The sequence below is a fragment of the Schistocerca gregaria genome, chromosome 8 (genome assembly GCF_023897955.1).
Source record: "Schistocerca gregaria isolate iqSchGreg1 chromosome 8, iqSchGreg1.2, whole genome shotgun sequence".
In the NCBI taxonomy this organism is placed as follows: Eukaryota; Metazoa; Arthropoda; class Insecta; order Orthoptera; family Acrididae; genus Schistocerca; species Schistocerca gregaria.
Window position 1 is genome coordinate 305204838 of NC_064927.1, and position 274823 is coordinate 305479660.

A 274823-nucleotide genomic window follows, 5' to 3' on the forward strand; every position below is an offset into this window, starting at 1 on the left:
AGGTGAAAAGACATTCGTTATTCAAAGTACTTTCTGTGAGATTAAAGATGACTTAGCATTAGGTTTCTGTGATAGCTACACGATTATATCACGACGCTACAAGAAGAGCGAAAATTTTTTGGACACTATTATATTTAAAGGATTTTGTTTCTACTGATCTGTAACGCAAATTATTGACCTGTGAAATATTTTTATATGAGACTGTCACTGTAGCGGAAACTGCTGTCGTAAATATTTCGGTAAGAAAGTTAAGTGACAAGCTGCACGTTATGCGTCGTGGGCACACAGCTGTACGACAGACACCTTGAAAAAAGTCATTAGTGTGTGGCTGTCAGAGGCACAGGTGGACAGAAAAAAAAGAGGCCATTATCCTCGCTATTGACATTCGTTTGTGGAAAGCATCGTAAATACGACACCCTCAAACTTGAAAACATGATTACACTGTAGAGTCCTTAATTTATGATATTTACTGAAATGAAATGATGAGAAACGTTTCATGTGTATTGTCTTGCGAGTTGGAAGATTGTTTACTGCATTATAAAATGCCTTATGGCTAGCGAATAACGTTTCACGCCTTCCTTTGCCAATTTTGTTTAATTTCAAGTTTCTAGCTGCACTGCAACATTAGTTAAAATAAAATTTTATAGATGTACTAATATAAATATTTTCTGTCTACAGATCCAGTATATAATAATAAAGTGATATACTTCCAAAAATGAGGGAGCACAAAAAGACATTTCCCTTCACAGGAAGTGCATACATAACTTTCTTTTCCAGTTCTTGGTAATTTATTTCATAGAATAAGTTTTTGTGGTACACCACTTTAATTACATAGACCTTAAGATGTGAATATACATTTCCCTTATCTGCATTGTTGTCTTTAATGTAATATTTTTTCTGCCTGAGCTTTGTCATGTTTAGATATAAGTTATTGCATTCGCTGCTGCTGTTTGCCAGGCATAGTGTTGCTAAATTTACTTTGTATTACTCCATTAAGACGGTTTTACTACCGATTCATTTTCCTGTTTGCTGCACAGTGCCTTATTTTAGTTGTAATATTGCAATTGCTTTGGCAATTTAAATTTTTTTTGTCATCGCTGTTGGTGTTAATTGTTTTGTGCTGCTGCAATACCTCGTCCATTAATTAAGCATCTGGGCTCAGTTGATTTAAGGTAGCTTAAGAGGCGGTAGACTATATAAGAGAACGAGTTGCGATGAATTGGAAGGAATGCATTGAGAAGGTAAAAGAAAATGGTTTGGCCAGAAAAATATTTTGAAAGACGATAGGAACAAAAAAAGTAGGGTTTAGAGACAACAGGTTTAGATAGGATTTTCTTGGAAATAAAAGATCAGGGAAGATAATGGAAAATAAATAATGAGGTAAGAAAAATGTGAACATATAAATAGAAAAACATTCTTGGATAGAATTTTTTTGGTGGAAACAAATGTTGAAATAAGATGAAAGATCTATGGAATGAAGTTTTGGGTTGGAATGCAGTACCAAATGTTACACTGAAAACAAATCCTGTCCTTTCCTTGTGTTATCCCACTATGTGTTTGTGTACCCTTGTGTATTTATGTTCTTCTGGTCTTTATATGTTTATCTGATAAGACTTATATTGCAGAATTTTTCTAATACTCAGCTACATGAACTATGATGAGTAATACTGTTATCCTCAAATACAATTTGCATGAGTAACATGTTATGTACTTTGTAAAGATGTTAGACATTATTAATTCATTTCTGTTTTAATTCTAATGTGTGAAGTTTGTTTCAAAAGTTATTCTGATCTTTATGTATGTACTTATTTCATATTTTTTGTAACACTGATGTGGATGTTTATTTCTTTCCTTTTGTAAAGCCTGTCTTACTACCAAAGTTAACTGTACTATTATGTTCTTTAATGATATATTTTGTACCTTTGTTATTGTATTTTTATGTTATAAAATATTGATTGACACCAGTTCATCAAATTAAGTAACTTGTAAGTTACATTTCACTGCACACGTTTCTGTTGGCCACGGTATATGGACAATATGTGAGAAGTAGGGACTGATAATTCAGCAAAGGACTGGTTAACAGCATTGCTCATTCTAAGGACATTTCCAAAAAAATGTTGAGTGCACAAGTGGTGGTTTATGGACTTGCTATATTGTCCACAAGACTGTTAGATGGTGATTGAGCACCTGCACAGTCGCAGCAGATGGCTTCTGGCCATCTCTACAAGGACTGAAGTGGGTATGCACCTTCGATGGCTCACCAATACCATTATTTCTACAAGGACTGCAGTGGGTCTGAACCTCTGGTGGCCCACCAATACCATAATCTCTACTAGTACTACAGTGGGTCTGCTCTGTGATGACCAACCTTCCAATATTCTTCAAAACGTAAACTGACTCTGCTCTGCGTTTGCTCTGTTGTGGCTCATTACCTGTCTGCATGTCTTTCCGTTGGAAGGACAACACTACTTCTTCAAGACTGCATGAAAATCCACTACTTCTGTGTGCATTTTCTTTTACTGCTCAGACATTGAGCAGAAACACTGCTATTTTACTGTGATGAACGATCACGACTGCCTTTATGGACTGTGAGAAAATGTTAGCTTTTGACCAACATTGTATCGATAAGTGTGTGCATTTCATTTCTTTGTTATGGTAATTATGAAATTTTTTTTCTAATCTGTATTGGCCACAGCCCAAAACAATTTTTAAAATTTTTTGTGGGAAGCATGGGGGCTATGTAAGTAGGCTGTTTAGGTTTTTTTATTGGTAACGCCACATAGCGCTCTGTATGAAAAATCACTGGCTGTGCTATGTGCAGTCAGTGGCTGGTTGGCATTGTTGTAATACTCGCCATTGTAGTGTTGGGCAGCTGGATGTTAACAGCGCGTAGCGTTGCGCAGTTGGATGTGAGCCGCCAGCAGTGGTGGACGTGGGGAGAGAGATGGCGGACTTTTGAAATTTGTAAGACTGGATGTCATGAACTGCACAGTCTTGTATAATTGTTCTAAGGGGGCGTTTCAAAGCAGCTTATAACACTTAATAAAGGCAAGCCTCCTGTCCAGATTCTATACCAGTCAGGTACCTTTCAGATTACGGTGATACAATAGCTCCATATATAGCTGTTATATACATCTGCTCGCCCAGAGAATGTTTCGTACCTAAAGAATGGAAAATTGTTCAAGTCACACCAATACGCAAAAGGGAAATAGGAGTAATCCGCTGAATCACAGGCCCATATAACTAACATCAATTTGCAAGAGGGTTTAGGAACATATAATGTATTGGAACATTGTGAAGTACCTCGAAGAAAACGATTTATTGACACATAGAATTGATTCAGGAAACATCGTTCTTGTGAAACACAACAAGCTCTTTATGCTCAGAAAGTGGTGATTGCTATTGACAGGGGATGTCAAATTGGTTCCATATTTTTAGGTTTCCAGATCGCTTTCGCCACCGTTCCTCACAAGCGTCTTCTAATCAAACTGTGTGCCTACTGAATATCGCCGCAGTTGTGCAACTGGATTCGTGATTTCCTGTCAGAAACATCACAGTTCGTAGTAGTACACGGAAAGTCGTCTAGCAAAACAGAATAAATATCCGGCGTTCCCCAAGGAAGTGCTATAGCCTTCTGTTATTCCCGAACTATATTAACTACAGAGAAGACAATCTGAGTTGCGCTATAAGTTTGTTTGCAAAAGTCATCAGATGACCAAAACGAATTTAAAATGATATAGATAATTTATCTGTATGGTGCCAACAGTGGCAATTGAACCAGAATAAAGAAAAGTGTGAAGTTATTCAAATGACTACTACAAGAAATCCGCTACATTTCGATTACGAGATAAGTCACACATATCTCAACGCTGTAAATAGGGGGAGATAATGCCACAGACATGATAAGTGAAATGGAGTGGAAATAATTAAAACGAAAGTGTTTTTCGTTGGGACTGGATCTTCTCAAAAAATTTAGGGTCACCAGTTTTCTCCTCCGATTGCGAAAACATTCTGTTGGCACCCACCTATCTAGGAGAAATGTTCATCACGATGTAGAAAGAGAAATCAGGGGTCGCACAGAAAAATAAAAGTGTTTATTTTTTCCGCCCTCCGTTCGAGAGTGGAACGGTAGGAACTTCTTAAAGGTGCTTCTTTGAACCATCTAATAGACACTTTATTGTGACTAGTAAAGTAATCACGTAGATGTAGATGTAGATACAGACTCCCAGAAGTAATCTGCTTGGCTGTCAAGGGTATAGCACATGGGTGAAACTTGTCAACCCATCAAATGAGTCGAGGATAGAGAAAAAACCCATGACAGGAAAAGCCATGTTCTAATTGTGGTTACTAGATGCGCTGATGCAGTGATCGACAAAAATAACGAAGACGGTCATGGACAACTATATCCGTGTGGAAAAAATTCACTGAGAAAACCTATAAAGGGTTAGCTATGGACCGTAGTTTTCGGTCATAGAGACATCTGAATCTGTAAGGGACGTCTTTTTCCTGTCACCTTCACAATCCTAGTACCAAGACACAGCTACCTGTCAGGATTTCTTGAGTGCTGGCCAGGCAGAGACCGGAAAAGGCAACAGTTAATTTACAAGCGCATGTTCTCGACATCAAGTACGAGGCGAGAAACATATGAATCGATCTTTTCAAGTGTTCGACCATGCCCCAAGTGCGTGGTAACAGCAGATTCGAAGTTACCCACCTGAGTTTACCCGTTATTGCTCTACATCACAGTTTGTATTTGCTAATAATAAATATTCCTGTATTCCTTTTGTATGACTAAAGATTCAGTGGTTACTTTGTCTTCCAATTCTTTGTCTCTCCTAATTTGTGAACCAATAAATTATCCGATAACGCTGATAAGTAATTGTGTTTCAAATCATTTTCAGCCTGTATTGAAATTCCACAACGGTAAATAACAGATCAAAAGCTGTTTCGGGAAGCGAGTGTACTAGATTTAAACGCAGACTTCAACAGCATTGGGATTTTTCTGTCACAGAGAAGAAAAGGCTGCTTGTGGGAGAGATACAGGCCACCAGTGTGTGCTCTGGAATGCCCACCTCTGTGTGCATTATCTAGCTGCGAAGGATGGAAACTCATAATCGGAAAACACATGACTTTAGGAAAGCTTTTTTTTTTTTTTAAAAAAAAGACTTCATATTTTAAGGTCATTCTATGGTCGCCTATGTGTAGCGTAAGTGTGTCGTGCTCTGAGTTAATAGCTTCTGACACGTATAGTTTGCTCAAGAGTCTGTGTAGCTATAGCAGCGTTCATATCTCCGGTAGAAGTTAATCATGCTGCAGAAGATGTGTGGAAGAAAGCTACTCACGATTTTCTCTGCAGTCGATAATTCGTGAAAACCTCTAGGACCTTCGTGGAGTCTGTAAAACAGCTTCCCAGTACCATGCAGAATACGGGGGCGAGAAACATAATTTCAGTGGTTAGTGTAACATCCACGTGATAACTTTTTGGCTACAGTACGACGAGAGGAAATTATGTCATTAACAGTTATAAACATTATCTACACGACGTATCAAAACACAGTGGAAATTTATAAATATTAATTATTTGTATAACATTCTATGATACAAATGGACATATCGATGTGTGTCATACAAAGACAATGATAACTGTAAATTCCTTTTATGATCAGAGTTTGTGTTCCTTTGTTTTTACCTTTTGTTGGATGGCTTTTGTAGGTTCAGCACGCAAGACAGCATATCAAACTGAGGTCTGTCAAGAAATTGTAATTATTTGTTAATTATTACTTGAAAATGGAGTTCATTATTATTATTATTTTAAACTAGAGTGAATAATTATTGTAACTGTAATTCCTCTCTCAGTAAGCATTATCTGTGTTAATTATTTCTTTCCGCTGTAAGGCGCGCAGCCAATGATGATAGCGATTTGTATCGCGCTTTTGTCGGTGATTTCCTTAGAAACAAATCAAATGTTTGCATGATGAAGTCTAAATAGTGCACAATACCAAAATAGATTTTATAGCGTTCAATAAGCATTTTAAATATTTACTTATTAGCGCTAACAATAGAAAACTTCAATCAATTGTCTGCCGCCATCTTAACAATTATCTCAGGGGCAAATTCAATTTTAAATCACGCAACTCTGCAGACATAAATGCCGAACGTTCCACAAATGTGTAAAAATAAATGTGCACTGGTGGTTCCGAGCTCATTTTATATGAAAATGATTCGAATCAGCTTTGTTCTTTAAAGACAGTGCTCATAGCACGATCCTTTTAAGAAACTAATCTAGCTGATGTATGGAGCCGAAATTAATTACGCACGAGTTGAGAACAATATAGTTTCAGGTAACATACATCAGTGTTGTGCGCGGCTGATAATCGGTGGTTTTAATGATCATTTTGCTGAAGATAACTGTTTCCATCGTAATCCATAGTTGAATAGAATCTGTTGTATGAACTGTGATTTAGTGACACACAACTTACAGACAACACCTTAACACGACGTTAACTTGGAATTCTTTAGCAACCTTGATCAAATCTTTAGCCGGGAGAAAAATTATTTAGTAATTACTTAATGTAATATAATAAGATTATCATTTCCATTTACAACTTAGTTAAAGACCAAACCACTGAATAACAAGGCGAACGCCACATTAGTGAGGCTGATCAGTACAATACTTTTTAGTGTGTGTTGTTAAAAACAAGTCAGTGGCCCATTTACTTTCCGTGTGAGTCACTCTGTTACGTGGGACTCACACTGTTACGATGAAGACGCAGAAGGAAACTGGAGGTAGTGTTTTAAGTAAACAGCGAGGTTTGTGAAAATGTTTAGAATGCATATGGTTTTCTTGGCAACTAAAGGGTTTATATTATTATTTTAAAAGAATTTCTTTAAGTACTACCTTGAGGACTGTGCATGTCGATGTTTTGCGGACATTGATAAAAACCTGTTAAATGCTGACCGATGATATAATTCGCATCGAGGTTAATGATATGATCTTATATTCGTCCTAGTGTTTTCGAACAGAGGAGAAGATTAATTTACCGGCACTGGTATGAAGATGAGATATACAGGGTGAGTCACCTAACGTTGCCGCTGGATTTATTTCGTAAACTACATCAAATACGGACGAACCAATTCCACAGACCGAACGTGAGGAGAGGGGCTAGTGTAATTGTTTAATGCAAACCATACAAAAATGCACGGAAATATGTTTTTTAACACAAACCTACGTTTTTTTAAATGGAACCACGTTAGTTTTGTTAACACATCTGAACATATAAACAAATGCGTAATCAGTGCCGTTTGTTACAATGTAAAATGTTAATTACATAAGGATATATTGTGACCTAAAGTTGACGCTTGAGTACCACTCCTCCGCTGTTCGATCGTGTGTATCGGAGAGCACTCCAACATAAATCGCGTTTCTACAGAATGATCTGCCAACGTTGATCGAAAATGTCCCACTGGAAACGCTTCGACGTATGTGGTATCAGAATGATGGTGCACCTGCACATTCCGCAATTAACACTAGGCTGACCCTTGACAGGATGTTCGACGGGCGTTTCATAGGACGTTGAGGACGCATGAATTGGCCAGCCCGTTCTCCTGATCTTATACCTCTGGACTTCTTTCTGTGGGGTACGTTAAAGGAGAATGTGTACCATGAGGTGCCTACAACTCCAGAGGATATGAAGCAACGTACTGTGGCAGCCTGCGGTTAGATTACACCAGGAGTACTGCGGCGTGTACGACAGTCATTACGCCAAAGATTGCAATTGTGTGCAGCAAATTATGGCCACCACATTGAACATCTATTGGCCTGACATGTCGGGACACACTCTATTCCACTCCGTAATTGAAAACGGAAACCACGTGAGTACATGTACCTCATCCCTCATGGTAATGTACATGTACGTTAGTGAAAAAAACCAATAAAAAGGTGTTATCTTGTGAACGTAATGTGCTGTTCCAGTCTCTTCTGTACCTAAGGTCTATCACCGTTCCCTTTGGATCCCTACGTAATTCAGTGCTCTCCGATACACACGATCGAACAGCGGACTAGTGGTTCTCAAGCGTCAACATTAGGTTACAATATCTAACGGGACTCCATTTAACGCAACGTATGTTTGTGTTAAAAAATACTTCCGTGCATTTTTTTTATGGTTTGTATTGAACAATTACACTAGCCCCTCTCCTCACTTTCGGTCTGTGGAACCGGTTCGTCAGTATTTGATGTGGATTACAAAATATACCCAGCGGGTACGTTAGGTGACTCACCCTGTACAACCTTACCTACAAATCAATAACGAAGCTTACCAATTAAGTGAGTATCTCGCCTTCTACATAATACTTATTACTGAGCTTGTAACAAAAAACAGTGAAGCATTTCAACCGTATTTGTACGTTTAGCCTTTATGAAACGAAGAAATACTTTCAAATCAGGTGTTTAGTGTAATCTGGGCTTACAGCTTTTTTCTGTCCTGTCCACTCTGTTGTTGCAGGGAGACACTTAACGTCTGTGAAAATATATCCAAATTTGCTTCATTACTCTGCAATTCACAATGAAGTGCCTGACACAGGGTTCACCGAAACGCCTTCATTTGTTTTCTCTACCGTACTACTTTGTTATAGCGCGCGGGAAACACAAATACATACGAGTACATCTGTTCGTATGTGCTCTGATTTCTCATGTTTCATTACGATGATCATTGCGCTCTATGTAGGTGGGCACAATCCAAAATCTCCACACTCTGAGGAAAAAATTTGTGATTGAAATTTCGTGACAACATCCAGCCGCAAAGGAAAACGACTTTCTTTTAGTGATTGCCGCACCAGTTCGCGTACCATATTCGTGGCACTCTCTTTGCTATTTCGTGACAATACAAAACGAGGTGCCTTCTCTGAACTTTTTCAGTGTCCTCCGTAGGTCCAATATGATGCGGCTAATGCACCGCACAGGACTGCTCCTGAAGAGCACGGACAAGCGTAGTGTACGCAGTCTCTTTAGAGGCCCCGTCACACGTTTTAAGTGTTTTGTCAATAAATTGTGGTCTTCGGTTTATTTTACCCACAACATTGTATGTGATCGAACCAACTTAAGTTATTCGTAATAGAAATCCCTAAGTATGTAGTTGAGCTTATAGCCATTATATTTGAGTGATTTTTTAGTGTAACCGAAATTTAGGCGATTTCTTTTAGAACTCATGTGGTCGACTTCACTTTTTAGTGAATTAGAGTCAATTGCCACCTTTCGCACCATACAGATACCTCGTTTAAATTGTAGTGGAATTTGTTTTGCCCATCTGTTCACTTTATAAGACCATAAATGACAGCTCCATCTTCCCACAATCTAAGAGTGCTATTCAGACTTTCTCCTACGTCGGTCAGGAAGACAAGGAACAAAAAGGACCTATAACACGCTACAGGTTGGAACCGTGCGGCCGTTACGGTGGCAGGTTCGAATCCTGCTTCGTGCATTGATGTGTGTGGTGTCCGTAGGTTAACTAGGTTTAAGTAGTTCCAAGTTATAGGGGACTTGTGAACTCAGACGTTGAGTCTGTGTTACACCAAGGATATCTGCTTGTAAGTTGCTCAAGCTTTCAGCATCTTGATTCGAATATGAAATGATTATAAAGAATTCACCTCGTTTGTAGATAGAAACCGGATGTTAACCTAGTTTTCGGCGCGGGTAACCACTCCTACTTATGCCACGAGCTGCCTAAAGAGGCAGAACGCCCAAAATGTCAAAATACTAGCATAAAATGTAAAATAAACGGTACGTGTCTACAATGTCTATAGCTGTACTTGGTTCAAACGTCAGAAGGGTGCTTCATCACCCCAGCAAACTTTCGGTTAACCGCGTGTGAAGGAAGCACGCTTATGACGTTTGAGCTAGGTACAACTATTCACATGGTACACACAAACCGTTTATTTTACATTTATTGCGAGTATTTTGCCATTTTGTGCGTTCTTTATAAATGTTGGACCATGCCCCATTAGGGTTTAGTGTGTTCCAAAGAAGGCGTGGTTATCTGCTCCGAAACCAAGGTAAACTTCCGGGTTCAATTGAGGCGAATTCTTTATAATCATTAAATTTTTCACGATTGCTGACGCACTGCAATGTCGAAAGTTCTCAAAGTATTAGTCTTACAGAAAAAATGAACAGGACCTGTTTGTAGGAAAATTCATGTAGTTAAATTCTGTACCGGAATTTGTTTTGCATGGAGTCTCGATTTGTAGGTTATTCAAGAAATATTAACAAACGTGACCTTCAAATGCCCCTCAAAACCTCCACTCATTCCTCACTATTCAGATTTCTATTATGATGCTTACGGTACTCCTACCGCTGCATAAGATTCTGATACGACGCTAATTATTTATAAAATTCGACTTTTTCTGGTCTCCATTGACTGGCCATATTACGCTGCTAGCTTTGTCGGGCACTACCAGATTGAAAAATTAACGTCTGTGTAGATTTTAGCTAGGAAGTTAGCGAATTTTAGGAGCATAAAATGAACAATTATATCGTTGTATTCGTCATGTCTTCTGACTATTAAACTACTGTGTTTGTAGGGATTATGTTTGGATCGAACAGTAAATGTATTTAGTTTAAGTTAAAAGTTTAAAAAAGTTGTTTTTATTTCGTTACCCACACAGGCACGATTAAACTAATAATGTTAACGAAATAGCGGACGACTTTAGGGGCGCAATAGCCCAATCAATGGTGGCCAAGAAAAGGTCGAATATTAGTAATAGTTGGCATAGTCGGAAATTTGTTTACAGTGGTAGGAGGGTGAGCCAGGAACAATATACAAGAAATCCTGAGTGGTGACATGAGTGTGGGGGTGGAGAGGAATTTGAATATCACTTTTGTATGTTTTTGTTGAATATCGGAAACCGTGCCCTCCTGAGGAAAAGTATCGCAGTACAAAATTTAACCATACGAAGTTTCCTTCAAAAAACGTCCTGTTCACTGTTTCTGTAGGCCTAATAGATTGTGCATAGCAAGTGAGGGATATGAAAATTTTGGGCGTCGATTTTGAATCTCAGATATAATATAGTGGATTTCATAAAATGACAGCGTTAAGTTTAAGGCGAGCGTAACAATCCTATATAGGCATCATAAATTATGTCCATTAGGATGCAATTTATGGGAATTGTTATAATAAGTATATCAGAAATAACTGTAACATAGTGGGGAACAACAGCAGCTATAGGAAAAAAGAAGATTTTACTTTTGTTAAAGAATGACAAATATCAATTATAGGTTTAAATTGAAGAACGTGGCGACGACACAATTGAGAGAATAAAAGCAAGTGGCAGAATATAATGATTATGGTGGAGAGTGGGTTGGTGTTTGGCCCGAGTGACTGAAAAACGAGAAGAAAGGGAGGAAAAAGTGGTAGACGTTATAAGCACTCGCTTACTGTTTCACAGCGCGAACTGGACATTTTTGTTACATATTCGGAAAAAGGTTATTTAGTGGACAAAACGAAGAACCTCATTTTTTATTGAATTATGTGCTGACAAGGTGGCTAGCAGCAACAAAGAAGGAGCTAGCAAATGATTTTGTTTTAAGGATAGGCACAACTCGACAATAGCTGACTGAGCCCTTGTATTACGATTACGATGAGGTGATAGACGTCGGATCTCTCATACAAGAGGACGGTTGTCCTGCTGGTGGGTGCCAACGTGTTGGTGGGTTCTACGACAGTGAGAAAAACAATTAGAGGCACTTCTTTACTTAACTTCAAGGAAGTAAAGAGCAATATCGAACACAAATAAATAACGTTTAATGAGGAGCCAAAGATTTTGGAGATAACGCTATGTTCTCTGCGCCAGTCTGCAAAAATCTCTGGAACAAGACAAAATCATACACATTAAATTTAGAGCCCTGCCGAGGATGGACACATCTGCTGATAACAAAGCTGTTTAATCGGTGTTCTATGTCGACGTTCATGCTAGCGGTCTTCCAGCGATTAGTCGTTGTCTGCTGACAACGGTACGATGAGAGGAAGAGGCCTTGAAGTTTGCCCTCACATGTGAGAAGTGCGTAAAAGTGAATTAGTTGCTTGAAAGTCCTGATGAAGCTTTCGGCTTCTCCTTTCGAATGAGGGTGGAACGCTGTGCTAGTCATTTTGCTGATGCCATTGGAATCAGAAAACTGCTGAAATTCTGCCGATGTGATCTACGGTTCAGTCTCCGATACCACTACTTCGGGCAAGCCTTTGAACCAAAAGACTGACGTCAGAACCTCGTGCACCCAGGGGAACACGGAAGATAGTGCAGCTTTTGTCGTAATGCGGAAGTGGAACGATTTATCTAACGTCTAAAAGGACACGATCATTGGCTTTCGTGGAAACTTGGAGGCGTTTCCGAAACGGCAGCAGGTTTGTTATCTGTTCGTCTGTGAGTGGAAAAGTGGCGTTGAAGAACCTGTGCTGCGCCACAGCCCTTAGACGACTGGGGTTAATGACAGCTGCAGACACGTGTACGGGCTAACAGACATGTAGCTGTTCAGCAACTGACCATCCAGTTGTGGTAATCTAATTGCTTATGGGCTTCCACAGTAGGCGACTGGTCCATGTACGTAACCTGACTGCTCCTCAACATGCCAAAGCACACCTAGACTTCCACTGAGTGGAGACAGGTGGCATTTTCATATGAATCACGTTTTATGTTCCATCAGATGGTTCAAATGGTTCAAATGGCTCTGAGCAATATGGGACTTAACAACTGTGGTCATCAGTCCCCTAGCACTTAGAACTACTTAAACCTAACTAACCTAAGGACATCACACACATCCATGCCCGAGGCAGGATTCGTACCTGCGACCGTAGCAGTCGATGAAACGAAATCAGTAGTTTGTGTAACCTGAAAGTGAGTAATTTCTGGTCGGTTACTAAAAATACCTGGGACTTCTTCACCCGTACTTTAAGTCGTAGTTTTTGGAACACTGAAGAAAGATCGATTTTCATATGAGTGATATTCATTGACACATTGTCAACGTGTTTTAAGAAAATTTGTTCTTGTGAAACGCAACTATCTCTTCAATCGCAAGCAATAATGAGTGTTGTCGACGAGCGATCTCAAATTGATTCCTTATTTTTAGGCTTGAAGAAGGCTCTGTCCTCCCAAAAGGCTTCTAATCAATTGCGTGTCTATGAAGTATCACTTCAGATACGTGACTGGACTCGTGGGTTCCTGTCAAATAGGTCACAGTTCGTAGTAATCTACAGAAAATCATAGAGTAAAAGAGAACTATTCCAATTCAATCTCGTTCATTTTCTTCGGAAACGATTGTGATAACTCTATGAAGAAAACATGTCGAGTTTCGATAAAACGGAACTATTATCTGGCTTTCCCAAAAGAAGTGTTATAGTCTCTTTGCCCTCCCTAACCTATGTAACATTTTATTAGGCAATCTTTGTAGCCCTGTTAGACTGTTTGTAGAAGAAGCTTTCGTTTGGCCTCCAGTGAAGTCATCAGAATATCCAAACCATTTCCAAAATAGACACTGTATCTGTATTGTGCAAAAAGTGACAATGGTCTCAGAATAGATAAACTATAACGTCACCCAAATGAGCAAGAAAAGAAAGCCATTAAATTTCGGTTACACGAGAAATTACACAAATTTAAAAGTTGCCAGTTGAACTAAGTATCTGTGAATTACTGTTAAGGCCAATTTAAATTGGAAAGACCAGATAGGTAATGTTATAGGGAAGACATCACAAGGACTGGACTTAACCAAGATTTAGAAGTACAACATTTCTACTAAAGGGACTGCCTACAGTAACCTTTTACGTCCTTTGAAAGACATTAAACGAATGTCGATTTCACTGCGACGAGATGTTCTCACGAAATTTCAGTCACCAATATTTTCCCTTAATGTGAAAGTATTTTACTGTCACCTACCTACATAGGGAGAAATAACCATCTTAATAATGTATGAGAAATCAGAGTAGCTACAGAAGTACGTGTATGTAAATGTTTATTTTTCTCACGCGCTGCACCAATTTCATGTGCATCAAATACTTTGACGAACTCAAGCAGTGTCGTTATTTCAGCCGCATGTTTGCCAGTGGCATATTTTAGGTTTCCATGGTGCCGTGATAATTAAATTTTCTGTTGTGAATGATGAATTTACTGATGTTATTGCGTTGTATGACACATATTAAAACTACAAAACAATTCCTTTGCGCAGGAGCCATCTCTGCACAGGCAGGAGGGCCTGCGGTTGTAGAGGACAATCTGCACTCTGGTTTGTATATTAGCACTACATATGTCTGAAAAATATACTGAAGGAAATATTTTTTAAATTAGTTGAGTATTCCCAAAATTATGTGATTTTTATGCTCATATTCTTTTCAGTTCTTCATTGCTACTTTTATACAATTAATAAGTACTGAAATTTGTTGGTGCTTCTGTTAGTTTAAAATAATTGCTGCTAAGTTTTAAATATATTTTCAAGGTCATATTTTTACGATGTTAATTTGCTTTTAACCAGCGATTTTATTTTTAAGCGATGAATTTATGTCAATCCTTACAGTTTGAGCCCGACTATTAATTAAATAAAATTTGCAGCACCTCAGAAACCTAAAGAAGTGTCCTAGATAAAAATGTTGACACTAACTTGTGAAACTATATTTGCAAGAAAGTAAAATTCTGACATCAAAGAATACCAAACAGTAATGCAGACAACACACTTCAGTTCATTATCATATAGTTGGTAATTATTAGTGTCCGCAAATTGGTCTAAGCTGTTTCGAACAAACACAGCTGCCTCGTGGTATTGATTATAACATGGGTTAAATGGTTATCACAGTTAGCAATTAACACTATCAATAGCCGAATAATTTGCACGCTTAACAGGTATTACCTGAGCCCGGTTTGTCGTAATCGTTGCTATGATTTAGTAGATACACTAGTGGAAACACACCTAACTACAACCAAACTAACTCTTAACGTGTCCGCCTCTTAAAAGTATGGCCGTTTGTCGTAGGATATCACTTAAACTTTCGTACAAAAACCCTCTTACCTAAATACGGCACTAACATTACCTTATCCAGCTGAACCGCAGTGACCAAAATACGTTTTCCTTACTGCCACACTTCAGTATTTCACACTGAACAACGTGCAATGCGAAAACGCAATGCAGTTCTTATCGTACTGTTGGCAACAAAAGGCAAATACGCACGCACTTAAAGGCGTTTAGAAAACTTCATAAAACTCATACAGCGAAACTCTGTGCTCGCTCGGACATGGGTATCATGAATTCGAGTTCTCGGTCAATCCAAACAGATACAGACTTGATCCAGTGACAATATAAGCAACTATGGTGGAGCTGATTACAATTAGTACATCGCCACGTGGGGTAGCCATGCTGTCTTCGGCGCTTTGTCACGGTTGGCGCGACTCTCTCCGTCGGAGGTTCGATTCCTCCCTTGGGAATGGGTGTATGTGTAGTCCTTACCGTAAGTTATTTTAAATAATATTCAGTAGTGTGTAAGCCTAGGAGCCGATAACGTCAGTAGTTTGGTCATATAGGAACTTACCACAAATTTTCTAAAATTAGTACATCCTTGCTCGGTCGCGGTTCCTTAACTGTTTAAATAGAACTCTTTTCCGCCAGAATGATAAGCGTAATTGATTCCCAGTCAGTTCACTCTCTGAACTAATCGTGCAATCCCTGATATAGTCTATCAGTATAAATCCAGAAATTGCAGTAGACAATTGATTGTACAAAACACCGGACAGACAAAATAATGATAACTGTTACTCAGGGCAATTTGCATGCAGAAAAGAAACGTAAACGTCCCGAACCACAAATACACCTCATTGCAGTAACATTGTCAGCTAATCACAACGCACTTCCCAGGACATGATACCTTAATTGACGGAAACGCACCGACGCTCACACAACTCACAGCAAAAAATGTACATTTTGGCGTGAGGTTGCCTGCACCAGAAACGAACACTAAAATAGAACTGGGAGAATGTAGCTGATTGTAGCTTCTGCTTTCAGCATCCGTAAGTGGATTACCACGCCATAGGGTAGCTGAAAGAAACGATTGAAAACACTTTTACTTGCAGGAAACTACTCAGCAGTAACTAACTAAACTTTCCTGCACAGGACGCGATGGAAGGGGACTGCCCCGTCAAAGTCTACGAGCGCCACATCGCGCCTCAGCGGCCAGAGCAAATGGCAAGCCGACGATACCCATGGAAACCCACGTTACCGAAGTGTATAATCCAGGGTTTTGGTATTATCTGGTAATTAGTTTATCACTAAGTGCATGTGGTTTTTTTTTTTTTTTTTGGGAGTAGTCTGAACTTTACTTCTTACCCATTGGAGGCCTTGTGTCCCAAACACGAAGGAAAATTTAAATAGCCTGACGGAAAAAATGTCACAACACCAAGAATAATTAATGTAAAGGAATAAAGTTCCTCGAATACCCTTGCCTAGGTTTTTGACAGGGCAAGATCACAGGTTAATGACAGCGCGAGATGATCCATTGAAAATGTGAAGTGCTGGTACATTAATAACCGAGGTATCTGCCTGCCGTCTGGAATATGTTTGAATATGGTATGCCTAATAGTGTCGATACGTGTTGCTTGAGAAGGGATTCTCATTACAGCTTTTCTTATTTCACGTGCTGTAACGTGGTTTAGGTAGTAAGCATAATGGTCATGTAGCTTTAATTTTCCTTCAGAATGTAGTTCTTCTTAGCATTTGGGCTGATTAAAGCTGAAATAACTCGTTCACCCTGTCAACTGGCTTTTTCCGTCCTTCACCCAAGCTACGGAGATTCTTCCACGTAATCTAAGAGCTCGTACAGTGCCACCTAACGTATGCCATATTTTTGCATTGCAGACTGATTGCTTTCCCCGGTTGAGCAGTTTCCTGTATCCTTCGTACCACCAGCTAGCATCACACCTGTGGATGAATATTTGACATAACTGAAAGTTTTAGATTATTCGTATATGAGCCATGAACTTATTAATAAGTTTCTGGATCTTTGCTCAGTTGTTTGTTCACTGATTATTGGATGTTACATCGTTTGTGAGCACTACGCACCAGACATCCACGGTCGATATGATTAATGTTCCTATTAGCTGCGTCAAACAATCAAAGATTTTGGTGACTGTGGGGAGTAAAGCACGGAATCTGCAACATACACTGCCATGGCTGGAGCTCTAGTTTTACCAATAACTAATACACTGTTACCCTTTTTCAGTGTTTTTACGTGTATATGAATGTGACGTCGTGTAGTGAGTTGGGTGGGGTGTAATGGAAGATTCGTCATCTTGTTGCCAATAACCAATTTTTTACGATAATGTTACGATAATGTAATACACCCACTGAAAGAGTAGCGGCGACTAACATGTTCACGGCGTTTCTTCAATTTCGTTGTAGTCGTACAGTACACTTCAGAGTTGATCGTTACATCATGAGGTAGGACGTCAAACAGGACAACATCTTCACTGTCCCAGAAGACCGTCATCCTAACTCGCTTCGAATGAGAGTGTCCGCTCGTTGAAACCTTGCAAGAGTCACAGCTGCGTGAGGCCTCCCGTCACGCAGGACACCGGACAGGTCTGAGCGACCCTCCAGCGATAATCACCGACGTCTCGCCCCACGACACACCGTGCTTTTTTCATCTACTAGGTCTCCATCGACATTCCAGGCACCTACGAATTTCTATGAAGCTCTGGTTTTCCGCTGAAAAGAACTTAATGACAGCTTTCTGCTTGGAATGCACCTCAGTGACAGATCCTAATTTGATGGTCATGTAAAGAGACACAGCCAATCCGAACCTAATGAAACTACAGTGACTGAAGCGGTAATATTCAACGATGTTCCACAACAAATTTCACACTTTCCGATCTAAACTGGCCGAGAAAAGCAACGTGTTGCATTACTTATTGAAAGCCCCTCGTAAATACGTTCATACTGTGGGTTCTTTTATTGATTTCACAGTTACATTACATTAGAACGCTCTATGCCCACATGTAAAATTCAGATTACTCTTTTCTCAAAAGATAAACTGCGAACCATGGTTGAAGGGTAAAAAGCGCATTGATAGTCATAGATTTCCGAGAAACGTTTGACATAGCGCCCCAGTGCACGTTGTTCACGAAGGTGCGAGAAGAGGGATTATACGGCCGTTGTGGCCGAGCGGTTCTAGGCGCTTCATTCTGAAACAGCGCGAGGCCTACGGTCGCAGGTTCGAATCTTGTGTCAGGCATGGATGTGTGTAATGTCCTTAGGTTAGTTAGGTTTAAATAGTTCTAAGATCTAGGGGACTGTTGACATCAGACGTTTAGTCCCATAGTGCTCAGAGCCACTTGAGCCAATACGGATTATGTTTCTAGATATGTGGGTGGTTTCAATACTATTTAAGTAATACAACCCAGTACGTTTTCCTTGTCGGCGAAGGTTTATCAGAGATAAGTGCATTATTAGGAATGTCTCTGGGGAGCATGATTTTACAGCTTTTATTCTGTATATACGTAAGTGATCGGACAGGCTATAGAGATTTACGTCTTTCTGCTGATGATGCTCTAATGTACGGGAAGGTGTCGACGTTGGCTCACTGTAGGACGACAAAAGATGACCCAAACAGAATTTATAGTTTGTGTGATCAGTTGCAAAGTGATATAAATTTAGAAAGATGTAAGATAATGTGATGGAGTAGGAAAAAAACAATTCCTTTAACTTTAGAATACAGGGTTAGTCGTATGCTGCATGACACAGACTCATAGATTCAACATCTAGGCGAAAATTTGTAAAACAATATGAAATGGAACGATCAGGTCAGGTTTTTAGGAAGAAAGGCGAATGATCGACTGCGGTTTATTGGAAGGATTTTGGGTAAATATAGCTCATTTATAACGGAGGCGGAATACAGAACGCTAGTGCCATTACCTTCTTGTGTACTGCTCATGTGTTTGGGATACCCAATAGGTCGGGTTAAAGGAAAACATCGCAATAATTAAGTTTCGTTTTGTTAGATTTGTTACCGGTTGGTTCGATCAGCAGGCAAATATGCTTTGTGGTCTCAAATGAGAACCTTGGAGGGCAGACAGCGCACTTCACTCGAGGCACCATAACAGATATTTAGTCAACTCTGTTTTAAGGCTGACAGCAGAACTATTGTACTGCCGCCATTGTACGTTTCGCGCAGACACCACGAAGATGAGACTACAGAAACTGGATCTCTTCCGGAGGCTTGTAGACAGTAGTTTTGCCCTCGCTCTATTTGCAAGTGCAACAGGGAAAGAAATGACTAGAAGTGATGATGTGTAAAAGAATATGCGGCTGAACCTTTACGGTGAAATAATTCTCAAGACTTATTTTACTTAAACGACTCAGTAAGTGCATATGCTGAAGTGAAACCTGAGGAACATTTCTCGCAGAAATGGGCTATCGCTGTATGAGCTTCATAAAATGGCTATAGTGTCTTTTCTTCAAAAAAATCTAGTAGTCACGAAAATTACAGCGATTACAGCGATGTTTGAAATGCGCACGTGAAACTCTCTTGAATCGATCTTGGTCTATGCTGAAAAGTATGGAAATCACGACAGGAATGACTCGGAAAAAAACATCATCTTATAATATGTCATGTATGAAGTGTATTACTAAGATCATGTATCACTCGCTAGTTACTTCCTCGTATTCACAATAAAGTGAATGTAATCGCAATTGGAAGGCTATTTATAAAGGAATCCGGGAACCGTATCCATGTAAGTCTTGACTTCATTTCATTATAGTAAATGCAGGCACATCTAGTTGTGTCAAATGTTGCCCAGGAGACGTAACAACACCGCAGCTCCTACTGAAAGCATGAACAAAACTCAGTTAAATTCATATAAATTTTAGTGCATTGTGAAGACTATAACAGTCTTAGACGCATCTGCAAACGAAGCCTTGTTTTGGTCTTGTGTAATAAATATCTCTGACATCGTAGCACGAAAACAAGAATGGAAGTCTCGTAGTGAAATAGACTGGAGGATAACTTTGTAGCCAGCCGCGGTGGCCGTGCGGTTCTGGCGCTGCAGTCCGGAACCGCGGGGCTGCTACGGTCGCGGGTTCGAATCCTGCCTCGGGTATGGGTGTGTGTGATGTCCTTACGTTAGTTAGGTATAAGTAGTTCTAAGTTCTAGGGGACTTATGACCTAAGATGATGAGTCCCATAGTGCTCAAAGCCATTTGAGCCATTTGATTACTTTGTGATTCATTCCTCTTTAATCAGCTGCTGACCAAACCCGCCTCATCTTTTCAGAACTAAAAATATGACTCAATATAATGATGATACATAGTCTAATTGTTCCTTCACGTAACAACTAACCGATAATGGCTAAAGTTGTTTCATCCGTGAGGCCAAGAGTCGTTAAGACTGTTACCTTTTCTTCGCTCCCAAGTCATCAGTGGGAACTTCAGGAAAGAAATCCAGTAAGTATTTGGCTTTCGAGGTTGACAAGTGAGCGATCTTGAAGTCTTCCTCCCCCTCCCCCCCCCCCCCAACCGAAATACCAATGGTATCGTAAGCACACAAAATTTACGTGTTTGTGCTCTGTAAAGCTACCCTCTGCCTCGAATGTTTTATCAAATAACTGCCCAAAGTTTGCGATACTGCTAAATGACTTCCCCCCCTCTCACGCGTAATTTGCAATTTAAATAGTGCAATTTAATCGGAGTCACCTGGTAATAACATCTCGTCCGAATTTTCCATCTTACCAGTTCCCACATCTGAAACCAATGATGGAATTTTTCAAGCTGAATCGTTATTACGGTAACAATACTCCCTGACTAGGGAAATTTAACTGCTTGAGTGCAAGCATACACAGCTTTTTTCCGCATATAACGCAAATGAAGGGAACAGAAGCTGTGAATCCCGCAGTCCCACTGCACATGTCAGACATAATAACTAAAACAGTTTTCGTTCCATGCAGCTAGTCACTAAGACATTGCACATCTTCCCTTTCGTACCAACGGGCAAACTCACTTAACATGGTTGGTACTCACTCACCCGAAACATTTCTGCGCTAATTCTATTCTCATTACCGCCCTTACCCAATATTGTCACTACCTACTGCTTACTAAACTGGGATCTATCTTGTTCATCAACAGCACCACCAAACAAAAAGTTGAAAAAAAGTACAAATAACCTTAGCTGTTGTGGTCTTTTACTAACAGCATTCATTTTAAAAAGATGATGACGTGTAGCTAGCGTTCAGAGGTAGAAAATATTTAATATGACTATCGTTGTGGCAAGTCGCATGGACTACTAGTATACTACTGCATCTACATTTAACGCTTGAACTTAATTTTCTGAATTAACCTCAGATGATAAAAATTTAAAAGTACTGTAGAATATGCTAGAAGAATTCATGGGAAGCAGTATACATATTATTCCAAATGGTTAAAAAGGTTCAAACGGCTCTGAGCATTATAGGACTTAACATCTGTGGTCATCAGTCCCCTAGAACTTACAACTACTTAAACCTAACTAACCTAAGGACATCACACACATCCATGCCCTTGGCAGTATTCGACCCTGTGACCGTCGCGGTCACGAGGTTGCAGACTGAAGCCCCTAGAACCGCACGGCCACACCTGCCGGCCTACATTTTTTTTTCAAAATTCTATAATATGAAGTACATGACTAGATTATAGTACTTACTATAGATGGTGTAAAGAACACCTTCCCCGTTGGTGCCGGAGGAATTTAGTTGTAGGAAGACGGTTCCAGTTCTTCGAAGAATGAAAGTAATGTCAACATGTCTACAAACGTCATTTCAGAAACAGACACGGCTGCTGTCATATCGTCCCCGCCCGACGTCGATACAACACTTCCCTTAAACTTCCGACATAGTAACATTCATACTTATTTTTAATTCTTAACTCACTTTTAATTTTCTCGAAGCATTAAACCTAGTAGCCCTCAGGCAGACACGCTGAAACAGACCACTTCAAATGGAACGCCTGGCACAGATCTTAACCATAGCATAAATAGAATGTACATTTATTATACAATATAAGGCACACCATGTTCTCAGCCACCGTCTGCTGCCAATACATAACTCAGCCAAGGAGACTGGTAGTGCTCTGTTGCTATATATACGGTAAACAGATAAAGTAATCACAGATTAAGCTTTTTAACATCATAATAATTTCAAATCCGGCAGCAATGGAACGGTACCATGTCCATCGCGGCATAATTCGTAGCGTTTCCACAATGTAAATCATGAATTTTTGCCTATTGTCAGTTTGAAATAGTTAAATGTAATCTCTCTACCCACGACGATAACACAACATTTACTTGATCGGTAATACTGTTTCTCTGATGCCTCCTCGACACATAATCTTTCTGTTGTGTCAAACTAAGAAGAGATATTAAATGACTAGGCTTTCGTTAAAGTAAATTAACTGATATATTCCGCCTTTCGCACTTGAAAGCTATGCAGTAATCATACACTTTGTCAACAACGATGGGTGAGAACGAAGCAAACGATCCCATCTACAAAATACTGATTGATATTTGTGCACGATGAGTGTATAGACGGTCTGTTGCTACAGACGTGCACAGTAACGTAATATGTAAGGAGACACTGCAAACTTCACAAACAGGTCCTTGTATATTCGCTGCAATTCATATGCTACATTCGTTGATATAAGAAGTTAATTGTGGAACGTGATGATGGCTCGAGATATGATAGAAACAAAAAATAACCAAGTTTTTTTTCTTGTCTTCCTCTCTAGCGTCCAACGCTTCCTCCATCTAGGGGCTAAAACACGATGCAGGAAGGTGGATGAGCTCTTACCAACCCACGACCGCACTGACGTACTACGGCTACTCACCATTCTAGGCCTGTTGCTGTTCACCACCGTAATAAACGATAACATCATCACCAATAAGTGCAGAACATTTGCTACGACATCTATTGCTCTTTCTATAAATTGAGTAATAACAGCACCATGTGCAGAAATAGCTCCCATGACTATTAATTTCCGCAATTCAATTGCAAATAAACTACTTCTTTTCCTCATGATGATTTGATTTATTTTATCATTTCATCCCAAAACATCAGTATCAATAAAGAGGCCTTTCCTTTCACTTTTTTCCTAACTGCCTACATCAAAATATCCTTACCTTGTGCAATACAAAGTTGACAAAACTGTGTTATGACTGTGATTAACAATAACACTGGTCAATCGTTACTATGGTATTAAGAAAATGTAATGACACACATAAATACCTGGATTTCACGCAGTACTATGAAAGAGGCGGCGAAGTGCCACAGAAAGAATGCGAGCGTTTGATGTAAGATATTATCCAGCAAAAATATGTAAACGTATATGCCAAAACATTATTTAGAAAACAGAAAATTTAATTTACGATGAATATATACACCAAGGGCTTTAGTTGTAGGGTCGTAAATGGTAGGAGAACCAAAATAATACCCATCAGAGAGTTCAGATAGAAAAAGCGACTACTCATTGTCCTGTCCTTATTTTCACTCCACAATGATGACACCGAACACAACCTTTAAGTGAAAATACTTTATTCCGTTTTGTCTTACAAGTGCACAAAGAGGTATTCAGTAATACATTAGAAGTTCCTCAAAAGCTGTGGCCGTTGACTGGTCGAGACACGCATCTGCAAACTGCAGTGTCTCCAAGCTGTTCTTCAAAAGCTGTGGCCGTTGACTGGTCGAGACACGCATCTGCACGCTGCAGTGTCTCCAAGCTACATGAGGCATCCGCTCTAAACGAATGTTCGCCAGTATCTGAGTGAACAAAGGACCAGCAAAACTACTTCTGGACAAACAATGTGGCTGGTAAGTTGCATAACTAAACATAGTGGTTCAGTTTTATTTCTCCGAAACAGCAGATATGTGTTAGCCAAGACAGTGGCTGTTTTCATTTCGCTGTTTGTTTCTTTACATTTGCTAGATTATACAGTGGAGGTTTCCTAGAACTAAAAGCTTTCCTGCTGGTTGTACGAGATATCAGCCCTGTCAAGAGGGATTGGCCACTATAAAAATGTTGAGCCCTGGGAGAGGCGCCGCTTAAGACGGGCAGATAGGCACTCATGGCCATTCTAACAACCCAACCCCCTCGTCTCCCTCCGCCGGTAGCCCAGGAGTGACACAGGAAGCACTTTTCTGTCGTAAGAACCATATAATTCTCTGAGATGCCATTTAGCCATGTAAGAGATCTTTAGCCTGGTGTGGTTTCCCTCATGCCATGTAACTTTTCATTACAACGGCTCATAATAACGTTCGGTTTAAACATAGAGAATGTAGATTTCTGGCTCAGTCATGCAGTTAATTTCTAGCGTGCCCACACTTCTTCGCCCTTTCTACGTGCGGAACATTGGACAGGACCTTTTCGGAATTGTACCATGTAGTAGGAGAGTTCTTCTGCCTTCCTCAACACCTAAGAGCTATATTGGATCCAAAAAGAATTGCAATTTTCGTCACCATTGGCTAACGAGTTTCTTCTCTGGCGAAATGCAGCGGAGTTCCAAAGAGAAGCACATGGAGATCACCTGTAGATTTCTGCAGAGTAGTCACTTCACTTTAGGTTTCTGCATAGTTGGAGCTTCAGGCTAGGGCAGGAGAGGCAACTGATGTTCTGATGAGAAGGTCACGAATCAAGCTTGTTGCCCTCGCTGCGCGTTTTGGCAAACTTACGGTGTTCAGTCCCTTAGTTTCGGTGTGCTTCCTACATTTAACAATTCAACTTACGAGGTCACTGGTCTTATCGGTGAATTATTAACGTAACTGTGTTTCATCCACCCCACCGATATCCACCAAAGTTATACTTCGAATTATAATCTCTCGTCCGATTGTCAGTAATTTCATTTGATACACTGCTAGCTATATGCACGTATACAAATAGCAGTAGTATCGCGTACACATGGAATTAAAGGGCACTACGTTGGCAGAACCGTCATTTGTACTCTGGCGATTCATGTGAATAGCTTTCCGACGTTATGATGGTCGCAAGACTAGAGTTAACAGACTTTCAACGCATAATGCTGTAGGAGCTAGACACAAGGGATATTCCGTTTCCCAAATCGTTCTGGAATTCAATATTCCGTGATGCGTGGTGTCAAAATTTGGTCAAAAGGGCATCTTGGGACTAATGCGCTTTTGACGTATTTATTGTCTTATAAATGAAATATGAGTACTGCCAGTCTTTCAAGATTATTCCATACTTTTAAGTTGCATCATACGTTTTTAGTCACAAACCTATGACCATGTTACAGACCATTCTTTGTTTTAACTTCTGAGAAAGACACTCCTAGCCTTGTCGAAACCCGGTTAATTCGTTAAAAATTAGTGACCGAGGGCTGTTTTCTTTTAATTGTATTTTACCGCAAGGATTTTCGGTACCCAAATTCTGCAGTTGTGGGCGTTGACAGATCCTCGGAGACTGAAATGAGCGTCGTCGGTCCACAACGCGTTACTCAAATGGCCTCCAAGTAGCCGAAATAGGCATTTCCAGTCAATGCGTAGTTCACTTGGACCAGAGGATCCAGTCCCTTGCATGTAAATACAGCCGATACCATTATGGAAGGGTCACTAGCCTGCAGAGTGCCTTGTTGATAACTTGGGTCCATGGCTTCGTGAGGTCTGCTCCACTCGAAATGAACAGTGACACAAGTCAGTATGTGTTGCAGTGTCGGATAAACGGAAGACATATATGCCAGTAGACTGAGATCCGTGCCTGAAATCCCACGTGTAAAATGACGTCCTCCAGCAGCGATAGGAGCGGTATACGTTCTGAGAAACCGCTAGTAATAGGTTCTAGAACATTTGAGAGTAACAAAGGGGAAGTGCTGGAGCTACTGAGAATATGCATGCTGCATTTGAGGCAGCTAAAGGTAAGGACCAAAAATTATTATTTGATAGCTCAATTATAAAATTACTGGTGATAGAAGACCTAATTTGTTAGTAAGAGGTAACAGAGAAAAAACTTCCGAAAAACGTACGACAGATCGCGTATAATATTTCAAGCCAGACAACATTCAGGGGAATTGTAGCCTGATGGGGTAATGGGATGAATTAGCAATCAAAGTCCCTTAGGGTTGCCATAAGAGCGTGACTGAAAAAGTGAAGTTAAGCGCTATAATGGATTTGGTTTATGTACTAGGACCAGCATATTTCCTTCAGGGAATGGAAAATGACAGACTACCGAGCGCAGCATGTTGGAGAAGGGCGAGAACATTAGTTTAAGTGACTCATTTCTTTTCGTGCTGTAAGACGAAAGTGCGAATATGCCAAAGGAAGTTGAAAGTAAAGCGTCAACAGTAAAATGTTGGCAGGGTAATAATAAAGAAACGTGATAAGTAACATTACAGTTGTGGGAATCAGATGCATGTATGCAGATACTGTAGTAAGGACCTTAAAATGTCAAAGTAAGATGGGTGCAGACACATACTACGGCAGAGTTAGTTACAAATGTTCTAGATTTCTGCTACTATTGTGACGAGTGAGAACAAACAGATGCATAGTGTAACTGTTAAAAAGTCAGAGACATCAATGTAAGCCCTGTGAGACTTTCAGATGTTATTTATGTACTATGTACTGGCAAGCAGCACACCGATGTGGAGAGAAACTCGGGAACACTCCTGAGAAAACGATGGAATATTCAATAGCTGCTTCGTGTGGCAGTCATGCGTGGCTACTGTCAAAAATGGCCCAATGTTAGGGTAGTAGCATGCACAGCAGAAAATGACTGAGGTGACAGAGCCATGGGCTACCTTCTAATATCGTTTCGGACCTCCCTTTGGCTGGCAAAGTGTTAAGGCAGCTGGACGTGGTATAGACTCAAGAATTCGTTGGAAGTCCTCTGCAGAAATATTGAACCATGCTTCCTCTATATCCGTCCATAATTACGAAAGTGTTGATCATGCAGGGTATTGTGCAAGAACTAACCTCGTCAGTATATGTCATAAATGTTCTACAGATTTAAGAAGGCGGCGCTAGTGGCCAGATCATTCTTTCGAATTGTCCACAATTTTCCTCAAGCCAATCAGGAACAACTGTGGCCGGGTGAATGGCGCATTGTCATCTATACAAATCCCACCGTTATCTGGGGACTGACGTCCATGAACGGCTACAAATGGTCTCCAAGTAGCCGAAATAGGCATTTCCAGTCAAGGAGCAGTTCACGTCGACCAGAGGATCCAGTCAGTTCCATGTAAATACAGCCGATACCATTATGGAAGAGTCACCAGCCTGCACAGTGCCTTGTGGGTAACTTGGGTCCATGGCTTCGTGAGGTCTGTACCACGCGAAATCAACAGTGAGCTCTTACCAAATGAAACTGAAACTCATCTGACCAGGCGACTTTTTCCAGAGCTGCTTTTCTTCGAAATTTTTCCGTTAATCCTATCTGGTAAGGACCCCTCACTGCGTAGCGGTACTCCAAAAGAAGACGGACAAGCGTAGTGAAGGAAGTCTCTTGAGCAGATCTGCTGCTTTTTCAAAGTAGTCTTCCTATAAATTGCAGTCTTTGGTGCGCTTTCCGCACATTTTCTGTCGTTCTTTTGAATTTACGTTGCACGCAATTGTAATTCCTAGATATCAAGAGCATTTACGGCAGTCAGATTTGAATGATTTATCACTTAACAGAAGTTTTTCCAGATCCTTTTTAGCACTCATGAGTATGACCTCATACTTTCCTTTTTTTGTAGTCGATGACCAATTTTCGTACAGCAATTTACTTTGATCTTCTGATGACTTTCTTAGACGCCAAATGACAGCACAATCTGCAAGCAACCTAAGAGGGCTGCTCAAATTATTTCCTAAATCATTTGTATTGAAAAGGAGCAGCAGATGGCTATAATACTGCCTTTGGGAATGCCAGAAATCAGTTCTGTTTTACTGGATAACTTTCCATCACATTTCTACGAACTGCGACATTTCTGGCAGGGAATCAGTAATCCATGGCGTAACTGAGACGATCTTCCGCAAGCATGCAGTTTGATTGGAAGCCGCTTTTGAGGTTCAATGTGACATCATCTGGAGATCTAAAAATACGGAATCCATTTGAAATCTTTTGTTAATGGTACTCACCATTTCGTGTTAGTAAAGAGTTAGCTGTGTTTCACAAGAACGATGTTTCCTAAATCCGTGCTGAATGTGTGTCAATAGACAGTTCTCTTTGAGGTAATTCATAATGTTCGAAAACAATATACATTCCAAAATCCTGCTGCATATCGAAGTTAATGATCTGAGCCTGCAATTAAGAGGATTACTTCTATTACCTTTCCTGAATATTGGTGAGACTGTGCCACTTTCCAGTCTCTGGGTAAGGTTCTTTAGTGAATTGAGATATTGTGCATGCCTGTTACGTATGGGTTGTAAGACGTCGTGGTTTCTTGACCTTCATTGCTTACACATTCCGTCCTCGCAATCATATTCCGCAAATCAAGACGCCCAAACTCGATAAGACAAAGGCAATGTTGTATGAATTCATGTAAATGATATGCAAATAACAAGTAAGCACACCGGGGTGGAAATACTTGAGGCTGGCGTACACACATACATTGCAGACATGAGGGTCACATGAGCTTTTAGTTTGGGAGAGAAACCGCACAATGGGAGGCCGGTCCATTCAGAGGACGACCTAGCCTATCTCTGTCGTACGGTGACAGCCTCTGGGCATAAGTGAAAAGGGGGAAAGACCCCGTGTTAGGCTTAAAAGCAAATACCGCTACATTGTGAAGGAGGGGCCAGTCTACGCATTCTTTACACACAGCAGAGATTTTCACAGGGACAGTAAAGACCAAATGCCGATTCTACAGGTTTCCGGATTGGTCACCTTAAACGAAACGCCGTTCTCCCAATTTGGAAGAGCAATGCTGATTGGCAGACGATATTTCTGACGCCTTCAGCTGAAGGAGTAATGGATGAGACCAAACGATATACCTCCTTTCACCTCTGGCGTCGAGAGGTGCCGTTCCGTTGTCGGTTTTGGAGGAAGAACACATAACGAGAGCATGCGCGCTCGTATGTGTACTCAAAGAGCGAGGAACAAGTCTCTCCTCAGTACTTCACTGGGAGAGCACCACTGTCGAGAGCGAATCGAAGTGCGACTCTATATTGAGTCCTTGCGATTAAGCATTGTTCACTGTGTTGGCCGACACACTTATTCTGTAGTGAGAATGGAGAGAGTGATATTTAAACGCCTGCGAGCTAATTTTTGAGTGGCATCGTAGTGAACTGAATATCTTACCGGTGTACCACGCCAATAGTTAGACTAGGGGCCAATAGGAGTCCTTGACTTCATCAAGGCGTAGGGAGAGTTTGATTGGCGAAGGTCAATCGAGATAGAACGAGAGTTATCTTATATGTCAGCAGTAAGCAGAGCAGGCAGCAGTCCTCGCAGGTTACAGTTTTGTGCTCTACAGCACTTGCGAGCCCCATATTTCCTCCACAACAGTACACTTCACTGTATTTCACACGAGACAGCCTCAACTGTGCTTAGAAACATTGTAACGGATAATTATTCAATTTGAGTATGTGCAGCTTTCAGCTATTCTGCCAAGTCAATAACAAAGTTAAACTTTGTATAGAAATTTCATTAGCGAATCCTATCCTTGAGAGGTAACTTCACATTCCGAAGAGAACCAGGATATAACTTGTTAAATTCATAACTAAAAGTGCGATTGTGGTTTTTCAGAATTTTTGTAATATAAATGATAACTTTCGTTAGTGTTATGTTTATCTTACACTAACTAGCACTGCTCCAGTACCAAAGCATGCCACTACTTACAAAAGAAATTTTGTGAATTTTTGTGTCATTTCCTTACAGCGGAACTACTCCAGAAGATATAAAACTGCTGAACGTTTTTCAGGCATTTCTCTTAATAACGTTAGGGGCGTCTGTCTGACTTCTGTAGTAGGGTGGGGGTGGAAATTGCATCATGCAGGAGTTACAGGGTAAATGGCACATTTCAGATTAATCCGTTGCACAGAATGACAGAATAGCAACCCACACGCTCACAGAAAATGGCGGCCCTGCCAGGATTGGTAAAACAGGTAAGCTATAAGGATAGAAAAGTGTCAGGATAATGAGGTACGGCAGGTCGCAGCAGGAGCACTTTTAAAACTTTCTTTCATGTGTTAAATAGCTATTTTCGATGACTGGGATCAGAACAGATACAGGTAGCGAAGAAAGCATAATTGTAGGAAAAAAGGTGTGTGTTATTGTGTTGGAAGATTTTGCATTTTATTACGATTTTAGTGTGATTGTTAGGGCACAGGATTTTCAGGTGATAGGCACAGACACACCATCATATAAGTTAGTCTTAAGAAATAAAATTTTTCTCCCTTAACCAGCGCACAGGTTGAGATTGGACACTGTAGCAGAGGAGACAAAACATTAGCCAAGAAGTTACGGCGTTGTGGTTGTTGGTTCATTCAACTGGTAAGTGGACATACAGGTTTATAGATAGGGTTGTGGTGAGTTGAAAGACTTTCCATGTTAACGAGAGCACAAGCCTAAAGTAAACAAGCTTATTGAGAATAGGACAGAAGGTGAACCTAAGAGTTGGACAGAAGGTGAATCAGAGAATAGATCAGTCGGGGAGCTGAAGAATCAGCAGGTTCAGTTAGACTGGATAAAATTGAGACAGATCAGGCAGGTGGGAATCGAGAGGACGAGAACATTGGATTTCTAGAATATGAAATCCCAGATCGGGCACATTCTGAGCCAGAAATAGAGAGTACACGTAGGAAATAGCAAAGATTAGAAGTGAAACGAGCACAGGAAACGCGTTTGTTTGCTGCATATTCAGAGACAGAATACGCGTCAATACAGTCAATGAACTACTGTACAGCTACACTATCGATGACAAACAGCTGGATACAGCGACTGCAGTAATGTATCTAGCCTTTTTTCAGCCATCAGGCTAGTGGCACATGGAGAAGAACTGATTGCTTCTCTTCTCCAGCTCTTTCAGAGAAAATGGCAAAAGGCGATGAAGAAAATGAAGCTGATGCATTTATCGAAGATTATAGTGATGTCTACCAGCCTGAATTCGTATTTACTCCACAATTATTCTCTCAGAGTAAAGTTAATGTTCTAGTAGGAAATTTAAATTTGACTCAGGAATCTGCTGAACTACATGGCTCCCTGTCAAAAACTAAGAATCTTCCGGAACCAGTAACACTTTACTCACGTTACAGACATAGAGAGAAAGACCTAGTGGATTTATCCTCACACAGCGATTCCTTAGTTTACTGCAGTAACGTGAAAGATTTAATGCACTTCTATGACACTGAACTAGATCCTGCCCATTGGGGACTTTTTCTAGGCTCACCAACGAGAACACGGAAGGTGTGCTACTGTATTATGGGCAATTGTATGGGCCCATTCCTGTGGCCCATTCAGTTCAACTTAAAGAGGCCTATAAGAACATGAAGATACTGTTTTCAAGTATCCCATTATGAGGAACACAAATGGCTAGTGTGTGATGATTTCAAAATTATCTGAATAGTATTAGGATTTACAAAAATTCTTTACTATGTACACGAATTCGAGTTATGGACAAGGAAAAATATTGGAGTGAGAGAGTTTGTCCATAACGGAGAAATTTTGTGCTTGGAACTAGTAATATTTTGCACGGACCGCTTGTAGAAGCGCACAAATAAATAAAATCTTGCTTCAACCACAACACACATAATTGGGCTTGATGTAGCAGTTTTTAAAGGCTCTGCCACAGGATGGACCCTGCTTTAAGCAACTTTCAACAGATATTTCTTTTCTTCACAGCAGATTTTTAATTTTTGATCCTCACGTAAAGGATGAAGATTTTGACAAGACAATGAAAAGGAGAGCAAAAAACGAATGGTCCGCCTTCTGATTAGTTACTGAAAACGTTCTGGGAATAACAAACATCCTAATTGCTAGTCATTTGCTGAAAACATGTAGCCAAATTTCTAGAAGATGGGATGTAATATGAATTTGAAATTTCGCTTTTCTTTACTCACTTACAGACTATTTTCCAGAAAAGTTGGAACTTTGTAGTGATGCGTAGGATAAACCTTTCCACCAAGACATCAAGGAGATGGCGAGCGAGTACCAAGGGAACCGGAACGGAACTATTGTGGCCGAATATTGTTCGATTTTAAAGAGGGAGAGTCACCATATACAAGGAGAAAATAGTAAAAAATTGATAAAACACTATTCCATTAATGTTTTTAGTCAGTGTAATAATGCGTATATCGGAGCCAGAACTGTGCCACAGTGGTTTGAGGAGAGTTAGTTGATGTCTCGGCGGCCAAAATCGCCTGATGTAAACCCTATTGGAAAAGTGTGGGTCGCTATTGGACGTCATCCCTTCGTGCGCAAATAAGTGTCACATTATGTACGTGAATTACGTGACCTGTGCGTAGATTCTAAGGCCGCGTACACATTAGTTCATACATTCTTTTCGTGTTTCCCTGTGTTCCCAAGCGGCATGACGCAGTCAATGACTTCGCTACGCAGTGCCGATGGTACTGTTACTGAGGTCTGTGCCGATAAAGCGGAGTTATTGAACGCAGTTTTCCGAAATTCCTTCACCAGGGATGACGAATGGAATATTCCAGAATTTTAAACACGAACAGCTGCTAGCATGAGTTTCATAGAAGTAGATACCTTAGGGATTGCAAAGCAACTCAAATTGCTTTATACGGGCAAGTCTTTAGGTCTAGATTGTATATCGATTAGGTTCATTTCAGATTTCGCTGACACAATAGCTCCCTACTTAACAATTATATACAACTGCTCGCTCACCGGAAGATCTGTACCTTCAGATTGGAAAATTGTGCAGGTCGCACCAGTGTTTAAGAAGGGTAGTAGGTGTAATCCATCGAACTACAGACCCATATCATTGACGTCGGTTTGCAGCAGGGTTTTGGAGCATATACTATATTCAAACAGTATGAATCATCTCGAAGGGAACGATCTATTCATACGTAATCAGCATGGTTTCAGAAAACATCATTCTTGTGCAACCCAGCTTGCTCTTTATTCGCATGAAGTAATAGCCACTATCGACAGGGGATCTCAAGTTGATTCCGTATTCGTAGATTTCCGGAAATCTTTTGACACCGTGCCTCACAAGCGACTTCTAATCAAGCTGCAGACCTATGTGGTATCGTCTCAGTTGTGCAACCAGTTTTCGTGATTTCCTGTCAGGAAGGTCGCAGTTCGTAGTGGTAGACAGCAAATCATCGACTAAAACTGAAGTGATAGCAGGCATTCCCCAGGGAAGCGTCCTGGTACCTCTGCTGTTCCTGATCTATATAAAGGACCTAGGTGACAATCTGAGCTGTTCTCCTAGGTTCGCAGATGATGCTGTAATTTAACGTCTAGTAAGGTCATCCAAAGACCTGTATCAGTTGCTAGGCGATTTCGAAAAGATTGTTGTATGTTGTGGCAGGTGGCAGTTGACGCTAAATAACGAAAAGTGTGAGGTGATCCACATGAGTTCCAAAAGAAATCTATAACTCGATAAATAGTACAATTCTCAAGGCCGAAGGCCGTGTTCGCAGTTTTTCTTTGGTTTTCAGCTAAACATGATCCTAAGACGGTGTAAGAGAGAAAATATTAATCCAAGGTAAACAATTACTCAACCTCTGGCAGCACATCTTGCGTAAAAGTACACTTAATTGTAAGAACGCTGCATTGAAAGATGTGCCTCAACCACAGCTAGATCTAATAAATAATTAATATTTACACTCTTTTCTCAGACTCAAATATGGACTGGACTCTTGTATATTCACTAGATTGTAATCCCAAAAACCAACAACTTGAACTTCTGTGGCACAGATGCCATCCTACTTGATATGTAATCAAAGAGCACACAATACGATATCTGTTGTATGTAAGAGAAGCTTTTGGCTGAACTTATAAGCTGATATAAACAGAAGGATACAGCATGTCAAAAATCATGTTAATAGTGTAATATTTCCGTACAAAATGAAATTGACATACTTATCCACTTTCTTATAACTCTGTAATAACTGGCTGCATTCAGGCGACGTTTCGTAGGCTGCATGTGTATCTACGTAATTGTCAACTTTTTTTTTATAAGAGCTAACCAATGTATCGGACGCTCTTTAGAACACTCATCTTGTTGGTACGTCCTGAGTCTAGCAGACTGAAGTGATTTGGGGAAGGGAACCAAACAGCTAGGTCACCGAACCCATCGGAGTAGGGAAGGATGGGGAAAGATGTCAGCCGCAACGTTTCGAAGGAACCATCCCTGCATTGGCCTGAGGCGATTTAGAGAAATCACGGAATATCAGAAGGAAGATGGCCATTGCGCCAACCACTGCGCCACCTTGCTTAGAATAATTATCCAGAAATTCAAATCTGGTTGCAGGTTTTTCCTGAAGCATACCCAGTTGCCAAATTCCCATCGACCACACAATTTTATTGTTTACTCGGACTTGTGATGTATTGTTATTTAGACATCAGGTATGCTAGAAATAGCAATGTTGGTAAAGGATTTTTGCATGTAACGTATTTTTCACATAGTATAGATTTTAATTCATTTTATATTAGCTTTGCTAATCAGGTCGTTAACCAGTCACTGTTGGATTTAATATGCTACTTACAGCAACGTGATGATACCTACGGAACCTATATAAATACAAATCTTCGTGTTAAACATCTTGCTGGCATTGAAAGTGTGAGTATCGTTTGCCTTTCTCTACATTTGTAAAAGTGAACGTATTTCGTTCAGTTTCTCCTCATTTCACAGCAGACAAGAAAATATTGCTGTGAATCCTTGTCGATTGACTTCTCTTAAAGAAGAATACAGTGGTTTATTTGTGATCTGACAGGAGTATTATTAGTCGGTAAGTTATAAGACGTTTTAATAGTAAGAACGACTTAACAGACTTTTTCTAGTGTGACAGACGTTAGATGTTACGTTTGATAATTACAGTTAATAGAGTCTCATAAACCATCATGTTCACTACATATCCATCTGACGCACGTCTGCTAGAGATAAGTGTTCCTTGCTTCGCATGTATCGAAAAATGCAATATGTTTGTCATCAGCTCCCTCAAAAGCAAAATTTTTCAGAACAGCAGAATGCATAATAAAATACTAAAACATGCAAAACATTTCATTAAAGCTGTAAGAGAACTGAACTAGCTAGACATAAACTTCATTACTGTACCGGTGTGGAGTAGTATTCTGTGGGCCGCTAGCACTGTGGTGATATGTATTGCTTGAAGTTCAGTGGCATGGAAATTTTTTATCTGGATGAAAAGCCGTGTTTGTCTTAATTGCAGAGGTGATATATAAATGCGGGAAGAAGGTATTTACTGTCCTGGATTACGAGATATAATTAGGTCATGGAAATGCCAATCAAACATGCAAAGTCCACATCAACATTGCGACGTTCTACGTAAGTTCGATGATCTTTTGCAAAGTACCTCACCTCGATTACAGGTTTTTGACACCTGAATATGTTGTAGAGAGCTACAATTTTTAATTGGCTTGTTTACACCTCATTTTCCTAAATTTACCTTGGTTGTTATTTAAAGTCTGTCACCATAATATAATGTTGCTTCACAAACATCGTTTTCAGCAATTACAGTAGACAAATGGATTTATTATTTTCATAGTTGTTTATGTACTACTGTCATTATTGTTTAGTACATGATAAGTAATGTAGTGACATGAATGAGTTTTACTAGGTTCGTTAAATTTTTATCGTAGCATCATGCTATGCATTCACTTCTGCAGTGCAATATGTGCATCAAACATCCTATTATTAGTGTTTTAAGTCATTCTAATTGCACGTTTTCAGTTCATGCACGTAAAAGGAAAGTATTATTGGTATGGTTAGTTAAAATTAGGTTGAACCATTCTTGTTACACCACTTGTGAAATACCCAGTTCTGTTATCTGTCAAAAGACCCATGTTCTCCATTTTTCACATGTTCTCCGTGTCCCCCACGTTTTGCGTGTTTAGAGTGACGCATTAAGCAATGGCTAAGGCGTGGTTCTTACGTATCTTACCCAATGCGATAGCATTACGAGGCAGTTGAGGCTGACACATTTGTCTTCTCTGATGTGGAAGAATCAGTTTCAGCAGTTGTGACTGAACCATCTGTTGCTGTGTCAGCGACTGTTGTTTCTTCTTCTGGTTAGGCTGATGCATTTGTTGTGTTTGTAGAAATTGTCCCGTCTGGTGTTGTCTCCACAGCTCTCTCAGTTGTTTCACTGGGTTCAGCCCTTTCTGTTGTTGATGCATTAGGTACTGTGTTGGTCAACGAAACTTCTTGGCAGACACCCATGGGTCTGTACAGCCAGACGCGACAACGACGGGGAGAACCAGAGCATTTGTAAACGGTCACACCTTCAGAAGCAGGTGAATACACTTTTTCATTTGACAACCTGCTATAGCCACAACACATGGGTGACACTTGTGACCATGTCATATGAGTCGAGGGTCGACAGCAAACTCATGACAATGAAAAGTCCTCTGTGTATTTTGCTAGCACTTGGAAATTATCACACGTAATTTGAATATTCCAGAAACAGTGAAGAAGGTCGTGTGCACACAGTTACAAGTCGCAAACGTCACTTAGCAATCGTTTAAATGGTCAGAAATGCGACGTAGAAAACATTTATAGAGTCAGTGAGTAGTAATTATGGACGGAGTAAGCGCCAGCGGCTAGGACACAGCAGTTGATGAAGAAACAGCATTACTTCATCTAAGAGTGGCCAGTGCTACAACTGATAGATGAGTAGCATGAATAGCAGTCTTACAAATGTCCCACACACACAAACACACACACACCCTATATATATATATATATATATATATATATATATATATATATATATATATATATATCATTTAGTGAAATGTTCGCAACACAACATCTCAGTTAGCAATGTTTTGGATAGTATCAGTCCCTGCGAATGTTGGGCGAAGAGGCCAGTGATGTAATAACTGGTCAAGTAGAAGCTGATTTAGGAGTTAGGCCAAGTGGCCATTGATTCATTAGATGATGGAACAGGTCCAAGCCTAGCACCCCAGATAGTGCATTTTATATACATCTACATCTACATGACTACTCTGCAATTTACATTTAAATGCTTGGTTGTGGGTTCATCGAACCACAATCATACTATCTCTCTACTATTCCACTCCCGAACAGCGCGCGGGAAAAACGAACACCTAAACCTTTCTGTTCGAGCTCTGATTTCTCTTATTTTATAATGATGATCATTCCTACCTATGTAGGTTGGGCTCAACAAAATATTTTCGCATTCGGAAGAGAAAGTTAGTGACTGAAATTACGTAAAAAGGTCTCGCCGCGACAAAAACGTCTTTGCTGTAATGACTTCCATCCCAACTCGTGTATCATATCTGCCACACTCTCTCCCCTATTACGTGATAATACAAAAGGAGCTGCCCTTTTTAGCACCCTTTCGATGTCCTCCGTCAATCCCACCTGGTAAGGATCCCACACCGCGCAGCAATATTCTAACACAGGACGAACGAGTGTAGAGTGAGCTGTCTCTTTAGTGGACTTGTTGCATATTGTAAGTGTCCTGCCAATGAAAAGCATTGTATCGCTCGCCTTCCCCACAATATTATCTATGTGGTCCTTCCAACTGAAGTTGTTCGTAATTTTAACACCCAGGTACTTAGTTGAGTTGACAGCCTTGAGAATTGTACTATTTATCGAGTAATCGAATTAAAACGGATTTTTTTTTCGAACTCATGTGGTTCATCTCACACTTTTGGTTATTTAGCGTCAACTTCCACCTTACACCTTACTGGTCTTCGGATGACCTTACTAGACGGTAAATTACAGCATCATCTGCGAACATCTAAGAGAACTGCTCAGATTGTCACCCAGGTCATTTATATAGATCAGGAACAGCAGAGGTCCCATGACGGTTCCCTCGGGAACACTTGATATCACTTCAGTTTTACTCGATGATTTGCCGTCTATTACTAAAACTGCGACCTTCCTGACCGAAAATCACGAATCCAGTCGCACAACTGAGACGATACCCCATAGGTCTGCAGCTTGATTAGAAGTCGCTTGTGAGGAACGGTGTCAAAAGCTTTCGGGAAATCTAGAGATACGGAATCAACTTGAGATCCCCTGTCGATAGCGGCCATTACTTCGTGCGAATAAAGAGCTAGCTGTGTTGCACAACAGCGATGTTTTCTAAAGGCATGCTGATTACGTGTCAATAGATCGTTCCCTTCGAGGTGATTCATAATGTTTGAATACAGTATATGTTCCAAAACCCAACTGCAAACCGACTTCAATGATATAGGTCTGTAATAAATGGATTGCTCCAACTACACTTCTTAAACACTGGTGCGACCTGCGCAATTTTCCAATCTGTAGGTACAGATCTATCGGTGAGCGAGCGGTTGTATATGAGTGCTAAGTAGGGAGCTATTGTGTCAGCGTAATCTGAAATGAACCTAATCGGTATACAATCTGGACCTGAAGAGTTGCCCATATCAAGCGATTGAAGTTGCTTCGCAAACCCCTAAGGTATCTACTTCTAAGAAACTCATGCTAGCAGATGTTCGTGTTTCAAATTCTGTAATATTCCATTCGTCTTCCCTGGTGAAGAGATTTCGGAAAACTTCGTTCAATAACTCCGCTTTAGCGGCACAGTCGACGGTAACAGTACCATCGGCACTGCGCAGTGAAGGTATTGACTGCGTCTTGCCGCTTGTGTACTTTACATTTTGTACTTTAATATTGTTCGATGTACGTTTTTGAACAGGAAGTTCTGCAGCAGAGAACCCTCACGTGTTGACATGTTGACACAACGCCACCGTCAGTTACAACTGCAAAGAGCACGGGACCATCGGGATTCGACGGTCGATCAATGGAACAGTATCAGCTCTACTTGAGAATCAAACTATTGCCACACTAGGTAGCTGACAATCTCGACAAACACCGTCATTGAGATGAATGGTGGCGCGAAACGTACAGCGAGCAACAGGCACATGGTGGTGGAAAGAATTGTATGCAGTTCGAGACTTTGAACTACGCTTGCATGGGAAGACTGCTGCGAATCACCTGCACCCGTTCATGTTTGATGCATTCCCGTCGGCGATTCACCTTTCAGCATGTAATAATGCGTATATCGGAGCCAGAACCGTGCCACAGAGGTTTGAGGAGAGTTAGTTGATGTCTCGGTGGCCAAAATCACCTGATGTAAACCCTATTGGAAAAGTGTGGTTCGCTATTGGGCGTCATCACTTCGTACGCAAATCAGTGTCGCATTATGATACGTGAATTACGTGACCTGTGCGTAGATTCAAAGGCCGCGTACACATTAGTTCATACATTCTTTTCGTGTTTCCCTTGCGTTAACTAGGCACGGACTCGTGTTTCAGTAACTGTTGTTCAACAGCGATTAGAATGGACAGGGACTGTGATTGCTGTGTTCGGATGAGGGCTGAGATGGCATCCCTTCGCTCACAGCTGCAGGCGGCGATGACTACGGTCGTGCCGCTTGAGGCTGTTGCCAATGGGCACCACTGTGGGAAGCAAGACTTGGTTATCACGGGGATGTCAACCTCGTCCCGTCTGTCCCCAAATCGGTCTGCCGCTGTGGTTGCTCCGGTTGCTGCATGCAGTGGGGCTGAGCTCTCGCCTATGGTTCATTGGAAGGACGTTCCAAGGCATGGCAGGGAGCGAAAGACGTCTCCTTAGCCTGATCACAAAGCCTCCCCGGTGCGTCTCTGGCTGAGCCAGATGCAGCAGCCTTCCCTGTTTCAGAGGATGATTCTCAGCCTTCAAGGTCCGGGCAATGGCAGAGGGTGGGCTTATTGGTAGTTGGGGGCTCCAATGTCAGGCGCGTAATGGAGCCCATTAGGGACATGGCGGCTAAGGAGGGGAACAAATCAAGTGTGCACTCTGTGTGCATTCCGGGGGGAGTCATTCCTGATGTGGAAAGGGTCCTTCCGGATGCCATGAAGAGCACAGGGTGCAGCCAGCTGCAAGTGTTGGCACATGTCGGGACAAATGACGTGTGTCGCTTTGGATTTGAGGGAATTCTCTCTGGATTACAGCGGCTATCTGATTTGGTGAAGGCTGCCTGTCTTGCTAACGAGATGAAGGCTGAGCTCACCATCTGCAGCATCGTTGACAGAACCGACTATGGACCTTTGGTGCAGAGGTGGAGGGTCTGAATCAGAGGCTTACGACCATGTTGGCTACAGATACCTTGACTTGCGCCATAGGGTGGTGGGGTTTCGGGTTCCGCTGAATTGGTCAGGAGTTCACTACACGCACCTCGTGGCTACACAATTAGCGGAGGCTGTGTGGCGTGGACTGGGCGGTCTTTTAGGTTAGAAGGCCTCGGGAAAGTATGGGGTGGGCTTGAATCTCAAAGGGTGCATGGCAAATACAGAACGTGCTTGGATCAGAGAACAGTCGGAATTGTAGTTGTATATTGTTGTAGTTGTGCTGGGAAAGTCCCTGACATTCAAGCGCTAATAGAAAGCACATAATCTGAAATCGTTATAGGTACAGAAAGCTGGCAATAGCCTGAAATAAGTTCTGTGGAAATTTTTACGAAGTCTCAGACGGTGTGCAGGAAAGATAGATTAGGCAGAATGGGTTGTGGAGTGATTGTGTCAGTCAGTAGTGGTTTATGTTGTAGTGAACTCGAAGTAGATACTCTGTGCAAATTGCTATGGTTGGAGGCTATACTTAACAGCCGAACTAAGTTAATAATTGGCTCCTTCTACCGTCCCCCAGACTCCGATGATATGGTTGCTGAACAGATCAGAGAAAAATCCAGTCTCATAACAAATAAATACCCCACTCATACAGTTATAGTTGGTGGGGACTTCAACCTTCCCTCGATCTGTTGGCAAAAATACCGGTTGTAGGCAGAAAACATCATCCGAGATTGTCCTAAATGCTTTCACCAAAATTTATTTCGATCAGTTACTCCAGTAACCCACGCGAATTGTTAATGGTTGCGAAAACACACTTGACCTCTTAGCCAGAAACAATTCAGAGCTAATAGAGAGCATCATGACTTATACAGGGATTAGTGATCACAAGCTCGTTATAGCTACTCTCAATACCATATCTCCCCAATCCACCAGAAACAAACGCAAAACAATTTTATTTGAAAAAGCGGATAAAGTGTCACTAGAAGCCTTCCTATGAGACAATCCTTATTCCTTCCAAACTGACAATGCAAATGTAGACGAGATGTGGCTCAAATTCAAAGATATAGTAGCAACAGCAATTGAGAGATTCATACCTCATAAATTGGTAAGAGACGTAACTGATCCCCCATGGTATACAAAACAGTTCTGAACGCTGTTGCAGAGGCAACGGAAAAAGAATGCAAAGTTCAGAAGAACACGAAATCCCAAAGAATGGCTAAAATTTACAGACGCACGGAATTTGGCACAGACTCCAAAACGAGATGCCTTCAATACGTTCCACAACGAAACATTGTCTCTAAATTTGGTAGAAAATCCGAAGAAATCCTTGGTCGTATGTAAAGTACACAAGCGGCATGACGCAGTCAATACCTTCTCTGCACAGTGCCGATGGTACTGTTACTGAGGTCGGCGCCGATAAAGCGGAGTTATTGAACGCAGTTTTCCGAAATTCCTTCTCCAGGGATGACGTATGGAATATTCCAGAATTCTAAACACGAACAGCTGCTAGCATGAGTTTCTTAGAAGTAGATAGCTTAGGGATTGCAAAGCAACTCAAATTGCTTGATACGGGCAAGTCTTCAGGTCTAGATTCTATATCGATTAGGTTCATTGCAGATTACGCTGATACAATAGCTCCCTACTTAGCAATTATATACAACCGCTCGCTCACCGATAGATCTGCACCTGCAGATTGGAAAATTGTGCAGGTCACACCAGTGTTTAAGAAGAGTAGTAGGGGTAATCCATAAAACTACAGACCTATATCATTGATGTCGGTTTGCAGTAGGGTTTTTGAGCATATACTATATTTAAACAGTATGAATCATCTCGAAGGGAACGATCTATTCATACGTAACCAGCATGGTTTCAGAAAACATCGTTCATGTGCAACCCAGCTTGCTCATTATTCGCATGAAGTAATGGCCGCTATCGACAGGGCATCTCAAGTTGATTCCGTATTTCTAGATTTCCGGAAAGCTTTTGACACCGTTCCTCACAAGCGACTGCTAATCAAGCTGCAGACCTATGTGGTATCGTCTCAGTTGTGCGACTGGTTTTGTGATTTCCTGTCAGGAAGGTCGCAGTTCGTAGTAGTAGACTGAAAATCATCGAGTAAAACGGAAGTGATAGCAGGTATCCCCCACGGGAACTGTCCTGGGACCTCTGCTGTTCCTGATCTATATGAAGGACCTAGGTGACAATCTGAGCAGTTCTCTTAGGTTCGCAGATGATGCTGTAATTTAACGTCTAGTAAGGTCATCCAAAGACCAGTATCAGTTGCTAGGCGATTTAGAAAAGATTGCTCTATGTTGTGGCAGGTGGCAGTTGACGCTAAATAACGAAAAGACTCAAATATGGACTGGACTTCTGTATATTCACTAGATTGTTGTCCCAAAAACCAACAACTTGAACTTCTGTGGCACGGATGCCATCCTACTTGATATGTAATCAAAGACAACACAATACGATATCTGTTGTATGTAAGAGAAGCTTTTGGCTGAACATATAAACTGATATAAACAGAAGGCTATAGCATGTTGATAGTCATGTTAATAGTGTAATATTTCCATACAAAATAAAATGGACGTACTTATTCACTTTCTTATAACTCTGTAATAACTGGCTGCATTCAGGCGAGGTTTCGTAAGCTGCCTGTGTATCTGCGTAATTGTCAACTTTTTTTTTATAAGAGCAAACCAACGTATCGGACGCTCTTTAGAATACTCGTTCGTACGTCTTGAGCCTAGCAGACTGAAGTGAATTGGGGGAGGGAACCAAACAGCTAGGTCATCGAACACATCGTAGTAGGGAAGGATGGGGAAAGATGTCGGCCGTACCGTTTCGAAGGAACCATCCCTGCATTGGCCTGAGGCGATTTAGAGAAATCACAGAAAATCAGTAGGAAGATTGCCGGACGCGGTTTTGAACCGACATCCTCGCGAGTGCAAGTCCATTGTGCCAACCACTGCGCCACCTTGCTTAGAATAATTATACACAAATTCAAATCTGGATGCAGATTTTTCCTGAAGCATACCAAGTTGCACAAATTCCCATCGACCACACAATTTTATTGTTTACTCAGACTTGAGATGTATTGTTATTTAGGCATCAGGTATGCTAGAAATAGCAATGTTGGTAAAGGATTTGGGTATGTAACGTTTTTTTCACATAGTAAAAATTTAAATTCATTTGAAATTAGCTTTGCAATTCACGTCGTTAACCAGTCACTGGTGGACTTAATATGCAACTTACAACAATGTCATGATATCTACGGAACCTATATAAATACAAAACTACTTGTTAAACATCTTCCTGGCACTGAATGTGTGAGTGCTGTTTGCCTTTCTCTGTAAAAGTGAACGTATTTCGTTCAGTTTCTCCTCATTTCACAGCAGATAAGAAAATATAGCTGTGAATCTTTGTCCATTGACAGCACTCTTCTATTAAAGAAGAGTACAGTGGTTTATTTGTGATCTGACAGGAGCATTATTAGCCGGTTTTCAGTTTATGCACGTAAAAGGAAATTATTATTAGTATGGTTAGTTAAAATTAGGTTGAACCATTCTTGTTACACCACTTGAGAAATACCCAGTTCTGTTATCTGTGATAATACCCATGTTCTCCTTTTTTCACACGTTCTCCGTGTACCCCACGTTTTGCGTGTTTAGAGTGACGCATAAAGCGATGGCGTAAGACGTGTTGCTACCTTATCTTACCCAATGCGATAGCATTACGAGGCAGTTGAGACTGACACGTTTGTCTTCTCTGATGTGGAAGAATCAGTTTCAGCAGTTGTGACTGAACCATCTGTTGCTGTGTCAGCAACTGTTGTTTCCTCTTCTGGTAAGGCCGATGCATTTGTTGTGGTTGTAGAAATTGTCCCCTCTGATGTCGTCTCCACCGCTCACTCACATGTTTCACTGGGTTCAGTCCTTTCTGTTGTTGATGAATTAGGTACTGTGTTGGTCAACGAAACTTCTTGAGAGACACTCATGGGTCTGTACCGGCAGACGCGAGAACCAGAGCATTTGTAAACGGTAACACCTTCAGAAGCTGGTGAATGCACTTTATCATTTGACAACTTGCTATAGCCAAGGGGGACACTTGTCACCATGTCAAATGAGTCGAGGGTCGACACCAAACTCATGACAATGAAAAGTCCTCTGTGTATTTTGCTAGCACATGGAAATTATCGCACGTAATTTGAATATTCCAGAAACAGTGAAGAAGGTCGTGTGCACCCATATATTTCATTTAGTGTAATGTTCACAATGCAACATCTCAGTTAGCAATGTTTTGGATAGTACCTGTCCTTCGAGAGTTGGGCGAAGAGGCCAGTGATGTAATCACTGGTCAGGTAGAAGCTGATTTAGCAGTTAAGCCAAGTGGCCATTGATTCATTAGATGACGGACCAGGTTCAATCAAAGCACCCCAGGTAGTGCATTTTATATAGATTAGAACAAGAGACAGATGGCTCGTCTCTTCACAATGGGAATGCCATTTGTAGTGATATGAAATCACAGTAAAGAATCTGCGACAGTAAAATGTTGGTTCGAGGACTAGCATTGTAATGTACAGGGTGTGAAAGGCATAAATGCAGATATTTTTATATGTTGTACCTTTATACGTATACACATCAATATGTTGGTTAGTTCTTCTGCATCAGTCTACCCACGCACTATAATTGATGTTCTCTCCATGGTCGTAACTGCACAACGAAGTGGACTATGCCTTTCGGTATATAGTACCAGTTTTGCTTTCACACGTACACATATCAATAATTGACCTGTCACACAGGGTGAAAATGAATGTTAGGGGTGTACTTGTACAACATTTCCGTGGAGGTACTACTACACTGACAGGAAATGTAGGAATTTTAATAGCCATAATTATTAGGCTACAATCGACTTAAATACTGATTCAGTATTCTTCACTACACCGTCCTCAGTCACCAGTAGACATGTCTGCCTTACACCCATTTACCTTGTATAGCAAATGGTCAAACACCTCACATATAATAATGAGTAATGAAACTTTTTTTAAGGACTGCGTATTATCTTGCTACTTCCGCATGTCTCCATCCTTATCAAAGATTATTTTCTGTATCCGCAGTCCACCATCCGACGAGTGGTGGAGGGTACTCCGTACCCCTGTCCGTCGTCTCCTTTCCTGATCCGCTAAAACACAGAGCGAGAGGAAAATGTTTGTTTATGTGCCTCCGTATGTGTGCTAATTTCTCGTAATTTATCTTCACGGTCCTTGTGGGAAATATACTGTGGCGGCAGTAGAACCGATCTTCTGTCACCTTCAAATGTTGGTTCACCCAATAGCGTTCCTGGTACATAACGACTCCATCCCTAACGGAATTCTCATTTTAGATCCTTCACCAATGCGCTCGGGCCTGTTAGTAAAATATCTACCTGCCCGTCTCTAAATTGCTTCGATGTCTTCCTTTAATGTGACCCAGTATGGATCCAAAAACAGGAGCAGTACCCAAGAATAGGTTGCACTAGCATCCTATATGTGGTCTCATTTACTTATGATTCTCACATTAAATAGAATTCACGAATATTTTCTTCGATGACTTTAATGAAGGAATTTCGAGGATTAAATTTAATAACTTCGTCTTACTGTCCCTTTTATCGGTACCTTCGGCATTTTCCCGCAAAGATACTGATTGTGTCTTTCCTATAGCATTCTTTACATACCATCAGAATCACTCTCGAATTTATGCCAGGTTTCAAGAGAAACTTTCGTGCTGGAAACTGTTATTAGCATCTCGCATTGAAGTCTGCGCAACGTTTCGAGCTTCTGTAGAAGATCCCAAATTGTTTAGATTTTGTTTTCATTTAAATCTGGCATGCTTCTTTCGTTGTTTCCGCAACATTGTTCTTACCCGTTTCATGTACTAAGACGAATCAGATCCTTCAGCTCCGTCGTTTGTTAACTTATTTAGTGTAAATCTCTCAATTGCAGACGATACTATTTCTTTGAATAAAAAGCCTCATTTGGAAGGATTAGAGCTTGTGTTTCAAGAATGTGTCAAGAGAATATTTATCTGTTTTCTGAATACATATATTTTTCGTTTATTTTTAGGGTATTTAGTCTCTCTGCGACAGCTCTGTGTCACTAATCCTTTTATCCGTTTTGATGCTCGTTATTAGCTCAAAATAATTTGCTGCCAAGATGTCAAGTATGTTTTAACAACCGTTTACTATTCGAGTCGGCTTTTGAACTAACAGATGGAAATAATATACAGAGAATGCGTATAGCACAATTCTGCTTGATGTTTTATCCGTACCTCCGTATTAAAACACGTATTTTCGTTAAGATATATAAAGTTAACTGAAGTCACCACCAACTATAACTGTATGAGCCGGATAGGTGTTATTATACTATTTAAGTTGGGCAGACACTAATAGGACCCAATTATTACTTTATTCCGGTTGCCACGAATGATTTCTTATCAAATTAATTAAATTTCGGTACAAGAGTAATTAGTTCTAACAGCCACAGAGGTGCCACCATCAAATGTGTTTAGCCTCTCCTTTCACAAAACCGTAAAGTCCTTATCAAAAATTTCGTCCCACATTGCCTTCTGCGTCTATTTCACACAGAGGTGTTTGTCTGTTAGCACTGACAACTTTACGAAAACGTCGCTGCTCGCGGTCGTTAAGTGAAGGCCGACAGCCAATGTATCGTTCATGGTGATCGGTAATGGCTGCAGTTTGGAATTCCTGGCACGCTCTTGACACTGTGGATCTCGCTATACTAAATTCCCTGACGATTTGTGAATTGGAATGTCCCAGGCTTCTAACTCCAGACACCACTCCGTGTTTAAAGTTTATTAATTCCCATCGTACGGCCATAATCACGTCGGAAAAATTTTCCCAATCATCACTTGAGTCAAAATGACATCTCCGCATTCACACTGCGCTTTCACCCCTTGTGTACATGATACTACCGCTATCTGTATATGTGCTATCGCTTTACTATGTCTTTTGTCAATCCAAGTGTATTTACAAATTAGTTACAGGAGAAGCTACATACAAATGTGTACCAGCTGACAAGCATGAGGTGCGAAGATTGAAAGGTTTGACCCATGGTACTTTGAACATGCTTGGGACGGTGAATTTGACGCTTAAAATAGCCAGAAATGGTTTAGGAGGAAACAAACTTCAAATCTGAAGAAGGTAAGAAACGTCCGTTATAATAGTTTTGTAGGAAGATATATCCTCACAAGAGAGATAGTGGTCATTATCTATATGGGTAGACAGAAGTGACTGAGAGTAATATACCGTTGTGGAAGGTACAGGACGATAAGATACTGAAAGAGCAAACGAAACCACGAAATGTTACTTGACAATTGGGAGCACGAATTGGCCATCAGGACCATAGGATGTGATAAACGAGAAAATAAAATCGAACGAGTCGCAGGAAAGGAGTTTCAAATGGTGGAACATTGTCAGCGAGAATTACGAACCAATGCAGTTGTTAGGTGACGAAAGAAAAAGCAAGCTTCGAGGCCGAAAGGAAACAATCGGATCAAGGGACGGGAAGGTCATGTGGAATCGAATAACGGAATACTGCATTACTCCAGAATGCGAAGAAATGACCGTGTCGAAACAGAAGCCCTACCACCAATCATACGAAGAGAATGAATTATAAGTTATGCCGGTCGGAGTGGCCGAGCGGTTCTAGGCGCTACATTCTGCAACCGCACGACCGCTACGGTCGCACGTTCGAATCCTGGCTCGGGCATGGATGTGCGTAATGTCCTTAGGTTTACTAGGTTTAAGTAGTTCTAACTTCTAGGGGACAAATGATCTCAGAAGTTACGTCCCATAGTGCTCAGTGCCATTTGAACCACTATTACAAACGTGCTTTGTACAGATCTGAAAATGGTTCAAATGGCTCTAAGCACTATGGGACGTAACATCTGAGATCATCAGACCCCTAGAAGCTAGAACTACTTAAACCTAACTAACCTAAGGACATCACACACGTCCATGCCCGATTCAGGATTCGAACCTGCGACTGTTGCGGTCGCGCGGTTCCAGACTGATGTGCCTAGAACCGCTCTACCACACCGTTTGTTTGTGCATATCCCAATGTGTTTCATTTAAAAGGTGACAGATTGTCATTCACCGAAACTATGAGGCATATACAACCGGTATGAGAAGAACATAAAAGTCAAATTATGCACTGGTCATGGACGCACGACGGGAATTAACGAACTTTAAACGTGGGACAGTGGTTGGAGCTAGAAGCCTGGAACATTCCATTTCGGATTTCGTCAGGGAATCTAATACATAGAGATCCACAATGTCATGAATGTCACGAGAACACCAAATTTCAGGTATTACCTCTCACCACTAAAAACGCAGTGGCCGACGCTCTTCACATAAGGACCGCGATCAGTGGCGATTGCAATAGTTGTCAGTGCTAACAGACAAGCAACATCGAGTGAAATAGACCCTGAAATCAGTGTGGGACGTCCAACAAACGTATCCGTTAGCACAAAGCGGCGAAAGTTTGCGTTTATGGCTACGACACGCTATCACTTGCCGCACCTCTCCTTGGAACGTTACCTTATCGCCTGCACCCTAGGAGACTGGAAAACCTTAGCCTGGTAGTTTGTCGGCAGTTATAATTACCACATGTGGCATCGTATTGTCGTGGATGAGAATCACTTTGTCCACATTTTGTAATTCTCGACGCCTTCGTCTGATGGCAGGCCAGAAGGCCGCTAACATCACATTCCTGAGCGATGGCTTTCAACAGATATTTTCTTTTTTTTTTTTCTTTTTTGTGACGTCCGAACGTGGATGTTTCCACACCATTCTCTGCTAGTGGGATTCCGGCGTGAAACGCAGCACTCACGTTTTATCACCAGTAACAAACAGTTCATGGAAGTCTTGGCACTCCTTGGATTACCGTTCCAGATGATTCAGTGAAGACATCATTCGCTTGCCTTTCATCATGTTATCCGACGCTTAGCAGCATGAAACTTTCCCATCCATACCTTAGTATCTGTGAATGGTATAAAATGGGCATATCACCTTCGTACTAAGGGTAGCACTGCCTAATGTAATGACACCGAGAGAAAGCAAAATTGTAGGTACACGTCAATAGGCAGAAGGCATACTATTGAAATAGAAGTGTGCACAGTGATGACTTGTCTCTGGATCATTAGTTGAAGTTATTGTGCCTGGGATGTTCAAGTGCACGGGCTTCCTCAGGATTATATTACCATCATCAACGATCGTCGAAGTTATCAGTATCACCTGAAAGTTGGTAACGTAAGTAAATCTTAGAACTATTCATGAAAACTTAGTAGCACAAAGAGAGCTAATTTGAAGGTTGTTCAACAAGACAAGGAGAAACTATAGCATCGAAATATTTGTAAAAAGAATTGTAATGTGTTGATTAATGGGGTCACATACAATGTTGAAAGGTCGCAAGTAACGCGATCCATGAAATGATAAATTAATGAATCCTTAACTTTGTAGAGGATTTAGCAAAATATTGTTCGGAACCTTGGACGAGGCGAATGTCGCTTATTATAAAATGCACACACATATGATCGAATCTAGATCAGAACAACTGTGGAAATTGTCAAAGTGCAAGTGCCTGTAGTGAATGCCCCTTGTCTGGTCTGACATGGATGGTAAATCCGATCAGCAGAAATGGGAAATTCCTTAAGAATGGTATGAGAGAAATGGAACAATTCACACGTACTTTCTGAGAACTACAGATGTGACTCTGAAAAGAACTACAACTCACTGAGCCAGTTAAGTATAGAATATGAAGAGTTAGTGATTGCAGTAGTTCACACACAGAAAGACCACCTGCACCATACGCGGTAAATTCGCTAGAGAATGTTAAATACCTAAGGCTAATCCACGCGGAAGAGAGACAAAAGGTTTCAATTACCTCTAATTGTTAATTATGTAGGTGTAGTCTATTGAATGCCAAGAATCTACGTGTATTTGCTAACATTGATGTCTTAGGATATTTAATTGATATGAACTTAAGTGAGAAATCTAGACAATTAAAATTTTATGTTGACCCGTTATTACGACAGCTGGTAAGGAATAGAAATTATGAAAGGAGAGAGATAAAAGGAGGAAAATTTATAACCATACTTTTGTGGAAATTACGATGTATGACCGAGCAAATTGAAATGGCCTTACAATGGAACAGGCATTGTCCTAATAATAGTATTAAATAAAAACTAATTCATTGGCAAAAAGTTAGTGGACACATTTATGTGCCAATAAATGGTTGTATGTAGTTTCTGGTGAGGAAGATAATACCATATTTTATAATTCATGTTCATCTCAAGCTGTTGAAGTGAATGAAATCTGGAGGTATGGTGAAAGGTAGGGTCCTGATATATTCAATTGGTCACAGTGGTACAACAAATTATAATTGGGAAAAAGTAATATCAAATGTGGCTTTGAGCACAGAAGTTGTGAGGGCCCGGAAAGGAACATTGCTGCCTGACAGGTACGACTATATTTGCCTTCGAAATACACTCTTGGAAATGGAAAAAAGAACACATTGAAACCGGAGTGTCAGACCCACCATACTTGCTCCGGACACTGCGAGAGGGCTGTACAAGCAATGATCACACGCACGGCACAGTGGACACACCACGAACCGCGGTGTTGGCCGTCGAACGGCGCTAGCTGCGCAGCATTTGAGCACCGCCGCCGTCAGTGTTAGCCAGTTTGCCGTGGCATACGGAGCTCCATCGCAGTCTTTAACACTGGTAGCATGGCGCGACAGCGTGGACGTGAACCGTAAGTGCAGTTGACGGACTTTGAGCGAGGGCGTACAGTGGGAATGCGGGAGGCCGGGTGGACGTACCGCCGAACTGCTCAACACGCGGGGCGTGAGGTCTCCACAGTACATCGATGTTGTTGCCAGTGGTCGGCGGAAGGTGCACGTGCCCGTCGACCTGGAACCGGACCGCAGCGACGCACGGTTGCACGCCAAGACCGTAGGAACCTATGCAGTGACGTAGGGGACCACACCGCCACTTCCCAGCAAATTAGGGACACTGTTGCTCCTGGGGTATCGGCGAGGACCATTCGCAACCGTCTCCATGAAGCTGGGCTATGGTCCCGCACACCGTTAGGCCGTCTTCCGCTCACGCCCCAACATCGTGCAGCCCGCCTCCAGTGGTGTCGCGACAGGCATGAATGGAGGGACGAATGGAGACGTGTCGTCTTCAGCGATGAGAGTCGCTTTTGCCTTGGTGCCAATGATGGTCGTATGCGTGTTTGGCGCCGTGCAGGTGAGCGCCACAATCAGGACTGCATACGACCGAGGCACACAGGGCCAACACCCGGCATCATGGTGTGGGGAGCGATCTCCTACACTGGCCGTACACCACTGGTGATCGTCGAGGGGACACTGAATAGTGCACGGTACATCCAAACCGTCATAGAACCCATCGTTCTACCATTCCTAGACCGGCGAGGGAGCTTGCTGTTCCAACAGGACAATGCACGTCCGCATGTATCCCGTGCCACCCAACATGCTCTAGAAGGTGTAAGTCAACTACCCTGGCCAGCAAGATCTCCAGGATCTGTCCCCCATTGAGCACGTTTGGGACTGGATGAAGCGTCGTCTCACGCGGTTTGCACGTCCAGCACGAACGCTGGTCCAACTGAGGCGCCAGGTGGAAATGGCATGGCAAGCCGTTCCACAGGACTACATCCAGCATCTCTACAATCGTCTCCATGGGAGAATAGCAGCCTGCATTGCTGCGAAAGGTGGATATACACTGTACTAGTGCCGACATTGTGCATGTCCTGTTGCCTGTGTCTATGTGTCTGTGGTTCTGTCAGTGTGATCATGTGATGTCTAAAAATGTCCCATTCCTACATATCCTAAGTACAACCTTAGTTACGATAGAAGTTGTATCTTTGCGTTATTCCGAATGTGATTGTTACAACATTTGCATAAGAAAGTATTTGATGAAATATGAGGTGGTTACTTGCTTTCTCTTTCTAAGTGAACGACTGTAGTGAGTTCATCAGAGAGACCAAATTACCGTTGCGAGCAGGAGGACAGATGACAAAATAGTGATGTAAAAAAGACTTCTTAGAGAAACAGATGGCTGAGTAATCCCAAGAAACTGACGATAGTGTACAAAATGTAGCTGCGTTCTTTCAGGATCGTCTAAACAATCCATGTACAACTTATATTGTAGTACTGCTACTTTGTGTAGGGCCCATTAATGTATTTCTGCGGGGAGCTGTCAGGACCGGCACTATTTTAGTTAAAAGTGAGAAAATAAGTGGGGCAGTTGCACTGGGCCTTCTTGGAAGGCGCCAATGGGTGTGATGAGCACGAACGGAGCACAGTCGAGTAATTGTAAACGAGAACCTCTTCCGAAGCAAATTTTTACTTTAGAGGGTTTCAGTAAACCACAGAAAGGGCGTCCGTCTAAACGGGGGCAGGTTAAAACACAGAAAGGTATTTGCAGAAACGATCGGTGTGGTAATTGTGAATTGTCATAACTCTGTTGGGAAAGAACCAGAGTTCCAAGCCCTAATAGAAAGTACTGAAGCGCAAGTAGTTATAAGTTCGAAAAGCTGGATAAAGCCAGAAATAAGTTTAGCAGTAATTTTTTAAAATGATTTAACAGTGATCAGAAAGGATAGATTAAATACAGTTGTGATGGATTATTAATTACTGTCAGAAGTTGTTTACCTTGTAGTGAAATTGGAGTAGATATTTCCTGCGAAGTAGTATGTCGGACTAAACTATTAATTGGATCGTTTTACCGACCACCCCACTCAGAACATATATTGCTGAACAATTCTATGAAAACATGAATCTCATTTCAATAGGTACCACAATCATGCAATTATAGTCGGCGGTGTCTTAAATCTACCATTGATATGCTGGAAAAATTATACATATAAAACCGGCGACAGGCATAAAACGTCATTCGAAGTTGTACTGAAAATTATTTTGAAGCAGTAGTTCATGAGTAAACTCGATGCATAAATGGTTGCGAAAGCATACTTGACCTCTTAGAAGCAAATAATCCCGTACCAATTGGGAGTATCATGACGAATGCAGGGATTAGCGACCACAAGGCGGCTTCTGCTAGGCTGAATACCGTAACACCCACAACCATCAAAAGGAAAAGCAAAGTACATCTATTTATAAAAGCTGGTAAAAATGCTCATAATGCCTCTTTAAGAGGCAGTCTCCACTCCTTCAGATCTGATCATGTTAGCGTAAAAAATATGTGAAATGATTTCAATGAGATAGTATCGAAGGCTGTTGAGAGATATATACCACATAAAGTAATAAGTGATGATACGGGACCTCCATGCTACACAAAACGGGTGAGATCGCTGTTGTACGAGCAATGAAAAAAGCACTCAAAATTTAAAAGAACGCAAAATCCCCCAGATTGGCAATGTTTTGCAGAACTTCAAAATATAGCGCGTACTTCAGTGTGAGATACTTTTAATAATTTCCACAACGAAACTGTTTCTCGGGATCTGCAGGAAACCCAAAGACATTCTGGTCACACATAAAGCACATCAGTGGCAAGACGCAGTCAATACCTTCACTAAGCAATAACAACGGTGAAGCCACCAATGACAGTACCACTAAAGGAGAGTTATTAATCATGGCTTTCTGAAACTCCTGCATCAAAGAAGATGAAGTAAACATTCCTAAATTCCAATAAAGAACAACTACGAAAAAGTGAAACATAGGAATTGATGTCCCTGGTGTAGTAAATCTGTAAGTAGGCTGTTTATGTTTTTTTATTGGTAACGCCACATAGCGCTCTGTATGAAAAATTGCTGGTTGTGCTGTGTGCAGTCAGTGGCTGGTTGGCATTGTTGTAATATTCGCCATTGTAGTGTTGGGTAGCTGGATGTTGACAGCGCGTAGCGTTGCGCAGTTGGAGGTGAGCCGCCAGCAGTGGTGGACGTGGGGAGAGAGATGGCGGAGTTTTGAAATTTATAAGACTGGATGTCATGAACCGCTATATATATTATGACTTTTGATGATATTAAGGTAAATACATCATTTGTTCTCTATTAAAAACTTTCATTTGCTAACTATCCCTATCAGTAGTTAGTGCCTTCCATAGTTTGAATCTTTTATTTAGCTGGCAGTAGTGGCGCTCTCTGTATTGCAGTAGTTGGAGTAACCAAGATTTTTGTGACGTAAGCGATTTGTGAAACGTATAGGTTAATGTTAGTCAGGGCCATTTTTTGTAGAGATTTTTGAAAGTCAGATTGCGTTGCGCTAAAAAAATATTGTGTGTCATTTTAAGCATAGTCTTCTTTAATTGTTCTAAGGGGACGTTTCATATGTCGACCCTTAGCCGAGGATACCTCACTGGAATCTTCTGATTTTTTTCTTGTAGTTTGTGTAATTAGTGTAGATTTTATTTATTGCTAGCGCGTAATTGTAAGGAGAATCTCTTTTGTAATTGTAGTCTTTCATTGTTGTACAGAAAACCGTTGTGGCATGCATGTCGGTTTACACCAAGTATTTCGCAGCTGCGGTTGCAATTAACTAGATGTTATTTTCAATGCTACGTTAATGTGTTCTCTTATTTTTGCTCTTCAAATTGTGCTTAGCTGTGTTATATCGTGGGAAATATTCTGACAATAATGGCGTGTGAAAAACGTAATACTAGGCTCCAAAGTAAACTGAGAAATGACAGTGAAGACGATAGCAGTTTGTTAGCGCCACCATGTCATGAATTAACTAATGTTCAAAGTTTAATTTGGTAACTGTGCATAGGGAAATGGAGCAGGCTACAAATAATGATGTAGGCAGTGAAACAATTAGTGAACAGGGAAGCATTATCGATCGATCGGTCGGCAACAGCTCGCATCAGGATTCCGAAATGACAGGACACAATCTTGCTAATGCTGTAGATTCAGATTTTGCGTTCTCACCGTTTTCTCAAATAAATCAAGACACATTTTATGCTTTTCAACAAAAGTTAGACACAACGCTTGAATAAAATCAGAAACAAATGGGACAAAATTTTCAAACGTTAGACACAATGGAACAAAAGCTTCAAATGTTAGAGTCAGTGGAACATACGCTTCAACAAACACTTGAAGATTTAACTACTGAGTTGCACAAAATCGAATCGAAATGTCAAAAAGGCTTCAATGATGTAGAAACACAAATTTGTGAGTATTTTCAACGTATTGTTTCGCGGCATTGAAATGCATTACAGAATCACGAATCAGCCATAAAAGAACTACAAACTATTGTTCATGAAAATCATGAGACCTTCCAAGCCAAATTTGACCCTTTTGCATCTACCGATTCGGTTATGAAACTTGCAAAATCTCAACAAAACTTAAAGGACACATTAGATACGATTTCAACACAAATGGACACTCTGAAATTTGGTTCAGAAAAACACACTGAGGAAATAAGTACACTATCGGAGAAAGTAGCCGAACTTTCGGATCAGTGCATTAACTTATCTGCAAAGGTAGATGATGATCTGAATGACACAGAAGAGAGCGAACAAATTAGGAAATTCAAACAAAATCAGAATGAAATTAATACGCAACACCGAAGATAAATCCGGGTAGTACAAGATCAGCTGACACAGGTAATACAAGAATTACGTATTTCAGAGGACACTCGTGCTCCAACACAGGAAGGGGGACTTAGAAATACGGAAAAGCCACAAAATAATAACACAGGGCATTCCGGAAATTATTAAAGAAATTGGCAAGGTGCACCGAATTTTGAGATGGAACCGCCGACACAACAATGACCAATATGCTACCCGCCGACACGATGATTTTGACTATAAGCTGTTCATTACTACACGTAAATTCAAAACATTTAAGAATTCTGTCAACGACACTCATCCACAAGTGTGACTCCATCAATTCTCTCATTGTTTTCCTCGTAAATGGTCATTAGAGCACAGTTTAGAATTTATGTGTGGCTACTTAGAGAATGAACCAGCTATAAGAATGCGATTGATCATTGACGATCGTCACAGTGAAGGAGAATTTTATCATGCCTTCCTATCAGCACATTGATCTCAAGCTACACAAGACCGGGTAAAACACAGCATCATTATGATGAAACATTTCGAACAATCTGAATTTTCCAGTCTTGCGAAATATTTTGAAGACATGTTACATAAGAATCAGTATGTTTCAAACCCATACAGCCCGTCAGAACTCATCCGCATTTGCTTAATCAAATTGCCTGATTCTTTACGACATATTATTTTGGCAGGACGTTGCAAAGAGGACATTGAAGCTTTTCAGGGACTGTTACAAGAATTGGAAATTGACACTGACAATTGCGGAACACGAAAACAGGAACACAACAATTACAGGTTACATCTGTCACAATTCCGCGATGAAAGAAATAATAACTGGACACGACAAGGCTATTCTCACAATACAAATCGTGACGAAAACAGACACCACCTGTTGGGTTAGGTTCTTTGGGGAAGGAGACCAGACAGCGAGATCATCGGTCTCATCGGATCAGGGAAGGACGGGGAAGGAAGTCGGCCGTGCCCTTTCAAAGGAACCATCCCGGCATTTGCCTGGAGCGATTTAGGGAAATCACGGAAAACCTAAATCAGGATGGCAAGACGCGGGAGACACCACCTGTATTACAACCGTTGGCAGAGTAGTAATAATTACAGGGAAAGATCACCTCTCCGTGGTAGTGCCTATCACAGAGACAATCAGAGAAACAGACAATATGGTAACCAAAATAATTATTATCAAGGGAGACAGAATAACTTTAGACGCAACGGTCCAGCGCGCAGTTACAATTCAGGGAGAAATTCTCCACCACGTGACTAACAAGAAAGAAACTATGGAATCTACCGACATGACGACAGACGATATGATCGTAACGACAGACCTGAATTGCATCAAAACTGGCGGGATTCAAACCGGGTGGAGCACTCTCGACAAGGTGAATTTGTAGAAGTTAGGTCTCCAAATCACAATAACGATGCGCGCCAACAAAGAGACAATAGGCAATGACTCATACTGCTGGCAGCCACAAAACATACGTATGAAACTGAGGACGCAGCTGCCGTAGCTAGTAAAAATGGAAGACATTAGAGACATCTTACTCCAGGAACACAACGTAAAACATAACAACATTGCATATCCGGTGATTCACATTACAGTAAAGGACGTAAAATGTACGGCAGTTCTTGACCCTGGCAGTCCCATTTCAGTATTTAGTGAAACAGCTTTTAGCAAATGCAACAAATCGAACGATTGCCCCACACTGCCGTTACGTAAGATTAAATTACAAGGTGCAATCTTTGGGAAATGTGTTGATGTACGCCAACAAACCAACTTAGAACTCTCTTGTGAAAGCCACAGCTTCTCTATGAACTTTCTTATTGTTCCATTATTGCCGACGGAAATTATATTGGGAGTAGGCCTTTTGAATGAATACAAAGCAACCTGTAACTTTCACGATGCTGAAATTAATTTAGAGAAAGAAGGTAAGTCAATAGCTTTGAAATTTGAAGATTGGCTCTCAAACCGCGACGAGGAAGTTAATCGGCTTTACCTTCTGTTAGACAACAGTTCGGAATTTTATACGCAACTAGACACTAACAATCACTCTGCAAGTACTGACAGGGATGATATCGACGGCATATTTGAAACTAATGAGTTAATTCAGAATAAAATTCAAACAATTGAGAATTGTAATGACACTGATAGGCAGGACACTTTTGAAATTTTATTTATTTATTTATTTATTTTATTTATTTATGTATGCATTTATTTTACCTGGCAAGATTGGGGCCTTCAGGCCCTCTCTTACACCTAACCAGTCATATTAGATTGAACGAGTTACAGTTTCTACATAACATTAAGGACTATAACGTATTATGCAGTATTGATGTTAAAGAAAAAATAGATATTATAACAGTTGTACAATGATAATTATAACAATAAAATAATTATAACAATCAATAATAATAATAATAATAACTATTCATATGAAACTAAACATACTTTTCTTTTGTGAATGTCAGTCCCATTGTTAGTTGGGAATTTTCTCGTTATGTTCTTGCAGCTTGTGAGTTATTCTCATCGAGCAAAGACATAAGACGATAGAATGGGGTGAAAGAGAAATATAAGAGGTAGATAGGTTAGAGGAAGAGAAATAGAATGGTAAAATTTGAAGCTGTGATGGAGAGGAGAAAGAAAGAGATGGAAGGGGCACAACAATGGTGGTTATACCATCCCTAATTTGTAAGTTTTGAGTTCCCTCTTGAATGTTGAGTAGTTCTGGATAAGACGCAGATCACAGGGGAGCGCGTTCCATAGTCGTATGGCTGAGATGGAGAATGACACAGAGAAAGATTTTGTGTTATGTAAAGGTACAGCCAAGATGATGGACGTATCTGATTTGGTATTGTGATTGTGGAATGATAGTAGATGTTTAATGTGAGGAGATAAGTATTGGGGGCACCAATGGCTAAGAAATCGATGAAGTAAGCACATCGTGTGGAGATCGCGTGCCTTATGTGGGCCTATCCATCCTAGCTGGGAGTATTAAGGACTGATATGATCATACAACCGAATATTGCACACGTATCTAACGCAAGCATTCATCACTATCTCAAGGCATCTGGAATATTGACTATTTGTGCCATGTTGAACTACATCGCAGTAGTAAAGATTAGGCAAGACTAGTGTTTGGACTAATTTTTGTTTAACATGGGTTGGAAATATTTTTCTAAATTTTTGAATTGTATGTAGGGAGGAGAGCGATTTCCGGCAAGCTGTAACTGTTTGTTCATACCAGTTTAGGCGTTCATCCAAGTTTATTCCAAGGTCTTATACTGTTTTTGGGTATGGTAGTTGGGTACCATTGAGGAGTATTTTAGGGACTGTTTCGCGAAAGTACCAGTTGATTAACTTTGGATAAGATATAAGTATGACCTGGGATTTCTTGGGGTTTAGTTTCAGACCTAGGTTCTGTGCCCATCGAGAAACGGAGCAAAGATCTGCGTTCATACTCGCTATTGCGCCAGCAATGTTTTTGGGGCTTGCGCTTAAGTACAGTTGGATGTCGTCGGCATAAAGATGGTAGTTGCAGGAGTGAATCACTGAAGAAATATCATTAATGTATGAGAAGAGTAGTGGACTAAGGACGGAGCCTTGGGGAACTCCAGAGGGCACGCTTTTCCATGATGACTTTTCCGACCCACAAATGACTTGTTGACTTCTGTATTTGAGGTAGCTGTCGAACCAGTGTATTGTGCTGTTTGAGAAATTCAGCTGTTTCATTTTAATTAGTAATTTATCGAAATCAACTGTGTCAAAAGCCTTGCTAAAGTCAAACAGTGTTAGGATAGTAGCTTCACGTATGTCCATAGGATGTTTAATGTCATCAGTTACTTTGATTAATACAGTTGCTGTACTATGGTGCTTTCGAAACCCTGACTGATATTCGTCAAGAATGTTATGAGTTCTGAGGTAATCTGTCAGCTGCTCATGGACGATGTATTCTAGGGCTTTAGATATCGCAGGTAGTATGCTGATCGGCATGTAGTCACCTGGTGACTTAGGGTTGTCAGTCTTGGGTATAGGCTGAATTAAACTTTGCTTCCACTCAATAGGATATGTACTACTGACAAGAGACAGGTTGAAGATGTCTGTGATAACTGGAATAATAGTGTCTACGACGTTCTTAATCATGCCAATGCTCACTCCATCATTTCCTACTGCCTCGGAAGAGCTTCTCATAATTGCCTTGTGTACTGTGCAGGTAGTGACATGTTTCAGGAAAAACTTGTCTCTCGAGAGATTGGTAATTTGTCGCCCGGTGGCAGTTTACAGCTGTTGAGAAGAAATCGTTTAATTCTTCTGCAGACGCTTGATAAACAGCGTCAGATCTTCGCTTCCCTGTACCGAAACTGCGCAGCTTTTTCCACAGTGTAGCAGGTTTCGATATGCCGCATACGACAGAGCGGGCATGTCTGATTTTGGCATTCCTCACGCTTTGCTTGGTTCTGCTTCGGAGTTTCCTATGAGCTTCGTACACCTTGGGAGTTAGGTTACGCTTGAAGGCCCTATGTGCAGCATCACGTTTATTCATTAACTGGCGTAATGCAGTGGTGAGTCACAGCGCGGGAGCTCTCTTTACCTTGCCAGTGCGTTGAGGAGCATGTTTATCATACAGTGCAATAATTTTGCGACATAATTCCCAAATTTTTCCTTCTAAAGTCGGTTCATTGCTTATATCCTGCCAAGGGATGTCTGAGCAATCCTTTTGAAGAGAGTCATGGTTAACATTTTATAAGTTTCTGTAGGTTACCAGGTGAGATTTTTCTTTGGTAGTATGCATTGAGTAATTTAAGAATATCACGTCATGAAACAGAGAGTCCTGGAGCGGATGTCTGTTTGGCGCGGATTATTTTATCTGGTCGCTTTGTTGCTATTATATCTATGAGTGTGTGGGTGTGTGGCGTGTGATGAGTTGGGTCCAACGTTGTTAAACTCATGTCATTGGAGTGGAACAGCCGCCTTAGTTTTTCGGCTGAGGGAGATTTTAACTGTAAGTCGATGTTTGTGTCGCCCATAATGATTGTGTGTTCATAGTGTGTCACGAGTGAGGACAGGGCAGATTGAAAGAAGGACATGGCACCGACGTTTGGAGATTTATAGATTACTCCAATTAGCAGTTTCTGATTTGATGAATTTATTTCGAAAAATAAGAACTATGCTTCTCAGTCGCCCACTGCATCCGATGTGCATAGTATAGTAGGTGTCAGATCAGAGCAAACATAGGCACCCACACCACCCCCGCATCGTGTTTCACGATCTGCCCTTAGGAGAGAGTAACCAGCGATTCGGATAGTTTGGTATCAGCCAAGTTTCAGAGACGAGGGGATAATGTGGAACAGCGATTGTCAGAACAGGTCATAGAACTCGTCGAAGTGAGCCATTAGCGACTGCGCGTTCGCGTGGGCCACAAAGAGCCCGCCGCCGGAACCGGTTCGTCCCATTGTGGCTGCGTGTAGGACCGAGGGCGCTCCGTTTACCTGCTGGCCGGAAGAGGGGCAAGAGCTGGATTTCGCGGGGGAATACATATTTACAGATGTGTCCAATGTCGTGATTGACTGAAGCATCTGTGGACTAAAGGTGAAAAACACGCTGGAAGTATCGGAGAAGGGAGCGAAAAGAAAGATGTAAAGTGGCAGTAGTGGTTGCGAAAAAGATAATACTAGTAGTAGGGATGGTGACGAAGATGAAAACAACAGACATAGAAAGGCGGCTGTAAGGATATTTCTGTTAATGGAGAATGTTAATTCCCATTTGACTGACAATATGAATATACATGAGCACTTATGATAGACAAATGAAGAAATAATATTTTTGTGACACAATTGACTGATTTTAAATAGAGTACTTATGGTACTTATAGAAATAACGTAGCAGTATTTAACCTAAGAAATGAAAAGAAAGAATAAAAATTAACTTATATTAGACAGATTACAATTTGAAACTTTGTGTCTTGCGAGATTTCGCTCAGTATTTCAGTTCGAACATGTTTGTCACCGTTTTCCTCCCTCCTTCCGTCTTGATTACGATCCTGCCATCCTGGGTCCATACATTTTGAAGGCCGAACTTTGTGATCACAGCGTTCAAAACTTTTAGCCTTTCGCGCGTCAGATCTTCCCTCAGGGTAAATCCATTCTTGGCGAGTTTTATTTTCTGAGCAAACACTTCAGCTCTTTTCCGGTAAGACATGAATTTAATTATTATGGGCCTGGATTTCATGGCACCTGGTATCCTGCGCCCAACACGGTGGCTTCTGTCAATATCGGCCACGTCGATCTGCACGCCAAGTTTCTCACACGCGAGGCTAATGGCTAGTTCGTCGGTGTTTTCGCGATCGTTTTCAGCTACCCCGAACAAGCGCAAGCTGTTCCTTCGCTGATACTGCTCAATTTCATCGGTGGCATCAAACAGTTTAGCTTCTAGGTCGGCGGCTTTTTTCTCTTGTGCTGCCAAGGACTTTCTAAGAGACTGGATTTCGGTGCTGTTGCGCACGACAAACTCTTGCAGTTTGTCCATGACCGCGGCTGTCATAGAGTCCGTGATGGATGGTACGATTACGTCTAGCGTGTCTTTGCTGTATTCCACAGTTTTTACTCACAGTACAGGAACAATCAAGAGATTTCAGTGCCAATTTTGTGTTCGTGATCATATTAAATTTTGTGGTAGGCCATACGTAATTCCAGCACATTATAGGGACCGTGTTAGAACAGAAATACAAACTATGCTTCACGAGGGCATTATTGAGCCTGCAGTAAGCTCATACAACAATCCATTACATGGTGCTGAGAAGAAAAATGGATCGATGAGGATTGTCTTAGATTAGAGACAAATCAATACTACCATTATTCCTGAAACAGACAGGCTGCAAAACGTTACAAGAACTTCTTCAAAATTTTAATGGTGTAAAAGTATTGTCATCCATTGATCTCAGATCCAGCTTTTATCACATCGAACTTCATCCAGAATGTAGAAAATACACAGCTTTCCTTTGTTCCGGCGTTTGTTATCAGTTTCAGAAACTTCCTGTTGGTTTGAACATTTCTTCGGCAGCATTCATTCGTGGGCTAAATTCCATATCACCTGGTTTCTTAAAACGTCACTTATATGTGGATGATATTCTAACAGCAGAAGACTCATGGGAACAACATAATCGCATCCTCAACAGTTTGTTACTTATTTTTGCGGAATCTGGAATTTCAGTTAACTTGGAAAAGTCTGACTTCGGTAGGTCAAAGTTGATGTATTTGGGACATATTATTTCTTATGAAGTCATTCAGCCGGATCCTGAAAAGTTAGAATCAATCAGAGCTATTCCAGTTCCATCCACAAAAAAACAAATCCGAAGTTTTCTAGGTCTCGTGAATTTTTACCGTCGTTTTCTGAATATGCAAACTCTAGTTACACCAAAATTTTGTTCTCTCACTGGAAAAAATACTATTTGGAAAGCACAGTTGGGATTCAATTCTTTGAAAGAATCGCTACTTAACGCGCCAATACTAGATCATCCAGATTTTTGCCTTAGCAAGAATTCTTCTAAAACCGGTCTTAGTGCCCATTTATTTCAAGAAGCGACAGAAAATGATATTTCTGTTCAGAAAACCATTGATTTTGCTAGTAGAGTGCTAACAGAATCTGAAAAAAATATTTCGTTACTGAATTAGAAACTTTAGCTATCGATTGGGCATTTAAGGAATTCCGTTTCTTTCCTTTTGGCAAGAACGTAAAAGTATACAGTGATCATCATGCATTACAATTTCTTATATCTTCAAAATTAAACCACGACAGGTTAAAACGTTGGGCATTGTTTCTGCAAGAATTCCACTTCACAATAGTCTACATTCCCGGCAAGGAGAACATTGTTGCAGACGCACTGTTACTCGCACCGGCTGGGCTTGAGGAAAGTAACACAGAAAGGAAACTAAAGAAAAATTTCAGTATTTTTTACATTCAGAAAGTCGCCTTTGAAGACTTCATCACCACATCTTTAAAGGCCATTGCTAATGAACAAGATAAAGATCCGATTTGGAACGACATCAAAAGTAAATGGCATGAAAAGACACACACACAGATTCGGCATTATTATCTGGTTAGGAACTACGTACTGTTCAAACGGTGCACTGTTGTTGACAAGCTATGGGTACTTCGCAATCCAGACGATTTCGTTAATAAGCTCATTTGGTACATTCATTTCAGCTATGCACATTTTGGTCCACGAAAATGATATCATATTCTTCGAACGACTTGTTATTTTAAAAATATGGAAAAGAGAATTCGAAGAGTCTTGTCTATTTGTAAACTTTGTCAAAAGGCGAAACCATCCACTGTCTCGCAACGTGCTCCATTGTTTCCTATCATTCCTTCTAAATTAAAAGAATTTGCTGCTGTTGATCTCTTGGGAATTTACTTCAAAATTTTTTTCTATCACTCCATTACGTATAGCCACTAGACGGTCTGTATCCAACGCCTTTGTTACGTGAAGTTGGACATGTCAGTAAAGTCATTTCAGATAACGGACCACAATTCAAATCTGCTGTTTGGTCACGCATGCTTCGTAACCATAAAATCACATCTGTTTTTAATTCATTGTACTCACCACATTGTAACCCATCTGAATGGATTATGAAAGAAATCAATAAGCTTTGCAGACTTTAATGTCACAGAAAGCATCAGCATTAGGACAGATATTTACACTTATTTAAAAACGTGCTGAATGAAATGGCTCATGACTCCCCTGCTTTACCACCGAACAGAATCAGAGAGCTTGTACCTTTCCCGAATACACGTAAACTTCGACACAAAGACATAATCGATTTGGCTACTAAAAACTGCTGCAGACAAAAGGAGAAAATTACATGGTAAAGAAAATGCAAAGAAATTATATATTGGTCAGAAAGTTCTCATTAAAGCTCATTCATTGTCACATAAGAAGAAACACTTGAGTAACAAATTCTTTCTAGTTTACAATGGACCTTACAGAATCCGACGTATGCCACATGATAATTGCGTTTAAGTTGAAACTCTGCGTACTAAGAAGAGTAAAGGTTTACACCACATTTCACATGTAAAACCGTTTATTGCAATATAATCTGCTTTTTAACTTTGTCTGTGCCATAAAACATTTCACTTCACATTTCTAGTATGCTTTGTCACACTGAGAAACTGTTAACATGAAACAATGTTTTGAAGTTAACTATCCAGTCTAGAACCTGGGGAACATTTTCAAACAGAAATTATGAATGCATTGTTATAGTGAACAGACGACACAGTTTTGTTATTCATACATTCTTGCTTGTTAGTTGCACGATTATGTAACGACTATAAGGCTTACATACTTAGAACATCTACAGTTAATGAGATTTTAATTAAACATTTTGGTTTAGGTGAAAGGACATTCGTTATTCAAAGTACTTTCAGTGAGATTAAAGATGACTTAGCATTTGGTTTCATTGATAGCTACACGATTATATCACGACGCTACAAGAAGAGCAATAATTTTTTGGGACCCTATTATATTTAAAGGATTTTGTTTCTACTGATCTGTAACGCAAATTATTGACCTGTGAAATATTTTTATATGAGACTGTCACTGTAGCGGAAACTGCTGTCGTAAATATTTCGGTAAGAAAGTTAAGTGAGAAGCTGCACGTTATGCGTCGTGGGCACACAGCTGTACGACAGACGCCTTGAAAAAAGCCATTAGTGTGTGCCTGTCAGAGGCACAGGTGGAGAGAAAAAAAAAGAGGCCATTATCCTCGCTATTGACATTCGTTTGTGGAAAGCATCGTAAATACGACACCCTCAAACTTGAAAACATGATTACACTGTAGAGTTCTTAATTTATGATATTTACTGAAATGAAATGATGAGAAACGTTTCATGTCTATTGTCTTGCTAGTTGGAAGATTGTTTACTGCATTATAAAATGCCTTATGGCTAACGAATAACGTTTTACGCCTTCCTTTGCCTATTTTGTTTAATATCTAGTTTCTAACTGCACTGCAACCTTGGTTAAAATAAAGTTGTATAGACGTACTAATATAAATATTTTCTGTCTACAGATCCAGTATATAATAATAATGTGATATACTTCCAAAAATGAGGGGGCACAAAAAGACATTACCCTTCACAGGAACTGCATACATAACTTTCTTTTCAAGTTCTTGGTAATTTATTTCATAGAATAAGTTTTTGTGGTGCACCACTTTAATTACATATACATTAAGATGTGAATATACATTTCCCTTATCTGCATTGTTGTCTTTAGTGTAATATTTTTTCTGCCTGAGCTTTGTCATGTTTAGATATAAGTTATAGCATTCGCTGCTGCTGTTTGCCAGGCATAGTGTAACTGAATTGACTTTGTATTACTCTGTTAAGACAGTTTACTACGGATTTATTTTCTTGTTTGCTGCACAGTTCCTTATTTTAGTTGTAATATTGCAATTGCTTTGCCAATTTAATTTTTTTTGTCATTGCTGTTTGTGTTAATTGTTTTGTGCTGCTGCATTACCTCATCCCTTAGTAAAGCATCTGAGCTCAGTTGATTTAAGTTAGCTTAAGAGGGGGTAGACTATATAAGAGAATGAGTTGCGATGAATTGGACGGAATGCATTGAGAAGCTATAAGAAAATGGTTTGGCCAAAAAAGATTTTGAAAGAGGATAGGAACAAAAAAAAGTAGGGTTTAGGGACAACAGGTTTAGATAGGATTTTCTTGGAAATAAATGCTGAGGTAAGATAATGGAAAACAAATAATGAGGTAAGAAAAATGTGAACATATAAATACAGAAGGCATGCTTGGATAGAATTTTTTTGGTGGATACAAATGTTGAAATAAGGTGAAAGATCTATGGAATGAAGTTTTGGGTTGGACTGCAGTACCAAATGTTACACTGAAAACAAATCCTGTCCTTTCCTTGTGTTATCCCACTATGTGTTTGTGTACCCTTGTGTATTTATGTTCTTGTGGTCTTTATATATTTTTCTGATAAGACTTATATTGCAAAATTTTTCTAATACTCAGCTACATGAACGATGATGAGGAATACTGTTATCCACAAATATAATTTGCATTAATAACATGTTATGTACTTTGTAAAGATGTTAGACATTATTAATTCTGTTCTGTTTTAATTCTCATGTGTGTAGTTTATGTTTCAAAAGTTATTCTGATCTTTATGTATGTACTTATTTCATAATTTTTGTAACACTGATGTGCATGTTTATTTCTATTCTTTTGTAAAGCCTGTTTTACTACCAAAGTTATCTGTACTATTATGTTCTTTAATGATATATTTTGTACCTTTGTTATTGTATTTTTATGTTATAAAATTTTAATTGACACCAGTTCATCAAATTAAATAACTTGTAAGTTACATTTCACTGCACACGTTTCTGTTGGCCATAGTATATGGACAATATGTGAGAAGTAGGGACTGATAGTGTTTGCACTTGTGTTAATAATTCAGCAAAGGACTGGTTAACCGCATTGCTCATTCTAAGGACATTTCCAAAAAAATTGGGAGTGCACAGGTGGTGGTTTATGGACTTGCTATATTGTCCACAAGACTGTTAGATGGTGATTGTGCACCTGCACAGTCGCAGCAGATGGCTTCTGGCCATCTCTACAAGGACTGAAGTGGGTATGCACCTTCGATGGCTCACCAATACCATTATTTCTACAAGGACTGCAGTGGGTCTGAACCTCTGGTGGCCCCCCAATACCATAATCTCTACTAGTACTACAGTGGGTCTCTTCTGTGATGACCAACCTTCCAATATTCTTCAAAACTTAGACAGACTCTGCTGTGGATTTGTTCTGTTGTGGCTCTTTACCTGTCTGCATGCCTTTCCGTTGGAAAGACAACACTACTTCTTCAAGACTGCATGAAAATCCACTACTTCTGTGTGCATTTTCTTTTACTGCTCAGACATTGAGCAAAAACACTGCTATTTTACTGTGATGAAAGATCACGACTGTCTTTATGGACTGTGAGAAAATATTAGCTTTTGACCAACATTGTATCGATAAGTGTGTGCATTTCATTTCTTTGTTATGGTAATTATGAATTCTTTTTCTAATCTGTATTGGCCACTGCCCAAAACAATTTCTAAATTTTTTTGTGTGAAGCATGGGGGCTATGTAAGTAGGCTGCTTAGTTTTTTTTTTATTGGTAACGCCACATAGCGCTCTGTATGAAAAATCACTGGCTGTGCTATGTGCAGTCAGTGGCTGGTTGGCATTGTTGTAATACTCGCCATTGTAGTGTTGGGCAGCTGGATGTTAACAGCGCATAGCGTTGCGCAGTTGGATGTGAGACGCCAGCAGTGGTGGACGTGGGGAGAGAGATGCCGGACTTTTGAAATTTGTAAGACTGGATGTCATGAACTGCACAGTCTTGTATAATTGTTCTAAGGGGTCGTTTCAAAGAAGCTTATATCACTTAATAAAGGCAAGCCTCCTGTCCAGACTGTATACCAGTCAGGTTCCTTTCAGATTACGGTGATACAATAGCTCCATATATAGCTGTTATATACATCTGCTCGCTCAGAGAATGTTTCGTACCTAAAGAATGGAAAATTGTTCAAGTCACACCAATACGCAAAAGGGAAATAGGAGTAATCCGCTGAATCACAGGCCCATATAACTAACATCAATTTGCAAGAGGGTTTAGGAACATATAATGTATTGGAACATTGTGAAGTACCTCGAAGAAAACGATTTATTGACACATAGAATGGTTTCAGGTAACATCGTTCTTGTGAAACACAACAAGCCCTTTATGCTCAGAAAGTGGTGATTGCTATGGACAGGGAATGTCAAATTGGTTCCATATTTTTAGGTTTCCAGATCGCTTTCGCCACCGTTCCTCACAAGCGTCTTCTAACCAAACTGTGTGCCTACTGAATATCGCCGCAGTTGTGCGACTGGATTCGTGATTTCCTGTTAGAAATATAACAGTTCGTAGTAGTACACGGAAAGTCGTCTAGTAAAACAGAATAAATATCCGGCGTTCCCCAAGGAAGTGCTATAGCCCTCTGTTATTCCCGAACTATATTAACTACAGAGAAGACAATCTGAGTGGCACAATAAGTTTGTTTGCAGATGATGGTGTCATTCACCCTCTTGTAAAGTCATCAGATGACCAAAACGAATTTCAAAATAATGTAGATAATTTATCTGTATGGTTCCAACAGTGGCAATTGAACCAGAATAAAGAAAAGTGTGAAGTTATTCAAATGACTACTACAAGAAATCCGCTACATTTCGATTACGGGATAAGTCACACATATCTCAACGCTGTAAATAGGGGGAGATAATGCCACAGACATGATAAGTGAAATGGAGTGGAAATAATTAAAACGAAAGTGTTTTTCGTTGGGACTGGATCTTCTCAAAAAATTTGGGTCACCAGTTTTCTCCTCCGATTGCGAAAACATTCTGTTGGCACCCACCTATGTAGGAGAAATGTTCATCACGATGTAGAAAGAGAAATCAGGGGTCGCACAGAAAAATAAAAGTGTTTATTTTTTACGCGCGCCGTTCGAGAGTGGAACGGTAGGAACTTCTTAAAGGTGCTTCTTTGAACCATCTAACAGACACTTTATTGTGACTAGTAGAGTAATCACGTTGATGTAGATGTAGATACAGACTCCCAGAAGTAATCTGCTTGGCTGTCAAGGGTATAGCACATGGGTGAAACTTGTCAACCCATCAACTGAGTCGAGGACAGAGAAAAAACCCATGACAGGAAAAAGCCATGTTCTAATTGTGGTTACTAGATGCGCTGATGCAGTGATCGACAGAAATAACGAAGACGGTCATGTACAACTATATCCGAGTGGAACAAAAACACTGAGAAAACCTATAAAGGGTTAGCTATGGACCGTAGTTTTCGGTCATAGAGTCAGGTGAATCTGTAAGGGACGTCTTTTTCCTGTCACCTTCACTATCCTAGTACCAAGACACAGCTACTTGTCAGGATTTCTCGAGTGCTGGCCAGGCAGAGACCGGAAAAGGCAACAGTTAATTTACAAGTGCATGTTCTCGACATCCAGTACGAGGCGAGAAACATATGAATCGATCTTTTCAAGTGTTCGACCATGCCCCAAGTGCGTGGTAACGGCAGAGTCGAAGTTACCCACCTGAGTTTACCCGTTATTGCGCTATTTTACAGTTTGTATTTGCTAATAATAAATATTCCTGTACTCCTTTTGTATGACTAAAGATTCAGTGATAACTTTTTCTTCCAATTCTTTGTCTCCTCTAATTTGTGAACCAATAAATTATCCGATAACGCTGATAAGTAGGTGTTTCATATCATTTTCAGTTTGTATTAAAATTCCACAACGGTAAATAACCGATCAAAAGCTGTTTCGGGAAGCGAGTGTACTTGATTTAAACGCAGACTTCAACAGCATTGGGATTTTTCTGTCACAGAGAAGAAAAGGCTGCTTGTGGGAGAGATACAGGCCACCAGTGTGTGCTCTGGAATGCCCACCTCTGTGTGCATTATCGAGCTGCGAAGGGTGGTAACTCATAATCGGAAAACGCATGACTTTAGGAAAGCTTTTTTTAAAAAAAAGACTTCATATTTTCAGGTCATTCTATGGTCGCCTATGTGTAGCGTAAGTGTGTCGTGCTCTGAGTTAATAGCTTCTGACACGTATAGTTTGCTCAAGAGTCTGTGTAGCTATAGCAGCGTTCATATCTCCGGTAGAAGTTAATCATGCTGCAGAAGATGTGTGGATGAAAGCTACTCACGATTTTTTCTGCAGTCGACAATTCGTGAAAACCTCTAGGACCTTCGTGGAGTCTGTAAAACAGCTTCCCAGTACCATGCAGAATATGGGGGCGTGAAACATAATTTCAGTGGTTAGTGTAACATCCACGTGATAAATTTTTGGCTACAATACGACGAGAGGAAATTATGTCTTTAACAGTTATAAACATTATCTACACTACGTATCAAAACACAGTGGAAATTTATAAATATTAATTATTTATATAATATTCTATGATACAAATGGACATATCGATGTGTGTCATACAAAGACAATGATAATTGTAAATTCCTTTTATGATCAGAGTTTGTGTTCCTTTGTTTTTACCTTTTGTTGGATGGCTTTTGTAGGTTCAGCACGCAAGACAGCATATCAAACTGAGGTCTGTCAAGAAATTGTAATTATTTGTTAATTATTACTTGAAAATGGAGTTCATTATTATTATTATTTTAAACTAGAGTGAATAATTATTGTAACTGTAATTCCTCTCTCAGTAAGCATTATCTGTGTTAATTATTTCTTTCCGCTGTAAGGCGCGCAGCCAATGATGATAGCGATTTGTATCGCGCTTTTGTCGGTGATTTCCTTAGAAACAAATCAAATGTTTGCTTGATGAAGTCTAAATAGTGCACAATACCAAAATAGATTTTATAGCTTTCAATAAGCATTTTAAATATTTACTTATTTGCGCTAACAATAGAAAACTTCAATCAATTGTCTGCCGCCATCTTAACAATTATCTCAGCGGCAAATTCAATTTTAAATCACGCAACTCTGCAGACATAAATGCCGAACGTTACACAAATGTGTAAAAATAAATGTGCACTGGTGGTTCCGAGCTCATTTTATATGAAAATGATTCGAATCAGATTTGTTCTTTAAAAACAGTGCTCATAGCATGATCCTTTTAAGAAACTATTCTAGCTGATGTATGGAGCCGAAATTAATTACGCAGGAGTTGAGAACAATATTGTTTCAGGTAACATACATCAGTGTTGTGCGTGGGTGATATTCGGTGGTTTTGGGCAGCTGGATGTTAACAGCGCATAGCGTTGCTGAAGATAACTGTTTCCATCGTAATCCATAGTTGTATAGAATCTGTTGTATGAACTGTGATTTAGTGACACACAAATTATAGACAACACCTTAACACGACGTTAACTTGGAATAATTAGCAACCTTGATCAAACCTTTAGCCGGGAGAAAAATTATTTACTAATTACCCAATGTAATATAATAAGATTATCATTTCCATTTACAACTTAGTTAAATACCAAACCACTGAATAACAAGGCGAACGCCACGTTTGTGAGGTTGATCAGTACAATACTTTTTAGTGTGTGGTGTTAAAAACAAGTCAGTGGCCCATTTCCTTTCCGTGAGGATCACTCTGTTACGTGGGTCTCACACTGTTGCGATGAAGACGCAGTAGGAAACTGGAGGTAGTGTTTTAAGTAAACAGCGAGGTTTGTGAAAATGTTTAGAATGCATATTGTTTTCTTGGCAACTAAAGGGTTTATATTATTATTTGAAAATAATTTCTTTAAGTACTACCTTGAGGACTGTGCATGTCGATGTTTTGCGGACATTGATAAAAACCTGTTAAATGCTGACCGATGATATAATTCGCATCGAGGTTAATGATATGATCTTATATTCGTCCTAGTGTTTTCGAACAGAGGAGAAGATTAATTTACCGGCACTTGTATGAAGACGAGATATACAGCGTGAGTCACCTAACGTTGCCGCTGGATTTATTTCGTTAACCACATCAAATACGGACGAACCGATTCCACAGACCGAACGTGAGGAGAGGGGCTAGTGTAATTGTTTAATGCAAATCATACAAAAATGCACGGAAGTATATTTTTTAACACAAACCTACGTTTTTTTAAATGGAACCACCTTAGTTTTGTTAGCACATCTGAACATATAAGCAAACACGTAATCAATGCCGTTTGTTGCATTGTAAAATGTTAATTACATCGGGATATATTGTAAACTAAAGTTGACGCTTGAGTACCACTCCTCCGCTGTTCGATCGTGTGTATCGGAGAGCACTGCAACATAAATCGCGTTTCTACAGAATGATCTGCAAAAGTTGATCGAAAATGTCCCACTGGAAACGCTTCGACGTATGTGGTATCAGAATGATGGTGCACCTGCACATTCCGCAATTAACACTAGGCTGACCCTTGACAGGATGTTCGACGGGCGTTTCATAGGACGTGGAGGACGCATAAATTGGCCAGCCTGTTCTCCTGATCTTATAGCTCTGGACTTCTTTCTGTGGGGTACGTTAAAGGAGAATGTGTACCATGAGGTGCCTACAACCCCAGAGGATATGAAGCAACGTACTGTGGCAGCCTGCGGCTACATTACACCAGGAGTACTGCGGCGTGTACGACAGCCATTACGCCAAAGATTGCAATTGTGTGCAGCAAATGATGGCCACCACATTGAACATCTAATGGCCTGACATGTCGGGACACACTCTATTCCACTCCGTAATTGAAAACGGAAACCACCTGAGTACATGTACCTCATCCCTCATGGTAATGTACATGTACGTTAGTGAAAAAAACCAATAAAAAGGTGTTATCTTGTGGACGTAATGTGCTGTTCCAGTCTCTTCTGTACCTAAGGTCTATCACCGTTCCCTTTGGATCCCTACGTAATTCAGTGCTCTCCGATACACACGATCGAACAGCGGAGGAGTGGTTCTCAAGCGTCAACATTAGGTTACAATATCTAACGAGACTCCATTTAACGCAACGTATGTTTGTGTTAAAAAATACTTCCGTGCATTTTTTTTATGGTTTGTATTAAACAATTACACCGTGCCTCACAAGCGACTTCTAATCAAGCTGCAGACCTATGTGGTATCGTCTCAGTTGTGCAACCAGTTTTCGTGATTTCCTGTCAGGAAGGTCGCAGTTCGTAGTGGTAGACAGCAAATCATCGACTAAAACTGAAGTGATAGCAGGCATTCCCCAGGGAACTGTCCTGGGACCTCTGCTGTTCCTGATCTATATAAAGGACCTAGGTGACAATCTGAGCAGTTCTCTTAGGTTCGCAGATGATGCTGTAATTTAACGTCTAGTAAGGTCATCCAAAGACCAGTATCAGTTGCTAGGCGATTTAGAAAAGATTGCTGTATGTTGTGGCAGGTGGCAGTTGACGCTAAATAACGAAAAGTGTGAGATGATCCACATGAGTTCCAAAAGAAATCTATAACTCGATAAATAGTACAATTCCCAAGGCCGAAGGCCGTGTTCGCAGTTTTTCTTTGGTTTTCAGCTAAACATGATCCTAAGACGGTGTAAGAGAGAAAATACTAATCCAAGCTAAAAAATTACCCAACCTCTGGCAGCACATCTTGCGTAAAAGTACACTTAATTGTAAGAACGCTGCATTGAAAGATGTGCCTCAACCACAGCTAGATCTAATAAATAATTAATATCTACACTCTTTTCTCAGACTCAAATATGGACTGGACTCTTGTATATTCACTAGATTGTAATCCCAAAAACCAACAACTTGAACTTCTGTGGCACAGATGCCATCCTACTTGATATGTAATCAAAGACAACACAATACGATATCTGTCGTATGTAAGAGAAGCTTTTGGCTGAACCTATAAGCTGATATAAACAGAAGGCTACAGCATGTTAAAAATCATGTTAATAGTGTAATATTTCCATACAAAATGAAATTGACATACTTATTCACTTTCTTATAACTCTGTAATAACTGGCTGCTTTCAGGCGACGTTTCGTATGCTGCATGTGTATCTACGTAATTGTCAACTTTTTTTTTATAAGAGCTAACCAATGTATCGGACGCTCTTTAGAACACTCATCTTGTTGGTACGTCCTGAGTCTAGCAGACTGAAGTGATTTGGGGAAGGGAACCAAACAGCTAGGTCACCGAACCCATCGGAGTAGGGAAGGATGGGGAAAGATGTCAGCCGCAACGTTTCGAAGGAACCATCCCTGCATTGGCCTGAGGCGATTTAGAGAAATCACGGAATATCGGAAGGAAGATGGCCATTGTGCCAACCACTGCGCCACCTTGCTTAGAATAATTATCCAGAAATTCAAATCTGGTTGCAGGTTTTTACTGAAGCATACCCAGTTGCCAAATTCCCATCGACCACACAATTTTATTGTTTACTCGGACTTGTGATGTATTGTTATTTAGACATCAGGTATGCTAGAAATAGCAATGTTGGTAAAGGATTTTTGTATGTAACGTATTTTTCACATAGTACAGATTTTAATTCATTTTATATTAGCTTTGCTAATCAGGTCGTTAACCAGTCACTGTTGGATTTAATATGCTACTTACAGCAACGTGATGATACCTACGGAACCTATATAAATACAAATCTTCGTGTTAAACATCTTGCTGGCATTGAAAGTGTGAGTATCGTTTGCCTTTCTCTACATTTGTAAAAGTGAACGTATTTCGTTCAGTTTGTCCTCATTTCACAGCAGACAAGAAAATATTGCTGTGAATCTTTGTCGATTGACTTCTCTTAAAGAAGAGTACAGTGGTTTATTTGTGATCTGACAGGAGTATTATTAGCCGGTAAGTTATAAGACGTTTTAATTGTAAGAACGACTTAACAGACTTTTTCTAGTGTGACAGACGTTAGATGTTACGTTTGATAATTACAGTTAATAGAGTCTCATAAACCATCATGTTCACTACATATCCATCTGACGCACGTCTGCTAGAGATAAGTGTTCCTTGGTTCGCATGTATCGAAAAATGCAATATGTTTGTCATCGGCTCCCTCAAAAGCAAAATTTTTCAGAACAGCAGAATGCATAATAAAATACTAAAACATGCAAAACATTTCATTAAAGCTGTAAGAGAACTGAACTAGCTAGACATAAACTTCATTACTGTACCGGTGTGGAGTAGTATTCTGTGGGCCGCTAGCACTGTGGTGATATGTATTGCTTGAAGTTCAGTGGCATGGAAATTTTTTATCTGGATGAAAAGCCGTGTTTGTCTTAATTGCAGAGGTGATATATAAATGCGGGAAGAAGGTATTTACTGTCCTGGATTACGAGATATAATTAGGTCATGGAAATGCCAATCAAACATGCAAAGTCCACATCAACATTGCGACGTTCTACGTAAGTTCGATGATCTTTTGCAAAGTACCTCACCTCGATTACAGGTTTTTGACACCTGAATATGTTGTAGAGAGCTACAATTTTTAATTGGCTTGTTTACACCTCATTTTCCTAAATTTACCTTGGTTGTTATTTAAAGTCTGGCACCATAATATAATGTTCCTTCACAAACATCGTTTTCAGCAATTACAGTAGACAAATGGATTTATTATTTTCATAGTTGTTTATGTACTACTGTCATTATTGTTTAGTACATGATAAGTAATGTAGTGACATGAATGAGTTTTACTAGGTTCGTTAAATTTTTATCGTAGCATCATGCTATGCATTCACTTCTGCAGTGCAATATGTGCATCAAACATCCTATTATTAGTGTTTTAAGTCATTCTAATTGCACGTTTTCAGTTCATGCACGTAAAAGGAAAGTACTATTGGTATGGTTAGTTAAAATTAGGTTGAACCATTCTTGTTACACCACTTGTGAAATACCCAGTTCTGTTATCTGTCAAAAGACCCATGTTCTCCATTTTTCACATGTTCTCCGTGTCCCCCACGTTTTGCGTGTTTAGAGTGTCGCATAAAGCGATGGCGTATGACGTGGTGCTAGCTTATCTTCCCCAATGCGATAGCATTACGAGGCAGTTGAGGTTGATACGTTTGTCTTCTCTGATGTGGAAGAATCAGTTTCAGCAGTTGTGACTGAACCATCTGTTGCTGTGTCAGCAACTGTTGTTTCTTCTTCTGGTTAGGCTGATGCATTTGCTGTGTTTGTAGAAATTGTCCCGTCTGGTGTTGTCTCCACAGCTCTCTCAGTTGTTTCACTGGGTTCAGCCCTTTCGGTTGTTGATGAATTAGGTACTGTGTTGGTCAACGGAACTTCTTGGCAGATACCCATGGGTCTGTACAGCCAGACGCGACAACGACGGGGAGAACCAGAGCATTTGTAAACGGTCACACCTTCAGAAGCAGGTGAATACACTTTATCATTTGACAACCTGCTATAGCCACAACACATGGGTGACACTTGTGACCATGTCAAATGAGTCGAGGGTCGACAGCAAACTCATGACAATGAAAAGTCCTCTGTGTATTTTGCTAGCACTTGGAAATTATCACACGTAATTTGAATATTCCAGAAACAGTGAAGAAGGTCGTGTGCACACAGTTACAAGTCGCAAACGTCACTTAGAAATCGTATAAATGGTCAGAAATGCGACGTAGAAAACATTTATAGAGTCTGTGAGTAGTAATTATGGACGGAGTAAGCGCCAGCGGCTAGGACACAGCAGTTGATGAAGAAACAGCATTACTTCATCTAAGAGTGGCCAGTGCTACAAGTGATAGATGAGTAGCATGAATAGCAGTCTTACAAATGTCACACACACACACACAAACACACACACCCCCTATATATATATATATATATATATATATATATATATATATATATATATATATATATATCATTTAGTGAAATGCTCACAACACAACAACACAACATCTCAGTTAGCAATGTTTTGGATAGTATCAGTCCCTGCGAGAGTTGGGCGAAGAGGCCAGTGATGTAATAACTGGTCAAGTAGAAGCTGATTTAGGAGTTAGGCCAAGTGGCCATTGATTCATTAGATGATGGAACAGGTCCAAGCCTAGCACCCCAGGTAGTGCATTTTATATACATCTACATCTACATGACTACTCTGCAATTTACATTTAAATGCTTGGCAGTGGGTTCATCGAACCACAATCATACTATCTCTCTACTATTCCACTCCCGAACAGCGCGCGGGAAAAACGAACACCTAAACCTTTCTGTTCGAGCTCTGATTTCTCTTATTTTATAATGATGATCATTCCTACCTATGTAGGTTGGGCTCAACAAAATATTTTCGCATTCGGAAGAGAAAGTTAGTGACTGAAATTACGTAAAAAGGTCTCGCCGCGACAAAAACGTCATTGCTGTAAAGACTTCCATCCGAACTCGTGTATCATATCTGCCACACTCTCTCCCCTATTACGTGATAATACAAAAGGAGCTGCCTTTTTTGCACCCTTTCGATGTCCTCTGTCAATCCCACCTGGTGAGGATCCCACACCGCGCAGCAATATTCTAACAGAGGACGAACGAGTATAGTGTAAGCTGTCTCTTTAGTGGACTTGTTGCATCTTGTAAGTGTCCTGGCAATGATGCGCAACCCTTCGCTCGCCTTCCCCACAATATTATCAATGTGGTCCTTCCAACTGAAGTTGTTCGTAATTTTAACACCCAGGTGACAGCCTTGAGAATTGTACTATTTATCGAGTAATCGAATTAAAATTCTTTTGGAACTCATGTGGTTCATCTTACACTTTTGGTTATTTAGCGTCAACTTCCACCTTACACACCATATAGCAATCTTTTCTAAATCGCTTTGCAACTGATACTGGTCTTCGGATGACCTTACTAGGCAGTAAATTACAGCATCATCTGCGAACATCTAAGAGAACTGCTCAGATTGTCACCCAGGTCATTTATATAGATCAGGAACAGCAGAGGTCCCATGACGGTTCCCTCGGGAACACTTGATATCACTTCAGTTTTACTCGATGATTTGCCGTCTATTACTAAAACTGCGACCTTCCTGACCGAAAATCACGAATCCAGTCGCACAACTGAGACCATACCCCATAGGTCCGCAGCTTGATTAGAAGTCGCTTGTGAGGAACGGTGTCAAAAGCTTTCGGGAAATCTAGAAATACGGAATCAACTTGAGATCCCCTGTCGATAGCGGCCATTACTTCGTGCGAATAAAGAGCTAGCTGTGTTGCACAAGAGCGATGTTTTCTAAAAGCATGCTGATTACGTGTCAATAGATCGTTCCATTCGAGGTGATTCATAATGTTTGAATACAGTATATGTTCCAAAACCCAACTGCAAACCGACTTCAATGATATAGGTCTGTTGTAAATGGATTGCTCCAACTACACTTCTTAAACAATGGTGCGACCTGCGCAATTTTCCAATCTGTAGGTACAGATCTATCGGTGAGCGAGCGGTTGTATATGAGTGCTAAGTAGGGAGCTATTGTGTCAGCGTAATCTGAAATGAACCTAATCGGTATACAATCTGGACCTGAAGAGTTGCCCATATCAAGCGATTGAAGTTGCTTCGCAAACCCCTAAGGTATCTACTTCTAAGAAACTCATGCTAGCAGATGTTCGTGTTTCAAATTCTGTAATATTCCATTCGTCTTCCCTGGTGAAGAGATTTCGGAAAACTTCGTTCAATAACTCCGCTTTAGCGGCACAGTCGACGGTAACAGTACCATCGGCACTGCGCAGTGAAGGTATTGACTGCGTCTTGCCGCTTGTGTACTTTACATTTTGTACTTTAATATTGTTCGATGTACGTTTTTGAACAGGGAGTTCTGCAGCAGAGAACCCTCACGTGTTGACATGTTGACACAACGCCACCGTCAGTTACAACTGCAAAGAGCACGGGACCATCGGGATTCGACGGTCGATCAATGGAACAGTATCAGCTCTACTGGAGAATCAAACTATTGCCACACTAGGTAGCTGACAATCTCGACAAACACCGTCATTGAGATGAATGGTGGCGCGAAACGTACAGCGAGCAACAGGCACATGGTGGTGGAAAGAATTGTATGCAGTTCGAGACTTTGAACTACGCTTGCATGGGAAGACTGCTGCGAATCACCTGCACCCGTTCATGTTTGATGCATTCCCGTCGGCGATTCATCTTTCAGCATGTAATAATGCGTATATCGGAGCCAGAACCGTGCCACAGTGGTTTGAGGAGAGTTAGTTGATGTCTCGGTGGCCAAAATCTCCTGATGTAAACCCTATTGGAAAAGTGTGGTTCGCTATTGGGCGTCATCACTTCGTACGCAAATCAGTGTCGCATTATGATACGTGAATTACGTGACCTGTGCGTAGATTCAAAGGCCGCGTACACATTAGTTCATACATTCTTTTCGTGTTTCCCTTGCGTTAACTAGGCACGGACTCGTGTTTCAGTAACTGTTGTTCAACAGCGATTAGAATGGACAGGGACTGTGATTGCTGTGTTCGGATGAGGGCTGAGATGGCATCCCTTCGCTCACAGCTGCAGGCGGCGATGACTACGGTCGTGCCGCTTGAGGCTGTTGCCAATGGGCACCACTGTGGGAAGCAAGACTTGGTTATCACGGGGATGTCAACCTCGTCCCGTCTGTCCCCAAATCGGTCTGCCGCTGTGGTTGCTCCGGTTGCTGCATGCAGTGGGGCTGAGCTCTCGCCTGTGGTTCATTGGAAGGACGTTCCAAGGCATGGCAGGGAGCGAAAGACGTCTCCTTAGCCTGATCACAAAGCCTCCCCGGTGCGTCTCTGGCTGAGCCAGATGCAGCAGCCTTCCCTGTTTCAGAGGATGATTCTCAGCCTTCAAGGTCCGGGCAATGGCAGAGGGTGGGCTTATTGGTAGTTGGGGGCTCCAATGTCAGGCGCGTAATGGAGCCCATTAGGGACATGGCGGCTAAGGAGGGGAACAAATCAAGTGTGCACTCTGTGTGCATTCCGGGGGGAGTCATTCTTGATGTGGAAAGGGTCCTTCCGGATGCCATGAAGAGCACAGGGTGCAGCCAGCTGCAAGTGTTGGCACATGTCGGGACAAATGACGTGTGTCGCTTTGGATTTGAGGGAATTCTCTCTGGATTACAGCGGCTATCTGATTTGGTGAAGGCTGCCTGTCTTGCTAACGAGATGAAGGCTGACCTCACCATCTGCAGCATCGTTGACAGAACCGACTATGGACCTTTGGTGCAGAGGTGGAGGGTCTGAATCAGAGGCTTACGACCATGTTGGCTGCAGATACCTTGACTTGCGCCATAGGGTGGTGGGGTTTCGGGTTCCGCTGAATTGGTCAGGAGTTCACTACACGCACCTCGTGGCTACACAGTTAGCGGAGGCTGTGTGGCGTGGACTGGGCGGTCTTTTAGGTTAGAAGGCCTCCGGAAAGTATGGGGTGGGCTTGAATCTCAAAGGGTGCATGGCAAATACAGAACGTGCTTGGATCAGAGAACAGTCGGAATTGTAGTTGTATATTGTTGTAGTTGTGCTGGGAAAGTCCCTGACATTCAAGCGCTAATAGAAAGCACATAATCTGAAATCGTTATAGGTACAGAAAGCTGGCAATAGCCTGAAATAAGTTCTGTGGAAATTTTTACGAAGTCTCAGACGGTGTGCAGGAAAGATAGATTAGGCAGAATGGGTTGTGGAGTGATTGTGTCAGTCAGTAGTGGTTTATGTTGTAGTGAACTCGAAGTAGATACTCTGTGCAAATTGCTATGGTTGGAGGCTATACTTAACAGCCAAACAAAGTTAATAATTGGCTCCTTCTACCGTCCCCCAGACTCCGATGATATGGTTGCTGAACAGATCAGAGAAAAATCCAGTCTCATAACAAATAAATACCCCACTCATACGGTTATAGTTGGTGGGGACTTCAACCTTCCCTCGATCTGTTGGCAAAAATACCGGTTGTAGGCAGAAAACATCATCCGAGATTGTCCTAAATGCTTTCACCAAAATTTATTTCGATCAGTTACTCCAGTAACCCACGCGAATTGTTAATGGTTGCGAAAACACACTTGACCTCTTAGCCAGAAACAATTCAGAGCTAATAGAGAGCATCATGACTTATACAGGGATTGGTGATCACAAGCTCGTTATAGCTACTCTCAATACCATATCTTCCCAATCCACCAGAAACAAACGCAAAATAATTTTATTTGAAAAAGCGGATAAAGTGTCACTAGAAGCCTTCCTAAGAGACAATCTCCATTCCTTCCAAACTGACAATGCAAATGTAGACGAGATGTGGCTCAAATTCAAAGATATAGTAGCAACAGCAATTGAGAGATTCATACCTCATAAATTGGTAAGAGACGTAACTGATCCCCCATGGTATACAAAACAGTTCTGAACGATGTTGCAGAGGCAACGGAAAAAGAATGCAAAGTTCAGAAGAACACGAAATCCCAAAGAATGGCTAAAATTTACAGACGCACGGAATTTGGCACAGACTCCAAAACGAGATGCCTTCAATACGTTCCACAACGAAACATTGTCTCTAAATTTGGTAGAAAATCCAAAGAAATCCTTGGTCGTATGTAAAGTACACAAGCGGCATGACGCAGTCAATACCTTCTCTGCACAGTGCCGATGGTACTGTTACTGAGGTCGGCGCCGATAAAGCGGAGTTATTGAACGCAGTTTTCCGAAATTCCTTCTCCAGGGATGACGTATGGAATATTCCAGAATTCTAAACACGAACAGCTGCTAGCATAAGTTTCTTAGAAGTAGATAGCTTAGGGATTGCAAAGCAACTCAAATTGCTTGATACGGGCAAGTCTTCAGGTCTAGATTCTATATCGATTAGGTTCATTGCAGATTACGCTGATACAATAGCTCCCTACATACCAATTATATACAACCGCTCGCTCACCGATAGATCTGCACCTGCAGATTGGAAAATTGTGCAGGTCGCACCAGTGTTTAAGAAGAGTAGTAGGGGTAATCCATAAAACTACAGACCTATATCATTGATGTCGGTTTGCAGTAGGGTTTTTGAGCATATACTATATTTAAACAGTATGAATCATCCGGAAGGGAACGATCTATTCATAAGTAACCAGCATGGTTTCAGAAAACATCGTTCTTGTGCAACCCAGCTTGCTCATGATTCGCATGAAGTAATGGCCGCTATCGACAGGGGATCTCAAGTTGATTCCGTATTTCTAGATTTCCGGAAAGCTTTTGACACCGTTCCTCACAAGCGACTTCTAATCAAGCTGCAGATCTATGTGGTATCGTCTCAGTTGTGCGACTGGTTTTGTGATTTCCCGTCAGGAAGGTCGCAGTTCGTAGTAGTAGACAGAAAATCATCGAGTAAAACGGAAGTGATAGCAGGTATCCCCCACGGGAACTGTCCTGGGACCTCTGCTGTTCCTGATCTATATAAAGGACCTAGGTGACAATCTGAGCAGTTCTCTTAGGTTCGCAGATGATGCTGTAATTTAACGTCTAGTAAGGTCATCCAAAGACCAGTATCAGTTGCTAGGCGATTTAGAAAAGATTGCTGTATGTTGTGGCAGGTGGCAGTTGACGCTAAATAACGAAAAGATTCAAATATGGACTGGACTTCTGTATATTCACTAGACTGTAATCCAAAAAATCAACAACTTGAACTTCTGTGGCACGGATGCCATCCTACTTGATATGTAATCAAAGACAACACAATACGATATCTGTTGTATGTAAGAGAAGCTTTTGGCTGAACATATAAACTGATATAAACAGAAGGCTATAGCATGTTGATAGTCATGTTAATAGTGTAAAATTTCCATACAAAATAAAATGGACATACTTATTCACTTTCTTATAACTCTGTAATAACTGGCTGCATTCAGGCGAGGTTTCGTAAGCTGCATGTGTATCTGCGTAATTTTAATTTTTTTTTATAAGAGCAAACCAATGTATCGGATGCTCTTTAGAACACTCATCTTGTTCGTACATCTTTAGCTTAGCAGACTGAAGTGAATTGGGGGGGGGGGGGGGGGAACGGAACAGCTAGGTCATCGAACCCATCGGAGTAGGGAAGGATGGGGAAAGATGTCGGCCGTACCGTTTCGAAGGAACCATCCCTGCATTGGCCTGAGGCGATTTAGAGAAATCACAGAAAATCAGTAGGAAGATTGCCGGACGCGGTTTTGAACCGACATCCTCGCGAGTGCAAGTCCATTGTGCCAACCACTGCGCCACCTTGCTTAAAATAATTATACACAAATTCAAATCTGGTTGCAGATATTTCCTGAAGCATACCAAGTTGCACAAATTCCCATCGACCACACAATTTTATTGTTTACTCAGACTTGTGATGTATTGTTATTTAGGCATCAGGTATGCTAGAAATAGCAATGTTGGTAAAGGATTTTGGTATGTAACGTATTTTTCACATAGTAAAAATTTAAATTCATTTAAAATTAGCTTTGCAATTCACGTCGTTAACCAGTCACTGGTGGACTTAATATGCCACTTACAACAATGTCATGATATCTACGGAACCTATATAAATACAAAACTTCGTGTTAAACATCTTCCTGGCACTGAATGTGTGAGTGCTGTTTGCCTTTCTCTACATTTGTAAAAGTGAACGTGTTTCGTTCAGTTTCTCCTCATTTCACAGCAGATAAGAAAATATTGCTGTGAATCTTTGTCCATTGACAGCACTCTTCTATTAAAGAAGAGTACAGTGGTTTATTTGTGATCTGACAGGAGCATTATTAGCCGGTTTTCAGTTTATGCACGTAAAAGGAAATTATTATTAGTATGGTTAGTTAAAATTAGGTTGAACCATTCTTGTTACACCACTTGTGAAATACCCAGTTCTGTTATCTGTGATAGTACCCATGTTCTCCTTTTTTCACACGTTCTCCGTGTACCCCACGTTTTGCGTGTTTAGAGTGACGCATAAAGCGATGGCGTAAGACGTGTTGCTACCTTATCTTACCCAATGCGATAGCATTACGAGGCAGTTGAGGCTGACACGTTTGTCTTCTCTGATGTGGAAGAATCAGTTTCAGCAGTTGTGACTGAACCATCTGTTGCTGTGTCAGCAACTGTTGTTTCCTCTTCTGGTAAGGCCGATGCATTTGTTGTGGTTGTAGAAATTGTCCCCTCTGATGTCGACTCCACCGCTCACTCACTTGTTTCACTGGGTTCAGTCCTTTCTGTTGTTGATGAATTAGGTACTGTGTTGGTCAACGAAACTTCTTGGCAGACACTCATGGGTCTGTACCGGCAGACGCGACAACGACGGGGAGAACCAGAGCATTTGTAAACGGTAACACCTTCAGAAGCTGGTGAATGCACTTTATCATTTGACAACTTGCTATAGCCAAGGGGGACACTTGTCACCATGTCAAATGAGTCTAGGGTCGACACCAAACTCATGACATTGAAAAGTCCTCTGTGTATTTTGCTAGCACATGGAAATTATCGCACGTAATTTGAATATTCCAGAAACAGTGTAGAAGGTCGTGTGCACCCATATATTTCATTTAGTGTAATGTTCACAACACAACATCTCAGTTAGCAATGTTTTGGATGGTACCTGTCCTTCGAGAGTTGGGCGAAGAGGCCAGTGATGTAATCACTGGTCAGGTAGAAGCTGATTTAGCAGTTAAGCCAAGTGGCCATTGATTCATTACATGACGGACCAGGTCCAATCCAAGCACCCCAGGTAGTGCATTTTATATAGATTAGAAGAAGAGACATATGGCTCGTCTCTTCACAATGGGAATGCCATTTGTAATGATATGAAATCACAGTAAAGAATCTGCGACAGTAAAATGTTGGTTCGAGGACTAGCTCAGTAATGTACAGGGTGTGAAAGGCATAAATGCAGATATTTTTATATGTTGTACCTTTATACGTATACACATCAATATGTTGGTTAGTTCTTCTGCATCAGTCTACCCACGCACTATAATTGATGTTTTCTCCATGGTCGTAACTGCACAACGAAGTGGACTATGCCTTTCGGTGTATAGTACCAGTTTTGCTTTCACACGTACACATATCAATAATTGACCTGTCACACAGGGTGAAAATGAATGTTAGTGGTGTACTTGTACAACATTTCCGTGGAGGTACTACTACACTGACAGGAAATGTAGGAATTTTAATAGCCATAATTATTAGGCTACAATCGACTTAAATACTGATTCAGTATTCTTCACTACACCGTCCTCAGTCACCAGTAGACATGTCTGCCTTACACCCATTTACCTTGTATAGCAAATGGTCAAACACCTCACATATAATAATGAGTAATGAAACTTTTTTTAAGGACTGCGTATTATCTTGCTACTTCCGCATGTCTCCATCCTTATCAAAGATTATTTTCTGTATCCGCAGTCCACCATCCGACGAGTGGTGGAGGGTACTCCGTACCCCTGTCCGTCGTCTCCTTTCCTGATCCGCTAAAACACAGAGCGAGAGGAAAATGTTTGTTTATGTGCCTCCGTATGTGTGCTAATTTCTCGTAATTTATCTTCACGGTCCTTGTGGGAAATATACTGTGGCGGCAGTAGAACCGATCTTCTGTCACCTTCAAATGTTGGTTCACCCAATAGGGTTCCTGGTACATAACGACTCCATCCCTAACGGAATTCTCATTTTAGATCCTTCACCAATGCGCTCGGGCCTGTTAGTAAAATATCTATCTGCCCGTCTCTGAATTGCTTCGATGTCTTCCTTTAATGTGACCCAGTATGGATCCAAAAACTGGAGCAGTACCCAAGAATAGGTTGCACTAGCATCCTATATGTGGTCTCATTTACTTATGATTCTCACATTAAATAGAATTCACGAATATTTTCTTCGATGACTTTAATGAAGGAATTTCGAGGATTAAGTTTAATAACTCCGTCTTACTGTCCCTATAATCGGTACCTTTGGCATTTTCCCTCCAAGATACTGATTGTGTCTTGCCTACAGCATTCTTCACGTACCATCAGAATCACTCTCTAATTTATGCCAGGTTTCAAGAGAAACTTTCGTGGTGGAAACTGTTATTAGCATCTCGCATTGAAGTCTGCGCAACGTTTCGAGCTTCTGTAGAAGATCCCAAATTTTTTAGATTTTGTTTTCATTTAAATCTGGCATGCTTGTTCCGTTGTTTCCGCAACTTTGTCCCTACCCGTTTCATGTACCAAGAGGAATCAGCTCCATCAGCTACGTCGTTTGTTAACTTATTTAGTGTAAATCTCTCAATTGCAGACGATACTATTTCTTTGAATTAAAGCCTCATTTGGAAGGATTAGAGCTTGTGTTTCAAGAATGAGTCAAGAGAATATTTATCTGTTTCCTGAATATATATATTTTTCGTTCATTTTTAGGGTATTTAGTCTCTCTGCGACAGCTCTGTGTCACTAATCCTTTTATCCGTTTTGATGCTCGTTATTAGCTCAAAATAATTTGCTGCCAAGATGTCAAGTATGTTTTAACAACCGTTTACTATTCGAGTCGGCTTTTGAACTAACAGATGGAAATAATATACAGAGAATGCGTATAGCACAATTCTGCATGATGTTTTATCCGTACCTCCGTATAAAAACACGTATTTTCGTTAAGATATATAAAGTTAACTGAAGTCACCACCAAATATAACTGTATGAGCCGGATAGGTGTTATTATATTATTTAAGTTGGGCAGTCACTAATAGGACCCAATTATTACTTTATTCCAGTTGCCACGAATGATTTCTTATCAAATTTATTAAATTTCGGTACAAAAGTAATTAATTCTAACAGCCACAGACGTGCCACCATCAACTGTGTTTAGCCTATCCTTTCACAAAACTGTAAAGTCCTTATCAAAAATTTCGTCCCACATTGCCTTCTGCGTCTATTTCACACAGAGGTGTTTGTCTGTTAGCACTGACAACTTTACGAAAACGTCGCTGCTCGCGGTCGTTAAGTGAAGGCCGACAGCCGATGTATCGTTCATGGTGATCGGTAATGGCTGCAGTTTGGAATTCCTGGCACGCTCTTGACACTGTGGATCTCGCTATACTAAATTCCCTGACGATTTGTGAATTTTAATGTCCCAGGCTTCTAACTCCAGACACCAATGCATGTTTAAAGTTTATTAATTCCCATCGTACGGCTATAATCACGTCGGAAGAATTTTCCCAATCATCACTTGAGTCAAAATGACATCTCCGCATTCACACTGCGCTTTCACCCCTTGTGTACATGATACTACCGCTATCTGTATATGTGCTATCGCTTTACTATGTCTTTTGTCAATCCAAGTGTATTTACAAATTAGTTACAGGAGAAGCTACATCCAAATGTGTACCAGCTGACAAGCATGAGGTGCGAAGATTGAAAAGTTTGACCCATGGTACATTGAACATGCTTGGGACGGTGAATTTGACGCTTAAAATAGCCAGAAATCGCTTAGGAGGATACAAACTTCAAATCTGAAGAAGGTAAGAAACGTCCGTTATAATAGTTTTCTAGGAAGATATAGCCTCACAAGTGAGATAGTGGTCATTATCTATATGGGTAGACAGTTAGAAGTGACTGAGAGTAATATACCGTTGTGGAACGTACACGACGATAAGATACTGAAAGAGCAAACGAAACCAAGAAATGTTACTTGACAATTGGGAGCACGAATTGGCCATCAGGACTATAGGATGTGATAAACGAGAAAAGAAAATCGGACGAGTCGCAGGAAAGGAGTTTCAAATGGTGGAACATTGTCAGCGAGAATTAGGGACCAAGGTGACGAAAGAAAAAGCAAGCTTCGCGGCCGAAAGGAAACAATCGGATCAAGGGACGGGAAGGTCATGTGGAATCGAATAACGAAATACTGCATTACTCCAGAATGCGAAGAAATGACCATGTCGAAACAGAAGCCCTACTACCAATCATACGAAGAGAATGAATTATAAGTTATGCCGGTCGGAGTGGCCGAGCGGTTCTAGGCGCTACAGTCTAGAACCTCGCGACCGCTACGGTCGCACGTTCGAATCCTGGCTTGGGCGTGGATTCGTGTGATGTCCTTAGGTTAGCTAAGTTTAAGTACTTCTAACTTCTAGGGGACTAATGGTCTCAGAAGTTACGTCCCATAATGCTCAGTGCCATTTGAACCACTATTACAAACGTTCATTTTTACAGATCTGAAAATGGTTCAAATGGCTCTAAGCTCTATGGGACTTAACATCTAAGATCATCAGTCCCCTAGAAGTTAGAATTACTTAAACCTAACTAACCTAAGGACATCAAACACGTCCATGCCCGATTCAGGATTTGAACCTGCGACTGTTGCGGTCGCGTGGTTCCAGACTGATGTGCCTAGAACCGCTCTACCACACTGGCCGTTTGTGCATATCCCAATGTGTTTCATTTAAAAGGTGACAGATTGTCATTTACCGAAACTATTAGGCATATACAACCGGTATGAGAAGAACATAAAAGTCAAATTATGCACTGGTCATGGACGCACGACGGGAATTAACGAACTTTAAACGTGGGACAGTGGTTGGAGCTAGAAGCCTGGAACATTCCATTTCGGATTTCGTCAGGGAATCTAATACATAGAGATCCACAATGTCAAGAATGTCACGAGAACACCAAATTTCATGTATTACCTCTGACCACTAACAACGCAGTGGCCGACGCTCTTCACGTAAGGACCGCGACCAGTGGCGATTGCAATAGTTGTCAGTGCTAACAGACAAGCAACATCGAGTGAAATAGACCCTGAAATCAGTGTGGGACGTCCAACAAACGTATCCGTTAGCACAAAGCGGCGAAAGTTTGCTTTTATGGCCACGATACGCCATCACTTGCCGCACCCCTCCTTGGAACATTACCTTATCGCCTGCACCCTAGAAGACAGATATTTTCTTTTTTTTGTTTTTTGTGACGTCCGAACGTGGATGTTTCCACACCATTCTCTGCTAGTGGGATTCCGGCGTGAAATGCAGCACTCATGTTTTATCACCAGTAACAAACAGTTCCAGGATGTCATAGCACTTCTAGGATTACCGTTCCAGATGATTCAGTGAAGACATCATTCGCTTGCCTTTCATCATGTTATCCGACGCTTAGCAGCATGAAACCTTCCCATCCATATCTTAGTATCTGTGAATGGTATAAAATGGGTATATCACCTTCGTACTAAGGGTAGCACTGCCTGATGTAGTAAATGAGACCGAGAGATAGCAAAATTGTAGGTACACGTCAATAGGCAGAAGACATACTATTGAAATAGAAGTGAATGACATAAACTTTCAATTAAATTTAAGTGAGGTTTCCTTCTATTGAATACCAAATCATCATGTTAGCATGCACAGTGATGACTTGTCTCTGGATCATTAGTTGAAGTTATTAAGCCTGGAATGTTCAAGTGCACGGGCTTCCTCAGGATTATATTACCATCATCAACGATCGTCGAAGTTATCAGTATCACCTGAAAGTTAGTAACGTAAGTAAATCTTAGAACTATTCATGAAAACTTAGTAGCGCAAAGAGAGCGGATTTGAAGGTTGTTCAACAAGACAAGGAGAAACTATAGCACCTAAATATTTGTAAGAAGAATTGTAATATGTTGATTAATGGGGTCACACACAATGTGGAAAGGTCGCAAGTAACGCGATCCATAAAATGATAAATTAATGTATCCTTAACTTTGTATGATAATTTAGCAAAATTTTGTTCGGAACCTTGGACGAGGCGAATGTCGCTTATTATAAAATGCACACACATATGATCGAATCTAGATCAGAACAACTGTGGAAAATGTCAAAGTGCAAGTGCCTGTAGTGAATGCCCCTTGTCTGGTCTGACTTGGATGGTAAATTCGATCAGCAGAAATGGGAAGTTGCTTAAGAATGGTATGAGAGAAGTGGAACATTTCACACGCACTGTCTTAGAACTACAGATGTGACTCTGAAAAGAACTACAAGTCATTGAGCCAGTTATGTATAGAATATGAAGAGTTAGTGATTGCAGTAGTTCACACACAGAAAGACTACCTGCACCATACGTGGTAAATTCGGTAGAGAATGTTAAATACCTAAGGCTAATCCAAGCGGAAGAGAAATGTAAGGTTTCAATTACCTCTAATTGTAAATTATGTAGGTGTAGTCTATTGAATGCCAAGAATCTACGTGTATTTGGTACCATTGATGTTTAGGATATTTAATTGATATTAACTTAAGTGAGAATTTTAGACAATTATAATTTTATGTTGACTAGTTATTACGACAGCTGGTAACGAATAGAAATTATGTAAGGAGAGAGATAAAAGGAGGAAAACTTATTACCATACTGTTGTGGAAATTACGATGTATGACCGAGAAAATTGAAATGGCCTTACAATGGAACAGGCATTGTCCTAATAATAGTATTAAATAAAAATTAATTCATAGGCTAAAAGTTAATGGACACATTCATGTGTCAATAAATGGTTGTATGTAGTTCCTGGTGTGGAAGATAATACCATATTTTATAATAGATGTTCATCTCAAGCTGTTGAAGTAAATGAAATCTGGAAGTATGGTGAAAGGTAGGGTCCTGATATATTCAATTGGTCAAAGTGGTACAACAAATTATAATTGGTCCTATTGCTACATATCCTAAGTACAACCTTAGTTATGATAGAAGTTGTATCTTTGCGTTATTCCGAATGTGATTGTTACAACATTTGCATAAGAAATTATTTAATGAAATTTGAGGTGGTGACTATTGCTTTCTCTTTCTAAGAGAACGACTGTAGTGAGTTCATCAGAGAAACAGAATTACCGTTGCGAGCAGGAGGACAGATGACAAAATAGTGACGTAAGAAAGACTTCGTAGAGAAACAGATGGCTCAGTAATCCCAAGAAACCGACGATAGTGTACAAAATGTAGCTGCGTTCTTTCAGGATCATCTAAACAATCCATGTACAACTTTTATAGTAGTACTGCTACCTTGTGTAGGGCCCATTAATGTATTTCTGCGGGGAGCTGTCAGGACCGGCACTATTTTAGTTAAAAGTGAGAAAATAAGTTGGGCAGTGCACTGGGCCTTCTTGGAAGGCGCCAATGGGTGTGCTGAGCACGAGGAACACGACCAGAGCAAAGCCGAGTAATTGTAAACGAGAACGTCTTCCGAAGCAAATTTTTAGGTTAGAGGGTTTCAGTAAACCACAGAAAGGGCGTCCGTCTAAACGGGGCCAGGTTAAAACACAGAAAGGTAGTTGCAGAAACGATCGGTGTTGTAATTGTGAATTGTCATAACTGTGTTGGGAAAGAACAAGAGTTCCAAGCCCTAATAGAAAGTACTGAAGCGCAAGTAGTTATAAGTTCTAAAAGCTGGATAAAGCTGGAAATAAAGTTAGCAGAATTTTTTTTAAATGATTTAACAGTGATCAGAAAGGATAGATTAAATACAGTTGTGATGGATTATTTATTGCTCTCAGAAGTTGTTTACCTTGTAGTGAAATTGGAGTAGATATTTCCTGCGAATTAGTATGTCAGATTAAACTATTAATTGGATCGTTTTACCGACCACCCGACTCAGAACATATATTGCTGAAAAATTCAATGAAAACATGAGTCTCATTTCAATAGGTACCACAATCATGCAATTATAGTCGTTGGTGACTTAATTCTACCATCGATATGCTGGAAAAATTACACATATAAAGCCGGCGACAGGCAAAAAGAGTCATCCGAAATTGTACTGAAAATTATTTTCAACCAGTACTTCATGAGCCAACTCGATACATAAATGGTTGCGAAAGCATACTTGACCTCTTAGAAGCAAATAATCCCGTACCAATTGGGAGTATCATGACGAATGCAGGGATTAGCGACCACAAGGCGGCTTCTGCTAGGCTGAATACCGTAACACCCACAACCATCAAAAGGAAAAGCAAAGTACATCTATTTATGAAAGCCGGTAAAAATGCTCATAATGCCTCTTTAAGAGGCAGTCTCCACTCCTTCAGATCTGATCATGTTAGCGTAAAAAGTATTTGAAATGATTTCAATGAGATAGTATCGAAGGCTGTTGAGAGATATATACCACATAAAGTAATAAGTGATGATACGGGACCTCCATGCTACACAAAACGGGTGAGATAGCTGTTGAACGAGCAACGAAAAAAGCACTCCAAATTTAAAAGAACGCAAAATCCCCCAGATTGGCAATGTTTTGCAGAACTTCAAAATATATTGCGTACTTCAGTGTGAGATACTTTTAATAATTTCCACAACGAAACTCTTTCTCGGGATCTGCAGAAAACCCAAAGACAGTCTGGTCACACATAAAGCACATCAGTGGCAAGACGCGGTCAATACCTTCACTGAGCAATAACAACGGTGAAGCCACTAATGACAGTACCACTAAAGGAGAGTTATTAATCATAGCTTTCCGAAACTCCTGCACCAAAGAAGATGAAGTAAACGTTCCTGAATTCCAATAAAGAACAACTACGAAAATGTGAAACATAGGAATTGATGTCCCCGGTGTAGTAAATCTGTAAGTAGGCTGTTTACGTTTTTTTATTGGTAACGCCACATAGCGCTCTGTATGAAAAATTGCTGGCTGTACTGTGTGCAGTCAGTGGCTGGTTGGCATTGTTGTAATATTCGCCATTGTAGTGTTGGGCAGCTGGATGTTAACAGCGCGTAGCGTTGTGCAGCTGGAGGTGAGCCGTTAGCAGTGGTGGACGTGGGGATAGAGATGGCGGAGTTTTGAAATTTGTAAGACTGGATGTCATGAACCGCTATATATATTATGACTTTTGATGATATTAAGGTAAATATATCATTTGGTCTCTATTAAATACATTCATTTGCTAACTATCCCTGTCAGTAGTTAGTGCCTTTCGTAGTTTGAATCTTTTATTTAGCTAGCAGTAGTGGCGCTCGCTCTATTGCAGTAGTTAGAGTAACCAAGATTTTTGTGAGGTAAGCGATTTGTGAAACGTATAGGTTAATGTTAGTCAGGGCCATTTTTTTGTAGAGATTTTTGAAAGTCAGATTGCGTTGCGCTAAAAAAATATTGTGTGTCATTTTAAGCATAGTCTTGTATAATTGTTCTAAGGGGACGTTTCATATGTCGACCCTTAGCCGAGGATACCTCACTGGAATCGTCTGATTTTTTTCTTGTAGTTTGTGTAATTAGTGTAGATTTTATTTATTGCTAGCGCGTAAATGTAAGGAGAATCTCTTTTGTAATTGTAGTCTTTCATTGTTGTTCAGAAAACAGTTGTGGCATGCATGTCGGTTTACACCAAGTATTTCGCAGCTGCGGTTGCAATTAACTAGATATTATTTTCAGTTCTACGTTAACGTGTTCTCTTATTTTTGCCTCTTCAAATTGTGCTTTTCTGTGTTATCGTGGGAAATATTGTGACAATAATGGCGTGTGAAAAACGTAATACTAGGCTTCAAAGTAAACTGAGAAATGACAGTGAAGACGAAAGCAGTGTGTTAGCGCCACCATGTAATGAATTAACTAATGTTCAAAGTTTAGTTTGGTAATTGTGCATAGGGAAATGGAGCAGGCTGCAAATAATGGTGTAGGCAGTGAAACAATTAGTGAACAAGGAAGCATTATCGATCGGTCGGTTGGCAACACCTCGCCTCAGGATTCCGAAATGACAGGACACACTCTTGCAAATGCTGTGGATTCAGATTTTGCGTCCTCGCCGGTTTCTCAAATAAATCAAGACACATTTTATGCTTTTCAAAATGCGAATATTGCTGGTTCAAATGCACTGCCGAATAGTACTAAGGAACATGTTTCAGACACCAGTGCACTGTTTTTACAGTTAATGCAACAAATGAGAGAAAGACTACAAAACTTAGACACAACGCTTGAACAAAATCAGAAACAAATGGGACAAAATCTTCAAACGTTAGACACAATGGAACAAAATCAGAGACAAAGACAGCAAAAGCTTCAAAAGTTACACACAAACGAAACAAAATCTTCACATGTTAGACACAATGGAGCAAAAGCTTCATACGTTAGACTCAGTGGAACATACGCTTGAACAAACACTTGAAGATTTAACTACTGAGTTGCACAAAATCGAATCGAAATGTCAAAAAGGCTTTAATGACGTAGAAACACAATTTTGTGAGTATTTTCAACCTATTTTTTCGCGACATGAAAATGCATTACAGAATCACGAATCAGCCATAATAGAACTGCAAACTATTGTTCATGAAAATCATGAGACCTTCCAAGCCAAATTTGACTCAGTTGCATCTACCGATTCGGTTATGCAACTTGCAAAATCTCAACAAAACTTAAAGGACACAGTAGATACGATTTCAACACAAATGGACACTCTGAAATTTGATTCAGAAAAACACACTGAGGAAATAAGTGCACTATCGGAGAAAGTAGCCGAACTTTCGGATCAGTTCATTAACTTATCTGCAAAGGTAGATGATGATCTGAATGACACAAAAGAGTGCGAACAAATTAGGAAATTCAAACAAAATCAGAATCAAATTAATACGCAACACCAAAGAGAAATACGGGTAGTACAAGATCAGCTGACACAGGTAATACAACAATTACGTTTTTCAGAGGACACTCGCGCTCCAACACAGGAAGAGGGACTTAGAAATACGGAAAAGCCACAAAATAATAACACAGGCCATTCCGGAAATTATTAAAGAAATTGGCAAGGTGCACCGAATTTTGAGATGGAACCGCCGACACAACGTAACAATGACCGATATGCTACCCCTCCGACACGCTGATATTGACGATAAGCTGTTCAGTACTAGACGTAAATTCAAAACATTTAAGAATTCACTCAACGACACTCATCCACAAACGTGGCTCCATCAATTCTGTCATTGTTTTCCTCCTAACTGGTCATTAGAGCACAGAATAGAATTTATGTGTGGCTACTTAGAGAATGAACCAGCTATAAGAATGTGGTCGGTCATTCACGATTGTCACAGTGAAGGAGAATTTTATCATGCCTTCCTATCAGCATATTGGTCTCAAGCTACACAAGACCGAGTAAAACACAGCATCATTATGATGAAACATTTCGAACAAACTGAATTTTCCAGTCTTGCGAAATATTTTGAAGACATGTTACATGAGAATCCATACAGCTACTCAGAACTCATCCGCATTTGCTTAATTAAATTACCGGAACAATTACGACAGATTATTTTGGCAGGACGTTGCAAAGAGGACATTGAAGCTTTTCAGGGACTGTTACAAGAATTGGAAATAGACACTGACAATCGCAGAAGACGAAAACAAGAGCACAACAATTACAGGTCACGAAACTTCCTGGCAGATTAAAACTGTGTGCCCGACCGAGACACGAACTGGGGACCTTTGCCTTTCGCGGGCAAGTGCTCTACCAATGAGCTACCGAAGCACGACTCACGCCCCGTACTCACAGCTTTACTTCCGACAGTACCTCGTCTCCTACCTTCCAAACTTTACAGAAGCTCTCCTGCGAACCATGCAGAGCTAGCACTCCTGAAAGAAAGGATATTGCGGAGACATGGCTTAGCCACAGCCTGGGGGATGTTTCCAGAATGAGATTTTCACTCTGCAGCGGAGTGTGCGCTGATATGAAACTTCCTGGCAGATTAAAACTGTGTGCCCGACCGAGACACGAACTGGGGACCTTTGTCTTTCGCGGGCAACTGCTCTACCATCCGAGCTACCGAACCACGACTCACGCCCGGTACTCACAGCTTTACTTCCGCCAGGACCTCGTCTCCTACCTTCCAAACTTTACAGAAGCTCTCCTGCGAACCATGCAGAACTAGCACTCTTGAAAGAAAGGATATTGCGGAGACATGGCTTAGCCACAGCCTGGGGGATGTTTCCAGAATGAGATTTTCACTCTGCAGCTGAGTGTGCGCTGATATGAAGTTTCTGTAAAGTTAATCGGCTTTACCTTCTGTTAGACAACAGTTCGGAATTTTATACGCAACTAGACACTAACTATCACTCTGCAAGTACTGACAGGGATGATATCGACGACATATTTGAAACTAATGAGTTAATTCAGAATAAAATTCAAACAATTGAGAATTCTAATGACACTGATAGGCAGGACACTTTTGAGATTTTATTTATTTATTTATTTATTTATTTATTTATTAATGCATTTATTTTACCTGGCAAGATTAGGGCCTTCAGGCCCTCTCTTACACCTAACCAGGCATATTAGATTGAACGAGTTACAGTTTCTACATAACATTAAGGACATATAACGAATTATGCAGTATTGATGTTACAGAAAAAATAGATATTATAACAGTAGTACAATGATAATTATAAGAATAAAACAATTATAACAATCAAGAATAATAATAATAATAATGACCATGCATATGAAAGTAAACATACATTTCTTTTGTGAATGTCAGTCCCATTGTTAGTTGGGAATTTTCTCGTTATGTTCTTGCAGCTTGTGAGTTATTCTCATTGAGCAAAGACATAATAAAATAGAATAGGGTGAAAGAGATATATAAGAGGTAGATAGGTTAGAGGAAGAGAAATAGAATGGTAAAATTTGAAGCTGTGATGGAGAGGAGAAAGAAAGAGATGGGAGGGGCACAACAATGGTGGTTATACCATCCCTAATTTGTAAGTTTTGAGTTCCCTCTTGAATGTTGAGTAGTTCTGGATAAGACGCAGATCACAGGGTAGCGCGTTCCATAGTCGTGTGGCTGAGATGGAGAATGGCACAGAAAAAGATTTTGTGTTATGTAAAGGTACAGCCAAGATGATAGACGTATCCGATCTGGTATTGCGATTGTGGAATGATAGTAGGTGTTTAATGTGAGAAGATAAGTATTGGGGGCACCAGTGGCTAAGAAATCGATGAAATATGCACATCGTGTGCCTTATGTGGGCGCATCCATCCTAGCTGGGAGTATGAAGGACTGATATGATCATACAACCGAATATTGCACACATATCTAACGCAAGCATTCATCACTAGCTCGAGGCATCTAGAATTTTGACATTTGTGCCGTGTTGAACTACATCGCAGTAGTAAAGATTAGGCAAGACTAGTGTTTGTACTAATTTTTGTTTAACATGGGTTGGAAATGTTTTTCTAAATTTTTGAATTGCATGTAGGAAGGAGAGCGATTTCCGGCAAGCTGTGACTGTTTTTTCTTACTAGTTTAGGCGTTCATCCAATTTTATTCCAAGGTCTTATACTGTTTTTGTGAATGGTAGTTGGGTACCATTTAGGAGTATTTTAGGGACTGTTTCGCGAAAGTACCAGCTGATTAACTTTGGATAAGATATAAGTATGACCTGGGATGTCTTGGGGTTTAGTTTCAGACCTAGGTTCTGTGCCCATCGAGAAACGGAGCAAAGATCTGCGTTCATACTCGCTATTGCGCCAGCAATGTTTTTGGGGCTTGCGCTTATGTACAGTTGGATGTCGTCGGCATAAAGATGGTAGTTGCAGGAGTGAATCACTGAAGAAATATCATTAATGTATGAGAAGAGTAGTGGACTAAGGACGGAGCCTTGGGGAACTGCAGAGGGCACACTTTTCCATGATGACTTTTCCGACCCACAAATGACTTGTTGACTTCTGTTTTTGAGGTAGCTGTCGAACCAGTGTATTGCGCTGTTTGAGAAATTCAGCTGTTTCGTTTTAATTAGTAATTTATCGAAATCAACTGTGTCAAAAGCCTTGCTAAAGTCAAACAGTGTTAGGATAGTAGCTTCACGTCTGTCCATAGCATGTTTAATGTCATCAGTTACTTTGATTAATGCAGTTGCTGTACTATGGTGCTTTCAAAAGCCTGACTGATATTCGTCATGAATGTTATGAGTTTTAAGGTAATCCGTCAGCTGCTCATGGACGATGTATTCTATGGCTTTAGATATGGCAGGTAGTATGCTGATCGGCATGTAGTCACCTGGTGACTTAGGGTTGTCAGTCTTGAGTATAGGCTCAATTAAACTTTGCCTCCACTCAATAGGATGTGTACTACTGACATGAGACAGGTTGAAGATGTCTGTGATAACTGGAATAATAGAGTCTACGACGTTCTTAATCATGCCAATGCTCACTCCATCATATCCTACTGCCTCAGAAGAGATTCTCATAATTGCCTTGTGTACTGTGCAGTTAGTGACATGTTTCAGGAAAAACTTGTTTCTCGAGAGATTGGTAATTTGTCGCTACGTGCCAGTTCACAGCTGTTGAGAAGAAATCGTTTAATTCTTCTGCAGACGCTTGATAAACAGCGTCAGATCTTCGCTTCCCTGTACCGAAACTGCGCAGCTTTTTCTACAGTACAGCAGGTTTTGATATGCCGCTTACGACAGAGCCGCCATGTGTGATTTTGGCATTCCTAACGCTTTGCTTGGTTCTGTTTCGGAGTTTCCTATGAGCTTCGTACGCCTTGGGAGTTGGGTTACGCTTGAAGGCCCTATGTGCAGCATCACGTTTATTTATTAACTGGCGTAATGCAGTGGTGAGTCACAGCGCGGGAGCTCTCTTTACCTTGCCAGTGCGTTGAGGAGCATGTTTATCATACAGTGCAATAATTTTGCTACATAATCCCCCAATTTTTCCTTCTAAAGTCGGTTCATTGCTTATATCCTGCCAAGGGATATCTGAGCAATCCTTTTGAAGAGCGTCATGGTTAACATTTTTTAAGTTTCTGTAGGTTACCAGGTGAGATTTTTCTTTGGTAGTATGCATTGAGTAATTTAAGAATATCACGTCATGAAACAGAGAGTCCTGCAGCGGATGTCTGGTTGGCGCGGATTATTTTATCTGGTCGCTTTGTTGTTATTATATCTATAAGTGTGTGGCTTTGTGGCGTGTGATGAGTTGGGTCCAACGTTGTTAAACTCATATCATTGGAGTGGATCAGCCGCCTTAGTTTTTCGGCAGAGGGAGATTTTAACTGTAAGTCGATGTTTGTGTTGCCCATAATGATTATGTGTTCATACTGTGTCACGAGTGAGGACAGGGCAGACTGAAAGAAGGACATGGCACCGACGTTTGGAGGTTTATAGTTTACTCCAATTAGCAGTTTCTGATTTGATGTTTTTATTTCGAAAGACAAGAACTCTGCTTCTCCTTCGCCCATTGCATCCGATGTGCATAGTATAGTATATGTCAGATCAGAGCGAACATAGGCACCCACACCACCCCCGTGTCCTGTTTCACGATCTGCCCTTAGGAGAGAGTAACCAGCGATTCGGATAGCGTCGGAAGAAATTTTTGGTTTCAACCAAAGCAGCAGCTGGCAGAACAGGTCACAGAACTCATTGAAGTGAGCCGTTAGCGACTGCGCATTCGCGTGGGCCACAAAGAGCCCGCCGCCGGAACCGGTCCGTCCCATTGTGGCTGCCTGTAGGACCGAGGGCGCTCCGTTTACCTTTTGGCTGGAAGAGGGGCAAGAGCTGGATTTCACGGGGAAGACATATATACAGGTGTGTCCAAGGTCATGACTGACTCAAGCATCTCTGGACTATCGGAGAAGGGAGCGAAAAGAAAGATGGAAAGCGGCAGTAGTGGTTACGAAAAAGATAATACTAGTAGTAGTGGTAGTGACGAAGATGAAAATAACAGACATAGAAAGACGGTTGTAAGGAGATTCCTGTTAATGGAGAATGTTAATTCCCATTTGACTGACAATATCAATGAGCACTTATGATAGACAAATGAAGAAACAATATTTTTGTGAAACAATTGACTGATTTTAAATAGGGTACTTATTGTACTTATAGAAATAACGGAGCAGTGTTTAAGCTAAAAAAATTGAAAGAAAGAATAAAAATTAACTTATATTAGACAGATTACAATTTGAGACTTTGTGTCTCTAGAGATTTCGCTCAGTATTTCAGTTCGAACATGTTTGTCACCGTTTTCCTCCATCATTCGGTCTTGTTTACGATCCTGCCATTCTGGGTCCATACATTTTGGAAGGCCGAACTTTGTGATCGCAGCGTTCAAAACTTTTAGCCTTTCGCGCGTCAGGTCTTCCCTCAGGGTAACTCCATTCTTGGCGAGTTTTCTTTTCTGAGCAAACACTTCAGCTCTTTTCCGGTAAGACACAAATTTAATTATTATGGGCCTGGGTTTCATGGCACCTGGTATCATGCGCCCAACACGGTTGCTTCTGTCAATATCGGCCACGTCAAGTTTCTCACGCACAAGGCTAATGGCCAGTTCGATGGTGTTTTCACGATCGTTTTCAGCTACCCCGAACAAGCGCAAGCTGTTCCTTCGCTGATACTGCTCAATTTCATCGATGGCAGCAGACATTTTAGCTTCTAGGTCGTCGGCTTTTTTCTCTTGTGCGGCCAGGGACTTTCTAAGAGACTGGATTTCGGTGCTGTTGCTCACGACAAACTCTTGCAGTTTGTCCATGACCGCGGCCGTCACAGAGTCCGTGATGGATTGGACAATTACGTCTAGCGTGTCTTTGCTGTATTCCACAGTTTTTACTCACAGTACAGGAACAATCAAGGGATTTCAGTACCAATTTCGTGTTCGTGAGCATACTAAATTTTGTGGTAGACCATACGTATTTCCAGCACATTATAGGGACCGTGTTAGAACAAAAATACAAACTATGCTTCACGAGGGCATTATTGAGCCTACAGTAAGCTCATAAAACAATCCATTACATGTTGTTGAGAAGAAAAATGGATCGATGAGGCTTGTCTTAGATTCGAGACAAATCAATACTACCATTATTCCTGAAACAGACAGGCTTCAAACATTACAAAAACTTCTTCAAAATTTTAATGGTGTAAAAGTGTTGTCTTCTATTGATATCAGATCCAGCTTTTATCAGATCGAACTTCATCCAGAATGTAGAAAATACACAGCTTTCCTTTGTTCTGGCGTTTGTTATCAGTTTCGGAAACATCCTGTTGGTTTGAACATTTCTTCGGCAGCATTCATTCGTGGGCAAATTCCATATCACCTGAATTCTTAAAACGTCACATCAACTTATATGTGTATGATATTCTAACAGCAGAAGACTCATGGGAACAACATAATCACATCCTCAACAGTTTGTTACTTATTTTTGCAGAATCTGGAATTACAGTTAACTTGGAAAAGTCTGACTTCGGTAGGTCAAAGTTGAGGTATTTGGGACATATTATTTCTTATGAAGTCATTCAGCCGGATCCTGAAAAGTTAGAATCAATCAGAGGCATTCCAGTTCCATCCACAAAAAAACAAATCCGAAGTTTTCTAGGTCTCGTGAATTTTTACCGTCGTTTTCTGAATATACAAACTCTACTTACACCAAAATTTTGTTCTCTCGCTGGAAAAAATACTATTTGGAACTGGACCAACAAGCACAGTTGGGATTCAATTCTTTGAAAGAATCGCTACTTAACGCGCCAATACTGGTTCATCCAGATCTCTCACAAGATTTTTGCCTTAGCACGGATTCTTCTAAAGCCGGTCTTGGTGCCCATTTATTTCAAGAAGCGACAGAAAATGACATTAAGGTTCAGAAAACCATTGAGTTTGCTAGCAGAGTGCTAACAAAATCTGAAAAATTTATTCCGTTACTGAATTGGAAGCTTTAGCTATCGATTGGGCATTTAAGAAATTCCGTTTCTTTCTTTTTGGCAAGCACATAAAAGTATACAGTGATCATCGTGCATTACAATTTCTTATATCTTCAAAATTAAACCACGACAGGTTAAAACGTAGGGCATTGTTTCTGCAAGAATTCCACTTCACAATAGTCTACATTCCTGGCAAGGAGAACATTGTTGCGGACGCACTGTCACTCGCACCGTCTGGGCTTGAGGAAAGTAACACAGAAAGCAAACTAGAGAAAAATTTCAGTATTTTTTACATTCAGAAAGTCGCCTTTGAAAACTTCATCACCACATCTTTAAAGGACATTGCTAATGAACAAGATAAAGATCCGATTTGGAAAGACATCAAAAGTAAATGGCATGAAAAGACACACACACAGATTCGGCATTATTATCTGGTTAGGAACAACATACTGTTCAAACGGTGCACTGTTGATGACAAGCTATGGGTACTTTGCATTCCAGATGATTTCGTTAATAAGCTCATTTGGTACATTCATTTCAGCTATGCACATTTTAGTCCACGAAAATGATATCATATTCTTCGAACGACTTGTTATTTTAAAAATATGGAAAAGAGAATTCGAAGAGTCTTGTCTATTTGTAAACTTTGTCAAAAGGCGAAACCATCTACTGTCTCGCAACGTGGTCCATTGTTTCCTATCGTTCCTTCTCAATTAAAAGAATGTGCTGCTGTTAATCTCTTGGGACCGCTTGTCAGAAGATCTAATGGATTTTCGTACGTTCTAGTCGCTGTTGAACTTAGTTCAAAATTTGTTTCTTTCACTCCATTACGTAAGTCTGTATCCAACACCTTTGTTACGTGAAGTTGGACACATCAGTAAAGTCATTTCAGATAACGGACCGCAATTCAAATCTGCTGTTCTGTCACGCATGCTCCGTAACCTTAAAATCAAATCTGTTTTTATTTCATTGTACTCACCACATTGTAACCCGTCTGAATGGATTATGAAAGAAATCAATAAGCTTTGCAGACTTTAATGTCACAGAAAGCATCAGCATTGGGACAGATATTGACACTTATTTCAAAACGTGCTGAATGAAATGGCTCATGACTCCACTGCTTTACCACCTGTTCATGTTCTGAAGAATAAAGAACCACCGAACAGATTCAGAGAGCTTGTACCTTTCCCGAATACACGTAAACTTCGACACAAAGACATAATTGATTTGGCTACTAAAAATATAAGTTCTGCTGCAGACAAAAGGAGAAAATTACATGGTAAAGCAAACGGAAAGAAATTATATATTGGTCAGAAAGTTCTCATTAAAGCTCATTCATTGTCACATAAGAAGAAACACTTGAGTAACAAATTCTTTCTAGTTTACAATGGACCTTACAGAATCCAACGTATGCTACATGATAATTGTGTTGAAGTTGAAACACTGCGTACTAAGAAGAGTAAAGGTTTACACCACATTTCACATGTAAAACCGTTTATTGAAATATAATCTGCTTTTTAACTTTGTCTTTGCCATAAAACATTTCACTTCACATTTCTAGTATGCTTTGTCACACTGAGAAACTGTTAACATGCAACAATGTTTTGAAGTTAACTATCCAGTCTAGAACCTGGGGAACATTTTCAAACAGAAAATATGAATGCATTATTATAGTGAACAGACGACACAGTTTTGTTATTCGTACATTCTTGCTTATTAGTTGCACGATTACGTAACAACTATAAGGCTTACATACTTAGAACATATACTGTTAATGAGATTTTAACTAAACATTTTGGTTTAGGAGAAAAGACATTCGTTATTCAAAGTACTTTCAGTGAGATTAAAGATGAATTAGCATTTGGTTTCTTTGATAGCTACACGATTATATCACGACGCTACAAGAAGAGCGAAAATTTTTTGGGACACTATTATATTTAAAGGATTTTGTTTCTACTGATCTGTAACGCAAATTATTGACCTGTGAAATATTTTTATATGAGACTGTCACTGTAGCGGAAACTGCTGTCGCAAATATTTCGGTAAGAGAGTTAAGTGACAAGCTGTACATTATGCGTCGTGGGCACACAGCTGTTCGACAGACGCCTTGAAAAAATCCATTAGTGTGTGCCTGTCAGAGGCACAGGTGGAGAGAAAAAAAAAGAGGCCATTATCTTCGCTATTGACATTCGTTTGTGGAAAGCATCGTAAATACGACACCCTCAAACTTGAAAACATGATTACACTGTAGAGATCTTAATTTATGATATTTACTGAAATGAAATGATGAGAAACGTTTCATGTCTATTGTCTTGCTAGTTGGAAGATTGTTTACTGCATTATAAAATGCCTTATGGCTAGCGAATAACGTTTTACGCCTTCCTTTGCCAATTTTGTTTAATTTCTAGTTTCTAGCTGCACTGCAACAATAGTTAAAATAAAATTTTATATATATACTAATATAAATATTTTCTGTCTACAGATCCAGTATATAATAATAAAGTGATATACTTCCAAAAATGAGGGAGCACAAAAAGACATTTCCCTTCACAGGAAGTGCATACATAACTTTCTTTTCCAGTTCTTGGTAATTTATTTCATAGAATAAGTTTTTGTGGTACACCACTTTAATTACATAGACCTTAAGATGTGAATATACATTTCCCTTATCTGCATTGTTGTCTTTAATGTAATATTTTTTCTGCCTGAGCTTTGTCATGTTTAGATATAAGTTATTGCATTCGTTGCTGCTGTTTGCCAGGCATAGTGTTACTGAATTTACTTTGTATTACTCCATTAAGACAGTTTTACTACGGATTTATTTTCCTGTTTGCTGCACAGTGCCTTATTTTAGTTGTAATATTGCAATTGCTTTGGCAATTTAAATTTTTTTTGTCATCGCTGTTTGTGTTAATTGTTTTGTGCTGCCGCATTGCCTCTTCCCTTAGTTAATCATCTGAGCTCAGTTGATTTAAGTTAGCTTAAGAGGGGTTAGACTATATAAGAGAATGAGTTGCGATGAATTGGAAGGAATGCATTGAGAAGCTATAAGAATATGGTATGGCCAAAAAAGTATTTTGAAAGAGGATAGTAACAAAGGAAGTAGGGTTTAGGGACAACAAATTTAGATAGGATTTTCTTGGAAATAAAATACAAAATTCATGCTTGGATAGAATTTTTTTGGTGGAAACAAATGTTGAAATAAGATGAAAGATCTATGGAATGAAGTTTTGGGTTGGACTACAGTACCAAATGTTACACTGAAAACAAACCCTGTCCTTTCCTTGTGTTATCCCACTATGTGTTTGTGTACCCTTGTGTATTTATGTTCTTCTGGTCTTTATATGTTTATCTGATAAGACTTATATTGCAGAATTTTTCTAATACTCAGCTACATGAACTATGATGAGGAATACTGTTATCCTCAAATATAATTTGCATTAATAACATGTTATGTACTTTGTAAAGATGTTAGACATTATTAATTCTGTTCTGTTTTAACTCTCATGTGTGAAGTTTATGTTTCAAAAGTTATTCTGATCTTTATGTATGTACTTATTTCATTATTTTTGTAACACTGATGTGCATTTTTATTTCTATTCTTTTGTAAAGCCTGTTTTACTACCAAAGTTATCTGTACTATTATGTTCTTTAATGATATATTTTGTAGCTTTGTTATTGTATTTTTATGTTATAAAATTGTAATTGACACCAGTTCATCAAATTAAGTAACTTTTAAGTTACATTTCACTGCACACGTTTCTGTTGGCCACAGTATATGGACAATATGTGAAAAGTAGGGACTGATAGTGTTTGCATTTGTGTTAATAATTCAGCAAAGGACTGGTTAACAACATTGCTCATTCTAAGGACATTTCCAAAAAAATTGTGAGTGCACATGTTGTGGTTTATTTACTTGCTATATTGTCCACAAGACTGTTAGATGGTGATTGTGCACCTGCACAGTCGCAGCAGATGGCTTCTGGCCATCTCTACAAGGACTGAAGTGGGTATGCACCTTCGATGGCTCACCAATACCATTATTTCTACAAGGACTGCAGTGGGTCTGAACCTCTGGTGGCCCACCAATACCATAATCTCCACTAGCAGTACAGTGGGTCTGCTCTGTGATGACCAACATTCCAATATTCTTCAAAACTTAGACTGACTCTGCTCTGGGTTTGCTCTGTTGTGGCTCATTACCCGTCTGCATGTCTTGGAAGGACAACACTACTTCTTCAAGACTGCATAAAAATCCACTACTTCTGTGCATTTTCTTTTACTGCTCAGACATTGAGCAAAAACACTGTTATTTTACTGCGATGAACGATCACGACTGTCTTTATGGACTGTGAGAAAATGTTAGCTTTTGACCAACATTGTTTCGATAAGTGTGTGCATTTCATTACTTTGTTATGGTAATTATGAATTTTTTTCTAATCTGTATTGGCCACTGCCCCAAACAATTTGTAAAATTTTTTTGTGGGGAGCATGGGGGCTATGTAAGTAGGCTGTTTAGGTTTTTTATTGGTAACGCCACATAGCGCTCTGTATGAAAAATCACTGGCTGTGCTGTGTGCAGTCAGTGGCTGGTTGGCATTGTTGTCATACTCGCCATTGTAGTGTTGGGCAGCTGGATGTTAACAGCGTGTAGCGTTGCGCAGTTGGATGTGAGCTGCCAGCATTGGTGGACGTGGGGAGAGAGATGCCGGACTTTTGAAATTTGTAAGACTGGATGTCATGAATTGCACAGTCTTGTATAATTGTTCTAAGGGGGGGTTTAAAGCAGCTTATATCACTTAATAAAGGAAAGCCTCCTATCCAGATTGTATATCAGTCAGATTCCTTTCAGATTATGGTGATACAATAGCTCCATATATAGCTATTATATACATCTGCTCGCTCAGAGAATGTTTCGTACCTAAAGAATGGAAAATTGTTCAAGTCACACCAATACGCAAAAGGGAAATAGGAGTAATCCGCTGAATCACAGGCCCATATAACTAACATCAATTTGCAAGAGGATTTAGGAACATATAATGTATTGGAACATTGTGAAGTACCTCGAAGAAAACGATTTATTGACACATAGAATGGATTCAGAAAACAGCGTTCTTGTGAAACACAAGAAGCCCTTTATGCTCAGAAAGTGGTGATTGCTATTGACAGGGGATGTCAGATTGGTTCCATATTTTTAGGTTTCCAGATCGCTTTCGCCGCCGTTCCTCACAAGCGTCTTCTAACCAAATTGTGTGCCTACTGAATATCGCTACAGTTGTGCGACTGGATACGTGATTTCTTGTCAGAAACATCACAGTTCGTAGTAGTACACGGAAAGTCATCTAGTAAAACAGAATAAATATGCCGCGTGAGAATACAGGTCGAATGTGACCGACACCACTGAAAACGGGCTTGTTGATGTACAGAGGTCAATGGCTGTTGGCCCAAGGGTCGGCGTGAGCTGAGCCCCCTTTCTGTGAGCCACCCATTACTGGCCCTTGTGGTCACTGAAGCACCGGTTGCACGTCGGATCCATGATAACGATGACAGGGGCGCTCTGATTGCCTCTCTGCTTGCTTGGGCCTCACGTTCTGTTGTCTCTCCAGGTCGAGTGCTTCCTTCTTGATTCTGTGTTCTCCATGGCTCCCCATTCCTATCAACATCGAAATTTAGTGGCATCGCTGCTCTTCAAATGTCGAGTGATTCTGTGATTACTCGAACCATCTTCTTTGAGCCCAACTACTCCTACTCCCCCAAATGCTGATACATTACCCACCTGTCTGTGAGCCATGTTTTCTGTCCAACTGAGTAGCGGAATGATATTCAGAAAGACTTTCTATCCTGGTGTCCATATATTCCCTATTTACTATTTTTGTCTTTGCCTACTGCTCTTTAAAGTCACAGATTCATCCATCGGCTGCCAACTGCGAATGTTTTGCATCTTTATTCCATACCTTTAGGAGTAGCAGTTTGTGACCAATTCATTCTCAGCTCCCACAGTCGCTGTTGTTTTATGGAGGTCGCAACGTTAAACTGGCCTTCAAAATCTACGAACCAAGTTTTCATCTTCTCTCGGTCTCTATGTGCAAACTAGTAGTAATGATTATAAAGAATTCACCTCGTTTGTAGATAGAAACCGGATGTTAACCTAGTTTTCGGCGCGGGTAACCACTCCTACTAATGCCACGAGCTGCCTAAACAGGCGGAAAGCCCAAAATGGCAAAATACTAGCATAAAATGTAAAATAAACGGTACGTGTCTACAATGTCCATAGCTGTACTTGGTACAAACGTCAGAAGGGTGCTTCATCACCCCAGCAAACTTTCGGTTAACCACGTGTGAAGGAAGCACGCTTCTGACGTTTGAGCTAGGTACAACTATTGGCATGGTACACACATACCGTTTATTTTACATTTAATGCGAGTATTTTGCCATTTTGTGCGTTCTATATTAATGTTGGACCATGCCCCATTATAGTTTAGTGTGTTCCAAAGAAGGCGTGGTTATCTGCTCCGAAACCAAGGTCAACATCCAGTTTGTATTTGCAATCGAGGCGGATTCTTTATAATCATAAAATTTTTCACGATTGCTGACGCACTGCAATGTCAAAAGTTCTCAAACTATTAGTCTTACAGAAAAATGAACAGGACCTGTTTGTAAGAAACTTCATGTAGTTAAATTCTGTACCGGAATTCGTTTTGCATGGAGTCTCGATTTGTAGGTTATTCAAGAAATATTAACAAACGTGACCTTCAAATGCAACTCAAAACCTCCACTCATTCCTCACTATTCAGATTTCTATTGTGTTGCTTACGGTACTCCTACCGCTGCATAAGGTTCTGATACGACGCTAATTATTTACAAAATTCGACTTTTTCTGGTCTTCATTGACTGGCCATATTACGCTACTGGCTTTGTCGGGCACTACCAAATTGATAAATTAACGTCTGTGTAGATTTTAGCTAGGAAGTTAGCGAATTTTAGGAACATAAAATGAACAATTATATCGTTGTATTCGTCATGCTTTCTGAATATTAAACTACTGTGTTTGTAAAGATTATGTTTGGATCGAACAGTAAATGTATTTAGTTTAAGTTAAAAGTTTATAAAAGTGGTTTTTATTTCGTTACTCACACAGGCACGATTAAACTAATAATGTTAACGAAATAGCGGACGATTTTCTTGGCGCAATAGCCCAATCAATGGGGGCCAAGAAAAGGTCGAATTTTAATAATAGTTGGCATAGTCGGAAATTTGTTTACAGTGGTAGGAGGGTGAGCCAGGAACAATATACAAGAAATCCTGAGTGGAGACATGAGTGTGGGGGTGGAGGGAATTTGAATATCACTTTTTTATGTTTTTGTTGAATATCGGAATCCGTGCCCTCTAGAGGAAATGTATCCCAGTACAAAATTTAACCATACGAAGTTTCCTTCAAAAAACGTCCTGTTCACTGTTTCTGTTGGCCTAATAGATTGTGCGTAGCAAGAGAGGGATATGAAAATTTTGTGCGTCGATTTTGAATCTAAGATATAATATAGCGGATTTCATAAAATGGCAGCGTTAAGCTTAAGGCGAGCGTAACAAACCTACATATGCATCATAAATTATGTCCATTAGGATGCACGTTATGGGAATTCTTATAATAAGTATATCAGAAATAACTGTAACATAGTGGGGAACAACAGCAGCTATAGGAAAAAAGAAGAATTTACTTTTGTTAAAGAATGACAAATATCAATTATAGGTTTAAATTAAAGAACGTGGCGACGATAAAATTGAGAGAAAAAGAGCAAGTGGCAGAATATAATGATTATGGTGGAGAGTGGGTTGGTGTTTGGCCCGAGTGACTGAGAAACGAGAAGAAAGGGAGGAAAAAGTGGTAGACGTTATAAGCATTCGCTTACTGTTCCACAGCGCGAACTGGACACTTTTGTTACATATTCGGAAAAATTTTATTTAGTGGACAAAACGAAAAACTTAATTTTTTATTGAATTATGTGCTGACAAGGTGGCTAGCAGCAACAAATAAGGAGCTAGCAAATTATTTTGTTTTAAGGATAGGCACAACTCGACAATCGCTGACTGAGCCCTTGTATTACGATGAGGTGATAGACGTCGGATCTCTCATACAAGAGGTCTTCCAGCGATTAGTCGTTGTCTCCTGGCAATGGTACGATGAGAGGAAGAGGTCTTGAAGTTTGCCCTCACATGTGAGAAGTGCGTAAAAGTGAATTTGTTGCTTGAAAGTCCTGATGAAGCTTTCGGCTTCTCCTTTCGAATGAGGGTGGAACCCTGTGCTAGTCATTTCGTATCTGCGACCGTAGCAGTCGATGAAACGAAGTCAGTAGTTTGTGTAAACCTGGGACTTCTTCACCCGTACTTTAAGTCGTTGTTTTTGGAACACTGAAGAAAGATCGATTTTCATATGAGTGATATTCATTGACACATTGTCAACGTGTTTTAAGAAAATTTGTTCTTGTGAAACACTACTATCTCTTCATTCGCAAGCAAGAATGAGTGTTGTCGACGAGCGATCTCAAATTGATTTCATATTTTTAGGCTTCAAGAAGGCTCTGTTCCTCCCAAAAGGCTTCTAATCAATTGCGTGTCTATGAAGTATCACTTCAGTTACGTGACTGGACTCGTGGTTTCCTGTCAAATAGGTCACAGTTGGTAGTAATCTACAGAAAATCATCGAGTAAAAGAGAACTATTCCAATTCAATCTCGTTCATTTTCTTCGGAAACGATTGTGATAACTCTATGAAGAAAACACGTCCAATTTCGATAAAACGGAACTATTATCTGGCTTTCCCAAAAGAAGTGTTATAGTTTCTTTGCCCTCCCTAACCTATGTAACATTTTATTAGGCAATCTTTGTAGCCCTGTTAGACTGTTTGTAGAAGAAGCTTTCGTTTGGCCTCCAGTGAAGTCATCAGAATATCCAAACCATTTCCAAAATAGACACTGTATCTGTATTGCTCAAAAAGTGACAATGGTCTCAGAATAGATAAACTATAAGGTCACCCAAATGAGCAAGAAAAGAAAGCCATTAAATTTCGGTTACACCTGAAATTACACAAATTTAAAAGCTGCCAGTTGAACTAAGTATCTGTGAATTACTGTTGAGTCCAATTTAAATTTGAAAGACCAGATAGGTAATGTTATAGGGAAGACATCACAAGGACTGGACTTAACCAAGGTTTAGAAGTACAACATTTCTACTAAAGGGACTGCTTACAATACCCTTTTACGTCCTTTGAAAGTCATTAAACGAATGTCGATTTCACTGCGACGAGATGTTCTCACGAAATTTCAGTCACCAATATTTTCCCTTAATGTGAAAGTATTTTACTGTCACCTACCTACATAGGGAGAAATAACCATCTTAATAATGTATGAGAAATCAGAGTAACTACAGAAGTACGTGTATGTAAATGTTTATTTTTCTCACGCGCTGCACCAATTTCATGTGCATCAAATACTTTGCCGAATTCAAACAGTGTCGTTATTGTAGCCGCATGCTTGCCAGTGGCATATTTTAGGTTTCCATGGTGCCGTGATAATTCAATTTTCTGTTGTGAATGATGAATTTACTGATGTTATTGCGTTGTATGGCACATATTAAAACTACAAAACAATTCCTTTGCGCAGGAGCCATCTCTGCACAGGCGGTATGTCCCGAGGAGTGCCTAGGGCAGGCAGGAGGGCCTGCGGTTGCAGAGGACAATCTGCACTCTGGTTTGTATATTAGCACTACATATGTCTGAAAAATATACTGAAAGAAATAATTTTTTAAATTAGTTGAGTATTCCAAAAATTATACGATTTTTATGCTCATATTCTTTTCAATTCTTCATTGCTATTTTTATACAATTAATAAGTACTGAAATTTGTTGGTGCTTGTGTTAGTTTAAAATAATTACTGCTAAGTTTTAAATATATTGTCAAGGTCTTATTTTTAGGATGAAAAATTACATATGTTACTTTGCTTTTAATCAGCGATTTTATTTTTAAGCGATGAATTTATGTCAATCCTTACGGTTTGAGCCCGACTGTTAATTAAATAAAATTTGCAGCACCTCAGAAACCTAAAGAAGTGTCCTAGAAAAAAATGTTGACACTAACTTGTGAAACTATATTTGCAAGAAAGTAAAATTCTGACATCAAAGAATACCAAACAGTAATACAGACAACACACTTCAGTTCATTATCATATAGTTGGTAATTATTAGTGTCCGCAAATCGGTTTAAGCTGTTTCGAACAAACACAGCTGCCTCGTGGTATTGATTATAACATGGGTTAAATGGTTATCACAGTTAGCAATTAACACTATCAATAGCCGAATAATTTGCACGCTTAACAGGTATTACCTGAGCCCGGTTTGTCGTAATCGTTGCTATGATTTAGTAGATACACTAGTGGAAACACACCGAACTACAACCAAACTAACTCTTAACGTGACCGCCTCTTAAAAGTAAGGCCGTTTGTCGTAAGATATCTCTTAAACTTTCGTACAAAAACCCTCTCACCTAAAGATGGCACTAACATTACCTTATCCAGCTGAACCGCAGTGACCCACATACGTTTTCCTTACTGCCACACTTCAGTATTTCACACTGAACAACGTGCAATGCGAAAACGCAATGCAGTTCTTATCGTACTCTTGCCAACAAAGGGCAACACTTAAAAACGCACGCACTTAACGGCGTTTAGAAAACTTCATAAAACTCATACAGCGAAACTCAGTGTTCGCTCGGACTTGGATATAATGAATTCGAGTTCTCGGTGAATCCAAACTGATACAAACTTGATCCAGTGACAATATAAGGAACTATGGTGGAGCTGATTACAATTAGTACATCGCCACGTGGGGTAGCCATGCTGTCTTCGGCGCCTTGTCACGGTTGGCGCGACTCTCTCCGTCGGAGGTTCGAATCCTCCCTTGGGATTGGGTGTATGTGTAGCCCTTACCGTAAGTTATTTTAAATAATATTCAGTAGTGTGTAAGACTAGGAGTCGATAACGTCAGTAGTTTGGTCATATAGGAACTTACCACAAATTTTCTAAAATTAGTACATCCTTGCTCGGTCGCGGTTCCTTAACTGTTTAAACAGAACTCTTTTCCGCCAGAATGATGAGCGTAATTGATTCCCCGTCAGTGCACTCTCTGAACTAATCGTGCAATCCCTGATACAGTCTATCAGTACAAGCTATCAGGTAGATTCCGCAAATCCAGAAATTTCAGTAGACAATTGATTGTACAAAACACCGGACAGACAAACTAATGATAACTGTTACTCAGGGCAATTTGCATGCAGAAAAGAAACGTAAACGTCCCGAACCACAAATACACCTCATTGCAGTGACATTGTAAGCTAATCAAAACGCACTTCCCAGGACATGATACCTTAATTGACGGAAACGCACCGACGCTCACACAACTCACAGCAAAAAATGTACATTTCGGCGTGAGGTTGCCTGCACCAGAAACGAACACTAAAGTAGAACTGGGAGAAGGTAGCTGATTGTAGCTTCTGCTTTCAGCATCCGTAAGTGGATTACCACGCCATAGGGTAGCTGAAAGAAACGATTGAAAACACTTTTACTTGCAGGAAACTACTCAGCAGTAACTAACTAAACTTTCCTGCAACAGGACGCGATGGAAGGGACCTGCCCCGTCAAAGTCTACGAGCGCCACATCCCACCTCAGCGGCCAGAGCAAATGCCAAGCCGACGATACCCATGGAAACCCACGTTACCGAAGTGTATAATCCAGCGTTTTGGTATTATCTGGTAATTAGTTTATCACTAAGTGCATGTGAGTTTTTGTTTTTAGGAGTAGTCTGAACTTTACTTCTTACCCATTGGAGGCCTTGTGTCCCAAACTCGAAGGAAAATTTAAATAGCCTGACGGAAAAAAATGTCACAACACCAAGAATAATTAATGTAATGGAATAAAGTTCCTCGAATACGCTTGTCTAGGTTATTGACAGGGCAAGATCACAGGTTAATGTCAGCGCGAGATGATCCATTGAAAATGTGAAGTGCTGGTACATTAATAACCGAGGTATCTGCCTGCCGTCTGGAATATGTTTGAATATGGTATGCCTAATAGTGTCGATACCTGTTGCTTGAGAAGGGATTCTCATTACAGCTTTTCTTATTTCACGTGCTGTAACGTGGTTTAGGTAGTAAGCATAATGGTCATGTAGCCTTAATTTTCCTTCATAATGTAGTTCTTCTTAGCATTTGGGCTGATTAAAGCTGAAATAACTCGTTCACTTTGTCAACTGGCTTTTTCCGTCCTTCACCCAAGCTACGGAGATTCTTCCACGTAATCTAAGAGCTCGTACAGTGCCACCTAAGGTATGCCATATTTTTGCATTGCAGACTGATTGCTTTCCCAGGTTGAGCAGTTTCCTGTATCCTTCGTACTACCAGCTAGCATCACACCTGTGGATGAATATTTGACATAACTGAAAGTTTTAGATTATTCGTATATGAGCCATGAACTTATTAATAAGTTTCTGGATGTTTGCTCAGTTGTTAGTTCACTGATTATTCGATGTTACATCGTTTGTGAGCACTACGCACCAGAGATCCACGGTCGATATGATTAATGTTCCTATTAGCTGCGTCAAACAATCAAAGATTTTGGTGACTGTGTGGAGTAAAGCACGGAATCTGCAACATACACTGCCATGGCTGGAGCTCTAGTTTTACCAATAACTAATACACTGTTACTCTTTTTCAGTGTTTTTACGTGTATACGAATGTGACGTCGCGTCGTGAGGTGGGTGGGGTGTAATGGAAGATTCGTCATCTTGTTGCCACTAACCAATTTTTTACGATAATGTTACGATAATGTAATACACCCACTGAAAGAGTAGCGGCGGCTAACACGCTCACGTCGTTTCTTCCATCGACATTCCAGGCACCTACGAATTTCTATGAAGCTCTGGCTTTTATTCTCTATATACGTAAGTGATCGGAAAGGCTATAGAGATATACGTCTTTCTGCTGATGATGCTCTAATGTACGGGAAGGTGTCGACGTTGGCTCGCTGTAGGACGACTCAAGATGACCCAAACAGAATTTCTAGTTTGTGTGATGAGTTGCCAAGTGCTATAAATTTAGAAAGATCTAAGATAATATGATCGAGTAGGAAAAAAACCATTCCTTTAACTTTAGAATACAGGGTTAGTCGTGTGCAGCATGACACAGACTCATAGATTCAACATCTAGGCGAAAATTTGTAAAACAATATGAAATGGAACGATCAGGTCAGGTTTTTAGGAAGAAAGGTGAATGATCGACGGCGGTTTATTGGAAGGATTTTGGGTAAATATAGCTCATTTATAACGGAGGCGGAATACAGAACGCTAGTGCCATTACTTTCTTGTGTACTGGTCATGTGTTTGGGATACCCAATAGGTCGGGTTAGAGGAAAACATCGCAATAATTCACATTCGTGATGTTAGATTTGTTACCGATTGGTTCGATCGGCAGGCAGATCTACTTTGTGGACTCAAATGAGAACCTTGGAGGGCAGACAGCGCACTTCACTCGAGGCACCATAGCAGATATTTAGTCAACTCTGTTTTAAGGCTGACAGCAGAACTATTCTACTGCCGCCATTGTACGTTTCGCGCAGAGACCACGAAGATGAGACTACAGAAACTGGGTCTCGTCCGCAGGCTTGTAGACAGTAGTTTTGCCCTCGCTCGATTTGCGAGTGCAACAGGGAAAGAAATGACTAGAAGGGATGATGTGTAAAAGAATATGCGGCTGAACCTTTACGGTGAAATAATTCTCAAGACTTATTTTACTTAAACGACTCAGTAAGTGCATATGCTGAAGTGAAACCTGAGGAACATTTCTCGCAGAAATGGGCTATCGCTGTATGGGCTTCATAAAATGGCTATAGTATCTTTTCTTCAAAAAAATCTAGTAGTCACGAAAATTACAGCGATTACAGCGATGTTTGAAATGCGCACGTGAAACTCTCTTGAATCGATCTTGGTCTATGCTGAAAAGTATGGAAATGACGACTGGAATGACTCGGAAAAAAACATTATCTTATAATATGTTATGTATAAAGTGTATCACTAAGATCATGTATCAGTCTCTAGTTACTTCCTCGTATTCACAATAAAGTGAATGTAATCGCAATTGGAAGGCTATTTATAAAGGAATCCTGGAACAATACCTATGTAACTCTTGACTTCATTTCATTATAGTAAATGCAGGCACAACATCTAGTTGTGTCAAAAAATGTTGCCCAGGAGACGTAACAACACCGCAGCTCCTACTGAAAGCCTGAACAAAACCCAGTTAAATTCATATAAATTGTAGTGCATTGTGAAGACTGTAACAGTCTTAGACGCATCTACAAACGAAGCCTTGTTTTGGTCTAGTGTAATAAATATCTCTGACTTATCGTAGCACGAAAACAAGAATGGAAGTCTCGTAGTGAAATAGACTGGAGGATAGCTTTGTAGCCAGCCGCGGTGGCCGTGCGGTTCTGGCGCTGCAGTCCGGAACCGCGGGGCTGCTACGGTCGCGGGCTCGAATCCTGCCTCGGGTATGGGTGTGTGTGATGTCCTTAGGTTAGTTAGGTTTAAGTAGTTCTAAGTTCTGGGGGACTGATGACCTAAGATTTTGAGTCCCATAGTGCTCTGAGCCATTTGAGCCATTTGATTACTTTGTGATTCATTCCTCTTTAATCAGCTGCTGACCAAACCCGCCTCATCTTTTCAGAACTAAAAATATGAGTCAATATAATGATGATACATAGTATAATTGTTCCTTCACGTAACAACTAACCGATAATGGCTAAAGTTGTTTTATCCGTGAGGCCAAGAGTCGTTAAGACTGTTACCTTTTCTTCGCTCCCAAGTCATCAGTGGGAACTTCAGGAAAGAAATCCAGTAAGTATTTGGCCTTCTCGGTTGACAAGTGATGGATCTTGAAGTTTTCCTCCCCCTCCCCCCCCCCCCAACCGAAATACCAATGGTATCGTAAGCACACAAAATTTACGTGTTTGTGCTTTGTAAAGCTACCCTCTGCCTCGAATGTTTTATCAAATAACTGCCCAAAGTTTGCGATACTGCTAAATGACTTCCCCCCCTCTCACGCTTAATTTGCAATTTAAATAGTGCAATTTAATCGGAGTCACCTGGTAATAACATCTCGTTCGAATTTTCCATCTTACCAGTTCCCACATCTGAAACCAATGATGGAATTTTTCAAGCTGAATCGTTATTACGGTAACAATTCTCCCTGACTAGGGAAATTTAACTGCGTGAATCCAAGCATACACAGCTTTTTTCCGCATATAACGCAAATGAAGGGAACAGTAGCTGTGAATCCCGCAGTCCTACTGCACATGTCAGACATAATAATTAAAACAGTTTTCGTTCCACGCAGCTAGTCACTAAGACTTTGCACATCTTCCCTTTCGTACCAACGGGCAAACTCAGTTAACATCGTCGGTACTCACTCACCCGAAACATTTCTGCGCTAATTCTATTCTCATTACCGCCCTTACCCAATATTGTCACTACCTACTGCTTACTAAACTCGGATCTATCTTGTTCATCAACAGCACCACCAAAACAAGAAGTTAAAAAAAAGTACAGATAACCTTAGCTGTTGTGGTCTTTTACTAACAGCATACATTTTAAAAAGATGATGACGTGTAACTAGCGTTCAGAGGTTGAAAATATTTAATATGACTATCGTTGTGGCAAGTCGCATGGACTACTAGTATACTACTGCATCTACATTTATCGCTTCAGCTTAATTTTCTGAATTAACCTCAGATGATAAAAATTTAAAAGTAATGTAGAATATGCTAGAAGAATTCATGGGAAGCAGTATACATATTTTTCCAAATGGTTCAAAAGGTTCAAATGGCTCTGAGCACTATAGGTCTTAACATCTGTGGTCATCAGTCCACTAGAACTTACAACTACTTAAACCTAACTAACCTAAGGACATCACACATCCATGCCCTTGGCAGTATTCGACCCTGTGACCGTAGCGGTCACGAGGTTCCAGACGGAAGCCCCTAGAACCGCACGGCCACACCTGCCGGCCTTCATTTTTTTTTTCAAAATTCAATAATATGAAGTACATGACTAGATTATAGTACTTACTATAGATGGTGTAAAGTACACCTTCCCCGTTGGTGCCGGAGGAATTTAGTTGTAGGAAGACGGTTCCAGTTCTTCGAAGAATGAAAGTAATGTCAACATGTCTACAAACGTCATTTCAGTAACAGACACGGCTGCTGTCATATCGTCCCCGCCCGACGTCGATACAACACTTCCCTTAAACTTCCGACATAGTAACATTGATACTTATTTTTAATTCTTAACTCACTTTTAATTTCCTCGAAGCATTAAACCTAATATCCCTCAGGCAGACACGCTGAAACAGAGCACTTCAAATGGAACGCCTGTCACAGATCTTAACCATAGCGTAAATACGTAGAATGTACATTTATTATAAAACATAAGGCACACAATGTTCGCAAATACCCTCTGCTGCCAATACATAAATCAGCTAAGGAGAGTGGTAGTGCTAAGTTGCTATATATACGGTAAACAGATAAAGTAATAACAGAATAAGCTTTTGAACATCATAATAATTTCAAATCCGGCACCAATCGAACGGCACCATGTCCATCGCGGCATAATTCGTAGCGTTTCCACAATGTAAATCACGAATTTTTGCGTATTGTCAGTTTGAAATAGTTAAATGTAAACTCTTTACCCACGACGATAACACAACATTTACTTGATCCGTAATACTGTTTCTGTGATGCCTCCTCGACACATAATCTTTCTGTTGTGTCAAACTAAGAAGAGATATTAAATGACTAGGCTTTCGTTAAAGTAAGTTAACTGATATATTCCGCCTTTCGCACTTGAAAGCTATGCAGTAATCATACACTTTGTCAACAACAATGGGTGAGAACGAAGCAAACGACCCCATCTACAAAATACTGATTGATATTTGTGCACGATGAGTGTACAGACGGTCTGTTGCTACCCACCATTCTAGACCTGTTACTGTTCACCACCGTAATAAATGATAACATCATCACCAATAAGTGCAGAATATTTGCTACGACATCTATTGCTCTTTCTATAAATTGAGTAATAACAGCACCATGTGCAGAAATAGCTCCCACGAATATTAATTTCCGCAGTTCTATTGCAAATATACTACTTCTTTTCCTCATGTTAGTTGTAGGGTCGTAAAAGGTAGGAGAACCAAAATAATGCCCATCAGAGAGTTCAGAGAGAAAGAACGACGACTCATTGTCCTGTCCTTATTTTCACTCCACAATGATGACACCGAACGCAACCTTTACGTGAAAATACTTTATTCCGTTTTGTCTTACAAGTGCACAAAGTGGTATTCAGTAATACATTAGAAGTTCCTCAAAAGCTGTGGCCGTTGACTGGTCGAGACACGCATCTGCAAACTGCAGTGTCTCCAAGCTGTTCCTCAAAAGCTGTGGCCGTTGACTGGTCGAGACACGCATCTGCACGCTGCAGTGTCTCCAAGCTACATGATGCATCCGCTCTAAACGAATGTTTGCCAGTATCTGAGTGAACAAAGGACCAGCAAAGCTACTTCTGGACAAACAATGTTCCAATACATCGCTGCAGGCAGCAGCCAACACTGGACCGACTGACCTTACCAGTTTGCAAAATGTCGCTAGATGGTACTTGGGCATGGCTGGTAAGTTGCAAAACTAAACATAATGGTTCAGTTTTATTTCTCCGAAACAGCAGATATGTGTTAGCCAAGACAGTGGCTGTTTTCGTTTCGCTGTTTGTTTCTTTACATTTGCTAGATAATACAGTGGAGGTTTCCTAGAACTAAAAGCTTTCCTGCTGGTTGCACGAGTTATCAGCCCTGTTAAGAGGGATTGGCCACCATAAAAATGTTGAGCCCTGGGAGAGGCGCCGCTTAAGACGGGCAGATAGGCACTCATGGCCATTCTAACAACCCAACCCCCTCCTCTCCCTCCGCCGGTAGCCCAGGAGTGACACAGGAAGCACTTTTCTGTCGTAAGAACCATATAATTCTCTGAGATGCCATTTAGCCATATAAGAGATCTTTAGCCTGGTGTGGTTTCCCTCATGCCATGTAAATTTTCATTACAATGGCTCATAATAACGTTCGGCTTAAACATAGAGAATGTAGATTTCTGGTGCAGTCATGCAGTTAATTTCTGGCGTGCCCACACTTCTTCGCTCTTTCTACGTGCGGAACATTGGACAGGCCCTTTTAGGAATTGTACCATGTAGTAGGAGAGTTCTTCTGCCTTCCTCATCACCTAAGAGCTATATTGGATCCAAAAAGAATTGCAATTTTCGTCACCATTGGCTAACGAGTTTCTTCTCTGGCGAAATGCAGCGAAGTTCCAAAGAGAAGCACATGGAGATCACCTGTAGTTTTCTGCAGAGTAGTCACTTCACTTCAGGTTTCTGCACAGTTGGAGCTTCAGGCTGGGGCAGGAGAGGCAACTGATGATAAGGTCACGAATCAAGCTTGTTGCCCTCGCTGCGCGTTTTGGCAAACTTACGGTGTTCAGTCCTAAGTTACGGGGTGCTTCCTACATTTAACAATTCAACTTACGACGTCACTGGTCTCATCGACAAATTATTAACGTAAATGTGTTGCATCCACCCCACCGATATCCACCAAATTTATTCTTCTGGAATTCTATATTCCGTGATGCATAGTGTCAAAATTTGGTCAAAAGGGCATCTTGGGACTAATGCGCTTTTGACGTATTTATTGTCTTATAAATGAAATATGAGTACTGCCAGTCTTTCAAGATTATTCCATAGTTGTATCACACGTTTTTAGTCACAAACCTATGACCATGTTACAGACCATTGTTTGTTTTTTCTGAGAAAGACACTCCTAGCCTTGTCGAAACCCTGTTAATTCGTTAAAAATTGGTGCCGAGGGCTGTTTTCTTTTAATTGTATTTTACCGCAAGGATTTTCGGTACCCAAATTCTGCAGTCGTGGGCGTTGACAGATCCTCGGAGACTGAAATGAGCTTCGTCGGTCCACAACGCGTTACTCAAATTGTCTCCAAGTAGCCGAAATAGGCATTTCCAGTAAATGAGCAGTTCACTGGGACCAGAGGATCCAGTCCATTGGATGTAAATACAGCCGATACCATTATGGAAGAGTCACTAGCCTGCAGAGTGCCTTGTTGATAACTTGAGTCCATGGCTTCGTGAGGTCTGCTCCACTCGAAATGAACAGTGACACAAGTCAGTATGTGTTGCAGTGCCGGATAAACGGAAGACATATAGGCCAGTAGACTGAGATCCATGCCTGAAATCCCACGTGTAAAATGACGTCCTCCAGCAGCGATAGGAGCGGTATACGTTCTGAGAAACCGCTAGTAATAGTTTCTAGAACATTTGAGAGTAACAAAGGGGAAGTGCTGGAGCTACTGAGAATATGCAAGCTGCATTTGAGGTAGCTAAAGGTAAGGACAAAAAATTATTATTTTGATATCTCAATTATAAAATTACTGGTGATAGAAGACCTAATTTGTTAGTAAGAGGTAACAGAGAAAAACTTCCGAAAAACGTACGACAGATTTTTACACGCGTATTATATTTCAAGCCAGATAACATTCAGGGGAATTGTAGCCTGATGGGGAAATGGGATGAATTAGCAATCGCAGTCCTTTAGGGTTGTCATAAGAGTGTGACTGAAAAAGTGAAGTTAAGCGCCATAATGGAACTGGTTTATGCACTAGGACCAGCATATTTCCTTCAGAGATTGGAAAATGACAGACTACCGAGCGCAGCATGTTGCAGAAATGCGAGAACATTTGTTTAAATGACTCATTTCATTTCGTGCTGTAAGACGAAAGTGCGAATATGCCAAAGGAGATGGAAAGTAAAATGACAACAGTAAAATGTTGGCGGGGTAATAATAAAGAAACGTGATAAGTAACATTACAGTTGTGGGAATCAGAGGCCTGTATGCAGCTACTGTGACAAGGACCCTAAAATGTTAAAGTATGATGGGTGCAGACACATACTAAGGCAGAGTTAGCTACAAAATTTCTAGATTTCTGCTACTATTGTGACGAGTGAGAGCAAACAGATGCATAGTGTAACTGTCAAAAAGTCAGAGACGTCACCGTAAGGCCTGTGAGACTTTCAGATGCTATTTATGTACTACATACTGGCAAGCAGCACACCGGTGTGGAGAGAAACTCAGGAACACTCCTGAGAAAACGATGGAATATTCAATAGCTGCTTCGTGTGGCAGTCATGCGTGGCTACTGTCAAAAATGGCCCAATGTTAGGGTAGTAGCATGGACAGCAGAAAATGACTGAGGTGACAGAGCCATGGGCTACCTTCTAATATCGTTTCGGACCTCCCTTTGGCTGGCAAAGTGCTAAGGCAGCTGGACGTGGCATGGACTCAAGAAGTCGTGGGAAGTCCTCTGCAGAAATATTGAACCATGCTTCCTCTATATCCGTCCATAATTACGAAAGTGTTGGTCATGCAGGGTATTGTGCAAGAACTAAACTCATCGGTATATGTCATAAATCTTCTACAGATTTACGAAGGCGGCGCTAGTGGCCATATCATTCTTTCGAATTGTCCACAATCTTCCTCAAGCCAATCAGGAACAACTGTGGCCGGGTGAATGGCGCATTATCATCTATAAAAACCCCACCGTTATCTGGGAACTGACTTCGATGAACGGCTACAAGTGGTCTCCAAGTAGCCGAAATAGGTAATTCAAGTCAATGAGCAGTTCACGTGGACCAGAGGATCCAGTCCATTCCATGTAAATACAGCCGATACCATTATGGAAGAGTCACCAGCCTGCACAGTGCCTTGTGGATACCTTGGGTCCATGGCTTCGTGAGGTCTGCAGCACTCGAAATCAACAGTGAGCTCTTACCAAATGAAACTGAAACTAATCTGACGAGGCGACTGTTTTCCAGTGCTGCTTTTCTTCGAAATTTCTCGATGTTCTCCGTTAATCCTATCTGGTAAGGACCCCTCAATGCGTAGCGGTACTCCAAAATAAGACGGACAAGCGTAGTGTAGGAAGTCTCTTGAGCAGATCTGCTGCTTCTTCAAAGTAGTTTTCCAATAAATCGCAGACTTTGGTGCGGTTTCCGCATATTTTCTGTTGTTCTTTTGAACTGAAGTTGTACGCAATTGTAATTCCTAGATATCAGGAGCATTTACGGCAGTCAGATTTGATTGATTTATCACTTAACAGAAGTTTTCCAGATTCTTTTTAGCACTCGTGTGGATGACCTCATACTTTTCTTTTTTTGTAGTCGATGGCCAATTTTCGTTCAGCAATTTACTTTGATCTTCTGATGACTCCTTGGCGCTCAATGACAGCACCATCTGCAAACAACCTAAGAGGGCTGCTCAGATTATTTCCTAAATCATTTGTATTGAAAAGGAGCAGCAGATGGCTATAATACTACTTTTGGGAATGCCAGAAATCAGATCTGTTTTAGTGGATAACTTTCCATCACATTTCTACGAACTGCGACATTTCTGTCAGGGAATCAGGTATCCATTGGCGTAACTGAGACGATATTCCGCAAGTTACAGTTTGATTGGAAGCCGCTTTTGAGGTTCAATGTGAAATCATCTGGAGATCTAAAAACACGGAACCCATTTGAAATCTTTTGTTAATGGCACTCACCATTTCGTGTTAGTGAGGAGTTAGCTGTGTTTCACAAGAACGATGTTTCCTAAATCCGTGCTGAATGTGTGTCAATAGACAGTTCTCTTTGAGGTAATTCATAATGTTCGAAACAATATACATTCCAAAATCCTGCTGCATATCGAAGTTAATGATCTGAGCCTGTAATTTAGATTATTTCTTCTATTACCTTTCCTGAATATTGGTGAGACTGTGGAACTTTCCAGTCTCTGGGTAAGGTTCTTTAGTGAATTGAGGTATTGAGAATGCCTGTTACGTATGGGTTGTAACACGTCGTGGTTTCCTGACCTTCATTGCTTACACATTCCGCCCTCACAATCATATTTCGCATATCAAGACGCCCAAACTCGGTAAGACAAAGGCAATGTTGTATGAATTCATGTAAACGATATGCAAATAACAAGTAAGCACACCGGGGTGGAAATAATTGAGGCTGGCGTTCACACATACATTCCAGACATGGCGTTCATAGGAGCGTTTAGTTTGGGAGAGAAACCACACAATAGGACGTCGGTCCATTCAGAGGACGACCTAGCCTATCTCTGTCGGACGGTGACCGCCTCTGGGCCCAAGTGAGAAGGGGGAACGACCCCGTGTTAGGCTGAAAAGCAAATTCCGCTACATTGTGAGGGAGTGGCCAGCCTACGCATTCTTTACACACAGCATGCTTTTTCAGAGATTTTCACAGCGACAGTAAAGGCCAAACGCCGATACTACAGGTTTCCGGATTGGTCATCTTAAACGAAACGCCGTTCTCCCGTTTTGGAAGAGCAATGCTGATTGGCAGACGGTATTTCTGACGCCTTCAGCAGAAGGAGTAATAGATGAGATCAAAAGATATACCGCCTTTCACCTCTGGCGTCGAGAGGGGCCGTTCCGTTGTCGGTTTTGGAGGAAGAACACATAACGAGAGCATGCGCGCTCGTATGTGTACTCAAAGAGCGAGGAATAAGTCTCTCCTCAGTACTTCACTGGGAGAGCACCACTGTCGAAAGCGAATCGAAGTGCGACTCTATATTGAGTCCTTGCGATTAAGTATTGTTCACTGTGTTGGCCGACACACTTATTGTACAGTGAGAATGAAGAAAGTGATAGTTAAACGCCTTCGAGCGAATTTTTGAGTGGCATCATAGTGAACTGAATATCTTACCGGTGTACCACGCCAATAGTTAGACTAGGGGCCAATAGGAGTCCTTGACTTCATCAAGGCGTAGGGAGAGTTTGATTGGCGAAGGTCAATCGAGATTGAACGTGAGTTATCTTATATGTCAGCAGTAAGCAGAGCAGGCAGCAGTCCTCGCAGGTTACAGTTTTATGCTGTACAGCACTTGCGAGCCCCATATTTCCTCTACAACAGTACCCTTCATTGTATCTCACACGAGACAGCCTCAACTGTGCTTAGCAACATTCTAACGGATAATTATTCAGGTTGAATAGGCGCAGCTTTCAGTTATTCTGCCAAGTCAATACCAAAGTTAAACTTTGTATAGAAATTTCATTAGTGAATCCTATCCTTGAGAGGTAATTTCACATTCCGAAGAGAATAACTTGTTAAATTCATAACTAAAAGTGCGATTGTGGTTTTTCAGAATTTTTGTAATATAAATAATAATTTTCGTTAGTTTCATGTTTATCTTACACTAACTAGCACTACTCCAGTACCCAAGTATCCCCCTACTTACGAAAGAAGTGTTGTGAATTTTTGTGTCATTTCCTTACAGCGGACGACTGCAGAAGATATAAAACTGCTGAACGTTTTTCAGGCATGTCTCTTAATAACGTTAGGGGCGTCTGTCTGACTTCTGTAGTAGGGTGGGGGTGGAAATTGCATCATGCAGGAGTTACAGGGTAAAGGGCACATTTCAGATTAATCCGTTGCACAGAACGACACAATAGCAACCCACACGCTCACAGGAAATGGCGGCCTTGCCAGGATAGGTAAAACAGGTAAGCTATGAGGATAGGAAAGTGTCAGGATAGTGATGTACGGGTCGCAGTAGTAGCACTCTGAAGAACTTTCTTTCATATATTAAGTAGCTATTTTCGATGACTGGGATCAGAACAGATACAGGTAGCGAAGAAAGCATAATTGTAGGAAAAAAGGAGTGTGTTATTGTGTTGGAAGATCTTGCATTTTATTACGATTTTAGTGTGACTGTTAGGGCATAGGATTTTCAGGTGATAGGCACAGACACAAAGTGACGCAGAGACGCAGTGTGACAGCATCATATAAGTTAGACTTAGGAAATAAAATTTTTCTCCCTTAGCCAGTGCACAGGTTCAGATTGGATACTGTAGCAGAGGAGACAGAACATTAGCCAAGAAGTTACGGCATTGTTGTTGTTGGTTCAATCAACTGGTAAGTGGACATACAAGTTTGTAGATAGTGTTGTGGTGTGTTGAAAGACTTTCAATGTTAACGAGAGCACAAGCCAAAAGTAAACAAGCTTATTGAGAATAGGACAGAAGGTGAACCTAAGAATTGGACAGAAGGTGGATCAGAGAATAGGTCAGTCGGGGAGCTGAAGAATCAGCAGGTTCAGTTAGACTGGATAAAATTGAGACAGATCAGGCAGATGGGAATCGAGTGGACGAGAACATTGGATTTCCAGAATATGAAATCCCAGATCGCGCACATTCTGAGCCAGAAATAGAGAGCCCACGTAGGAAATGCCAAGATTAGAATTGAACCGAACACAGGAAACGCCTTTGTTTGCCCCATATCCAGGGACAGAATACGCGTCAATACAGTCAATGAACTACTGTACAGCTACACTATCGATGACAAACAGTTGGAGACAGCGACTGCAGTAATATATCTAGGTATAACTTTCCAGAGCGACCTCAAGTGGAATGACCATGTACAACAGATAGTAGGAAAAGCAGACCCCAGGCTCAGATTTTCTTCGGAAGAGTTCTAAAGGAAATGTAACTAATCCACAAAAGAAGGCGCTTGTTCGCCCGATTATTGAATGTTGTTCATCTGTCTGGGATCCTCATCAGGTAGGACTGACAGAGGAGATACAGAAGATCGAAACCATATTAGTTCCTACCATATACATCTCGTGTAATGACCAAGAGGAAAAAAGTCGAGAAATTAGAGGCACTACAGAGGCTTCCCGACAATCATTCTGCCCACGAACTATTTTCGAACGGAACAGGGTTAGAGGGATCAGATAGTGGTACCGAAATTACCCTCCGCGACACAACGTCAGGTGGCTTGCCGAGTATGATGTAGCTGCAGATGACGGGCGTCAAAGACAGTTTTCTGCTGTTGTGTTGAGGATTGAGAAAAGATAAGACGCATGATATTTGCGATTCCATTGGTGTGGAGCTAGGATAAAGGTCACCTTAACGATTCATACTTCTGTTTAGTCAACGTTCAGGGAAGCCGTTCCGAAACTAACAAACACATTGTGTATCGAAGCCTTTTTTCAGCCATCAGGCTAGTTGCACATGGAGAAGAACTGATTGCTCCTCTTCTCCAGCTCTTTCAGAGAAAATGGCAGAAGACGATGACGAAAATGACGCTGATGCATTTATCCAAGATTATAGTGATGTCTACCAGCCTGAATTCGTATTTACTCCACAATTATTCTCTCAGAGTAAACATAATGTTCTAGTAGGAAATTTAAAATTGCCTCAGGAATCTGCTGAACTACATGGCTCCCGGTTAAAAATTAAGAATCTTCCGGAACCAGTAACACATTACTCACGGTACAGACATAGAGAGAAAGACCTAGTGGATTTATTCTCACACAGATTCCTTAGTTTACTGCAGTAACGTGAAAGATTTAATGCACTTCTATGACACTGAACTAGATCCTGCCCATTGGGGACTTTTTCTAGGTTCACCAACGAGAACACGGAAGGTGTGGTACTGTATTATGGGAAATTGTATGGGCCCATTCCTGTGGCCCATTCAGTTCAACTGAAAGAGGCCTATAAGAACATGAAGATACTGTTTTCAAGTATCCCATTATGAGGAACACAAATGGCTACTGTGTGATGACTTCAAAATTATCTGAATAGTATTAGGATTTACCAAAATTCTTTACTACGTACACGAATTCGAGATACGGGCAAGGAATAAATATTGGGGTGAGAGAGTTTGTCCTTAACGGAGAAATTTTTTGCCTGTAGCTAGTAATATTTTGCGCGGACCGCTTGTAGAAGCGCACAAATAAATAAAATCTTGCTTCCACCACTACACACCTAATTGGGCTTGATGTAGCAGTTTTTAAAGGCTCTGCCACAGGATGGACCCTGCTTTAAGCAACTTTCAAGAGATATTTCTTTTCGTCACAGTAGATTTTTAATTTTCAGATCCTCAGATAAAGGATGAAGACAATGAAAAGGAGAGGAAAAAAAGGAATGGTCCGCCTTCCGATCAGTTACTGAAAACGTTCTGGGAATAACAAACATCCTAATTGCTAGTCATTTGCTGAAAACATGTAGCCAAATTTCGAGAAGATGGGATGTAATATGAGTTTGAAATTTCACTTTTCTTCACTCACTTACAGACTACTTTCCAGAAAAGTTGGAACTTTGTAGTGATGCGTAGAATAAACCTTTCCACCAAGACATCAAGCAGATGGCGAGCTAGTACCAAGGGAACCGGAACGGAACTATTGTGGCCGAATATTGTTCGATGTTACAGAGGGAGAGTCACCATATACAAGGAGAAAATAGTAAAAAATTGATAAAACACTATTCCCTTAATGTTTTTAGTCAGTGTAATAATGCGTATATCGGAGCCAGAACCGTTACTGTTACTGAGGTAGTGCCGATAAGGCGGAGTTACTGAACGCAGTTTTCCGAAATTCCTTCACCAGGGATGACGAATGGAATATTCCAGAATTTTAAACACGAACAGCTGTCAGCATGAGTTTCTTAGAAGTAGATACCTTAGGGATTGCAAAGCAACTCAAATCACATGATTCGGGCAAGGTTTCAGGTCTAAATTGTATATCGATTAGGTTCATTTCAGATTACGCTGACACAATAGCTCCCTACTTAGCAATTATATACAACCGCTCGCTCACCGAAAGATCTGTAGCTGCTGACTGGAAAACTGTGCAGGTCGCACCAGTGTTTAATAAGGGTAAGAGGGGTAATCCATCGAACTACAGACCTATATCATGGACGTCGGTTTTCAGTAGGGTTTTGGAGCATATACTATATTCAAACCGTATGAATCATCTCGAAGGGAACGATCTATTCATACGTAATCAGCATGGTTTCAGAAAACATCGTTCTTGTGCAACCCAGCTTGCTCTTTATTCGCATTAAGTAATGGCCGCTATCGACACTTGATCTCAAGTTGATTCCGTATTCCTAGATTTCCGGAAAGCTTTTGGCACCGTTCCTCACAAGTGACTTCTAATCAAGCTGCAGACCTATGTGGTATCGTCTCAGTTGTGCGACTGGTTTTCGTGGTTTCCTGACAGGAAGGTCGCAGTTCGTAGTAGTAGACAGCAAATCATATAGTAAAACGGAAGTGATAGCAGGTATCCCCCAGGGAACTGTCCTGGGACCTCTGCTGTTCCTGATCTATATAAAGGACCTAGGTGACAATCTGAGCAGTTCTCTTAGGTTCGCAGATGATGCTGTAATTTAACGTCTAGTAAGGTCATCCAAAGACCAGTATGAGTTGCAAAGCGATTTAGAAAAATTGCTGTATGGTGTGGCAGGTGGCAGTCGACGCCAAATAACGAAAAGTGTGAGGTGATCCACATTAGTTCCAAAAGAAATCTATAACTCGATAAATAGTACAATTCTCAAGGCTGAAGGCCCTGTTCGCAGATTTTCTTTGGTTTTCAGCTAAACATCATCCAAAGACGGTGTAAGAGAGAAAATATTAATCCAAGGTAAAAAATAGCCGAACCTCTGGCAGCACATCTTGCGTAAAAGTACACTTAATTGTAAGAACGCTGCATTGAAATATGTGCCTCAACCGCAGCTAGATGTAATAAATAATTAATATCTACACTTTTTTCTCGGACTCAAATATGGACAGGACTTCTGTATAATCACTAGATTGTAATCCCAAAAACCGACAACTGGAACTTCTGTGGCATGGATGCCATCCTACTTGATATGTAATCAAAGACTACACAATACGATATATGTTGTATGTAAGAGAAGCTTTTGTCTGAACATATAAACTGATATACACAGAAGGCTACAGCATGTTAAAAATCATGTTAATAGTGCAATATTTCCATACAAAATAAAATTAACGTACTTATTCACTTTCTTATAACTCTGCAATAACTGGCTGCATTCAGGCGACGTTTCGTAGGCTGTATGTGTATATACGTAATTGTCAACTTTTTTTTCTATAAGAGCTAACAAATGTATCGGATGCTCATTAGAACACTCATCTTGTTTGTACGTCTTGAGCCTAGCAGACTGAAGTGATTTGGGGGAGGGAACCAAACAGCTAGGTCATCGAACCCCTTGGAGTAGGGAAGGATGGGGAAAGATGTCGGCCGTACCGTTTGGAAGGAACCATCCCTGCATTGGCCTGAGGCGATTTAGAGAAATCACGGAATATCGGAAGGAAGATGGCCGGACGCGGTTTTTGAACCGACGTCCTCGCGAGTGCAAGTCCATTGTGCCAACCACTGCGCCACCTAGCTTAGAATAATTATACACAAATTCAAATCTGGTTGAAGCTTTTTCCTCAAGCATACCCAGTTGCACAAATTCCCATCGACCACACAATTTTATTGTTTACTCAGACTTGTGATGTGTTGTTATTTAGACATCAGGTATGCTAGAAATAGCAATGTTGGTAAAGGATTTTTGTGTGTAACGTATTTTTCACATAGCAAAGATTTTAATTCATTTTATATTAGCTTTGCTAATCAGGTCGTTAACCAGTCACTGTTGGATTTAATATGCCACTTAGAGCAACGTCATGATACCTACGGAACCTATATAAATACAAAACTTCGTGTTAAAAATCTTGCTGGCACTGAAAGTGTGAGTATCGTTTGCCTTCCTCTACATTTGTAAATGTGAACGTATTTCGTTCAGTTTCTCCTCATTTCACAGCAGACAAGAAAATATTGCTGTGAATCTTTGTTGATTGACAACACTCTTCTATTAAAGAAGAGTACAGTGGTTTATTTGTGATCTGACAGGAGTATTATTAGCCGGTAAGTTATAAGACGTTTTAATAGTAAGAACGACTTAACAGACTTTTACTATTGTGACAGACGTTAGGTGTTTCGTTTAATAATTACAGTTAATAGAGTCTCATAAACCATCATGTTCACTACATATCCATCTGACGCACGTCTGCTAGAGATAAGTGTTCCTTCGTTCGCATGTATCGAAAAATGCAATATTTTTGTCATCAGCTCCCTCAAAAGCAAGATCTTTCAGAACAGCAGAATGCATAATAAAATACTAAAACATGCAAAACATTTCATTAAAGCTGTAAGAGAACTGAACTAGCTAGACATAAACTTCATTACTGTACCGGTGTGCAGTAGTATTCTGTGGGTCGCTAGCACTGTGATGATATGTGTTGTTTGTAGATCATTGCCATGGAAATTTTTTATCTGGATGAAAAGACGGGCTTGTCTTAATTGCTGAGTTGATATATTAATGCGGGAAGAAAGTATTTACTGTCCTGGATTACGAGATATAATTAGGTCATGGAAATGCCAATCAAACATGCAAAGTCCACATCAACATTGCAACGTTCTACGTAAGTTCGACGATCTTTTGCAAAGTACCTCACCTCGATTACAGGTTTTTGACACCTGAACATGTTGTAGAGAGCTACCATTTTGAATTGGCTTGTTTACACATTTTCCTAAATTTACCTTGGTTGTTATTTAAAGTCTGGCATCATAATATAATGTTGCTTCAAAAACATCATTTTCAGCAATTACAGTAGACTAATAGCTTTATTATTTTTATAGTTGTGTATGTACTACTGACATTATTGTTTAGTACGTGATAGGTAATGTAGTGACATGAATGAGTTTTACTAGGTTCGTTAAATTGTTATCGTAGCATCATGCTATGCATTCACTTCTCCTGTGCAATATGTGCATCAAAAACTGAATTGCCAGTGTTTTAAGTCTTTCTAATTGCAAGTTTTCAGTTTATGCAGGTAAAAGGAAATTATTATTAGTATGGTTAGTTAAAATTAGGTTGAACCATTCTTGTTACACCACTTGTGAAATACCCAGTTCTGTTATCTGTCAAAAGAGCCATTTTCTCCTTTTTTCACACGTTCTCCGTGTCCCCCACGTTTTGCGTGTTTAGAGTGACGCTTAAAGCAATGGCGTAAGACGTGGTGCTAACTTATCTTACCCAACGCAATAGCATTACGAGGCAGTTGAGGCTGACACGTTTGTCTTCTCTGATGTGGAAGAATCAGTTTCAGCTGTTGTGACTGAATCATCTGTTGCTGTGTCAGCAACTGTTGTTTCTTCTTCTGGTAAGGCCGATGCATTTGTTGTGGTTGTAGAAATTGTCCCCTCTGATGTTGTCTCCACATCTCACTCACTTGTTTCACTGGGTTCAGCCCTTTCGGTTCTTGATGAATTAGGTACTGTGTTGGTCAACGAAACTTCTTGGCAGACACCCATTGGTCTGTACAACCAGACGCGACAACGACGGGGAGATCCAGAGCATTTGTAAACGTTAACTCCTTCAGACGTAGGTGAATACACTTTATCATTTGACAACCTGCTACAGCCACAACACATGCGTGACACTTGTGACCATGTCAAATGAGTCGAGGGTCGACAGCAAACTCATGACAATGAAAAGTCCTCTGTGTATTTTGCTAACACATGGAAATTATCACTCGTAATTTGAATATTCCAGAAACAGTGAAGAAGATCGTGTGCACACTGTTACAAGTCGCAAACGTCACTTAGCAATCGTATAAATGGTCAGAAATGGGACGTAGATAACATTTGTAGAGTCAGTGAGTAGTAATTATGGACGGAGTAAGCGCCGACGACTAGGACACAGCAGTTGATGAAGGAACTGAATTACTTCATCTAAGAGTGGCCAGTGTTACAACTGATAGATGAGTAGCATGAATAGAAGTCTTACAAATGTCACACACACACACACACACACACACACACACACACACACACACACTTATATATATATATTTCACTAAATTATATATATATATATATATATATATATATATATATATATATATATATATATATATATATATATATATAATTTAGTGAAATGCTCACAACACAACATCTCAGTTAGCAATGTTTTGGATAGTACCTGTCCCTGCGTGAGTTGGGCGAAGAGGCCAGTGATGTAATAACTGGTCAGGTAGAAGCTGATTTAGCAGTTAGATATACATCTACAACTATGTGACTACTCTGCAATTCACATTTAAGTGTTTGGCAGAGGTTTCATCGAGCCACAATCATACTATCTCTCTACTATTCCACTGCCGTACAGCACGCGGGAAAAACGAACACCTAAATCTTTCTGTTCGAGCTCTGATTTCTATTATATTATATTGATGATCATTCCTTCCTATGTAGGTTGGGCTCAACAAAATATTTTCGCATTCGGAAGAGGAAGTTGGTGACTGAAATTTCGTAAAAAGGTCTCGCCGCGACAAAAACGTCATTGCTGTAATGACTTACATTCCAACTCGTGTATCATATCTGCCACACTATCTCCCCTATTACGTGATAATACAAAACGAGCTGCCCTTTTTTGCACCCTTTCGATGTCCTCCGTCAATCCCACCTGGTAAGGATCCCTCACCGCGCAGCAATATTCTAACAGAGGACGAACGAGTGTAGTGTAAGCTGTCTCTTTAGTGGACTTGTTGCATTTGTAAGTGTCCTGCAATGAAACGCAACCTTTCGCTCGCCTTCCCCACAATATTATCTATGTGGTCCTTCCAACTGAAGTTGTTCGTAATTTTAACACCCAGGTACTTAGTTGAATTGACAGCCTTGAGAATTGTACTATTTATCGAGTAATCGAATTCCAGCGGATCATCTCACACTTTTAGTTATTTAGCGTCAACTGCCACCTGCCACACCATATAGCAGTCTTTTCTAAATCGCTTTGCAGCTGATACTGGTCTTCGGATGATCTTACTGGACGGTAAATTACAGCATCATCTGCGAACAATCTAAGAGAACTGCTCAGATTGTCACCCAGGTCATTTATATAGATCAGTAACAGCAGAGGTCCCAGGACGCTTCCCTGGGGACCACTTGATATCACTTCAGTTTTACTCGATGATTTGCCGTCCATTACTACGAACTGCGACCTTCCTGACAGGAAATCACGAATCCAGTCGCACAACTGAGACGATACCTCATAGGTCTGCAACTTGATTAGAAGTCGCTTGTGAGGAACGGTGTCAAAAGCTTTCCGGAAATCTAGAAATACGGAATCAACTTGAGATCCCCTGTCGATAGCGGCCATTACTTCGTGCGAATAAAGAGCTAGCTGCGTTGCACAAGAGCGATGTTTTCTGAAGCCTTGCTGATTACGTGTCAATAGATCGTTCCCTTCTAGGTGATTCATAATGTTTGAATACAGTATATGTACCAAAACCCTACTGAAAACCGATGTCAATGATATAGGTCTGTAGTTAAATGGATTACTCCTACTACCCGTCTTAAACACTGGTGCGACCTGCGCAATTTTCCAATCTGTAGGTACAAATCTATCGGTGAGCGAGCGGTTGTGTATGAGTGCTAAGTAGGGAGCTATTGTGTCAGCGTAATTTGGAATGAACCAATTCGGTATTCAATCTGGACCTGAAGACTTGCCCGTATCAAGCGATTTAAGTTGCTTCGCAACCCCTAAGGTATCTACTTCTAAGAAACTCATGCTAGCAGATGTTCGTGTTTAAAATTCTGAAATATTCCATTCTTCTTCCCTGGTGAAGGAATTTCGGAAAACTGCGTTCAATAACTACGCTTTAGCGGCACAGTCGACGGTAACAGTACCATCGGCACTGCGCAGTGTAGGTATTGACTGCGTCTTGCCGCTTGTGTACTTTACATTTTGTACTTTAATATTGTTCGATGTTAAAGATGGAGAGTCATAATATACAAGGAGAGAACGTTAAAAAGTTGATAAAACACTATTCATTTAATGTTTTCAGTCAACGTAGTCACGAAATAAATTAGGGGATTCTGTAGAATATTTCTAAAATGTACTTTATTTTTTAAATGTGTTTTGATTAAAATCTCACCTTGTGTGAAATGGTATTTGAATGAATTTGTGGCTCCAAAATAAAATTCGTTAAAATACTACATCTTATTTCGTGTAAATACCTGATGTGATTGACAAAAACGGAAGTTAATTCTAAAATGTCTATAAGAAATTGATTCAAGGACACCTACACACAGCTAATCACCTTAAAAAATGTCTAAATGCTGACTAGTGCTGTTATTATGCAGAGCCTGTGAACGAGTACCTCGAAAACGGCGAAGATGGTCGAATGTTCACGTGATACAGTCGTGAGCATCTATGGAGAGATGGGAAGGACAGTGAAATTACCACTAGGTGCTATGTGGTTGGTCGGCCACGCTCTTCACAGAACGTGGTGTTATAAAGCCTGTCTGCTCTATAAAGCAGGATAGATGGTGATCTTTGACATCTCTATAGAGAGAGCACAATGCTAGTTCATTCACAAATGTTACGGAGGCCACCGGTCATAGTACGTTTTTGAACAGGGAGTTCTGCAGCAGAGAACCCTCTCGTGTTGACATGTTGACCCAACGCCACCGTCAGTTACAACTGCAAAGAGCACGGGACCATCGGGATTCGACGGTCGATCAATGGAAAAGTATCACGTCTTCGGGTGAATCAAACTATTGCCACACTAGGTAGCTGACAATCTCGACAAACACCGTCACTGAGATGAATGGCGGCGCGAAACGTACAGCGAGCAACAGGCACAGGGCGGTGGAAAGAATTTTATGCAGTTGGAGACTTTGAACTACGCTTGCATGGGAAGACTGCTGCGAATTACCTGCACCCGTTCATGTTTGGTGCATTCCCGTCGGCGATTCATCTTTGAGCATGTAATAATGCGTATATCGGAGCCAGAACCGTGCCACAGTGGTTTGAAGAGAGTTGGTTCACGTCTCGGAGGCCAAAATCGCCTGATGTAAACCCTATTGGAAAAGTATGGGTCGCTATTGGGCGTCATCACTTCGTACGCAAATCAGTGTCGCATTATGATACGTGAATTACGAGACCTGTGCGTAGATTCTAAGGCCGCATACACATTAGTTCATACATTCTAATCGTGTTTCCCTTGCGTTATCTAGGCACGGACTCGTGTTTCAGCAACTGTTGTTCAACAGCGATTAGAATGGACAGGGAATGTGATTGCTGTCTTCGGATTACGGCTGAGATGGCATCCCTTCGCTCACAGCTGCAGGCGGCGATGACTACGGTCGTGCAGCTTGACGCTGTTGCCAATGGGCACCACTGTGGGAAGCACGACTTGGGTATCACGGGGATGTCAACCTCGTCCCGTCTGTCCACAAATCGATCTGCCACTATGGTTGCTCCGGTTGCTGCATGCAGTGGGGCTGAGCTCTCGCCTGTGGTTGATTGGAAGGACGTTCCAAGGCATGGCTGGGAGCGAAAGACGTCTCCTTAGCCTGATCACAAAGCCCCCCGGTGTGTCTGACAGACAGGTTTCAGATGCTGTCTCTGGCTGAGCCAGATGCAGCAACCTTCCCTGTTTCAGAGGATGATGCTCAGCCTTCAAGGTCCGGGCAATGGCAGAGGGTGGGCTTATTGGGGGCTCCAATGTCAGGCGCGTAATTTAGCCCATTAGGGACATGGCGGCTAAGGAGGGGAACAAATCAAGTGTGCACTCTGTGTGCATTCTGGGTGGAGTCATTCCTGATGTGGAAAGGGTCCTTCCGGATGCCATGAAGAGCACAGGGTGCAGCCAGCTGCAAGTGTTAGCACATGTCGGGACAAATGACATGTGTCGCTTTGGATCTGAGGGAATTCTCTCTGGATTACAGCGGCTATCTGATTTGATGAAGGCTGCCTGTCTTGCTAACGAGATGAAAGCTGAGCTCACCATCTGCAGCATCGTTGAGAGAACCGACTATGGACCTTTGGTGCAGAGGTGGAGGGTCTGAATCAGAGGCTTACGACCATGTTGGCTGCAGATACCTTGACTTGCGCCATAGGGTGGTGGGGTTTCTGGTTCCGCTGAATTGGTCAGGAGTTCACTACACGCACCTCGTGGCTACACAGTTAGCGGAGGCTGTGTGGCGTGGACTGGGCGGTCTTTTAGGTTAGAAGGCCTCGGGAAAGTATGGGGTGGGCTTGAATCTCAAAGGGTGCATGGCAAATACAGAACGTGCTTGGATCAAAGAACAGTCGGAATTGCAGTTGTAAATTGTTGTAGTTGTGCTGGGAAAGTCCCTGAGCTTCAAGCGCTAATAGAAAGCACATAATCTGAAATCGTTATAGGTACAGAAAGCTGGCTATAGCCTGAAATAAGTTCTGTGGAAATTTTTACGAAGTCTCAGACGGTGTGCAGGAAAGATAGATCAGGCAGAATGGGTTGTGGAGTGATTGTGTCAATCAGTAGTGGTTTATGTTGTAATGAAGTCGAAGTAGATACTCTGTGCAAATTGGTATGTGTGGAGGCTATACTTAACAGCCGAACTAAGTTAATAATAGGCTCCTTCTACCGTCCCCCAGACTCCGATGATATGGTTGCTGAACAGATCAGAGAAAATTTCAGTCTCATAACAAATAAATACCCCACTCATACTGTTATAGTTGGTGGGGACTTCAACCTTCCCTCGATCTGTTGGCAAAAATACCGGTGGTAGGCAGAAAACACCATCCGAGATTGTCCTAAATGCTTTCACCAAAAATTATTTCGATCAGTTACTCAAATAACCCACGCGAATTGTTAATGGTTGCGAAAACACACTTGACCTCTTAGCCAGAAACAATTCAGAGCTAATAGAGAGCATCATGACTGATACAGGGATTAGTGATCACAAGCTCGTTATAGCTACTCTCAATACCATATCTTCCCAATCCACCAGAAACAAACGCAAAATAGTTTTATTTGAAGAAGCGGATAAATTGTCACTAGAAGCCTTCCTAAGAGACAATCTCCATTCCTTCCAAACTGACTATGCAAATGTAGACGAGATGTGGCTCAAATTCAAAGATATAGTAGCAACAGCAATTGAGAGATTCATACCTCATAAATTGGTAAGAGATGGAATTGATCCCCAATGGTATACAAAACAGGTCCCAACGCTGTTGCAGAGGCAACGGAAAATGAATGCAAAGTTCAGAAGAACACGAAATCCCAAAGAATGGCTAAAATTTACAGACACACTGAATTTGGCACAGACTCCAATGCGAGATGCCTTTAATAGGTTCCACAACGAAACATTGTCTCTAAATTTGGTAGAAAATCCGAAGAAGTTCTTGGTCGTATGTAAAGTACACAAGCGGCATGACGCAGTCAATACCCTCTCTGCACAGTGCCGATGGTACTGTTACTGAGTTCTGTGCCGATAAAGCAGAGTTATTGAACGCAGTTTTCCGAAAATTCCTTCTCCAGGGATGACGTATGGAATATTCCAGAATTCTGAACATGAACAGCTGCTAGCATGAGTTCCTTAGATGTAGATAGCTTAGGGATTTCAAAGCAACTCAAATTGCTTGATACGGGCAAGTCTTCAGGTCTAGATTCTATATCGATTAGGTTCATTGCAGATTACTCTGATACAATAGCTCCCTACTTAGCAATTATATACAACCGCTCTCTCACCGATAGATCTGCACCTGCAGATTGGAAAATTGTGCAGGTCGCACCAGTGTTTAAGAAGAGTAGTAGGGGTAATCCATAAAACTACAGACCTATATCACTGATGTCGGTTTGCAGTAGGGTTTTTGAGCATATACTGTATTCAAACATTATGAATCATCTCGAATAGAACGATCTAATCATACGTAATCAGCATGGTTTCAGAAAACATCGTTCTTGTGCAACGAGCTTGCTCTTTATTCGCATGAAGTAATGGACGCTATCGACAGGGTATCTCAAGTTGATTCCGTATTCCTAGATTTCCGGAAAGCTGTTGACACCGTTCCTCACAAGCTACTTCTAATCAAGCTGCAGACCTATGTGGTATCGTCTCAGTTGTGCGACTGGTTTTCGTGATTTCCTGTCAGGAAGGTCGCAGTTCGTAGTAGTAGACAGCAAATCATCAAATACAACTGAAGTGATAGCAGGCATTCACCAGGGAACTGTCCTGGGACTTCTGCTGTTTCTGATCTATATAAAGGACCTAGGTGACAATCTGAGCAGTTCTCTTAGGTTCGCAGATAATGCTGTAATTTAGCGTCTAGTAAGGTCATCCAAAGACCAGTATCAGTTGCAAAGCGATTAGAAGAGATTGCTGTATGGTGTGGCAGGCGGCAGTTGACGCTAAATAACGAAAAGTGTGAGTTCCAAAAGAAATCCATAACTCGATAAATACACTCCTGGAAATTGAAATAAGAACACCGTGAATTCATTGTCCCAGGAAGGGGAAACTTTATTGACACATTCCTGGGGTCAGATACATCACATGATCACACTGACAGAACCACAGGCACATAGACACAGGCAACAGAGCATGCACAATGTCGGCACTAGTACAGTGTATATCTACCTTTCGCAGCAATGCAGGCTGCTATTCTCCCATGGAGACGATCGTAGAGATGCTGGATGTAGTCCTGTGGAACGGCTTGCTATGCCATTTCCACCTGGCGCCTCAGTTGGACCAGCGTTCGTGCTGGACGTGCAGACCGCGTGAGACGACGCTTCATCCAGTCCCAAACATGCTCAATGGGGGAGATCTTGCTGGCCAGGGTAGTTGACTTACACCTTCTAGAGCACGTTGGGTGTCATGGGATACATGCGGACGTGCATTGTCCTGTTGGAACAGCAAGTTCCCTTGCCGGTCTAGGAATGGTAGAACGATGGGTTCGATGATGGTTTGGATGTACCATGCACTATTCAGTGTCCCCTCGACGATCACCAGAGGTGTACGGCCAGTGTAGGAGATCGCTCTGCACACCATGATGCCTGGTGTTTGCCCTGTGTGCCTCGGTCGTATGCAGTCCTCATTGTGGCGCTCACCTGCACGGCGCCAAACACGCATACGACCATTATTGGCATTAAGGCAGAAGCGACTCTCATCGCTGAAGACGACACGTCTCCATTCGTCCCTCCATTCACGCCTGTCGCGACACCACTGGAGGCGGGCTGCACGATGTTGGGGCGTGAGCGGAAGACGGCCTAACGGTGTGCGGGACCGTAGCCCAGCTTCATGGAGACGGTTGCGAATGGTCCTCGCCGATACCCCAGGAGCAACAGTGTCCCTAATTTGCTGGGAAGTGGCGGTGCGGTCCCCTACGGCAATGCGTAGGATCCTACGGTCTTGGCGTGCATCCGTGCGTCGTTGCGGTCCGGTCCCAGGTCGACGGGCACGTGCACCTTCCGCCGACCACTGGCGACAACATCGATGTACTGTGGAGACCTCACGCCCCACGTGTTGAGCAATTCGGCGGTATGTCCACCCGGCCTCCCGCATGCCCACTATACGCCCTCGCTCAAAGTCCGTCAACTACACATACGGTTTACGTCCACGTTGTCGCGGCATGCTACCAGTGTTAAAGACTGCGATGGAGCTCCGTATGCCACGGCAAACTGGCTGACACTGACGGCGGCGGTGCACAAATGCTGCGCAGCTAGCGCCATTCGACGGCCAACACCGCGGTTCCTGGTGTGTCCGCTGTGCCGTGCGTGTGATCATTACTTGTACAGCCCTCTCGCAGTGTCCGGAGCAAGTATGGTGGGTCTGACACACCGGTGTCAATGTGTTCTTTTTTCCATTTCCAGGAGTGTAGTACAATTCTCAAGGGTGAAGGCCCTGTTCGCAGATTTTCTTTGGTTTTCAGCTAAACATCATCCAAAGACGGTGTAAGAGAGAAAATATTAATCCAAGGTAAAAAATACCCAACCTCTGGCAGCACATCTTGCTTAAAAGTACACTTAATTGTAAGAACGCTCCATTGAAAGATGTGCCTCAACCACAGCTAGATGTAATAAATAATTAATATCTACACTTTAACTCAGACTCAAATATGGACAGGACTTCTGTATATTCACTAGATTGTAATCCCAAAAACCGACAACTTGAACTTCTGTGGCATAGATGCCATCCTACTTGATATGTAATCAAAGACAACAAAATACGATATATGTTGTATGTAAGAGAAGCTTTTGGCTGAACATATAAACTGATATAAACAGAAGGCTATAGCATGTTGAAAGTCATGTTAATAGTGTAATATTTCCCTACAAAATAAAATTGACATACTTATTCACTTTCTTATAACTCTGTAATAACTGGCTGCATTCAGGCTTGGTTTCGTAAGCTGCATGTGTATCTGCGTAATTGTCAACTTTTTTTTTATAAGAGCAAACCAATGTATCGGACGCTCTGTAGAATACTCACCTTGTTCGTACATCTTGAGCCTTGCAGACTGAAGTGAATTGGGGGAGGGAACCAAACAGCTAGGTCATCGAACCCATCGGAGTAGGGAAGGATGGGTAAGATGTCGGCCGTATCCTTTCGAAGGAATCACCCCTGCATTGGCCTGAGGCGATTTAGAGAAATCACGGAATATCGGAAGGAAGATGGCCGGACACGGTTTTGAACCGACGTCCTTGCGAGTCCAAGTCCATTCTGCCAACCACTGCGCCGCCTTAGGATTATTATACACAAATTCAAATCTGGTTGCAGCTTTTTCCTGAAGCATACCAAGTTGCACAAATTCCCATCGACCACACAATTTTATTGTTTACTCAGACTTGAGATGTTTTGTTATTTAGGCATCAGGTATGCTAGAAATAGCAATGTTGGTAAAAGATCTTGGTATGTAACGCATTTTTCACATAGTGTTGTTGTTGTTGTCTTCAGTCCTGAGACTGGTTTGATGCAGCTCTCCATGCTACTCTATCCTGTGCAAGCTGCTTCATCTCCCAGTACCTACTGCAACGTACATCCTTCTGAATCTGCTTAGTGTACTCATCTCTCGGTCTCCCTCTACGATTTTTACCCTCCACGCTGCCCTCCAATGCTAAATTTGTGATCCCTTGATGCCTCAAAACATGTCCTACCAACCGATCCCTTCTTCTAGTCAAGTTGTGCCACAAACTTCTCTTCTCCCCAATCCTATTCAATACCTCCTCATTAGTTACGTACTCTATCCACCTTATCTTCAGTATTCTTCTGTAGCACCACATTTCAAAAGCTTCTATTCTCTTCTTGTCCAAACTAGTTATCGTCCATGTTTCACTTCCATACATGGCTACACACCAAACAAATACTTTCAGAAACGACTTCCTGATACATAAATCTATATTCGATGTAAACAAATTTCTCTTCTTCAGAAATGCTTTCCTTGCCATTGCCAGTCTACATTTTATATCCTCTCTACTTCGACCATCATCAGTTATTTTACTTCCTAAATAGCAAAACTCCTTTACTACTTTAAGTGTCTCATTTCCTAGTCTAATTCCCTCAGCATCACCCGATTTAATTTGACTACATTCCATTATCCTCGTTTTGCTTTTGTTAATGTTCATCTTATATCCTCCTTTCAAGACACTGTCCATTCCGTTCAACTGCTCTTCCCAGTCCTTTGCCGTCTCTGACAGAATTAAAATGTCATCGGCGAACCTCAAAGTTTTTACTTCGTCTCCATGAATTTTAATACCTACTCCAAATTTTTCTTTTGTTACCTTTACTGCTTGCTCAATATACAGATTGAATAACATCGGGGAGAGGCTACAACCCTGTCTCACTCCTTTCCCAACCACTGCTTCCCTTTCATGCCCCTCGACTCTTATGACTGCCATCTGGTTTCTGTACAAATTATAAATAGCCTTTCGCTCCCTGTATTTTACCCCTGCCACCTTTAGAATTTGAAAAAGAGTATTCCAGTCAACATTGTCAAAAGCTTTCTCTAAGTCTACAAATGCTAGAAACGTAGGTTTGCCTTTTCTTAATCTTTCTTCTAAGATAAGTCGTAAGGTCAGTATTGCCTCACGTGATCCAACATTTCGACGGAATCCAAACTGATCCTCCCCGAGGTCTGCATCTACCAGTTTTTACATTCGTCTGTAAAGAATTCGCGTTAGTATTTTGCAGCCGTGGCTTATTAAACTGATAATTCGGTAATTTTAACATCTGTCAGCACCTGCTTTCTTTGGGATTGGAATTATTATATTCTTCTTGAAGTCTGAGGGTATTTCGCCTGTCTCATACATCTTGCTCACCAGCTGGTAGAGTTTTCTCAGGATTGGTTGTCCCAAGGCCGTCAGTGCTTCTAATGGAATGTTGTCTACTCAGGGGGCTTTGTTTCGACTCAGGTGTAAAGATTTAAATCCATTTAAAATTAGCTTTGCAATTCACGTCATTAACCAGTCACTGTTGGACTTTATATGCCACTTACAGCAACGTCATGATATCTACGGAACCTATATAAATACAAAACTTCGTGTTAAACATCTTCCTGGCACTGAAAGTGTGAGTGCTGTTTGCTTTTCTCTACATTTGTAGAAGTGAACGTGTTTCGTTCAGTTTCTCCTTATTTCACAGCAGATAAGAAAATATTGCTGTGAATCTTTGTAGATTGACAACACTCTTCTATTAAAGAAGAGTACAGTGGTTTATTTGTGATCTGACAGGAGCATTATTTGCCGGTAACTTATAAGACATTTCAATAGTAAGAACGACTTAACAGACTTTTTCTAGTGTGACACACGTTAGATGTTACGTTTGATAATCACAGTTAATAGAGTCTCATAAACCATCATGTTCACTACATATCCATCTGACGCACATCTGCTAGAGATAAGTGTTCCTTGGTTCGTATGTATCGAAAAATGCAATATTTTTGTCATCAGCTCCCTCAAAAGTTAAACTTTTCAGAACAGCAGATTGCATAATAAAATACTAAAACATGCAAAACATTTCATTAAAGCTGTAAGAGAACTGAACTAGCTAGACATAAACTTCATTACTGTACAGGTGTGTAGTAGTATTCTGTGGGCCGCTATCACTTTGATGATATGTGTTGCTTGAAGTTCAGTGGCATGGAAATTTTTTATCTGGATGAAAAGCCGGGCTTGTCTTAATTGCAGAGGTGATATATTAATGCGGGAAGAAGGAATTTAATGTACTGGATTACGAGATATAATTAGGTCATGGAAATGCCAATCAAACATGCAAAGTCCACATCAACATTGAAACGTTCTACGTAAGTTCGACGATCTTTTGCAAAGTACCTCATCTCGATTAGAGGTTTTTCACACCTGAATATGTTGTAGAGAGCTACAATTTTGAATTGGCTTGTTTACCCCTCATTTTCCTAAATTTACTTGGGATGTTATTTAAAGTCTGGCACCATAATATAATGTTGCTTCAAAAACATCGTTTTCAGCAATTACAGTAGACTAATAGATTTATTATTTTCATAGTTGTGTATGTACTACTGTCATTATTGTTTAGTACATGATAAGTAATGTAGTTAGGTGAATGATTTTCACAGGGTTCTTTAAAATGTTATCGTAGCATCATGCTATGCATTCACTTCTCCTGTGCAATATCTGCATCAAAAATTGAATTGCCAGTGTTTTAAGTCTTTCTAATTGCAAGTTTTCAGTTTATGCACGTAAAAGGAAATTATTATTAGTATGGTTAGTTAAAATTAGGTTGAACCATTCTTGTTACACCACTTGTGAAATACCCAGTTCCGTTATCTGTCAAAAGAGCCATGTTCTCCTTTTTTCACACGTTCTCCGTGTCCTCCACGTTTTGCGTGTTTAGAGTGACGCATAAAGCGATGGCATAAGACGTGGTGCTAACTTATCTTACCCAATGCGATAGCATCACGAGGCAGTTGAGGCTGACACGTTTGTCTTCTCTGATGTGGAAGAATCAGTTTCAGCAGTTGTGACTGAACCATCTGTTGCTCTGTCAGCAACTGTTATTTCCTCTTCTGGTAAGGCCGATGCATTTGTTGTGGTTGTAGAAATTGTCCCCTCTGATGTTGTCTCCACCGCTCACTCACTTGTTTCACTGGGTTCAGTCCTTTCTGTTGTTGATGAATTAGGTACTGTGTTGGTCAACGAAACTTCTTGGCAGACACTCATGGGTCTGTACTGGCAGACGCGACAACGACGGGGAGAACCAGAGCAAAAGCAGGTGAATACACTTTATCATTTGACAACCTGCTATAGCGAAGGGGGACACTTGTCACCATGTCAAATGAGTCGAGGGTCGACACCAAACTCATGACAATGAAAAGTCCTCTGTGTATTTCTTAGCACATGGAAATTACTTCACGAAATTTGAATATTCCAGAATCAGTGAAGAAGGTCGTGTGCACCCATATATTTCATTTAGTGTAATGTTCACAACACAACATCTCAGTTAGCAATGTTTTGGATAGTACCTGTCCTGCGAGAGTTGGGCGAAGTGGCCAGTGATGTAATCACTGGTGAGGTAGAAGCTGATTTAGCAGTTAAGCCAAGTGGCCATTGATTCATTAGATGACGGACCAGGCCCAATCCAAGCACCCCAGGTACTGCATTTTATATAGATTAGAACAAGAGACAGATGGCTCGTCTCTTCACAATGGGAATGCCATTTGTAATGATATGAAATCACAGCAAAGAATCTGCGACCTTAAAATGATGGTTCGAGGACTAGCTCAGTAATGTACAGGGTGTGAAAGGCATCAATGCAGATATTTTTATATGTTGTACCTTTATACGTATACACATCAATATGTTGGTCAGTTCTACCCACGCACTATAATTGATGTTTTCTCCATGGTCGTAACTGCACAACGAAGTGGACTATGCCTTTCGGTATATAGTACCAGTTCTGCTTTCACACGTACACATATCAATAATTGACCAGTCATACAGGGTGAAAATGAATTTTAGGGGCTTACTTGTACAACATTTCCGTGGAGGTACTACTACACTGACAGGAAAAGTAGGAATTTTAATAGCCATAATTATTAGTCTACAATCGACTTAAATACTGATTCAGTATTCTTCACTACACCGTCCTCAGTCACCAGTAGACATGTCTACCTTACACCCATTTACCTTGCATAGAAAATGGTGAAACACCTCACATATAATCATGAGTAATGAAACTTTTTTTAAGGAGTGCGTATTATCTTGCTACTTCCGCATGTCTCCATCCTTATCAAAGATTATTTTCTGTATCCGCAGTCCACCATCCGACGAGTGGTGGAGGGTACTCCGTACCCCTGTCCGTCGTCTCCTTTCCTGATCCCCTAAAACACAGAGCGAGAGGAAAATGTTTGTTTATGTGCCTCCGTATGTGTGCTAATTTCTCGTAATTTATCTTCACGGTCCTGGTGGGAAATATACTTTGGCGGCAGTAGAACCGATCTTCTGTCACCTTCAAATGTTGGTTCACCCAATAGGGTACCTGGTACATAACGACTCCGTCCCTAACGGAATTCTCATTTTAGATCCTTCACCAATGCTCTCGGGCCTGTTAGTAAAATATCTACCTGTCCGTCTCTAAATTGCTTCGATGTCTTCCTTTAATGTGACCCACTATGGATCCAAAAACAGGAGCAGTACCCAAGAATAGGTGGCACTAGCATCCTATATGTGGTCTCATTTACTTATGATTCTCACATTAAACAGAATTCACGAATATTCTCTTCGTTGACTTTAATGAAGGAATTTCGAGGATTTTTAATAACTTCGTCTTACTGTCCCTTTTATCGGCACCTTTGGCATTTTCCGGCAAAGATACTGATTGTGTCTTGCCTATAGCATTCTTTACGTATCATCAGAATCACTCTCGAATTTATGCCAGGTTTCAAGAGAAACTTTCGTGGTGGAAACTGTTATTAGCATCTCGCATTGAAGTCTGCGCTACGTTTCGAGCTTCTGTAGAAGATCCCAAATTGTTTAGATTTTGTTTTCATTTAAATCTGGCATGCTTCTTCCGTTGTTTCCGCAACAATGTTCCTACCCGTTTCATGTACTAAGAGGAATCAGATCCTTCAGTTCCGTCGTTTGTTAACTTATTTAGTGTAAATCTCTCAATTGCAGACGATACTATTTCTTTGAATTAAAGCCTCATTTGGAACGATTACAACTTGTGTTTCAAGAATGTGTCAAGAGAATATTTATCTGTTTTCTGAATACATATATTTTTCGTTTACTTTTAGGGTATTTAGTCTCTCTGCGACAGATCTGTGTCACTAGTCCTTTTATCCGTTTTGATGCTCGTTATTAGCTCAAAATAATTTCCTGCCAAGATGTCAAGTATGTTTTAACAACCGTTTACTATTCGAGTCGGCCTTCTAACTAACAGATGGAAATAATATACAGAGAATGCGTATAGCACAATTCTGCTTGATGTTTTATCCGTACCTCCGTATTAAAACACGTATTTTCGTTAAGATATATAAAGTTAACTGAAGTCACCACCAACTATAACTGTATGAGCCAGGTAGGTGTTATTATATTATTTAAGTTGGGCAGTCGCTAATAGGATCCAATTATTACTTTATGCCGGTTGCCACGAATGACTTCTTATCAAATTAATTAAATTTCGGCACAAAATAATTAGTTCTAACAGCCACAGGGGTGCCACCATCAACTGTGTTTAGCCTCTCCTTTCACAAAACCGTAAAGTCCTTATCAAAAATTTCGTCCCACATTGCCTTCTGCGTCTATTTCACACAGAGGTGTTTGTCTGGTAGCACTGACAACTTTACGAAAACGTCGCTGCTCGCGGTCGTTCAGTGAAAGCCGACAGACGATGTATCGTTCATGGTGATCGGTAATTGCTGCAGTTTGGAATTCCTGGCACGCTCTTGACACTGTGGATCTAGGTATACTAAATTCCTTGACGATTTGTGAATTGGAATGTCCCAGGCTTCTAACTCCAGACACCACTCCGTGTTTAAAGTTTATTAATTCCCATCGTACGGCCATAATCACGTCGGAAACGTTTTCCCATTCATCACTTGAGTCAAAATGACAGCTCCGCATTAACACTGCGCTTTCACCCCTTGTGTACGTGATACTACCGCTATCTCTATATGTGCATATCGCTTTACTATGACTTTTGTCAATCCAAGTGTATTTACAAATTAGTTACAGGAGAAGCTACATCCAAATGTGTACCAGCTGACAAGCATGAGGTGCGAAGATAGAAACGTTTGACCCATGGTACTTTGAACATGCATGGGACGGTGAATTTGACGCTTAAAATAGCCAGAAATGGTTTAGGCGGAAACAAACTTCAAATCTGAAGAAGGTAAGAAACGTCCGTTATAATAGTTTTGTAGGAAGATATATCCCCACAAGAGAGATAGTGGTCATTATCTATATGGGTAGAGAGTTAGAAGTGACTGAGAGTAATATACCGTTGTGGAAGGTTCAGGACGATAAGATACTGAAAGAGCAAACAAAACCACGAAATGTTGCTTGACAATTGGGAGCTCGAATTAGCCATCAGGACTATAGGATGTGATAAACGAGAAAAGAAAATCGGACGAGTCGCAGGAAAGGAGTTTCAAATGGTGGAACATTGTCAGCGAGAATTACGGACCAATGCAGTTGTTAGGTGTACAGATCTGAAAATGGTTCAAATGGCTCTAAGCACTATGGGACTTAACATCTGAGATCATCAGTCCCCTAGAAGTTAGAACTACTTAAACCTAACTAACCTAAGGACATCACACACGTCCATGCCTGATTCAGGATTCGAACCTGCGACTCTTCTGGAAGACTGACGTACCTAGAACCGCTCTACCACACCGTTTGTTTGTGCATATCCCAATGTGTTTCATTTAAAAGGTGACAGATTGTCATTTACCGAAACTATTAGGCATATACAACCGGTATGAGAAGAACATAAAAGTCAAATTATGCACTGGTCATGGACGCACGACGGGAATTAACGAACTTTAAACGTGGGGTAGTGGTTGGAGCTAGAAGCCTGGAACATTCCTTTTCGGATTTCGTCAGGGAATCTAATACATAGAGATCCACAATGTCAAGAATGTCACGAGAACACCAAATTTCATGTATTACCTCTCACCACAAAAAACGCAGTGGCCGACGCTCTTCACATAAGGACCGCGATCAGTGGCGATTGCAATAGTTGTCAGTGCTAACAGACAAGCAACATCGAGTGAAATAGACCCTGAAATCAGTGTGGGACGTCCAACAAACGTATCCGTTAGCACAAAGCGGCGAAAGTTTGCGTTTATGGCCACGACACGCCATCACGTGCCGCACCTCTCCTTGGAACGTTACCTTATCGCCTGCACCCTAGAAGACTGGAAAACCTTAGCCTGGCAGTTTGTCGGCAGTTATAATTACCACATGTGGCATCGTATTGTCGTGGATGAGATTCACATTGTCCACATTTTGTATTTCTCGACGACTTCGTCTGATGGCAGGCCAGAAGGCATCACATTCCTGAGCGATGGCTTTCAACAGATATTTCCTTTTTTTTCTTTTTTGTGACGTCCGAACGTGGATGTTTCCACACCATTCTCTGCTAGTGGGATTCCGGCGTGAAATGCAGCACTCACGTTTTATCACCAGTAACAAACAGTTCCAGGATGTCATAGCACTTCTAGGATTACCGTTCCAGATGATTCAGTGAAGACATCATTCGCTTGCATTTCATCATGTTATCCGACGCTTAGCAGCATGAAACTTTCCCATCCATACCTTAGTATCTGTGAATGGTATAAAATGGGCATATCACCTTCGTACTAAGGTTAGCACTGCCTAATGTAACGACACCGAGAGAAAGCAAAATTGTAGGTACACGTCAATAGGCAGAAGACATACTATTGAAATAGAAGTGTATGACATAAACTTGCAACTAAATTTAAGTGAGGATTCCTTCTATTGAATAACAAATTATCATGTTAGCATGCACAGTGATGACTTGTCTCTGGATCATTAGTTGAAGTTATTAAGCCTGGGATGTTCAAGTGCACGGGCACCCTCAGCATTATATTACCATCATCAACGATCGTCGAAGTTATCAGTATCACTTGAAAGTTGGTAACGTAAGTAAATCTTAGAACTATTCATGAAAACTTAGTAGCGCAAAGAGAGCGGATTTGAAGGTTGTTCAACAAGACAAGGAGAAACTATAGCACCTAAATATTTGTAAAAAGAATTGTAATATGTTGATTAATGGGGTCACACAATGTGGAAAGGTCGCAAGTAACGCGATCCATGAAATGATAAATTAATGAATCCTTAACTTTGTATAAGAATTTAGCAAAATATTGTTTGGAACCTTGAACGAGGCGAATGTCGCTTATTATAAAATGCACAAACATATGATCGAATCTAGATCAGAACAAGTGTGGAAATTGTCAAAGTGCAAGTGCCTGTAGTGAATGCCCCTCGTCTGGTCTGACTTGGATGGTAAATCCGATCAGCAGAAATTGGAAGTTGCTTAAGAATGGTATGAGAGAAATGGAACAATTCACACGTACTGTCTGAGAACTTCATATGTGACTCTGAAAAGAACTACAACTCATTGAGCCAGTTAAGTATAAAATATGAAGAGTTAGTGATTGCAGTAGTTCACACACAGAAAGACCACCTGCACCATACGTGGTAAATTCGCTAGAGAATGTTAAATACCTAAGGCTAATCCAAGCGGAAGAGAGACATAAGGTTTCAATTACCTCTAATTGTAAATTATGTAGGTGTAGTCTATTGAATGCCAAGAATCTACGTGTATTTGGTAACATTGATATCTTAGGATATTTAATTGATATTAACTTAAGTGAGAATTCTAGACAATTAAAATTTTATGTTGACCAGTTATTACGACAGCTGGTAAGGAATAGAAATTATGTAATGAGAGGGATAAAAGGAGGAAAATTTATAACCATACTTTTGTGGAAATTACGATGTATGACCGAGAAAATTGAAATGGCCTTACAATGGAACAGCCATTGTCCTAATAATAGTATTAAATAAAAATTAATTCATAGGCTAACAGTTAATGGACCATACTTGCTCCGGACACTGCGAGAGGGCTGTACAAGCAATGATCACACGCACGGCACAGTGGACACACCAGGAACCGCGGTGTTGGCCGTCGAATGGCGCTAGCTGCGCAGCATTTGTGCACCGCCGCCGTCAGTGTCAGCCAGTTTGCCGTGGCATACGGAGCTCCATCGCAGTCTTTAACACTGGTAGCATGCCGCGACAGCGTGGACGTGAACCGTATGTGTAGTTGACGGACTTTGAGCGAGGGCATATAGTGGGCATGCGGGAGGCCGGGTGGACATACCGCCGAATTGCTAGACACGTGGGGCGTGAGGTCTCCACAGTACATCGATGTTGTAGCCAGTGGTCAGCGGAAGGTGCACGTGCCCGTCGACCTGGGACCGGACCGCAGCGCCCCACGGATGACGCCAACAGTAGGAACCTACGCAGTGACGTAGGGGACCGCACCGCCACTTCCCAGCAAATTAGGGACAATGTTGCTCCTGGGGTATCGGCGAGGACCATTCGCAACTGTCTCCATGAAGCTGGGCTACGGTCCCGCACACCGTTAGGCCGTCTTCCGCTCACGCCCCAACATCGTTCAGCCCGCTTCCAGTGGTGTCGCGACAGGCATGAATGGAGGGACGAATGGAGACGTGTCGTCTTCAGCGATGAGAGTCGCTTCTGCCTTGGTGCCAATGATGGTCGTATGCGTGTTTGGCGCCGTGCAGGTGAGCGCCACAATGAGGACTGCATACGACCGAGGCACACAGGGCCAACACCAGGCATCATGGTGTGCGGAGCGATCTCCTACACTGGCCGTACACCTCTGGTGATCGTCGAGGGGACACTGAATAGTGCATGGTACATCCAAACCATCATCGAACCCATCGTTCTACCATTCCTAGACCGGCAAGGGAACTTGCTGTTCGAACAGGACAGTGCACGTCCGCATGTATCCTGTGCCACCCAACATGCTCTAGAAGGTGTAAGTCAACTACCCTGGCCAGCAAGATCTCCGGATCTGTCCCCCATTGAGCATGTTTGGGACTGGATGAAGCGTCGTCTCACGCGGTCTGCACGTCCAGCACGAACGCTGGTCCAACTGAGGCGCCAGGTGGAAATGGCATGGCAAGCCGTTCCACAGGACTACATCCAGCATCTCTACGATCGTCTCCATGGGAGAATAGCAGCCTGCATTGCTGCGAAAGGTGGATATACACTGTACTAGTGCCGACATTGTGCATGCTCTGTTGTCTGTGTCTATGTGCCTGTGGTTCTGTCAGTGTGATCATGTGATGTATCTGACCCCAGGAATGTGTCAATAAAGTTTCCCCTTCCTGGGACAATGAATTCACGGTGTTCTTATTTCAATTTCCAGGATTGTATGTAACATCGAATCTGTTGATTTAAGGAAACCCGGCAAAATAGTAGAGAAAATTTCCAAAAGCATAGGGAAGGAGTAGATCGAAATGCAATGCCAAGAAAGGGTCTAAAAATGTCCCATTGCTACATATCCTAAGTACAACCTTAGTTATGACAGAAGTTGTATCTTTGCGTTATTCCGAATGTGATTGTTGCAACATTTGCATAAGAAATTATTTGATGAAATTTGAGGTGGTGACTTGCTTTCTCTTTCTATGTGAACGACTGTAGTGAGTTCATCAGAGAAACCAAATTACCGTTGCGAGCAGGAGGACGGATGACAAAATAGTGACGTAAGAAAGACTTCGTAGAGACACAGATGGCTGAGTAATCCCAAGAAACTGATGATAGTGTACAAATGTAGCTGCGTTCTTTCAGGATCATGTAAACAATCCATGTACAACTTATATAGTATTACTGCTACTTTGTGTATGGCCCATTAATGTATTTCTGCGGGGAGCTGTCAGGACCGGCACTATTTTAGTTAAAAGTGAGAAAAGAAGTGGGGCAGTTGCACTGGGCCTTCTTGGAAGGCGCCAATGGGTGTGCTGAGCACGAGGAACACGAACGGAGCACAGTCGAGTAATTGTAAACGAGAACCTCTTCCAAAGCAAATTTTTACTTTAGAGGGTTTCAGTAAACCACAGAAAGGGCGTCCGTCTAAACGGGGGAGGTTAACACACAGAAAGGTAGTTGCAGAAACGATCGGTGTGGTAATTGTGAATTGTCTAAACTGTGTTGGGAAAGGACCACAGTTCCAAGCCCTAATGGAAAGTACTGAAGCGCAAGTAGTTATAACTTCGAAAAGCTGAATAAAGCCGGAAATAAATTTAGCAGAATTTTTTTTAAATGATTTAACGGTGATCAGAATGGATAGATTAAATACAGTTGTGATGGATTATTAATTACTGTCAGAAGTTGTTTACCTTGTAGTGAAATTGGAGTAGATATTTCCTGCGAAGTAGTATGTCGGACTAAACTATTAATTGGATCGTTTTACCGACCACCCGACTCAGGACATATATTGCCGAACAATTCAATGAAAACATGAGTCTCATTTCAATAGGTACCACAATCATGCAGTTATAGTCGGTGGTGACTTAAATCTACCATTGATATGCTGGAAAAATTATACATGTAAAACCGGCGACAGGCATAAAACGTCATTCGAAATTGTACTGAAAATTAATTTCAAGCAGTAGTTCATGAGCCAACTCGATGCATAAATGGTTGCGAAAGCATACTTGACCTCTCAGAAGCAAATAATCCCGTACCAATTGGGAGTATCATGACGAATGCAGGGATTAGCGACCACAAGGCGGCTTCTGCTGGGCTGAATACCGTAACACCCACAACCATCAAAAGGAAACGCAAAGTACATCTATTTATAAAATCTGGTAAAAATGCTCATAATGCCTCTTTAAGAGGCAGTCTCCACTCCTTCAGATCTGATCATGTTAGCGTAAGAAATATGTGAAATGATTTCAATGAGATGGTATCGAAGGCTGTTGAGAGATATATACCACATAAAGTAATAAGTGATGATACGGGACCTCCATGCTACACAAAACGGGTGAGATCGCTGTTGTACGAGCAACGAAAAAAGCACTCCAAATTTAAAAGAACGCAAAATCCCCCAGATTGGCAATGTTTTGCAGAACTTCAAAATATATTGCGTACTTCAGTGTGGGATACTTTTAATAATTTCCACAACGAAACTCTTTCTCGGGATCTGCAGAAAACCCAAAGACATTCTGGTCACACATAAAGCACATCAGTGGCAAGACGCAGTCAATACCTTCACTAAGCAATGACAACGGTGAAGCCACCAATGACAGTACCACTAAAGGAGAGTTATTAATCATGGTTTTCCGAAACTCCTGCATCAAAGAAGATGAAGTAAACATTCCTGAATTCCAATAAAGAACAACTACGAAAATGTGAAACATAGGAATCGATGTCCCTGGTGTAGTAAATCTGTAAGTAGGCTGTTTAGGTTTTTTTATTGGTAACGCCACATAGCGCTCTGTATGAAAAATCGCTGATTGTGCCTTGTGCAGTCAGTGGCTGGTTGGCATTGTTGTAATATTCGCCATTGTAGTGTTGGGCAGCTGGATGTTAACAGCGCGTAGCGTTGCGCAGTTGGAGGTGAGCCGCCAGCAGTGGTGGACGTGGGGAGAGTTTTGAAATTTGTAAGACTGGATGTCATGAACCGCTATATATATATATATATTATGTCTTTTGATGACATTAAGGTAAATACATCATTTGTTCTCTTTTAAAACTTTCATTTGCTACCTATCCCTATCAGTAGTTAGTGCCTTCCGTAGTTTGAATCTTTTATTTAGCTGGCAGTAGTGGCGCACGCTGTATTGCAGTAGTTCGAGTAACCAAGATTTTTGTGAGGTAAGCGATTTGTGAAACGTATAGGTTAATGTTAGTCAGGGCCATTTTTTTGTAGAGATTTTTGAAAGTCAGATTGCGTGGCGCTAAAAAAATATTGTGTGTCATTTTAAGTATAGTCTTGTATATTTGTTCTAAGGGGACGTTTCATATGTCGACCCTTAGCCGAGGATACCTCACTGGAATCTTCTGATTTTTTTCTTGTAGTTTGTGTAATTAGTGTAGATTTTATTTATTGCTAGCGCGTAATTGTAAGGAGAATCTCTTTTGTAATTGTAGTCTTTCATTGTTGTACAGAAAACAGTTGTGGCGTGCATGTCGGTTTGCACCGAGTATTTCGCAGCTGCGGTTGCAATTAATTAGATATTATTTTCAATGCTACGTTAATGTGTTCTCTTATTTTTGCTCTTCAAATTGTGCTTAGCTGTGTTATTGTGGGACATATTCTGACAATAATGGCGTGTGAAAAACGTAATACTAGGCTCCAAACTAAACTGAGAAATGACAGTGAAGACGAAAGCAGTTTGTTAGCGCCACCATGTAACGAATTAACTAATGTTTAAAGTTTAATTTGGTAACTGTGCATAGGGAACTGAAGCAGGCTGCAAATAATGGTGTAGGCAGTGAAACAATTAGTGAACAGGGAAGCATTATCGATTGATCGGTCGGCAAAAGCTCGCCTCAGGATTCCGAAATGACAGGACACAATATTGCAAATGCTGTAGATTCAGATTTTGCGTCCTCACCGTTTTCTCAAATAAATCAAGACACATTTTATGCTTTTCAAAATGCGAATATTGCTGGTTCAAATGCACTGCCAAATAGCACTAAGGAACATGTTTCAGACACCAGTGCACTGTTATTACAGTTAATGCAACAAATAGGAGAAAGGCTAAAAAAGTTAGACACAACGCTTGAATAAAATCAGAAACAAATGGGACAAAATCTTCAAACGTTAGACACAATGGAACAAAATCAGAGACAAACTCAGCAAAAGCTTCAAATGTTAGACACAATGGAACAAAATCTTCAAATGTTAGACACAATGGAACAAAAGCTTCAAATGTTAGACTCAGCGGAACATAAGCTTCAACAAACACTTGAAGATGTAACTACTGAGTTGCATAAAATAGAATCCAAATGTCAAAAATGCTTCAATGATGTAGAAACACAAATTTGTGAGTATTTTCAATCTATTTTTTCGCGGCATGAAAATGCATTACAGAATCACGAATCAGCCATAAAAGAACTGCAAACTATTGTTCAGGAAAATCATGAGACCTTCCAAGCCAAATCTGACTCAGTTGCATCTACTGAATCGGTTATGAAACTTGCAAAATCTCAACAAAACTTAAAGGACACAGTAGATACGATTTCAACACAAATGGACACCCTGAAATTTGGTTCAGAAAAACACACTGAGGAAATAAGTACACTATCGGAGAAAGTAGCCGAACTTTCGGATCAGTTCATTAACTTATCTGCAAAGGTAGATGATGATCTGAATGACACAGAAGAGTGCGAACAAATTAGGAAATTCAAACAAAATCAGAATCAAATTAATACGCAACAAGAAAGATAAATCCGAGTAGTACAAGATCAGCTGACACAGGTAATACAAGAATTACGTATTTCAGAGGACACTCGCGCTCCAACACAGGAAGAGGGACTTAGAAATACGGAAAAGCCACAAAATAATAACACAGGGCATTCCGGAAATTATTAAAGAAATTGGCAAGGTGCACCGAATTTTGAGATGGAACCGCCGACACGACATAACAATGACCAATATGCTACCCGCCAACACGATGATTTTGACTATAAGCTGTTCATTACTAGACGTAAATTCAAAACATTTAAGAATTCTGTCAACGACACTCATCCACAAGCGTGGCTCCATCAATTCTCTCATTGTTTTCCTCGTAGCTGGTCATTAGAGCACAGATTAGAATTTATGTGTGACTACTTAGAGAATGAACCAGCTATAAGAACGAGATCGATCATTGACGATTGTCACAGTGAAGAAGAATTGTATCATGCCTTCCTATCAGCACATTGGTCTCAAGCTACACAACACTGGGTAAAACACAGCATCATTATGATGAAACATTTCGAACAATCTGAATTTTCCAGTCTTGCGAAATATTTTGAAGACATGTTACATAAGAATCAGTATGTTTCAAACCCATACAGCCCGTCAGAACTCATCCACATTTGCTTAATCAAATTGCCCGAACATTTACGGCATATTATTGTGGCAAGACGTTGCAAAGAGGACATTGAAGCTTTTCAGGGACTGTTACAAGAATTGGAAATTGACACTGACAATCGCGGAACACGAAAACAGGAACACAACAAATACAGGTTACATCCGTCACAATTCCCCGATGAATGAAATAATAACTGGACACGACAAGGCTATTCTCACAATACAAATCGTGACCAAAACAGACACCACCTGTATGACAACCGTTGGCAGAGTAGTAATAATTACAGGGAAAGATCATCTCTTCGCGGTAGTGCCTATCACAGAGACAATCAGAGAAACAGACAATATGGTAACCAAAATAATTATTATCAAGGGAGACAGAATTACTTTAGACGCAACGGTCCAGCGCGCAGTTACAGTTCAGAGAGAAATTCTCCACCACGTGACTGACAAGAAAGAAACTATGGTATCTACCGACATGACGACAGACGATATGATCGTAACGACAGACCTGAATTGCATCAGAACTGGCGGGATTCAAACAGGGCGGAGCCCTCTCGACAAGGTGAATTTGTAGAAGTTAGGTCTCCAAATCACAATAACGACGCGCGCCAACAAAGAGACAATAGGCAATGACTCATACCGCTGGCAGCCACAAAACGTACGTATGAAACTGACGACGCAGCTGCCGTCGCTAGTAAAAATGGAAGACATTAGAGACATCTTACTCCAGGAACACAACGTAAAACATAACAACATTGCATATCCAGTGATTCACATTACAGTAAAAGACGTAAAATGTACGGCAGTTCTTGACCCTGGCAGTCCCATTTCAGTAATTAGTGAAACAGCTTTTAGCAAATGCAACAAATCGAACGATTGCCCCACACTGCCGTTACGTAAGATTAAATTACAAGGTGCAATCTTTGGGAAATGTGTTGATGTACGCCAACAAAACAACTTAGAACTCTATTGTGAAAGCCACAGCTTCTCTATGAACTTTCTTATTGTTCCATTATTGTCGACAGAAATTATATTGGGAGTAGACTTTTTGAATGAATGCAAAGCAACCTTTAACTTTCACGATGCTGAAATTAATTTAGAGAAAGAAGGTAAGTCAATAGCTTTGAAATTTGAAGATTGGCTCTCAAACTGTGACGAGGAAGTTAATCGGCTTTACCTTCTGTTAGACAACAGTTCGGAATTTTCTATGAAACTGCACACTAACAATCACTCTGCAAGTACTGACAGGGATGAAATCAACGGCATATTTGAAACTAATGAGTTAAATCAGAATAAATTTCAAACAATTGAGAATTGTAATGACACTGATAGGCAGGACACTTTTGAGATTTTATTTATTTATTTATTTATTTTATTTATTTATGTATGCATTTATTTTACCTGGCAAGATTAGGGCCTTCAGGCCCTCTCTTAGACCTAACCAGGCATATTAGATTGAACGAGTTACAGTTTCTACATAACATTAAGGACATATAACGTATTATGCAGTTTTGATGTTAAAGAAAAAATAGATGTTATAACAGTAGTACAATGATAATTATAACAATAAAATAATTATGAATTTGTGAATGTCAGTCCCATTGTTAGTTGGGAATTTTCACGTTATGTTCTTGCAGCTTGTGAGTTATTCTCATCGAGCAGAGACATAAGACGATAGAATGGGGTGAAAGAGAAATATAAGAGGTAGATAGGTTAGAGGAAGAGAAATAGAATGGTAAAATTTGAAGCTGTGATGGAGAGGAGAAAGAAAGAGATGGGAGGGGCACAACAATGGTGGTTATACCATCCCTAATTTGTAAGTTTTGAGTTCCCTCTTGAATGTTGAGTGGTTCTGGATAAGACGCAGATCACAGGGGAGCACGTTCCATAGCCGTATGGCTGAGATGGTGAATGACACGGAGAAAGATTTTGTGTTATGTGAAGGTACAGCCAAGATGATAGACGTATCCGATCTGGTATTGCGATTGTGGAATGATAGTAGGTGTTTAATGTGAGGAGATAAGTATTGGGGGCACCAGTGGCTAAGAAATCGATGAAGTAAGCACATCGCGTGGAGATCGCGTGCCTTATGTGGGCGTATCCAACCTAGCTGCGAGTATGAAGGACTGATATGATCATACAACCGAATATTGCACACGTATCTAACGCAAGCATTCATCACTAGCTCGAGGCATCTAGAATTTTGACTATTTGTGCCATGTTGAGCTACATCGCAGTAGTAAAGATTAGGCAAGACTCGTGTTTGGACTAATCTTTGTTTAACATGGGTTGGAAATATTTTTCTAAATTTTTGAATTGCATGTAGGGAGGAGAGCAATTTCCGGCCAGCTGTGACTGTTTGTGCTTACCAGTTTAGGCGTTCATCCAAGTTTATTCCAAGGTCTTATACTGTTTTTTGGTATGGTAGTTGGGTACCATTGAGGAGTATTTTAGGGACTGTTTCGCGAAAGTACCAGTTGATTAACTTTGGATAAGATATAAGTATGACCTGGGATGTCTTGGGGTTTAGTTTCAGACCTAGGTTCTGTGCCCATCGAGAAACAGAGCAAAGATCTGCGTTCATACTCGCTACTGCGCCAGCAATGTTTTTGGGGCTTGGACTTATGTACAGTTGGATATCGTCGGCATAAAGATGGTAGTTGCAGGAGTGAATCACTGAAGAAATATCTTTAATGTATGAGAAGAGTAATGGACCAAGGACAGAGCCTTTTGGAACTCCAGAGGGCACGCTATTCCATGATGACTTTTCCGACCCAAAAATGACTTGTTGACTTCTGTATTTGAGGTAGGTGTCGAACCAGTGTATTGTGCTGTTTCATTTTAATTAGTAATTTATCGAAATCAAGCCTTGCTAAAGTCAAACAGTGTTAGGATAGTAGCTTCACGTCTGTCCATAGCATGTTTAATGTCATCAGTTACTTTGATTAATGCAGTTGCTGTACTATGTACACAGTTTTAATCTGCCAGGAAGTTTCATATCAGCGCACACTCCGCTGCAGAGTGAAAATCTCATTCTGAAAACATCCCCCAGGCTGTGGCTAAGCCATGTCTCCGCAATATCCTTTCTTTCAGGAGTGCTAGTTCTGCAAGGTTCGCAGGAGAGCTTCTGTAAAGTTTGGAAGGTAGGAGACGAATACTGGCAGAAGTAAAGCTGTGAGTACCGGGCGTGAGTCGTGCTTCGGTAGCTCAGATGGTAGAGCACTTGCCCGCGAAAGGCAAAGGTCCCGAGTTCGAGTCTCGGTCGGGCACACAGTTTTAATCTGCCAGGAAGTTTCATATCAGCACACACTCCGCTGCAGAGTGAAAATCTCAATCTGGAAACATCCCCCAGGCTGTGGCTAAGCCATGTCTCCGCAATATCCTTTCTTTCAGGAGTGCTAGTTCCGGAAGGTTCGCAGGAGAGCTTCTGTAAAGTTTGGAGGGTAGGAGACGGATACTGGCAGAAGTAAAGCTGTGAGTACCGGGCGTGAGTCGTGCTTCGGTAGCTCAGATGGTAGAGCACTTGCCCGCGAAAGGCAAAGGTCCTGAGTTCGAGTCTCGGTCGGGCACACAGTTTTAATCTGCCAGGAAGTTTCATATCAGCGCACACTCCGCTGCAGAGTGAAAATCTCATTCTGGAAACATCCCCCAGGCTGTGGCTAAGCCATGTCTCCGCAATATCCTTTCTTTCAGGAGTGCTAGTTCTGCAAGGTTCGCAGGAGAGCTTCTGTAAAGTTTGGAAGGTAGGAGACGGATACTGGCAGAAGTAAAGCTGTGAGTACCGGGCGTGAGTCGTGCTTCGGTAGCTCAGATGGTAGAGCACTTGCACGCGAAAGGCAAAGGTCCCGAGTTCGAGTCTCGGTCGGGCACACAGTTTTAATCTGCCAGGAAGTTACATGTCAGCGCACACTCCGCTGCAGAGTGAAAATCTCATTCTGGTAATATGTCGCTGCGTGGCAGTTTACAGCTGTTGAGAAGAAATCGTTTCATTCTTCTGCAGACGCTTGATAAACAGCGTCAGATCTTCGCTTCCCTGTACCGAAACTGCGCAGCTTTTTCCACAGTGTAGCAGGTTTTGATATGCCGCATACGACAGAGCGGGCATGTCTGATTTTGGCATTCCTCACGCTTTGCTTGGTTCTGTTTCGGAGTTTCCTATGAGCTTCGTACGCCTTGGGAGTTGGGTTACGCTTGAAGGCCCTACGTGCAGCATCACGTTTATTCATTAACTGGCGTAATGCAGTGGTGAGTCACAGCGCGGGAGCTCTCTTTACCTTGCCAGTGCGTTGAGGAGCATGTTTATCATACAGTGTAATAATTTTGCGACATAATTCCCGAATTTTTCCTTCTAAAGTCGGTTCATTGCTTGTATCCTGCCAAGGGATGTCTGAGAAATCCTTTTGAAGAGCGTCATGGTTAACATTTTATAAGTTTCTGTAGGTTACCAGGTGAGATCTTTCTTTGGTAGTGTGCATTGAGTAATTTAAGAATATCACGTCATGAAACAGAGAGTCATGGAGCGGATGTCTGTTTGGCGCGTATTATTTTATCTGGTCGCTTGGTTGCTATTATATCTATGAGTGTGTGGCTGTGTGGCGTGTGATGAGTTGGGTCCAACGTTGTTAAACTCATATCATTGAAGTGGAAGAGCCGCCTTAGTTTTTCGGCAGAGGGAGATTTTAACTGTAAGTCGATGTTTGTGTCGCCCATAATGATTGTGTGTTCATAGTGTGTCACGAGTGAGGACAGGGCAGACTGAAAGAAGGACATGGCACCGACGTTTCGAGGTTTATAGATTACTCCAATTAGCAGCTTCTGATTTTATGTATTTATTTCGAAAAATAAGAACTCTGCTTCTCAGTCGCCCACTGCATCCGATGTGCATAGTATAGTTGGTGTCAGATCAGAGCGAACATAGGCACCCACACCACCCCCGCATCGTGTTTCACGATCTGCCCTTAGGAGAGAGTAACCAGCGATTCGGATAGTTTGGTTTCAACCAAGTTTCAGAGACGAGGGGATAATGTGGAACAGCGATTGTCAGAACAGGTCACAGAACTAATCGAAGTGAGTCGTTAGCGACTGCGCGTTAGCGTGGGCCACAAAGAGTCCGCCACGGGAACCGGTCCGTCCCATTGTGGCTGCCTGAAGGACCGAGGGCGCTCCGTTTACCTGCTGGCCGGAAGAGGGGCAAGAGCTGGATTTCGCGGGGGAATACATATTTACAGATGTGTCCACTGTCGTGATTGACTCAAGCATCTGTGGACTAAAGGTGAAAAACACGTTGGAAGTATCGGAGAAGGGAGCGAAAAGAAAGATGGAAAGCGGCAGTAGTGGTTGCGAAAAAGATAATAGTAGTAGTAGTGGTAGTGACGAAGATGAAAACAACAGACATTGAAAGGCGGTTGTAATGAGATTTTTGTTAATGGAGAATGTTAATTCACATTTGACTGACAATATGAATATACATGAGCACTTATGATAGACAAATGAAGAAACAATATTTTTGTGAAACAATTGACTGATTTTAAATAGAGTACTTATGGTACTTATAGAAATAACGGAGCAGTATTTAAGCTAAAATAATGAAAAGAAAGAATAAAAATTAACTTATATTAGACAGATTACAATTTGAGACTTTGTGTCTTGCGAGATTTCGCTCAGTATTTCAGTTCGAACATGTTTGTCACCGTTTTCCTCCCTCCTTCCGTCTTGATTACGATCCTGCCATCCTGGGTCCATACATTTTGAAGGCAAAACTTTGTGATCGCAGCGTTCAAAACTTTTAGCCTTTCGCGCGTCAGATCTTCCCTCAGGGTAACTCCATTCTTGGCGAGTTTTCTTTTCTGAGCAAACACTTCAGCTCTTTTCCGGTAAAACACAAATTTAATTATTATGGGCCTAGATTTCATGGCACCTGGTATCCTGCGCCCAACACGGTGGCTTCTGTCAATATCGGCTACGTCGATCTGCAAGCCAAGTTTCTCACGCACGAGGCTAATGGCCAGTTCGTCGGTGTTTTCGCGATCGTTTTCAGCTACCCCGAACAAGCGCAAGCTGTTCCTTCGCTGATACTGCTCAATTTCATCGGTGGCAGCAGTCAGTTTAGCTTCTAGGTCGGCGGCTTTTTTCTCTTGTGCGGCCAGGGACTTTCTAAGAGACTAGATTTCGGTGCTGTTGCGCACGACAAACTCTTGCAGTTTGTCCATGACCGCGGCTGTCACAGAGTCCGTGATGGATTGGATGATTACGTCTAGCGTGTCTTTGCTGTATTCCACAGTTTTTACTCGCAGTACAGGAACAATCAAGAGATTTCAGTACCAATTTTGTGTTCGTGAGCATACTAAATTTTGTGGTAGACCATACGTAATTCCAGCACATTATAGGGACCGTGTTAGAACAGAAATACAATCTATGCTTCACGAGGGCATTATTGAGCCTGCAGTAAGCTCATACAACAATCCATTACATGTTGCTGAGAAGAAAAATGGATCGATGTGGATTGTCTTAGATTTGAGACAAATCAATACTACCACTATTCCTGAAACAGACAGGCCGCAAACATTACAAGAACTTCTTCAAAATTTTAATGGTGTAAAAGTGTTGTCTTCCATTGATATTCTAACAGCAGAAGACTCATGGGAACAACATAATCGCATCCTCAACAGTTTGTTACTTATTTTTGCAGAATTTGGAATTACAGTTAACTTGGAAAAGTCTGACTTCGGTAGGTCAAAGTTGAGGTATTTGGGACATATTATTTCTTATGAAGTCATTCAGCCGGATCCTGAAAAGTTAGAATCAATCAGAGCCATTCCAGTTCCATCCACAAAAAACAAATCCGCAGTTTTCTAGGTCTCGTGAATTTTTACCGTCGTTTTCTGAATATGCAAACTCTAGTTACTCCAAAATTTTGTTCTCTCACTGGAAAAAATACTATTTGGAACTGGGACCAACAAGCACAGTTGGGATTCCATTCTTTGAAAGAATCGCTACTTAACGCGCCAATACTAGCTCATCCAGAACTCTCACAAAATTTCTGCCTTAGCACGGATTCTTCTAAAGCCGGTCTTGGTGCCCATTTATTTCAAGAAGCGACAGAAAATGACATTACGGTTCAGAAAACCATTGAGTTAGCTAGCAGAGTGCTAACAAAATCAGAAAAAAATATTCCGTTACTGAATTGGAAGCTTTAGCTATCGATTGGGCATTTAAGAAATTCCGTTTCTTTCTTTTTGGCAAGCACGTAAAAGTATACAGTGATCATCGTGCATTACAATTTCTTATATCTTCAAAATTAAACCACGACAGGTTAAAACGTTGGGCATTGTTTCTGCAAGAATTCCACTTCACAATAGTCTACATTCCCGGCAAGGAGAACATTGTTGCGGACGCACTGTCACTCGCACCGTCTGGGCTTGAGGAAAGTAACACAGAAAGCAAACTAGAGAAAAATTTCAGAATTTTTTACATTCAGAAAGTCGCCTTTGAAAACTTCATCACCACATCTTTAAAGGACATTGCTAATGAACAAGATAAAGATCCGATTTGGAAAGACATCAAAAGTAAATGGCATGAAAAGACACACACACAGATTCGGCATTATTATCTGGTTAGGAACAACATACTGTTCAAACGGTGCACTGTTGTTGACAAGCTATGGGTACTTCGCATTCCAGACGATTTCGTTAATAAGTTCATTTGGTACATTCATTTCAGCTATGCACATTTTGGTCCACGAAAATGATATCATATTCTTCGAACGACTTGTTATTTTAAAAATATGGAAGAGAGAATTCGAAGAGTCTTGTCTATTTGTAAACTTTGTCAAAAGGCGAAACCATCCACTCTCTCGCAACGTGCTCCATTGTTTCCTATCATTCCTTCTAAATTAAAAGAATTTGCTGCTGTTGATCTCTTGGGACCGCTTGTTAGAACATCTAATGGATATTCGTACTATCTAGCCGCTGTTGAATTTACATCAAAATTTTTTTCTTTCACTCCATTACGTATAGCCACTAGATGGTCTGTATCCAACGCCTTTGTTAGATGAAGTTGGACACGTCAGTAAAGTCATTCAGATAACGGACCACAATTTAGATCTGTTGTTTAATCACGCATGCTTCATAACAATAAAATCACATCTGTTTTTATTTCATTGTACTCACCACATTGTAACCCGTCTGAATGGATTATGAAAGAAATCAATAAGCTTTGCAGACTTTAATGTCACAGAAAGCATCAGCATTGGGACAGATATTTACACTTATTTAAAAACGTGCTGAATGAAATGGCTCATGGCCCCACTGCTTTACCACCTGTTCATGTACTGAAGAATAAAGAACCACCGAACAGAATCAGAGAGCTTGTACCTTTCCCGAATACATGTAAACTTCGACACAAAGACATAATTGATTTGGCTACTAAAAATATAAGTTCTGCTGCAGACAAAAGGAGAAAATTACACGGTAAAGCAAATGCAAAGAAATTATATATTGCTCACAAAGTTCTGATTAAAGCTCATTCATTGTCTCATTAGAAGAAACACTTGAGTAACAAATTCTTTCTAGTTTACAATGGACCTTACAGAATCCGACGTATGCCACATGATAATTGCGTTTAAGTTGAAACACTGCGTACTAAGAAGAGTAAAGGTTTACACCACATTCCACATGTAAAACCGTTTATTGCAATATAATCTGCTTTTTAACTTTGTCTGTGCCATAAAACATTTCACTTCACATTTCTAGTATGCTTTGTCACACTTAGAAACTGTTAACATGCAACAATGTTTTGAAGTTAACTATCCAGTCTAGAACCTGGGGAACATTTTCAAACAGAAATTATGAATGCATTGTTTTAGTGAACATATGACACATTTTTGTTATTCATACATTCTTGCTTGTTAGTTGCACGATCACGTAACGACTATAAGGCTTACATACTTAGAACATCTACCGTTAATGATATTTTAATTAAACATTTTGGTTTAGGTGAAAAGACATTCGTTATTCAAAGTGCTTTCTGTGAGTTTAAAGATGACTTAGCATTTGGTTTCTTTGATAGCTACACGATTATATCACGACACTACAAGAAGAGCGATAATTTTTTGGACACTATTATATTTAAAGGATTTTGTTTCTACTGATTTGTAACGCAAATTCTTGACCTGTGAAATATTTTTATATGAGACTGTCACTATAGCGGAAACTGCTGTCGTAAATATTTCGGTAAGAAAGTTAAGTGACAAGCTGTACGTTATGCGTCGTGGGCACACAGCTGTACGACAGACGCATTGAAAAATCCATTAGTGTGTGCCTGTCAGAGGCACAGGTGGAGAGAAAAAAAAAGAGGCCATTATCTTCGCTATTGACATTCGTTTGTGGAAAGCATCTTAAATACGACACCCTCAAACTTGAAAACATGATTACACTGTAGAGATCTTAATTTATGATATTTACTGAAATGAAATGATGAGAAACGTTTCATGTGTATTGTCTTGCTAGTTGGAAGATTGTTTACTGCATTATAAAATGCCTTATGGCTAACGAATAACGTTTCACCCCTTCCTTTGCCTATTTTGTTCAACATCTAGTTTCTAGCTGCATTGCAACCTTGGTTAAAATAAAATTTTATAGATGTACTAATATAAATATTTTCTGTCTACAGATCCAGTATATAATAATAATGTGATATACTTCCAAAAATGAGGGAGCACAAAAAGACATTTCCCTTCACAGGAAATGCATACATAATTTTCTTTTCAAGTTCTTGGTAATTTATTTCATAGAATAAGTTTTTGTGGTGCACCACTTTAATTACATATACATTAAGATGTGAATATACATTTCCCTTATCTGCATTGTTGTCTTTAATGTAATATTATTTCTGCCTGAGCTTTGTCATGTTTAGATATAAGTTATTGCATTCGCTGCTGCTGTTTGCCAGGCATAATGTTACTGAATTGACTTTGTATTACTCTGTTAAGACAGTTTTACTACTTATTTATTTTCTTGTTTGCTACACAGTACCTTATTTTAGTTGTAATATTGCAATTGCTTTGCCAATTTCACTTTTTTTTGTCATCGCTGTTTGTGTTAATTGTTTTGTGCTGCTGCTTTACCTCATCCCTTAGTTAAGCATCTGAGCTCAGTTGATTTAAGTTAGCGTAATTGGGGGTAGACTATATAAGAGAATGAGTTGCGATGAATTGGAAGGAATGCATTGAGAAGGTATAAGAAAATGGTTTGGCCAAAAAAATATTTTGAAAGAGGATAGGAACAAAAAAAGTAGGGTTTAGGGGCAACAGGTTTAGATAGGATTTTCTTGGAAGTAAATGATGAGGTAAGATAATGGAAAATAAATAATGAGGTAAGAAAAATGTGAACATATAAATACTAAAAGCATGCTTGGATAGAATTTTTTTGGTGGAAACAAATGTTGAAATAAGATGAAAGATCTATGGAATGAAGTTTTGGGTTGGACTGCAGTAACAAATGTTACACTGAAAATAAATCCTGTCCTTTCCTTGTGTTATCCCACTATGTGTTTGTGTACCCTTGCGTATTTATGTTCTTCTGGTCTTTATATGTTTATCTGATAAGACTTATATTGCAGAATTTTTCTAATACTCAGCTACATGAACTATGATGAGAAATACTGTTAATAACTTGTTATGTACTTTGTAAAGATGTTAGACATTATTAATTCTGTTCTTTTTTAACTCTCATGTGTGAAGTTTATGTTTCAAAAGTTATTCTGATCTTTATGTATGTACTTATTTCATAATTTTTGTGACACTGATGTGCATGTTTATTTCTATTCTTTTGTAAATCCTGTTTTACTACCAAAGTTATCTGTACTATTATGTTCTTTAATGATATATTTTGTACCTTTGTTATTGTATTTTTATGTTATAAAATTGTAATTGACACCAGTTCATCAAATTAAGTAACTTGTAAGTTACATTTCACTGCACACGTTTCTGTTGGCCACGGTATATGGACAATATGTGAGAAGTAGGGACTGATAATTCAGCAAAGGACTGGTTAACAGCATTGCTCATTCTAAGGACATTTCCAAAAAAATTGTGAGTGGTGGTTTATGGACTTGCTATATTGTCCACAGGACTTTTAGATGGTGATTGTGCACCTGCACAGTCGCAGCAGATGGCTTCTGGCCATCTCTACAAGGACTGAAGTGGGTATGCTCCTTTGATGGCTCACCAATACCATTATTTCTACAAGGACTGCAGTGGGTCTGAACCTCTGGTGGCCCACCAATACCATAATCTCTACCAGTACTACAGTGGGTCTGCTCTGTGATGACCAACCTTCCAATAGTCTTCAAAACTTACACTGACTCTGCTGTGGACTTGCTCTGTTGTGGCTCATTACCTGTCTGCATGTCTTTCCGATGGAAGGACAACACTACTTCTTCAAGACTGCATGAAGATCCACTACTTCTGTGTGCATTTTCTTTTACTGCTCAGACATTGAGCAAAAACACTGCTATTTTACAGTGATGAACGATCACGACTGTCTTTATGGACTGTGAGAAAATGTTAGCTTTTGACCAACATTGTATCGATAAGTGTGTACATTTCATTTCTTTGTTATGGTAATTATGAAATTTTTTTTCTAATCTGTATTGGCCACTGCCCAAAACAATTTGTAAAATTTTTTTGTGTAGCATGGGGGCTATGTAAGTAGGCTGTTTAGGTTCTTTTATTGGTAACGCCACATAGCGCTCTGTATGAAAAATCACTGGCTTTGCTATGTGCAGTCAGTGGCTGGTTGGCATTGTTGTAATACTGGCCATTGTAGTGTTGGGCAGCTGGATGTTAACAGCGCGTAGCGTTGCGCAGTTGGATGTGAGCAGCCAGGAGTGGAGGACGTGGGGAGAGAGATGGCGGAGTTTTGAAATTTGTAAGACTGGATGTCATGAACTGCACATTATTGTATAATTGTTCTAAGGAGACGTTTCAAAGAAGCTTATATCACTTAATATAGGCAAGCCTCCTGTCCAGATTGTATACCAGTCAGGTTCCTTTCAGATTACGGTGATACAATAGCTCCATATATAGCTGTTATATACATCTGCTCGCTCAGAGAATGTTTCGTACCTAAAGAATGGAAAATTGTTCAAGTCACACCAATACGCAAAAGGTAAATAGGAGTAATCCGCTGAATCACAGGCCCATATAACTAACATCAATTTGCAAGAGGGTTTAGGAACATATAATGTATTGGAACATTGTGAAGTACCTCGAAGGAAACGATTTATTGACACATGGAATGGATTCAGGAAACATCGTTCTTGTGAAACACAACAAGCCCTTTATGCTCAGAAAGTGGTGATTGCTATTGACAGGGGATGTCAAATTGGTTCCATATTTTTAAGTTTCCAGATCGCTTTCGCCACCGTTCCTCACAAGCGTCTTCTAACCAAACTGTGTGCCTACTGAATATCGCCGCAGTTGTGCGACTGGATTCGTGATTTCCTGTCAGAAACATCATAGTTCGTAGTAGTACACGGAAAGTCGTCTTGTAAAACAGAATAAATATCCGGCGTTCCCCAAGGAAGTGCTATATCTCAACGCTGTAAATAGGGGGAGATAATGCCACAGACATGATAAGTGAAATGGAGTGGAAATAAAACGAAAGTGTTTTTCGTTGGGACTGGATCTTCTCAAAAAATTTGGGTCACCAGTTTTCTCCTCCGATTGCGAAAACATTCTGTTGGCACCCACCTATGTATTAGAAATGTTCATCACGATGTAGAAAGAGAACTCAGGGGTCACACAGAAAAATAAAAGTGTTTATTTTTCCCGCGTGCCGTTCGAGAGTGGAACGGTAGGAACTTCTTAAAGGTGCTTCTTTGAACCATCTAACAGACACTTTATTGTGACTAGTAGAATAATCACGTAGATGTAGATGTAGATACAGACTCCCAGAAGTAATCTGCTTGCCTGTCAAGGGTATAGCACATGGGTGAAACTTGTCAACCCATCAAATGAGTCGAGGATAGAGAAAAAACCCATGACAGGGAAAAGCCATGTTCTAATTGTGGTTACTAGATGCGCTGATGCTGTGATCGACAAAAATAACGAAGACGGTCATGGACAACTACATCCGAGTGGAAAAAATTCACTGAGAAAACTTATATAGGGTTAGCTATGGACCGTAGTTTTCGGTCATAGAGTCAGGTGATTCTGTAAGGGACGTCTTTTTCCTGTCACCTTCACAATCCTAGTACCAAGACACAGCTACCTGTCAGGATTTCTCGAGTGCTGGCCAGGCAGAGACCGGAAAAGGCAACAGTTAATTTACAAGTGCATGTTCTCGACATCCAGTACGAGGCGAGAAATATATGAATCGATCTTTTCAAGTGTTCGACCATGCCTCAAGTGCGTGGTAATGGCAGAGTCGAAGTTACCCACCTGCGTTTACCCGTTATTGCGCTACATCACAGTTTGTATTTGCTAATAATAAATATTCCTGTACTCCTTTTGTATAACTAAAGATTCAGTGATTACTTTTTCTTCCAATTTTTTGTCTCCTCTAATTTGTGAACCAATAAATTATCCGATAACGCTGATAAGTAATTGTCTTTCATATCATTTTCAGTCTGTATTGCAATTCCACAACTGCAAATAACCGATCAAAAGCTGTTTCGGGAAGCGAGTGTACTTGATTTAAACGCAGACTTCAACAGCATTGGGATTATTCTGTCACAGAGAAGAAAAGGCTGCTTGCGGGAGAGATACAGGCCACCAGTGTGTGCTCTGGAATGCCCACCTCTGTGTGCATTATCGAGGTGCGAAGGGTGGAAACTCATAATCGGAAAACACATGACTTTAGGAAAGCTTTTTTTAAAAAAAAGACTTCATATTTTCAGGTCATTCTATGGTCGCCTATGTGTAGCGTAAGTGTGTCGTGCTCTGAGTTAATAGCTTCTGACACGTATAGTCTGCTCAAGAGTCTGTGTAGCTATAGCTGCGTTCATATCTCCGGTAGAAGTTAATCATGCTGCAGAAGATGTGTGGATGAAAGCTACTCACGATTTTCTCTGCAGTCGATAATTCGTGAAAACCTCTAGGACCTTCGTGGAGTCTGTAAAACAGCTTCCCAGTACCATGCAGAATATGGGGGCGAGAAACATAATTTCAGTGGTTAGTGTAGCATCCACGTGATAAATTTTTGGCTACAGTACGACGAGAGGAAATTATGTCTTTAACAGTTATAAACATTATCTACACGACGTATCAAAACACAGTGGAAATTTATAAATATTAATTATTTATATAATATTCTATGATACAAATGGACATATCGATGTGTATCATACAAAGACAATGATAATTGTAAATTCCTTTTATGATCAGAATTTGTGTTCCTTTGTTTTTACCTTTTGTTGGATGGCTTTTGTAGGTTCAGCACGCAAGACGCATATCAAACTGAGGTCTGTCAAGAAATTGTAATTATTGGTTAATTATTACTTGAAAATAAAGTTCATTATTATTATTATTTTAAACTAGAGTGAATAATTATTTGTAACAGTAATTCCTCTCTCAGTAAGCATTATCTGTGTTAATTATTTCTTTCCGCTGTAAGGCGCGCAGCCAATGATGATAGCGATTTGTATCGCGCTTTTGTCGGTGGTTTCCTTAGAAACAAATCAAATGTTTGCTTGATGAAGTCTAAATAGTGCACAATACCAAAATAGATTTTATAGCGTTCAATAAGCATTTTAAATATTTACTTATTTGCGCTAACAATAGAAAACTTCAATCAATTGTCTGCCGCCATCTTAACAATTATCTCAGCGGCAAATTCAATTTTAAATCACGTAACTCTGCAGACATAAATGCCGAACGTTACACAAATGTGTAAAAATAAATGTGCACTGGTGGTTCCGAGCTCAATTTATATGAAAATGATTCGAATCAGATTTGTTCTTTAAAAACAGTGCTCATAGCACGATCCTTTTAAGAAACTATACTAGCTGATGTATGGTAGCCGAAATTAATTACGCAAGAGTTGAGAACAATATTGTTTCAGGTAACATACATCAGTGTTGTGTGCGGCTGATATTCGGTGGTTTTAATGATCATTTTGCAGAAGATAACTGTTTCCATCGTAATCCATAGTTGTATAGAATCTGTTGTATGAACTGTGATTTAGTGACACACAACTTACAGACAACACCTTAACACGACGTTAACTTGGAATTCTTTAGCAACCTTGATCAAATGTTTAGCTGGGAGAAAAATTATTTACTAATTACTCAATGTAATATAATAAGATTATCATTTCCATTTACAACTTACTTAAATACCAAACCACTGAATAACAAGGCGACCGCCACATTAGTGAGGCTGATTAGTACAATACTTTTTAGTGTGTGGTGTTAAAAACAAGTCAGTGGCCAATTAACTTTCCGTGAGAGTCACTCTGTTACGTGGGACTCACACTATTACGGTGGAGACGCAATAGTTAACCGGAGGTACTGTTTTATGTAAACAGTGAGGTTTGTGAAACTGTTTAAATGCATATGGTTTTCTTGGCAACTAAAGGGTTTATATTATTATTTGAAAAGAATTTCATTAAGTACTACCTTGAGGACTGTGCATGTCGATGTTTTGCGGACATTGATAAAAACCTGTTAAATGCTGACCGATGATACAATTCGCATCGAGGTTAATGATATGATCTCATATTCGTCCTAGTGTTTTCGAACAGAGGAGAAGATTAATTTACCGGCACTTGTATGAAGACGAGATAAACAGGGTGAGTTACCTAACGTTGCTGCTGGATTTGTTTCGTAAACCACATCAAATACGGACGAACCGATTCCACAGACCGAACGTGAGGAGAGGGGCTAGTGTAATTGTTTAATGCAAACCATACAAAAATGCACGAAAGTATGTTTGTTAACACAAACCTACGTTTTTTTAAATGGAACCACGTTAGTTTTGTTAGCACATCTGAACATATAAACAAATACGTAATCAGTGCCGTTTGTTGCATTGTAAAATGTTAATTACATCGGGATATATTGTAACCTAAAGTTGACGCTTGAGTACCACTCCTCCGCTGTTCGATCGTGTGTATCGGAGAGCACTGCAACATAAATCGCGTTTCTACAGAATGATCTGCCAACGTTTGCTCAAAAATGTCCCACTGGAAACGCGTCGACGTATGTGGTATCGGAATGATGGTGCACCTGCACATTCCGCAATTAACACTAGGCTGACCCTTGACAGGATGTTCGACGGGCGTTTCATAGGACGTGGAGGACGCATATACCTCTGGACTTCTTTCTGTGGGGTACATTAAAGGATAATGTGTACCATGAGGTGCCTACAACCCCAGAGGATATGAAGCAACGTACTGTGGCAGCCTGCGGCTACATTACACCAGGAGTACTGCGGCGTGTACGACAGTCATTACGCCAAAGACTGCAATTGTGTGCAGCAAATGATGGCCACCACATTGAACATCTATTGGCCTGACATGTCGGGACACACTCTATTCCACTCCGTAATTGAAAACGGAAACCACCTGAGTACATGTACCTCATCCCTCATGGTAATGTACATGTACGTTAGTGAAAAAAACCAATAAAAAGGTGTTAGCATGTGGACGTAATGTGCTGTTCCAGTCTCTCCTGCACCTAAGGTCTATCACCGTTCCCTTTGGATCCCTACGTAATTCGGTGCTCTCCGATACACACGATCGAACAACGGAGGACTGGTTCTCAAGCGTCAACATTAGGTTACAATATCTAACGGGATTCCATTTAACGCAACGTATGTTTGTGTTAAAAAATACTTCCGTGCACGTTCGGTCTGTGGAATCGGTTCGTCAGTATTTGATGTGGATTACAAAATATACCCAGCGGTAACGTTAGGTGACTCACCCTGTACAACCTTACCTACAAATCAATAACGAAGCTTACCGATTATGTGAGTATCTCGCCTTCTACATAATATTTATTACTGAGCTTGTAACAAAAAACAGTGAAGCATTTCGACGGTATTTATACGTTTAGCCTTTATGAAACGAAGAAATACTTTCAAATCAGGTGTTTAGAGTAAACTGGGCTTACAGCTTTTTTTCTGTCCTGTCCACTCTGTTGGTGCAGGTAGACACTTAACGTCTGTGAAAATATATCCAAATTTGCTTCATAACTCTGCAATTCACAATGAAGTGCCTGACACAGGGTTCACCGAAACGCCTTCATTCGTTTTCTCTACCGTACCACTTTGTTATAGCGCGCGGGAAACACAAATACATACGAGTACATCTGTTCGTAATTGCTCTGATTTCTCATGTTTCATTACGATGATCATTGCGCTCTATGTAGGTGGGCACAATCCAAAATCTCCACACTCTGAGGAAAAAAATTGTGATTGAAATTTCGTGACAACATCCAGCCGCAAAGGGAAACGACTTTCTTTTAGTGATTGCCGCACCAGTTAGCGTACCATATTCGTGGCACTCTCTTTGCTATTTCGTAACAATACAAAACGAGGTGCCTTCTCTGAACTTTTTCAGTGTCCTCCGTAGATCCAATATGATGTGGCTCCTGCACCGCACAGGACCTCTCCTGAGGAGCACGGACAAGCGTAGTGTACGCAGTCTCTTTAGAGACCCCGTCACACGTTTTAAGTGTTTTGTCAATAAATTGTGGTCTTCGGTTTATTTTACCCACAACATTGTATGTGATCGAACCAACTTAAGTTATTCGTAATAGAAATCCATAAGCATGTAGTTGAGTTTATAGCCATTATATTTGTCTGATTATTTAGTGTAACCGAAATTTAGTCGATTTCTTTTAGAACTCATTTGGTCGACTTAACCTTTTTAATGAATTAGAGTCAATTGCCACCTTTCGGACCATACAGATTCCTCTTTTAAATTGTAGTGGAATTTGTTTTGCCCATCTGTTGACTTTATAAGACCATAAATGACAGCTCCATCTTCCCACAATCTAAGAGTGCTATTCAGACTTTCTCCTAAATCGGTCATGAAGACAAGGAACAAAAAAGGACCTATAACACGCTACAGGTTGGAACCGTGCGGCCATTACGGTGGCAGGTTCGAATCGTGCTTCGTGCATTGATGTGAGTGGTGTCCGTAGGTTAACTAGGTTTAAGTAGTTCCAAGTTATAGGGGACTTGTGAACTCAGACGTTGAGTCTGTGTTATACCAAGGATATCTGCTTGTAAGTTGCTCAAGCTTTCAGCTTATCTTGATTCTAATCTGAAATATTTACATCGTCTACTTTGGGGAAAGAATTTGCTAAATCCGCTTTTAGTAATTCTGTTTCACTGACACTGTCAGCAGTAGCGTAGCCATTGTTATAGTGCAGTGAAGATATTCATTGCATCTTTCCGCTTGAGTACTTAATATACGACCAGAATGTCTTTGGATCTTCTGCCACATTTATAGATTGAGTTTCGTTGTGAAAACTATTAAAAGCATTTGTCATTCGAGTTCGCGGTAAATTTCCAGCTTCTTTAAAACTTCACAACTCTTGTAAGTTTTGCGTTCTTTCAAATTTCATATGCCTTTTTCATCGATTCTGCAACAGTATTCTGACCTGTACTGTGTAATGTGGGGGATCCGTAGCTTTTCTTATTAATTTATTTGGTATATGTTACTCGGCAGTCGTCGATAGTATTCCTTTAATTCAAAGCATTATATAAATAAATAACCTAAAAACTAAAAACTTGACGTAACCAGACTTCGTATCTCGTAAACGTTTTCTTGTCTTGCTCGTTCGCGTAGCCACGCCTCCCTCAACCAGTGACATGTAAATTCATTTCCCTTTTCCTTATCGGACTGCTATTAACACCCACAGGAGGAAACAACGGATAATTTTCTGTGAAGTACAAAACGCCTGGTAGCGTTTATCACTACAATTCGCACTTATCTGATGACGTTCGCTTTACGTAACAACGGAAGCTTACTAGCCTATAAAAGGCGCACTTGCTGACTCCTGGCTAATATTCACCATGCGCAAGACACTCATTGTCATCGTCGTGGTCGCCGCCTGTGTTGGTAAGCCAGTTCGCCGAACAGAGCCACGTAACTTCGTTTATAATTGACTCTTACACGCATTTTCAATTTGTAACAGATATGCCAATAACGTTGTTTGACCTCTAACTACATATCGAAGAGGCGAACAGCTGGAAACGAATTACTTGTTGCTAATCTTTGAGACACTCTGTTCATCCATTCGTTCTCTATATGCATCACCTTTCACTGATCTGCACTGTATGCGCTCAGCAGTACACAAGCCTTTATTCATTTGTTCTTTTATATTTACTGACAGGACGGACTCAACTGCGTCATAGTATTTACTTTCACCTCATACTGCTTGAGAGAAAATATTACAGGAGGAACCATACGCATAATTTTTTCTAGTTATATCCGATATGTAAGGAAAGGGAAACATAAAGGATAAATGAGGCAAGGGTCGCGTACAGTAGAGTGAGACTATGTGCACCCAATTACCTAGAAATAAACTGTGGGAAAGAAGATTAATATTACCAGTCAGTAACTGCAAGCTCCAAAAACAGCACCCATTTGGAATATAATGCAGCATGAAGTTGCTATTTTCACTTATTCAGAGCTGTGATAGCATTCCCGTTTACATATTTAAGTAAGTGGAGTTCGTTTGACCAATATCTAACAGACGGTTCCTAAATCTCAATAATCCAATGAACGTTGTGCTTACATATCGTTTCGATGACAAGACGATAGAAATGAATTTTCTCCCAAAACATACGGGCTATACTACGTATTATTTATTGCGATGATTTAAAGAAGCTGTCAGAGAGAATACAGGTCGAATGTGACCGACACCACTGAAAACGGGCCTGTTGATGTACAGAGGTCAATGGCTGTTCGCCCAAGGGTCGGCTTGAGCTGAGCCCCCTTTCTGTGAGCCACCCATTACTGGTCCTTCTGGTCACTGAAGCACCAGTTGCACGTCGGATCCATGATAACGATGACAGGGGCGCTCTGATTGCCTCTCTGACGTTTCCTCGGGCCTAACGTTCTGTTGTCTCTCCAGGTCGAGTGCTTCCTTCTTGATTCTGTGTTCTCCATGGCTCCCCATTCCTATCAACATCGAAATTTAGTGGCATCGCTGCTCTTCAAATGTCGAGTGATTCTGTGATTACTCGAACCATCTTCTTTGAGCCCAACTACTCTTACTCTGCCAAATGCTGATACATTACCCACCTGTCTGTGAGCCATGTTTTCTGTCCAACTGAGTAGCGGAATGATATTCAGAAACACTTCCTATCCTGGTGTCCATATATTCCCTATTTACTATTTTTGTTTTTGCCTACTGCTCTCTGAAGTCACAAATTCATCCATCGGCTGCCAACTGCGAATGTTTTGCCTCTTTACTCTATACCTTTAGGAGTAGCAGTTTGTGACCAATTCATTCTCAGCTCCGACAGTCGCTGTTGTTTTATGGAGGTCGCAACGTTAAACTGGCCTTCAAAATCTACGAACCAAGTTTTCATCTTCTCTCGGTCTCTATGTGCAAACTAGTAGTAATGATTATAAAGAATTCGCCTCGTTTGTAGATAGAAACCGGATGTTAACCTAGTTTTCGGTGCGGGTAACCACCCCTACTAATGCCACGAGCTGCCTAAAGAGGCAGAACGCCCAAAATGGCAAAATACTAGCATAAAATGTAAAATAAACGGTACGTGTCTACAATGTCTATAGCTGTACTTGGTTCAAACGTCAGAAGGGTGCTTCATCACCCCAGCAAACTTTCGGTTAACCGCGTGTGAAGGAAGCACCCTCCTGAAGTTTGAGCTAGGTACAACTATTGACATGGTACACACATACCATTTATTTTACATTTATTGCGAGTATTTTGCCATTTTGTGCGTTCTATATAAGTGTTGGAACATGCCCCATTAGGGTTTAGTGTGTTCCCAAGAAGGCGTGGTTATCTGCTCCGAAACCAAGGTCAACATCCGGGTTCTATTTGCAATTGAGGCGGATTTTTTATAATCATTAAATTTTTCACGATTCCTGACGCACTGCAATGTCGAAAGTTCTCAAAGTATTTGTCTTACAGAAAAAATTAACAGGACCTGTTTGTAGGAAAATTCATGTAGTTAAATTCTGTACCGGAATTCGTTTTGCATGGAGTCTCGATTTGCAGGTTATTCAAGAAATATTTACAAACGTTACCTTCAAATGCCCCTCAAAACCTCGACTAATTCCTCACTATTCAGATTTCTATTATGTTGCTTACGGTACTCCTATCGCTGCATAAGGTTCTGATACGACGCTAATTATTTATAAAATTCGACTTTTTCTGGTCTCCATTGACTGGCCATATTACGCTACTAGCTTTGTCGGGCACGACCAGATTGAAAAATTAACGTCTGTGTAGACTTTAGCTAGGAAGTTAGCGAATTTTAGGAGCATAAAATGAACAACTATATCGTTGTATTCGTCATGCCTTCTGACTATTAAACTACTGTGTTTGTAGGGATTACGTTTGGATCGAACAGTAAATGTATTTAGTTTAAGTTAAAAGTTTATAAAAGTTGTTTTTATTTCGTTACCCACACAGGCACGATTAAACTAATAATGTTATCGAAATAGCGGACGATTTTAGGGGCGCAATAGCCCAATCAATGGGGGCCAAAAAAGGTCGAATATTAGTAATGGTTGGCATAGTCGGAAATTTGTTTACAGTGGTAGGAGGGTGAGCCAGGAACAATATACAAGAAATTCTGAGTGGTGACATGAGTGTGGGGGTGGAGGGGAATTTGAATATCACTTTTGTATGTTTTTGTTGAATATCGCAAAACGTGCCTTCATGAAGAAAAGTATCCCTGTACAAAATTTTACCATACGAAGTTTCCTTCAAAAAACGTCCTGTTCACTGTTTCTGTAGGCCTAATAGATTGTTCGTAGCAAATGAGGGATATGAAAATTTTGGGCGTCGATTTTGAATCTCAGATATAATATAGTGGATTTCATAAAATGGCAGCGTTAAGTTTAAGGCGAGCGTAACAAACCTATCTAGGCATCATAAATTATGTCCATTAGGATGCAATTTAAGGGAATTCTTATAATAAGTATATCAGAAATAACTGTAACATAGTGGGGAACAACAGCAGCTATAGGAAAAAAGAAGAATTTACTTTTGTTAAAGAATGACAAATATCAATTATAGGTTTAAATTGAAGAACGTGGCGACGACACAATTGAGAGAAAAAAAGCAAGTTGCAGAATATAATGATTATGGTGGAGAGTGGGTTGGTGTTTGGCCCGAGTGACTGAGAAACGAGAAGAAAGGGAGGAAAAAGTGGTAGACGTTATAAGCACTCGCTTACTGTTTCACAGCGCGAACTGGGCATTTTTGTTACATATTCGGAAAAATTGTATTTAGTGGACAAAACGAAGAACTTCATTTTTGATTGAATTATGTGCTGACAAGGTGGCTAGCAGCAACAAAGAAGGAGCTAGCAAATGATTTTGTTTTAAGGATTGGCGCAACTCGACAATCGCTGACTGAGCCCTTGTATTACGATTACGATGAGATGATAGACGTCGGATCTTTTTGCGAGAGGACGGTTGTCCTGCTGGTGGGTGCCAACGAGTTGGTGGATTCAATGACAGTGAGAAAAACAATTAGAGGCACTTCTTTGTTTAACTTAGTGGACAAAACGAAGAACTTCATTTTTGATTGAATTATGTGTTGACAAGGTGGCTAGCAGCAACAAAGAAGGAGCTAGCAAATGATTTTGTTTTAAGGATTGGCGCAACTCGACAATCGCTGACTGAGCCCTTGTATTACGATTACGATGAGATGATAGACGTCGGATCTTTTTGCGAGAGGACGGTTGTCCTGCTGGTGGGTGCCAACGAGCTGGTGGATTCAATGACAGTGAGAAAAACAATTAGAGGCACTTCTTTGTTTAACTTCAAGGAATTAAAGAGCAATATCGAACACAAATAAACAACCTTTAATGAGGAGCCAAAGATTTTGGAGGTAACGCTATGTTCTCTGCGCCAGTCTGCAAAAATCTCTGGAACAAGACAAAATCATACACAATAAATTTAGAGCCCTGCCGAGGATGGACACATCGCTGCGGATACCAAAGCTGTTTAATCGGTGTTCTATGTCGACGTCCATGCTAGAGGTCTTCCAGCGATTAGTCGTTGTGTGCTGGCAACGGTACGATGAGAGGAAGAGGCCTTGAAGTTTGCCCTCACATGTGGGAAGTGCGTAAAAGTGAATTAGTTGCTTGAGAGTCCTGATGAAGCTTTCGGCTTCTCCTTTCGAATGAGGGTGGAACCCTGTGCTAGTCATTTTGCTAATGCTATTGACATCAGAAAAATGCTGAAATTCTGCCGATGTGATCTACGGTTCACTGTCCGCTACCACAACTTCGGGCAAGACTTTGAACCAAAAGACTGACGTCAGAACCTCGTGCACGCAGGGGAACACGGAAGATAGTGCAGCCTTTGTCGTAATGCGGAAGTGGAGGGATTTATCTAACGTCTAAAAGGACACGATGATTGGCTTTCGGGCAAAGTGCGGAGGCGTTTCCGAAACGGCAGCAGTTTTGTTATCTGTTCGTCTGTGAGTGGCAAAGTGGAGCTACACAAAACTGGCGTTGAAGCACCTGTGCTGCGCCACAGCCCTTAGACGACTGCGGTTAATGACAGCTGCAGACACGTGTACGGGCTAACAGACATGTAGCTGTTCAGCAACTGACCATCCAGTTGTGGTAATCTAATTGCTTATGGCCTTCCACAGTAGGCGACTGGTCCATGTACGTAACCTGACTGCTCTTCAACATGCCAAAACACACCTGGACTTCCGCTGAGTGGAGACAGGTGGCATTTCAGATGAATCACGTTTTATGTTCCATCAGATGGTTCAAATGGCTCTGAGCGATATGGGACTTAACAACTGTGGCCATCAGTCCCCTAGCACTTAGAACTACTTAAACCCAACTAACCTAAGGACATCACACACATCCATGCCCGAGGCAGGATTCGTACCTGCGACCGTAGCAGTCGATGAAACGACATCAGTAGTTTGTGTAACCTGAAAGTGAGTAATTTCTGGTCGGTTACTAAAAGTACCTGGGACTTCTTCACCTGTACTTTAAGACGTAGTTTTTGGAACACTAAAGAAAGATCGATTTTCATATGAATGATATTCATTGACGCATTGGCAGCGTGTTTTAAGAAAATTTTTTCTTGTGAAACGCAACTATCTCTTCATCCGCAAGCAATAATGAGTGCTGTCGACGTGCGATCTCAAAATGATTCCATATTTTTAGGCTTCAAGAAGACTTTTGACACTGTTCCTCCCAAAAGACTTCTAATCAATTGCGTGTCTATGAAGTATCACTTCAGTTACGTGACTGGACTCGTGGGTTCCTGTCAAATAGGTCACAGTTCGTAGTAATCTACAGAAAATCATCGAGTAAAAGAGAACTATTCCAATTCAATCTCGTTCTTTTTCTTCAGAAACGATTGTGGTAACTCTTTGAAGAAAAACACGTCCACTTTCGATAAAACCGAACTGTTATCTGGCTTTCCCAAAAGAAGTGTTATAGTCTCTTTGCCCTCCCTAACCTATGTAACATTTTATAAGGCAATCTTTGTAGCCCTGTTAGACTGTTTGTAGAAGAAGCTATCGTTTGGCCTCTAGTGAAGTCATCAGAATATCCAAACCATTTCCAAAATAGACACTGTATCTGTATTGTGCAAAAAGTGACAATGGTCTCAGAATAGATAAACTATAAGGTCACCCAAATGAGCAAGAAAAGAAAGCCATTAAATTTCGGTTACACGAGAAATTACACAAATTTAAAAGCTGCAAGTTGAACTAAGTATCTGTGAATTACTGTTAAGGACAATTTAAATTGGAAAGACCAGATAGATAATGATATAGGGAAGACATCACATGGCCTGCACTTAACCAAGATTTAGAAGTACAACATTTCTACTAAAGGGACTGCTTACAGTACACTTTTACGTCCTTTGAAAGTCATTAAACGAATGTCGATTTCACTGCGACGACATGTTCTCACGAAATTTCAGTCACCAATATTTTCCCGTAATGTGAGAGTATTTCACTGTCACCTACCTACATAGGGAGAAATATCCATCTTACTAAAGTAAGAGTAATCAGAGTAGCTACAGAAGTACGTGTATGCAAATGTTTATTTTTCTCACGAGCTGCACCAATTTCATGTGCATCAAATACTTTGCCGAATTCAAACAGTGTCGTTATTGTAGCCGCATGTTTGCCTGTGGCATATTTTAGGTTACCATGGTGCCGTGATAATTCAATTTTCTGTTGTGAATGATGAATTTGCTGATGTTATTGCGTTGTATGACACATATTAAAACTACAAAACAATTCCTTTGCGCAGGAGCCATCTCTGCACAGGCGGTATGTCCCGAGGAGTGCCTAGGTCAGGCAGGAGGGCCTGCGGTTGTAGAGGACAATCTGCACTCTGGTTTGTATATTAGCACTACATATGTCTGAAAAATACTGAAAGAAATATTTTTTTAATTAGTTGAGTATTCCCAAAATTATGTGATTTTTATGCTCATATTCTTTTCAGTTCTTCATTGCTACTTTTATACAATTAATAAGTACTGAAATTTGTTGGTGCTTGTGTTAGTTTAAAATAATTACTGCTAAGTTTTAAATATATTGTCAAGGTCTTATTTTTAGGATGAAAAATTACATATGTTACTTTGCTTTTAATCAGCGATTTAATTTTTAAGCGATGAATTTATGTCAATCCTTACGGTTTGAGCCCGACTGTTAATTAAATAAAATTTGCAGCACCTCAGAAACCTAAGGAAGTGTCCTAGAAAAAAATGTTGACACTAACTTGTGAAACTATATTTGCAAGAAAGTAAAATTCTGACATCAAAGAATACCAAACAGTAATACAGACAACACACTTCAGTTCATTATCATATAGTTGGTAATTATTAGTGTCCGCAAATCGGTTTAAGCTGTTTCGAACAAACACAGCTGCCTTGTGGTATTGTTTATAACATGGGTTAAATGGTTAGCACAGTTAGCAATTAACACTATCAATAGCCGAATAAGTTGCACGCTTAACAGATATTACCTGAGCCCGGTTTGTGGTAATCGTTGCTATGATATAGAAGATACACTAGTGGAAACACACCGAACTACAACCAAACTAACTCTTAACGTGTCCGCCTCTTAAAAGTAAGGCCGTTTGACGTAAGATATCACTTAAACTTTCGTACAAAAACCCTCTTACCCAAAGACGGCACTAACATTACCTTATCCAGCTGAACCGCAGTGATCAAAATACACTCCTGGAAATTGAAATAAGAACACCGTGAATTCATTGTCCCAGGAAGAGGAAACTTTATTGACACATTCCTGGGGTCAGATACATCACATGATCACACTGACAGAACCACAGGCACATAGACACAGGCAACAGAGCATGCACAATGTCGGCACTAGTACAATGTATATCCACCTTTCGCAGCAATGCAGGCTGCTATTCTCCCATGGAGACGATCGTAGAGATGCTGGATGTAGTCCTGTGGAACGGCTTGCCATGCCATTTCCACCTGGCGCCTCAGTTGGACCAGCTTTCGTGCTGGACGTGCAGACCGCGTGAGACGACGCTTCATCCAGTCCCAAACATGCTCAATGGGGGACAGATCCGGAGATCTTGCTGGCCAGGGTACTTGACTTACACCTTCTAGAGCACGTTGGGTGGCACGGGATACATGCGGACGTGCATTGTCCTGTTGGAACAGCAAGTTCCCTTGCCGCTCTAGGAATGGTAGAACGATGGGTTCGATGACGGTTTGGATGTACCGTGCACTATTCATTGTCCCCTCGACGATCACCAGAGGTGTACAGCCAGTGTAGGAGATCGCTCCCCACACCATGATGCCGGGTGTTGGCCCTGTGTGCCTCGGTCCTATGCAGTCCTGATTGTGGCGCTCACCTGCACGGCGCCAAACACGCATACGACCATCATTGGCACCAAGGCAGAAGCGACTCTCATCGCTGAAGACGACACGTCTCCATTCGTCCCTCCATTCACGCCTGTCGCGACACCACTGGAGGCGGGCTGCACGATGTTGGGGCGTGAGCGGAAGACGGCCTAACGGTGTGCGGGACCGTAGCCCAGCTTCATGGAGACGGTTGCGAATGGTCCTCGCCGATACACCAGGAGCAACAGTGTCCCTAATTTGCTGGGAAGTGGCGGTGCGGTCCCCTACTTCACTGCGTAGGAACCTACGGTCTTGGCGTGCATCCGTGCGTCGCTGCGGTCCGGTTCCAGGTCGACGGGCACGTGCACCTTCCGCCGACCACTGGCTACAACATCGATGTACTGTGGAGACCTCACGCCCCACGTGTTGAGCAATTCGGCGGTATGTCCACCTGGCCTCCCGCATGCCCACTATATGCCCTCGCTCAAAGTCCGTCAACTACACATACGGTTCACGTCCACGCTGTCGCGGCATGCTACCAGTGTTAAAGACTGCGATGGAGCTCCGTATGCCACGGCAAACTGGCTGACACTGACGGCGGCGGTGCATAAATGCTGCGCAGCTAGCGCCATTCGACGGCCAACACCGCGGTTCCTGGTGTGTCCGCTGTGCCGTGCGTGTGATCATTGCTTGTACAGCCCTCTCGCATTGTCCGGAGCAAGTATGGTGGGTCTGACACACCGGTGTCAATGTGTTCTTTTTTCCATTTCCAGGAGTGTACGTTTTTCTTACTGCCACACTTCAGTATTTCACACTAAAGAACGTGCTATGCGAAAACGCAATGCAGTTCTTATCGTACTCTTGCCAACAAAAGGCAACACTTAAAAACGCACGCACTTAACGGCGTTTAGAAAACTTCATAAAACTCATACAGCGAAACTCAGTGCTCGCTCGGACATGGATATCATGAATTCGAGTTCTCGGTGAATCCAAACAGATACAAACTTGATCCAGTGACAATATAAGTAACTATGGTGGAGCTGATTACAATTAGTACATCGCTACGTGGGGTAGCAGTGCTGTCTTCGGCGCTTTGTGGCACGGTTGGCGCGACTCTCTCCGTCGGAGGTTCGAATCCTCCCTTGGGAATGGATGTATGTGTAGTCCTTACCGTAAGTTATTTTAAATAATATTCAGTGGTGTGTAAGCCTAGGAGCCGATAACGTCAGTAGTTTGGTCATATAGGAACTTACCACAAATTTTCTAAAATTAGTACATCCTTGCTCGGTCGCGGTTCCTTAACTGTTTAAACAGAACCCTTTTCCGCCAGAATGATAAGCGTAATTGATTCCCCGTCAGTACACTCTCTGAACTAATCGTGCAATCCCTGATATAGTCTATCAGTGCAAGCTATCAGGCAGATTCCGCAATTCCAGAAATTTCAGTAGACAATTGATTGTACAAAACACCGGACAGACAAATTAATGATAACTGCTACTCAGGGCAATTTGCATGCAGAAAAGAAACGTAAACGTCCCGAACCACAATTACACCTCATCGCAGTAACATTGTAAGCTAATCACAACGCAGTTCCCAGGACATGATACCTTAATTGACGGAAACGCACCGACGCTCACACAACTCACAGCAAAAAATGTACATTTCGGCGTGAGGTTGCCTGCACCAGAAACGAACACTAAAGTAGAACTGGGAGAATGTAGCTGATTGTAGCTTCTGCTTTCAGCATCCGTAAGTGGATTACCACCCCATAGGGTAGCTGAAAGAAACGATTGAAAACACTTTTACTTGCAGGAAACTACTCAGCAGTAACTAACTAAACTTTACTGCACAGGACGCGATGGAAGGGACCTGCCCCGTCAAAGTCTACGAGCGCCACATCCCACCTCAGCGGCCAGAGCAAGTGTCAAGCCGACGATACCCATAGAAACCCACGTTACCGAAGTGTATAATCCAGCGTTTTGGTATTATCTGGTAATTAGTTTATCACTAAGTGCATGTGGGTTTTTGTTTTTAGGAGTAGTCTGAACTTTACTTCTTACCCATTGGAGGCGTTGTGTCCCAAACTCGAAGGAAAATTTAAATAGCCTGACGGAAAAAATGTCACAACGCAAAGAATAATTAATGTAAAGGAATAAAGTTCCTCGAATACGCTTGTCTAGGTTATTGACAGGGCAAGATCACAGGTTAATGTCAGCGCGAGATGATCCATTGAAAATGTGAAGTGCTGGTACTTTAATAACCGAGGTATCTGCCTGCCGTCTGGAATATGTTTGAATATGGTATGCCTAACAGTGTCCATACCTGTTGCTTGAGAAGGGATTCTCATTACGGCTTTTCTTATTTCACGTGCTGTAACGTGGTTTAGGTAGTAAGCATAATGGTCATGTAGCCTCAATTTTCCTTCAGAATGTAGTTCTTCTTAGCATTTGTGCTGATTAAAGCTGAAATAACTCGTTCACTTTGTCAACTGGCTTTTTCCGTCCTTCACCTTAGCTACGGAGATTCTTTCACGTAATCTAAGAGCTCGTACATTGCCACGTAAGGTATGCCATATTTTTGCATTGCAGACTGATTGCTTTCCCCGGTTGAGCAGTTTCCTGTATCCTTCGTAGGACCAGCTAGCATCACACCTGTGGATGAATATTTGACATAAGTGAAAGTTTTGGATTATTCGTATATGAGCCATGAACTTATGAATAAGTTTCTGGATCTTTGCTCAGTTGTTGGTTCACTGATTACTTGATGTTACAGCGTTTTTAAGCTCTACGCACCAGAGATCCACGGTCGATATGATTAATGTTCCTATTAGCTGCGTCAAACAATCAAAGTTTTGGTGACTGTGAGGAGTAAATCACGGAATCTGCAACATACACTGCCATGGCTGCAGCTCTAGTTTTACCAATAACTAATACACTGTTACTCTTTTTCAGTGTTTTTACGTGTATACGAATGTGACGTCGCGTAGTGAGGTGGGTGGGGTGTATTGGCAGATTCGTCATCTTGTTGCCACTAACCAATTTTTTACGATATTGTAATACACCCACTGAAAGAGTAGCGGCGACTAACACGCTCACGTCGTTTCTTAAATTTCGTTGTAGTAGCACAGAACACTTCAGAGTTGACCGTTACATCATGAGGGAATACTTCAAATAGGACAACATCTTCAGTGTCCTAGAAGACCGTCGTCCTAACTCGCCTTGAATGAGAGTGTCCGCTCGTTGAAACGTTTGCAAGAGTCGCAGCTGCGTGAGGCCTCCCGTCACGCGGGACACCGGACAGGTCTGAGCGACCCTCCAGCGCTAATCACCGACGTCTCGCCCCACGACACATCGTGCTTTTTTCAACTACTAGGTCTCCGTCGACATTCCAGGCACCTACGAATTTCTATGAAGCTCTGGTTTTCCGCTGAAAAGAACTTAATGACAGCTTTCTGCTTGGAATGCACCTTAGTGACAGATCCTAATTTGATGGTCATGTAAAGAGACACAGCCAATCCGAACCTAATGAAACTACAGGGACTGAAGCGGTAATATACAACGATGTTCCAAAACAAATTTCACACTTTCCGACCTAAACTGGCCGAGAAAAGCAACATGTTGCATTACTTATTGAAAGCCCCTCGTAAATACGTTCATACTGTGGGTTCTTTTATTGATTTCACAGTTACATTACATTAGAATGCATTTCACGTATCTATGCCCACATGTAAAATTCAGTTTGCTCTTTTCTCAAAAGATATACTGCTAACCATGGTTGAAGGGTAAAAAGCGCATTGATAGTCATAGATTTCCGAGAAACGTTTGACATAGCGCCCCAGTGCAGGTTGTTCACAAAGGTGCGAGAAGAGGGATTATATACGGCCGTTGTGGCCGAGCGGTTCTAGGCGCTTCAGTCTGAAACAGCGCGACGCCTACGGTCGCAGGTTCGAATCTAGTGTCAGGAATGGATGTGTGTAGTGTCCTTAGGTTAGTTAGGTTTAAATAGTTCTAAGATCTAGGGGACTGATGACATCAGACGTTTAGTCCCATAGTGCTCAGAGCCACTTGAGCCAATACGGATTATGTTTCTAGATATGTGGGTGGCTTCAATACTATTTAAGTAATACAACCCAGTACGTTTTCCCTGTCGGCGAAGGTTTATCAGAGATAAGTGCATTATTAGGAATGTCTCTGGGGAGCATGATTTTACTGCTTTTATTCTCTATATACGTAAGTGATAGGAAAGGCTATAGAGATTTACGTCTTTCTGCTGATGATGCTCTAATGTACGGGAAGGTGTCGACGTTGGCTCGCTGTAGGACGACACAAGATGACCCAAACAGAATTTCTAGTTTGTGTAATGAGTTGCAAAGTGCTATAAATTTAGAAAGATGTAAGATAATGTGATGGAGTAGGAAAAAAACAATTCCTTTAACTTTAGAATACAGGGTTAGTCGTGTGCTGCATGACACAGACTCATCGATTCAACATCTAGGCGAAAATTTGTAAAACAATATGGAACGGTACGATCAGGTCAGGTTTTTAGGAAGAAAGGCGAATGATCGACTGCGGTTTATTAGAAGGATTTTAGGTAAATATAGCTCATTTATAACGGAGGCGGAATACAGAACGCTAGTGCGAGCCTTTCTTGTGTACTGCTCATGTGTATGGGATACCCAATAGGTCGGGTTAAAGGAAAACATCGCAATAATTCAGATTCGTTTTGTTAGATTTGTTACCGGTTGGTTCGATCAGCAGGCAAATATACTTTGTGGACTCAAATGAGAACCTTGGAGGACAGACAGCGCACTTCTCTCGAGGCACCATAACAGATATTTAGTCAACTCTGTTTTAAGGCTGACAGCAGAACTATTCTATTGCCCCCATCGTACGTTTCGCGCAAAGACCACGAAAATGAGACTACAGAAACTGGGTCTCGTCCGGAGGCTTGTAGACCGTAGTTTTGCCCTCGCTCTATTTGCGAGTGCAACAGGGAAAGAAATGACTAGAAGTGATGATGAGTAAAAGAATATGCGGCTGAACCTTTACGGTGAAATAATTCTCAAGACTTATTTTACTTAAACGACTCAGTAAGTGCATATGCTGAAGTGAAACCTGAGGAACATTTCTCGCAGAAATGGGCTATCGCTGTATGGGCTTCATAAAATGGCTATAGTATCTTTTCTTCAAAAAAATCTAGTAGTCACGAAAATTACAGCGATTATAGCGATGTTTGAAATGCGCACGTGAAACTCTCTTGAATAGATCTTGGTCCATGCTGAAAAGTATGGAAATCACGACAGGAATGACTCGGAAAAAAACATTATCTTATAATATGTTATGTATAAAGTGTATCACTAAGATCATGTATCAGTCTCTAGTTACTTCCTCGTATTCACAATAAAGTGAATGTAATCGCAATTGGAAGGCTATTTATAAAGGAATCCTGGAACAATACCTATGTAACTCTTGACTTCATTTCATTATAGTATATGCAGGCACAACATCTAGTTGTGTCAAAAAATGATGCCCAGGAGACGTAACAGCACCGCAGCTCCTACTGAAAGCCTGAACAAAACTCAGTTACATTCATATAAATTTTAGTGCATTGTGAAGACTATAACAGTCTTAGACGCTTCTGCAAACGAAGCCTTGTTATGGTATAGTGTAATAAATATCTCGGACTTATCGTAGCACGAAAACAAGAATGGAAGTCTCGTAGTGAAATAGACTGGAGGATAGCTTTGTAGCCAGCCGCGGTGGCCGTGCGGTTCTGGCGCTGCAGTCCGGAACCGCGGGGCTGCTACGGTCGTAGGTTCGAATCCTGCCTCGGGTGTGGGTGTGTGTGATGTCCTTCCTCTTTAATCAGCTGCTGACCAAACCCGCGTCATCTTTTCAGAACTAAAAATATGAGTCAATATAATGATGATACATAGTCTAATTATTCCTTCACGTAACAACTAACCGATAATGGCTAAAGTTGTTTTATCCGTGAGGCCAAGAGTCGTTAAGACTGTTACCTTTTCTTCGCTCCCAAGTCATCAGTGGGAACTTCAGGAAATAAATCCAGTAAGTATTTGGCCTTCTCGGTTGACAAGTGATCGACCTCGAAGTCTTCCTCCGCCCCCCCCCCCCCCACCCCAACCAAATTACCAATGGTACCGTACGCACACAAAATTTACATGTTTGTGATTTGTAAAGCTACCCTCTGCCTCGAATGTTTTATCAAATAACTGCCCAAAGTTTGCGATACTGCTAAATGACTTCCCCCCTCTCACGCGTAATTTGCAATTTAAATAGTGCAATTTAATCGGAGTCACCTGGTAATAACATCTCGTCCGAATTTTCCATCTTACCAGTTCCCACATCTGAAACCAATGATGGAATTTTTCAAGGTGAATCGTTATTACGGTAACAATTCTTCCTGACTAGGGAAATTTAACCGCGTGAGTCCAAGCATACACAGCTTTTTTCCGCATATAACGCAAATGAAGGGAACAGTAGCTGTAAATCCCGCAGTCCTACTGCACATGTCAGACATAATAATTAAAACAGTTTTCGTTCCACGCAGCTAGTCACTAAGACATTGCACATTTTCCCTTTCGTACCAACGGGCAAACTCACTTAACATGGTTGGTACTCACTCACCCGAAACATTTCTGCGCTAATTCTATTCTCATTACCGCCCTTACCCAATATTGTCACTACCTACTGCTTACTAAACTCAGATCTATCTTGTTCATCAACAGCACCACGAAAACAAAAATTTTAAAAAAAGTACACATATCCTTAGCTGTTATGGTCTTTTACTAACAGCATACATTTTAAAAAGATGATGACGTATAACTAGCGTTCAGAGGTTGAAAATATTTAATATGACTATCGTTGTGGCAAATCGCATGGACTACTAGTATACTACTGCAACTACATTTATCGCTTCAACTTAATTTTCTGAATTAACCTCAGATGATAAAAATTTAAAAGTACTGTAGAATATGCTAGAAGAATTCATGGGAAGCAGTATACAAATTTTTCCAAATGGTTCAAAAGGTTCAAATGGCTCTGAGCATTACAGGACTTAACATCTGTGATCATCAGTCCCCTAGATCTTACAACTGCTTAAACCTAACTAACCTAAGGACATCACACACATCCATGCCCTTGGCAGTATTCGACCCTGTGACCGTAGCTGTCCCGAGGTTCCAGACTGAAGCCCCTAGAACCGCACGGCCAAACCGGCCGGCCTACAACTTTTTTTAAAAAATTCTATAATATGTAGTACATGACTAGATTATAGTACTTACTATAGATGGTGTAAAGTACACCTTCCCCGTTGGTGCCGGAGGAATTTAGTTGTAGGAAGACGGTTCCAGTTCTTCGAAGAATGAAAGTAATGTCAACATGTCTACAAACGTCATTTCAGTAACAGTCACGGCTGCTGTCATATCTTCCCCGCCCGACGTCGATACAACACTTCCCTTAAACTTCCGACATAGTAACATTCATACTTATTTTTAATTCTTAACTCACCTTTAATTTCCTCGAAGCATTAAACCTAATAGCTCTCAGGCAGACACGCTGGAACAGACCACTTCAAATGGAACGCCTGTCACAGATCTTAACCATAGCGTAAATACGTAGAATGTACATTCATTATAAAATATAAGGCACACCATGTTCTCAGCCACCGTCTGCTGCCAATACATAACGCAGCCAAGGAGACTGGTAGTGCTCTGTTGCTATATATACGGTAAACTGGTAAAGAAATCACAGAAAAGCTTTTGAACATCATAATAATTTCGAATCCGGCACCAACATAACGGTACCATGTCCATCGCGGCATAATTCGTAACGTTTCCACAATGTAAATCATGAATTTTTGCCTATTGTCAGTTTGAAATAGTTAATTGTAAACTCTTCACCCACGACGATAACACAACATTTCCTTGATCCGTAAAACTGTTTCTGTGATGCCTCCTCGACACATAAACTTTCTGTTGTGTCAAACTAAGAAAAGATATTAATTGACTAGGCTTTCGTAAAAGTAAGTTAACTGATATATGTCGCCTTTCGCACTTGAAAGCTATGCAGTAATCATACACTTTGTCAACAACGATGGGTGAGAACGAAGCAAACGACCCCATCTACAAAATACTGATTGATATTTGTGCACGATGAGTGTACAGACGGTCTGTTGCTTTTCCTGTCTCCCTGCTACAGACGTGCACAGTAACATAATAGGTAAGGAGACACTGCAAACTTCACAAACATGTCCTTGTATATTCGCTGCAATTCATATGCTACATTCGTTGATATAAGAAGTTAATTGTGGAACGTGATGATGGCTCGAGATATGATAGAAACAAAAAATAACCAAGTTTTTTTCCTTGTCTTCCTGTCTAGCATCCATCGCTTCTTCCATCTAAGGGCTAAACCACGACGCAGGAAGGTGGATGAGCTCTTACCAACCCACGACCGCACTGACGTACAACGGCTACTCACCATTCTAGGCCTGTTGCTGTTCACCACCGTAATAAATGATAACATAATCAGCAATAAGTGCATAATATTTGCTACGACATCTATTGCTCTTTCTATAAATTGAGTAATAACAGCACCATGTGCAGAAATAGCTCCCACGAATATTAATTTCCGCAATTCTATTGCAAATAAAATACTTCATTTCCTCATGATGATTTGATTTATTTTGTCATTTGATCACAAAACTTCAGTATCAATAAAGAGGCCTTTCCTTTCACATTTTTCCTAACTGCCTACATCAAAATATCCACGTTTCCACACAAGTTCAGTCATAAACGACTGCATCTTTACCTTGTGCAATACAAAGTTAACAAAACTGAGTTATGACTGTGATTAACAATAACACTGGTCAAACGTTACTATGGTATTAAAAAAAATGTAATGACACACATAAATACCTGGATTTCACGCAGTACTATGAAAGAGGCGGCGAAGTGCCACAGAAAGAATGCGACCGTTTGATGCAAGATATTATCCAGCAAAAAGATGTAGACGTATATGCCAAAACATTGGTTAGAAAACAGAAAATTTTATTTACGATGAATATATACACCAAGGGCTTTAGTTATAGGGTCGTAAAAGGTAGGAGAACCAAAATAATGCCCATCAGAGAGTTCAGATAGAAAAAACGACGACTCATTGTCCTCTCCTTATTTTCACTCCACAATGATGACACCGAACACAACCTTTACGTGAAAATACTTTATTCCGTTTTGTCTTACAAGTGCACAAAGTGGTATTCAGTAATACATTAGAAGTTCCTCAAAAGCTGTGGCCGTTGACTGGTCGAGACACGCATCTGCACGCTGCAGTGTCTCCAAGCTACATGATGCATCCGCTCTAAACGAATGTTTGCCAGTATCTGAGTGAACAAAGGACCAGCAAAGCTACTTCTGGACAAACAATGTTCCAATACATCGCTGCAGGCAGCAGCCAACACTGGACCGACTGACCTTACCAGTTTGCAAAATGTCGCTAGATGGTACTTGGGCATGGCTGGTAAGTTGCAAAACTAAACATAATGGTTCAGTTTTATTTCTCCGAAACAGCAGATATGTGTTAGCCAAGACAGTGGCTGTTTTCGTTTCGCTGTTTGTTTCTTTACATTTGCTAGATAATACAGTGGAGGTTTCCTAGAACTAAAAGCTTTCCTGCTGGTTGTACGAGATATCAGCCCTGTCAAGAGGGATTGGCCACTATAAAAATGTTGAGCCCTGGGAGAGGCGCCGCTTAAGACGGGCAGATAGGCACTCATGGCCATTCTAACAACCCAACCCCCTCGTCTCCCTCCGCCGGTAGCCCAGGAGTGACACAGGAAGCACTTTTCTGTCGTAAGAACCATATAATTCTCTGAGATGCCATTTAGCCATATAAGAGATCTTTAGCCTGGTGTGGTTTCCCTCATGCCATGTAAATTTTCATTACAACGGCTCATAATAACGTTCAGCTTAAACATAGAGAATGTAGATTTCTGGTTCAGTAATGCAGTTAATTTCTGGCGTCTCCACACTTCTTCGCTCTTTCTACGTGCGGAACATTGGACAGGCCCTTTTCGGAATTGTACCATGTAGTAGGAGAGTTCTTCTGCCTTCCTCAACACCTAAGAGCTATATTGGATCCAAAAAGAATTGCAATTTTCATCACCATTGGCTAACGAGTTTCTTCTCTAGCGAAATGCAGCGGAGTTCCAAAGAGAAGCACATGGAGATCACCTGTAGATTTCTGCAGAGTAGTCACTTCACTTCAGGTTTCTGCACAGTTGGAGCTTCAGGCTAGGGCAGTAGAGGCAACTGTTGATAAGGTCACGAATCAAGCTTGTTGCCCTCGCTGCGCGTTTTGGCAAACTTACGGTGTTCAGTCCTAAGTTTCGGTGTGCTTCCTACATTTAACAATTCAACTTACGAGGTCACTGGTCTTATCGACAAATTATTAACGTAAATGTGTTTCATCCACCCCACCGATATCCACCAAAGTTATTCTTCGAGTTATAGTCTCTCGTCCGGAGGTCAGTAATTTCTTTTGATACACTGCTAGCTATATGCACGTATACAAATGGCAGTAGTATCGCGTACACATGGAATAAAAGGGCACTACGTTGGCAGAACCGTCATTTGTACTCTGGCGATTCATGTGAATAGCTCTCCGACGTTATGATGGTCGCAAGACTAGACTTAACAGACTTTCAACTCGCAATGGTGGTAGGAGCTAGACACAAGGGATATTCCGTTTCGGAAATCGTTCTGGAATTCTATATTCAGTGATGCATAGTGTCAAAATTTGGTCAAAAGGGCATCTTGGGACTAATGCGCTTTTGACGTATTTATTGTCTTATAAATGAAATATGAGTACTGCTAGTCTTTCAAGATTATTCCATACTTTTAAGTTGTATCATACGGTTTTAGTCACAAACCTATGACCATGTTACAGACCATTCTTTGTTTTAACTTCTGAGAAAGACACTCCTAGCCTTGTCGAAACCCGGTTAATTCGTTAAAAATTTGTGATCGAGGGCTGTTTTCATTTAATTGTATTTTACCGCAAGGATTTTCGGTACCCAAATTGTGCAGTTGTGGGCGTTGACAGATCCTCGGAGACTGAAATGAGCATCGTCGGTCCACAACGCGTTACTCAAATTGTCTCCAAGTAGCCGAAATAGGCATTTCCAGTAAATGAGCAGTTCACTTGGACCAGAGGATCCAGTCCATTGGATGTAAATACAGCCGATACCATTATGGAAGAGTCACCAGCCTGCAGAGTGCCTTGTTGATAACTTGAGTCCATGGCTTCGTGAGGTCTGCACCATTCGAAATCAACAGTGACACAAGTCAGTATGTGTTGCAGTGCCGGATAAACGGAAGACATATAGGCCAGTAGACTGAGATCCATGCCTGAAATCCCACGTGTAAAATGACGTCCTCCAGCAGCGATAGGAGCGGTATACGTTCTGAGAAACCGCTAGTAATAGTTGCTAGATCATTTAAGAGTAACAAAGGGGAAGTGCTGGAGCTACTGAGAATATGCATTCTGCATTTGAGGTAGCTAAAGGTAAGGAACAAATATTATTATTTTGATATCTCAATTATAAAATTACTGGTGATAGAAGACCTAATTTGTTAGTAAGTGGTAACAGAGAAAAAACTTCCGAAAAACGTACGACAGATTTTTACAAGCGTATGATATTTCAAGCCAGACTACATTCAGGGGAATTGTAGCCTGATAGTGAAATGGGATGAATTAGCAATCGCAGTCCTTTAGGGTTGCCATAAGAGTGTGACTGAAAAAGTGAAGTTAAGCGCCATAATGGAATTGGTTTATGCACTAGGACCAGCATATTTCCTTCAGAGATTGGAAAATGACAGACTACCGAGCGCAGCATGTTGCAGAAATGCGAGAAAATTTGTTTAAGTGACTCATTTCATTTCGTGCTGTAAGACGAAAGTGCGAATATGCCAAAGGAAGTGGAAAGTAAAGTGACAACAGTAAAATGTTGGCGGGGTAATAATAAAGAAACATTACTGTTGTGGGAATCAGAGGCATGTATGCAGCTACTGTGATAAGGACCCTAACATGTTAATGTAAGATTGATGCAGACACATACTAAGGCAGAGGTAGCTACGAAATTTCTAGATTTCTGCTACTATTGTGACGAGTGAGAGCAAACAGATGCATAGTGTAACTGTTAAAAAGTCAGAGACGTCACCGTAAGGCCTGTGAGACTTTCAGATGCTATTTATGTACTACATACTGGCAAGCAGCACACCGGTGTGGAGAGAAACTCGGGAACATTCCTGAGATAACGATGGAATATTAAATAAATGCTTCGTGTGGCAGTCATGTGTGGCCACTGTCAAAAATGGCCCAATGTTAGGGTAGTAGCATGCACAGCAGAAAATGACTGAGGTGACAGAGCCATGGGCTACCTTCTAATATCGTTTCGGACCTCCCTTTGGCTGGCAAAGTGCTAAGACAGCTGGACGTGGCATGGACTCAAGAATTCGTGGAAAGTCCTCTGCAGAAATATTGAACCATGCTGCCTCTATATCCGTCCATAATTACGAAAGTGTTGGTCATGCAGGGTATTGTGCAAGAACTAAACTCATCAGTATATGTCATAAATCTTCTACAGATTTAAGAAGGCGGCGCTAGTGGCCAGATCATTCTTTCGAATTGTCCACAATCTTCCTCAAACCAATCAGGAACAACTGTGGCCGTGTGAATGGCGCATTATCATCTATAAAAATCCCACCGTTATCTGGGAACTGACTTCCATGAACGGCTACAAATGGTCTCCAAGTAGCCGAAATAGGTATTTCCAGACAATGAGCAGTTCACGTGGACCAGAAGACCCAGTCCATTCCATTTAAATACAGCCGATACCATTATGGAAGAGTCACCAGCCTGCACAGTGCCTTGTGGATAATTTAGATCCATGGCTTCGTGAGGTCTGCAGCACTCGAAATCACCAGTGAGCTCTTACCAAATGAAACTGAAGCTCATTTGACGAGGCGACTGTTTTCCAGTGCTGCTTTTCTTCGAAATTTCTCGATGTTCTCCGTTAATCCTATCTTATAAGGACCACTCCAAAATAAGACGGACAAGCGTAGTGTAGGAAGTCTCTTGAGCAGATCTGCTCCTTTTTGAAAGTAGTTATCCAATAAATCGCAGAATTTGGTGCGGTTTCCGCATATTTTCTGTTGTTCTTTTGAACTGAAGTTGTACGCAATTGTAATTCCTAGATATCAGCGACTGTTTTCCAGTGCTGCTTTTCTTCGAAATTTCTCGATGTTCTCCGTTAATCCTATCTTATAAGGACCACTCCAAAATAAGACGGACAAGCGTAGTGTAGGAAGTCTCTTGAGCAGATCTGCTCCTTTTTGAAAGTAGTTATCCAATAAATCGCAGAATTTGGTGCGGTTTCCGCATATTTTCTGTTGTTCTTTTGAACTGAAGTTGTACGCAATTGTAATTCCTAGATATCAGTGACTGTTTTCCAGTGCTGCTTTTCTTCGAAATTTCTCGATGTTCTCCGTTAATCCTATCTTATAAGGACCACTCCAAAATAAGACGGACAAGCGTAGTGTAGGAAGTCTCTTGAGCAGATCTGCTCCTTTTTGAAAGTAGTTATCCAATAAATCGCAGAATTTGGTGCGGTTTCCGCATATTTTCTGTTGTTCTTTTGAACTGAAGTTGTACGCAATTGTAATTCCTAGATATCAGGAGCATTTACGGCAGTCAGATTTGATTGATTTATCACTTAACAGAAGTTTTCCAGATTCTTTTTAGCACTCGTGTGGATGACCTCATACTTTTCTTTTTTTGTAGTCGATGGCCAATTTTCGTTCAGCAATTTACTTTGATCTTCTGATGACTCCTTGGCGCTCAATGACAGCACCATCTGCAAACAACCTAAGAGGGCTGCTCAGATTATTTCCTAAATCATTTGTATTGAAAAGGAGCAGCAGATGGCTATAATACTACTTTTGGGAATGCCAGAAATCAGATCTGTTTTAGTGGATAACTTTCCATCACATTTCTACGAACTGCGACATTTCTGTCAGGGAATCAGGTATCCATTGGCGTAACTGAGACGATATTCCGCAAGTTACAGTTTGATTGGAAGCCGCTTTTGAGGTTCAATGTGAAATCATCTGGAGATCTAAAAATACGGAAGCCATTTGAAATCTTTTGTTAATGGCACACACCATTTCGTGTTAGTAAAGAGTTAGCTATGTTTCACAAGAACGATGTTTCCTAAATCCGTTCTGAATGTGTGTCAATAGACAGTTCTCTTTGAGGTAATTCATAATGTTCGAAAACAATATACATTCCAAAATCCTGCTGCATATCGAAGTTAATGATCTGTGCCTGTAATTTAGAGGATTACTAATATTACCTTTCCTGAATATTGGTGAGACTGTGGAACTTTCCAGTCTCTGGGTAAGGTTCTTTAGTGAATTGAGATATTGAGAATGCCTGTTACGTATGGGTTGTAAGACGTCGTCGTTTCCGGACCTTCATTGTTTACACATTCCGCCCTCACAATCATATTTCGCATATCAAGACGCCCAAACTCGGTAAGACAAAGGCAATGTTGTACAAATTCATGTAAACGATATGCAAATAACAAGTAAGTACACCGGGGTGGAAATACTTGAGGCTGGCGTACACACATACATTCCAGACATGGCGGTCATAGGAGCTTTTAGTTTGGGAGAGAAACCACACAATGGGACGTCGGTCCATTCAGAGGACGACCTAGCCTATCTCTGTCGGACGGTGACCGCCTCTGGGCCCAAGTGAAAAGGGGGAACGACCCCGTGTTAGGCTGAAAAGCAAATTCCGCTACATTGTGAGGGAGTGGCCAGCCTACGCATTCTTTACACATAGCATGCTTTTTCAGAGATTTTCACAGCGACAGTAAAGGCCAAACGCCGATACTACAGGTTTCCGGATTGGTCATCTTAAACGAAACGCCGTTCTCCCGTTTTGGAAGAGCAATGCTGATTGGCAGACGATATTTCTGACGCCCTCAGCTGAAGGAGTAATAGATGAGACCAAAAGATATACCGCCTTTCACCTCTGGCGTCGAGAGGGGCCGTTCCGTTGTCGTTTTTGGAGGAAGAACACATAACGAGAGCATGCGCGCTCGTATGTGTACTCAAAGAGCGAGGAATAAGTCACTCCTGAGTACTTCACTGGGAGAGCATCACTGTCGAGAGCGAATCGAAGTGCGACTCTATATTGAGTCCTTGCGATTAAGCATTGTTCACTGTGTTGGCCGACACACTTATTGTACAGTGAGAATGAAGAAAGTGATAGTTAAACGCCTGCGATTGAATTTTTGAGTGGCATCATAGTGAACTGAATATCTTACCGGTGTACCACGCCAACAGTTAGACTAGGGGCCTATAGGAGTCCTTGACTTCATCAAGGCGTAGGGAGAGTTCGATTGGGGAAGGTCAATCGAGATAGAACGAGAGTTATCTTATATGTCAGCAGTAAGCAGAGCAGGCAGCAGTGCTCGCAGGTTACAGTTTTATGCCCTACAGCACTTGCGAGCCCCATGTTTCCTCTACAACAGTACCCTTCATTGTATTTCACACGAGACAGCCTCAACTGTGCTTAGCAACATTCTAAAGGACAATTATTCAGGTTGAGCAGGCGCAGCTTTCAGCTGTTCTGCCAAGTCAATAACAAAGTTAAACTTTGTATAGAAATTTCATTAGCGAATGCTATCCTTGAAAGCGAATGCTATCCGAAGGGAACCAGGATATAACTTGTTAAATTCATAACTAAAATTGCGATTGTGGTTTTTCAGAATTTTTGTAATATAAATAATAATTTTCGTTAGTTTCATGTTCATCTTACACTAACTAGCACTACACAAGTATCCCCCTACTTACGAAAGAAATGTTGTGAATTTTTGTGTCATTTCATTACAGCGGACAACTGCAGAAGATATAAAACTGCTGAACGTTTTTCAGGCATTTCTCTAAATAACGTTAGGGGCGTCTGTCTGACTTCTGTAGTAGGGTGGGGGTGGAAATTGCATCATGCAGGAGTTACAGGGTAAAGGGCACATTTCAGATTAATCCGTTGCACAGAACGACAGAATAGCAAGCCACACGCTCACAGAAAATGGCGGCCTTGCCAGGATAGGTAAAGCAGGTAAGCTATGAGGATAGAAAAGTGTCAGGTATAGTGGGGTACGGCAGGTCGCAGCAGTAGCACTTTTAAAACTTTCTTTCATGTATTAAATAGCTATTTTCGATGATTGGGGTCAGAACAGATACAGGTAGCGGATAAAGCATAATTGTAGGAAAAAAAGTGTGTGTTATTGTGTTGGAAGATTTTGCATTTTATTACGATTTTAGTGTGATTGTTAGGGCATAGGATTTTCAGGTGATGGGCACAGACACACCATCATATAAGTTAGACTTAAGAAATAAAAATTTTCTTCCTTAGCCAGCGCACAGGTTCAGATTGGACACTGTAGCAGAGGAGACAAAACATTAGCCAAGAAGTTTCAGCGTTGTTGTTGTTGGTTCAATCAACTGGTAAGTGGACATACAAGTTTGTAGATAGTGTTGTGGTGTGTTGAGAGACTTTCAATGTTAACGAGAGCACAGGCCAAAAGTAAACAAGCTTATTGAGAATAGGACAGAAGGTGAACCTAAGAATTGGACAGAAGGTGAATCAGAGAATAGGTCAGTCGGGGAGCTGAAGAATCAGCATGTTCAGTTAGACTGGATAAAATTGAGACAGATCAGGCAGTTGGGAATCGAGGGGACGAGAACATTGGATTTTCAGAATATGAAATCCCAGATCGCCCACATTCTGAGCCAGAAATAGAGAGCCCACGTAGGAAATGCCAAGATTAGAAGTGAAACGAGCACAGGAAACACGTTTGTTTGCCGCATATTCAGGGACAGAATACGCGTCAATACAGTCAATGAACTACTGTACAGCTACACTATCGATGACAAACAGCTGGAGACAGCAACTGCAGTAATATTGTAAGTAGGCTGTTTACGTTTTCTTATTTGTAACACCACGTTGCGCTCTGTAAGAAAATCACTGGCAGTGCTGTGTGCAGTCTGAGGCTGGTTTGCATTGTTGTCTGCCATTGTAGTGTTGGGCAGCGGCAGCTGGATGCTAACAGCGCGTAGTGTTGCTCAGTTGGAGGTGAGCCGCCAGCAGTGGTGGACGTGGGGAGAGAGATGGCGGAGTTTTGAAATTTGTATGAATTGGTGTCATGAACTGATATACATATATATCATGACTATAAAGGTAAATACATTGTTTGTACTCTATTAAAATCTTTAATTTGCTAACTATACCTATCAGTAGTTATTGCCTTCCGTAGTTTGATTCTTTTAGTTAGCTGGCAGTAGTGGCGCTCGCTGTATTGCAGTAGTTCGAGTAACGAAGATTTTTCTGAGGTAAGTGATTTGTGAGAGGTATAGAATAATGTTAGTCCGGGCCATTCTTTTGTAGGGATTTTAGAAAGTCAGATTGCGTTGGGCTAAAACTATTGTGTGTCAGTTTAAGCACAGTAGTGTACAATTCCAAATGAAACGTCCCATCTGTCTGGGATCCCCATCAGGTAGGACTGACAGAGGAGATACCATATTAGTTCCTACTATATACATCTCGTGTAATGACCAAGTGGAAAAAAGTCGAGAAATTAGAGGCAATACAGAGGCTTCCCGACAATCATTCTGCCCACGAACTATTTTCGAACGGAACAGGGTTAGAAGGATCAGATAGTGGTACCGAAAGTACCCTCCGCGACACAACATCAGGTGGCTTGCCGAGTATGATGTAGATGCAGATGACGGTCGTCAAAGACAGTTTGCTGCTGTTGTGTTGAGGATTGAGAAAAGATAAGACGCATGATATTTGCGATTCCATTGGTGTGGAGCTAGGATAAAGGTCACCTTAATGATTCATACTTCTGTTTAGTTAACGTTCAGGGAAGCCGTTCCGAAACTAACAAACACATTGTGTATCGAAGCCTGTTTTCAGCCATCAGGCTAGTTGTACATGGAGAAGAACTGATTGCTCCTCTTCTCCAGCTATTTCAGAGAAGATGACAGAAGACGATGACGAAAATGAAGCTGATGCATTTATCGAAGATTATAGTGATGTCTACCAGCCTGAATTCGTATTTACTCCACAATTATTCTCTCAGAGTAAACATAGTGTTCTAGTAGGAAATTTAAATTTGCCTCAGGAATCTGCTGAACTACATGGCTCCGGTTAAAAACTAAGAATCTTCCGGGACCAGTAACACATCACTCACGGTACAGACATAGAGAGAAAGACCTAGTGGATTTATTCTCACACAGATTCCTTAGTTTACTGCAGTAACGTGAAAGATTTAATGCACTTCTATGACACTGCACTAGATCCTGCCCATTATGGACTTTTTCTAGGCTCACCAACGAGAACACGGAAGGTGTGGTACTGTATTATGGGAAATTGTATGGGCCCATTCCTGTGGCCCATTCAGTTCAACTGAAAGAGGCCTATAAGAACATGAAGATACTGTTTTCAAGTATCCCATTATGAGGAACACAAATGGCTGCTGTGTGATGACTTCAAAATTATCTGAATAGTATTAGGATCTAAAAAAATTCTTTGCTACATAAACGAATTCGAAAATTATTTGGGTGAGAGAGTTAGTCCTTAACGGAGAAATTTTTTGCCTGGAACTAGTAATATTTTGCGCGGACCGCTTGTAGAAGCGCACAAATAAATAAAATCTTGCTTCCACCACTACACACCTAATTGGGCTTGATGTAGCAGTTTTTAAAGGCTCTGCCACAGGATGGACTCTGCTTTAAGCAAATTTCAAGAGATATTTCTTTTCGTCATAGTAGATTTTTAATTTTTGATCCTCAGATAAAGGATGAAGGTTTTGACAAGACAATGAAAATGAGAGCAAAAAACGAATGGTCCGCCTTCCGATCAGTTACTGAAAACGTTCTGTAAATAACAAACATCCTAATTGCTAGTCATTTGCTGAAAACATGTAGCCAAATTTCGAGAAGATGGGATGTAATATGAGTTTGAAATTTCACTTTTCTTCACTCACTTACAGACTACTTTCCAGAAAAGTTGGAACTTTGTAGTGATGCGTAGGATAAACTTTTCCACCAAGACATCAAGGAGATGGCGAGCGAGTACCAAGGGAACCGGAACGGAACTATTGTGGCCGAATATTATTCGATGTTACAGAGGGAGAGTCACCATATACAAGGAGAAAATAGTAAAAAATTGATAAAACACTATTCCCTTAATGTTTTTAGTCAGTGTAATAATGCGTATATCGGAGCCAGAACCATGCCACAGTGGTTTGAGGAGAGTTAGTTGATGTCTCGGCGGCCAAAATCGCCTGATGTAAACCCTATTGGAAAAGTGTGGGTCGCTATTGGGCGTCATCCCTTTGTACGCCATCAGTGTCGCATTATGTACGTGAATTACGTGACCTGTGCGTAGATTCTAAGGCCGCGTACACATTAGTTTATACATTCTTTTCGTCTTTCCCTGTGTTACACAAGCGGCATGACGGAGTCAATGCCTTCGCTACGCAGTGCCGATGGTACTGTTACTGAGGTCTGTGCCGATAAGGCGGAGTTACTGAACGCAGTTTTCCGAAATTCCTTCACCAGGGATGACGAATGGAATATTCCAGAATTTTAAACACGAACAGCTGCTAGTATGAGTTTCTTAGAAGTAGATACCTTAGGGATTGCAAAGCAACTCAAATCGCATGATACGGGCAAGTCTTCAGGTCTAGATTGTATATCGATTAGGTTCATTTCAGATTACGCTGACACAATAGCTCCCTACTTAGCAATTATATACAACCACTCGCTCACCGATAGATCTGTACCTTCAGATTGGAAAATTGTGCAGGTCGCACCAGTGTTTAAGAAGGGTAGTAGGTGTAATCCATCGAACTACAGACCTATATCATTGACGTCGGTTTGCAGTAGGGCTTTGGAGCATATACTGTATTCAAACAGTATGAATCATCTCGAAGGGAACGATCTATTCATACGTAATCAGCATGGTTTCAGAAAACATCGTTCTTGTGCAACCCAGCTTGCTCTTTATTCGCATGAATTAATGGCCGCTATCGACAGGGGATCTCAAGTTGATTCCGTATTCCTAGATTTCAGGAAAGCTTTTGACACCGTTCCTCACAAGCGACTTCTAATCAAGCTGCAGACGTATGTGGTATCGTCTCAGTTGTGCGACTGATTTACGTGATTTCCGGTCAGGAAGGTCGCAGTTCGTAGTTGCAGACAGCAAATCATCGAGTAAAACTGAAGTGATAGCAGGTATCCCCCCCCGGGAACTGTCCTGGGACCTCTGCTGTTCCTGATCTATATAAAGGACCTAGGTGACAATCTGTGCAGTTCTCTTAGGTTCGCAGATGATGCTGTAATTTAACGTCTAGTAAGGTCATCAAAGACCAGTATCAGTTGCAAAGCGATTTAGTAAAGATTGCTGTATGGTGTGGCAGGTGGCAGTTGAAGCTAAATAACGAAAAGTATGAGGTGATCCACATGAGTTCCAAAACAAAACTATAACTCGATAAATAGTTCGGAGTTTTTCTTTGGTTTTCAGCTAAACATGATCCAAAGACGGTGTAAGAGAGAAAATACTAATCCAAGGTAAAAAATAGCCCAACCTCTGGCAGCACATCTTGTGTAAAAGTACACTTAATTGTAAGAACGCTACTTTGAAAGATGTGCTTCAACCACAGCTAGATTTAATAAATAATTAATATCAACACTTTTTTCTCAGACTCAAATATGGACTGGACTCTTGTATATTCACTAGATTGTAATCCCAAAAACCAACAACTTGAACTTCTGTGGCACGGATGCCATCCTACTTGATATGTAATCAAAGATAACACAATACGATATCTGTTGTATGTAAGAGAAGCTTTTGGCTGAACATATAAACTAATATAAACAGAAGGTTACAGGATGTTAAAAATCATGTTAATAGTGTAATATTTCCATACAAAATAAAATTGACATACTTTCTTATAACTCTGTAATAACTGGCTGCATTCTGGCGAGGTTTAGTAGGCTGCATGTGTATCTACGTAATTGTCAACTTTTATTATCTATAAGCTAACAAATGTGTCGGACGCTCTTTAGAACACTCATCTTGTTCGTATGTCTTGAGCCTAGCAGACTGAAGTGATTTAGGGGAGGGAACCATACAGCTAGGTCATCGAACCCATCGGAGTAGGTAAGGATGCGGAAGGATGTCGGCCGTACCGTTTCGAAGGAACCATCCCTGCATTGGCCTGAGGCGATTTAGAGAAATCGCGGAATATCGGAAGATAAAGTGTGAGTATCGTGTGCCTTTCTCTACATTTGTAAAAGTGAACGTATTTCGTTCAGTTTCTCCTCATTTCACAGCAGACAAGATAACATTGCTGTAAATCTTTGTTGATTGACAACACTCTTCTATTAAAGAACCATACACATCAATATGTTGGTCAGTTCTACCCACGCACTATAATTGATGTTTTCTCCATGGTCGTAACTGCACAACGAAGTGGACTATGCCTTTCGGTATATAGTACCAGTTCTGCTTTCACACGTACACATATCAATAATTGACCAGTCATACAGGGTGAAAATGAATTTTAGGGGCTTACTTGTACAACATTTCCGTGGAGGTACTACTACACTGACAGGAAAAGTAGGAATTTTAATAGCCATAATTATTAGTCTACAATCGACTTAAATACTGATTCAGTATTCTTCAGTACACCGTCCTCAGTCACCAGTAGACATGTCTACCTTACACCCATTTACCTTGCATAGAAAATGGTCAAACACCTCACATATTATCATGAGTAATGAAACTTTTTTTAAGGAGTGCGTATTATCTTGCTACTTCCTCATGTCTCCATCCTTATCAAAGATTATTTTCTGTATCCGCAGTCCACCATCCGACGAGTGGTGGAGGGTACTCCGTACCCCTGTCCGTCGTCTCCTTTCCTGATCCGCTAAAACACAGAGCGAGAGGAAAATGTTTGTTTATGTGCCTCCGTATGTGTGCTAATTTCTCGTAATATACCTTCACGGTCCTTGTGGGAAATATACTGTGGCGGCAGTAGAACCGATCTTCTGTAACCTTCAAATGTTGGTTCACCCAATAGGGTTCCTGGTACATAAAGACTCCTTCCCTAACGGAATTCTCATTTTAGATCCTTCACCATGTCGCTTGGGCCTGTTTACTTATGATTCTCACATTAAACAGAATTCAAGAATATTCTCTTCGTTGACTATAATGAAGGAATTTCGAGGATTAAGTTTAATAACTCCGTCTTACTGTCCCTTTTATCGGTACCTTTGGCATTTTCCCGCCAAGATACTGATTGTGTCTTTCCTATAGCATTCGTTACGTACCATCAGAATCACTCTCGAATTTATGCCAGGTTTCAAGAGAAACTTTCGTGGTGGAAACTGTTATTAGCATCTCGCATTGAAGTCTGCGCTACGTTTCGAGCTTCTGTAGAAGATCCCAAATTTTTTAGATTTTGTTTTCATTTAAATCTGGCATGCTTCTTCCGTTGTTTCCGCAACTTTGTCCCTACCCGTTTCATGTACCAAGAGGAATCAGCTCCATCAGCTACGTCGTTTGTTAACTTATTTACTGTAAATCTCTCAATTGCAGACGATACTATTTCTTTGAATTAAAGCCTCATTTGGAACGATTACAACTTGTGTTTCAAGAATGTGTCAAGAGAATATTTATCTGTTTTCTGAATACATATATTTTTCGTTTACTTTTAGGGTATTTAGTCTCTCTGCGACAGATCTGTGTCACTAGTCCTTTTATCCGTTTTGATGCTCGTTATTAGCTCAAAATAATTTGCTGCCAAGATGTCAAGTATGTTTTAACAACCGTTTACTATTCGAGTCGGCTTTTGAACTAACAGATGGAAATAATATACAGAGAATGCGTATAGCACAATTCTGCTTGATGTTTTATCCGTACCTCCGTATTAAAACACGTATTTTCGTTAAGATATATAAAGTTAACTGAAGTCACCACCAACTATAACTGTATGAGCCAGGTAGGTGTTATTATATTATTTAAGTTGGGCAGTCGCTAATAGGATCCAATTATTACTTTATGCGGGTTGCCACGAATGACATCTTATCAAATTAATTAAATTTCGGTACAAGAGTAATTAGTTCTAACAGCCACAGAGGTGCCACCATCAACTGTGTTTAGCCTCTCCTTTCACAAAACCGTAAAGTCCTTATCAAAAATTTCGTCCCACATTGCCTTCTGCGTCTATTTCACACAGAGGTGTTTGTCTGTTAGCACTGACAACTTTACGAAAACGTCGCTGCTCGCGGTCGTTAAGTGAAGGCCGACAGCCGATGTATCGTTCATGGTGATCGGTAATGGCTGCAGTTTGGAATTCCTGGCACGCTCTTGACACTGTGGATCTCGCTATACTAAATTCCCTGACGATTTGTGAATTGGAATGTCCCAAGCTTCTAACTCCATACACCAATGCATGTTTAAAGTTTATTAATTCCCATCGGACGGCTATAATCACGTCGGAAGAATTTTCCCAATCATCACTTGAGTCAAAATGACAGCTCCGCATTCACACTGCACATTCACCCCTTGTGTACGTGATACTACCGCTATCTGTATATGTGCTATCGCTTTACTATGACTTTTGTCAATCCAAGTGTATTTACAAATTAGTTACAGGAGAAGCTACATACAAATGTGTACCAGCTGACAAGCATGAGGTGCGAAGATTGAAAAGTTTGACCCATGGTACTTTGAACATGCTTGGGACGGTGAATTTGACGCTTAAAATAGCCAGAAATCGCTTAGGAGGATACAAACTTCAAATCTGAAGAAGGTAAGAAACGTCCGTTATAATAGTTTTGTAGGAAGATATAGCCTCACAAGAGAGATAGTGGTCATTATCTATATGGGTAGACAGTTAGAAGTGACTGAGAGTAATATACCGTTGTGGAACGTACACGACGATAAGATACTGAAAGAGCAAACGAAACCAAGAAATGTTACTTGACAATTGGGAGCACGAATTGGCCATCAGGACTATAGGATGTGATAAACGAGAAAAGAAAATCGGACGAGTCGCAGGAAAGGAGTTTCAAATGGTGGAACATTGTCAGCGAGAATTACGGACCAATGCAGTTGTTAGGTGACGAAAGAAAAACCAAGCTTCGCGGCCGAAAGGAAACAATCGGATCAAGGGACGGGAAGGTCATGTGGAATCGAATAACGGAATACTGCATTACTCCAGAATGTGAAGAAATGACCGTGTCGAAACAGAAGCCCTACTACCAATCATACGAAGAGAATGAATTATAAGTTATGCCGGTCGGAGTGGCCGAGCGGTTCTAGGCGCTACAGTCTGGAACCGCGCGACCGCTACGGTCGCACGTTCGAATCCTGGCTTGGGCATGGATTCGTGTGATGTCCTTAGGTTTGCTAGGTTTAAGTAGTTCTAACCTCTAGGGGACTAATGGTCTCAGAAGTTACGTCCCATAGTGCTCAGTGCCATTTGAACCACTATTACAAACGTTCATTTGTACAGATATGAAAATGGTTCAAATGGCTCTAAGCTCTATGGGACTTAACATCTGAGATCATCAGTCCCCTAGAAGTTAGAATTACTTAAACCTAACTAACCTAAGGACATCACACACGTCCATGCCCGATTCAGGATTCGAACCTGCGACTCTTCTGGTCGCGCAGTTCCAGACTGACGTGCATAGAACCGCTCTACCACACCGTTTGTTTGTGCATATCCCAATGTGTTTCATTTAAAAGGTGACAGATTGTCATTTACCGAAACTATTAGGCATATACAACCGGTATGAGAAGAACATAAAAGTCAAATTATGCACTGGTCATGGACGCACGACGGGAATTAACGAACTTTAAACGTGGGACAGTGGTTGGAGCTAGAAGCCTGGAACATTCCTTTTCGGATTTCGTCAGGGAATCTAATACATAGAGATCCACAATGTCAAGAATGTCACGAGAACACCAAATTTCATGTATTACCTCTCACCACAAAAAACGCAGTGGCCGACGCTCTTCACATAAGGACCGCGATCAGTGGCGATTGCAATAGTTGTCAGTGCTAACAGACAAGCAACATCGAGTGAAATAGACCCTGAAATCAGTGTGGGACGTCCAACAAATGCATCCGTTAGCACAAAGCGGCGAAAGTTTGCGTTTATGGCCACGACACGCCATCACTTGCCGCACCTCTCCTTGGAACGTTACCTTATCGCCTGCACCCTAGAAGACTGGAAAACCTTAGCCTGGTAGTTTGTCGGCAGTTATAATTACCACATGTGGCATCGTATTGTCGTGGATGAGATTCACTTTGTCCACATTCTGTATTTCTCGACGCCTTCGTGTGATGGCAGGCCAGAAGGCCGCTAACATCACATTCCTGAGCGATGGCTTTCTACAGATATTTTCTTTTTTTTCTTTTTTGTGACGTCCGAACGTGGATGTTTCCACACCATTCTCTGCTAGTGGGATTCCGGCGTGAAATGCAGCACTCACGTTTTATCACCAGTAACAAACAGTTCCAGGATGTCATAGCACTTCTAGGATTACCGTTCCAGATGATTCAGTGAAGACATCATTCTCTTGCCTTTCATCATGTTATCCGACGCTTAGCAGCATGAAACCTTCCCATCCATACCTTAGTATCTGTGAATGGTATAAAATGGGTATATCACCTTCGTACTAAGGGTAGCACTGCCTATTGTAGTAAATGAGACCGAGAGATAGCAAAATTGTAGGTACACGTCAATAGGCAGAAGACATACTATTGAAATAGAAGTGAATGACATAAACTTTCAATTAAATTTAAGTGAGGTTTCCTTCTATTGAATACCAAATCATCATGTTAGCATGCACAGTGATGACTTGTCTCTGGATCATTAGTTGAAGTTATTATGCCTATGATGTTCAAGTGCACGGGCTTCCTCAGGATTATATTACCATCATCAACGATCGTCGAAGTTATCAGTATCACCTGAAAGTTGGTAACGTAAGTAAAGCTTAGAACTATTCATGAAAACTTAGTAGCGCAAAGAGAGCGGATTTGAAGGTTGTTCAACAAGACAAGGAGAAACTATAGCACCTAAATATTTGTAAGAAGAATTGTAATATGTTGATTAATGGGGTCACACACAATGTGGAAAGGTCGCAAGTAACGCGATCCATAAAATGATAAATTAATGAATCCTTAACTTTGTATGATAATTTAGCAAAATTTTGTTCGGAACCTTGGACGAGGCGAATTTCGCTTATTATAAAATGCACACACATGTGATCGCATCTAGATCAGAACAACTGTGGAAATTGTCAAAGTGCAAGTGCCTGTAGTGAATTCCCCTTGTCTGGTCTGACTTGGATGGTAAATTCGATCAGCAGAAATGGGAAATTCCTTAAGAATGGTATGAGAGAAGTGGAACATTTCACACGTACTGTCTTAGAACTACAGATGTGACTCTGAAAAGAACTGCAACTCATTGAGCCAGTTATGTATAGAATATGAAGAGTTAGTGATTGCAGTAGTTCACACACAGAAAGACTACCTGCACCATACGTGGTAAATTCGCTAGAGAATATTAAATACCTAAGGCTAATGCAAGCGGAAGAGAAATGTAAGGTTTCAATTACCTCTAATTGTAAATTATGTAGGTGTAGTCTATTGAATGCCAAGAATCTACGTGTATTTGGTACCATTGATGTTTAGGATATTTAATTGATATTAACTTAAGTGAGAATTTTAGACAATTATAATTTTATGTTGACTAGTTATTACGACAGCTGGTAACGAATAGAAATTATGTAAGGAGAGAGATAAAAGGAGGAAAACTTATTACCATACTGTTGTGGAAATTACGATGTATGACCGAGAAAATTGAAATGGCCTTACAATGGAACAGGCATTGTCCTAATAATAGTATTAAATAAAAATTAATTCATTGGCTAAAAGTTAATGGACACATTCATGTGTCAATAAATGGTTGTATGTAGTTCCTGGTGTGGAAGATAATACCATATTTTATAATACATGTTCATCTCAAGCTGTTGAAGTAAATGAAATCTGGAAGTATGGTGAAAGGTAGGGTCCTGATATATTCAATTGGTCAAAGTGGTACAACAAATTATAATTGGAAAGAAGTAATACCAAATGTGGGTTTGAGCACTGATGTTGTGAGGGCCCGGAAACGAACATTGCTGCCTGACAGGTACGATTATATTTGCCTTTGAAATATGTAACATCGAATGTGTTGTTTTAAGAAAACCCGCCAAAAGAGTAGAGAAAATTTCCAAAAGCATAGGGAAGGAATATATCGAAATGCAAAGCCAAGAAAGGGTCTAAAAATGTCCCATTGCTACATATCCTAAGCACAACCTTAGTTATGATAGAAGTTGTATCTTTGCGTTATTCCGAATGTGATTGTTGCAACATTTGCATAAGAAATTATTTAATGAAATTTGAGGTGGTGACTATTGCTTTCTCTTTCTAAGAGAACGACTGTAGTGAGTTCATCAGAGAATTAGAATTACCGTTGCGAGCAGGAGGACAGATGACAAAATAGTGACGTAAGAAAGACTTCGTAGAGAAACAGATGCCTGAGTAATCCCAAGAAACTGATGATAGTGTACAAAATGTAGCTGCGTTCTTTCAGGATCATCTAAACAATCCATGTACAACTTATATAGTAGTACTGCTACTTTGTGTAGGGCCCATTAATGTATTTCTGCGGGGAGCTGTCACGACCGGCACTATTTTAGTTAAAAGTGAGAAAATAAGTGGGGCAGTTGCACTGGGCCTTCTTGGAAGGTGCCAATGGGTGTGCTGAGCACGAGGAACACGAACGGAGCAAAGACGAGTAATTGTAAACGAGAACGTCTTCCGATGCAAATTTTTAGGTTAGAGGGTTTCAGTAAACCACAGAAAGGGCGTCCGTCTAAACGGGGCCAGGTTAAAACACAGAAAGGTAGTTGCACAAACGATCGGTGTTGTAATTGTGAATTGTCATAACTGTGTTGGGAAAGAACAAGAGTTCCAAGCCCTAATAGAAAGTACTGAAGCGCAAGTAGTTATAAGTTCTAAAAGCTGGATAAAGCTGGAAATAAGTTTAACAGAATTTTTTTAAAATGATTTAACAGTGATCAGAAAGGATAGATTAAATACAGTTGTGATGGATTATTTATTGCTGTCAGAAGTTGTTTACCTTGTAGTGAAATTTAAGTAGATATTTCCTGCGAAGTAGTATGTCGGACTAAACTATTAATGGGATCGTTTTACCGACCACCCGACTCAGAACATATATTGCTGAACAATTCAATGAAAACATGAGTCCCATTTCAATAGGTACCACAATCATGCAATTATAGTCGGTGGTGACTTAAATCTATCATTGATATGCTGGAAAAATTATACATATAAAATCGGTGACAGGCATAAAACGTCATTCGAAATTGTACTGAAAATTATTTTCAAGCAGTAGTTCATGAGCCTACTCGATGCATAAATGGTTGCGAAAGCATACTTGACCTCTTAGAAGCAAATAATCCCGTACCAATTGGGAGTATCTGATTTTTTTCTTGTAGTTTGTGTAATTAGTGTAGATTTTATTTATTGCTAGCCCGTAATTGTAGGGAGAATCTCCTTTGTAATTGTAGTCTTTCATGGTTGTACACAAAACAGTTGTGGCATGCATGTCGGTTTGTACCAAGTATTTCGCAGCTGCGGATGCAATTAACTAGATATTATTTTCAGTGCTACGTTAACGTGTTCTCTTATTTTTGCCTCTTCAAATTGTGCTTTTCTGTGTTATCGTGGGAAATATTGTGACAATAATGGCGTGTGAAAAACGTAATACTAGGCTTCAAAGTAAACTGAGAAATGACAGTGTAGACGAAAGCAGTGTGTTAGCGCCACCATGTAATGAAATAACTAATGTTCAAAGTTTAATTTGATAATTGTGCATAGGGAAATGGAGCAGGCTGCAAATAATGGTGTAGGCAGTGAAACAATTAGTGAACAAGGAAGCATTATCGATCGGTCGGTCGGCAACACCTCGCCTCAGGATTCCGAAATGACAGAACACACTCTTGCAAATGCTGTAGATTCAGATTTTGCGTCCTCGCCGGTTTCTCAAATAAATCAAGACACATTTTATGCTTTTCAAAATGCGAATATTGCTGGTTAAAATGCACTGCCGAATAGCACTAAGGAACATGTTTCAGACACCAGTGCACTGTTATTACAGTTAATGCAACAAATGGGAGAAAGACTACAAAACTTAGACACAACGCTTGAACAAAATCAGAAACAAATGGGACAAAATCTTCCAACGTTAGACACAATGGAACAAAATCAGAGACAGAGACAGCAAAAGCTTCAAATGTTAGACACAAACGAAACAAAATCTTCACATGTTAGACACAATGGAACAAAAGCTTCAAACGTTAGACTCAGTGGAACATACGCTTGAACAAACACTTGAAGATTTAACTACTGAGTTGCACAAAATCGAATCGAAATGTCAAAAAGGCTTTAATGACGTTGAAACACAATTTTGTGATTATTTTCAACCTATTTTTTCGCGGCATGAAAATGCATTACAGAATCACGAATCAGCCATAAAAGAACTGCAAACTATTGTTCATGAAAATCATGAGACCTTGCAAGCCAAAATTGACTCAGTTGCATCTACCGATTCGGTTATGCAACTTGCAAAATCTCAACAAAACTTAAAGGACACAGTAGATACGATTTCAACACAAATGGACACTCTGAAATTTGATTCAGAAAAACACACTGAGGAAATAAGAGCACTATCGGAGAATGTAGCCGAACTTTCGGATCAGTTCATTAACTTATCTGCAAAGGTAGATGATGATCTGAATGACACAAAAGAGTGCGAACAAATTAGGAAATTCAAACAAAATCAGAATCAAATTAATACGCAACACCAAAGAGAAATCCGGGTAGTACAAGATCAGCTGACACAGGTAATACAAGAATTACGTATATCAGAGGACACTCGCGCTCCAACACAGGAAGAGGGACTTAGAAATACGGAAAAGCCACAAAATAATAACACAGGCCATTCCGGAAATTATTAAAGAAATTGGCAAGGTGCACCGAATTTTGAGATGGAACCGCCGACAGGACATAACAATGACCAATATGCTACCCGCCGGCACGATGATTTTGACTATAGGCTGTTCATTACTAGACGTAAATTCAAAACATTTAAGAATTCAGTCAACGACACTCATCCACAAACGTGGCTCCATCAATTCTGTCATTGTTTTCCTCCTAACTGGTCATTAGAGCACAGAATAGAATTTATGTGTGGCTACTTAGACAATGAACCAGCTATAAGAATGTGATCGGTCATTCACGATTGTCACAGTGAAGAATAATTTTATCATGCCTTCCTATCAGCATATTGGTCTCAAGCTACACAAGACCGAGTAAAACACAGCATCATTATGATGAAACATGTCGAACAATCTGAATTTTCTAGTCTTGCGAAATATTTTGAAGACATGTTACATGAGAATCAGTATCTTTCAAACCCATACAGCCCCTCAGAACTCAACCGAATTTGCTTAATTAAATTACCGGAACATTTACGACAGATTATTTTGGCAGGACGTTGCAAAGAGGACATTGAAGCTTTTCAGGGACTGTTACAAGAATTGGAAATAGACACTGACAATCGCAGAACACGAAAACAAGAGCACAACAATTACAGGTCACGAAAGTTCCTGGCAGATTAAAACTGTGTGCCCGACCGAGACACGAACTTGCGGACCTTTGCCTTTCGCGGGCAAGTGCTCTACCATCCGAGCTACCGAAGCACGACTCACGCCCGGTACTCACAGCTTTACTTCCGCCAGTACCTCGTCTCCTACCTTCCAAACTTTACAGAAGCTCTCCTGCGAACCATGCAGAACTAGCACTCCTGAAAGAAAGGATATTGCGGAGACATGGCTTAGCCACAGCCTGGGGGATGTTTCCAGAATGAGATTTTCACTCTGAAGCGGAGTGTGCGCTGATATGAAACTTCCTGGCAGATTAAAACTGTGTGCCCGACCGAGACACGAACTCGGGACCTTTGCCTTTCGCGGGCAAGTGCTCTACCATCCGAGCTACCGAACCACGACTCACGCCCGGTACTCACAGCTTTACTTCCGCCTGTACCTCGTCTCCTACCTTCCAAACTTTACAGAAGCTCTCCTGCGAACCATGCAGAGCTAGCACTCCTGAAAGAAAGGATATTGCGGAGACATGGCTTAGCCACAGCCTGGGGGATGTTCCAGAATGAGATTTTCACTCTGCAGCTGAGTGTGCGCTGATATGAAGTTTCTGAAATAGATATTATAACAGTAGTACAATGATAATTATAAGAATAAAACAATTATAACAATCAAGAATAATAATAATAATAATAATAATAATAATAATAATAATAATAATAATAATAATAATAATGACTATGTATATGAAAGTAAACATACTTTTCTTTTGTGAATGTCAGTCCCATAGTTACTTGGGAATTTTCTCGTTATGTTCTTGCAGCTTGTGAGTTATTCTCATCGAGCAAAGACATAAGAAGATAGAATAGGGTGAAAGAGATATATAAGAGGTACATAGGTTAGAGGAAGAGAAATAGAATGGTAAAATTTGAAGTTGTGATGGAGGGGAGAAAGAAAGAGATGGGAGGGGCACAACAATGGTGGTTATACCATCCCTAATTTGTAAGTTTTGAGTTCCCTCTTGAATGTTGAGTGGTTCTGGATAAGACGCAGATCACAGGGGAGCACGTTCCATAGCCGTATGGATGAGATGGTGAATGACACGGAGAAAGATTTTGTGTTATGTGAAGGTACAGCCAAGATGATAGACGTATCCGATCTGGTATTGCGATTGTGGAATGATAGTAGGTGTTTAATGTGAGAAGATAAGTATTGGGGGCACCAGTGGCTAAGAAATCGATGAAGTAAGCACATCGTGTGGAGATCGCGTGCCTTATGTGGGCGTATCCAACCTAACTGGGAGTATGAAGGACTGATATGATCATACAACCGAATATTGCACACGTATCTAACGCAAGCATTCATCACTTGCTCGAGGTATCTGGAATATTGACTATTTGTGCCATGTTGAACTACATCGCAGTAGTAAAGATTAGGCAAGATTAATGTTTGGACTAATTTTTGTTTAACATGGGTTGGAAATATTTTTCTAAATTCTTGAATTGCATGTAGGGAGGAGAGCGATTTCCGGCAAGCTGTGACTGTTTGTTCTTACCAGTTTAGGCGTTCATCCAAGTTTATTCCAAGGTCTTATACTGTTTTTGTGTATGGTAGTTGGGTACCATTGAGGAGTATTTTAGGGACTGTTTCGCGAAAGTACCAGCTGATTAACTTTGGATAAGATATAAGTATGACCTGGGATGTCTTGGGGTTTAGTTTCAGACCTAGGTTCTGTGCCCATCGAGAAACAGAGCAAAGATCTGCGTTCATCCTCCATACTGTGCCAGCAATGTTTTTGGGGCTTGCGCTTAAGTACAGTTGGATGTCGTCGGCATAAAGATGGTAGTTGCAGGAGTGAATCACTGAAGAAATATCATTAATGTATGAGAAGAGTAGTGGACTAAGGACGGAGCCTTGGGGAACTCCAGAGGGCACGCTTTTCCATGATGACTTTTCCGACCCACAAATGACTTGTTGACTTCTGTTTTTGAGGTAGCTGTCGAACCAGTGTATTGCGCTGTTTGAGAAATTCAGCTGTTTCGTTTTAATTAGTAATTTATCGAAATCAACTGTGTCAAAAGCCTTGCTAAAGTCAAACAGTGTTAGGAGAGTAGCTTCACGTCTGTCCATAGCATGTTTAATGTCATCAGTTACTTTGATTAATGCAGTTGCTGTACTATGGTGCTTTCGAAAGCCTGACTGATATTCGTCAAGAATGTTATGAGTTTTGAGGTAATCCGTCAGCTGCTCATGGACGATGTATTCTATGGCTTTAGATATGGCAGGTAGTATGCTGATCGGCATGTAGTCACCTGGTGACTTAGGGTTGTCAGTCTTGGGTATAGGCTGAATTAAACTTTGCTTCCAGTCAATAGGATATGTACTACTGACAAGAGACAGGTTGAAGATGTCTGTGATATCTGGAATAATAGAGTCTACGACGTTCTTAATCATTCCAGTGCTCACTCCATCATATCCTACTGCCTCAGAAGAGATTCTCATAATTGCCTTGTGTACTGTGCAGGTAGTGACATGTTTCAGGAAAAACTTGTCTCTCGAGAGATTGGTAATTTGTCGCTGCGTGCCAGTTTACAGCTGTTGAGAAGAAATCGTTTAATTCTTCTGCAGACGCTTGACAAACAGCGTCAGATCTTCGCTTCCCTGTACCGAAACTGCGCAGCTTTTTCCACAGTGCAGCAGGTTTTGATATGCCGCATACGACAGAGCCACCATGTCCGATTTTGGCATTCCTCACGCTTTGCTTGGTTCTGTTTTGGAGTTTCCTATGAGCTTCGTACGCCTTGGGAGTTGGGTTACGCTTGAAGGCCCTATGTGCAGCATCACGTTTATTCATTAACTGGCGTAATGCAGTGGTGAGTCACAGCGCGGGAGCTCTCTTTACCTTGCCAGTGCGTTGAGGAGCATGTTTATCATACAGTGCAATAATTTTGCGACATAATCCCCCAATTTTTCCTTCTAAAGTCGGTTCATTGCTTATATCCTGCCAAGGGATGTCTGAGCAATCCTTTTGAAGAGCGTCATGGTTAACATTTTTTAAGTTTCTGTAGGTTACCAGGTGAGATTTTTCTTTGGTAGTATGCATTGGGTAATTTAAGAATATCACGTCATGAAACAGAGAGTCCTGGAGCGGATGTCTGGTTGGCGCGGATTATTTTATCTGGTCGCTTTGTTGCTATTATATCTATAAGTGTGTGGCTTTGTGGCGTGTGATGAGTTGGGTCCAACGTTGTTAAACTCATATCATTGGAGTGGAAGAGCCGCCTTAGTTTTTCGGAAGAGGGAGATTTTAACTGTAAGTCGATGTTTGTGTTGCCCATAATGATTATGTGTTCATACTGTGTCACGAGTGAGGACAGGGCAGACTGAAAGAAGGACAAGGCACCGACGTTTGTAGGTTTATAGATTACTCCAATTAGCACTTTCTGATTTGATGTTTTTATTTCGAAAGACAAGAACTCTGCTTCTCCTTCGCCCATTGCATCCGATGTGCATAGTATAGTACATGTCAGATCAGAGCGAACATAGGCACCCACACCACCCCCGTGTCCTGTTTCACGATCTGCCCTTAGGAGAGAGTAACCAGCGATTCGGATAGCGTCGGAAGAAATTTTTGGTTTCAACCAAGTTTCAGAGACGAGGATAATGTTGGAACAGCAGCTGGCAGAACAGGTCACAGAACTCATTGAAGTGAGCCGTTAGCGACTGCGCATTCGCGTGGGCCACAAAGAGCCCGCCGCCGGAACCGGTCCGTCCCATTCTGGCTGCCTGTAGGACCGAGGGCGCTCCGTTTACCTTCTGGCTGGAAGAGGGGCAAGAGCTGGATTTCGCGGGGAAGACATATATACAGGTGTGTCCAAGGTCATAACTGACTCAAGCATCTGTGGACTAAAGGTGGAAAACACGCTGGAAGTATCGGAGAAGTGAGCGAAAAGAAAGATGGAGAGCGGCAGTAGTGGTTACGAAAAAGATAATACTAGTAGTAGTGGTAGTGACGAAGATGAAAATAACAGACATAGAAAGGCGGTTGTAAGGAGATTCCTGTTAATGGAGAATGTTAATTCCCATTTGACTGACAATATCAATGAGCACTTAAGATAGACAAATGAAGAAACAATATTTTTGTGAAACAATTGACTGATTTTAAATATGGTACTTATGGTACTTATAGAAATAACGGAGCAGTGTTTAAGCTAAAAAAATTAAAAGAAAGAATAAAAATTAACTTATATTAGACAGATTACAATTTGAGACTTTGTGTCTCTAGAGATTTCGCTCAGTATTTCAGTTCCAACATGTTTGTCACCATTTTCCTCCATCATTCGGTCTTGTTTACGATCCTGCCATCCTGGGCCCATACATTTTGGAAGGCCGAACTTTGTGATCGCAGCGTTCAAAACTTTCAGCCTTTCGCGCGTCAGGTCTTCCCTCAGGGTAACTCCATTCTTGGCGAGTTTTCTTTTCTGAGCAAACACTTCAGCTCTTTTCCGGTAAGACACAAATTTAATTATTATGGGCCTGGGTTTCATGGCACCTGGTATCATGCGCCCAACACGGTGGCTTCTGTCAAAATCTGCCACGTCAAGTATCTCACGCACAAGGCTATTGGCCAGTTCGATGGTGTTTTCGCGATAGTTTTCAGCTACCCCGAACAAGCGCAAGCTGTTCCTTCGCTGATACTGCTCAATTTCATCGATGGCAGCAGACATTTTAGCTTCTAGGTCGGCGGCTTTTTTCTCTTGTGCGGCCAGGGACTTTCTAAGAGACTGGATTTCTGTGCTGTTGCTCATGACAAACTCTTGCAGTTTGTCCATGACCGCGGCCGTCACAGAGTCCGTGATGGATTGGACGATTACGTCTAGCGTGTCTTTGCTGTATTCCACAGTTTTTACTCACAGTACAGGAAGAATCAAGGGATTTCAGTACCAATTTTGTGTTCGTGAGCATACTAAATTTTGTGGTAGACCATACGTAATTCCAGCACATTATAGGGAACGTGTTAGAACAGAAATACAAACTATGCTTCACGAGGGCATTATTGAGCCTGCAGTAAGCTCATACAACAATCCATTACATGTTGCTGATAAGAAAAATGGATCGATGAGGCTTGTCTTAGATTCGAGACAAATCAATACTACCATTATTCCTGAAACAGACAGGCCGCAAACATTACAAGAACTTCTTCAAAATTTTGATGGTGTAAATGTGTTGTCTTCCATTGATATCAGATCCAGCTTTTATCAGATCGAACTGCATCCAGAATGTAGAAAATACACAGCTTTCCTTTGTTCCGGCGCGTTTATCAGTTTCGGAAACATCCTGTTGGTTTGGACATTTCTTCGGCAGCATTCATTCGTGGGCAAATTCCATATCACCTGAATTCTTAAAACGTCACATCAACTTATATGTGGATGATATTCTAACAGCAGAAGACTCATGGGAACAACATAATCACATCCTCAACAGTTTGTTACTTATTTTTGCAGAATCTGGAATTACAGTTAACTTGGAAAAGTCTGACTTCGGTAGGTCAAAGTTGAGGTATTTGGGACATATTATTTCTTATGAAGTCATTCAGCCGGATCCTGAAAAGTTAGAATCAATCAGAGGCATTCCAGTTCCATCCACAAAAAAACAAATCCGCAGTTTTCTAGGTCTCGTGAATTTTTACCGTCGTTTTCTGAATATACAAACACTAGTTACACCAAAATTTTGTTCTCTCACTGGAAAAAATACTATTTGGAACTGGGACGAACAAACACAGTTGTGAGTCAATTCTTTGAAAGAATCGCTACTTAACGCGCCAATACTGGCTCATCCAGATCTCTCACAAGATTTTTGCCTTAGCACGGATTCTTCTAAGGCCGGTCTTGGTGCCCATTTTTTTCAAGAAGCGACAGAAAATGACATTACTGTTCAGAAAACCATTGAGTTTGCTAGCAGAGTGCTAACAAAATCTGAAAAAATTATTCCGTTACTGAATTGGAAGCTTTAGCTATCGATTGGGCATTTAAGAAATTCCGTTTCTTTCTTCTTGGCAAGCATGTAAAAGTATACAGTGATCATCGTGCATTACAATTTCTTATATCTTCAAAATTAAACCACGACAGGTTAAAACGTTGGGCATTGTTTCTGCAAGAATTCCACTTCACAATAGTCTACATTCCCGGCAAGGAGAACATTGTTGCGGACGCACTGTCACTCGCACCGGCTGGGCTTGAGGAAAGTAACACAGAAAGCTAACTAGAGAAAAATTTCAGTATTTTTTACATTCAGAAAGTCGCCTTTGAAAACTTCATCACCACATCTTTAAAGGACATTGCTAATGAACAAGATAAAGATCCGATTTGGAAAGACATCAAAAGTAAATGGCATGAAAAGACACACACACAGATTCGGCATTATTATCTGGTTAGGAACAACATACTGTTCAAACGGTGCACTGTTGATGACAAGCTATGGGTACTTTGCATTCCAGATGATTTCGTTAATAAGCTCATTTGGTACATTCATTTCAGCTATGCACATTTTGGTCCACGAAAATGATATCATATTCTTCGAACGACTTGCTATTTTAAAAATATGGAAAAGAGAATTCGAAGAGTCTTGTCTATTTGTAAACTTTGTCAAAAGGTGAAACCATCCACTGTCTCGCAACGTGCTCCATTGTTTCGTATCATTCCTTCTAAATTAAAAGAATTTGCTGCTGTTGATCTCTTGGGACCGCTTGTTAGAACATCTAATGGATTTTCGTACGTTCTAGTCACTGTTGAATTTACTTCAAAATTTTTTTCTTTCACTCCATTACGTATAGCCTCTAGACGGTCTGTATCCAACGCCTTTGTTACGTGAAGTTGGACACGTCAGTAAAGTCATTTAAGATAACAGACCACAATTCAGATCTGCTGTTTGGTCACGCATGCTTCGTAACCATAAAATCACATCTGTTTTTATTTCATTGTACTCACCACATCGTAACCCGTCTGAATGGATTATGAAAGAAAGCAATAAGCTTTGCAGACTTTAATGTCACAGAAAGCATCAGCATTGGGACAGATATTTACACTTATTTAAAAACGTGCTGAATGAAATGTCTCATGACTCCACTGCTTTACCACCTGTTCATGTACCGAAGAATAAAGAACCACCGAACAGATTCAGAGAGCTTGTACCTTTTCCGAATGCACGTAAATTTCGACACAAAGACATAATTGATTTGGCTACTAAAAATATAAGTTCTGCTGCAGACAAAAGGAGAAAATTACATGGTAAAGCAAACGCAAAGAAATTATATATTGGTCAGAAAGTTCTCATTAAAGCTCATTCATTGTCACATAAAAAGAAACACTTGAGTAACAAATTCTTTCTAGTTTACAATGGACCTTACAGAATCCAACGTATGCTACATGATAATTGTGTTGAAGTTGAAACACTGCGTACTAAGAAGAGTAAAGGTTTACACCACATTTCACATGTAAAACCGTTTATAGAAATATAATCTGCTTTTTAACTTTGTCTTTGCCATAAAACATTTCACTTCACATTTCTAGTATGCTTTGTCACACTGAGAAACTGTTAACATGCAACAATGTTTTGAAGTTAACTATCCAGTCTAGAACCTGGGGAACATTTTCAAACAGAAAATATGAATGCATTATTGTAGTGAACAGACGACACAGTTTTGTTATTCGTACATTCTTGCTTATTAGTTGCACGATTACGTAACAACTATAAGGCTTACATACTTAGAACATATACTGTTAATGAGATTTTAACTAAACATTTTGGTTTAGGTGAAAAGACATTCGTTATTCAAAGTACTTTCAGTGAGATTAAAGATGACTTAGCATTTGGTTTCTTTGATAGATACACGATTATATCACGACGATACATGAAGAGAGAAAATTTTTTGGACACTATTATATTTAAAGGATTTTGTTTCTACTGATTTGTAACGCAAATTCTTGACCTGTGAAATATTTTTATATGAGACTGTCACTGTAGCGGAAACTGCTGTCGTAAATATTTCGGTAAGCAAGTTAAGTGAGAAGCTGCACGTTATGCGTCGTGGGCACACAGCTGTACGACAGACGCCTTGAAAAAAGCCATTAGTGTGTGCCTGTCAGAGGCACAGGTGGAGAAAAAAAAAGAGGCCATTATCCTCGCTATTGGTATTCCTTTATGGAAAGCCATGTAAATACGACACCCTCAAACTTGAAAACATGATTACATTGTAGAGTCCTTAATTTATGATATTTACTGAAATGAAATGATGAGAAACGTTTCATGTGTATTGTCTTGCGAGTTGGAAGATTGTTTACTGCATTATAAAATGCCTTATGGCTAGCGAATAACGTTTCACGCCTTCCTTTGCCAATTTTGTTTAATTTCTAGTTTCTAGCTGCACTGCAACATTAGTTAAAATAAAATTTTATAGATGTACTAATATAAATATTTTCTGTCTACGGATCCAGTACATAATAATAAAGTGATATACTTCCAAAAATGAGGGAGCACAAAAAGACATTTCCCTTCACAGGAAGTGCATACATAACTTTCTTTTCCAGTTCTTGGTAATTTATTTCATAGAATAAGTTTTTGTGGTACACCACTTTAATTACATAGACCTTAAGATGTGAATATACATTTCCCTTATCTGCATTGTTGTCTTTAATGTAATATTTTTTCTGTCTGAGCTTTGTCATGTTTAGATATAAGTTATTGGATTCGCTGCTGCTGTTTGCCAGGCATAGTGTTACTAAATTTACTTTGTATTACTCCATTAAGACGGTTTTACTACCGATTCATTTTCCTGTTTGCTGCACAGTGCCTTATTTTAGTTGTAATATTGCAATTGCTTTGGCAATTTAAATTTTTTTTGTCATCGCTGTTTGTGTTAATTGTTTTGTGCTGCCGCATTGCCTCTTCCCTTAGTTAAGCATCTGAGCTCAGTTGATTTAAGTTAGCTTAAGAGGGGTTAGACTATATAAGAGAATGAGTTGCGATGAATTGGAAGGAATGCATTGAGAAGCTATAAGAAAATGGTATGGCCAAAAAAGTATTTTGAAAGAGGATAGGAACAAAAAAATTAGGGTTTAGGGACAACAGATTTAGATAGGATTTTCTTGGAAATAAATGCTGAGGTAAGATAATGGAAAATAAATAATGACATAAGAAAAATTTGAACATATAAATACAAAATGCATCCTTGGATAGAATTTTTTTGGTGGAAACAAATGTTGAAATAAGATGAAAGATCTATGGAATGAAGTTTTGGGTTGGACTATAGTACCAAATGTTACACTGAAAACAAATCCTGTTCTTTCCTTGTATTATCCCACTATGTGTTTGTGTACCATTGTGTATTTATGTTCTTCTGGTCTTTATATATTTATCTGATAAGACTTATATTGCAGAATTTTTCTAATACTCAGCTACATGAACTATGATGAGAAATACTGTTATCCTCAAATATAATTTGCATTAATAACATGTTATGTACTTTGTAAAGATGTTAGATATTATTAATTCTGTTCTGTTTTAACTCTCATGTGTGAAGTTTATGTTTCAAAAGTTATTCTGATCTTTATGTATGTACTTGTTTCATAATTTTTGTAACACTGATGTGCATGTTTATTTCTATCCTTTTGTAAAGCCTGCTTTACTACCAAAGTTATCTGTACTATTATGTTCTTTAATGATATATTTTGTACCTTTGTTATTGTGTTTTTATGTTATAAAATTGTAATTGACACCAGTTCATCAAATTAAGTAACTTGTAAGTTACATTTCACTGCAAACGTTTCTGTTGGCCATAGTATATGGACAATATGTGAGAAGTAGGGACTGATAGTGTTTGCATGTGTGTTAATAATTCAGCAAAGGACTGGTTAACAGCATTGCTCATTCTAAGGACATTTCCAAAAAAATTGTGAGTTCACAAGTGGTGGTTTATGGACTTGCTATATTGTCCACAAGACTGTTAGATGGTGATTGTGCACCTGCACAGTCGCAGCAGATGGCTTCTGGCCATCTCTACAAGGACTGAAGTGGGTATTCACCTTCGATGGCTCACCAATACCATTATTTCTACAAGGACTGCAGTAGGTCTGAACCTCTGGTGGCCCACCAATACCATAATCTCCACTAGTAGTACAGTGGGTCTGCTCTGTGATGACCAACATTCCAATATTCTTCAAAACTTAGACTAACTCTGCTCTGGGTTTGCTCTGTTGTGGCTCATTACCCATCTGCATGTCTTTCCGTTGGAAGGACAACACAACTTCTTCAAGACTGCATGAAAATCCACTACTTCTGTGCATTTTCTTTTACTGCTCAGACATTGAGCAAAAACACTGTTATTTTACTGCAATGAACGATCACGACTGTCTTTATGGACTGTGAGAAAATGTTAGCTTTTGACCAACATTGTTTCGATAAGTGTGTGCATTTCATTACTTTGTTATGGTAATTATGAATTTTTTTCTAATCTGTATTGGCCACTGCCCCAAACAATTTGTAAAATTTTTTTGTGGGGAGCATGGGGGCTATGTAAGTAGGCTGCATAGGTTTTTTATTGGTAACGCCACATAGCGCTCTGTATGAAAAATCACTGGCTGTGCTGTGTGCAGTCAGTGGCTGGTTGGCATTGTTGTAATACTCGCCATTGTAGTGTTGGGCAGCTGGATGTTAACAGCGCGTAGCGTTGCGCAGTTGGATGTGAGCCGCCAGCAGTGGTGGACGTGGGGAGAGAGATGGCGGACTTTTGAAATTTGTAAGACTGGATGTCATGAACTGCACATTATTGTATAATTGTTCTAAGGGGGCGTTTCAAAGCAGCTTATATCACTTAATAAAGGAAAGACTCCTATCCAGATTGTATATCAGTCAGGTTCCTTTCAGATTACGGTGATACAATAGCTCCATATATAGCTGTTATATACATCTGCTCGCTCAGAGAATGTTTCGTACCTAAAGAATGGAAAATTGTTCAAGTCACACCAATACGCAAAAGGGAAATAGGAGTAATCCGCTGAATCACAGGCCCATATAACTAACATCAATTTGCAAGAGGATTTAGGAACATGTAATGTATTGGAACATTGTGAAGTACCTCGAAGAAAACGAATTATTGACACGTAGAATGGATTCAGAAAACAGCGTTCTTGTGAAACAAAGTAAGATTGGTTCCATATTTTTAGGTTTCCAGATCGCTTTCGCCGCCGTTCCTCACAAGCGTCTTCTAACCAAATTGTGTGCCTACTGAATATCGCTACAGTTGTGCGACTGGATACGTGATTTCTTGTCAGAAACATCACAGTTCGTAGTAGTACACGGAAAGTCGTCTAGTAAAACAGAATAAATATGCGGCGTGAGAATACAGGTCCAATGTGACCGACACCACTGAAAACGGGCCTGTTGATGTACAGAGGTCAATGGCTGTTGGCCCAAGGGTCGGCGTGAGCTGAGCCCCCTTTCTGTGAGCCACCCATTACTGGCCCTTGTGGTCACTGAAGCACCGGTTGCACGTCGGATCCATGATAACGATGACAGGGGCGCTCTGATTGCCTCTCTGCTTGCTTGGGCCTCACGTTCTGTTGTCTCTCCAGGTCGAGTGCTTCCTTCTTGATTCTGTGTTCTCCATGGCTCCCCATTCCTATCAACATCGAAATTTAGTGGCATCGCTGCTCTTCAAATGTCGAGTGATTCTGTGATTACTCGAACCATCTTCTTTGAGCCCAACTACTCCTACTCCCCCAAATGCTGATACATTACCCACCTGTCTGTGAGCCATGTTTTCTGTCCAACTGAGTAGCGGAATGATATTCAGAAAGACTTCCTATCCTGGTGTCCATATATTCCCTATTTACTATTTTTGTCTTTGCCTACTGCTCTTTAAAGTCACAGATTCATCCATCGGCTGCCAACTGCGAATGTTTTGCATCTTTACTCCATACCTTTAGGAGTAGCAGTTTGTGACCAATTCATTCTCAGCTCCCACAGTCGCTGTTGTCTTATGGAGGTCGCAACGTTAAACTGGCCTTCAAAATCTACGAACCAAGTTTTCATCTTCTCTCGGTCTCTATATGCAAACTAGTAGTAATGATTATAAAGAATTCACCTCGTTTGTAGAAACCGGATGTTAACCTAGTTTTCGGCGCGGGTAACCACTCCTACTAATGCCACGAGCTGCCTAAACAGGCGGAAAGCCCAAAATGGCAAAATACTAGCATAATATGTAAAATAAACGGTACGTGTCTACAATGTCTATAGCTGTACTACGTTCAAACGTCAGAAGGGTGATTCATCACCCCAGCAAACTTTCGGTTAACCGCGTGTGAAGGAAGCACGTTTCTGACGTTTGAGCTAGGTACAACTATTGACATGGTACACACATACCGTTTATTTTACATTTAATGCGAGTATTTTGCCATTTTGTGCGTTCTATATTAATGTTGGACCATGCCCTATTATGGTTTAGTGTGTTCCAAAGAAGGCGTGGTTATCTGCTCCGAAACCAAGGTCAACATCCGGTTTGTATTTGCAATCGAGGCGGATTCTTTATAATCATTAAATTTTTCACGATTACTGACGCACTGCAATGTCAAAAGTTCTCAAACTATTAGTCTTACAGAAAAATGAACAGGACCTGTTTGTAGGAAACTTCATGTAGTTAAATTCTGTACCGGAATTCGTTTTGCATTGAGTCTCAATTTGCAGGTTATTCAAGAAATATTAACAATCGTGACCTTCAAATGCCACTCAAAACCTCCACTCATTCCTCACTATTCAGATTTCTATTATGTTGCTTACGGTACTCCTACCGCTGCATAAGGTTCTCATACGACGCTAATTATTTATAAAACTCGACTTTTTCTGGTCTTCATTGACTGGCCATATTACGCTACTGGCTTTGTCGGGCACTACCAGATTGATAAATTAACGTCTGTGTAGATTTTAGCTAGGAAGTTAGCGAATTTTAGGAATATAAAATGGACAATTATATCGTTGTATTCGTCATGCTTTCTGAATATTAAACTACTGTGTTTGTAAAGATTATGTTTGGATCGAACAGTAAATGTATTTAGTTTAAGTTAAAAGTTTATAAGAGTGGTTTGAATTTCATTACCCACACAGGCACGATTAAACTAATAATGTTAACGAAATAGAGGACGATTTTCGGGGCGCAATAGCCCAATCAATGGGGGCCAAGAAAAGGTCGAATATTAATAATAGTTGGCATAGTTGGAAATGTGTTTACAGTGGTAGGAGGGTGAGCCAGGAACAATATACAAGAAATCCTGAGTGGAGACATGAGTGTGGGGGTGGAGGGGAATTTGAATATCACTTTTTTATGTTTTTGTTGAATATCGGAATCCGTGCCCTCTAGAGGAAATGTATCCCAGTACAAAATTTAATCATACGAAGTTTCCTTCAAAAAACGTCCTGTTCACTGTTTCTGTTGGCGTAATAGATTGTGCGTAGCAAGAGAGGGATATGAAAATTTTGTGCGTCGATTTTGAATCTAAGATATAGCGGATTTCATAAAATGGCAGCGTTAAGTTTAAGGCGAGCGTAACAAACCTACATATGCATCATAAATTATGTCCATTAGGATGCACGTTATGGGAATTCTTATAATAAGTATATCAGAAATAACTGTAACATAGTGGGGAACAACTGCAGCTATAGGAAAAAAGAAGAATTTACTTTTTTTAAAGAATGACAAGTATCAATTATAGGTTTAAATTAAAGAACGTGGCGACGATAAAATTGAGAGAAAAAGAGCAAGTGGCAGAATATAATGATTATGGTGGAGAGTGGGTTGGTGTTTGGCCCGAGTGACTGAGAAACGAGAAGAAAGGGAAGAAAAAGTGGTAGACGTTATAAGCACTCGCTTACTGTTCCACAGCGCGAACTGTTCACTTTTGTTACATATTCGGAAAAATTTTATTTAGTGGACAAAACGAAAAACTTAATTTTTTATTGAATTATGTGCTGACAAGGTGGCTAGCAGCAACAAAGAAGGAGCTAGCAAATGATTTTGTTTTAAGGATAGGCACAACTCGACAATCGCTGACTGAGCCCTTGTATTACGATTACGATGAGGTGATAGACGTCGGATCTCTCATACAAGAGGACGGTTGTCCTGCTGGTGGGTGCCACCGAGTTGGTGGGTTCTACGACAGTGAGAAAAACAATTAGAGGCACTTCTTTACTTAACTTCAAGGAAGTCAAGAGCAATATCGCACACAAATAAATAACGTTTAATGAGGAGCCAAAGATTTTCGAGGTAACGCTATGTTCTCAGCGCCAGTCTGCAATAATCTCTGGAACAAGACAAAATCATACACATTAAATTTAGAGCCCTGTCGAGGATGGACACATCGCTGCCGATAACAAAGCTGTTTAATCGGTGTTCTATGTCGACGTCCATGCTAGAGGTCTTCCAGCGATTAGTCGTTGTCTGCTGGCAATGGTACGATGAGAGGAAGAGGTCTTGAAGTTTGCCCTCACATGTGAGAAGTGCGTAAAAATGAATTAGTTGCTTGAAAGTCCTGATGAAGGTTTCGGCTTCTCCTTTCGAATGAGGGTGGAACCCTGTGCTAGTCATTTTGCTGATGCCATTAGCATCAGAAAACTGCTGAAATTCTGCCGATGTGATGTACGGTTCAGTGTCCGATACCACCACTTGGGGCAAGCCTTTGAACCAAAAGACTGACGTCAGAACCTCGTGCACGCAGGGGAACACGGAAGATAGTGCAGCCTTTGTCGTAATGCGGAAGTGGAGGGATTTATCTAACGTCTAAAAGGACACGATGATTGGCTTTCGGGCAAAGTGCGGAGGCGTTTCCGAAACGGCAGCAGTTTTGTTATCTGTTCGTCTGTGAGTGGCAAAGTGGAGCTACACAAAACTGGCGTTGAAGCACCTGTGCTGCGCCAGAGCCCATGGACGACTGGGGTTAATGACAGCAGCAGACACGTGTACGGGCGAACAGACATGTAGCTGTTCAGCAACTGACCATCCAGATGAACTGAGGGGCTACCAATAGTTTCTCCTCAACGACAGTTGTGGTAATCTAATTGCTTATGGGCTTCCACAGTAGGCGACTGGTCCATGTACGTAACCTGACTGCTCTTCAACATGCCAAAGCACACCTGGACTTCCACTGAGTGGAGACAGTTGGCATTTCAGATGAATTACGTTTTATGTTCCATCAGATGGTTCAAATGGTTCAAATGGCTCTGAGCAATATGGGACTTAACAACTGTGGTCATCAGTCCCCTAGCACTTAGAACTACTTAAACCTAGGTAATCTAAGGACATCACACACATCCATGCCCGAGGCAGGATTCGTACCTGCGGCCGTAGCAGTCGATGAAACGAAATCAGTAGTTTGTGTAACCTGAAAGTGAGTAATTTCTGGTCGGTTACTAAAAATACCTGGGACTTCTTCACCCGTACTTGAAGTCGTTGTTTTTGGAACACTGAAGAAAGATCGATTTTCATATGAGTGATATTCATTGACACATTGTCAACGTGTTTTAAGAAAATCTGTTCTTGTGAAACGCAACTATCTCTTCATTCGCAAGCAATAATGAGTGCTGTCGACGAGCGATCTCAAATTGATTTCATATTTTTAGGCTTCAAGAAGGCTCTGTTCCTCCCAAAAGGGTTCTAATCAATTGCGTGTCTATGAAGTATCACTTCAGTTACGTGACTGGACTCGTGGGTTCCTGTCAAATAGGTCACAGTTCGTAGTAATCTACAGAAAATCATCGAGTAAAAGAGAACTATTCCAATTCAATCTCGTTCTTTTTCTTCAGAAAAGTGTTCTTCACAAACGATTGTGGTAACTCTTTGAAGAAAACACGTCCACTTTCAATAAAACGGAACTATTATCTGGCTTTCCCAAAAGAAGTGTTATAGTCTCTCTGCCCTCCCTAACCTATGTAACATTTTATTAGGCAATCTTTGTAGCTCTGTTGGACTGTTTGTAGAAGAAGCTATCGTTTGGCCTCCAGTGAAGTCATCAGAATATCCAAACCATTTCCAAAATAGACACTGTATCTGTATTGCTCAAAAAGTGACAATGGTCTCAGAATAGATAAACTATAAGGTCACCCAAATGAGCAAGTAAAGAAAGCCATTAAATTTCGGTTACACCTGAAATTACACAAATTTAAAAGCTGCCAGTTGAACTAAGTATCTGTGAATTACTGTTGAGGCCTTTTTAAATTTGAAAGACCAGATAGGTCTTCCCTATAGGGAAGACATCACATGGCCTGCACTTAACCAAGATTTAGAAGTACAACATTTCTACTAAAGGGACTGCTTACAGTACCCTTTTACATCCTTTGAAAGTCATTAAACGAATGTCGATTTCACTGCGACGAGATGTTCTCACGAAATTTCAGTCACCAATATTTTCCCTTAATGTGAAAGTATTTTACTGTCGCCTACCTACATAGGGAGAAATAACCATCTTAATAATGTATGAGAAATCAGAGTAACTACAGAAGTACGTGTATGTAAACGTTTATTTTTCTCACGCGCTGCACCAATTTCATGTGCATCAAATACTTCGGCGAACTCAAGCAGTGTCGTTATTGTAGCCGCTTGTTTGCCAGTGGCATATTTTAGGTTTCCATGGTGCCGTGATAATTCAATTTTCTGTTGTGAATGATGAATTTACTGATGTTATTGCGTTGTATGACACATATTAAAACTACAAAACAATTCCTTTGCGCAGGAGCCATCTCTGCACAGGCGGTATGTCCCGAGGAGTGCCTAGGGCAAGCAGGAGGGCCTGCGGTTGCAGAGGACAATCTGCACTCTGGTTTGTATATTAGCACTACATATGTCTGAAAAATACTGAAAGAAATATTTTTTTAATTAGTTGAGTATTCCCAAAATTATGTGATTTTTATGCTCATATTCTTTTCAGTTCTTCATTGCTACTTTTATACAATTAATAAGTACTGAAATTTGTTGGTGCTTGTGTTAGTTTAAAATAATTACTGCTAAGTTTTAAATATATTGTCAAGGTCTTATTTTTAGGATGAAAAATTACATATGTTACTTTGCTTTTAATCAGCGATTTTATTTTTAAGCGATGAATTTATGTCAATCCTTACGGTTTGAGCCCGACTGTTAATTAAATAAAATTTGCAGCACCTCAGAAACCTAAGGAAGTGTCCTAGAAAAAAATGTTGACACTAACTTGTGAAACTATATTTGCAAGAAAGTAAAATTCTGACATCAAAGAATACCAAACAGTAATACAGACAACACACTTCAGTTCATTATCATATAGTTGGTAATTATTAGTGTCCGCAAATCGGTTTAAGCTGTTTCGAACAAACACAGCTGCCTTGTGGTATTGTTTATAACATGGGTTAAATGGTTAGCACAGTTAGCAATTAACACTATCAATAGCCGAATAAGTTGCACGCTTAACAGATATTACCTGAGCCCGGTTTGTGGTAATCGTTGCTATGATATAGAAGATACACTAGTGGAAACACACCGAACTACAACCAAACTAACTCTTAACGTGTCCGCCTCTTAAAAGTAAGGCCGTTTGACGTAAGATATCACTTAAACTTTCGTACAAAAACCCTCTTACCCAAAGACGGCACTAACATTACCTTATCCAGCTGAACCGCAGTGATCAAAATACACTCCTGGAAATTGAAATAAGAACACCGTGAATTCATTGTCCCAGGAAGAGGAAACTTTATTGACACATTCCTGGGGTCAGATACATCACATGATCACACTGACAGAACCACAGGCACATAGACACAGGCAACAGAGCATGCTCAATGTCGGCACTAGTACAATGTATATCCACCTTTCGCAGCAATGCAGGCTGCTATTCTCCCATGGAGACGATCGTAGAGATGCTGGATGTAGTCCTGTGGAACGGCTTGCCATGCCATTTCCACCTGGCGCCTCAGTTGGACCAGCGTTCGTGCTGGACGTGCAGACCGCGTGAGACGACGCTTCATCCAGTCCCAAACATGCTCAATGGGGGACAGATCCGGAGATCTTGCTGGCCAGGGTACTTGACTTACACCTTCTAGAGCACGTTGGGTGGCACGGGATACATGCGGACGTGCATTGTCCTGTTGGAACAGCAAGTTCCCTTGCCGGTCTAGGAATGGTAGAACGATGGGTTCGATGACGGTTTGGATGTACCGTGCACTATTCATTGTCCCCTCAACGATCACCAGAGGTGTACAGCCAGTGTAGGAGATCGCTCCCCACACCATGATGCCGGGTGTTGGCCCTGTGTGCCTCGGTCCTATGCAGTCCTGATTGTGGCGCTCACCTGCACGGCGCCAAACACGCATACGACCATCATTGGCACCAAGGCAGAAGCGACTCTCATCGCTGAAGACGACACGTCTCCATTCGTCCCTCCATTCACGCCTGTCGCGACACCACTGGAGGCGGGCTGCACGATGTTGGGGCGTGAGCGGAAGACGGCCTAACGGTGTGCGGGACCGTAGCCCAGCTTCATGGAGACGGTTGCGAATGGTCCTCGCCGATACCCCAGGAGCAACAGTGTCCCTAATTTGCTGGGAAGTGACGGTGCGGTCCCCTACGGCACTGCGTAGGAACCTACGGTCTTGGCGTGCATCCGTGCGTCGCTGCGGTCCGGTTCCAGGTCGACGGGCACGTGCACCTTCCGCCGACCACTGGCTACAACATCGATGTACTGTGGAGACCTCACGCCCCACGTGTTGAGCAATTTGGCGGTATGTCCACCTGGCCTCCCGCATGCCCACTATATGCCCTCGCTCAAAGTCCGTCAACTACACATACGGTTCACGTCCACGCTGTCGCGGCATGCTACCAGTGTTAAAGACTGCGATGGAGCTCCGTATGCCACGGCAAACTGGCTGACACTGACGGCGGCGGTGCATAAATGCTGCGCAGCTAGCGCCATTCGACGGCCAACACCGCGGTTCCTGGTGTGTCCGCTGTGCCGTGCGTGTGATCATTGCTTCTACAGCCCTCTCGCATTGTCCGGAGCAAGTATGGTGGGTCTGACACACCGGTGTCAATGTGTTCTTTTTTCCATTTCCAGGAGTGTACGTTTTTCTTACTGCCACACTTCAGTATTTCACACTAAAGAACGTGCTATGCGAAAACGCAATGCAGTTCTTATCGTACTCTTGCCAACAAAAGGCAACACTTAAAAACGCACGCACTTAACGGCGTTTAGAAAACTTCATAAAACTCATACAGCGAAACTCAGTGCTCGCTCGGACATGGATATCATGAATTCGAGTTCTCGGTGAATCCAAACAGATACAAACTTGATCCAGTGACAATATAAGTAACTATGGTGGAGCTGATTACAATTAGTACATCGCTACGTGGGGTAGCAGTGCTGTCTTCGGCGCTTTGTGGCACGGTTGGCGCGACTCTCTCCGTCGGAGGTTCGAATCCTCCCTTGGGAATGGATGTATGTGTAGTCCTTAGCGTAAGTTATTTTAAATAATATTCAGTGGTGTGTAAGCCTAGGAGCCGATAACGTCAGTAGTTTGGTCATATAGGAACTTACCACAAATTTTCTAAAATTAGTACATCCTTGCTCGGTCGCGGTTCCTTAACTGTTTAAACAGAACCCTTTTCCGCCAGAATGATAAGCGTAATTGATTCCCCGTCAGTACACTCTCTGAACTAATCGTGCAATCCCTGATATAGTCTATCAGTGCAAGCTATCAGGCAGATTCCGCAATTCCAGAAATTTCAGTAGACAATTGATTGTACAAAACACCGGACAGACAAATTAATGATAACTGCTACTCAGGGCAATTTGCATGCAGAAAAGAAACGTAAACGTCCCGAACCACAATTACACCTCATCGCAGTAACATTGTAAGCTAATCACAACGCAGTTCCCAGGACATGATACCTTAATTGACGGAAACGCACCGACGCTCACACAACTCACAGCAAAAAATGTACATTTCGGCGTGAGGTTGCCTGCACCAGAAACGAACACTAAAGTAGAACTGGGAGAATGTAGCTGATTGTAGCTTCTGCTTTCAGCATCCGTAAGTGGATTACCACCCCATAGGGTAGCTGAAAGAAACGATTGAAAACACTTTTACTTGCAGGAAACTACTCAGCAGTAACTAACTAAACTTTACTGCACAGGACGCGATGGAAGGGACCTGCCCCGTCAAAGTCTACGAGCGCCACATCCCACCTCAGCGGCCAGAGCAAGTGTCAAGCCGACGATACCCATAGAAACCCACGTTACCGAAGTGTATAATCCAGCGTTTTGGTATTATCTGGTAATTAGTTTATCACTAAGTGCATGTGGGTTTTTGTTTTTAGGAGTAGTCTGAACTTTACTTCTTACCCATTGGAGGCGTTGTGTCCCAAACTCGAAGGAAAATTTAAATAGCCTGACGGAAAAAATGTCACAACGCAAAGAATAATTAATGTAAAGGAATAAAGTTCCTCGAATACGCTTGTCTAGGTTATTGACAGGGCAAGATCACAGGTTAATGTCAGCGCGAGATGATCCATTGAAAATGTGAAGTGCTGGTACTTTAATAACCGAGGTATCTGCCTGCCGTCTGGAATATGTTTGAATATGGTATGCCTAACAGTGTCCATACCTGTTGCTTGAGAAGGGATTCTCATTACGGCTTTTCTTATTTCACGTGCTGTAACGTGGTTTAGGTAGTAAGCATAATGGTCATGTAGCCTCAATTTTCCTTCAGAATGTAGTTCTTCTTAGCATTTGTGCTGATTAAAGCTGAAATAACTCGTTCACTTTGTCAACTGGCTTTTTCCGTCCTTCACCTTAGCTACGGAGATTCTTTCACGTAATCTAAGAGCTCGTACATTGCCACGTAAGGTATGCCATATTTTTGCATTGCAGACTGATTGCTTTCCCCGGTTGAGCAGTTTCCTGTATCCTTCGTAGGACCAGCTAGCATCACACCTGTGGATGAATATTTGACATAAGTGAAAGTTTTGGATTATTCGTATATGAGCCATGAACTTATGAATAAGTTTCTGGATCTTTGCTCAGTTGTTGGTTCACTGATTACTTGATGTTACAGCGTTTTTAAGCTCTACGCACCAGAGATCCACGGTCGATATGATTAATGTTCCTATTAGCTGCGTCAAACAATCAAAGTTTTGGTGACTGTGAGGAGTAAATCACGGAATCTGCAACATACACTGCCATGGCTGCAGCTCTAGTTTTACCAATAACTAATACACTGTTACTCTTTTTCAGTGTTTTTACGTGTATACGAATGTGACGTCGCGTAGTGAGGTGGGTGGGGTGTATTGGCAGATTCGTCATCTTGTTGCCACTAACCAATTTTTTACGATATTGTAATACACCCACTGAAAGAGTAGCGGCGACTAACACGCTCACGTCGTTTCTTAAATTTCGTTGTAGTAGCACAGAACACTTCAGAGTTGACCGTTACATCATGAGGGAATACTTCAAATAGGACAACATCTTCAGTGTCCTAGAAGACCGTCGTCCTAACTCGCCTTGAATGAGAGTGTCCGCTCGTTGAAACGTTTGCAAGAGTCGCAGCTGCGTGAGGCCTCCCGTCACGCGGGACACCGGACAGGTCTGAGCGACCCTCCAGCGCTAATCACCGACGTCTCGCCCCACGACACATCGTGCTTTTTTCAACTACTAGGTCTCCGTCGACATTCCAGGCACCTACGAATTTCTATGAAGCTCTGGTTTTCCGCTGAAAAGAACATAATGACAGCTTTCTGCTTGGAATGCACCTTAGTGACAGATCCTAATTTGATGGTCATGTAAAGAGACACAGCCAATCCGAACCTAATGAAACTACAGGGACTGAAGCGGTAATATACAACGATGTTCCAAAACAAATTTCACACTTTCCGACCTAAACTGGCCGAGAAAAGCAACGTGTTGCATTACTTATTGAAAGCCCCTCGCAAATACGTTCATACTGTGGGTTCTTTTATTGATTTCACAGTTACATTACATTAGAATGCATTTCACGTATCTATGCCCACATGTAAAATTCAGTTTGCTCTTTTCTCAAAAGATATACTGCTAACCATGGTTGAAGGGTAAAAAGCGCATTGATAGTCATAGATTTCCGAGAAACGTTTGACATAGCGCCCCAGTGCAGGTTGTTCACAAAGGTGCGAGAAGAGGGATTATACGGCCGTTTTGGCCGAGCGGTTCTAGGCGCTTCAGTCTGAAACAGCGCGACGCCTACGGTCGCAGGTTCGAATCTAGTGTCAGGAATGGATGTGTGTAGTGTCCTTAGGTTAGTTAGGTTTAAATAGTTCTAAGATCTAGGGGACTGATGACATCAGACGTTTAGTCCCATAGTGCTCAGAGCCACTTGAGCCAATACGGATTATGTTTCTAGATATGTGGGTGGCTTCAATACTATTTAAGTAATACAACCCAGTACGTTTTCCCTGTCGGCGAAGGTTTATCAGAGATAAGTGCATTATTAGGAATGTCTCTGGGGAGCATGATTTTACTGCTTTTATTCTCTATATACGTAAGTGATAGGAAAGGCTATAGAGATTTACGTCTTTCTGCTGATGATGCTCTAATGTACGGGAAGGTGTCGACGTTGGCTCGCTGTAGGACGACACAAGATGACCCAAACAGAATTTCTAGTTTGTGTAATGAGTTGCAAAGTGCTATAAATTTAGAAAGATGTAAGATAATGTGATGGAGTAGGAAAAAAACAATTCCTTTAACTTTAGAATACAGGGTTAGTCGTGTGCTGCATGACACAGACTCATCGATTCAACATCTAGGCGAAAATTTGTAAAACAATATGGAACGGTACGATCAGGTCAGGTTTTTAGGAAGAAAGGCGAATGATCGACTGCGGTTTATTAGAAGGATTTTAGGTAAATATAGCTCATTTATAACGGAGGCGGAATACAGAACGCTAGTGCGAGCCTTTCTTATGTACTGCTCATGTGTATGGGATACCCAATAGGTCGGGTTAAAGGAAAACATCGCAATAATTCAGATTCGTTTTGTTAGATTTGTTACCGGTTGGTTCGATCAGCAGGCAAATATACTTTGTGGACTCAAATGAGAACCTTGGAGGGCAGACAGCGCACTTCTCTCGAGGCACCATAACAGATATTTAGTCAACTCTGTTTTAAGGCTGACAGCAGAACTATTCTATTGCCCCCATCGTACGTTTCGCGCAAAGACCACGAAAATGAGACTACAGAAACTGGGTCTCGTCCGGAGGCTTGTAGACCGTAGTTTTGCCCTCGCTCTATTTGCGAGTGCAACAGGGAAAGAAATGACTAGAAGTGATGATGTGTAAAAGAATATGCGGCTGAACCTTTACGGTGAAATAATTCTCAAGACTTATTTTACTTAAACGACTCAGTAAGTGCATATGCTGAAGTGAAACCTGAGGAACATTTCTCGCAGAAATGGGCTATCGCTGTATGGGCTTCATAAAATGGCTATAGTATCTTTTCTTCAAAAAAATCTAGTAGTCACGAAAATTACAGCGATTATAGCGATGTTTGAAATGCGCACGTGAAACTCTCTTGAATCGATCTTGGTCCATGCTAAAAAGTATGGAAATCACGACAGGAATGACTCGGAAAAAAACATTATCTTATAATATGTTATGTATAAAGTGTATCACTAAGATCATGTATCAGTCTCTAGTTACTTCCTCGTATTCACAATAAAGTGAATGTAATCGCAATTGGAAGGCTATTTATAAAGGAATCCTGGAACAATACCTATGTAACTCTTGACTTCATTTCATTATAGTATATGCAGGCACAACATCTAGTTGTGTCAAAAAATGATGCCCAGGAGACGTAACAGCACCGCAGCTCCTACTGAAAGCCTGAACAAAACTCAGTTACATTCATATAAATTTTAGTGCATTGTGAAGACTATAACAGTCTTAGACGCTTCTGCAAACGAAGCCTTGTTATGGTATAGTGTAATAAATATCTCGGACTTATCGTAGCACGAAAACAAGAATGGAAGTCTCGTAGTGAAATAGACTGGAGGATAGCTTTGTAGCCAGCCGCGGTGGCCGTGCGGTTCTGGCGCTGCAGTCCGGAACCGCGGGGCTGCTACGGTCGTAGGTTCGAATCCTGCCTCGGGTGTGGGTGTGTGTGATGTCCTTCCTCTTTAATCAGCTGCTGACCAAACCCGCGTCATCTTTTCAGAACTAAAAATATGAGTCAATATAATGATGATACATAGTCTAATTATTCCTTCACGTAACAACTAACCGATAATGGCTAAAGTTGTTTTATCCGTGAGGCCAAGAGTCGTTAAGACTGTTACCTTTTCTTCGCTCCCAAGTCATCAGTGGGAACTTCAGGAAAGAAATCCAGTAAGTATTTGGCCTTCTCGGTTGACAAGTGATCGATCTCGAAGTCTTCCTCCGCCCCCCCCCCCCCCCCACCCCAACCAAATTACCAGTGGTACCGTACGCACACAAAATTTACATGTTTGTGATTTGTAAAGCTACCCTCTGCCTCGAATGTTTTATCAAATAACTGCCCAAAGTTTGCGATACTGCTAAATGACTTCCCCCCTCTCACGCGTAATTTGCAATTTAAATAGTGCAATTTAATCGGAGTCACCTGGTAATAACATCTCGTCCGAATTTTCCATCTTACCAGTTCCCACATCTGAAACCAATGATGGAATTTTTCAAGGTGAATCGTTATTACGGTAACAATTCTTCCTGACTAGGGAAATTTAACCGCGTGAGTCCAAGCATACACAGCTTTTTTCCGCATATAACGCAAATGAAGGGAACAGTAGCTGTAAATCCCGCAGTCCTACTGCACATGTCAGACATAATAATTAAAACAGTTTTCGTTCCACGCAGCTAGTCACTAAGACATTGCACATTTTCCCTTTCGTACCAACGGGCAAACTCACTTAACATGGTTGGTACTCACTCACCCGAAACATTTCTGCGCTAATTCTATTCTCATTACCGCCCTTACCCAATATTGTCACTACCTACTGCTTACTAAACTCAGATCTATCTTGTTCATCAACAGCACCACGAAAACAAAAAATTTAAAAAAAGTACACATATCCTTAGCTGTTATGGTCTTTTACTAACAGCATACATTTTAAAAAGATGATGACGTATAACTAGCGTTCAGAGGTTGAAAATATTTAATATGACTATCGTTGTGGCAAATCGCATGGACTACTAGTATACTACTGCAACTACATTTATCGCTTCAACTTAATTTTCTGAATTAACCTCAGATGATAAAAATTTAAAAGTACTGTAGAATATGCTAGAAGAATTCATGGGAAGCAGTATACAAATTTTTCCAAATGGTTCAAAAGGTTCAAATGGCTCTGAGCATTACAGGACTTAACATCTGTGATCATCAGTCCCCTAGATCTTACAACTGCTTAAACCTAACTAACCTAAGGACATCACACACATCCATGCCCTTGGCAGTATTCGGCCCTGATACCGTAGCGGTCACGAGGTTCCAGACTGAAGCCCCTAGAACCGCACGGCCAAACCGGCCGGCCTACAACTTTTTTTAAAAAATTCTATAATATGTAGTACATGACTAGATTATAGTACTTACTATAGATGGTGTAAAGTACACCTTCCCCGTTGGTGCCGGAGGAATTTAGTTGTAGGAAGACGGTTCCAGTTCTTCGAAGAATGAAAGTAATGTCAACATGTCTACAAACGTCATTTCAGTAACAGTCACGGCTGCTGTCATATCTTCCCCGCCCGACGTCGATACAACACTTCCCTTAAACTTCCGACATAGTAACATTCATACTTATTTTTAATTCTTAACTCACTTTTAATTTCCTCGAAGCATTAAACCTAATAGCTCTCAGGCAGACACGCTGGAACTGACCACTTCAAATGGAACGCCTGTCACAGATCTTAACCATAGCGTAAATACGTAGAATGTACATTCATTATAAAATATAAGGCACACCATGTTCTCAGCCACCGTCTGCTGCCAATACATAACGCAGCCAAGGAGACTGGTAGTGCTCTGTTGCTATATATACGGTAAACTGGTAAAGAAATCACAGAAAAGCTTTTGAACATCATAATAATTTCGAATCCGGCACCAACATAACGGTACCATGTCCATCGCGGCATAATTCGTAACGTTTCCACAATGTAAATCATGAATTTTTGCCTATTGTCAGTTTGAAATAGTTAATTGTAAACTCTTCACCCACGACGATAACACAACATTTCCTTGATCCGTAAAACTGTTTCTGTGATGCCTCCTCGACACATAAACTTTCTGTTGTGTCAAACTAAGAAAAGATATTAATTGACTAGGCTTTCGTAAAAGTAAGTTAACTGATATATGTCGCCTTTCGCACTTGAAAGCTATGCAGTAATCATACACTTTGTCAACAACGATGGGTGAGAACGAAGCAAACGACCCCATCTACAAAATACTGATTGATATTTGTGCACGATGAGTGTACAGACGGTCTGTTGCTTTTCCTGTCTCCCTGCTACAGACGTGCACAGTAACATAATAGGTAAGGAGACACTGCAAACTTCACAAACATGTCCTTGTATATTCGCTGCAATTCATATGCTACATTCGTTGATATAAGAAGTTAATTGTGGAACGTGATGATGGCTCGAGATATGATAGAAACAAAAAATAACCAAGTTTTTTTCCTTGTCTTCCTGTCTAGCATCCATCGCTTCTTCCATCTAAGGGCTAAACCACGACGCAGGAAGGTGGATGAGCTCTTACCAACCCACGACCGCACTGACGTACAACGGCTACTCACCATTCTAGGCCTGTTGCTGTTCACCACCGTAATAAATGATAACATAATCAGCAATAAGTGCATAATATTTGCTACGACATCTATTGCTCTTTCTATAAATTGAGTAATAACAGCACCATGTGCAGAAATAGCTCCCACGAATATTAATTTCCGCAATTCTATTGCAAATAAACTACTTCATTTCCTCATGATGATTTGATTTATTTTGTCATTTGATCACAAAACTTCAGTATCAATAAAGAGGCCTTTCCTTTCACATTTTTCCTAACTGCCTACATCAAAATATCCACGTTTCCACACAAGTTCAGTCATAAACGACTGCATCTTTACCTTGTGCAATACAAAGTTAACAAAACTGAGTTATGACTGTGATTAACAATAACACTGGTCAAACGTTACTATGGTATTAAAAAAAATGTAATGACATACATAAATACCTGGATTTCACGCAGTACTATGAAAGAGGCGGCGAAGTGCCACAGAAAGAATGCGACCGTTTGATGCAAGATATTATCCAGCAAAAAGATGTAGACGTATATGCCAAAACATTGGTTAGAAAACAGAAAATTTTATTTACGATGAATATATACACCAAGGGCTTTAGTTATAGGGTCGTAAAAGGTAGGAGAACCAAAATAATGCCCATCAGAGAGTTCAGATAGAAAAAACGACGACTCATTGTCCTCTCCTTATTTTCACTCCACAATGATGACACCGAACACAACCTTTACGTGAAAATACTTTATTCCGTTTTGTCTTACAAGTGCACAAAGTGGTATTCAGTAATACATTAGAAGTTCCTCAAAAGCTGTGGCCGTTGACTGGTCGAGACACGCATCTGCACGCTGCAGTGTCTCCAAGCTACATGATGCATCCGCTCTAAACGAATGTTTGCCAGTATCTGAGTGAACAAAGGACCAGCAAAGCTACTTCTGGACAAACAATGTTCCAATACATCGCTGCAGGCAGCAGCCAACACTGGACCGACTGACCTTACCAGTTTGCAAAATGTCGCTAGATGGTACTTGGGCATGGCTGGTAAGTTGCAAAACTAAACATAATGGTTCAGTTTTATTTCTCCGAAACAGCAGATATGTGTTAGCCAAGACAGTGGCTGTTTTCGTTTCGCTGTTTGTTTCTTTACATTTGCTAGATAATACAGTGGAGGTTTCCTAGAACTAAAAGCTTTCCTGCTGGTTGTACGAGATATCAGCCCTGTCAAGAGGGATTGGCCACTATAAAAATGTTGAGCCCTGGGAGAGGCGCCGCTTAAGACGGGCAGATAGGCACTCATGGCCATTCTAACAACCCAACCCCCTCGTCTCCCTCCGCCGGTAGCCCAGGAGTGACACAGGAAGCACTTTTCTGTCGTAAGAACCATATAATTCTCTGAGATGCCATTTAGCCATATAAGAGATCTTTAGCCTGGTGTGGTTTCCCTCATGCCATGTAAATTTTCATTACAACGGCTCATAATAACGTTCAGCTTAAACATAGAGAATGTAGATTTCTGGTTCAGTAATGCAGTTAATTTCTGGCGTGCCCACACTTCTTCGCTCTTTCTACGTGCGGAACATTGGACAGGCCCTTTTCGGAATTGTACCATGTAGTAGGAGAGTTCTTCTGCCTTCCTCAACACCTAAGAGCTATATTGGATCCAAAAAGAATTGCAATTTTCATCACCATTGGCTAACGAGTTTCTTTTCTAGCGAAATGCAGCGGAGTTCCAAAGAGAAGCACATGGAGATCACCTGTAGATTTCTGCAGAGTAGTCACTTCACTTCAGGTTTCTGCACAGTTGGAGCTTCAGGCTAGGGCAGTAGAGGCAACTGATGATAAGGTCACGAATCAAGCTTGTTGCCCTCGCTGCGCGTTTTGGCAAACTTACGGTGTTCAGTCCTAAGTTTCGGTGTGCTTCCTACATTTAACAATTCAACTTACGAGGTCACTGGTCTTATCGACAAATTATTAACGTAAATGTGTTTCATCCATCCCACCGATATCCACCAAAGTTATTCTTCGAGTTATAGTCTCTCGTCCGTATGTCAGTAATTTCTTTTGATACACTGCTAGCTATATGCACGTATACAAATGGCAGTAGTATCGCGTACACATGGAATAAAAGGGCACTACGTTGGCAGAACCGTCATTTGTACTCTGGCGATTCATGTGAATAGCTCTCCGACGTTATGATGGTCGCAAGACTAGACTTAACAGACTTTCAACTCGCAATGGTGGTAGGAGCTAGACACAAGGGATATTCCGTTTCGGAAATCGTTCTGGAATTCTATATTCAGTGATGCATAGTGTCAAAATTTGGTCAAAAGGGCATCTTGGGACTAATGCGCTTTTGACGTATTTATTGTCTTATAAATGAAATATGAGTACTGCTAGTCTTTCAAGATTATTCCATACTTTTAAGTTGTATCATACGGTTTTAGTCACAAACCTATGACCATGTTACAGACCATTCTTTGTTTTAACTTCTGAGAAAGACACTCCTAGCCTTGTCGAAACCCGGTTAATTCGTTAAAAATTAGTGATCGAGGGCTGTTTTCATTTAATTGTATTTTACCGCAAGGATTTTCGGTACCCAAATTGTGCAGTTGTGGGCGTTGACAGATCCTCGGAGACTGAAATGAGCATCGTCGGTCCACAACGCGTTACTCAAATTGTCTCCAAGTAGCCGAAATAGGCATTTCCAGTAAATGAGCAGTTCACTTGGACCAGAGGATCCAGTCCATTGGATGTAAATACAGCCGATACCATTATGGAAGAGTCACCAGCCTGCAGAGTGCCTTGTTGATAACTTGAGTCCATGGCTTCGTGAGGTCTGCACCATTCGAAATCAACAGTGACACAAGTCAGTATGTGTTGCAGTGCCGGATAAACGGAAGACATATAGGCCAGTAGACTGAGATCCATGCCTGAAATCCCACGTGTAAAATGACGTCCTCCAGCAGCGATAGGAGCGGTATACGTTCTGAGAAACCGCTAGTAATAGTTGCTAGATCATTTAAGAGTAACAAAGGGGAAGTGCTGGAGCTACTGAGAATATGCATTCTGCATTTGAGGTAGCTAAAGGTAAGGAACAAATATTATTATTTTGATATCTCAATTATAAAATTACTGGTGATAGAAGACCTAATTTGTTAGTAAGTGGTAACAGAGAAAAAACTTCCGAAAAACGTATGACAGATTTTTACACGCGTATGATATTTCAAGCCAGACTACATTCAGGGGAATTGTAGCCTGATAGTGAAATGGGATGAATTAGCAATCGCAGTCCTTTAGGGTTGCCATAAGAGTGTGACTGAAAAAGTGAAGTTAAGCGCCATAATGGAATTGGTTTATGCACTAGGACCAGCATATTTCCTTCAGAGATTGGAAAATGATAGACTACCGAGCGCAGCATGTTGCAGAAATGCGAGAAAATTTGTTTAAGTGACTCATTTCATTTCGTGCTGTAAGACGAAAGTGCGAATATGCCAAAGGAAGTGGAAAGTAAAGTGACAACAGTAAAATGTTGGCGGGGTAATAATAAAGAAACATTACTGTTGTGGGAATCAGAGGCATGTATGCAGCTACTGTGATAAGGACCCTAACATGTTAATGTAAGATTGATGCAGACACATACTAAGGCAGAGGTAGCTACAAAATTTCTAGATTTCTGCTACTATTGTGACGAGTGAGAGCAAACAGATGCATAGTGTAACTGTTAAAAAGTCAGAGACGTCACCGTAAGGCCTGTGAGACTTTCAGATGCTATTTATGTACTACATACTGGCAAGCAGCACACCGGTGTGGAGAGAAACTCGGGAACATTCCTGAGATAACGATGGAATATTAAATAAATGCTTCGTGTGGCAGTCATGTGTGGCCACTGTCAAAAATGGCCCAATGTTAGGGTAGTAGCATGCACAGCAGAAAATGACTGAGGTGACAGAGCCATGGGATACCTTCTAATATCGTTTCGGACCTCCCTTTGGCTGGCAAAGTGCTAAGACAGCTGGACGTGGCATGGACTCAAGAATTCGTGGAAAGTCCTCTGCAGAAATATTGAACCATGCTTCCTCTATATCCGTCCATAATTACGAAAGTGTTGGTCATGCAGGGTATTGTGCAAGAACTAACCTCGTCAGTATATGTCATAAATCTTCTACAGATTTAAGAAGGCGGCGCTAGTGGCCAGATCATTCTTTCGAATTGTCCACAATCTTCCTCAAACCAATCAGGAACAACTGTGGCCGTGTGAATGGCGCATTATCATCAAGGCGTAGGGAGAGTTTGATTGGGGAAGGTCAATCGAGATAGAACGAGAGTTATCTTATATGTCAGCAGTAAGCAGAGCAGGCAGCAGTGCTCGCAGGTTACGGTTTTATGCCCTACAGCACTTGCGAGCCCCATGTTTCCTCTACAACAGTACCCTTCATTGTATTTCACACGAGACAGCCTCAACTGTGCTTAGCAACATTCTAAAGGACAATTATTCAGGTTGAGCAGGCGCAGCTTTCAGCTCTTCTGCCAAGTCAATAACAAAGTTAAACTTTGTATAGAAATTTCATTAGCGAATGCTATCCTTGAGAGCGAATGCTATCCGAAGGGAACCAGGATATAACTTGTTAAATTGATAACTAAAATTGCGGTTGTGGTTTTTCAGAATTTTTGTAATATAAATAATAATTTTCGTTAGTTTCATGTTCATCTTACACTAACTAGCACTACCCAAGTATCCCCCTACTTACGAAAGAAATGTTGTGAATTTTTGTGTCATTTCATTACAGCAGACGACTGCAGAAAATATAAAACTGCTGAACGTTTTTCAGGCATTTCTCTAAATAACGTTAGGGGCGCCTGTCTGACTTCTGTAGTAGGGTGGGGGTGGAAATTGCATCATGCAGGAGTTACAGGGTAAAGGGCACATTTCAGATTAATCCGTTGCATAGAACGACAGAATAGCAAGCCACACGCTCACAGAAAATGGCGGCCTTGACAGGATAGGTAAAACAGGTAAGCTATGAGGATAGGAAGGTGTCAGGATAGTGATGTACGGCGGGTCGCAGTAGTAGCACTCTGAAGAACTTTCTTTCATGTATTAAATAGCTATTTTCGATGATTGGGGTCAGAACAGATACAGGTAGCGGATAAAGCATAATTGTAGGAAAAAAAGTGTGTGTTATTGTGTTGGAAGATTTTGCATTTTATTACGATTTTAGTGTGATTGTTACGGCATAGGATTTTCAGGTGATGGGCACAGACACACCATCATATAAGTTAGACTTAAGAAATAAAAATTTTCTTCCTTAGCCAGCGCACAGGTTCAGATTGGACACTGTAGAAGAGGAGACAAAACATTAGCCAAGAAGTTTCAGCGTTGTTGTTGTTGGTTCAATCAACTGGTAAGTGGACATACAAGTTTGTAGATAGTGTTGTGGTGTGTTGAGAGACTTTCAATGTTAACGAGAGCACAGGCCAAAAGTAAACAAGCTTATTGAGAATAGGACAGAAGGTGAACCTAAGAATTGGACAGAAGGTGAATCAGAGAATAGGTCAGTCGGGGAGCTGAAGAATCAGCAGGTTCAGTTAGACTGCATAAAATTGAGACAGATCAGGCAGATGGGAATCGAGGGGACGAGAACATTGGACTTCCAGAATATGAAATCCCAGATCGCGCACATTCTGAGCCAGAAATAGAGAGTACACGTAGGAAATGGCAAAGATTAGAAGTGAAACGAGCACAGGAAACGCGTTTGTTTGTCGCATATTCAGGGACAGAATACGCGTCAATACAGTCAATGAACTACTGTACAGATACACTATCGATGACAAACAGCTGGAGACAGCGACTGCAGTAATATATCTCGGTATAACTTTCCAGAGCGACCTCAAGTGGAATGACCACGTACAACAGATAGTAGGAAAAGCAGACACCAGGCTCAGATTTTCTTCGGAAGAGTTCTAAAGGAAATGTAACTAATCCACAAAAGAAGGTGCTTTTTCGCCCGATTCTTGAATATTGTTCATCTGTCTGGGATCCCCATTAGGTAGGACTGACAGAGGAGATCCAGAAGATCGAAACCATACTAGTTCCTACCATATACATCTCGTGTAATGACCAAGAGGAAAAAAGTCGAGAAATTAGAGGCAATACAGAGACTTCCCGACAATCATTCTGCCCACGAACTATTTTCGAACGGAACAGGGTTAGAGGGATCAGATAGTGGTACCGAAAGTACCCTCCGCGACACAACGTCAGGTGGCTTGCCGAGTATGATGTAGCTGCAGATGACGGGCGTCAAAGACAGTTTTCTGCTGTTGTGTTGAGGATTGAGAAAAGATAAGACGCATGATATTTGCGATTCCATTGGTGTGGAGCTAGGATAAAGGTCACCTTAATGATTCATTCTTCTGTTTAGTTAACGTTCAGGGAAGCCGTTCCTAAAGTAACAAATCAAAGCCTTTTTTCAGCCATCAGGCAATTTGCACATGGAGAAGAACTGATTGCTCCTCTTCTCCAGCTCTTTCAGAGAATATGGCAGAAGACGATGACGAAAATGAAGCTGATGCATTTATCGAAGATTATAGTGATGTCTACCAGCCTGAATTCGTATTTACTCCACAATTATTCTCTCAGAGTAAACATAATGTTCTAGTAGGAAAATTAAATTTGCCTCAGGAATCTGCTGAACTACATGGCTCCCGGTTAAAAACTAAGAATCTTCCGGGACCAGTAACACATTACTTACGGTACAGACATAGAGAGAAAGACCTAGTGCATTTATTCTCACACAGCGATTCCTTAGTTTATTGCAATAAAGTGAAAGATTTAATGCACTTCTATGGCACTGAACTAGATCCTGCCCATTGGGGACTTTTTCTACGCTCACCAACGAGAACACGGAAGGTGTGCTACTGTATTATGGAAATTGTATCTGCCCATTCCTGTGGCCCATTCAGTTCAACTGAAAGTGGCCTATAAGAACATGAAGATACTGTTTTCAAGTATCCCATTATGAGGAACACAGATGGCTGCTGTGTGATGACTTCAAAATTATTTGAATAGTATTAGGATTTAAAAAATTCTTTACTACGTAAACGAATTCGAGATACGGGCAAGGAAAAAATATTGGGATGAGAGAGTTTGTCCTTAACGGAGAAATTTTTTGCCTGGAGCTAGTAATATTTTGCGCGGACCGCCTGTAGAAGCGCACAAATAAATAAAATCTTGCTTCCACCACTACACACATAATTGGGCTTGATGTAGCAGTTTTTAAAGGCTCTGCCACAGGATGGACCCTGCTTTAAGCAACTTTCAAGAGATATTTCTTTTCGTCACAGTAGATTTTTAATTTTTGATACTCAGATAAAGGATGAAGGTTTTGACAAGACAATGAAAAGGTGAGAAAAAAACGAATGGTCCGCCTTCCGATCAGTTACTGAAAACGTTCTGGGAATAACAAACATCCTAACTGCTAGTCATTTGCTGACAACATGTAGCCAAATTTCGAGAAGATGCGATGTAATATGAGTTTCAAATTTCACTTTTCTTCACTCACTTACAGACTACTTTCCAGAAAAGTTGGAACTTTGTAGTGATGCGTAGGATAAACCTTTCCACCAAGACATCAAGGAGATGGCGAGCGAGTACCAAGGGAACCGGAACGGAACTATTGTGGCCGAATATTGTTCGATGTTAAAGAGGAAGAGTCACCATATACAAGGAGAAAATAGTAAAAAATTGATAAAACACTATTCCCTTAATGTTTTTAGTCAGTGTAATAATGCGTATATCGGAGCCAGAACCGTGCGACAGTGGTTTGAGGAGAGTTAGTTGATGTCTCGGCGGCCAAAATCGCCTGATGTAAACCCTATTGGAAAAGTGTGGGTCGCTATTGGGCGTCATCCCTTCGTACGCCATCAGTGTCGCATTATGTACGTGAATTACGTGACCTGTGCGTAGATTCTAAGGCCGCGTACACATTAGTTTATACATTCTTTCCGTCTTTCCCTGTGTTACACAAGCGGCATGACGCAGTCAATGCCTTCGCTACGCAGTGCCGATGGTACTGTTACTGAGGTCTGTGCCGATAAGGCGGAGTTACTGATACGGGCAAGTCTTCAGGTCTAGATTCTATATCGATTAGGTTCATTTCAGATTACGCTGACGCAATAGCTCCCAACTTAGCAATTATATACAACCACTCGCTCACCGATAGATCTGTACCTACAGATTGGAAAATTGTGCAGGTCGCACCAGTGTTTAAGAAGGGTAGTAGGTGTAATCCATCGAACTACAGACCTATATCATTGACGTCGGTTTGCAGTAGGGTTTTGGAGCATATACTATATTCAAACAGTACGAATCTTCTCGAAGGGAACGATCTATTCATACGTAATCAGCATGGTTTCAGAAAACATCGTTCTTGTGCAACCCAGCTTGCTCTTTATTCGCATGAATTAATGGCCGCTATCGACAGGGGATTTCAAGTTGATTTCGTATTCCAAGATTTCGGGAAAGCTTTTGACACCGTTCCTCACAAGCGACTTCTAATCAAGCTGCGGACCTATGGGGTATCGTCTCAGTTGTGCGACTGGATTCGTGATTTTCGGTCAGGAAGGTCGCAGTTTTAGTAATAGACGGCAAATCATCGAGTAAAACTGAAGTGATATCAAGTGTTCCCCAGGGATCCGTCCTGGGTCCTCTGCTGTTCCTGATCTATATAAATGACCTGGGTGACAATCTGAGCAGTTCTCTTAGGTTCGCAGATGATGCTGTAATTTAACGTCTAGTAAGGTCATCCAATGACCAGTATGAGTTGCAAAGCGATTTAGAAAAATTGCTGTATGGTGTGGCAGGTGGCAGTTGACGCTAAATAACGAAAAGACTCAAATATGGACTGGACTTCTGTGTATTCACTAGATTGTAATCCCAAAAACCAACAACTTGAACTTCTGTGGCACGGATGCCATCCTACTTGATATGTAATCAAAGACAACACAATACGATATCTGTTGTATGTAAGAGAAGCTTTTGGCTGAACATATAAACTGATATAAACAGAAGGCTATAGCATGTTGACAGTCATGTTAATAGTGTAATATTTCCATACAAAATAAAATGGACATACTTATTCACTTTCTTATAACTCTGTAATAACTGGCTGCATTCAGGCGAGGTTTCGTAAGCTGCATGTGTATCTGCGTAATTGTAAATTTTTCTTTTATAAGAGCAAACCAATATATCGGATGCTCTTTAGAACACTCATCTTGTTCGTACATCTTGAGCTTAGCAGACTGAAGTGAATTGGGGGGGGGGGGGGGGGGGACGAAATAGCTAGCTCATCGAACCCATCGGAGTAGGGAAGGATGGGGAAAGATGTCGGCCGTACCGTTTCGAAGGAACCATCCCTGCATTGGCCTGAGGCGATTTAGAGAAATCCCAGAAAATCAGTAGGAAGATTGCCGGACGCGGTTTTGAACCGACGTCCTCGCGAGTGCAAGTCCATTGTGCCAACCACTGCGCCACCTTGCTTAGAATAATTATACACTAATTCAAATCTGGCTGCAGCTTTTTGCTGAAGCATACCCAGTTGCACAATTTCCCATCGACCACACAATTTTATTGTTTACTCAGACATGAGATGTATTGTTATTTAGGCATCAGGTATGCTAGAAATAGCAATTTTGGTAAAGGATTTTGGTATGTAACGTATTTTTCACATAGTAAAGATTTAAATTCATTTAAAAATAGCTTTGCAATTCACGTCGTTAACCAGTCACTGTTGGTTTTAATATGCCACTTACAGCAACGTCATGATACCTACGGAACCTATATAAAGACAAAACTTCGTGTTAAACATCTTGCTGGCACTGACAGTGTGAGTATCGTTTGCCTTCCTCTACATTTGTAAATGTGAACGTATTTCGTTCAGTTTCTCCTCATTTCACAGCAGACAAGAAAATATTACTGTGAATCTTTGTTGATTGACAACACTCTTCTATTAAAGAAGAGTACAGTGGTTTATTTGTGATCTGACAGGAGTATTATTAGCCGGTAAGTTATAAGACATTTTAATAGTAAGAACGACTTAAGAGACTTTTACTAGTGTGACAGACGTTAGATGTTACGTTTGATAATTACAGTTAATAGAGTTTCATAAACCATCATGTTCACTACATATCCATCTGACGCATGTCTGCTAGAGATAAGTGTTCCTTGGTTTGCATGTATCGAAAAATGCAATATTTTTGTCATCAGCTCCCTCAAAAGGAAGATCTTTCAGAACAGCAGAATGCATAATAAAATACTAAAACATGCAAAACATTTCATTAAAGCTGTAACAGAAATGGACTAGCTAGACATAAACTTCATTACTGTACCGGTGTGCAGTAGTATTCTGTGGGTCGCTAGCACTGTGATGATATGTGTTGCTTGAAGTTCAGTGGCATGGAAATTTTTTATCTGGATGAAAAGCCATGTTTTTCTTAATTGCAGAGGTGATATATTAATGTGGGAAGAAGGTATTTACTGTCCTGGATTACGAGATATAATTAGGTCATGGAAATGCCAATCAAACATGCAAAGTCCACATCAACATTGCAACGTTCTACATAAGTTCGACGATCTTTTATGAAGTGCCACACCTCGATTACAGGTTTTTGACACTCCTGAATATGTTGTAGAGAGCTACAATTTTGAATTGGCTTGTTTACACCGCATTTTCCTAAATATACCTTGGTTGTTATTTAAAGTCTGGCACCATAATATAATGTTGCTTAACAAACATCGTTTTCAGCAATTACAGTAGACTAATAGATTTATTATTTTCATAGTTGTGTATGTACTACTGTCATTATTGTTTAGTACGTGATAAGTAATCTAGTGTCATGAATGAGTTTGACTAGCTTCGTTAAATTGTTATCGTAGCATCATGCTATGCGTTCACTTCTTCTGTGCAATATCTGCATCAAAAATTGAATTGCCAGTGTTTTAAGTCTTTCTAATTGCAAGTTTTCAGTTTATGCACGTAAAAGGAAATTATTATTAGTATGGTTAGTTAAAATTAGGTTGAACCATTCTTGTTACACCACTTGTGAAATACCCAGTTCTGTTATCTGTCAAAAGACCCATGTTCTCCTTTTTTCACACGTTCTCCGTGTCCCCCACGTTTTGCGTGTTTAGAGTGACGCATTAAGCAATGGCTAAGGCGTGGTTCTTACGTATCTTACCCAATGCGATAGCATTACGAGGCAGTTGAGGCTGACACATTTGTCTTCTCTGATGTGGAAGAATCAGTTTCAGCAGTTGTGACTGAACCATCTGTTGCTGTGTCAGCAACTGTTGTTTCTTCTTCTGGTAAGGTCGATGCATTTGTTGTGGTTGTAGAAATTGTCCCCCTGATGCTGTCTCCACAGCTCTCTCAGTTGTTTCACTGGGTTCAGCCCTTTCGGTTGTTGATGAATTAGGTACTGTGTTGGTCAACGGAACCTCTTGGCAGACACCCATGGGTCTGTACAGCCAGACGCGAGAACGACGGGGAGAACCAGAGCATTTGTAAACGGTAACACCTTCAGAAACAGGTGAATACACTTTATCATTTGACAACCTGCTATAGCCACAACACATGCGTGACACTTGTGACCATGTCAAATGAGTCGATGGTCGACAGCAAACTCATGACAATGAAATTCCTCTGTGTATTTTGCTAACACATGGAAATTATCACACGTAATTTGAATATTCCAGAAACAGTGAAGAAGGTCGTGTGCACACAGTTACAAGTAGCAAAAGTCACTTAACAATCGTATAAATGGTCAGAAATGGGACGCAGAAAACATTTGTAGAGTCAGTGAGTAGTAATTATGGACGGAGTAAGCGCCAGCGACTAGGACACAGCAGTTGATGAAGGAACTGAATTACTTCATTTAAGAGTGGCCAGCGTTACAACTGATAGATAAGTAGCATGAATAGCAGTCTTACAAATGTCACACACACACACACACACACACACACACACACACACACACACAGACACACTTTTATATATACACACACACACACACACACTCACACACACCCTGTCGATGTCCTCCGTCAATCCCACCTGGTAAGGATACCTCACCGTGCAGCAATATTCTAACAGAGGACGAACGAATGTAGTGTAAGCTGTCTCTTTAGTGGACTTATTGCATTTGTAAGTGTCCTGCAATGAAACGCAACCTTTCGCTCGCCTTCCCCACAATATTATCTATGTGGTCCTTCCGACTGAAGTTGTTCGGAATTTTAACACCCAGGTACTTAGTTGAATTGACAGCCTTGAGAATTGTACTATTTATCGAGTAATCAAATTCCAGCGGATTTCTTTTGGAACTCATGTGGATCATATCACACTTTTGGTTATTTAGCGTCAACTGCCACCTACCACACCATATAGCAATCTTTTCTAAATCGCTTTGCAGCTGATACTGGTCTTCGGATGACCTTACTAGACGGTAAATTACAGCATCATCTGCGAACAATCTAAGAGAACTGCTCAGATTGGCACCCAGGTCATTTATAAAGATCAGTAACAGCAGAGGTCCCAGGACGCTTCCCTGGGGACCACTTGATATCACTTCAGTTTTACTCGATGATTTGCCGTCTATTACTACGAACTGCGACCTTCCTGACAGGAAATCACGAATCCAGTCGCACAACTGAGACGATACCCCATAGGTCCGCAGCTCGATTAGAAGTCGCTTGTGAGGAACGATGTCAAAAGCTTTCCGGAAATCTAGAAATACAGAATCAACTTAAGATCCCCAGTCGATAGCGGCCATTACTTTGTGCGAATAAAGAGCTAGCTGCGTTGCACCAGAGCGATGTTTTCTGAAGCCATGCTGATTAGGTGTCAATAGATCGTTCCCTTCGAGGTGATTCATAATGTTTGAATACAGTATATGTTCCAAAACCCTACTGCAAACCGACTTCAATGATATAGGTCTGTAGTTAAATGGATTACTCCTACTACCCTTCTTAAACACTGGTGCGACCTGCGCAATTTTCCAATCTGTAAGTACAGATCTATCGGTGAGCGAGCGGTTGTATATGAGTGCTAAGTAGGGAGCTATTGTGTCAGCGTAATCTGAAATGAACCTAATCGGTATACAATCTGGACCTGAAGAGTTGCCCATATCAAGCGATTTAAGTTGCTTCGCAAACCCCTAAGGTATCTACTTCTAAGAAACTCATGCTAGCAGATGTTCGTGTTTCAAATTCTGGAATATTCCATTCGTCTTCCCTGGTGAATAAATTTCGGGAAACTGCGTTCAATAACTCCGCTTCAGCGGCACAGTCGACGGTAACAGTACCATCGGCACTGCGCAGTGAAGGTATTGACTGCGTCTTGCCGCTTGTGTACTTTACATTTTGTACTTTAATATTGTTCGATGTTAAAGAGGGAGTGTCATAATATACAAGGAGAGAACGTTAAAAAGTTGATAAAACACTATTCACTTAATGTTTTTAGTCAGCGCAGTCACGAAATAAATTAGGGGATTCTGTAGAATATTTCTTAAGTGTATTATATTTTTTAAATGTGTTTTCATTAAAATCTCACCTTGTGTGAAATAGTGTTTGAATGAATTTGTGGGTCCAAGATAAAAGTCGTCAAAATATTACATCTTATTTCGTGTAAATACCTAATGTGATTGACAAAAACGGAAGTTAATTCTAAAATATCTATAAGAAATTGATTCAAGGACACCCTCACACAGCTAATCACCTTAAAAATGTTTCAAATGCTGACTAGTGCTATTATTATGCAAAGCCTGTGAACGAGTACCTCGAAAACGGCGAAAATGGTCGAATGTTCACGTGGTAGAGTCGTGAGCATCTATGGAGAGATGGGAAGGACAGTGAAACTACCACTAGGTGCTATGTGGTTGGTCGGCCACGCTCTTCACAGAACGTGGTGTTATAATGCCTGTGTGCTCTATAAAGGAGGATAGATGGTGATCTTTGGCTTCTCTATAGAGAGAGCACAATGCTAGTTCATGCACAAATGTTATGGAGGACACCGGTCATAGTACGTTTTTGAACAGGGAGTTTTGCAGCAGAGAACCCTCAAATGTTGACATGTTGACCCAACGCCACCGTCAGTTACAACTACAAAGAGCACGGGACCATCGGGATTTCGACGGTCGATCAATGGAAAAGTAACAGCTCTTCGGCTGAATCAAACTATTGCCACACTAGGTAGCTGACAATCTCGACAAACACCGTCACTGAGATGAATGGCTGCGCGAAACGTACAGCGAGCAACAGGCACAGGGCGGTGGAAAGAATTTTATGCAGTTGGAGACTTTGAACTACGCTTGCATTGGGAAGACTGCTGCGAATCACCTGCACACGTTCATGTTTGATGCATTCCCGTCGGCGATTCATCTTTCAGCATGTAATAATGCGTATATCGGAGCCAGAACCGTGCCACAGTGGTTTGAGGAGAGTTAGTTGATGTCTCGGTGGCCAAAATCGCCTGATGTAAACCCTATTGGAAAAGTGTGGTTCGCTATTGGGCGTCAGCACTTCGTACGCAAATCAGTGTCGCATTATGATACGTGAATTACGTGACCTGTGCGTAGATTCTAAGGCTGCGTACACATTAGTTCATACATTCTAATCGTGTTTCCCTTGCGTTATCTAGGCACGGACTCGTGTTTCAGTAACTGTTGTTCAACAGCGATTAGAATGGATAGGGACTGTGATTGCTGTGTTCGGATTACGGCTGAGATAGCATCCCTTCGCTCACAGCTGCAGGCGGCGATGAGTACGGTCGTGCAGCTTGAGGCTGTTGCCAATAGGCAAAACTGTGGGAAGCAAGACTTGGTTATCACGGGGATGTCAACCTCGTCCCGTCTGTCCACAAATCGATCTGCCACTGTGGTTGCTCCGGTTGCTGCATGCAGTGGGGCTGAGCTTTCGCCTGTGATTGATTGGATGGACGTTCCAAGGCATGGCAGGGAGCGAAAGACGTCTCCTTAGCCTGATCACAAAGCCTCCCCGGTGCGTCTGACAAACAGGTTTCAGATGCTGTCTCTGGCTGAGCCAGATGCAGCAGCTTTCCCTATTTCAGAGGATGATTCTCAGCCTTCAAGGTCCGGGCAATGGCAGACGGTGGGCTTATTGGTAGTTGGGGCTCCAATGTCAGGCGCGTAATGGAGCCTATTAGGCGGCTAAGGAGGGGAACAAATCAAGTGTGCACTCTGTGTGCATTCCGGGTGGAGTCATTTCTGATGTGGAAAGGGTCTTTCCGGATGCCATGAAGAGCACAGGGTGCAGCCAGCTGCAAGTGTTGGCACATGTCGGGACAAATGACGTGTGTCGCTTTGGATTTGAGGGAATTCTCTCTGGATTACAGCGGCTATCTGATTTGGTGAAGGCTGCCTGTCTTGCTAACGAGATGACGGCTGAGCTCACCATCTGCAGCATCGTTGACAGAACCGACTATGGACCTTTGGTGCAGAGGTGGAGGGTCTGAATCAGACGCTTACGACCATGTTGGCTGCAGATACCTTGACTTGCGCCATAGGGTGGTGGGGTTTCGGGTTTCACTGAATTGGTCAGGAGTTCACTACACGCACCTGGTGGCTACACAGCTAGCGGAGGCTGTGTGGCGTGGACTGGGCGGTCTTTTAGGTTAGAAGGCCTCGGGAAATTATGGGGTGTGCTGGAATCTCAAAGGGTGCATGGCCAATACAGAACGTGCTTGGATCAAAGAACAGTCGGAATTGTAGTTGTATATTGTTGTAGTTGTGCTGGGAAAGTCCCTGAGCTTCAAGCGCTAATAGAAAGCATATAATATGAAATCGTTATAGGTACAGAAAGCTGGCTATAGCCTGAAATAAGTTCTGTGGAAATTTTTACGAAGTCTCAGACGGTGTGCAGGAAAGATAGATTAGGTAGAATGGCTTGTGGAGTGATTGTGTCAGTCAGTAGTGGTTTATGTTGTAGTGAAGTCGAAGTAGATACTCTGTGCAAATTGGTATGTGTGGAGGCTATACTTAACAGCCGAACTAAGTTAATAATTGGCTCCTTCTACCGTCCCCCAGACTCCGATGATATGGTTGCTGAACAGATCAGAGAAAATTTCAGTCTCATAACAAATAAATACCCCACTCATACGGTTATAGTTGGTGGGGACTTCAAACTTCCCTCGATCTGTTGGCTAATATACCGGTTGTAGGCAGAAAACATCATCCGAGATTGTCCTAAATGCTTTCACCAAAAATTATTTCGATCAGTTACTCCAATAACCCACGCGAATTGTTAATGGTTGCGAAAACACACTTGACCTCTTAGCCAGAAACAATTGAGAGCTAATAGAGAGCATCATGACTGATACAGTGATTAGTGATCACAAGCTCGTTATAGCTACTCTCAATACCATATCTTCCCAATCCACCAGAAACAAACGCAAAATAGTTTTATTTGAAGAAGCGGATAAATTGTCACTAGAAGCCTTCCCAAGAGACAATCTCCATTCCTTCCAAACTGACTATGCAAATGTAGACGAGATGTGGCTCAAATTCAAAGATATAGTAGCAACAGCAATTGAGAGATTCATACCTCATAAATTGGTAAGAGATGGAATTGATCCCCCAAGGGTATACAAAACAGGTCCCAACGCTGTTGCAGAGGCAACGGAAAAAGAATACAAAGTTCAGAAGAACACGAAATCCCAAAGAATGGCTAAAATTTACAGACACACTGAATTTGGCACAGACTCCAATGCGAGATGCCTTTAATAGGTTCCACAACGAAACATTGTCTCTAAATTTGGTAGAAAATCTGAAGAAATTCTTGGTCGTATGTAAAGTACACAAGCGGCATGACGCAGTCAATACCTTCTCTGCACAGTGCCGATGGTACTGTTACTGAGGTCTGTGCCGATAAAGCGGAGTTATTGAACGCAGTTTTCCGAAATTCCTTCTCCAGGGATGACGTATGGAATATTCCAGAATTCTAAACATGAACAGCTGCTAGCTTGAGTTTCTTAGAAGTAGATAGCTTAGGGATTGCAAAGCAACTCAAATTGCTTGATACGGGCAAGTCTTCAGGTCTAGATTCTATATCGATTAGGTTCATTGCAGATTACGCTGATACAATAGCTCCCTACTTAGCAATTATATACAACCGCTCGCTCACCGATAGATCTGCACATGCAGATTGGAAAATTGTGCAGGTCGCACCAGTGTTTAAGAAGGGTAGTAGGGGTAATCCATAAAACTACAGACCTATATCATTGATGTCGGTTTGCAGTAGGGTTTTTGTGCATATACTGTATTCAAACAGTATGAATCATCTCGAAGGGAACGATCTATTCATACGTAACCAGCATGGTTTCAGAAAACTTCGCTCTTGTGCAACCCAGCTTGCTTTTTATTCGCATGAAGTAATGGCCGCTATCGACAGGGGATCTCAAGTTGATTCCGTATTCCTAGATTTCCGGAAAGCTTTTGACACCGTTCCTCACAAGCGACTTCTTATCAAGCTGCAGACCTATGTGGTATCGTCTCAGTTGTGCGACTGGTTTTGTGATTTCCTGTCAGGAAGGTCGCAGTTCGTAGTAGTAGACAGCAAATCATATAGTAAAACGGAAGTGATAGCAGGTATCCCCCAGGGAACTGTCCTGGGACCTCTGCTGTTCCTGATCTATATAAAGGACCTAGGTGACAATCTGAGCAGTTCTCTTAGGTTCGCAGATGATGCTGTAATTTAATGTCTAGTAAGGTCGTCCAAAGACCAGTATCAGTTGCAAAGCGATTTAGAAAAGATTGCTGTATGGTGTGGCAGGTGGCATTGGACGCTAAATAACGAAAAGTGTGAGGTGATCCACATGAGTTACAAAAGAAATCTATAACTCGATAAATAGTACAATTCTCAAGGCTGAAGGCCCTGTTCGCAGTTTTTCTTTGGTTTTCAGCTAAACATGATCCAAAGACGGTGTAAGAGAGAAAATATTAATCCAAGGTAAAAAATAACCCAACCTCAGGTAGCACATCTTGTGTAAAAGTACACTCAATTGTAAGGACGCTGCATTGAAATGTGTGCCTCAACCACAGCTAGATGTAATAAATAATTAATATCTACATTTTTTTCTCAGACTCAAATATGGACTGGACTTCTGTATCTTCACTAGATTGTATTCCCAAAAACCAACAACTTGAACTTCTGTGGCATGGATGCCATCCTACTTGATATGTAAACAAAGACAACACAATACTATATCTGTTGTATGTAAGAGAAGCTTTTGGCTGAACACATGAACTGATATAAACAGAAGGCTACAGCATGTTAAATGTCATGTTAATAGTGTAATATTTCCATACAAAATAAAATTGACATACTTATTCACTTTCTTATAACTCTGTAATAACTGGCTACATTCAAGCGAGGTTTCGTAAGCTGCCTGTGTATCTGCGTAATTGTCAACTTTTTTTTATAAGGGCAAACCAATGTATCGGACGCTCTTTAGAATACTCATCTTGTTCGTACGTCTTGAGCCTAGCAGACTGAAGTGAATTGGGGTAGGGAACCAAACAGCTAGGTCATCGAACACATCGGAGTAGGGAAGGATGGGGAAAGATGTCGGCCGTACCGTTTCGAAGGAACCATCCCTGCATTGGCCTGAGGCGATTTAGAGAAATCACAGAAAATCAGTAGGAAGATTGCCGGACGCGGTTTTGAACCGACATCCTCGCGAGTGCAAGTCCATTGTGCCAACCACTGCGCCACCGTGCTTAGAATAATTATACACAAATTCAAATCTGGTTGCAGCTTTTTCCTGAAGCATACCCAGTTGCACAAATTCCCATCGACCACACAATTTTATTGTTTACTCAGACTTGAGATGTATTGTTTTTTAGGCATCAGGTATGCTAGAAATAGCAATGTTGGTAAAGGATTTTGGTATGTAACGTATTTTTCACATAGTAAAGATTTAAATTCATTTAAAATTAGCTTTGCAATTCACGTCGTTAACCAGTCACTGTTGGACTTAATATGCCACTTACAACAACGTCATGATATCTACGTAACCTATATAAATACAAAACATCGTGTTAAACATCTTGCTGGCACTGAAAGTGTGAGTGCTGTTTGCCTTTCTCTACATTTGTAAAAGTGAACGTGTTTCGTTCAGTTTCTCCTCATTTCACAGCAGATAAGAAAATATTGCATTGAATCTTTGTTGATTGACAAAACTCTTCTATTAAAGAAGAGTACAGTGGTGTATTTGTGATCTGACAGGAGCATTATTAGCCGGTAAGTTATAAGACATTTTAATAGTAAGAACGACTTAACAGACTTTTTCTAGTGTGACAGACGTTAGATGTTACGTTTGATAATTACAGTTAATAGAGTCTCATAAACCATCATGTTCACTACATATCCATCTGACGCACATCTGCTAGAGATATGTGTTCCTTGGTACGTATGTATCGAAAAATGCAATATTTTTGTCATCAGCTCCCTCAAAAGTTAAACTTTTCAGAACAGCAGATTGCATAATAAAATACTAAAACATGCAAAACATTTCATTAAAGCTGTAAGAGAACTGAACTAGCTAGACATAAACATCATTACTGTACTGGTGTGGAGTAGTATTCTGTGGGCCGCTAGCACTGTGATGATATGTGTTGCTTGAAGTTCAGTGCCATGGAAATTTTTCATCTGGATGAAAAGCCTGGCCTGTCTTAATTGCAGAGGTGATATATTAATGCGGGAAGAAGGAATTTACTGTCCAGAATTACGAGATATAATTAGGTCACCGAAATGCCAATCAAACATGCAAAGTCCACATCAACATTGCAACGTTCTACGTAAGTTCGACGATCTTTTGCAAAGTACCTCACCTCGATTAGAGGTTTTTCACACCTGAATATGTTGTAGAGAGCTACAATTTTGAATTGGCTTGTTTACCCCTCATTTTCCTAAATTTACCTGGGTTGTAATTTAAAGTCTGGCACCATAATATAATGTTGCATCACAAACATCGTTTTCAGCAATTACAGTAGACTAATAGATTTATTATTTTCATAGTTGTGAATGTACTACTGTCATTTTTGTTTTGTACATGATAACTAATGTAGTGACATGAATGATTTAGACTGGGTTATTTAAAATGTTATCGTAGCATCATGCTATGCATTCACTTCTTCTGTGCAATATGTGCATCAAAAATTGAATTGCCAGTGTTTTAAGTCTTTCTAATTGCAAGTTTTCAGTTTATGCACGAAAAGGAAATTATTATTAGTATGGTTAGTTAAAATTAGGTTGAACCATTCTTGTTACACCACTTGTGAAATACCCAGTTCTGTTATCTGTCAAAAGAGCCATGTTCTCCTTTTTTCACACGTTCTCCGTGTCCCCAACGTCTTGCGTGTTTAGAGTGACGCATAAAGCGATGGCGTAAGACGTGGTGCTAACTTATCTTACCCAATGCGATAGCATTACGAGGCAGTTGAGGCAGACACGTTTGTCTTCTCTGATGTGGAAGAATCAGTTTCAGCAGTTGTGACTGACCCATCTGTTGCTGTGTCAGCAACTGTTGTTTCCTCTTCTGGTAAGGCCGATGCATTTGTTGTGGTTTTAGAAATTGACCCCTCTGATGTCTCCACCGCTCACTCACTTGTTTCACTGGGTTCAGTCCTTTCTGTTGTTGATGAATTAGGTACTGTGTTGGTCAACGTAACTTCTTGGGGACACTTGTCACCATGTCAAATGAGTCGAGAGTCGACACCAAACTCATGACAATGAAAAGACCTCTGTGTATTTTGCTAGCACATGGAAATTATCGCACGTAATTTGAATATTCCAGAAACAGTGAAGAAGGTCGTGTGCACCCATATATTTCATTTAGTGTAATGTTCACAACGCAACATGTCAGTTAGCAATGTTTTGGATAGTACCTGTTCTGCGAGAGTTGGGCGAAGAGGCCAGTGATGTAATCACTGGTCAGGTAGAAGCTGATTTAGCAGTTAAGCCAAGTGGCCCTTGATTCATTAGATGACGGACCAGGTCCAAGCCAAGCACACCAGGTAGTGCATTTTATATAGATTAGAACAAGAGACAGATGGCTCGTCTCTTTACAATGGGAATCCCATTTGTAATGATATGAAATCACAGTAAAGAATCTGCGACAGTAAAATTTTAGTTCGAGGACTAGCTCAGTAATGTACAGGGTGTGAATGGCATAAATGCAGATATTTTTATATGTTGTACCTTTATACGTATAAACATCAATATGTTGGTTTGTTCTTCTGCATCAGTCTACCCACGCACTATAATTGATGTTTTCTCCATGGGCGTAACTGCACAACGAAGTGGACTATGCCTTTCGGTATATAGTACCAGTTTTGCTTTCACACGTACACATATGAATAATTCACCTGTCACACAGGGTGGAAATGAATTTTAGGGGCTTACTTGTACAACATTTCCGTGGAGGTACTACTACACTGACAGGAAAAGTAGTAATTTTAATAGTCATAATTATTAGTCTACAATCGACTTAAATACTGATTGAGTATTCTTCAGTACACCGTCCTCAGTCACCAGTAGACATGTCTGCCTTACACCCATTTACCTTGTATAGCAAATGGTGAAACACCTCACATATTATCATGAGTAATGAAACTTTTTTTAAGGAGTGCGTATTATCTTGCTACTTCCTCATGTCTCCATCCTTATCAATGATTATTTTCTGTATCCGCAGTCCACCATCCGACGAGTGGTGGAGGGTACTCCGTACCCCTGTCCGTCGTCTCCTTTCCTGATCCGCTAAAACACAGAGCGAGAGGAAAATGTTTGTTTATGTGCCTCCGTATGTGTGCTAATTTCTCGTAATATACCTTCACGGTCCTTGTGGGAAATATACTGTGGCGGCAGTAGAACCGATCTTCTGTAACCTTCAAATGTTGGTTCACCCAATAGGGTTCCTGGTACATAAAGACTCCTTCCCTAACGGAATTCTCATTTTAGATCCTTCACCAATGCTCTCGGGCCTGTTAGTAAAATATCTACCTGCCCGTCTCTAAATTGCTTGGATGTCTTCCTTTAATGTGACCCAGTATGGATCCAAAAACAGGAGCAGTACCCAAGAATAGGTTGCACTAGCATCCTATATGTGGTCTCATTTACTTATGATTCTCACATTAAACAGAATTCACGAATATTTTCATCGTTGACTTTAATGAAGGAATTTCGAGGATTAAGTTTAATAACTTCGTCTTACTGTCCCTTTTATCGGTACCTTTGGCATTTTCCCGCAAAGATACTGATTGTGTCTTGCCTATAGCATTCTTTACGTACCATCAGAATCTCTCTCGAATTTATGCCAGGTTTCAAGAGAAACTTTCGTGGTGGAAACTGTTATTAGCATCTCGCATTGAAATCTGCGCTACGTTTCGAGCTTCTGTAGAAGATCCCAAATTGTTTATATTTTGTTTTCATTTAAATCTGGCATGCTTCTTCCGTTGTTTCCGCAACATTGTTCCTACCCGTTTCATGTACTAAGAGGAATCAGATCCTTCAGCTCCGTCGTTTGTTAACTTATTTAGTGTGAATCTCTCAATTGCAGACGATACTATTTCTTTGAATTAAAGCCTCATTTGGATGGATTAGAGCTTGTGTTTCAAGAATATGTCAAGAGAATATTTAACTGTTTTCTGAATACATATATTTTTCGTTTACTTTTAGGGTATTTAGTCTCTCTGCGATAGCACTGTGTCACTAATCCTTTTATCCGTTTTGATGCTCGTTATTAGCTCAAAATTATTTGCTGCCAAGATGTCAAGTATGTTTTAACAACCATTTACTAATCAAGTCGGCTTGTGAACTAACAGATGGAAATAACATACAGAGAATGCGTTTAGCACAATTCTGCATGATGTTTTATCCGTACCTCCGCATTAAAACATGTATTTTCGTTAAGATGTATAAAGTAAACTGAAGTCACCACCAACTATAACTGTATGAGCCGGGTAGGTGTTATTATGTTATTTAAGTTGGGCAGTCGCTAATAGGATCCAATTATTACTTTATTCCGGTTGCCACGAATGACTTCTTATCAAATTAATTAAATTTCGGTACAAGAGTAATTAGTTCTAACAGCCACAGACGTGCCACCATCAACTGTGTTTAGCCTCTCCTTTCACAAAACCGTAAAGTCCTTATCAAAAATTTCGTCCCAGATTGCTTTCTGCGTCTATTTCACACAGAGGTGTTTGTCTGTTAGCACTGACAACTTTACGAAAACGTCGCTGCTCGCGGTCGTTAAGTGAAAGCCGACAGCCGATGTATCGTTCATGGTGATCGGTAATGGCTGCAGTTTGGATTTCCTGGCACGCTCTTGACGCTGTGGATCTCGTTATACTAAATTCCCTGACGATTTGTGAATTGGAATGTCCCAGGCTTCTAACTCCAGACACCACTCCGTGTTTAAAGTTTATTAATTCCTGTCGTGCGGCCATAATCACGTCGGAAACATTTTCCCATTCATCACTTGAGTCAAAATGACAGCTCCGCATTCACACTGCGCTTTCACCCCTTGTGTACGTGATACTACCGCTATCTCTATATGTGCATATCGCTTTACTATGACTTTTGTCAATCCAAGTGTATTTACAAATTAGTTACAGGAGAAGCTACATCCAAATGTGTACCAGCTGCAAGCATGAGGTGCGAAGATTGAAAAGTTTGACCCATGGTAGTTTGAACATGCTTGGGACGGTGAATTTGACGCTTAAAATAGCCAGAAATGGTTTAGGCGGAAACAAACTTCAAATCTGAATAAGGTAAGAAACGTCCGTCATAATAGTTTTGTAGGAAGATATATCTTCACCAGAGAGATAGTGGTCATTATCTATATGGGTAGACAGTTAGAAGTGACTGAGAGTAATATACCGTTGTGGAACGTACACGACGATAAGATACTGAAAGAGCAAACGAAACCAAGAAATGTTACTTGACAATTGGGAGCACGAATTGGCCATCAGGACTATAGGATGTGATAAACGAGAAAAGAAAATCGGACGAGTCGCAGGAAAGGAGTTTCAAATGGTGGAACATTGTCAGCGAGAATTACGGACCAATGCAGTTGTTAGGTGACGAAAGAAAAACCAAGCTTCGCGGCCGAAAGGAAACAATCGGATCAAGGGACGGGAAGGTCATGTGGAATCGAATAACGGAATACTGCATTACTCCAGAATGTGAAGAAATGACCGTGTCGAAACAGAAGCCCTACTACCAATCATACGAAGAGAATGAATTATAAGTTATGCCGGTCGGAGTGGCCGAGCGGTTCTAGGCGCTACAGTCTGGAACCGCGCGACCGCTACGGTCGCACGTTCGAATCCTGGCTTGGGCATGGATTCGTGTGATGTCCTTAGGTTTGCTAGGTTTAAGTAGTTCTAACCTCTAGGGGACTAATGGTCTCAGAAGTTACGTCCCATAGTGCTCAGTGCCATTTGAACCACTATTACAAACGTTCATTTGTACAGATATGAAAATGGTTCAAATGGCTCTAAGCTCTATGGGACTTAACATCTGAGATCATCAGTCCCCTAGAAGTTAGAATTACTTAAACCTAACTAACCTAAGGACATCACACACGTCCATGCCCGATTCAGGATTCGAACCTGCGACTCTTCTGGTCGCGCAGTTCCAGACTGACGTGCATAGAACCGCTCTACCACACCGTTTGTTTGTGCATATCCCAATGTGTTTCATTTAAAAGGTGACAGATTGTCATTTACCGAAACTATGAGGCATATACGACTGGTATGAGAAGAACATAAAAGTCAAATCATGCACTGGTCATGGACGCACGACGGGAATTAACGAACTTTAAACGTGGGACAGTGGTTGGAGCTAGAAGCCTGGAACATTCCATTTCGGATTTCGTCAGGGAATCTAATACATAGAGATCCACAATGTCAAGAATGTCACGAGAACACCAAATTTCAGGTATTACCTCTCACCACTAAAAACGCAGTGGCCGACGCTCTTCACATAAAGACCGCGATCAGTGGCGATTGCCATAGTTGTCGGTGCTAACAGACAAGCAACATCGAGTGAAATAGACCCTGAAATCGGTGTGGGACGTCCAACAAACGTATCCGTTAGCACAAAGCGGCGAAAGTTTGCGTTTATGGCCACGATACGCCATCACTTGCCGCACCTCTCCTTGGAACGTTACCTTATCGCCTGCACCCTAGAAGACTGGAAAACCTTAGCCTGGTAGTTCGTCGGCAGTTATAATTACCACATGTGGCATCGTACTGTCATGGATGAGAATCACTTTGTCCACATTTTGTATTTCTCGACGCCTTCGTCTGATGGCAGGCCAGAAGGCCGCTAACATCACATTCCTGAGCGATGGCTTTCAACAGATATTTTCTTTTTTTTATTTTCTTTTTTGTGACGTCCGAACGTGGATGTTTCCACACCATCCTCTGCTAGTGGGATTCCGGCGTGAAATGCAGCACTCACTTTTATCACCAGTAACAAACAGTTCCAGGATGTCATGGCACTCCCTGGATTACCGTTCCAGATGATTCAGTGATGACATCATTCGCTTGCGTTTCATCATGTTATCCGACGCTTAGCAACATGAAACTTTCCCATCCATACCTTAGTATCTGTGAATGGTATAAAATGGGCATATCACCTTCGTACTAAGGGTACCACTGCCTTAGTAAATGAGACCGCGAGAAAGCAAAATTGTAGGTACACGTCAATAGCCAGAAGACATACTATTGAAATAGGAGTGTGCACAGTGATGACTTGTCTCTGGATCATTAGTTGAAGTTATTATGCCTGGGATGTTCAAGTGCACGGGCTTCCTCAGGATTATATTACCATCGTCAACGATCGTCGAAGTTATCAGTATCACCTGAAAGATGGTAACGTAAATAAATCTTAGAACTATTCATGAAAACTTAGTAGCGCAAAGAGAGCGGATTGGAAGGTTGTTCAACAAGACAAGGAGAAACTATAGCATCTAAATATTTGTAAAAAAATTGTAGATCAGAACAACTGTGGAAAATGTCAAAGTGCAAGTGCCTGTAGTGAATGCCCCTTGTCTGGTCTGACTTGGATGGTAAATCCGATCAGCAGAAATGGGAAGTTGCTTAAGAATGGTATGAGAGAAATGGAACAATTCACACGTACTGTCTGAGAACTGCAGATGTGACTCTGAAAAGAACTACAACTCATTGAGCCAGTTAAGTATAGAATATGAAGAGTTAGTGATTGCAGTAGTTCACACACAGAAAGACCACCTGCACCATACGTGGTAAATTCGCTAGAGAATGCTAAATACCTAAGGCTAATCCTAGCGGAGGTGAGATGTAAGGTTTCAATTACCTCTAATTGTAAATTGTGTAGGTGTAGTTTATTGAATGCCAAGAATCTACGTGTATTTGATAACATTGATGTCTTAGGATATTTAATTGATATTAACTTAATTGAGAATTCTAGACAATTAAAATTTTATGTTGACCAGTTATTACGACAGCTGTTAAGGAATTGAAATTATGTAAGGAGAGAGATAAAAGGAGGAAAATTTATAACCATACTTTTGTGGAAATTACGATGTATGACCCAGAAAATTGAAATGGCCTTACAACGGAACACGCATTTTCCTAATAATAGTATTAAATAAAAAGTAATTAATTGGCTAAAAGTTAATCGACACATTTATGTGCCAATAAATGGTTGTATGTAGTTTCTGGTGAGGAAGATAATACCATATTTTATAATAAATGTTCATCTCAAGCTGTTGAAGTAAATGAAATCTGGAAGTATGGTGAAAGGTAGGGTCCTGATATATTCAATTGGTCACAGTGGTACAACAAATTATAATTGGAAAAAAGTAATATCAAATGTGGCTTTGAGCACAGATGTTGTGAGGGCCCGGAAACGAACATTGCTGCCTGACAGGTACGACTATATTTGCCTTTGAAATACACTCCTGGAAATGGAAAAAAGAACACATTGACACCAGTGTGTCAGACCCACCATACTTGCCGCGGACACTGCGACAGGGCTCTACAAGCAACGATCACACGCACGACACAGCGGACACATAAGGAACCGCGCTGTTCGCCGTCGAAAGCGCGCTAGCTGCGCAGCATTTGTGAACCGCCGCCGTCAGTGTCAGCCACTTTGCCGTTGCATACGGAGCTCCATCGCAGTATGTGCAGTTGACGGACTTTGAGCGAGAGCGTATAGTGGGCATGCGTGAGGCCGGGTGGACGTACCGCCGAATAGCTCAACACGTGGGGCGTGAGGTCTCCACAGTACATCGATGCTGTCGCCAGTGGTCGGCTACGGTCCCGCACACCGTTAGGCCGTCTTCCGCTCACGCCCCAACATCGTGCAGCCCGCCTCCAGTGGTGTCGCGACAGGCGTGAATGGAGGGTCGAATGAAGACGTGTCGTCTTCAGCGATGAGAGTGGCTTCTGCCTTGGTGCCAATGATGGTCGTATGCGTGTTTGGCGCCGTGCAGGTGAGCGCCTCAATCAGGACTGCATACGACACTAGGCATCATGATGTGGGGAGCGATCTCCTACACTGGCCGTACATCCCTGGTGATCGTCGAGGGGACACTGAATAGTGCACGGTACATCCAAACCGTCATCGAACCCATCGTTCTACCAATCCTAGACAGGCAAGGGAACTTGCTGTTCCAACAGGACAATGCACGTCCGCATGTATCCCGTGCCACCTAACGTGCTCTAGAAGGTGTAAGTCAACTACCCTGGCCAGCTAGATCTCCGGATCTGTCCCCCATTGATCATGTTTGGGACTGGATGAAGCGTCGTCTCACGCGGTCTGCACATCCAGCACGAACGCTGGTCCAACTGAGGCGCCAGGTGAAAATGGCATGGCAAGCCGTTCCACAGGACTACATCCAGCATCTCTACGATCGTCTTCATGGGAGAATAGCAGCCTGCATTGCTGCGAAAGGTGGATATACACTGTACTAGAGGCGACATTGTGCATGCTCTGTTGCCTGTGTCTATGTGCCTGTGGTTCTGTCAGTGTGATCATATGATGTATCTGACCCCAGGAATGTGTCAATAAAGTTTCCCCTTCCGGGGACAATGAATTCACGGGGTTCTTATTTCAATTTCCAGGATTGTATGTAACATCGAATCTGTTGATTTAAGGAAACCCGCCAAAATAGTAGAGAAAATTTCCAAAAGCATAGGGAAGGGATAGATCGAAATGCAAAGCCAAGAAAGGGTCTAAAAATGTCCCATTGCTACATACCCTAAGTACAACCTTAGTTATGATAGAAGTTGTATCTTTGAGTTATTCCGAATGTGATTGTTGCAACATTTGCATAAGAAATTATTTGATGAAATTTGAGGTGGTGACTTGCTTTCTCTTTCTAAGTGAACGACTGTAGTGAGTTCATCAGAGAAACCGAATTACCGTTGCGAGCGGGAGGACAGATGACAAAATAGTGACGTAAGAAAGACTTCGTAGAGAAACAGATGGCTGAGTAATCACAAGAAACTGACGATAGTGTACAAAATGTAGCTGAGTTCTTTCAGGATCGTCTAAACAATCCATGTACAACTTATATAGTAGTACTGCTACTTTGTGTATGGCCCATTAATGTACTTCTGCGGGGAGCTGTCAGGACCGGCACTATTTTAGTTAAAAGTGAGAAAATAAGTTGGGCAGTTGCACTGGGCCTTCTTGGAAGGCGCCAATGGGTGTGCTGAGCACGAGGAACACGACCAGAGCAAAGCCGAGTAATTGTAAACAAGAACGTCTTTCGAAGCAAATTTTTACTTTAGAGGGTTTCAGTAAACCACAGAAAGGGCGTCCGTCTAAACGGGGGCAGGTTAAAACACAGAAAGGTATTTGCAGAAACGATCGGTGTGGTAATTGTGAATTGTCTAAACTGTGTTGGGAAAGAACCAGAGTTCCAAGCCCTAATAGAAAGTACTGAAGCGCAAGTAGTTATAACTTCGAAAAGCTGAATAAAGCCGGAAATAAATTTAGCAGAATTTTTTTTAAATGATTTAACAGTGATCAGAATGGATAGATATAAATACAGTTGTGATGGATTATTAATTACTGTCACAAGTTGTTTACCTTGTAGTGAAATTGGAGTAGATATTTCCTGCGAAGTAGTATGTCGGACTAAACTATTAATTGGATCGTTTTACCGACCACCCGACTCAGAACATATATTGCTGAACAATTCAATGAAAACATGAGTCTCATTTCAATAGGTACCACAATCATGCAATTATAGTCGGTGGTGACTTAAATCTACCATTGATATGCTGGAAAAATTATACATATAAAACCGGCGACAGGCATAAAACGTCATTCGAAATTGTACTGAAAATTAATTTCAAGCAGTAGTTCATGAGCCAACACGATGCATAAATGGTTGCGAAAGCATACTTGACCTCTTAGAAGCAAATAATCCCGTACCAATTGGGAGTATCATGACGAATGCAGGGATTAGCGACCACAAGGCGGCTTCTGCTAGGCTGAATACCGTAACACCCACAACCATCAAAAGGAAAAGCAAAGTACATCTATTTATGAAAGCCGGTAAAAATGCTCATAATGCCTCTTTAAGAGGCAGTCTCCACTCCTTCAGATCTGATCATGTTAGCGTAAAAAGTATTTGAAATGATTTCAATGAGATAGTATCGAAGGCTGTTGAGAGATATATACCACATAAAGTAATAAGTGATGATACGGGACCTCCATGCTACACAAAACGGGTGAGATAGCTGTTGAACGAGCAACGAAAAAAGCACTCCAAATTTAAAAGAACGCAAAATCCCCCAGATTGGCAATGTTTTGCAGAACTTCAAAATATATTGCGTACTTCAGTGTGAGATACTTTTAATAATTTCCACAACGAAACTCTTTCTCGGGATCTGCAGAAAACCCAAAGACAGTCTGGTCACACATAAAGCACATCAGTGACAAGACGCGGTCAATACCTTCACTGAGCAATAACAACGGTGAAGCCACTAATGACAGTACCACTAAAGGAGAGTTATTAATCATAGCTTTCCGAAACTCCTGCACCAAAGAAGATGAAGTAAACGTTCCTGAATTCCAATAAAGAACAACTACGAAAATGTGAAACATAGGAATTGATGTCCCCGGTGTAGTAAATCTGTAAGTAGGCTGTTTACGTTTTTTTATTGGTAACGCCACATAGCGCTCTGTATGAAAAATTGGCTGTACTGTGTGCAGTCAGTGGCTGGTTGGCATTGTTGTAATATTCGCCATTGTAGTGTTGGGCAGCTGGATGTTAACAGCGCGTAGCGTTGTGCAGTTGGAGGTGAGCCGTTAGCAGTGGTGGACGTGGGGAGAGAGATGGCGGAGTTTTGAAATTTGTAAGACTGGATGTCATGAACCGCTATATATATTATGACTTTTGATGATATTAAGGTAAATATATCATTTGGTCTCTATTAAAAACATTCATTTGCTAACTATCCCTATCAGTAGTTAGCGCCTTTCGTAGTTTGAATCTTTTATTTAGCTAGCAGTAGTGGCGCTCGCTCTATTGCAGTAGTTAGAGTAACCAAGATTTTTGTGACGTAAGCGATTTGTGAAACGTATAGGTTAATGTTAGTCAGGGCCATTTTTTTGTAGAGATTTTTGAAAGTCAGATTGCGTTGCGCTAAAAAAATATTGTGTGTCATTTTAAGCATAGTCTTGTATAATTGTTCTAAGGGGACGTTTCATATGTCGACCCTTAGCCGAGGATACCTCACTGGAATCTTCTGATTTTTTTCTTGTAGTTTGTGTAATTAGTGTAGATTTTATTTATTGCTAGCGCGTAAATGTAAGGAGAATCTCTTTTGTAATTGTAGTCTTTCATTGTTGTTCAGAAAACAGTTGTGGCATGCATGTCGGTTTACACCAAGTATTTCGCAGCTGCGGTTGCAATTAACTAGATATTATTTTCAGTGCTACATTAATGTGTTCTCTTATTTTTGCTCTTCAAATTGTGCTTATCTGTGTTATCGTGGGAAATATTCTGACAATAATGGCGTGCGAAAAACGTAATACTAGGCTTCAAAGTAAACTGAGAATTGACAGTGAAGACGAAAGCAGTTTGTTAGCGCCACCATGTAATGAATTAACTAATGTTCAAAGTCTAATTTGGTAACTGTGCATAGGGAAATGGATCAGGCTGCAAATAATGGTGTAGGCAGTGAAACAATTAGTGAATAGGGAAGCCTCAGGATTCCGAAATGACAGGACACACTCTTGCAAATGCTGTAGATTCAGATTTTGCGCCCTCACCGTTTTCTCAAATAAATCCAGACACATTTTATGCTTTTCAAAATGCGAATATTGCTGGTTCAAATGCACTGCCGAATAGCACTAAGGAACATGTTTCAGACACCAGTGCACTGTTATTACAGTTAAAGCAACAAATAGGAGAAAGGCTACAAAAGTTAGACACAATGCTTGAACAAAATCAGAAACAAATGGGACAAAATCTTCAAATTTTAGACACAATGGAACAAAATCAGAGACAAACACAGCAAAAGCTTAAAATATTAGACACAATGGAACAAAATCTTCAAATGTTAGACACAATGGAACAAAAGCCTCAAATGTTAGACTCAGTGGAACATCGCTTGAACAAACACTTGAAGAGTTAACTACTGAGTTGCATAAAATCGAATCGAAATGTCAAAAAGGCTTTAATGACGTAGAAACACAAATTTGATAGTATTTTCAACCTATTTTTTCGCGGCATGTAAATGCATTACAGAATCACAAATCAGCCATAAAAGAACTGCAAACTATTGTTCATGAAAATCATGAGACCTTGCAAACCAAAATTGACTCAGTTGCATCTACCGATTCGGTTATGCAACTTGCAAAATCTCAACAAAACTTAAAGGACACAGTAGATACGATTTCAACACAAATGGACACTCTGAAATTTGGTTCAGAAAAACACACTGAGGAAATAAGTACACTATCGGAGAAAGTAGCCAAACTTTCGGATCAGTGCATTAACTTATCTGCAAAGGTAGATGATGATCTGAATGACACAGAAGCGTGCGAACAAATTAGGAAATTCAAACAAAATCAGAATCAAATTAATACGCAACACCAATGATAAATCCGGGTAGTACAAGATCAGCTGACACAGGTAATACAAGAAATACGTATTTCAGAGGACACTCGCGCTCCAACACAGGAAGAGGGACTTAGAAATACGGAAAAGCCACAAAATAATAACACAGGCCTTTCCGGAAATTATTAAAGAAATTGGCAAGGTGCACCGAATTTTGAGATGGAACCGCCGACACGACGTAACAATGACCGGTATGCTACCCGCCGACACGATGATTTTGACTATAAGCTGTTCATTACTACACGTAAATTCAAAACATTTAAGAATTCTGTCAACGACACTCATCTACAAGCGTGGCTCCATCAATTCTCTCATTGTTTTCCTCCTAACTGGTCATTAGAGCACAGATTACAATTTATGTGTGGCTACTTAGAGAATGAAGCACCTATAAGAATGCGATCGATCATTGACGATTGTCACAGTGAAGGAGAATTTTGTCATGCCTTCCTATCAGCATATTGGTCTCAAGCTACACAAGACCGGGTAAAACACAGCATCATTATGATGAAACATTTCGAAAAATCTGAAATTTCCAGTCTTGCGAAATATTTTGAAGACATGTTACATAAGAATCAGTACCTTTAAAACCCATACAACCCGTCAGAACTCATCTGCATTTGCTTAATCAAATTGCCTGAACATTTACGACATATTATTTTGGCAGGACGTTGCAAAGAGGACATTGAAGCTTTTTAGGGACTGTTACAAGAATTGGAAATTGACACTGACAATCGCGGAACACGAAAACAGGAACACAACAAATACAGGTCACATCTGTCACAATTCCGCCATGAAAGAAATTATAACTGGACACGACAAGGCTATTCTCACAATACAAATCGTGACCAAAACAGACACCACACGTATGACAACCATTGGCAGAGTAGTAATAATTACAGGGAAAGATCACCTCTCCGCGGTAGTGCCTATCACAGAGACAATCAGAGAAACAGACAATATGGTAACCAAAATAATTATTATCAAGGGAGACAGAATAACTTTAGACGCAAC

At 40.9% G+C, this 274823-nt stretch overlaps 1 protein-coding gene across 4 annotated transcripts; it reads left to right on the forward strand.

Moving 5' to 3' along the window:
* The first annotated feature begins 76461 nt into the window (after nt 1–76461).
* On the forward strand, nt 76462–241802 carry LOC126284562 (uncharacterized). Of its 4 annotated transcripts, none has more exons than XR_007551501.1 (4): nt 76462–76493; nt 111529–111615; nt 185716–185855; nt 192266–192530. XR_007551501.1 is itself a non-coding variant. In XM_049983566.1 (4 exons), exons 1-4 carry the CDS (start codon nt 175862–175864, stop codon nt 241543–241545), a joined length of 303 nt encoding a protein of 100 aa, XP_049839523.1. In that variant the 5' UTR covers nt 175853–175861; the 3' UTR covers nt 241546–241802. The 4 variants fall into 4 exon arrangements, 3 of the variants coding, with proteins under 3 accessions (XP_049839523.1, XP_049839524.1, XP_049839525.1); XM_049983566.1 differs by lacking the exons at nt 76462–76493; nt 111529–111615; nt 185716–185855; nt 192266–192530 and adding exons at nt 175853–175907; nt 182291–182377; nt 234966–235105; nt 241516–241802; XM_049983567.1 differs by lacking the exons at nt 76462–76493; nt 111529–111615; nt 185716–185855; nt 192266–192530 and adding exons at nt 175853–175907; nt 231541–231627; nt 234966–235105; nt 241516–241802.
* The last annotated feature ends 33021 nt before the right edge of the window (nt 241803–274823 follow it).

Bases quoted from the DNA above. Each gene is read 5' to 3' on its own strand.
- LOC126284562 (XM_049983566.1), top strand. From the start codon at position 175,862: ATGCGCAAGACACTCATTGTCATCGTCGTGGTCGCCGCCTGTGTTG. The intron at 175,908-182,290 runs GTAAGCCAGTTC...TCCTTTGCGCAG, and splicing joins CGTGGTCGCCGCCTGTGTTG to GAGCCATCTCTGCACAGGCG. The intron at 235,106-241,515 runs GTAATTAGTTTA...CTTCCTGTCTAG, and splicing joins CAGCGTTTTGGTATTATCTG to CATCCATCGCTTCTTCCATC.